The sequence below is a fragment of the Aquila chrysaetos genome, chromosome 13, assembly GCF_900496995.4.
Source record: "Aquila chrysaetos chrysaetos chromosome 13, bAquChr1.4, whole genome shotgun sequence".
Lineage (NCBI taxonomy): Eukaryota > Metazoa > Chordata > Aves > Accipitriformes > Accipitridae > Aquila > Aquila chrysaetos.
In genome coordinates this window covers 22,424,523-22,687,839 of record NC_044016.1, presented here as the reverse complement: position 1 = coordinate 22,687,839, position 263,317 = coordinate 22,424,523, and the positions used below count along the sequence as shown (strand labels likewise).

At 38.9% G+C, this 263,317-nt stretch overlaps 1 protein-coding gene and 1 long non-coding RNA gene across 9 annotated transcripts; both read left to right on the top strand.

Moving 5' to 3' along the window:
• Positions 1-1,642: 1,642 nt before the first annotated feature.
• Positions 1,643-49,959, top strand: LOC115350397. The gene is made up of 3 exons (XR_003926422.2): positions 1,643-2,108; positions 37,470-37,558; positions 45,929-49,959. It is a non-coding gene; the product is annotated as an uncharacterized LOC115350397 (long non-coding RNA).
• Positions 49,960-57,082: 7,123 nt separating this feature from the next.
• LTBP1 (latent transforming growth factor beta binding protein 1) lies at positions 57,083-261,541 on the top strand. 8 transcript variants are annotated; one of them, XM_030035530.2, is made up of 33 exons: positions 57,084-57,964; positions 58,716-58,786; positions 73,214-73,502; positions 107,632-107,807; positions 125,480-125,647; positions 149,083-149,307; positions 152,746-153,023; positions 164,826-164,928; positions 170,511-170,582; positions 185,698-185,820; positions 187,381-187,548; positions 190,651-190,884; positions 192,900-192,922; positions 193,938-194,040; positions 194,644-194,742; positions 196,801-196,926; positions 198,082-198,207; positions 198,921-199,043; positions 202,431-202,550; positions 207,629-207,751; positions 209,827-209,949; positions 215,384-215,506; positions 219,193-219,318; positions 226,575-226,700; positions 228,978-229,121; positions 236,393-236,575; positions 237,889-237,975; positions 241,021-241,149; positions 242,475-242,615; positions 244,927-245,097; positions 255,371-255,493; positions 259,079-259,228; positions 260,492-261,541. In XM_030035530.2, the coding sequence occupies exons 1-33, from the start codon at positions 57,519-57,521 to the stop codon at positions 260,659-260,661; spliced, it is 4,992 nt and encodes a 1,663-aa protein (XP_029891390.1). In that variant the 5' UTR covers positions 57,084-57,518; the 3' UTR covers positions 260,662-261,541. The 8 variants fall into 8 exon arrangements, with proteins under 8 accessions (XP_029891392.1, XP_029891393.1, XP_029891390.1 ...); XM_030035535.2 differs by having other exon boundaries at positions 57,085-57,964; positions 152,977-153,023; XM_030035534.2 differs by having other exon boundaries at positions 57,085-57,964; positions 190,816-190,884.
• Positions 261,542-263,317: the final 1,776 nt, after the last annotated feature.

The window sequence follows — 263,317 nt, the reverse complement described above, 5'->3', positions numbered from 1 at the left end:
TGGGCCCAGCCTCTCACCCTCACCAGTGAGGCACACACCCAATCAGAGGGTGCATCTGTCTGCCACTGGCCAATCAGAGGACCTCTAAGGCTGGCCTGTCAGTGGTGGGAAGCTTAGGTGAGGGCAGGCTGTCATGGCAGGGAGAGCCATGGGCACGGGGCGGGCTGTAGGCAGGGCCAGGGCCTGAGGTGGCTCACTAGGTCATCAGGCACTTTCCGATTATAATTTGGTGTTAATTGCTTACAGGGGAGTTGGAGTGGGGTCCTGAGTGTAAGAATTTAGTCTTTTTTGTTATTCTTGTAATACCATCAAAGTAGCAGGATGTTTGCTGCATCAGGATTTACAAACAGTTATTACTTCAAGCATTATTATATTGTTCAAAAATACATAACTTGTGTCACATGGGTGATAGACTAGCACTTCATTTGGGCCTTTTACAGGCATGGGGATTTCCCCCCACTGAGGCAGCAATAAAACTGCAATCTAATCTAAAATACTTTCGTCTGACTAGACCTGAATAACTTATTTTCATCTAGACTACTTTGCATTGTTTCATTTTTAAGCATCTTTGCTACAGCTCTTCTTAAAATAGGATTATTTCAGGGTTTTCCAGAAACCTATGCAAAATAGTTTCCTCACTCATCATGATTTTGGCTTTCTTCCATACGAGAGTGGTGCAATCTCCAAAAATGTGGTTATCTATATTCTGTGTATGCGCTGTCTGTGGTACGGTCATTAAAATTATACCGTTACTAAATGGCAAGAATACTCTCCCTGAAGAGAAAGTTGGAAGGTAAAAGGAAACCAAACAATTAATTGGATTTGAAGCAGCAGTAAAAGCATGTTACTTCAGTGTGTGAAGGGGGAAGCCATCTTGACGCCTTTGTATCCTTGTAAAGCTTCGTACCCTTGTAAAGCTTCTTAGAATGGAGAATGAATTATTTGCTGCCAGTATTTTAACATGAGGCTCCCACAAAAATTATCTTAGCAACAGATTTACCTGCTGGTGAAGGAGAGCTAACTCCAAAACACTTCTTCATTGAAATGGCCCAGAAAGTGAAGAGGCATTAAAGTTTGTGCAGAGTGAATTTGCTGGAGATACTCCCATTTTGCTCATATGTGTAGTGAGGGGCCCACCTGACTGAAAAAAACAGGCTGTGAGTTTTGTGACAGACTCCCACCACTACTGTCTTTTTATAATTATATTTTGATAGGATTTACTTTATTCACAAAGGAAAAGAAAAAAAATCTCTAAAATTATTATTTTGTTCCAGCACTACATTTTATTAGGAAGAAAGTGTTTAGGTGTGGAATTGTTTGGTGGCAGAAAAACCTCCCATTTTTCCTGTGATCTTATGGCACATTTTAAACCAGAATTATATCCCACTATCAACTTGAAAGCATGAGACTTGAATTCAGTTGTCTTGATTTAAAAGAAAATAATTTCCATTGAGTCTACCTGAGACACTTTTATAATTGAAGTTTGGAGGTGCAGAACATGAAGCCACATTAATTTTTGTGTAATGGCTTCTGCCTAGCATTTAATAATAATAGATGGGAAGTTAATATTTCATATAGAATATTAAAGAGGTCTGTGAGAAGGCCTTTATTTCCCTTCCATTTTTGGTTTTTTTTTCTTTTGAAAATTATTTTTCTTTGGTGGTCAAATGAAAAAGTCATTCTGCTTTTCCAATGTCTCTCCACTCCAGTATTTCACATGTTTTCTCAGCACAGATTTTTTTCCTTGCTTGAGCCTCCCTCTCTTAGATGTGTGGAAGGAATATAAACAACTTTGTCTTTCACCTAATACAGGGAAAGCCTACTATCCAGACAGTGTTGTTCCTGAAGACTGGGATGACTAGTGTTATGACAGCACAACAATTTTCCTGTCATAATAATAGTAATAGTAATAGTGGGGAGATATCTGCAGAGACTTAAAAGTACACAATTTTAAATATGTACAAACAATATACATGGTGTGGAAGATGGAGAGGCAGGAGCTGGCTCACCGTTCAGGAGACACTGGCTTTTCAGAACAGACAACGATCCCAGAAGATCTCAGCCACTTCATCCATGAGACTGAACACCTGATGTAAATCTCTTACCAGGTATGTTCTTGCTACCTCTTTCTTTGTATTAGTGGCATTTTCATCTTCCTCAGATACAAGGTGAGCCTATACTGCTTCTTTGGAGTTTATCACAGGGGCCTTTTAAAACTTTACAGACACAAAAGCCACCTCAGTTTTGTATGGTACTCGTTTTCTGTACTCATGCCAGCAGCATTTGGTTCAGAATAGCTCTAGGAGACCATTGTTGTGAAGACAGTGTTACTATAAAAGCTCTGGCTGTCAGAAAAACTTGCTAGTATGGAAAGAGGAAGGAACATTTCCTAAACAGACTGCAGACCTTCCAGATCTCCATCTTATGGGGAGTATCTGTCATCTAACATGGGAATGTTTTTCACTCAGACCACTCTCATGACAACTGCAGAATCCTCAAGGGTTTAGCAAAACTGGACAGTCCTTTCCTGAGGTAGTTGTCACACCTACAAATATCTCTATAACATCTATGTTATTTTCAAGTGCTCTATATACAGCTATATGATAATGATTACTTAGTGTAGCATGGACTCAAGCAATATTTTGCAGGAATGGCTTAGAGTTCACAGTGGAACTTCAGGTACTTCCGATCTTTTTTTCTTTTTTACTTTAGAAGTATTAGGGATTACCCATTTTGTCATCTATCTGCCATTAGAGCTAATTTGGTGTGAAATAGAAGTAAAATGGATGAGTCTAAGAGTTTCAACTTCTACCTACCCACACAGGGAAAGCAACAGTCTCGGGGTTTTGAAGATGAATATTAAGCCAGTAAAGCTTGAAGGAAGTATGATGTATGAAAAAGAATTTATTTCCATGGCCTAAGAGGGTTTGTTTATAAGCCTTTGACCTAATATGGTTCAACATATGATGTATTTTCAGCCACTGGTGGTTAGAACCCAGGGAAGATCTCCTGATTCACCCGGAGGGCTGTGTCTACACAGAGGAAGCATATACAGCTGGGTGTGGTGCTAAAAGGCTTTCTTGGGTTGGGACATTACTCATGAGCAGAAGTGAATGTTCTCAGGTCTAGTGAGGCTGCACTGACTCAGGCAGGTCATCCCGAATAAATGCCAGTAAATGTTGTGTTCCACATCACATTGTCCTCGATGTTCCTTCCAGCACACTGACTGGTACGTTCAGAAGGGCAAGCAGCTCTCATCCCATCCTGCATGCAGAGCTCTGTACCAGAAGTGCCTTGGAAAGAAAGAAAGCTTGGAATAATTTTTCAGATCTAAAAATGGTGTATGGCTTATATGCAGATACAGAGGATACATTTACAAGTTTAGCTTTTGGATATGTGCATACATTGGTTAAAACTACACCTCTAATTATTTTCAAAATAAATAAGACAGAAAAAAAACAGGTAGTAATTTTATCCTGCTTTGGAGCAGTACTGCCCAAGAAGGTATAGTCACTCTGAAATTATTTTGACTTAGCTCTTCTGTTCAGTATTTTTGTCCCAATATCAGTGACTGTATGAATGACAGTACAGATGGACATAATGTATTTCAGGGGATAAAAGGAAGCTAAAAAAACTCATGCTATTTCCAGAGTAATACAAATTAAAAGAATATACAAGTATTTAACTTTTCTTCATCTGCATTCATGCAGAGCTCTATACCAGAAGTGCGTACGAAATAGGGAAAAGGTAACAGCTGATAGTGTACAACTTGCATTCTCTGAACTTAAACTGGAATTTGATAGGAAAATCTTATTCTAAAGAAGACAAAATTGCCATCAACTGTATGGAGTTGTTTTCAGTGTGATTACTCAAACTACGCACTTTGTGTTTCAAAAATTATTTCAAGAAATTAATCTGATTATTTTTGTTTATATTGTGTGTGTGTATATGTAAGCACATATGTATATATATATGTATACATGTTTAAACATGCACATATATACATATATATAATCGTGTGTGTGTCATAGGAAGAGTTGTTTATTCTGAAGGTGTAAGAGGTACATTTACAGGAAGGTACATTTCGTGAAAGTAGTATGCGTTACAGAGGCTGGAACATATGTCAGCCTCCTGTCTGTGAATTTGTAGCATCCTTACCACAAATCTAAGTGCTGACTACAGGATTGATAGTCTTCCTTTTCAAAAATGACTAGTTATTTTCAGGGTACTGTTGAAGAAACCTTTTAAAGGCACCTGAATTTAGACATGAACATGCTAAGCACTCAGAAAACCAAACAGAGCCTTTCCATCTCTCCTACATTACTCATTCAAAGTCCTATTCAGATTTGACAAAGTTAGGCCTAAATATCAGCCTGAAAATTTGTTATTAACAGGCAATAACTAGAGACTTTGTGAATGTTCACTGTAATTCAGGTGGAAAAAAGTTTACTTTCATAATTAAATACTTTTAAACGCTGTTTGCCTTAACTCTGAACTTCCTGCTCTCTTTGTTTCAACTCTGTTTTCTAGAGAGCTTTTTATTGCTGGTCTACTGGTTAGGTTTAAAATATGTAAACAGATATATTCTAACATATGTTGGTTTCATTTTTTTATTCACGTAAGAGATTTCCATTGATGTCTGCCATTACAAAACTGTGGTTTCATCCATTTATGAAGCATTTTAAATGCACATAGTAATAGAATTGACTTTGTATTAGGGCTGAAGAATGAACAGAGTGGAATTTTAGAAATTATTTTATCACAAAATTTTGATGGTTACCTTGAATTAAGACAGACATGGATAGCGCTGACTTTAAGAAGTGCTTTAATTAGCATTTCTGAAGATGTTTTGTGTATACAAGTGCATATAAAAGATATGCCTATCCCCTGTTGAGAACTGCCAAACCAGTAACACTTCTTTTTTTTTTTTTTTTTTTTAGCTAAAGAGTTATAAGCAAATCAGGCCAGATGTAGGAAAGTCCATCCTGTACATTTTACATTATAGGTTTCAGAAATAAAACTGGCAAATGAGGTGAATTTCACAGTGTGAATGGCAATAAAATATTTACTGTTATGCAAAAGTCATTGCAATACTGCAATACAGATAGTTTTTGCACCGTTCAGAAGTACTTATAAATAGATAGGTTTCAGTCGACAAGTAGCTTATTCAGGCACGTGCTCAAATATAGTAGCTGCATTCATTAGACAAACATTTCTACTAATCCCTCAGCTACGCTAATAAAAGAGTAATCCTTTATAGGCTGAATGTAGTAGCAGAGGGTTCTTTTTTTAACTATTAACATCCTTCAAAGACCAAGGTCTAATCATTATTAGTGACTCTGGTTGGTTTTCAGAAATGAGTTGAAAATTGATAACCCTTGGCAGCATGTTAAGTTAGAATTCCTTACTGAAAATGAAAACCCCTACTCTTAGGAGCAGCTTATAATATATACTGTATCTTAAGTAGATTTGTTTCTGCTCTTTAAGCAAACAAAAACCCCAAAGAACAACAGCTGTCTTGTTGGGCTTTTTGTTTGTTTTACTATTTTTATAGTATTTGCCCTTTCACTTGCTTCTTTCACACTTTTGATTTCATTATTAAAGCAAGAAAAGTAAGTTTGTGGATTCAGGCTGGCTTCACTGAGCAAGGCAAGGATGCCGGGTAGGGACAAGACAAGTAAGAAAGTCACTGCTCTTCTGTACTGGGGTAGATAAAAGACCTATTACAAATTTAATCCATTAATAGCTGATCTAAGCCTAAATTGGTCTCTGCAAGAACAGGGTGGTTTGGGATCAAAAATCTGTGTTAATTAACTCTGCTTTCTGTATAGAACTGTTTTCCAAGTTAACCTAAGTATGAAAGTCCATTTTCTGTTTCCAGTTTATTCTGACCTGAATGTTTTCTCAGAACACACCAAGAACCTTTTAATCACCAGTGATGTCACATATCCCTTCTTCTCAATTTTTTTTTCCTATTTGTTTTAAACCTCAATAACCTGTGAGTCAACTTCAACAGTTCTTGGCCAAAAATCAGTGTAATGAACCAGGGAAACAAATACCAGCCAAGAGCCATGCAATGGAAAACTGGGATTAACAGCATGAAAATCTTCAAAACTGCAAGTTAGCCTATTAATGACATCACTGCAGAAGTGAGGCAGCTAAATTTTGCAAGTCACATTTAGAAGTTAACACCTAAAATTCAGCTCTTTTCCAGTCATCTCTAAATGAGCATCATATTCTTTCCGTATTAAATGCCATCATTCCATCCACCTCCAGGCCTCTTGTCCTGCTTAATTTTCAGTTTCTGCTTGCTGGAATGGTGCTCCCACAATTGTGGAAATGACCTTTGTGTTTCTCTCTCCAGCTTGTCTGGCACAGAGTTGGCTTGCCCATCTTTATGTGATCTCTCAGCTCTGTGCCAGGTTTGTGACCTTTGGTCCCTGGAAAAGCACCCCTGATTTTTATAGTTCTTTGTGTGCTTCTGCCCCATGGCAATTTCATTTTGTCCCTTTCCAGTAGTAATGCCCCTTCCTCCCCTCCTTGTAATTTCTCTTCCCCACTTCTTTAAGGTTTCTCTATTATTTCTTGGTAGGAAAGATGCTAGGAAGGACCTTAAGGTTGCAATTAGTGTAGAGGGTAGCTAGCAGCAACATGAAAAATGTAATTTGTAGTGAGATGAGAGTTACTCGAAGGAGTGGAAAAAGGGCGGTTTTCCCTCTGCCTTGGCTGAGCCCCTTGGGGGTGAGACAGAGGGCAAGTACCTTTACGTTTAAGGGGGATAAAGAGACGGATAAAGGATAAAGGCTTATGGTAGCCTTTGCCAGAAAACTGAGACTGTGGAGGGAGAACAGCAGCCCAGAGATGGTGATGATGGTCCCTGTGGAACTGCTGAAACAAAGAAAAAAATATTAGCGCTATTCATCAGGCAGGAAGGCACAAGTCTGTCTTTCCTTGAGCAGAGGATTGAGCAGTAAATAACCAGACCAAACTACTACATTGCCAGAGAGAGACAGCAGACCAACCAGAAGTAACACATGCAGCTGGAAAGCAAAGGTAAGTCACAGATTGGCAATAGCCCAAAAGTAAAAGAACCAAACTTTAGGCACAAACGCCAGTGTACTGTAGGGCTTTTAACAGCCCATATGGTCTGAGGGATTGTGTCTGTTTGGGAACGCTCCAGCCATACCTACAATTTTTTGATTTGTTTGATTCGTAACAGTCCATCTTGCATGGCTCAGGTTTTGCTATTGTCAACGCTATCACCTCCTATTTTTAGAGGCTTGTAACTTGACTGTAAATTCTGTGCAGTCCTAAAACCAGGCGTAGTGAACACAGCCTCGACCAGTCTGCATTTTCTGTTTGCAACTGAAAAACAGGCAAGTAGTTCCTAAGCTTGGCAAGCTACTGGAACCAGATAATTTTTGTAATCTGTAACTGCAAAACTAACTTACTGTCATGCTAAACAGAGGGAGTTTTGTAGCTGAAGTATGTCTTGCATTTGATCAGTACTCCACAAGGGCTTTTACTGCTCTAGTAATCTCTAAGACAGCTGATGGGAGAGCAAAGCAAGTTCAGAAGAAAGCTGATAGGAGAGCAAAGCAAGTTCAGAAGAATTGATGTAGAATAACTTATGCCGTTTCAAATAGAACTTCAGATTGATTCCTGTGTAAATTAATGGGGGGGGGGGGGGGGGGGAAATGGCCTATGGAAACAATTTAAGAAGTGAGGTCCATAAAATTAAATGAAACAGTGATAGTACTGAGAACGTGCAGTGTTGTGACACCGTTCAGAGATGGCACAGGCAGCGAGATACTCGCTTCTGTCTGCACATGTTGTTTTACTGCAGAAACAATTGTCAAATATGATTCAGATTGAGACGTTCCTAATCAGAACTATAGCAAACTTTTGGCAAACTATTAATCAAGAGGATGGACACTGAGGTCAGTAGGATTTTTCCAAGTTTCCTGAACATCTTGGAGAAAGATTCAATCTCCTGAGGTTAAGCCTTTGTTTATCCTGTTCCCTTAGCATCCTGTGTCTCTTATACTCTTACGAGTGCCTCACTGTCTTAGATAATACCAAGAGTTTTGTGCTTTGATTGGGTGACACCAACTACCTAACTTACCACAGATGTTGCAGATCACTCTTATGTATATGTGGGCAAGAACATGCAAATACACACACACACTTCTCTTGGTTGTACAGCCCTCTGTACCTCAAGGCAAAGGAAAGCATTCTGGGATGTTCTGCTGCACAAGGTGACATGTCTGGGACTCTGTTTCTCAGTGTTTTATCCATCCTGCATGTGAATGCTCCCACCTGTTACTGCAGTGTTTGAGCGCCTGCTGCATAACATCACTGACTGTAATCAAGTCTCTTGCAGATATCATCGGATCTTTGGATTTCTGCTCTTTCAAGCATTCAGCTTGAGGCAAAATTTCAAGAGTTTCTGGTTAAGGTTTTATTATTTCCATGAGGTTTAACTGAGTGAAAGACATGTCAGTTTTCTGAATGTCACTCTTACCATGATGCGGTGGGTGGGTTGGTTAGTTGGTTGTATTTTAAAGAGGAAAGGTTTGCAATTTTTTTTTTCTAAAAGCAGTCGAACCCTATGTTGTTTTGCTGGCAATGCCTTCAGCTGAGTGGGTCAGTTTGATGCTGCATGTGGAGGGTTGGGGAGCTGGGCCAAGAAACCTTGGAAGGAGATGACAAATAAGATTCTTAAAACCATAAACATATATATATATAATTCCTTTGTGTGTTTAGGTTTTTCCGGACATTTTCTCATACATTCATACTAGAAATTATTTTGCACATTACAAATGTTTTTTTTCATATGGGTCTATTTCCTTGTGAAAGTATTGGAAAGGCAGTGAAGGTAGCTTGCTGTGACAACAGTGAACGCAACTAGGACATGTTGTCACACACTGCCTGCATGTGTTTTGGATCACTGCAGATATGTCCACCTTCCAAGACATAAATCCAAAGGAAAACCTGATATCCTCCCTGATGCTGCTTCTTGCTGTAAGGACGTTTCTAAAACAAGGTTCTGCATCAGTGCAAACAAATGGGTTTTGTATTATGGGATGGCAAGGTAATATCTATCCAGAAAAGCAATTGCATTTGAGTTGTTTTAAGCATTCATGCTTTGATTTATTGTCACTGAAACTTAATCTAGGGTTTTTTTCCCTTTGGACTTTCTCTGCAAGAGTTCTAGTGAAAATACTGCATCAGCACTTCAGGAATGGAGCAGCAGTGTTATTCTGATCTGTCAAATCCAGAGGCCATGAACTTCCCCTGAGAAAGTCAGTGAAATAGGCTTTCTACTCACTTCAGGACTGGTAGTGTAAAGAATACTTCCTAAACTGGGGCCCCTACAGTAGCCCTCACAACTTGTTCTGCATGCGAGCCTGACTTGTTTGCATATTCTTGTTGAATGCAGCGGAGGAAAGTTACTCGTGTTTGTGCAGATTTATCAGGGTGCATCCCAGCACAGTAGTAAAAGCAGCATCCCTGAAAAAGCAGTGACTCTTCAAACTTACCTGAGCCTGATGTTATCAGACCTTAAATGTGCCTTTCTGCAAGATAAATGTGTTTAGCCTTTGTGAATATTTCAAAACTTAGTTGGAAAAATAATTGAAAATAAAAAGTAGAGATTTAAGAGGAAAATATCTAAAATAATATTATATTTAATATTAATATATTATTATATTATATTAAACATATAAACATCCTCACAGCAGTCATGGATCTATTTGACAAAAGTTTAAAAATAGCTTTGTCTTTAATGCTTGGCAAAATTGCGTATGTGTGAGTGCATGTATGTGTGCGTTTTTGTGCCTTTTAAAGGCGAATGATACTAATACGTCTTTATAATTTACTGTCCTGTTTGTACTTGATACATCAGTGATCTCAGCACTACTCTGCAAATGGTGTTTAACTGTGGCAGAATGAGGGCATGGCTATAAAATTGTTTTGTAAATCTCTCTCCTAAATATTGACTGTATTTCAACCATGGGATAGGAGGATTTAAGAAATAGTGTTTGGAAGATCTCATAGCTCAGCTCTGTGCCAGGGGTTGGAAAGAATGATGTAGCAATGCTTTGACTAGGAGTCCCAGTTAAGAGATTTTAATTACTCTTCTGATTTTTCCATTTTTAAAAACAAAATCTAGATAAGAATATGCACACACTCTTCTTGTCCCTATTTGTTTTTGTTGCCCCTAAAACAAAGTAGCAGCAAAACCTCCACGTGCTATTGTCAGTCATGCAAGCAACAAGATGACCCCTCTACCAGGCATCAGTCTTTTCCTTTGCTTTCCAGCACCTGATGCTTGGCCAGAGAATGGCATCAAGTTGTGTGTGTTGTTGACAGCAGAGGACATGCATGAGCATTCTTGCTTTCATTTGCTCCTTTCTTACTTGTGGATTTTGCCACCAAATTCTCCTTTCTAAGACCCCATAAGAGACAGATGATGACTTCCCAGGTTCCTATTGATCTTTCCTTCTCCTCCCTGGACTCAAAGAGGGGCCTTTTAGGAGGAAGTAACAACTTTATCTGCAATTATACCAATGGGATCTTTGACACCCTGCTCCCTCCAGAGCCATGAGGAGGCCCTCTGAGTAGTGTAAGTTCTGCAGCCACTAGTTCTGTTGCCTCTTCCTTGCCTTAAGTCACCATCTCACACATTAACCTTCCCTCTTGCAACTCATTTACAGCTGCCTTGTCTTCAGGATGCTCTTTGAGAGGCTCTGTATCTCCCCAGGACCCTCCTTTCTTCTGCAGTACAGCTCTTCTGGAGTCAGGCTCTCTCCAGCTCCCACTGCTCCAGCATGGTCCCTTAAGAGGAACCCACAGGGTTCACAGGCAGGGTTTGGAGAGAAAGACCTTGGTGGACTTGGCTACCAAGGGAAATGGGAGCACAGAGACTTCTGATCCTTCCTCTTGGCTTCTCTCAAATGAAAGGGAGATTGGAATTGGTTCTTCTCCTTACAGTGTTAAGTGAGGTGTCCCTGTGCCTTAAGAAAGGGATGCTCAAGTAATGTGAGAAAAAAAAAAAAAGGCAAAAATTTTCTTATTCACTCATAAAATCTTAGAAATGGAAAAATACAGCCACTGTTTAGTTATTGAGGTTCAGGCAGCAAGCTGAGATCTCAGTCATGACTGAGATTCCCAGGGGGATGGGCACTGCACACATCCCAAGCAGTCCCTGTTGCAAGGACTGTGATTTACAGTAACATCTGGTAGGATGTCAGCCTGTTCCATGCTGACATGGCAGAGCTCATGTCCATACAGCTCAATGCTTTTCTCTCCCAAACAACACTGGACCCGTTGACTGCCGATTGGGAACAGTCCCTGGCCCATCCTCATGTCCAAACTTGAACTGTGCCCATATAATGCTTGGAAGAGAGTTAGCTGGCCTAAGCCAAAACCATGCCAGAGGCCATGCTACCAATTCAGCAAGATGGGTGACTGTGGTGGGCCTGTGCTCAGACGCTATTAGTTTGACCAGTCTAGACATAGCTGAAAAATATAGTTCCTCCTCCAGGAAAACCACAGCCCAAGAATTGGCAAATAAGCAGAGGAATAAGAACAACAGTTTTTAGCACATTCATTTTATGTACAAGTTACTGTGATTTTCTGTGAACAGGTAGAGGGGATGTGAGGTAAGGCCTTGTAAAGGGCAAAGGGCTTTGCAGATGACCTTAGAGCCATTGGTTTTGTTTATAGTTACATGTATGGAAGATGTCCCAGAGGTGACCTTGGGGAGCTGACAAAGAGGAGCTTGTTGCCTTGGTAGAACAAATAAGCCATAGATGGAAGAAGTAGTAGATAACAGCAGTCTTGACAAGAAAACATAAAAGAGGACAAGTCTGAATTAAGCCAGCCTTGAAGGTCCCTAGTCTCTAAATGACTGATAAGGGAGAATAATTAAACAGGAAAGTGTAAAGAGATGGGAACCATAAAATAATCAAACTTGCTAGTGAGCAGCAACCACTAAAATTAATGACTTTCTTCTGCCCCAGAACAGGGATTTTAATCTTCTGCTTTCATTTAGTCAGCTCCTATCTCCACCTTAATGTTATTTTTATATATTACACTTTCCTGTGAATATAGCAGATGGTGAATATAGCAGATGTAACTTCTATATGAAGTCAAAGAAGCTTCTCACAGCTGTGCAGAACAAATACTAATGCCTAGAATATCTTTAGAGAAATATAACCATAAAAGGGTTTAATTTGTAGGAAGAAACAGAAATCTGAAACTCATGCATGCCCACAGTCCCCCACGTGCTATATTCCAGCTACAGATGACAGCACTGGTGGGGCAGCCAGGCCATAGCAGTCATCTTTGCAGAGAACCTGTAAATTCAACAGCAGCTGGACCCATCCTATGGCTGAATGGCAAGGGGAGGTGTAGCTGTTGTTTTCTGTAACCCTGTTTTATGGATCCCTGGTCATGGAGTGGGACCTTGTTGTGCTAGGCATGCTGCCACCATTTCAGTCAGTCTGTCCACATCCCTACACAGAAGGGAAGAGATCTGCAATATTTAACCCTCCGGAATCTTTCCCTGGCTTCCCCTTGCCATCGGCCTAAGTACTGACTGAGCTATATGAAAGGTGTTGGGAAATAAATCCCAGCCCCTACTCTCAGCTGCATCTAGCAGGGCACTTTCAACACCATTTGGAAGATTTCATTTTAACTGACGTTCAGGCATGACTTATTTTTTGTGCTCTGGGTATTTTTAAGATGAGCCCAAAGGAAATCCTAAATATCTCACTGGTGAGAGTGGAGGAGGACACATGCTGTTGCTGTTTCCAATAGCTCTGAAGGGTCTGGAAAGTCCCTGTGTGGAGTTTTCAGCTTTAAAGAGAATGTTCTAAATGGAGAAAGCCTGAGCCCGTAAGTAATCTTTGTTGCGAAAAGACTAAGAGTGCGGGAAAGAGATTTGTTTGTGGCATGGAGAACCTCTCCTGTCCAACGTCGCACGGCTGATTGCACAACAGTGAGAACTGCTGAACTTCAGTGTGTGGTGCACACATGCTTGCAGGGCTACAAGGAGTTTGCTTGTGTTGTTTGCAACCACGCATTGGGGTAAACAGCTTTATGGGGAGATAGAAAATAGCTGGCTTTCCCACTTTAAGTATGGTGGTACTTACAGCTAAACGGGAGTGGAAACAAAAACTGTAGCCTGGGGATGCTACAGCAGGTTCTTGGTTAGACCAGTGTCCCTGCATCTCAGCTGAGAAGTGGCAGCTCCAGGCTGGATGTGTGACTGAGCAGCTGCTTCTCTGCCCTAACAGTGTGTGCCACAGGTCATCTGTCCTTGATCTCTGTTTAGCTGGAACAGGGAGGCTGGGGAAGTTGCTCTTCACCTCTTCCCAGATGGTATCTCTGGTGTTTCTGTGTGGCTGGCCGTCCGTGCCACATATCAAAAGGACACACAGGCTCACAATTGCTGGATGTCTTCCGACAGCCTGCTCCCAGTGGGATTATGCTTGGAGCAATTGCATAAGAGAGGGCTACGAGACTGAATAGTTTGGACAGTATCCAAGTCTGACTAGTCTCAAGCTAGTAAGGAAAATGAATATACTCCACAAGGCACCCTCTTGGCTTGTTTCTTCCTGGGGAGCAAGGAAAAGAACTGAATTAGGGGTTTTGTGCTGCAGGGACAGGGTATTTAAATGATGTTTCTCCTCTCGGTAGGTTTGCAGAGGGTTAAGCTTCCTTGGAGAAAAAGCAGCAGAAGAATAAAGGAAGACTTTGGCTGCTGGGTAAAGAGACAACTGGTAGTGGCTACAGCCTAATTACTGTGTCTGCATATCTAATTAACTTTTTCACCCCTTTTTTCTGAAATGTTTTTGGAGTAATCACTGCTATTACTTGTAAACAATCATTTTATAAGGTGTGAAATTCCTATACTGCTGTGTTTATCATGATTCATGACCTTACGCCCCAGGGGAAGGGTGTAGTCAGCTTGGCATAAACAGTGCTGTGCCAGATGCAGGGTGGTTCATATTCAGAAATGTTATTTACAGAGATACAAAGGGCGGGGGGATGCAGGAATCAGAGGATCAAAGTCCCAGATAGCCTGGAATGTGCAGGATCAGATATCTGCATTGGAGCACTTACCCGCCTAATTTGTGTTTCCCAGGATGCCTGACTCTTACAGATCATTTCTCTTCTCAATACATATGCCTACATATAGCCATTTCCATTCTGGTAATAGCCCTTGTTTATGTCACCAACAGACCTCATCACATTTGACTGTGTTATTTTTACATAATGACTAAATCAGTGGAGGACTATGGAACATGCAGTATACAAATTTTGGAATGAGCTTAAATGTATGCATCAACATGGTTTAAAAAATAGTGGAGGGACTTAGAGTAATGATGCTTAGGTGCCACAGAGTTTAGCTGGTGAGGGTTCTGGTGTTAATTAGCCATTTAGAATCATAGAGTCACAGAATCATTTAGGTTGGAAAAGACCCTTAAGATCATCGAGTCCAACTGTTAACTTAACAAGGTCCACCACTAAACCATGTCCCTAAGCGCCATGTCTGCACGTCTTTTAAATACCTCCAGGGATGGTGACTCAACCACTGAGTTACAGACAAAGATTGATTAGGGAATGTATCAGTGAAATTCACCAAAGATACTAAAATAAGAAAAGAAAGAATGTAAAATAATTACAAAATGGCGTGATGAATGATCTGTAAACACTGAAGAGAGGTATGTATATGTCATCTAAGAATCAGTAATTGTCTGGGATTCAAGAGACCCAGGTTAAAATCCCCTATCTATACTTCTCCATTAAATGCAAAATTGCATTTAATTGGAGTGATAACAGTCAGCTCTGCCCGGGACATGGAAACTTGCTCCCTGGGCAGAGCATTATGTAAGGCAGAGAATAGTTATGGTATGCCAAGCTAGAAATAATAAGCACGTATTTCTTTCTTTAGAGGATGTTCATTGTCTTCCGAACATCAGTGTTTCTCCCAGGTCGTCTGATGCACAATTACCTCCTGCATTCTGTTGTTGCTCCAGTCACACAAAACCTGAGTGAAGAGAACTGAAAAACAGAAACAAAGAAGTTGTGGCAAGACATATAAAGCAGGTCCCATGGTAGGGGAATAAGCTGGAAATGGTTCCAATGTCACAGAAAGTGAAGGAAGGAGGTAGCAAACTGAATCAACTTTTAAGGTGCAAAGAGAAAGATTATGGGGACTTTACTTAAGAAAAGGACAGGGGAAAAAAAGGAGGTTTTAAAACAGCAAAAAGAAGTTGTTGATTTAAGTGGGGCTTAAGAAGGGGAAAGAAAATATTATTCTACAGAAGTTTTGATCTGGCTGCAGCTAAGAAGTGTTTTCCTGTCACCCTACTAACTGAAAACAATACAGACAAGGGACTAAACTAAAGAACTTGTTTTGATCCATATATGCATGACTGCAGCCCTTTACAAACTATACTTTCTTTGCAAAGACAGGATGGAAAAGTAAGAAAGGAGTAAGTGCAATCATGAGAGGTGTGAGAGAATGAATAAATCCTTCACACAATTGCTCTCCAGAGCAGTGGATGGATCTCTGTCTGTACCAATGTGCAAATTTCATATATGGGACTGTGGCCACCTTCACCCTCCCTGTTTTCTGAGGCTTTTGAGCCAGAGCCCAGTGAGGCTTATGGTTGTTGTCCACTTGGTTTGAGGTGAACTTGGGTGGTTGGGTTTTTTTTAAAGTCTGTAGCCTGCTTCCTGAAGCAGACCTGAACTATGTAAACCAGTATAAATCCACACTAACAGACCACCAGGGAAGAAAACTGCTGGGCCTTACATTTTCAGCCTGATGATACTGGGGAACCCAAAAGATTAAATTCTTTGACCCTGGCCAAAGTCTCCAGGTTGTTTTTGTGAATGCTGGTGCAATAACAATAGCAAAAGATTTCCAGGGTGTTGAGGGTATTTTGTGTGTGTATGTGTGAAATCCAGAATTTGATGGGCAGATGATTACAGTTTTATAACTTGCTTTAGTGTTTGAAGAGTGCCCACTGTCAAGAATGCTGACTAAATTTCCTTCTTCTCTAAACAGAGAACTGCAAGAAACAAAAAAGTATACACACAACCCATGATTAAAAATAAAATTACTAAAGATTTTGTATGCCTCATTTCTGAGTTGACCAGCTATGAGACATCAAAATAGATGGGGTTCTTTTAGCTGTATTTTCAAAATTTGCTCTCTGATAATAAATCTTGTTTCAGATGTTTTGGCATGCAAAACCACTGCTGAAAATTTAGGACATAATATACTGCTGAAAAGAAAATTCTGAATAGCTTGACTTTTGGCTTTTTTTTTTAATCTCCATGCTCTGCTAAAGATTTACTTGTTAAAAATCAGGCATCACTTGTTAGCACAGTATGCAAGTAGTTTAAATTGTTCATTCTTTGTTGTTCTCAGTAGACTTATGTCATGGTTTGGTTGTGCAAACATTTGCTCAACTTTCATGTTGTGTGCTTCATGGGTCGCTATTTTATTTGTCTTCCTATTTACAGATGTGAGATTGTTTTTTGGTGAGTTAGGTACACAATTTATAGTTTAATAAGGAGAAGTACTTAGTGAAAAAGGAAAAAAAAATCCAGACTTCCACGTGCCTACAGGACAGTGCTTTTCTTCAAAAATCCTGGAATAACAATTTTGTTAAACAAGTAATTTTGTGGCAGCAGAACTAATGAAGCCTGGTTTCCTATGGTTTTTTGTCTCATGGGTGATTGACTTTCACTATCTAAGAGGATGTGAGCCCCAGGCAAAGCTTTTCCCATCATTGGCGTGTTTATATAAGGGCTTTCTCCCATGAGGCTTCTTTCATATCTTGAACTCACAACTGCAAGTTTTCTCAGAGCCAGGACTCTGATAGCATCTCTACCCATCTGTCTATTTTCAGGAAAAAAAGGAAGAAGAATTCAGCTATCATCTTTCACAATTCTACCAGTGTTAGAAGCTGATTGGAAATATCATTAAGAAATTGTTGGAATGAATACACAGGTGAACACAAAATGAATGATCACACAGGCTCCAATTTTGTAGAAAATTCTACTGAAAATAACTTGGGCATTTCAGGATGCAGTACTGCACTGAATATCAGAGATATTTTGTGTGCTTGAAAACCCTGGTTCAAACTTTTTCCCATAAGAGAAGGCAGATTTGGTGGTTTATTTCCTGATTTTCAATGTTCTGTGCACAACAGCAGATGTGTAATATGTTTCCAAAATGATGCTTTTGTCCTTTTCTTTTGGTGAGTCCACACAACTACCACCATCACCTGTTGATTAACTATGCTGTTTAACCCAGACTGCATAGATTTGCACTTTGGAATGGAAGATTTCCATTTTGGCCCTACTATAAAAGCCTGCACTGGTAAATGTTAAGGCTAATTTTTTAGTTTTCACAATTGCACACTCATTCATAATTGTGTTGGTAATTATCTAGTCAAATACAAAGTATCCACTACTATTTTTATAAGAATGCTGGTCTTCAGTGCAGTCCGCTGAAACAACTTCTAGCACTTCATGTATATATTTGGATAGTAAAGGCAAAGTCATAAAGAGATAGTCCTAGTGCAGCCAGGATGTAGCAATGCCTATATTAAAGTCAGTGAAGTAAAACTCTAGCATGTATCCTTTGATGCTCTGCCTCACTGATGCAATACAAATGTACATTTTAATGGTGCTTTTATAGTACTTGAACTCTTGGCTATATTGAAATGCAATTTTTCATCCTTGATGTTTTTGGAATGTGTTGAGAGCATAATATCCATGTTTTTCATACATCCCAGAGAGACCTCCCTCTAACTTTTGCCCACTCACAGCAAACCCTACCTTGTTTGGGTGCTGGGGAACTCTTGTGAATTAGTCATCATCAGTGAGGTAAGAAGTGGAGTTTGAGTCAGCTGTCCATATTTTAATTAAATGAGAAACTCTGGCTTCTCACTAGACATATTCTTAGGTTTGGACCTTATTTTTTCTGCTTAAGAGTCTGAACTGCTGGAAATTTCCTGACTTTTTTAAAATTACCTGTATTTTTGTGAGAGGATCCCATCCAATTTTAAGAACTGCTGGGGAAATAAGCTAATAATAGTATCTAGAACTTTTCAGTCATCCACTTCCAGAGGCTTTAGAGAGGTATCATTAACTCTGTTTCACATGTGGGGAACCTGAGGCACAGAGGATTGAAGTGACTCGCCCCAGACCATCCAGCAAGTAAGAAACAGAACTAGAGTTAGGAGCTCTGACTTTTAAGTTGTCCCAAATCCATTCAGACACAAGCTGCAGCCATCATGAGAGGAGGAGACATGTCACATGCTAGCAGTGAATAGTAGAGATTTTAACCTTTAGAAATAGCAATTATTTAACCTCTGTGGTTCGCAAAACAAACTGAGCATCTAAAGAGTAGAAAGAGCTGGAGATTTGCACCTTCTGACATTCAGACAGCTTGGCACCAGTGGGCTAGCAAGGAGAAGCTTGTGTCTCTGCCTGGACTAGAGAGAAGGCATGCCTGCATGGCTGAGTCAATCTTCACGTGATTTCCTCTCTCACTCAATGGAAAAATACTTTTTTGGGTACAGAATGAGATTCTACTATTTTCTACAGTGTTCAACTGTGATGGTGGCTGGGCTCTCAAGCTCTCATGAAAGAATTACGCTTCCTTCTGTGCAGACACCTCTTATTTCTTTAGATACCATCTGATCTAATGTTTTACTAGATAAGCCATCTGATGCTTAATCATAACCTAAAGAAACTTATTTTGTTCATGTGTATCACAGTAGGAACCTGGGCAAGACAGACCAAATTTTGAACTTCTGTCCTGGATTGTGCTGTCTTACCAGAGTAGCTAGAGGTGGAGAAATACTTGTGCTACTCTTCCTACCTCCAATGCCTAGAATCACAGCTTTTCAGCAGCCAGAGGGTGAACACATCTGGTATTTTTCTTGCTTCTCTCACAGGCTTCCTCAGACAGAGAGGGAGGCAAGCAGCAGAATAATAGCTTTACATACTCTCCTGCAAAAGGGGAGAAACAGCAAGAAACTACAGTGGGGAAAGATGAGAAACTACAGATAGAGGAACTCAGTTCTGAAATATTTTGAAATTATCCTTTTTTGCTTATGGCCTTCAGAATCTTAGTGGCACCCATTACATAGCATGGTCACAGCACAGGAACTGAGATGTGAACTCCAAACAAACAGTAGAAAAGGGGGAGATGTGCTTACATCTGTTTAAAGGAGAGCAGTGTAAACATTACACTGAAATCTTCCTGTTGAATTTTCTTAACAGCAGTGAAGAGTAAGCCTGTGTGGGACGCTGCCCAAAACCAGCTTTTGCTTTAAAAAGATCCCATATTCCTAAAGCTGTGTACTGTTGTTTTGTACTGGTAAACCATCTTCTGTGTGTACTCAGTTTTTTATTTTAGTTTAGTTTAGTTTAGTTTTTTCACTAACAACCCGCACTGTGGTCCAAGGGAGATCAAGATGAGGTTTTCATTTCATTCAGAGCTCTGGAATCCAGCCCACTGGAACTTGTATCTTTTGAAGCTCTAATAATTAACATGCCTGCATTCCTTAAATGGCAGCACTCACCAGAATGTGCTTCCTGCGGAGCTGAGTAAGGGCGAGGATATTGTCTAACCAGCAGGAAGAAAAGGATGGTGACCCTTCCTGGAAGGATTTGTGCTGTCTTTGGGCTGGTCGAAGGAGAGGATTCACCTAAGCTGGGTGTGGCCAGAAGGCTCTTGGCCCCTTTGCACATACGGGAGGTATGTAGGATGTGGCTCTCTCTTTAGTCCTCTTTTTTAACTTATCTAAGAAGTAGGCTCTTTCCCACCCCAGGGCTCTGCTTACTGTAGAGATGCTCCAGTTCCCTGTTAATCCAAATTGGAAGCAGACATAAGAGAATTCTGTTGACCTAAAAACAATCTGTGATTTCTAACAACTGGTGTGAGGATACAACTTCTTTTCCCAGACCCCTTCCTTCCTCATGTGAAAGGAGGCCAAGTGAGGCCCTATCAATGACTGGAAGACTGTCTTCTCTGAATCAGCTCCCAGATAAGCCGAAATGACTTGGAAATGGCAAAGGGGAGTGAGCGTCAGTAGGTGATGTTTCACAGACAATATGGCCTGAAATAAGTACCCAAGATCCTTGTCTGAAGTGTCAAGGAATCCATTTGGCCTGTCAGTATGGAGCAGTCCTTGCTGACCTTTATTCACTTGTGATTTCTTGGGGTCTGTAGTGTAACCATGACATGCAGTTTATCTCATTTAAAGTTTTCTCAAGCTATGATCTCAGGAAGGTTATGAAGTCCACTCCCTGTCCCAAGGAAGAATCAGTTAAACCAACATCACTTGTCATAGAGATTTGTCTGATCTGTTCTTAAATACCACCCAGAATGACCTCTGCAGACAAACTAGCCAGTGTTCTATTTTCTTCTTTGTTAGAGGACTCTTTTCCCCAAATTTCTCAAACTGCAGATCAAGCATATTACTTCTCATCCTGTCCACACTGGACCTGGAAAAGAGTTTGTTCCTTTCCTTTTCTTTTTGCAGCCATACATGCTGAAGATTGTTATCAAGTCTCCTCTCAATCCCTTTCTCTAAACAACTCCAGTTTATTCAGTCTTTCCTTCTACGTCAGGTTTTCTGGACCTCAGATTAGTTTCCATTGCTCTCCTCAGGGCTATCTTCATTTGGCTCCATCCATGAAGTGCAGAGTCCAAATGGGGCAGAGTACTTTGGCTGAGCTCTTCCCCATGCTGAGAAGGGGAAAGCATCTAGCCTTTCTATATGTTTCACAGTCCTACCAGCGTTTGCTATTCCAGCACTTAGGCCAACAACTATTCCTCAGTTTAAGAGTAAAGCAGAAATCTCTAGCTTATAGCCAAAGCAAAGCAGGTACTCAAACACTACGTTTTGGTATACCCTTGGCTCCGGGTGGACTGGTGGCTGAATCCACAGAGGGCTCTTATTTAGTTCCCCTTCTTTCTTTCTTTCTTTCTTTCCTCTCTGCTCAGAAAGGGTGACAAGGTGTGGCTTGCCAAGGCAGACTGCCAGCAGCTAAAATTTCCTATACAGCTGTAGAAATAAAGAACTATTGAGCATGCCTGGTCCCCATCACACCCTTTCCCTGGCTCTGCTTTGCCCTTTCTAGCTGAAGTACCCTGCTCTGCCGTCTGCACGTGCAGGGAGGCACATAGGGTCGCAGTGTACAATCCCTGCCTCTTCTCATGCCCACTTTTCTTTTTGTTTTTTTTGAGGCAGACACAGATTCTGCAGAGTTAGACCTATGGCATGTTTTGTGCTGCATAGCTGGGGCCCACCTCCTTTGGTATGCTGGGCTTTTTTCTAGTATCTTAGAGAGATAAAAGCTTCTAGGTTGGCCGTTTTTATTTCATTCTCAGGTAATAGCAAAGGTGCCCCCTAAGTGCAGAAGGACTGGGTGGCACATCCATACTCTGACACAAAGCTTAAGTCCTGCTTTTTTGCCTTTTTTATTTAATGGAAAGTCGATGCTTTACTTCACTGATGTCCCTGGCAGAAGAAGGGAACAGGCAGTCCTGAAAACTACTTTAAAAGCACCTCATGTTATGTTGTGACCACGTCTGGAGCTGTGAATGCAGGGGCTCAGTCTTTCGAGATGCTGAGAGTGCTCAGCTGGAGGTCAACAGAAGTTAAAGTCACTAAGCATTTCCTAGGAGGCTCTTACCACCCAGTAGGACAAGAACACACTGAAATCAGTAAGTGACTGGCCTGGTTGCCTGCTTGTATTAAAACCAATTGTAAGAAACTGACCCAGAGAGTAGAAAAAAATAAGAATTTAATCTGAAAGGGGGGGAGGTTTCATTACACTTGGATGTGGGTCTGGGGAAAGTGAATACAATCAGAAGTGATTTTTTTCTGTTACTGATGGTGGGGTTTTTTTATCACCCAGCACAATCACGTATATGTTGCAGAATAAGAATAACATACATGCCAAATCTGATGGAGCAGGCGTTCCTAGCTGTGCAGAGAAAGGCAAGGTGTTTTTTTTCTTCTTCATACAGCAGGAAAAGTGTAGTTTTTTCCAACCTTGCATAACTTAAGGAACAGCTGGATATATTTACTTTCAAACTTTGCAATAAAAACTACCTTTCAGTTGAGAATAAGCCTGAAAAATGTAAAGAAAATTTTCAGACAGCAGACAGAGGAAATGTTGGGGTTCCCAACCCTGACTAATGCTACTCTTGATAGGTCGTGCTTTCTGAAAATAAGATAAAGATGCTTGAGGAGATGATTCAATACAATTAATACTCTGCATTGCAAGAGATCTATGTTACCTCATCAGGATTGTCTCCCTACAAAGGGAGAGTAAAAGAAAGGTATACTGTGTAGAGCAATGAGTTTCTTTCAGACACCACGTGAAAGGGAAGGCTAGAGGAACAGTAGCAGCACACTTTTACCCAGCATAGGCATATGCCTAGCTATTGCACCTTGAATGATTTGTCACATCCTGACTCTGTGTCCAATTAAGTCAATGGCAAAACTCCTTAAGTAAAAACTGGTTTATGGTAGGACCAGGCTCTTTATATGTTAAAAAAAAAATCTTTACATCTGAACTATTGCATGTTTAGTTACTATAGATTATCTTTAAAGTTTCTTAGCAATAAGCCCCAGTCCTGCTCAGAATCACAAAAGCTGTGGCTTGGCTATATGTGGTACTTTGCAATGGCAGAGGTAGCCACTCCTATGTCATCTTAACTAATTAAAAACACAGGGAAAGTGACTGAATGATCGATTTTATAATGCTTTGACTGTCCACACTGTAGATGCTATCAGAGGCTTTAATTCCATAGCAATTGGTTGCAAAAAATCTAGTGATTGATGATGCAAATATGCCATGATTTACTCTCACCATGGGCTTCATTTAGGTACCTAATGTCAGTCTGTGCTACTATACACAGCTTTTGAAAAGCAGCTTTTATAACTAGTCTTTGCTTTAATGAAAACCAGAATTCTTTCAGGAAGTGAACAATAAAATTGTTAGGCGTTTGTTTTTCTAGCTGAAATTCCAGTGACAAAATATTTAAGGCTTATAGTACAATTGGTTTTGATCAGAGAGATGGGATGGATGATGTCAGGGTATACAGAGTACATTATTCTTTGTACATACAAATTTGTATTATGTAAGTAAACATTTTTAAAAAAAAATATATTGGGAGATCTTTCAGTCAAAACAAGTATTTTGTCCTATGTGTTAACGGAATCTAAGAACCTGATTCTTCTGCCTTTGCATTTTAAATCTCTGTGGCTTGAACTTGATTTTCTAAGTTTCCATAGGACTGTCCAAATTGGTTAGCTATTAGAGCCATATTTTAAAGTTTATTCTCCATTTTTCTTGCAGTCTATCTGGTATTTATCAGTTCCAGGAAAAATCTTGACATAGAGGCTGGGTCATTTTTCAATTTAGTGGTTTTTTAGTGGCTTTTTTCTCCTTACAGATACAGCATAGTTCTATATTGTTTAGCTTGCAGACGAGAACTTCACTGACAAAAAAGAAGGTAGAAACACAGAATTCAACAGCAAACCAAAGCCATAACAATGTAATGAAATAACGCAAATATTATTGTGATGAAATTACTGCATGAGATTTTATGGCTTGCATGATTAGCTGTGCAACCCTTCTTAGGAGCGAGGGCTGGAGACTAGTTGTGGGACCTGCTCACAGGACGTGGCATAGAGATGATAGCTCCTGGGTTGAAGTGCCTGGCTAAGTAGGAAGACTCCAGGTCTTCCTCTTCATCAGTGGGGGAGGAGGAACAGCAGCAGTGGTTCTTGGGAGGCAGAGGCAATCTTTTGCGTGGAAGTAGTCTGCAGCCTGGATTGCACCTGTAGGCAGCCACTTGGTGCGCAGCAGGTTGGGACTACACAAACGCTTTTGTCTTAAAAAAAATTTTAAAAATCTGTCAATCACTGTATAGAAAAAAGTTTTGTGAGCAGCAAAGCTACTGAGGTCTAATACATAGCTTTCTGTCTTATAGATATGTTTACAGTGCAAATGCCAACCAAACCAGTTCCCAGAGCTGAGATACCCACAATGTTTTGCATTTGTTGATGTCTAATACTGTTGTCATTTTTCAGTAGAGCTGTAATAGACGCTTCTCCTCGGTTCAGTTTAACAACCTTGTAGAAATTGAATATATTTCACATCCCTATTCCTCTCAAAATGCGACTGAAATTGGCCATGTGCTTAGAAGTTATTAAGGGAAGACATACCATGATTACACATTTTCAATATCTTAGGAAACTAGGCCAAGAATAATAATGATATCAGTTTGTTGAATAAAATATTGAATCACATCAGGATGTTTTTGCACACGAACTCTCCACGTTTGGCAGGATCTCATTTAGAAAATGAATTATACATTGTAGGGGTTCGCTGGAAAGTCAATTGTCTGCAGATTCCTTAGTAGGACAGATCCCTATCTTCTGCTCTCCCCCATATGAAAGACAGGTGATGAAAAAAGATATGCATTAGCTTATTTAGATTGTAGGAAGTCAAAGGGGAAATGAGTTTGGATGGTTTATCTACTTTCAACATTATATAACAGAATAGGTCTAATGTGGGTCAGCCATGTCAGAGGGAGCTGATTTGTATTCACTACTCATAAAATTAACTAAATGTGGATTTGGGAGTTTAACTTTAGGATTCTGCTTCTTCAAACATTGAGTAAGTCCTTAACACAGTAAGTGATGCCTGGAGAGATGTTTAGCACATGCTCCACTTGAAGTATCTGTTGATTGCTGAAATAATTTAAAAAATTCTTTGCACTATCTTATAATGAATGCATAAAACCAGGATCATATCTGAAGTAGGCAAAAATATTTAGTAGCTTAAGCAGATCTTTTGGGGAAATCTTTGTTTTGTTTTTTGATTATTATTTTATTTTCAAAAAAAAGTCAGGAAAATAAAAAATGGAGCAAAACCTAAAAATTAGGAGCATGTTTCCAAAATTATAAAATTTTAAAAATCTGAAAACTATAGATTGGAGAATCCTTCCAAATTCTTAGTGGCACTCTGATCAGAGGTCAAAGAACTGGTAGGTTTTAAAGCCAGGAGGGGTTATTACTATTAATCTCTTTCAGCTTTCCTTATAGGACAAACCATAGAATTTCACCCTGCAGTTCTTGGTTATGCCCAGAACATTTGAGCCAAGTGTGAAAAAATTCAATATTGACACAGACTTGAAGTCATAGAGAATTTACTGCATCCTTTTATAAGCTGTTTAACTGCTTAATTTCCTCACAGTAGAAATTTGTGTGCTTTACCATTTGAACTTACCTAAATTCATCTTCTAGCCATGGGATCTTGTTATGTCGTTATGCACAGCATTAAAGCATCTGTTTTTATAATGTGAACACCAGTGCCTGCACTGAGGCAGCGATGTCTGCTCAGCAAAATGAGGTTAACACTGAAATGTGTGTCACAGCTCTGAGTGCGTGAACATTTTTCCCAAAGTTAAGGTATCTCATCAAGCATGGAAATGGGAAACCTGTGGAGTTACCAGCAACAGAGGTGAAAGATCAGGCAATTTTAGTACCAATTACTAGTTTCCCAAGTGCCTCTCCTTAGTTGTAATATCCTATGAGAGACTGTGATGCAACATAACCACCACAATGATACATAAGATAGCAGAGCTACCTCTAAGAGGGAGAAAACAGTGGTTCAGCTGTTTGTCTCGTCGTCTTTCCAGAGCTGAATGTTGCCTGACAGAGAATGAATATTGGTGTGGTCACTTCTATCACCAGAAGCACAATCTGTCATTTTTGCTGAGGTCTTGAAGGTAACTAACTTGATTCTGTCTCTTCTATGTCTGGCAATACATTTTGAAAAACATGCTTGATATTTCTTGTCTCATTTCTGGCATACAGAATCAGCATAAATATGAATGCTTAAGTGAGCAACATACTTTGATGGAAATTCTTCATCTAGAGAGAGGGAAAAGGCAGAAAACTATTCAAGAAATTGTTATAGTGACATTTTGATTTTGAAAGCTTAGGATAACTATATCAGAGGAAGTCAATGATCTTCAAATACTGCAATTCAAGGTTTTGGGCACACAGAATTTATTAATATTTTCTTTTGAAGCCTGCAATTGATTGGTCTCTAGTACTTTACCTTTTTAATTTGTACTGTTTTATTTATAAACAGGAATGTAAGGTACTTTTCAGATCAGTTCAAAAAGCAGATTCTGTCCCCTAAAAGCGTAGTTTCACAGATTTCCACCAAACACAGAGATGTTGCTAAGATTCTCTGAACATGAATGCTGACTAATAAACAGTGTTTGCTGAATACTGATGTCTTCTGTGTTCAGGTTAGTTCATTTAATGAACTGAGTCATATTATAAATAGGAGAAGTGGCAGTTTTCAAAAGACAGAATACTCAAATTATACGCGTCCTTCGCCCTCACCTCATCCTTCTATCAAGCTCCAAGTACACATATTCCTTTTCCTTTGTCTTAAATATTCTTATGAAAAGCAGTTAGTCTTTACAAAACAAGTGCTATGTTTGTTTGGATTTTTTCATAGATGTAATATTTCATTTTATTTGCTCCTTGAAAACAATTTGGGAAAATATGTTTACAGCATAATTCAGATAAAATTATTTGTAACAATAAAGATAGATGGTCGGATTTGAAGGAGAAGCATTCCTATCTGGTAACACGTGCACAATATTACTGTGAACTTGGAGCTTCAGGCTCAATGCCACAAAAGGCATAGGTGCTCAAGCTGGAAATACCAAAACACCAAGCCAGAAAGCCCTCGCTTTGCTGCCTCCCAGTCCTACAGCCATCAAGTCCCTCCCTTCTTGAGGTGCCTGGATTTCTATTGTACATCTCCAGTTGGAGCCTCAGGAGCACTTACTTTTCTGGCTATGCTGGGTGTGGTCCTGCAGCCCTCAGAAGGGACCCAGTGGAGTCAGAAAGCTGAGAACATACTTAACGCACAGACAGTTGGATTAGGCCTGCACAAACATGGATATGACTCCCTCAGAATTTAAATAGTGCTCATTAGTACCATGCACCACTTACCACAATAAGCTGAGGGTACCCACCCTCGGCAAGTGCTAGACCAAAGCACAATTAGTTAAATATATATATGCCTATATACGTATATTTATATATGCATATATCTGTTGTTCATTAAAAAGAAGCTACAAATAATTTCTGGCACAGATACCAAGACCAGAACACTTTCCTCCTAAATGAATGCCCTGACCACTGAGATAGAGGTAAGCTCTGTGCTGGACTTACTGTACATGACTTGGCTTTCCTCAACCTGAGGAAAAAACTGAGCTTGTGTCTGACCAAGGGGCCAGGTGCTTCCAGAAGGGACATGACAGGGGGCATATATCAATGCAGTACTACATGGACATCTGATGTCCTGCTGTCCCTGTTCCTCCAGGTTCATGGATAAAGGCCTCTCTGGGAGCCAGGATGGCTGGAGGATGCCATGGGACATGTGGCTCTGAAGAGGCCAGATCAAGTCATGCTGGGCTTGATAGCTCTCCTAGTATGCTGGTCCCACAGGGTAGCTCTGAATCACTGCCTGGACCTCGGCAGCAGGCTTCCAGGACATGTTAGCTGGGGTATCTTGCTGTCCAGGGTCTGAATGCGAGGAGGTTGGCAGCAGATTTTCCTGCTGCCCTCAAGCATGAAAGCTCCTAATTTCCAAAAAGGAAAGATCAAATTGTGCAGGTTCAGCATTTGAAAGTGGGGAAGAAGGGGAGCATAGTGAAAAATGGGGAAATTATAGTCGTGCTGCATGTGTGGGTCAATCTGCTTGTTTGTGTTCAACCACTTAATTAGAAAAGAGAAGGACACATTAAAATTCTTCAATGATTCCAAGACAATGTGTTCTGTTTTCAGTGGAAGTTTGGAGAAGTTCAGGTGACAAGTTAAGTTTGAATCATAGCCATATGGATTGAAGTCAGAGGATTTTGCCTCCTACAAGGTCAGTTATCAGACATAGCATAGTATCATTTTTCTAGTAGAAACGGGCCTGTTTACTTGGGGACCTTGACTTTGTGTGCCTATCTGCAGTGTCACTTACACATCTGGTGTTTGTCTCTGCAATCTCTTCTTGCTAGTTTTGGTCTAACATGTCTACTGATAGCTATGTTATCCACTGTCCTGTAGCAGGAAAACAGGTAATGTTTTTCAGTTTGCTAAATCTGTTTCCTCTTGTGCATATTACTGCTTCCTTTGTTGCTCCTTTAGTGCAGTGGCATTCATGCCAGTATAAAATAGGAAAGCATCAGAATTTCCTAGTGCAGAGACTTACACACAATGACTAAACTGGATTTGTCCAAACTTTTCCCATTTCATTCTTTCTCAGATGTTTTGTGGGGAAGTTGTTTGTGGTCTGACAAGCAAACTAATGTGTGTGTGTGTGTGTGTTTGCTTTTTAAGCGTTAGATATTTTTAAAAGTTCATTTTTATGCTCCAATGACTACACAAATTGCTACTATCCGTTAGTATTTGCCTGGAGGATTAGGAGTAACATTTAGAATAATGTACCCAGCATGTCTCTCTGATTATTACAGAACTGCCTCATGAAGTATTATTTCGTGGCAATTTTGTGATGTGCCCAAGTGGAATAAAATGTCTATTTTATTAAGAAAAGAATGTACCCCCCAAGGACAGTGCAAAGGGACCCTGATACAAATGTTTCACAATAGGACACATTCTCGTGAAGTGATTTAGTGTCTCAGCTAGGATTTAACTCCCAGGGAGAATTCCAGAATTGTCACTTACTGACACTGGTTTATTTTCAGTGGAGAATGCTGACTTCTCAGAAAAGGAGGAGGGGAGTGAAGAACCATCTCATTTGTTTTATCCCTGTGTTTGATGGGTCAGGGCAAAGTTATTTGGGGGCAATTCTGCTGCATTCCTTGTCAGATACTCATTCCTCAAGTGCTGAGCAGGGAATTTTATTGCTTTCACTTGGGGTAGTTAAAAATAATTAATTGTATTTGAGAATAGGAGATGCATTTTATATGTCTCTTGTAAATTTTGTGCTCAAAGATCTCCATCAGCTGTGCAAATGCACCAGCAATCCTCTTAACATCTGGCAAGCAGCAAATGGGGAAAAAATAAGTTTTAAAAAAATCTTTAGTGTAATATTCCAAAGCAAGTTTTTAATTAGGGTTTTTTTTCCCCGTATTTTGCATAGGCCTAAAGTGACCAGCAATTTCTTAGTCAGAAAATATGCTGCTTCCACTGACAGTTCTGATTATGGTGTAATTACAACTACTGGACTGTCTTGTTTGAAGTGAATTGTTATTGCTGCATTTTGGAAAACTGAGTTCTTAAGCTTGACAAGAGTGGTGCTTGCAGGACTGTGTGTGACTACATGTCTGCAGTCAGCACATGTGTCATGGTTTAACCCCAGCCAGCAACTAAGCACCATGCAGCCGCTCACTCACTTCCCCCCCACCCAGTGGGATGGGGGAGAAAATCGGGAAAAAGAAGTAAAACTCGTGGGCTGAGATAAGAATGGTTTAATAGAACAGAAAAGGAGAAACTAATAATGATAATTATAACACTAATGACAACAGCAATAATGAAAGGATTGGAATGTACAAATGCTGCGCAGTGCAATTGCTCACCACCTGCCAATCGACACCCAGCTAGTCCCCGAGCAGCGATCCCCCGCCCTCATCCCCCCCCAGTTTATACACTAGATGTGATGTCGCATGTTATGGAATACCCTGTTGGCCAGTTTGGGTCAGCTGCCCTGGCTGTGTCCCCTCCTAACTTCTTGTGCCCCTCCAGTTTTCTCGCTGGCTGGGCATGAGAAGCTGAAAAATCCTTGACTTTAGACTAAACATTACTTAGCAACAACTGAAAACATCAGTGTTATCAACATTCTTCTCATACTGAACTCAAAACATAGCACTGTACCAGCTACTAGGAAGACAATTAACTCTATCCCAGCTGAAACCAGGACAACATGCCTGTAGGAGACAGCTAAATGATTCCTTGAATTTTAACTAACATGGAATGTAAATTGGGTAAGTACAGGCAGAAACACTAATTTCTTGAGAGCTATGTTCATAACTGGAAACCATCTGAGTTCTAACTAAGGAAATGGAAAAAGCCACTTTCAGCATTATTTTCCCATAGGAGGATTTTTTTTTAATGATAAACCATGTGTTATGACTGCTGTTCTTGTATGTAGGTGTGCCCATGTATACACATACATAGGCACAGAAGAAACTGATCCATTTGTTCTGGTTTGAAGTCATGCCTGAGAAAAAGTCAAATTCTGATGTATAAAATAGACACACAAATGCAACAATGTGTATTTTGGTTTGGTCTGCTAGCAGTGGCTCTCAGTACTTCACTTCTTCATGAGAAATCCAACTTAGAGTTCAAGCATACTTTGAAAAATTTCAGTATTTGTAACATTTTCTGAGAAGCTGTCCATGCTTTCATGCTCAGAAAATTCAGAGATTATTTAAGTGCGCTTCCTCATGTGATAGAAAAGACTTTTCAGATGGATGATCTGTTGTATCTCTGGGGCCCTGAAGATTGCCAGTATCTATTTTACTTACATGTGTATGCCTCAGTGGTACCCAGAACTATACATTCCCTTCTTTTCAGTGAATCAGTGTTTAACTTTAAGCCCAGCATGGGTATGGCAGGGCTCAGGCTGGACACACTTCTGAGTGACACGCACACCCATAGTAATACACTGCAGTGGTGCTGCTCTTTCTAACAGGAGTTGCTGGCTATGACATGCAGGTAGATATTTGTGGCAATCCTAACTTGCCATATCAATGTGTAAAGTCTCTGACAGTTCCTCTTTACATAGCTATACTTTCTCATTATTTTAAAAGAATTTACCGACAACATGAAGATCAATTAATAGCATTTTAAATGTAATGTAATTGCCAAAAGCTACAGGCAAGATTATCTCTTGCATCTGTCCTTGAAAGGGGTCTACAGAAAGGGATGACATTGGTTTCTCCATCTGCCTTGTCTTCCCTTTTCAGCCCTACAGACAGATTCTCTTCTTCTGTCCCTCTTGTATGGCTGCACAGGGATGGCAGAACTGGTGACTGCATGGTGGAGTGCAGAGAGGCTTGGGCAGAACGGCAAAAGAAGGCAGGGGGAGGGGGGTTGGGATTGAAGGAAAGTGAGCATTATTTCCACTGCCTGCAACCCTCTGTGAGAGAGGAAATGTTTGAGAGGACCCCAGCTCCTTGAAGGTGTTTGACTTCTCTAAAGGCTCCTGAGAGAGAAAAGAAGAAATAGAGAAGACCTGCACATCCCTACCTAATGGGAGGTCTGACCTTGATCTTGGGGATGTCTCAATTTCGACTCTCCCTTGGGCAGCTTAAAGATGCTGGGAACTCCAATGCAAAGGCATTAGGCTGTATGGCTTTTGGGCTTTGGAGTAGGTAAACTCCAAACTAAGTAAACTCCAACTAAGCAAACCACCTGGGTACATGAGTCGTATCCTTCTTCCTTGAAGGTGAACACGTACCTAAATACTCTGATTAATCAGGAGCTAAATTGTCACAATATTAGTCAGTGATGCTCTTGTTTCACTAGAATGGAATGTGGTATGACCAGTTCAATGTATATTGTGATACACTGAGTAACTGATGGACTGGAATGGCTTAAGAGTCAAGTGCTTAGTAAGTGCAGAGCTTAAAGTAGCAGAATGCAACAAAAGTATTTGGGAGCTGCAGTTCTTGGATGAAAACACTCTCCAGTGTGTCTGTGTTTAGGCAATTTCTTCTTCCTCTTCTTTCACCATCCAGAACGTTCTGCTGTGGTAACTGTGAGGCATCTCTCTTCATTGTCTGCTGCCTCTGCAGAGCCTACTGAGCATCCAGATCAGGCAGGTATATCTGTGTCAGGTCACAAAATATGGGGGAGTTTATCAGGACATTCTAAAGGTCTTAGCAGATGCCAAGCAGCCATATTCGGAATTGCGAACACCTTTATTTTTATCTTACTCAGTTTGTTTTCAAGCTTGAACATGTGTGTACACTAAGATTAGAACTATTTGCATGCCAGGTTTCAAAGTTCGGTTATTTTTGAGTTAACTCCATAAAAATAAAAACTAAAAAACAAGAAAGTGGGTGACATTTGATCATGAGGAGAAGGGGAGATGATTTTATTTAAGGCAGAAATAAAAGACAATTTTTCCTTCAAATCAGTTAATAAGACAAAGAAAAGGCAAAGCTATGCATGGAGATCAAGCACAGGAAAATCTGATTTCCTGAAGAAATTCTTTCTTTACTTCCTCCCTTCTCCAAAGATAAAAATTAATCTCATTTCTGGATCCATGAGAGCTGGTCCTTATAGCCATGTATGAGAGGTCTGCTGCACAAGGAATCTGCAGCACTTCAAGGGAAGTTATGGCCAACTGCACCAATGCCCCATGCTTCTACACCAACATTCATCTATTTTTGTATTATTATTTTTCCAGTTCCCAGCTAGATTGAAGTGCATTTGAATCAAATATCCAACCAAACTTTTCTGATATGTAAGATATTTAAGGGTTAGATTCGATATGCCTTGCAATTAACATCTGCTTGCAGACATAGGTTGTATGTTTGTGCATGTAAAAACAGGGCTTTCTGCACAACTAATAGATAGGTTAATAATATTACTGATGACATAATCTAGCTTTATAAAGTCCGATGGCTAGCAATTCTCCTTAGGGCTAATCCTGCATTTATGACATTTTTATATGTGAAGGTCAGAAACAGGAAGAAACCTCTGAATTCAGAGAAGCAGTAAAGCCACTCTCTGCGGCTGCTGCTGCATTAGCCACATTGCAGTTACAGCCAAGACCCTCTATCTTTCTCTTGATAGAAAGGGCTCTCAATTTCTTTTTGTCTATTAAAAGTAGTGCTATTATTTATTTATTATAATTTAATAGCTGTTGGCTATTAAATGCAACATCTGGCTCAGGAAATCCTGAAACTGCTGATTGTTGGAAACAGGGAGGATATTGGTGGGGAAGTAGAAAGGGAATCACTCTGCATGCACCCTGTTATTACATTCTTTTCCTAAGCATCTGCCTCTGTCTGCTGCCAAAGGCAGGATATTGGGCTGGATGGATCTTTCACCTGACCCTGGATGGCAGTTCCCATGTGTTTGGGGAGTGGAGTGGGGTGTGGCTGTGAACCTCCATCTTCCAGGATCTGAGGATCCCAAACATGACTTTCCCCTCCTGCCTAAACCTTTATGGCTGTAGTGCTTCATCTATCATCTGTTTTCCCCAAATCCTGCTCACAGCAGAAGTACAGCATAGGGGGAGGGGAAGAGTTGGCCCCCTCCTCAAGGGCTGTGTATTTTTATGTCTTTATTGATTTATTTTGGCTTGGATGGAGATTCTCCCCCCCCCTCCCCCCGTCCCCCGAATAGGGAATTCAGAAAAGTGACATCATTTTTAATCCTTGACAGTTTATGGGCTTTGAAAGAGATTCTGGATAACACTGAGCAATTAAGATGTCATTTTAATAGTTCTTTCAAGTGAAATCAAGTGAGTAATTAAATAAAATTGAATGACAACCTTGTCAGGCCACCCACAAGCTCTCATATCCACTACAAATAGATTAATAAGTCAGGGTGGGGAACAAATGCTGTGTGCCTAAGTGGTCCTATTTATGTATCATTGGATGACTCTAGGAATGAGGCTTTCAGCTGGAAGACTTGTTTTCTTTGTACAGTGTTTCCAAGCAAGAACATCCAAGATTGTCAATTGCTATTCAAGCAGCAGTAACTTTACTATCTTTTTAAATTCTATATGGTGGTATTAATACCACTGTTTTGTATAGATGTCCTACTGTAAAAGTCACAGAACATAAACAGGATTTTTTACATTAAATGCAGGATTAGAATTTCTGCTGCCTTGTTATGTATATGATTATATATGGATGCTTAGTGAAAGTTGCTTTAGAGCACAAGCATGAGGTATGGTATTACACATGCTTTGCATTCATTTTACATAGATTAAAAAAAGCAAAGTGCAGGCAAAGGAAAAACAAGTGCTTTTGAGATTTACAGTATGATAACTAAGTAGGGATTGATGAAAAGTGGTATCTTTCTGTTGTATATGAGTTCATTTTCTTAGGGGAAAAAACCCTTTCTTTTCTTTAAGCTTTTCTACCCTTACATGTTAAATTTAGTGCCAGGATTTCTCACTAGTATTAACTGGAAACTGTATTTCCAAAGTGTATTCTTTGTACAGTAGCTGGGATGCCTAACCCTGTCTTAGATCTATGCAAAATGTCGATAAAATATTGATGATTGAAAAATGTTCCATTTGAAATTAAAACAGAGATATTAATATGATAACATTCAATTACACTTTTGAAAATTTGACTTGCATCTACAGTATTACTTTTCCTGACATGGAGGGAGACAGTGGTTCAATACAACCGCCAAAATAATCTCATCATATTTCACATACAGATTCACAGAAAATCTCATATTATTCCTCAAGAATTTCCTCTGTAGGATACTTTCTGGGCACAGCTGATGGGGTGGGTACCAGGCAGCACTCCCTACTCACCCCACATAAACTTGTTTTCCCTTCACCTCGTTGGTGTGTTGCAATCAGCTGGTCATCACTCAGTGCCTGTAGGTGCTACCCTAGTATAAATACATACTTGCCATTTTCTTCCTCTCCTAAAACATGATTTTCTGTTTTTACTGTGAATCTGAGACAATGCAGGCCCCCTCTGGTGGTCAAAACAACATCTGTACCTTTTTATGGGATTTCACTCTAAAACTGTTTTGCTGAGGGGCCAAAATGTCTGCTTTACGTTTTAAAGTCATACGACCATAGTTAGTTCATTTTTCTAAGAAAACCACTGGCATGAGCCAAAACTGGAGGAGAAAAATGTGTAGGAGAGGTGTTCCAGCGTGTGTCAGGTCCCAGGAATGTGGTCAGTGACACTGACGGGTGCGCACAGAGAGTAGCTGCAAAATTCATTGCACCAATTCTCCCTGCCCAGCTGGCGCGCGGGAGTAGGGATGGTGCTCAGGATGCCCGGACTGGGTCTGCTGCTGGAGACAGGACAGAGCATTAGGGAAAAATAGGAAACAAACTCTTACTGCTGAGAAAAAATACCTGCCTAATATCACAGGCTGTTCTTTCTCTAATCACTGGAAACCACAGAGATACTGGATGTGGCACATCGAGGTACAGAAAGCAAGTATAGGTTGATTTACTGCTTTCTATCGCTCCCTTTTAATTTGGTAGAGTTGGGCTCACGATAGCAAAAACATTTGGACTCACACAGAGGATTATGATATGCAACTGTTAAATTTAGAGGAAGACTATCCTAATCACTTTTCCTCTAATACGTTTGCATGTGAAAAAGTGGCATTTCCCTTTGCTTTGGTGACAATGTTTGGTGTTGTCCTCTCTGGCCAGTTATTTCAATGTCTGACTTCCTGGAGGTTGAGATGGTTTCTGAAACTGCTAGGAAAACCAAACAATGTTTGAAATCACTATGGCATCTTTAAAAGCAACTATCAGCCATGTCATCAGGAAGAAAATCCAAATGGCTGTCCAAGATCAGTCTTACAGTCACTAGCCGGGGCTTCTCCATCCCTTCTGAATCTGGCTGATTCTCACACATTGCACAAGCTTCCACTGGCATTTCTTAGCCTGTCCCCTAAGCCTTCAGCTTGACTTTCTGTCTGCTGCCTCCCAACAGCAACACAAACCATCCACTATTCAAAGGATAAGAGTCCTGTCAACACAAGAGCTGACCAAGAAAAAGAGTAATTCACCAATGTGTTTATTCGCTGAAGAGCATTTGATCAATTCTATCAATGGTGATGTCATGGTTTAACCCCAGCCAGCAACTAGGCACCACACAGCCGCTCGCTCACTCTTCCCCCCTCCCAGTGGGAGGGGGAGGAGAATCGGGAAAAAAAAGTAAAACTTGGGTGTTGAGATAAGAACAGTTTAATAGCTAAAATAAAATAAAATAATAACAATAATAAAAAAAAATAGTAATAATTGTAATGAAAAGGAATATAATGAAAAGAGAGAGAAATAAAACCCCAGAAAAGACAAGTGATGCACAATGCAATTGCTCACCAGCCTTTGACCGATGTCTAAGCAGCGATCTGGCCCTCCTGGCCAACTCCCCCCAGTTTATATACTGAGCATGAAACTCTATGGTATGGAATATTCCTTTGGCTAGTTTGGGTCAGCTGTCCTGGCTGTGCTCCCTACCAGCTTCTTGTACACCTGCTTGCTGGCAGAGCATGGGAAACTGGAAAATCCTTAACTTAGGATAAGCACTACTTAGCCACAACTAAAATATCAGTGTGTTATCAACATTATTCTCACACTAAATCCAAAACACAGCACTGTACCAGCTACTGGGAAGAAAATTAACTCTATCCCAGCCAAAACCAGGACAGGTGACAAAGGGGATTTAATAGTAACATACAATAATTCTGTTGTTGTTTTAATACCTGACTAGACACAATAATGGCTGCTGAAGCACTCATCGTTGTCATGAGGTTCTTATTAGCCTATTCTTATGGAAGCCCAGAAAGAGGGATCGTGATGTTTCATAAAAATACATTTAATGTTATTTAAGGTTTTGTAATTGAGAGTGTTGGTTTCCCAGAATCCCCTGCTTTTCTTCATGTCCTAGTAGCGTACTCTCACTGCATACTTGTAGATTGCAAAAAATGGCTCTGTGCCATAATACACTGTGAAATTTTAAAACTTGGCTAGCAGGGGTCATCCTGGCCAAGGGCTTCTGAGTGGTTTCTTTTCTGTAGTAAGTCTGAAGGCCCTGCACAATTTGCTGGTAAGTGTACACTGTTGGCAGCTACATGCCACCATCAGAAAAGACATGAGCTGCTGGAGTAGCTGGACTGCTTAGAGTTTAGGGGTTTGGGTTTTTTTATTCAGGTTTACAAATTCCTATGTCATAAATAGATATTTCCAAAGTAGAAAGTTAGAAATAGGTTTGAGGATTTTTATTTGTTCTTTTCAATATAGCAAAAAAAAAATATTTTTTTTTACAAGATTTCTTTTAGTTGTACACCTACAGCCATTCACCATGTGAATAAGTAATACTTGTGCACAGGGCTGTGTAGAGGAGAATGGCTTTAAGAGGGAAGAAGAGGAGTTTATGGCTGCCTTGAGCTTTCTTTTTCAAAATGCCAAATGCTGGATTACATTCAAAAAGAGTTTGTTCACCTTGAGATATAAGGATACTATTCATAAGCAACCTTCAGAGTCCTCTTCCTTTGCTGAATTGAACAGTTGTTATCAGAGTCTTGTTAGTCATGTATCAGTCTTTGAACATATCAGTCCTTAACCTTCTTTTTGATGAGCTAAGTAGTCTGAATTCATGGTCCTTCTCATATATGACATTTATTTTCCAGGTGGCTAACCAACAGTGCTTGAGCTACGTGAAATGCAAGCAGTTAAGGTGTAATCTCATGCCAGGACTGCAGCATGGTTATGGAAGAAGGTGAGTCACCAGCCCATCTTCTATCATGGCCTTGTCTCATTTTTCATGCAGTGAGCAGTGGGACTCCTGGGGGACCAATGTTGTCTTCTACTGATCATTCCTGGAGTTGCCCTTTCCTGGCATTTGATCAAAGACTTTGGTACAGGTCTCATAGGACAAGGAAGATTGGTCATGTCCATGTTAATCACCGTTGCGGCTTTTCTCTGAACTTTCTATAATTTATCAGCGTCCTTTTTGAACAGCAGGCAGTAAGCCTGAAGAGTATTCTAGCAGTAATTGCTCAGGACTGCATGCAGGCATATGATAGCCATCCTACTTGATATACCCTTCAGTATATGTTTCTGTATGCAAGAGTGGCATTGTCTCTTTTAGCAGTGTGTCACATTAGGAGCTTCTGTTCAGCTGACAAAGCAGCATGACTCCAGTATGTTTCCAGCAACCTAAAGCTCATGAAACAGATCCCTCTTTTTTGCTAGCTGCTGTTAATCATGAAGGGAAACAAGATTACACTGAGGTCTTTTTAACCATTTTTTTTTCCCTGGGGACCAGCTTCATTCCTGTCCCGCAGAAACAAAGACCTTGGGTATGAATTACTAAATGGCTGAAAAGACCCATTCTCTTTCTTAGTTCAGGCAATACACAACAGATGCCAGCAAAGGTATTGAAACAACTTTTGGTATGGGCATGCATTCCTTTGACTGGGTGGTTGCATGCAAGGAAGTTTATATAATTATAATAGTAAGAGCTAAAATTTGAATACTATCCTTGGTGCAAACTAGAAATTAAAGTTGAACGGGACTACCCTACTCATCCTGCTGCTGATACTGAGAGCTGCCCCAAAATGCTATTCAAAAGATCAGGAAAAAAATGCTAAGAAAAATACAGTATGCAAGCAAGTCATGGGCAGGTGTAAAGGGCATGTATATCCAAGCTGCCATGAGGTCCCCAGTTACTCTAAGATTCATGTGACAGAATCTGGCTAAGATTCTCTATCCTTCTTCCTCATTACTACTGCTGGCAGCTCCCCAGGCTCCTGACAGGGAAATCCAGCTCCAAGCTGTGTGCTGTATACCAGCAGCCTGAATATCAGAGGCTGATAAAGATGTCAGGTCACGATCAAGGGACAGAAAGAACTAAGTGAGGAATTTCACAGCCACATACAAGGGTGGTGCTGAGGAAGAGGGGATAGAGACAAACAGGATTTTTCAATAGGAAGAGCCCTATTGAAGAGCTGCAAGATCAGCTGAGGACAGAAAAGGAAATGAGCTGGTAGATCTAAACAAAAGAAGTCAGCAGCTGGGCCATAACATAAGGATGCTCTTCCATAGCAGCAACAAAATGGAGGCAAAGAAGCATGCACAGGCTTCATTTCTTCATTACAAACTCCCTCGTAGTGCAGTGTACTTGGCAGGCTCCTGGCTCATCCTGTGTGCCAGAGGATTTTCCTGGCTAAAGCAGTCTGCTGGCAGATGTTCCCCCACCTCAGACCCAGAGATACCATCTCCCAAACAGCCTGTGTGACTAATAGGAGGCTGACTATATTATCATTACGGTATCCTGAAAACTATAGATAGGGACGATGGTTACAGAAAAAGCTTTAAACGTTGCCATGCTCACAGGAACAGAGTGCTTTATTGTGTGAGGTTACTTACAGTCAGATTTTTCCTTAAACTGAGGCTAAAAGAAGAGGCTTACTTCAAAACAAATCCTACTATTAAAACTACATTTGGTAAGCATCCTCCCTAGGGTCTCCATGGGCTCATGGAGCTGCAGGCCACTGTGTACTGTGTACCCCAGCCGTGGTGAGCGCTGGCAGGTGCTCAGAGATGTTATACATGGATTTTAGGCCCAAGCTGCCTTGGTGGAGACAGCTTTTCCCAGCCAGGATGGCAGGACTGCTCTCTTCCTGTCTGTCTGTCCTGTTTTTCAGGGCACTGGAATATAACATGGTACTAAGGGGATTATGTCATGTCTTCCCCCTTCCTCCTGCATCCTTCCCACCCCTAAGGTCACTTAGTTAATATTTCTATTGTATACTTTAATTAGCACATTCCTGGCTGCAGGCTACCTTCTGCTGTTCCTGGCCTCTTTAAAACACAGCAGTTTATATAATACATATTATTTTTAAAATGTTAATTGTGCAAGGACCTTTTAGGATTTGTAATGTTTAGCTTGCTGTGACCTTTGCACAGGATCTGCCCATGACATACACACAGCAAACACTGGCTTGTGGCGGCAGGCTGCCAAAACTCCCTGGCCTCTTACCACCTTGTCCCCTGCTTACAGTTTGTTAGATTTCTGGGGAACCCTGCCACATGTGTTAATGCAGCGAAACCCTATCTGTATCTGTTCCTTAAGACCTGTCCTGTGGTGTGCCAAACTGAGACTAAAAGGTTCTCTTTGATTGGCATCTGAGGGAGTCTGCATTTATGGCACAGCAGAGCCTGAGAATAAGAACTAGCCCAACGAACTGGAGCAGAGGTTTCCATTTCACAGGAGGTCTGCTCAAGAGGGGTTCATGTACCCAGAGCGGCTCACCAGCCCCTCAAGGCAAGAAGTGCCTCTGATGACTTTCTGCTGCAATAAACTCTGGACTCCTACAGCAGCCTTAGCCACACTGGTGGGTGCAGGCATCAGCAAGCCTACTGACCAAGCTCACTCTGTTTCAGTTACCACCCATGAAAAACTAAAAAGCCAGTTACTATCCCTGACCTAAGAGAGGTACAGGTGGGATCTTATCTGTAAAGTGAGTACCTATTGAGAAGTATCAATGATAAAGCAATCATGACAATGACAACCACATAATTTCACAATGTCAACCTAAGCATGTGGTGACAGAGGCAGATCTCAGAGGAGGGTAACCTCTGGCAGGGGAAAAAAGAAAAAGCGACAGTGAGCAGCAGGGAGGGTGCCCAGGAGCTTCAGTCTCTGACCCAGTTCAGCTGCAGATACAGCAGCACACCCAGACAAAGCCTCATTAACAGCTTTATAAATTTCTGCAATATCTGGGTGTTGTCTGAAGGTTTCCCTTGAGCACACCCACACGATCTGAGCCTCAGTCAGTAGGGCTATGGAATACACAGGAAAAAGTAACAATGCTTCTTTTTAAGAAACCGATACCAGCATCTGAAATAAGTCACTGTGCCTGACTTAGCCAAACCAAATTCCTGATGTCTGGATTTTTGTCTATCTAATGACAGTAGGGTTAGATACAATATGCATGAATATACTGCACGACCACGAAAACCAAATAGTGCCACAAAGATAATTGTGGTTTAATTAATACAGTCTGCTGCTCCATGCTCCACCAAGTTTTTGATTATTTGTCCATCTTTAAATATTCAACAAAGCATTCCTGCACAGTCAGATGCCTTCAGGAAAAGAAGAAAAAATGTATCTTCCTTTCCATTTTGGAAGTTTGGCTTGTTTTCAAGCCATTTCATTCAATAAAATATATTTTTTGGTTTATTAACAATAAATTTGGTATGCCCACTTTTCAAAACTTTTTGAGATTCTAAATTTCTGTGAATTTTGTAAGTGAAGAACATGAAATATTTTACATATGGCATAAAAAACTAAAGCCATTTGAAAAACATGTTTTAGTTAAGGACATAAACATGTTTCTGAAATACTAAGTTTGACTTTGTTCAACAATTTCACTTCCATGTCTCAACTCCAGCTTTTGAAAATGTATCTCTCAACTACAAGATGGTACTTTTGCCCACTCACAGCATTTGACACTGATTTTTTTTTTTTTCATGGTTATTTGGTGTCAAAGACTAAAAATAAAAACATATTGTTCTGAGCATTGTGGACAACTTTTCCAGACAGGGAAAACAGAGGTTTTTATGACTTAGGAAAGCAGAGTTCCCAGAGGGCTGGTCTGCTTTTCTTCTACTCTTCCCTTTAGGATTTTCTGAAAACATTTCACTTACTTTTGACTCTGTGGTACATTTATAGCCTCTTATTTTTAGGGGTTTGTGCGTACCTCCTGTGTGCATGTTCCAGCCCTGCCTTCTGCCTGCTTTCCCATGCACACAAAGGTATCACAGCACACTTGTTCATGTTCACTCACTAAAACATGACCAAAGATTCAAAGTGGTGTGGGGGTGCCTGGTTTTGGTTTTCCCCTTCCCAGGTGCTAGGCAGAAATTTGCTCTCTGCTTATAATGGGTTAGGCTGAGTGTTCAGTCTCCAGGAGGGAGCAGCCCTGGCGAGGAGGGGAGCCCTTGGAGGGTCCTGCTCCAGCCTGGGGTGTTCCCTCATGCAGCAGGTGGAGGGGCAGCGAAGCTGGGCTGCAGCCCCCAGCTTTCTCACCCCACACCGTGTTTCTGTCCTAGTCTGTGCCCATGTGGACGAGTGGGCAGGAACTTCAAGGAAATGGGTATCTCTGCCCATCAGCTCCCAGGGGTATCCCCCAGCCGGCAGCCCGTACCCTCCCTTCATTTCCCAAAGCAAAAGCTAAGCAGAAGCAGCGCAGCAAGGTCTGAAGGGGCAAAACATGCCTTTGTCTGCTCCCTTGTTATCCTGAACAGCTGAGTTAGAGCAACACACAACCCACGGTTGTGAATGGCAATATTCACTTTAAAAAGAAAATCCTATTTTTGATTGGCTGTGCCAGCTGTTTGACAGCACAGCTTTCCAGCAACTCAGAATTTCTTTGTAAATAGTGAATCGTTACAAAATAGGGAATAGCATTATATGAGACTGAGATTTAAACTGGGATGGCCAAATTTACCTTCTAGTTGCACCTAAATTAATAATCTAACTTTGAAAGGAAATCAGAATCTAGCAGCTGCTGGTGACTTCCTTTAAACTGTTTTAGAAAGAGTCAGATTATGTTTTTTCTAAGTATTTGGATGCATATGCTATAAAAAAATTATAGACTATTCTTAGAATATACTTCTGTTCATTGTTGATTTTTGATTTAGCAATCTAACTGGTAAATTTACAAATGCCTTAAAACTTAAACCACATAAGAAATATTTTGTATGCAACAGAGGGCCTATTTCTTGTTCAACACATGAGCCATGATGAGATTAATTGTCAAGTAACTGTATGCTTCCCAATATTTAATCTTTTTTTAAGCTGATAAGCTTCACTGTCAGACTAAACTCTCTATTATTTGGTGTTTTCTAAAAAGTTATTTAAGTGTGTTATCCCTAATGTCTCTAAATATCTAAGCCTTAATTGCATGCTATTTAAATGTTTTGTTAAGGCTAAAGCTTAGTTATTTAACTGATAAATCTGATAGTCTGCTTAATAATTCTTAAACATCACACGTTTATTAGCGCTTTAAGTCAAGAACATTGTCTACACCTCTGTAAATTTATGTTTTACATTAACAATTGCAAGCTGTTAGGAAGTACTTTAGATATACAGTCTTTCTCTTACATCCAGACCTGGGATCTTCTAATACAGAGCCCTGTATTAACATAGCAGTTGTTATTAATCCACAGGTGATGTGCCAATAGACTTGCAGTTAACTTAACATACCTGTTATCCACTCAGGAAAAGCCCTGAACTTTGCTAAGTTCCAAAGAAAATTCTCACAACAAAAGCAGGGAGTTGATATAAAGTGGTGATGGATAAATGGAGGCTGGAAATTAAAAGAGGGTGTCAGCCATGCAAAGAAGTGGTGAGGCAAAAATTCTACAGGCTATGAAAATGAAGCTTGATATACCTCTGCACCGTGGATGATGGGGTCGTTCCTAACAATGAGGACTGCACTGTTGGCCCATCTAACCCTGGGATCTTGCCTTATGGTCCATTTTGTTCTTGTGTAATGATAGGGGCTTGGCTTCCTGTTCTGTTAAGCTTTCATTTGCCTGGGCATGGAAATCAGGAGAACTGGACTATAAATCTGTGAATGTTTCCAATACAGGGCAGGAACATGGACAGATGTCTTTATGGAAAAATGTTAAGACTGCAAAAGTCAGGTTCTCAAAATAGGGAACTCCAGGCTTAAATCTGCCTGCACACCCTTAATTCTCATCTTGCCAGGTGCAGGTGCATGCTCATTTGTATTCCAGCTCCCCAAATTCAAAGGACACTTAAGCGATGCTTATGTTTCTTGCTGGATCAAAACTTGCATGTACAAGGTGGAAAGTGTCCCCCCTTTTCTCCTTCCCTGAATGCATTTTCCCTCACCATCCTGAAAGTTTCTGCAGTGTGTCCCCTTCTCCTTGCACAGTCTTACTCTCCCCTTTGCCTTCCCTCTGATCCCATGCACCAACCTTTCCAAGGCTGTGTGTTTCCCTCCTCTTTATTTCTACTTATCATTGTAATGTGGGAGCAGGCTGTGGTTGGGTGTAGCGGATGTGCTGTGCCCTGGGGCTGCGGCGGCAGGGTGCTGCCACACTTTGGGCTGAGCCCCCGCACCCAAAACACAACCAGCTGCGCCTGTGGGACGTGTGGGAACACTACGGGGCCTTCAGCCCCGTAAATGGCCGCATGCTTGAAGTCCACTGTGGCTAATTAAACCCTTTTCCAGCACACCAGAGGAAAAAAGTAATATCCGTCAGTCTCTTGCCACCCAAACTGCAGCATGCATTAGAAAGTCCAGCGTCGGTCTCGCTTTCTTTGACTTTTCCCCTGTGTAAAACGGGTGCAGCTGTGCCAGTGTGCTGAAGTCTATAAATGAAAAGTGTTGCATAGGTGTGACTATTATTAGCTGCTTAATAGAACTAGACAGCATTAGAAATTAACCTTAGGCAGACAGTGAGCCACAGCAGTGTCAGCTTAAACCCAGGTAGCTGAAGTTTTTGCTGACAACTGCTAAAGTACAAGGAAAAAAAACAATGCTGTAGCATTCCTGTAACTGTCAAAGGCTTCTGTCTAGCCAAGTCAAATGCAGCAGAGACCATGGAGGTCCTGCAAAGCTACAAAGATCACTTCTTGGCTCACATTTTTCAATGTATCATTTTGAACAGCTGAGCTGCCTTCTCCTCTTCTTAGAGCCTTGCAGAGATTTCCTGACAGGCTAGTAGGTTCTTTCATACTACTGACAGCTCTGTGCTCAGTGCAATCACCCCACACAGGTGCTTTTCTTGAGTCGAGATGACAAGGTCCATTTTGGACACCAGGAAAGCAGAGGCATGACTTCCCATCAAGAAATAAGCTTAGAATGACCATGTCACCAAAATCTTTCTGTCTTACAACTTCTCACTGAGGACTGGCCGTATGCAGAGGTGGGTGGACTGTGATCCCTGCAGTGTTATAGAGGGAAAACCTGTGAGACTAAGCTGGGAAAACCTTTGGGGTTTTCTGAGTGAACTTCTCCAGGCTAAGGAGCTTCAGGATGTGTGTGATTATACAGCATATATTGCAACTGCACCCAGTACAGGGAATTGTCTTCTAACAGGGACAAATATGGTTTTTTTTTCTCCCCTACCTTGCACTGTTACTTTTTCATACAGCCCCCCAACCCTTTTTCCTCTGACTCTGTAACACCTCAAAAAACAAAGTGCTTGGTTGACTTGGTGGTTTATAACAATGAAACTGGTATGTGTAACTTGGATATTTTTTTAGAAAGCCTGTTTGTTTGTTTGTTTGTGTGTTAGTGTTCCACCTGCAGCTTCCGAATCAACAGGCTACCACAGCATTTCCACTGAATTTCAGAGTTTTGGCCCCCAGTGCCAGTGGGTAATTTGTTCCTAAGCTTTAATGTGAAGATTTTTTTTTTTTTACAGTATTGTAAGTAACAGCTATATTCAGAAATAATACACTGAATACTTTTCTACAGTACCTAGAGAGGTAATATCATACCCAAAAATCTGTACTGATTTTTCCTAAAGAACTTGGAAACAAAACAGTGTGGCCATTGTATTATAAACATTAGAGCAATTGTTCAGTACATGTGGTGCAACCCTAAATTTCTGTCAGAACATGGTGCCAACTCTGAGTCTCTGTAAATTACGGTACTGTGGGCATGCGCATGTTTAAACAAGTGCTTTCCTATCTCCAAGTTATATAGTCATATTTATGTATATGGTTTGGAAAAGCCAGACAACACTCTAAAGCGATAAAAGGGAACCTAATACATGTGCTCATTTTTCACACCATTGTGTCTTTAAAACAAAGCAAAACCTGTTATGGGCCTTGTATTTTTCCTCTCAGTACATTGGCATTTGTTATATATAAATATTAATGATGTTTATTCTTGTATACCATAAAACCTGTAGGTAGATAAAAGAGACTGAGTAAAACAAATACAGATAAACAAAGAATAATTCATTGCCTGCAGTTGAAAGTGTTTTGTGCTATAGTTTGTGTTACTCTAGTATACTCATAAACCTGTGACTCTAAACATCTTTAAATTACAGGTTTAGGCAGCCAAAATATTAGTATAACTCCTTTTGGATTCAACAGGCTACCTAGTGGCTTAACCTACTGCTGAAGGTCCGGAGAATATAATTCATCTTCCACAATGCCTAGACATCACCAGCTACATTTCTGGAGATATCCTGGAAAATGAAACTCTGAAAACATTCCAAGTGCTTCAGTGGGATTATTGTCTACGACAAGATCCTCTTGGACAATACACAGACTTTTGTGCACGTATTGCCGTAATACCCAATAAAAATCAAAGCCCTGGACCCTCAGGACTGCTCTGCTTGCTGTGCACAGTATTTCAGATGGGCTGGTAATATGTGGAATCAGCACTATCAGTGACAAAAAGTAACTCACAGCTTCTCACCCACATTCTCAGTTTAAGCATTCATTGTTCTTTTGAATGTGTTACTTTCTTACTTTTGAAGAAAGGTTTCCCATGTACCATACATAGCACCTAGCCCTGCAAGATGCTAATCACTTTGCTATATTTTCGTGTTTGGACAAAACAGGTTATCCTCTGAGACGCTATTTCTGTTTTTTTAAGTCACAAAAGTAAAAACACTTTGTTATTTATTGTTCTTACTGGAATTACCCTGTGGAAACAATGGTTGTATAGAATAGTTAGGACACTGTGCAAGATTAATTGATTACAGGATCAGCCAGTACGCTCAAAGAGCATTAGCTTTTCCCAAGATAAGAATCTTATTACAAATTAGAAGTGGGCTGTAACAGGCAGTGCTAGCTTTTGAACCCAGGCTCGGTGTCTGCTGCCACACTGCTGCTGATTTGAGACTAAGCCTTATGCATGGGAGTGCTGTGAAGAATGATCACATGCAAACAACACAATTTCCTAATGCAGATGCGATCAGTATAAGAAAAGAAGAGCATCCCCTGACTGAAAAACATTAGGAAGACTGGTGACTGCTTTAGAAATAATCAATATGAGAAACCTAAAAGGTAAGCGTGTTGTTTTGGTTAGAGAGCCGGACCTAGGAAAACAGCAAGAGGAATGGGAAAGTGAAGAAAACTGCAGAAGGAAGGGAGGCAAAAAGTTTAGTTTGTAACTGCAGAGGGCTTTTATTCTTGTTAGTATTAGAGGTTAGTATTCTTTTTGGCTATAAAGGATAATTTTGGTTACACTGATCTTATATCGCTGAGACAAGGAGCTGGACGGATTCTGCAGAAGAAAAGCGTGTGACTCATGGAAAGAGTAACTAGTGAAGAACTTGCTCGACTTGAACTCTTGCTTATAGGGATTTTATTTACCCCTGGGGAAGGGTGAAATTTTCCAGTTTGGCATAGAGCTAAACTACTTTACCAGTGAGAGAGAACTTGAAGCCTTCTTTGCTGAGAAGATAAGCTTTCATGATACAGGATAAAGGCTAACATGTACTGAAGATTATTGCACAGCAAGAGAGGAAAAAGATGCCTAAAGCATGTTTCTTTTAACTATGAAAACTTGTTAATGGAGTATTCAACACATATGTAGTACTTAACTAGAAGGTCATATTAACTCTTTTTCAATACACAAGACAAACCATCATACATTTCTTTACAGCAGACACAGCAAAAAATAAAGAAAAATGCTCCCTGCTTTGAGGAACTGAGAATCCCTAGTAGCTCTTTCAACAATGTGATACCCATATTCTCATTCACAAAAAGCTCCATTAGACAATTCAGTCAAAACTTTTTTTTTATTTTTATTCCTAATGTGAATAATAAGCCACCTGCCTGGTAACAACATTATGGGCACTTAAAAAAATTTGCTGTGGAAACATTTGGAAAGAGTTACATTCAGGAAAATTACTTGCTAAAGAGGTTTAGTTTAAATGCAAATTCAGCCTCAGCTCATCTGTACAAACATGTGTTGTAAAGAAAGGGAAAAAAACCCCACTTCACTAATGTGCTGATCAGTGCTCTTAATAGCAGTCTAAAACATGCATAAATTGAGCAAAACTCCCCAGTTTCTCCAGAACAGGGCAGAACTTAATCCTCAGGCACTGCCTGCCTGAAAACTTGAAGATCACAGAGAGGAAGAGAGATGAAATGAGATTTGGATGCAGATTCCAAACACACACTTTTAATACATGAGTTATGAATATGGATATTTTTTTTTTGCAAATCCTACCTCAAATTATGAGGGAATATTTAAACTGCTGTTGTGAATCTTTTGTTCAGAGTAACTTAACTATTTCTATATATTATATCTATAGATATATAATATCTACTCTTTTGTAAAAAGACATTGTTCTACCTAATTGTCTTGTTAAATCACCTAGATCCTCTCTGCAGTAAAAACAAATCTTAAGTTCTTTCAGAAGGAAAAAACCCACCTCATTTTAAAAGTAATAAAACGTAATAACAGGTAGTAGGGGTGAAAGTTCCATTTATCAGCCCTATCTTTGAGCAGAGCTAAATCATTTAGTAGAAGTCTAGTCTTCAAAAGATACATGATAATGTAGATGACAAGAAGAGTGAAGAACTCTATGATTGTGGCTTGCAAAAGCTGCTTTAAATAATGAAACACTGAAGTTGAAAATGTCAGCATTTGATGAACTGAACTGTAAAGAATCACAAGAGATTCCCGCAGACCCTGAGAATGTTATGTAGTGGATCTTAAGCAAAACTGGCACTCAAAAAACCCACTAGTGTTTTTGCCAGTCAATGCTAAGAACTTACATATGGTCTTTGTTCAGGTTCCCTCAACTGGAGAGGGATTTTAAATTCTCTCAATTTAAATAGTTGGCAGTCATAATTTCTAATTTTCCTAATTGCAATTGCTTTTTAGTGAACTCTGCTTGAAAAACTCCTGCAAGGGACCTTGCTGGAAGTCATCAAATTTACCATCCTGGATAAGAATCCTGATCCTTGTCAGCCATGGCTACAGCCCCACAGAAAACGAGGGGCAAGATAGATGAATTCAGCTTAGAAGGAGTATAGGAATTACTTATCTTAGGTCAGAGGTGGCCATCAATGTGCTTCGAATAGGAATAGACAAGAAGCTTCTGTACAGAGGTAGATCATTCTTTTTGTCTTCAGTTTACATCTTTTCACTTCAAGATTGTACATACTCTGATAGGTCAAAATTGTGATCCTTGAAAATGCTATGCTTGTTTTGAAAGAAAAGGATAGAAATCTGCATTTTTTTTCCTGAAAATTTTAATCTTTAATATGAACAAAGCTAACCAATTCATCTACGCATGGATTCTGAATCTAGAGTATTTTCTGGATTTTCTGTGTGCTGCTGGCTAAAAGTCAACACAAGTAAATTAAGAAAAAGGAAGAAGGGCTACATGAGCTGAAACTTCTTGCTACAAATGCTTGCTTTCCTGGATGACCCTAGTCTGGGCAGATAATGGCTCTACTTTTTACACCCCAACTACACGTGATTCAAACAAGAATCTAACTCACAGACAGACTATTTAGCACTGAGGCACATCTTCAGGTTATTTCCAGATAGGAATACAGACGTGTGTAGCTAAAAGACTCTGTGCATGATGTTCCTATCTGCTGCATGCAATATGATATTGCCCTGCAAATCTGTGTATTCTAATAAAGCAGCCTGCAGATGCGTAGTGAGAGTGCCTGCTTTTGTGTGCAAAAGGCTTCTGAAGAGACCATCAGCAGGCCTCTGCAGAGACACCACCTATGCCAGAGACTGGAGCCCCACTGGGAGAACTGAGTGAGTGCCTGAACGAAGGAAGGAGTGACAGGCAGCCCCTCAGGTGGGCTCCCTTTGCCGGCAATGAGGAGCTGCGGTTGTGTGACTCACCGGCTGGCTGTCACGGGAATGTCTGAGAGCTGGACGATGTTGTGGGCATGCTGTGGACAGACCACAAGTTGTGCGCTGTTTAGATTAATCTGCTACTGCTTTAGGGAAGCACAGTAAATTATGATGGCAAGCTTAAAACAATCTGACAATTATAGAGATTTATTTTAAATGCAGCTTTTAAGGGAGGATACAAATTCATAATTTTCATAATCATCCTTTGTTTAGGCTCAGTGTCCTGAGCCCAACAGACGAACACTGTAAAACTGACTCTAACCAACAGGAATGGAAAAAGGATCTGGTGATGTGACAGACTTTGAGGCAGGTTAATGCTATTGCACAAAATACCTTCCCACATATGGGCTTCAATCCAGAGACCAGCAAAATCAGTAGGAAGTCTTTCCATTGATTGCAGCTCACTGAGATTGAAACCTTTTGAGAAAAAAAGCATATCTACTTGTTTATGCCCCTGCTCCACCCCTTTGTGGAGGGTGGTGGTCCATTGCACACAATTTAGGATCACAGTCCTTCTTGCTGAAAGCTGCTAGGCAGGTCCTTTCCCCATTCTCCTTCTTGTGTCCCAGGAAGACCACTCTGGAGCAGGGCTTCTTGCTGCTGTCCCTTTGCACAGGAATGCAACAGCATCTGAACTACCGCTGTGTGTACTTAGCCTGCCTCGGAAAAAAAGGCCTTAATTAGGAATCAGACATGAGACTGGTGTGATAAGGACAAATCAAGTCACTGGCTCCCTCTGACCTTTACATGCCTGTTTTGCTCAGGATCTCGCAGGCTATTTGGGACAGCTACAGTTCATCTGCTTTGGAAGTAGTCATTCACGTGACTTTGATTTGGCTGGTTAAAAAACCACGTTTTAATTATCTGGTGTTGTCAGTTCCTACCAGGCCCTTCTTGGCTAAGCCCCTCTGCTATAAGGCCAGACTGAATTTCTGTTCTCTAAATACAGGTGAGGCTCTGTCCTGGGCTGGCGTGTCTCTCTACAGTATTCCTATGTTACAACCTGCCTGGTGGCAAGATCAGTTCAGGCTGTGCCTGGTGTCGTGTTTGAGCCCAGGTGTTTAGCCTTTTTCTGGGGTCTGCTTCATCCCTTCTGGCATGTCCTAACTCTTCCAGTCCTCAAGCTCCTTCCCACCTGCAGCCTACACCAGGAAGCCTTGTACATTATTACCCTGCAGGCTTACTTTCTTGAAACTGGTTTCTGTCCCACCCAAAATGGGCACGAGCTGTGCCTATTTCCACCTGAAGCTGCTTGTTAAGGCATGATGCCACACCTTATCACAGACCTACATGATATCTGAGGGTGGAGGGGACCCTCAGAGCTCCTCCTGCTCAGACCAGGGTCAGTATTCAAGCATCCTGATGCAAAACACAGACAGACACACTACAGACTGACATTAAACACCTCTGCAGACACCTTTTGCTATTGGAGAAAGTGATGGAAATGAAGGCCCAGCATTTTTCTGCCTACCTACTTTAAAATAAAAAAATGCTTGTAATTTTCATTTCATCACCTTCCACCACAAACCTTGAAAGAGCAGCAGACAGAGAACCTATACACATACTCCTAACCTCTAACATTGGTGTGGCTGGGAGCTGCTCCAAATGCATGATTAGAAGCAGCATTCTGCCTTTTTTTTAATCCAGAGAGCCAGGATTGCTGCTCTGTGTGCCCAGCTGGTCTTTAAACAATTGTTTACCCTGACATTCAAGCTCAGGTACTAGTTTCTAGCACAGCAGTCTAAGCAGGGCTGGGTTTCTCTCTTTGTGACATGGAGAGCAAGGTTAAAGTAGACAGTAGATACCCAAGCTGCCCAACCAGCATCATCCCAAGCTGTCAGAGGGGGAGACCAAGCACAGACAAGGGGGTGAAAACATTACCTTTTGGTTATTAAGCAGCTGCTGCAGGAGTAATCATAGCTGGTGTTCCCACGAGCCATCACTCCTCTTTCCATTGTCTCATACCACTTCTGTCTGCTTCTCTTCCACTTGTGCCAATGGGCTGGTCTGCCTGGATTATAGATAATTATGAAATCTTTAAGACATTCTTCAATGCTAATTCAAGTCAGGAGGGGCTTTATTTTACACAGACGCTTTTTCCTTCAGCTTTCGTAAGTCTGAGCAGCACACAGTGCAACAGTGAAAAATCAGGATCCACTGCTGAAGTTAATTTTTGTAGAGGTTAGTATTCTTGGCATATGACATAGCCATGCTGTGAGAGTTTTCAAATATTAGTTATAATATTTACTTTGCTTTTGTGAAGAATGTGTTAGTTTAAACATGTCTTCTTCTAAGGTAAAGTGAAATAATTAAATGTATTTTCTCATTTTTGTGGTCCTTTCCACCTAATTTCCTCTACCGTTTATTTATTTTCAGTGTACACAGGATTGTACAAAGAAACAAGCAATTGCAAGGAATAGTGTAATAAAAAAGTTCAATGGGTCTTTTAATTGTTTTGTAGACAAGATACATTTATTTCCTTGAGGGGAAGAATAATTGCAATAGCACAGTGTGGAGATTTTCATATCTTGCAAAAAATCTTGTATTTCTGAGTCAGTTATTTTATGTATGTGAGGATAACTGTGAAACTGCCAAATATTCTAGTAGAGATTTCTGCTAGTTCAGGAAAATGGAATTCAAGACTATGCAAATCCACACAACTTCTTTTACTATGACAGTTATGTCAGGAAATTGAAAAGAAGCCAACTCCTACTTGCCTTAAGCAGGTATTTTGTTGGATATGGCAGTGGTCTGTAGTGACAGACTGGCATTAGACTTTTGCCAAATGGATCCAACTTTTGGTGTGACAATGCAAAAAAAAAAAAAGTTCTTATGGCAATCTCTTTTGGTAGTAGTCTAAGCGGCAATGATGACCATTACCCCAGCTATCATTAGTCTGTCTTCTTTTCCCATCCAGACTTGTAGCTCTGGACTATCTGCATGCTAATCTGCTTCAGACACCGAGTGCCACAGAGGACCCATATTGCTCCAAGATATGAACTCATATACAGACTAAGCCCTAAGTCTCATCATAAAAGTTCCTTTGTCCCTGAAAAGCTAGTCTGCTTCAGAACCGTGTGACTCCCAGTCACAAAAGTGAGCATGATTTATCCGCTGGCACGCGTGTATAGTGCCTAATGCAACAGAGCCCTGATCACAGTGGCAATAACAATGCATTGGGAGATGATGACTTCTTTCAGAGAAGGTGCTGGGGAAGGTGCTACAAAGATTCATTCATGGTAGCAAATCCAAGGAGGGGGAGGCAGAAGGTTGTTTACCCAAGGTAATGTAGTGTGAGTCTGGAAACACCGAGATGTGCCAGGGTTGATCATTACAGATCTCCAAGTCAAAAAGGAAGGCCACCAGTAGCGAATGGGTTCAGCAAAGGTAAGCCACTTCCTTCCAACCCTCACACATCCATCCAGACCTAGTCTGATTATCTGAGTTCCCTGGGAGTGAATGTAAGTGCCTACATGAATAGAGTGAGCAGAACTTGTCTTTTTGTGAAACATTATTAATGATATTTATACTGTGGTAACACTTGGGAACGGCTGACGCCTCGGGATATTAGTTGCAAACCGTAGAGTAATTACAGTTTCTGCCTGAAGGAACAAACAACAGTCATGGTTGGAAGGTACAGTTCTGTTCAAAAAATACCATGTAGAAATTATAACAACATTGACATGGTCTTACTCTGCAAATGTACTTCATGTATGTATTCAGAGTCACATATGCTATATACTTTAGTGACATGATAAAGGTCAATTACTTCTTTTCCCTACTCTGATGACAATGAGGCTAAGCTGTTCTCTTTTGTTCAAAAGCAATACCTTCTAAATTAGAGTCATGTTACCTGTACAAAGCTGTGGCTAAAGGTATAATTTAGCCCACAAAATACAGGGATTCTTTGCAGATACTTGTATAGTATGGAAAAGGAAAACAGCAGATACAAGTCTCCATCTGATTCTGAGCTTACTGCTTTTCCTCCTTTAGCTCAGAAGTTTGGAGTAATATTATTGAAGCTAATGGAGCTATACTACTGTAAAAGTGCTCTTCTATAGCCAAAATTGGGGCTGAACACAGCATTCAACCTTGTCAAACTCTAATATATTAACTGTGAGCTCCCAACCCAGCTTTCCTTGCAGGCTAAGGCTTGCTGCCTGGTGGATCTACACAACAACAAGGGCCACTTGCTGGCCCTGTAGCCTGACACATCGGACATTGCCGATGATTCAACTTACTGCCTGGCTAACCTGGACATCGGGTCACAGGGAGATACTGTGGCACTATGCTGCATAAGGAAGGCTGAGCGATCACCCGTGCTCAGATGACTTCACCCTTCACATAATGTTCATCTTCCCTGAAGCATCCTGCGAAGGTCACTGCTTTGTCCTGTGAGCCTATGCACCAGACACATCCTCCATGAGGCACGGGGCCACAGTCCTGTCTCCTTCATTTGCTGAAAAAGAACTGTTGAGGTCTGAGTGCTGCCAACTTTGTCAGCTTGAAAACAATTGTCCTTCCTCACTCAACTCATGGGACTGGCCCCAAAGTAATGAGACTTGAACAAAAACATATACAGCAGTTTAGTTCTTGCTTTCATCTTGGTTTGAATAATGCTGTTTTTGTCTCGTTGCAGATACTCACACTCTCAAACTGGCTTCTCCCCTGTCCGTTAAGCCTTTAACCCTTGAAGCAATCCTGCCATCTCATCTGGCAGCAGTTCTGCCTCCTGCATCCATCCTGCTCCCAATCTTCCAGCCAGTTCTGCCCTTTTCAGCCTCAGCTACGCCCTTACAGCAGAGCACCCAGAGGGCTGCCCCTCTGGCAGGAGGTGTACAGACCAAGGACCTTTCTTTATGTTTCCCTATGTTCACCCTTTAGTCACAAACCACGGGGGAAAGGAACAGAAACAGCGTGAAATGCTTTCCCAACTCTTCTTTAAGAGAGTGGTGTGCCTGGTAGGTGGTGTGAGATACCAACTCCTGTTTATAACTGCAGACTCAGTCAGTGCCTATTCCACAGGAGGTGGGGAGGCAGCCAGAGCAGGTTTCTCATGAGCAGAGATACCATTAGCAAGAGGACCCTCAGGAACTTTAGTAGCCACCTGGCTTGTTTTTGAAAGGCCAGTATCTAGCTGTTTGGTGCTGGACAGATGTTCTTTTTGTCCTTTGGAATCAGGGACTTCTACGTGTGAAGAAATTTTGAGCTGAGCATTAGACTACAGTGGCGGTTCACTGAAGTTCTCTCTCTTTTAGCTGTTAAAATTTCTGCGGCCAACCCAACGTGCTACTGCAGCCAAACCAGGTCCCTAACACCCAAGACCCTCCAGACTTGGAGGAGTGGGTGGGGAAGTAAAAAAAAAAAAGTATCCAAAACCAGACAAACAGAGAAGAAAAGTGTGGATTTCCTTGTTAGAAGAAGAAAGAGAACACTGAAAGTCAGATCTGCCATGTGAATTTGTGAGGAGTGCTTGACTTCAATGAATTAATCTCAGCTAATATTTAATATTTTTTCAAGAATGTTTTTAAACCTCGATCATTTTTATGCAAGGCATCGACCTTTGTGGATATATTTCCCTTGAGGTCCCTTACCGTTTGCTGTACAGTAGCCAGTAATACACTGCATTTGCCCGCTGCTTGACATGACTTAAACCCCACATTTCTTAAAAGCAACTGGCTTCTGCTGTGGAATGATGCAGTTTTTGCCCTCTGTTCAACAAACCAGCCACACACGTAGTTGTGATCTCATTCTGGAAAACTTCTGAAGGACAGCGGCCTTGTGCAGAGCAACAATCCCGAGTACCACATGAGTTTCTCTCTGCTTACTCAGTCCTCACCCCGCCTCTCTGGTTTCAAGGTATTTTTTGTTCCCTAAACACTGTAAAAACATTTAACATACTCAGGATTGACAATAATTAGCCTTCGGAAGGCTGAACAGTTCAGTTGCTGAGGATGTCTTCCAAGTTAAAAGAACAACAGACGTATATGTTTGCTAAGAGAGGAGGCAGTGGTCTCACAATTAACTTACTAGTTATCTTCAAGCTGGGGCTCCTTTCAGGCTTTATCAAAGTTTTTTTTTCTGAACCACCACAGAGTTTCATTCTAGTTTAACCCACTGTGGACTTAGAAGCCCCCAGTGCTTGTGGCATTTTCTTTTCAAACACTGGGTTTCAATTCAGAGTGCTGGAGGCACAGGAGCAGAAGCCTTTAATGTCAATGTGGCTCCCTTCCTTACACTGTGACTATAGAAAGCTCTGAACTCTCATCTATTTAAAACATCTATTTATTTTTGAGCAGTTTTTAAATAGATGAGAACTAAGGAGGAAGGGACCGTTGTGCTCCTAACACTGGCTCTTGCCTGGAATCCTGTCAATGTAAAACCTTCCTGCTCCCTGTGCCGGCTGCGTAGCTACGCCAAAAGCATTTAAGAACAAAATCTCATCAGTCTGGAGCCAGGGTCAGTGTCCTTAAAGCTCTGGAAAAGAGCAGAGGAGAACCCAGGGAGGAGGACCTGGATTCCAAGCTATTGGATTTGCAAACTGTTTGATTCTCTGCAAAGTTTCTTGGAAGGAACTTGGACACATCAGCTTCTGAGTATTTTAAAAGATGTAACATTTGGGTTATTTTGTGAACTTCGTTTTTTTCTTTATTTACAATGCTAAAGGGTGACATCGGTTAAGACACACTGGAGAAAAATGTAGGCTGTTTTGCTTAGGTATGAATTCCAAGTGTACAATTGTGGTTTGTATTTTGTTCTTTAGGAATACATACTGCTTTACAATCATAAAGAAAAACAAGAAAGAGTATGGTCCCTCCTAATCCTGCTAGGATTTCTGCTACAAGCAATCTCAAACCTATGGCTCTCATCAGGCAGAGACTGAGGAATGTGCTTACCTTTAACGTGTATAAGTGCTTTCATGAGTTCCTACCTACAAAGTGAAGCACGTATAAAAAGCTTTGGAGGGTTTAAAGCCTTACCTCCGTCAAAATAGAATAGAAATGCTAAGCTGTTGCAAAAATACAGGTGTGCTACCGCAACCATAAGGATAGCTATGCTGGCCGTGACACAGGCAGCCCCTAAGTTAAAATATGTGTTTCTGAGGCTTGCTGAGCGGCGCGGGGTCAGCCGCAGGCTCCGATCGCCCCGCTCGCAGCCGGGACCCCGCGGCCGCCCCGCTCCCCGTCCCCATCCCCATCCCGGTCACCTAGCCCCGGCCCCGGCCCCAGCCCTACGCCCCGGCCCCCCACGCCCCGGGAGCGCCGCCTGACGTCACGGCGGCCCCAGATCGGCTGCGCGGGGCCGGCACCGGGGCACCCCCCCCCTCCCTTCCCGCACACACTCGCGGAGAAACTTAAAAAGAGGTGGTGTTCCCCCCCAAGCCCGGACTGGCTTAAGGACCGTTTCTTACACACGCACGCAGAGCCCTGGCAGCTCCGGCAACCGAAACATCTGCTCTCCATTGCGACCACCCCCCTCCAGCAAACACCCTTCCCCTGCCGCTGCTGCTCCTCCTCCTCCCTTCCCGCTCCGGCTCGCAGCTCGGCTCGCACCCGCCGCTTCCTTTCTTCCAACGATGTTTTCCTGCTCCACGGGGCGACGTGTTTGCTGAACTTTTCTAACAGTTTGGGGGGCGGGTGGGAGGAACCTGAGGTTTTTTGCCTTCCCCCCCCGAGCAGGTTGGGGGGCAGCGAGCGGAGGAAGGATCCGCACCCCGGGCGCAGGTCGCCCGCGTGCGCGCGCGCACACACACACACACACACGTACGTCCTTTGGAAGAGAGGAAACCCTTGCACCGGGGGTCCGCGAAGCTCGCCGGCTGCAAGGGCTCCCGCTGTGGAAATGGCTCAGATCAGATGGGTCTTTCTCCTCCTCGCTGCCTTTGCGTTTTTGTCACCAGCGCTCGCTGCCTCCGAAAAGGGCAGGCTGAGGAGGCTCACGTACGTCTTGCAGCCCGGCCGGGGGGGCTCCTCCGGCAGCCGGCATCAGCATCCGACCCTCCTCGGGGGGGAGCAGCAGCAGCAGCGCACGTTTAACGTACAGCTGAGCACGCGGTACAGCGGCGGCACCCTGGAGCGGACCAGGCGGATGAGCAAGCCGGGCGGCGCGGGCGTCCAGCTCCGCTTGGGCCCCAGCGGGCAGGTCCACCCCAACTCCGCCGCTCACGCCTCCTCCTTCGCCAAGCCGGCCCGCTTCGGCGCGCGACCCAAGCCGCCGCCGGGCCCCCACGGCAACAGCAGCGCCGGCCTGCCCCTCCGCCAGAAGCACCAGCTGCCGCCGCTGCCGGGGTAAGGCGCCCTCCCGCCCGCCGTGCCCCGCACGTCCCCCGCTCCCCAGCACGGCTGAGGCGGCGGCGGTGCCGCCTGCAGCCTCCCTACCACCCCGAGCATCTTTGTCGCGGCCGTTGTCGCCTCCCCTCGGGGGGGGGGATAGGGGCAGGGGGCCGGGGGAGCCCGCGCCGGGCTCATGGGGGGCACCGCGGCGTTACCTGCCCGCCGCCGGTGCCCGGCTGGCTGCAAATCCGCTGTGGGCGTGTAACGCACCCCCCCCCCCCCGTTTCTTTGCCTCCTCCCCGCGGCACCTGAGGCCGGGCGCGGGGCCAGCCCCCCCCCTCCGCCCAGGAGTCCGCGGTGAGTCTCGCGCCTCGCGTCCGGGCTGAGGCGTCGAGTGCGCGAGGAGCCCCGCAGCCGCCCCCATCTCGGTCCTCCCGCTGGGGCGGCAGGGGTGGCCCCGGCCCTGCCAGGGGCGAGCCGCGGCCCCCGTCTTTGTCGTCTGCGTCCCCGAAAGCAGTGCTCGGGGTGCCCGCCCGTCCCCGGCCCTCTCCGGGAGGCGCCAGCCCGGCTTTCCAGTCAGAGCCGGCGCCGGGCGAGGAGTTTCCTCAAACGCTCTTCGGGACGTTTAATTCTTCCCGCCTTTTCTCTCCCCGGCCCAGCGTCCGCCCCGCGGCGCGGCTGGCACTGGGGAGGGGGGCAGGCCGCCGCCGCGGCGCCGGGGGAGGGGGCCCCGCCGGACCCTCGCCCCTCTTTGCTGTTCCCGCAGGGTCAATGTCTGCGGGGGGCAGTGCTGCCACGGCTGGAGCAAGGCCACGGGCTCCCAGAGGTGCATCAAACGTGAGTAACCGTATGGGTCGGGGGCTGTGGGGACGGCGCTGCCATATGGCGAGGCGGTGAATGCTGACATCGGCTGTGGGCGAAGAGGCGCCGGCTGAGCTACAGATCCCACCTGTGCCGCGCTGATGTGGTTAACCAGCGCGCTTGCTTGAGCCCTTCTCCCACAGCGTTGCGGTGGGCGGCAGTTGTAACACTTCACTTTTCATCCCTAAATCCCTGCTTGCTAACCTTCAGCTTTGCTAAAGGATAAACATCGTGTGCCTCTTGTGTTTATTCTCGGCACAGATAGTGGCATTTTTGGAGAGAGCTTTGCAGAGGTTATTTTTTGTGAGGAATAAAACCTTGTTAATGCTTGGGTGTTGGGATTTTTTTTTGAACAGCGGCGCTTAATAGGGTAAAGAACCTGCCAGAGGAGCACAGGTTTTGAGCAAGGAATTGCTGTCTACCCTCACTGTCCCTTCACCTGCAGCCCATGTGATGATCCCGTACTTAGGGCATGGAATTTCTGAAATGTTGAACAAGGCAAAAGAAGTGGGTTTGGAGAAGCTCCTGTAGAGGGATGTACCTTTACTGGGATATCTAGAAACACAAAACATGCGCATAAAATAACTGAGTCAATGCTATTATACTCGGGTTGTCCTTTCTAATGTGAAAGAGAAGGAATCTCTGCTAATTTAGGCAGGATTCAGGATGACTGCAAATGGCTAAACTGGAGTCACGTTGCCATGAGGTCATGGAAGGCTGGAATGACATACCTCTTCAGGAAACCCCTTTAGGTATCAGCAAGATTGGGCAGATCTTGGAACACTGTAGTTCAGTAGGACAGACTTCTGTCCCTGAGAGAGTTGGAGTAAACAGTGCTTTCAAGATGGAAACTCTGTTTGTTTTTTTTTTTTTTTATGGTGGCTTTTGTCCCTGTGTGGGATTTTTCACAATAGGGAGCAATCACATTTGTAATCCTCAGTAGGGTCAAGTACCTTTAACCCACACGGAGCTGTTGCTAAGAAGCAAAGACTTTATTACAGTAGGCTGTTAAACACAAAACTTCACAATTTCCCTGACCAACTTAGACGTGCATTTAAGATAGTCTTCTAAATAAACATTTGCAGCTTAAAATACATGCTGCTGTGTTAGGCTAGTGACCTTTTTTGCTTAACACACGTTACAAGTACTAGAATGATTTCCTTCAGCTTACAGTGTTTGAGATGTTATTTTAAGGCTAATTGCAGAGCTTGATAAACACCTACTTTAGCTGAAGGACTAATCAAAGTGGAAAAAACCTCTTAATAATTTCAGGAGATTAAGTAAAAAACTGTGTTTCAACTGCAATGCTATTGTCAACCAATTTTATTTTCACTATTTTGAACAAAACCGAAACAAATTTCCTTTTTGTGGCTCTTTCTGCCTTCTAGTAACTTTTATTTCCTCATAATTTCAATCCATCCTTTTAAACTTTTGTTTGTAAATTAAGTAGTTTTCATTGCTTTCTGTCTTTCAAGTTTCATCTTTTTGACTTCTACCATTACCATTCAACTGTTCTTTCTTTTTTGTCTTCTCTTTTTTTTTTTTATTCCTTTCTATTTTTAGAGTCTTCAACAAGGACTAAGTCAGGCAATTAGATTTTTATGGGATAGCTGTGTAGAATCTCATTTAAATCCATGAATTACTTGATTCATTCATATAGTTATGGAGGAATGGAATAGCAGAGAAAAGAGTTAGAAGAGAGGTGAAGGGGATTTTTCTTTTTTACCTTTCTCATTTTGTGTCTCTGATATGGGGCTGTCCTTTGTGTTAAGTATTTTTGCTGCCTACTCTGATACCTCCTAGCAGTGGTATGATACACTTGGATTGGATCTTCTCAGTTTTACCCCTCTCTTGGCAAGCCAAGGGAAGCACTAAGTGTGCTGAAGTTGTCTGTTTTGTAACTTAGGCAAACCATGAGATAGCATTGACTTGATTTAGCTGTGGAAGATTAGTCTCACAGTCATAAAAGCCAATACCTCCTTTTCTTGAACCTCCCAATGTTCTTTTCAGAAGAACAGAAACCTTTTAACTGAACAAAAGTTAACCCCTTTGTTTCCTGTAAAAATAAGTGATTTTTAAATTCAGATAGCAGACTCTCAGTTGTTTTCGAGTGGATTATTGCACTTGTGGATTAATTGTGCCACAGATGCAGGCACACCTGAGCTGACTTCATGCAGATCTGTCCGGGTTTATTAGCTCAGGCTCAGTATCACTTTAATAAGCTATTTGGCCTGTAGGGCCAGTTTATATTCTTTTGTGTGGTGCAAAGCCTGAGCTAATAAACCCCAGATCCATACTGGCTCTTTCCAGAGCTAACTTCCATTTGTCTGCATCGTGCTTCCAGAACCAGAGTGCTGAGAGCCAGCTCTGATCAGCGAGGCTTATTAGCTCAGGTGTAATCCCAGGCTAGAACAAGCACCATGTGTTTCTGCTCTGCTGCACCTGTGTGAATAAGCCTGCCTGTAACCCACAGAAAGAGGATTTGAAGGGAAGAGGTATGGTCTTGCAGCTCAGGCTATGTTAATCTTCCCCCTCCCTTTGTCTTGGATGATAGTGTTTGCTAGCCCTAGCTTTCCCTTCCATGGGGCTATGGCTGAGGCTGCTGTTCCCTTGGGTGACTTCTATCCCCGGCTGAGCGCAGTGGCAGCTGTATCGCATTTCCCTTGGTAGCAGCAACAGGGGGTGTTTGAAATGTTTCTGTGCAGGTCAGAGGGCAGCATCTGTATGGAGGAGGCAAGTGGACTTTTCACATCCTTTTTCTAAATTTTAGTTTGAAGCTGAAATGCCTGTTGTGTTTACAGTATTCATGTTCTCTTGGAAGCCTTACTGTGTGTCCTCAGAAAGTGAGCTTCTGTTTTCCTGTTAATTATCTGTATGAGAATGCCTACCATATCTGATTTTAGGCATATAGGTTTTCCCCTTCTGTGCCTAATACTTAAGTTTTTACATTGTGAAGTTTCGTCTTAAGAACTTATTTTTCAAATGTGGTGTGACTTTGCTTACGAAGAACTGCATCATTCTAATCAAAAAGATGAAATCATAAAGCTCAGCTTTAAAAGTCTTCAGGATTGCTTTACACTGGGAGAATGAAGTCTTAACAATCGAAACCAAACTTTTTGAAGTGTTCAGAACATCCACCTTTGGGTAAAAACAAAGGTGGGAAAAATTCAACCACAGCAATAAACACCTTGGAAAGTTATAAGCATGTGAAAGGGTTTATGACAAAGGTTTGTCTTCTAGTCATAGTTATCATAGGTTATAATCTGTGTAAGCACAATAATAAGATACCACCAAGGCTGGAGACATGGTGTTTTGTTAGTACTTGTTACATTACCAGAGCATTGTACAAACATTAATTAGCTCTATAATATGGCTGTAAGGCAAATAGATCCTGGAGTGTGGGGTTTTTGTTATTTATTTCATTTATGGAAATTGAACCATAGGTTAAATGTGGCCTTGGACAAGTTGTAACAACTGACTGGAAAGCCTAAGCTGGAAATTAGGAGTTCCTGCATCTCAACTACATGTTTATCCTATTGGAACCTGTTGTGTCCTACTTTGTTACTTGCTACTAAATTTCTATTAGTTAATAATACTTCCTACAAAATATGCTCTTCTGTTTGTTCTGGTTTTGTTTTCTTTTTCTTAATGATTACAAGGAGCTGTTTTTCATGTTGGGAAGTCAAGAAAGAAATTGCCTATTGTATGCAGGATCTGATATCTTAAAAAAAAAAAAATAAAAGAATTACCTTACTGTAAATAGTAGAACCCTTCTAAAATGTATAATAATAAGTTTTGTCTGGAGTATTGATATCGGTTGTTTGTGTGTATTCTTAATGTAAACTGGATGGTTTAAAAAACCAGCATTGCCTGGAGGAATTCAGAGTTCCACTAACGTAACGATGAGAATTAACTAATGCTAGTGGGAAAAAGAGAGTTGGCTGTTAATGAAATACTGAAGCGTGAGCTCCTTATTACAGAGGTGTAAGAAAGGCTCATAGGGCAAACAGGTGAGGAAGTGGATTTTGCAGGATTATGTTAAGAGTAAATTTCATATAGGGAGAGGAATTTCTGTGTAGCTGTAGAACCCACATACACTATCGCTGTCAATTAAGAGAAAAAGGATCTTGTGTCTTTGTTAGCTGAAGGTGGTGTATGTATTCCATGTATGGGCACAAGGTGAAGGGATTTTGGTGTTGGAACTGGACTGGATCCTTTTGACTTTTGTCATGAAGTTCTTTCCTGTCTGTCAGGTGCTCAGGCACCTTGGAAAGGTCATAAAAAAATAAGACAGTCTGTTGTCTTTTTTTGTACAAAAAGATTATCTTGCTAATTCTCTTCTCTTTTGAAAGACTTCCTGACTCATCATTAAATAAATGTGCTATAGATAAACAAGGTTTAATTTATTTTTCAGAATAAGAAGATATACAACAGTAGAGTCTTCCTGCTGGAGAAGACGACGACTAGAAAGTTGTGCTAATACTTGCCCAGAGGAAGGGTCCCCTTTGTTCAGTTCCCAAATCTGCATGGCCTCTGCTTGTGTACTGCTATTCAGTTTGAGCCATCTGATCCCTAAACCTCCAGAGCTATACTTCTTGCTATTGCTGAGTTAGCATGCTACAGCTTTGCATCTCCTTCAGGACAAGGGCACTTCACAATGTGACCAGTAGTTCTAGACCCCCAGTTGTCCAAGACCTGGATGGAGCATGCCCTAGGTTGCTTCTAGCTTATGCTCCTGAATTTTCATGGGGAAGGTGAGGGAAAGGTTGCATGCTTAGGTCTTGTTCTGATACATGGTTAGGATCCAGACCTGGAAACTTGGAAGCATACATGGATCCCCCAGTTTAGATATAAAACTCTGTACCACTAAATATTTTAATATTGGTTGCTCAGAATCTACTCTTCTTCTGTCTTCAGCTCTTAGAAATGGTGGTATCCAGGAGAGCTGTACTTCTCATCATTGGAACTGAGTGCTAAAAATGTTTGCAGCTGTGCTTCTGGAGGTTTTCTGATCATAAATGGTTCCTGAGGCTTGTGCTTAATCAGTTTCATGGCTTTCAGTTTTACCAAGTTGTTTATTTTAATTGCGTGTACAAAGCCTAACTATAACATATTCTCCCCAAATGTTGTTTCTTCTCATTCTAAGACCATCATTTCAGTAAAAGCAGTATCAATCTCCTTCAAATTATGTCTAAATCAAAATTAATTGTTGCAATTTTAGAGACATAACCACTTTGACCTCACATAACTGACCTATACATTAGTCTTTTTTTAATCTATTCTTTGATGTTGTTTTTAAATACTTCAAAATTGAAAAACTGAAAGCCATTACTTGAGTAGCTTGGTTTTGCCTCTGCTGTGCTTGCTACTGTAATATGTGAGTAAAACTTTTGAATTTCATACACAAGGAATAGGTTGGCTTTTGTAGTGGGGAAGCTCTTGTTAGCCCTCAGTGGTAGTTCTACTCTGCTTTATTTTTTGCTTACTGTCCTTGGGAAGGGGGGAGAACAAGAGGATCCAGATTCCTGTAATCTTTGGCTTTGTCCACATTAGCAAGCAGCGTGGACTAATGGGAGTAGGTCTATAGACTAAAGCCTTTGGTTTTGATGACCCGAGTCCCATGGTATGCGTGTTTCAGCGCTTAGTGTTTTATTTTGGACTAGGTGTAGTCTGGTGTCATGGAATGAATATCAATATGAGGCTGAAATACATTAGGTGCATTCTTGGAGAGTTCATGTTTGGGTTTTTTTTGTTTTTTGTTTTTTGTTTTTTTTTTTTTATTTTTCTCTGCATCTAAAAGAAATACAGTGCATATGGCCTCACAACACAAACAAAAGCTTGGTGAGTGCGACTGATAAGATACACATCAAGAGGGAATCCTGACCCGAGCGAAAGCAGCAACGCAGACTTTGAGCATGGTGTCCGTCTCCTGGCCATTGATGGCAGGCAGCCAGCCTCCCTCCCAGGAGAGGAGGCAGTAAGAGCTGTGAGAAGGCAGGGAGCTGTTACCTGCTTCCTGCTGTACAGACATGACCATGCCATGTGCTGTTGCCACATTTCGGTGAGGGAACATAAGTCCACAATGAGTATGAGGTGAAACGTACCCAGCCTTTTCTTTGTGAGCCATTTGGAACTTTACTGGAAACAAGTAAGGTTATAATGATACATAGTCTCTATTTCATATAAATACTATGTGTGTATAGATTTGAAACAAAATCAAACAAAAAAGAACCTTAAAAGAAAATTTTCAGGATGTTGTGCTCCTGCACTGAAGCAGATGACAGATCAATAGCGAACTCACTCAGCTCATTGCAGCAGTGTTAACAAAAGAAGCAGGATGTAGTAAAGTTGTGGCAAATCTACAGTGGATGAAAAGTCCTGGGCACCTCCTCTGTTAATATAGTATCAGAAGGAACCCAGAAAACTGTGGGGTTTTCTTTTTTTCCCTTTCAGATTTGTTGACTGTTTTCAACATGTAACTTGGAAGTGTAGAGCTTGGAAGTAGAAAGCTGTGTAGGTGCTGGGGGGAGCTGTGGTTGAGTTGAGCGATTGTGCAGTGTTCTGGTTCTGCATGTGTGCAGGAACAAAATGACATATTGACAGTGAAGTGATGCTTAACAATATTAGTCTTACACCTCTCTTCTGTATGGCTGCTCTTCCTGAGGATGCAGAAGAGGAGAGATGGAAGTGGGGGGTGCTCCCCTCTCCTTCCTCTCCAGCAAAGTACGAGAGAGCAGGGCAAAGAAGCTGCATGTATAGGATCAGTGAGCCTCTCGGCCTTTGGGAAAGCAAGGCTGTAGTGAGGGTTGGGGTTCTGCACTCTGTGGGGCCTTGACAAGTTGGGTGCAGCACTTCTAACGATACCCTTCTTTGCAGCCTCCAACATGAAGGGCTGCTTGTGCCAACTGATCCTGCCTTAAAGCAAGCTTGGATCACCTGGGAGCTACGACGTTAGTAGAGGGTGGATGGAGAGGGGCACGTACTTCCCTCAGCTGGCTCCTTGTTCAAATACTGCAGTACTGAGTGTTAGAAGATTATGGGTGGTTCAGGTTGTCAAGAGAGTCTGTGTTCTGTAACTAACATGGACTGATAGTGGGTTGGGTTTGAGGTTTTTGCTTTAGTTTTTTTTGTTCTGCCTTTAAAAGCCCCAGTACTTGACTTGCGTAGCCTAATTTATTCCTAGAAAACAGATCCTCTCCATTGACTACAGAAAGAGAGCAAAGCTTTAGCATCTCTCTGCATTTCTGGCTGCATGCAGAAGGGGAACAAGGATTTTACATGTTAGCAAGGCAAGATGTTCATTTAAATACACAGCTAAAAATAGTTCTGCTCAGCCATGTTCTTTTTGTGAAATGCAGATAGTAATCCCTGTATAAACCTAGGGTTTTGGAGAGCTGCTTCCTGACAAAGGGGGGATTATTTTGTGTCCTATGGCAAGATTTGTTTTCTCATAATTCAACTTAGTTTTTTATTATCTCTAGATGGCGGTTTAGGCCTGCATTTTTAGAGAAGCTCAGCTAAATGGTGAACTCTCAATATGAGTTGTTGAATTTAAGAAAAACTTTATTGTTCTTAGCATTTTAATTACTTTATTATGATTAATAGTCTTTTCTCTGGTATTTCTTTTCTGTAACACTTCAGTTGTCTGAATCCTGCATCCAGTTAAAAATTTTCAGTTGTCTCTTTATTGAGTTTCTCTTAATTTGTTCAGTTTTCTGTGTATTTCTTACAAAGTATTTTGTAACAAAATGAATAAGCACTGTAATGAGAAAGGTTAAGGGAATTGAAAGGATTGCAGACTGGAGTGTTAACTACTCCAGCAAGCAAGAACAGCATGTGTCATGTGAATCTGCTGGTTTCCTTGGCTTAGTCTGTTCTGTGGTGAATGATCTTTTTTTGATACTAAAATGATAGAAGGATCTATAGCATGTGAAATGTTTGTACTGTCAGAAAATGTATAATTATGGTCTCATATTACAAAATACTTCAAAATGTCTCCCAGACTGTACAGTCTAACTTAAGTATTTATACTATATAAACGCCAGTAAACACAACATGAATGAAAATGCCAAGTATCAAACAGCATGTTATATTCTTATGACTGATTAAATAATGTGTCCTTTTGCTGAAGTTAGGCTTTTGAAGTATTTGAGTATAGCTGCTATTAAATTCTGATAAATCTTAGCATTTAGAGATAATACTATGAAGATACATAGGAAATAATCTTAAAGTGTGTTATGTTGTGATTAGGTTAGGAGAGGAACTCTGATTTTTGTTTGTTTTAAAAGAAATATGTATGCCAAAAGCACTGGTTTTTTTGTTTCCCTCCTTTCTTGGAGGTAATGTTTATGTAGCCATCCACGCCAGTGTAGGAATGCATCGCATTTTTTGAAGTGGACCAGTGAAGAATTCCAACAGTGACACATGCTTTTGTTTGAAGTATGTTTAGGGAAAGAATTCCCTAAGACCATATAGTTATGATAAAGACAAAGTTCCTGTGTAGGAAGACACAGGTGGTTGTAATACTTCCTCCATTAATAGTGTAGAGGTCATACGGGTTTTCTGGAGTTAATGCCATTTCTTCTGATTATTTAAGTAACTTCAAGGTTGGTGGGTTTTTTGGGTTTTTTTTGTTTTGTTTTTTGTGTGTGGTGGGTTTTTTTTTTTTTTTTTTTTTTATAGAATGGTCTTACAATATGGTTGTCTCACCCTGGGTCACAACTTCCTCTGTCCCCTATCCTCAGTGAAAGTGTAGAATTGTTGGATATATTTCTGGCAAAATTCAACTTTTGAAAACTGTTTGGAGAGACATACTCAGATGGAGAACTAGATCCCCAGAAAAGCATTAGGTGGTGAGCACCAAGTGTTCCTTCAGTTAGCTTTTGGGTTTCTAGTCTCCAGTGTCGCATTCTCAGTCCTGGCAATGACTTAAAAGACTTAAAATGGTATCCAAAATAAAAGTGTAGAAGTGGTGAGCTAATCAGTAGGGCAATTCAGAGAACAGGAAACTATTATAAACATCGCTTTGCAGCAAAGGATTATTATCAACTTTGCTTTACAGCAAAACAGGATGTCGGCACCATATTCAGGTGTTTCTGAGGGAAACTGGAATATGCATCTTTCCTTTCAGAACCCACAGCTTGTTGCTCTCCAGAGAAAGCACTTCACTGCTTTTCTTTTGGAATCAATGGGGCGTCATCACTCTATCTTTCAACACAGCAGGAGTTAAAGGTGCCTTTGTATCACAACTTTTTGTTTAGGATGCACACTCAACCAAGATGAGCTTTGGTTTGGTTTCCTTGTGTGCTCGAGGAATAGAACTCTTGACTTGATGAAATAAGAAAGACAGTATTTACTATGCCTTTAACTGTATTCCTATGTTGCATGTAAAGGAACTTGAAATTTCTGCTCTAAGCACAGATATATTCATGTCATAGTGTTGGTTTTTCCCCTGTCTGTAAACTTTATGCATGCATCATTCCTCAGCCATTTTATGCTGGAATCTGAAATAGCCCCACACTTATAATCTTTCCAATTACTATATTTACTATTATTTTCCCACCAGCATGTATTTTGCCTGACAAGATTTATGCACTCCTATGAAAGAAGTTGATATATACTGTGCCAATGTGCACAGTGATGAAATATGTTGAAAGTCAGTGCATTCTGCTTAAACTGATGCTTGACTGTGCAGTTAATAGGAGGGGAAAAAAAGGTACATTAAATTTTATGTGGAAACAGAAAGGAAAAATCTAGTGGATGGGCTTACTAGAAATAACACGAAAATTGCAACACTGTTTGTTGTAGTGTAACCGTATCAAAGTATTAGAAATTCAGGAATGACAATGAAAAATTTTTGTGGATATTTAAGTACTAACCAACAGCAGTTTCTTGATAAAGGAGATGCTTAAAGGTGGAGCTGACACTAAAAGGTTAGAAACTTGGGTGTAGGAAACTTTTGGGACATTTAAATTTGTTTCTTTGTGAGTTTCTCACTGAAAAGTATGTTTTTGTGAATTTCAGTTCTCTACGATATGGAGACACAAGGAAATAAGCTTGTAAATGAGATGTTACTGTTTGAAGAAGGTAATTGTGAATCGAGGTAAAAATCAAAGTGATTAGCATAGGAATCAGATCTTAATTACCTTAATTCAAGAATTATCAGGAATTTAATATATAAGTTTCTTCATAACAAGTGGAGTTAGTTGTACCTGTATTTTGATTCTTTCGAAAGGTTCAAAAAAGAAATTTTTATCTAAACTTCTTCAATGTATGATAATATTTTATACTTACTGATTTAATATAAATTATGTTTAATTTAGTATGTATTAAAACAGAAATACATTCTGTATATGTAGAAGTTTTAAAATATTTACATATTTTAAAGCTGTTATAAACATTTTATTTTAGGTCTTGCTCCTGCAAATATTTATATACCCTTAAACCAAAATAACATGAACACATGGACTGAAAAGTGCATCTGTATACATCAGTTGCAAACCAACATACAGATGTGTTGGAAGGGTGGTTTAAGCCTAATGGTAATGTTGTTATTTTATACTTGCTTTTCTGAAAGAAAGTCATAAATACAACCATACCAGGCCTGATATGCGTTCCTTTAACCCAGTACTCTGTCTGCGATGGTGGCGCGCAGTAGTTGATTAGGGAAAGATGCAGAAAAAGCATGAATGTGTTGGGATACAGCCACAGAAAATGCTTTCAGCTTTTTTTGACTTGAGGACTTCCAAAGCAAATGTGGCACTGTGGCTTTATTTTTAGTAGATACAGATTGCATGGTCTTAAAACAGAAAAACCAACCCAAAAGAACCCCATGTTCCTTTATCACACTTCTGGAAAGTGGGGGGAGGTTGGCTATGTTGTCTATGCCTGGCCTTCCAATGTGGCCAACTTCCTTGGCACAGGAAGTTTTGGATGCTGGAACTAACAGGTTCAAAAAGCAGATGAGTGAACTCCTGACAGAAAAATCTATTGAGGGTTATTAAACACAAAACCAGCACTCTTGCTTAGGAAGTTGCTGAGCCTAAAATTCTTGAAGGCTGTAGTGGTACAAACTTTTATGTCTTCTCACCCTGTCCTTAAGCATCCACCTTAGTAATGGAGAGAGGAGACTGGACTAAGTGGATCTTTGATCTGACCCACTAAGCCTAGTCTTGTTACTTGCGTCTTTGCCAAGCTCCATTTTGAATTTGCAGTTACGACCTCTGTGAATTGAATAGGACCAAGTCTTTATTGCCTTTAGCAGGAGTATATTGGCCCATTTTTCAGTGTTAAACTTAAGCTTCCAAAAACTGGATCGTGGAAGTATTAGCTTTATGGAAAATAATGGTGTTTTCAGTTAGATGTGCCATTATTGTTGTCTTCAAACGAAATAATTAGGTCATACATTTGGCATGATGCAGCTGTCTTGAATATTTTTAAAACTAAACTGCCGTATTATGTCAGTTAAAACATTCATTTTAATTCTTTCCAAAAAATGTGATCTTTTACCCTATTTTGTGATCTTCTATTACACAACATTAATGAAGAACTTCAATCAAAGCGTGCATTGCTGTGAAGATCTAATGGATCAGGTTTTTAACCTGTTGTCACTGCTCACATGATTTGAGACTAACTGGGTCTTTTGTAACAGTTTCTGGATTTGCCGATGCTTGTTTTGTTATAAGGCCAGCTAGAGTAATGCAGTTTGTCCTGCAGAGCTTTGTATGCTTTATGTATATGTAAAGCTGAGAAACTTTCAGGTTTTACATTGCTGTCAGTGAAGTGAGAATCTTCAAGTCTGGGTAAAAAAAGGTCATTTGAAAAAGGGTTCTATTTTCAGCTGCATAGTTCCAAACTCATTGCAACCTTATTAGGTTCACTTTGATAAGTGGAAACTTAAGTTTTCTTAGGCTTCTGAAGCACAGCTTTGGTTCTTAACAACAGGAAAAGAAGAGTTGCAGTTTTCTCAGGGTTGTCTTTTGTGTGTGTATAAATTGTTATTTCACTTCTGAGAGTTAGGAGGTACACAATGATCAGTGTCCTAGCAGAGTGGTTGCTTTGTTATATTGACTTTTGGGGTGGTCTTGTTAGCTTACTTCGATTTTTGTTTTTTAAATAACTTGTTGAGAAGCCTGAAGGTTAATATAGATGCATGTCCATAAATCTCCAGAAATATATGTTCAGTATGAATGTGTTTTAATGTAAAAATGGGACTCTTGAAAATCCTGATTCCACCCCACCACCCCCCCTCCACCACCCCTGAAATTTTTATGTGGTACTTTCATAAAGCACTCCCAGCTGTGCCTAAACTGTTTCACTGTGATCTTTGCACATTTTCTACACATGACCTGGATGATGGGTTACTGTTCTGGTCTCTCAGTCTCTCCAAAGCCAATGAAACTTAATTAGAATTTAAGGCTCCTGAATCTATTTTCCAAAGATATAATTAATTTGTCATGTACATATAAGCAAATTTTTACTGTTCGTAGCAAAATCTAGGTCTTGAAAGAGTTGGCCTGTATATTACAACATATGCTTGTTGTAAATCCCTTCTCAAGTTTACAGTGAAAATGGTCTTCAGTCTTCCAGCAAAGACAAAATATAGTCTCAAAAATAAACAGAAATATAAGTAAGCAAATGATTACTTTTTTGTTGCCAGGGAGATGCATAATATGCAATTAAGCTAGCTCAGCTAAGTAGTATTGAAAATGAGGTATGTTACTGAGCAACATATGGAAGGGGGAAGTATATGTGAGAAGAACCCCATGCAAAGATCAAGTTAAAGTTGTAGGGCAATTCTGGTGTAGTATCATGTATACCACCTGTACATAACTGTATCAGATGGTATTATCAGTTGACAGATTAGTCCTCCTAATTAACACAGTCCCATCCTAATAAGTTATTTCATATGCATGCTTGTGTTTTTACTTTATTTTTGTATATAAATGTATGTATTAAAACTCGATTGAAGTGCCAAGTACTCCAATTTATTTGGAACAGGGCTGTGGGCTGACTTTTTTTTTAAAACAAAGTAATTGTGCAACTGGATATACCTGAATATGGTGCGGAATCACACGCTATGGTTTAAGATACGATCTTACCTATTTTAGTAAAACCTGTAGACTTTATGATCTGGCATATCATTTTGTCTATGTTAAAAGATATTTAACAATATTAAAAATATGCTTAGTTTGAAGGAGTAAAGTAGGTCAGCAGTGATTCTTCTTATAAATTCTTCATTGTAAGCGTTCTCTAATGGGACTAATGAATAAATTATTTTGATAGCTATTTTAATTAGAATTGTATTTTACTGTTAAATTGTATCCTCTGGATAAGAGAATTAATTTGTTTTGCCATTTTTGTGTTATTTTAACATTCTCTAAATACAATAGCATTGTAAGTTTAAGCACCCAAAATAAAGCCTCAAATTAGGCATACCTTTGCAGTGTTATGTATACATATGATTAGCAACAGCTTTTGCTTTTTTTTTCGTTTTTTGGTGGGATTTGCTGCTTCTCAAAGTTTCTTGCTTATTCAGAATGGAGTTGATCCTGTGTTAACTAGGTCTACAAGCTGGGTGTTGAGTCTAGGCTGATTATTCAGACTCCTTCTATAGTCAGTGGATAGAGCAACACAAACAGTGTAATTAATCCTGTCTGAAGACAGGTATCAAAGTGAATTGTCTTTTGAGGAATCTGATCCCTTTTCACAAAGAATGTATAGAAGCTAGTTTAGGATAATCACAAGCACTTGTCTGCTTCTTCAAAGAATGCAACCCCTAGGTGTAGCTGTGTCTTTGTAGCAGCAGTTTATGTGTCTCCTTTGATATGTTACTATGGTGGTGTTATCACAGGGGATTTCATTTGGGCTTTAGAGGGGGAAGGGTTGAATCACTTAATGCTTCTCTGCATCGTTTTGGTCATCTATAACGTGACTGTAAGGATTCCTTCTAGGCACCTGTGGAGGATCTGTGATTTTAAATAATAATAGAATGAATCCAAGCCTGGATCAGTAGTAAAATTCTATAATCTGCATAATATTGTTTCATTGGATGCAGTTTGGTTGTTAAAGTATGGGGAGGGAGGATGCAGGGAAGGAAGGAGAGAATAAAAGGCCGCTAACAGGAAGATTTGAAATAACACTGTATTTCTTGATTTAACTTGTGCATTTCCTGTTTTTTAGCTCACAGCATTTTATTTTTTGAAGTTGTTCAAATGTTGTGCATGTGTTATGTAGGAAAGCAGTAAAAGCTATACCAACTTATATACTATCTTTTGTGGAGCTTAGCAATGTTGCTCTCTCCTACTCCAATTAACATTAGCAATTAACACCTTTTTTATTGTGGGGTTTGCATTTTCCTTCATGCTTTGTTTCACAGGTACTTTTTAAAATGTCTTTTCTTAGCTAACTGTGCACCACCGTGCCAAAATGGAGGGATGTGCCTGCGACCTCAGCTTTGTGTGTGTAAACCAGGAACAAAAGGTAATTCCTGTGAGGATACAGTCATGCAAGATGCATCTTCCACTGGAGGCCGGAGCCCTGTTGTTCCCCCGTGGCCCATACCCCAGCAGGCTGCCCAGCAGACCTTCTCTCAGAAGGTGCAGGTCCCACCGAAAGTTGGCCCTATGACTCAGATGGCATTCACCATCAAGCAGAAGCCTCCTGTTGGGTTACCTCAGCAAATGCAACCACAGTAAGTGTTTTCTTTGCTTTCGAAGAAGTCCAGTATGTTAGATTTATAAAACATTGTTCCTTGCAAGTGTTTTCAAATAATCATACTCGGAAACTTTCGCAGATATTTTTTTTTTTAAGAGCTTTTTATTTTAACTGTCAGACTTCAGTGGATTTTTAAACTTCTATTGCTTATGAGCCAGACCTCCTCATCTGAACTGAATATCCTGTAATATCAGTCAACTGTATTTTCCTTAGATTGACAATGCTGTACTAATTTCAGAGGAGTTATTATTAATTTACACTAGTGACTTTTTGAGTTTAGCCTCAAACAGATTCTGGCATGGAATTTCAACACCTTACATAACTGAGGAGAGTAAGATTTGCTGCTTGTGTTGTGTTCTGGTTTCTTTCTTCCATTTGCATTATATATTCTTTTTTAAAATAAATGTGTATGGCTCTGCAACAAGTGATACTTCTGCTTCCTTGCATTTGAGGTTCAGGATTGTATCTGCCTGTCATAGGTAGCAAGGAAATTCCCCTCTTTTTGGAGAATTTCTTCTCTGCCTCTTCAGTAGCTGGTGATTTAGCCAGACTTTGATATTACATTCATTAGTTTAAATACTTCAAGTGAGTCTGAAATTTCTATAACTATAATGTTGTTTTTATTGATGTGTCTGACCTTAACTTGTTTCAGGGCTGCATTTGATACAGGGGAAGGGAGGTGCACAGGAGGGTAGCAATCAAGTTGAATGTGGACAGTTTTAGCTGTCTGCAGCAACTACTGTCCTTCCAGTTTCAGGTGAAGTCAATGACAAAAAGTCTTTCTGTCCTGTAACAGGTGTTGCTTTTGGATAGCTGTAATCAGGGTGCAGCCCATCTTCTAGCCTCCAGAGCAAGATAAGCAGGACTGGGAAATAAACTGTGTTTTCCTGTGCCCAAAACTATAAAAACAAACCTGGAAGGGTGGTGTGTGATTATAGGAGGCTGCACCAGAGTAGTTATACGCTCCTGGCAACAAAGTACATCCTGCCACCCCTCTCCAAAGCTGCATCTGAGAATAGAGATCACTGGGCACTGCCAAAGATGTTTGATGTTGTCTGGTAGCCTCTTTATGAGCTTCTTTCTTCCTAAACCGTTCCAATTCCTTTTACTGTTTTACTGTTGTCCTAGTTCATCTAACAGTGGAGCCACAAGTAAAACTGGGTTCATGCATGTCTTGTGTAATAGGAAGAGGAACTTAACTGCGTTCCCTTGGAGTTCCAAACCCTAAGCCTGTATGTTCTTTGGGAAAGGTAGAAGGTGGGGCACGGTGGGCTTTAGGAACATATACATCCACAGTATTCAAGGACAGAGAAATTTCTACCCAATTTTAATACTTTGTAGTATTCTGAGCCCAGTTTCATTCCTAACAGTGAAGCAAGAGTTATTGAAGTGACTAATATGAAGAGGAAATTACCAGTAAAATCAGCAGGCCTTTTTCTGCTCCTTCCCATCCAGACCAGCAGGACTGCTAATCCTTAGCACCTGGCTTGTCTGCTTAGCCCCACAAAGTGTGGTACAGCAAATCGGTACAAAGAGGCCAGACAAATCCTGGCTTATCAGTACTGATTCCTGTAGAGTGTACTGTGTGTCTTTTTCTTCCTCCCTCCGCACACAAGCATTCTCAAGGAGTTGTTCTTCCTGTTGTGATAAAGGCCAGTTGTCCAAATCGGGTAGTAAAATATACTTCAAAAAAAGAAAAGAAAAAAAAAAAAGAAAGAAGAGAATGCAGTTTGTTCTTGCCTGAAAAAAAAATCCGTCGTCTTCCAAGCATTCTGAAACTGTGCATAGGAGTCTTGTGGCTGCCTCTAGAGAAGACTTATTTTCCATTATTCCTGGAAAAGCAGAGTCGAGACAAAGGCTTCCTCTTGTATGAAAAGAGAAGATGATAAACTGATATTATTCTATGCTACTATGTTAGTTGCCAGGCTGTGATGCTCAAAGTGTTTCTAGAGGGTACCTACAGCATGTCGTGCTTCACCAAAATCTCTGTTCCTGCTTGCATGAGACAATGTCGCAGACGTAGAGGAAGCAACTTCAGATTAACAAAACCCGTCATCTGTTATCTGCTGTCCAAAGTGCCTCTGCACACTTCCATAAGCAGTGTTAATCCAGGCAGGCTTTGTTGTTCATGTGACCCTTTTCAACTTAAGGATTTTCTCCTAGATGTAAAGGGACCTTTTCAGGCAGATAGGACTATTAGTCTTTGAGATCACGTGAAGATAAATCTATTTCAGCCACCTTAATAATAGAGTGGGAAAATGGAAAAACTGAGTCTTTGGAGTCATGAGAAAGCCAGCCTACAACCTTGGCAGGAGCCAGACATAGGAGTGGGAGATGGAGAGGAAATGGGCTGTTTTACAAACCAAAGCAGTCGTATAAAGTGCAGCAGAAGAAAGTGGATGTTTAGATACAACTGTTGAAATGAATGCTAGCAGTAGTTCTCGTGTAGACTATTAGGACAATTTACAGATCCTTCTGAGGTCAGGTCTCTACCATTGGCGAAGAGCAAATGGGCTAGTTCTTGCTTCAGTTCCTCTTTGACTGTCTTGTGATCTCGTATGTTGTGTGAGGCTGCCCAGATATTTTTGGAATGGCCTTTTTCTGTTCCCACTCCTAGAAACACAGGGAAGGCTACGGCAGGAGCGGAATCATCCGTTGTCAGTGTGGTTGGTATGCTGATCCTACTGCTGCTATGCAGAGCTGTCAAGGACTGGTGAGAGTCAGGGCAGAACCCAACCTGAAACACCAAAATAAGCTCCTAGAGAGGCTTGTCTCTGCCGTGCTTCTGTTTTGACATCCTCTGTCAATTTTTTCTGTTTTGTATATGAATGCAACTTTTCCAACTTCAGTCATCAAGATGTGTTCTCACATGTTTTCTTAGGATCATGGTGGCAATGATATTTAGGGAAGCAGGGAATTAATTTATTTATTCCCAGAGATCTTTTTTTGAAGAATATGGTGCTGAACAGAAGGAAACCTGGAGAGAGGTTAATTTCCTGGAATATCCTGGATTTAGAACACAGGCACTTAGCACTAGCAAAGTCTGTCATAGCCCTGGGCTGAAGATGGATACCATCAGGTACAAGGTCTCATCTTGGAAGAGTGTTAGCAGAAGATGTTTTCATTTACAGCCATCAACAAGTGGTGTCTCAGTAACAAAAATCTGCTTCTTATTGGAACCTATTGGGAATTCTGATCTCAATAACAGACGTGCTTTGTGGTCCTGAATTCCTGTGATAGCTCTCCAGTAACTCCAGGTGTCCCTTTCACATCTCATTCTCTCACTTGTTGGCAACAGTATAGCTCCAACAGCTTGATTTTCTGCATTTACCAGCTGTGGGAGTAGAAAATACACACTTTTTTTAAAAGGGAACGTTCTAGTACAGTTTTGGAAATGGTCACCAGAAGGAGTATAGCATCAACCAGCTGGAGCTCAATAATACACTGAAGTGACACAGCATTGCTCCTTCAGCCTCTTTTGGAGGCAGTTGTTGATGAAGCTTGAAAATTTGCTTTTTCATTGGGCAAAGCAAAGCCCATCAAAGGAGAGGTGGATGCACAGACTTTAGGTGACAGATTTTGACTTACTGGTGTGTCTGATGCACCTAGAAATGTTTCCGAAGAGATCCCCTCCAAAACTGTATTCCTGGATCACTGGGTCTAGTCCCACGCTATTACAGACAGGCATATCACCTGCTAATTTTAATGAACTTATCAACCTGTGTCTTAAAACTGTTTTTTCCTTCTGTTCAAGGATGTAGTATTTTTTCTAATATTTCCCCAATTTTTACTAATTAATGTGAGATTAGTGTGAATTTATATTGAAAAAAAAAATGACTGGAGAAGAATTGGGCATGCTGTTGTGATCCTACTGAAATCAGCAGTGTAGGACAGTAGTAACTGAAAATGGAATATATTCTTTACATAATCTACAACTGTAAGTCATATATTTACATATATATGTAAAATAATCTGTAGAGATTATTGACTTCGTGTTGTACAAACTCTTAGCTGAGGTTTACTGCAAAATATAAGAGACTGCTCTTTTAGCTATTTCCTGTCTTGCATACTAGTTCTTTTTTGTATCTTTGACTGTATGTAATTTATTTTTTAGAACATGTGGTTCTAAGACTGGTTTATGTGATGACTGATCAGGTGACGGTCTAAAAAAAGACTAGAGAAATGTTTTTTGAAGCTTAATAGCTAGTGTGAGAGTAAATATTTCTGGAGGACATCCATTTTCATCACCGTTATGATAGATTTTGGTACTAAAGATGTACAGAGCAAGTGAAACTTCAATACTTTTTAGTTCGAAGAGCCCTGCACTTGAACTTAACTGTAAGGTCTGTTTAAAAATACTTTATGGAAGCTCTTGAAGAATATTGAACTTCTGTCCAAAAAAGACCTTTCCTTTTTGAAAAAAAACACAAAACCAACAAAACCCCAAAAAACCCAAAACATTTTGAAGCAAAGCAAGGACTTTGGGGTAATGTTGGTATTAGAAGCATAGGAAAACTTTGGTTGGAAGTAGAGGCAATCTGGTCCAACCCACTGCTCAAAGTGGGATCACCTGTAAGAGGTTGCTCGGGGTTTTGTGCAGATGAGCCTTGAACATTTTCAAGGCTGCAAGGTTGGAGATTTCACAATATCTCTGGGCTCCTGTTGCAGTGTTTGACCACCCTCAGGAAAAAAATTCTCCTTGTGTAGTTGAAATTTCCATTGTTGCACATTGATTGTTACCCTTTGTCTTTTCGCTGTATGTCTCTAAGAAGTCTGGCTCAGTCTTCTGGCTCAGTCTTCTCTATGTATTCTCATGAGGCAGTTGTAGATTGCAATATAATCCTCTTGAGCTGCCTTTTCTTAGAGCTGAACAAACTCATCTACCTCAATCTCTCCCCATATGCTACATGCTCCAGTCCCTGATAGTCTTGCTGGCCCTCTGCTAGACTTACGCCACTGTGTCACTACCTTTCTTGATTTGGGGAGCCCATAACTAGACACGGGACTCGGCATGCAGTCTCACAAGTGCCAGATAGAGGCAATAATCATTCCCTTGACCTGCTTGGCTATGCTGTTGCTAATGCAGCCCAATATACGATTGGCATTCTTCATGTGGGAGCGCGCTGCTGACTCATGTTCAGCTTGTCCGCCAGGACCCCCAGATCACTTTTTGCAGGGCTGCTTTCCAGCCATTTCAGCACCAAACCTGCACTGTTGCACAGAGTTGCTGTATCTCAGATACAGGGCTTTGTGTTTGCATTTTAACATTGTGAGCCCATTTATCCAGCCTGTCAAAATCCCTCAGGCCTCTAGTATAACAACCACTCCTCCAAATCAGAATTGTCTGTATAATTGCTGCGACTGCATTTTTACCTTTTCTCTGGGTCATTAATAAAATTGTTGAACAGTATTGCTCCCAGTATCGATCTCTGAGGAAAACATATAGTTACCCACTTAACTTCCTGTAAGTTGGATTTGTATCACTGAATACCACCTATTCAGCCAGGCAGTTTTTGAACCCACTTTATAATCCAGTTCTCCATATTTTACCAATTTTTACATAAGGAGACAACTGTGTCAGACACCTTGCTAAAGTCCAGGTTAAAAAGATTTAACATGTTCCTTTCATGCACTGAGCTAGTCATCTCATCACAGAAGTCAAACAAAACCCAAGCAAACAAAACAAAAAAACTTTAATCCAAGTTAAAACTACAAAGTCTGTGATGACTTCTTAACTTCTGAAAGTTGTAGTTCAGTTGTTTTCATTCTCTCTTGGTGATACTCTTTCCCTTCAAAGCCAGGAACTTGTATGATACACTGCCTTCTTTCTTCAGGAGGAGAGACCATCTCTTCTCCTGGGCTACAACAGGGGAGCTGGAGCTGGAAGCAACTGAATAATTGTGATATCTTAGAAAATTAATATTTTTTATTCTAGGCAAAATATTCTATATTAATATTCTTAAATCTGATGTTTCCTGTTCTTGGTGCAACTTGGGGTTTAATCTGTGTTCTTAGGCACATGTGTGTATGTGTGCTCATGGCTGATACACCTAAGTGTGTACCTGAGTATATTGAGTGTATAGAGGGGTCTGAACAAATCCTTGAGTGAGCCATGACTCTGCTGTTAAGATACCACCATAGGCCATTACCTTGGGCTTCAGAGCTGTTGTCTGTTAAGTCATGGGCTATTGGGTTCTGCCCTCCTAGAGCCCAGTGCCATGGCTGTTTGATTCATTCTAAGAAAAGAATGTCTAAATCCTGTGAGCTTGTATGAGCACCATGTGCTTTGCAACATTGGGGTGTTACTGCTTCTCAGGCTTCAAAATTTAACTCCAGTGGTCAGAGGTGAGGTTTTTCCAGCACTTCTTGAGCCCACTGGTTTGTGTCAGAGAGGTGGAAATCTGGCAGCCTGTCTGTAGCGTTAAGATGACGACTGTATCCCTTCAGTATAGGCTTCTAACATGTAATGAACTCATGGTGTACTTGTTACAGGTTCGCTAATGCAAGGTTGCTCCAGGGAGAATCAGGAAAGTTAATTTCCTGTTGTGAACTATTTGGGGGGGATTCTGAGGTGCCTTTGCACAATGCTTTTAACAAGAGACCTGCTGTAAGGAACCGTAGCATACCCTATTATCCCTCAGGTTATTGATTTCTTCTTAATTGACTTGAAAAACACTTATGCGGGTCAGTTATCCATATTGTCCTGTAAGGCACATTCCTTTTGAGAATGTCAGTGTAGCCTCCACTCCCACAATCCCAGCAAGTTGAACGCACTCTACAAGGTAAACTCATCTTTTTAATTAACTTGTCATCAAGTTATTTTCTTTGAGTAGTACTGGAATATGTTCATGTTAATGTATGTTAATAACAGCAAAATAGAGACATAACGATTTAGGCATAATCTATGTGTGTAGAAATCATTGCCTTTGCTTTTGAGGCACTGCTTTTCAGGAAAGTAAATTACTTCTAAAACTATAATGGTGTCTTCAGCTTAGTTGAAAAGAGGACTGTAAGCCACTGTTCCAAACCATAGTGTTCGTAAAATGGTTTTTTTCTAGCTTAAAAAACCTGTGTACCTGGCTATTCAGTGTTTGCATGGGGATGTGTAGCGAGGCCTTTAATGAGGAGTTTTCAGTGTTATTTCTTACTGTGTTAAGAACTGGTATGTTCTCTTCCAATGTGGCTTTTCCAGTTTTTTTTAAATTGTACTACTATTGAAACTTTTACCATTTATCATCAAGGAATTATTTCAGGAGATGTTGGGATACAATCGGAAGAACTTGTCGTCTTTGCCATGGGTTGCTGGGGACTGAAGGAGCACAGCTTTTCACGGATAGTATGACAGTGTGTTTTCACTTTTAGGGAGGAGCATTTGTGTTGCTAATTTGGTTTGACATAACATTGTTGTCATGTGGCAAAAGGTCTTTCTAGGCATTCAGAACATTTACTTTTTTAAAAGGTTGCTCTATTAGCAAATGTTTGTGATACCAAAGCAACTATGCAACAATTTTATACTTGACTGAGACTTGTTACCGAAACAGGTAAAAGTAACCCACTCAGTTTAAAGTTTGTTCCTGTGCAACAGTGGTTTTTATAGGATGTGGCTGAAATAAAAACAACATTGCGAGTAGCCATTTCCCTTGGAGCATGTATGGTCAATCAGCTAATGGGAATCACTTTCATGTCATTTTCATTCCCCCCACTCTTTAGAGCTATGGGAATAGACCTCAGTAGGTTGATTTGGAAAACTAATTTCTATTGTCAAAATACATGTTTACCTTTAACTTCCAAAGGAAGAAAAGCAAAGTGAGAATAGGGTTTATTACTAATTTCAGGTATAGAAATATGATTTAACAGTATTCTGTCTTTAGAAAAATCTGGGTGGTTTTGTTTAGTGTTGTAATGATCAAATGATCACTGAACCGGTGATGTTTTCCTCCATTTTAGGTATATTGAATTTGGAGAAAAGGCTTACTACATTTGCAGATGTGTCTGCCTTTGGTCCTTGTATCAGTAATCTTCTTTAATATTTGATCTTTGGCTCTTTAAAATAAAATTAGCTGCAACTATTAGCATGTCTTGGTTATTAGTATAACTTTTGGTGTTGTCTTAACACTTCCAGTCTATATTGAGAATTCATTCTTAATAACCTTATTAAATAGATAACAAAGACACAAAGAACCCTTCCTTAGGGGATTTACTCAATCTTAGCATTTTGTTAGTGTAGCAGATAACTCGATGGTTCAAGAATCTTAATTCAGAGAGTAATGTGGGCTGGCCTTAGACAAAGGCAGACCTATTTTCAGGATTGGGCTTGTGTGGTTAATTACAAATGCTTCATTGATTTCTCATCTATGAATAGCCTGTTCTGCTCATGATTTAGGAACCCCAAGAGACATACTTCTTCTCTAGTAAACTTATTTCCTTCTTCAGTGCTAGAGTCTGAATACTTCACTGAGAAGCAGACTTTTTCCTACTGGGAAACAGTTTCCACTTTACCTAAGCTCCATAAAGGTTATATATGATATGTATCCTTGTACTTTGATAAATTCCTCCCAGGAATCCAAAACTGTTGTTTTACACAATGTGTAATCAGTTGCTAATCTAACCACAAAGAAGGAGGTTTATTACTCATGTCGTCTTACATTGAAGTTTGGGTGTTACTGTTCGTCAGTATCTGGTGAGAGAGATAATTTTTTTTTAATGACTGGATTTAAGATATGAGTGTAAATGGTGAAGAACACTAGGCAGTTGGAGAAAGTGGGATCTTCTGATGTTAATGTTCAAATATTGATTGAGACATTGTAACCAGCCAGTAGTCTATTAGAAGGACTCTGCAGTAAATCCTTGTTGATTTCCCTCTATAGCAAATTTTCCCTGAATTATCTCATAGGGCCTTAGAGGTAGGTGTTGGAGGACCAGAAGGTGGACTGTTGGCTAACTTGAAGTGTCTAGCATAGGTAGTGTTGTATGTGAAGATAAGTCTGCTAGTGTGCTCAGAAGTTATGTAGGCAATTGAATCATGACTACTTTGAGTTAAGCAACTTCCTACAGTAAGCAAAGGACCTACTGTTATTCAGAAAGGACTCTTTATATGTGATATATTAGGAAAATAAATACCTCCAGACTAATAGCTCACTGAAGCTTTGTAATTATTAAAGATAATTTCTCTGTGCTTGAAAACAAAAGGAAGGATCGTTTTGGCTGTGGAGACATGGAATTTCCAGGGTAAAGGAAGTATTTGCAATAAACCAGCCTTCATTACAGCTGTGTTTTGTTACTAATGCAGTTTATAGCTTTAAAAATATCTCCTCCAGACATGTGTACAGGAAAAAAAAAATCTTTTCTGATAGGCTTTATCAGTTATAATAATTTTTTGATTTAAAGTACTGTCTATACAGAAAACTTATGCAGCTGAGGACAGACTTTATTAAAGCCCACAGCACCACTGGAGGATATTAAAAGGAATTCTTTGTCAGTTTGGATGCTACGATAAATGATGTTTCAGGTTTGTCAGAGATTTTTATAAGCAGTTTAAAATTGGTTTAAAAGAAAAGACTGCTTTTGGATATTCTGTGCGTTGGCTTTGTGTTTTCTGTTTTATTAAAAAGTCAACTGAAGATGCAATTCTATATGTTCTGTGTCAGAATTTCAAAGGCAAGATAGTCTGTTAAAAGGAGATAGACAAAAGGAGTACATACTATTATGCCATTGGGCAGTAGGTGGCAAGCTTTGCTTTTCCTTCTACTTAAGGTTTATTTTCATATTGCAGAATGCCAGAATTTTGAAAAGGGTGGTTTGAATTCACTGGAATATGTCATTTATTGGCAGCACATTTCTTTGAGCCATCTACTTTGTTCATTGTGTATAACTGTCTTTCTGTTGAATGCTGAAGTGAAGCCCCTCTTCTTCAAAGGACAGAAGGACACAAATGAATACACGTGAGCTCAGTTGTATTCTCTGATGGCTTCAGTAGCAGATTACTAATACACAAAACCATATGAGTTGCAGTCACAGTCAATCCCAAATTATTTGGGATCCTCCTGTTCAACTTCTATTGTGGAGCACAGTACAGCGGGGGGGAAGAGGCCACAACACCCTCTTTTAACACATTTTCCCAAAATGGGACTTGGACGTCTAGCTCTGTAACTAATAACTGAAAAGGAAAAACAGAATGTTTATGTTGCCTTTCTCCTGACGTGTTGTGTCCCAACCTGTGTCCCAGTCTGTCTGTTCCTGCCCTGCCCCCACATCCCCCCCATGAATAGCTAGTCTGGTGTAGTTCTCCTCACAAACCCAGCCTGCTCTGCTGATGTGTAGAGTCAGGCATGGGGACGGTAAAGCAGCAGCACACTGCCTAGCTAAAACTACGGGCATGTTAAGAGGGCAATGCTTGAGTGCTTGTCCTTAGGTACTTTCTGTTGTGGGTGACTGTTAATACCCCTTCTCTGCTCAGACTTCTTGCCTAGACCCAATCACCTGACATCCAATGAATTAGCAGACAGCTCTATATCTGTACCAAGGATACAGGGGGCACAGCATCTCTTCTCCTGTGCAGTTCCTCTCAGCTGTTGTCCAGCTTAGACATCCTCAGCTGTTCTCCAGAACATATTTTTACCTGTTAACCGAGTTAATTCTTCATTGAGTTTCCTCATAGTGAGTGAGTTAGAGTTCTTCTTCCTTTGCTATTAAAGTTTTTTAAAAATTTGTTCTGGATTAAAAAAATTACATCCCCCTCATTCTCTCTCACTCTGTACTGCACGCACTTTATAATAATTGTTCTGAGGAAGATCAATGTCTTGGATCTTCTTGATCCCAACTTAAACATATTAATATAGATAGTTGTTTAATTATGTCATCCTAGAAATTCTAAAACAGTAATTAACATTTTTTTTTCTCACTATTGCAGGGCATTCTGCACAGGGGTCTCCTTGTATAAATAGAGGCTGCATAGGAGTTTGCATTTTTACTGCTGAGGCTTTGTGTCCTCACCATTCCTAATGAAGGTCAGAAGCATTTTTGGGACCAGTGATGTGGTTCTGAGCTGTCAGTTGAGGGCATGGTTAACTTAATTGCTGCAGCAGCACTAGGCATACATAAAGGATCTGTGGCATCAACTGTTGTTAAGAGCAGTGTTTTAAGATTCTGATACTGCAGCTCTTCTCACTTCTGTAGTCTTTGGCAGTGCTATCGATGTATGTGTGCTAGAACAAAAACTGGTTCAAAGGTAGTTACTCATCTCTTTGTGCTGCCAGGCACCGAGTCAGCCCTCAAGAACACCTCCATTCATCATTCTAGGGGAATGTAGTCATCGGGCTGCAGGAGCTGAAGTCACTGTTTAGTTGAAATGGCTGGTCTCCCTCAGGACTGGGATCACTTGTGTTGGCGGAGAATGTGGAGATGATTTTTTGATGACAATTATATCGGTCTTAGTCCTGGCGACCTTTTGAATAGTGCTGGTGCACGCTTCAGTGCTAGTCCATAAGCTAACAGATAATTTGTAGCTACCTCTGTTGAATTGAGTGTTCTTGCTGTTAATTGGGTTATAACAGACCTGGGTCTAAAGACCATGGCCTTACTTAAGTGTGGCATGAAAGGTAGAATAATGTGAATTTATTACAAAATAGGCTAGTCATTTGATAGATCCTTTTAGTTCATAGTGGTATGAGATTTGGGCAGATTGTTATGGCAAACTGCCTTGATGGAAGCCTTTGATGTTTTGGTGGACAAAGTCCAGTCTGTTGTTACAACTTGTTTCTAAGACCTTTTGGATGTGAACATTTGTGATTTTTACCACACCTGTTTTTGTTGAAATCTTTGGGGCTGCAAGCATCCAGTTTACTTATGTTGAGAGTTCAGCAGAGACTCCTTTCAATGGACTGGAGCTAGATAGCATCTGGCCATGTCAAGTACTGTGCACATGCAGTGAATTCTCAGCAGTATATTGACTTACATCCCCCAGAAAAGCAGAGATATCTTGGAAAGAATTTTGAAAATATAAAGTATCACCATTGTACCACCATGCAAGACATTAATGAGATTCAGCTGCTGTGTCGTACACTTTGGATTATTGACGTTCCTGAGATGATGCAGCCTACCTTTGCATGAACAACTCGTTTTATCCACACTTGAGCTATCATCTAGTGAAGTGAAGGTCTTGCAAACAGGTGCCACAGGATGTTGAGTGTTTTCATTAGTATCTTTGACAGAAAAAGGCTTCTCAGAAATAGAATCTCTTTTTGATAGAGACTAAAATTATAGGGAGCCAACTGGTATCTCAAGCCAACCAGAGCTTATTCCAGACAGGAGGAGGAAGCTAATCTGTGTGGTGGCAACAGCCAGTTGTCTTATGGTTTTATGTGGCTATGTAACACCGCTTGCCTGAGTAAAGCATTTGGTGCAAGAAAAGGGTAGGCAGTGTTGGAGTAGGATCAGGGAAATTGTTGCCTGGCTATACAGTTGTACAACTTTCTCTACTAATCGCATCTTTAGTGTGATGGAAGGATCAACCAAATGTGTGTAGGAGAGTCTGCCACCCCATCCCCTGTCATTCAGCCATGACTTAGCTATGTTAGGAAGCCAACACAGACAACCTTCATTACACTGAAAGATAAAACATCTTGGCCAAGATCCCGGTCAGTCTCCAAGAGCTCACAGTGTTGGATTGACCTCTCCAGGCACTGTGCATGGATTGTAACAAACTTACCAAAAACATGTTCCACACCAATGGTAAGGCAAGTTAAACCCCATCTAATTTTTTTTTTTTTTTTACGAAAGTTACTATATTCTTCTCCATTGGGTTCTGTCATGCCCAGAGTACTACATAGTAGGCAGGTAAAATCTTGCTTAAGTTTTAGAAGTTTTGGATGAGAATTATCTGGTCTAATGAACTCTTGGTGTTGACTGTCTCTTCTGTCACTTTCTCTGTCCTTCAATTTGAAAAGGATCCTGAGAATCCCTCACTGAGAAAGGCATAGGAACCTTTCTAAGCTCCTTCATGATGAACACAGATGGGAAGAATTAATTGAGATTTTCTTCTTTGGCCTTTTCTTCTCTGTGTGTTTCTTTAATACATTGCTTAATTGGGTCTAAAGACTTCTGGAGAGTTTTTCAGTTCATTAACTTTTTTCAACTAGCTTCCATTTTATGTTCATTCTCCTGTTTTGAAACTATGAACCGCTGTAGCAGATCTTTGACTTTTGTTCCCCCTTCAAGGATGTTAACTCTAAGCAAGTTTTGCTCACTCTTGCAGCATCTCTTCAGTGGTAACATTTGAATTGGATCCTGTACACAGGTTAGGCCAACACAAGATTTTATTCTTTTCTTCTGCGTTCCTGATGAGCTGATACATGAAGATGATGTTAATCACATCTAAAAATTTTGTTTTGCTGTTGTTTGGGGGAATTGAAATTTCACATTACTGTTGTTTCCTGTCTTTGTAGCTTCAGTGATATGGTAGCTGTCACCATCTTAGGCAGCTAGTAATATAGTCCTAATGCTGTGTTTCCTCTACTTTGCATTTAAATTACAGTTCACAGAGATGTTCTGTTAGTGCTTGATATGGTTAATTTGCTGATCTAATTTGAGAGGCTACTCTTTGAGAAGTAGCATCACTCCTCCACCAGGTGGTCTGTTTCATATCCAGGATATTTCATGGACTTTTTCCCAATCCTCCCATTAGTTTTCCTCTTCCCAAGGTAGGAAAGATTCCTTCCTAATAAATCTGTAGAAAGCTGGTCATTCTTCTCCATTCTATTTCTTGAACTTGTAATGTTTCATGTAGAAGCACAGGTACTTATGATTTGGTTGCCTCCTCTGTTAAAAAGCATACAGTTTAAAAAGCATAGTTCTGTTTCTCACTGTTACCTGTTTAAGCGTTACCAACTTTTGCTTTGTTCTAGACTTGAGTGCGCTGATTTCACTAAAAGTGACTGCATCATTCAGAGCTGTATACTTTCTTTCCCAGTCTCCAATTTAAAAATTCTCCTATGATATTTATAAGTGCCATCAACCTAGTTCCATTAAGCTTTAAATCGAGTTGTGTCTTCCATAGAGCTTTTTCTGTTCCAGTTTCTGACCAGTTTGAAGTCCCCTGCGTTTATACCATTTCCTGAGCTATGCACTGAAACTGTTGACCTCTCTGGCACCTTGTTAGTGCAAACTTAGCAAAAGGTGTCAAGTTCTAGAGCATGAGGCAAATGCGCTATCATTTGGCACTTTCACAGTATCACAGAGTGGTTTGGGTTGGAAGGGACCTTTAAAGACCATCTAGTCCAACCCCCCTGCCATGGCCAGGGACACCTTCCACTAGACCAGGTTGCTCAAAGCCCCATCCAACCTGGCCTTGAACTCCTCCAGGGGTGGGACATCCACAACTTCTTTGGGCAACCTGTCCCAGTGCCTCACCACCCTCATCATAAAAATTTCTTCCTACATCCCTTTTTCGCTTTAAAACTATTGCCTCTTGTTCTTTCAATAGCTAAGGTCATGATAACACAGAAAAAGTAAATGCATCTATATAATATAAATGATTCAAAATTATTTTTATAACACAAAGAACCTTAAGAATTAGTCTAATTAAAGTTGTGGTACAGGAAACAGTCAACCAAGATCTAAACTTACAGGCTGTAGGTAGCACTCCTGTCTTTACATCAGCTTCAAAGTTAGAAAATTTACAATCTTAATACATTTACAATTTTTTTTAAAAAGTCTTACTGTGATTCCATATCCCCCCAGGAATGCTGCTCAGCTACTTTCTGAACCACACTCCCACATCACCTTCAAGCAAAGTTAATACTTTGGTAATCATCTTCAGTGATCACCTCTGGATGGCCACATCTGACTCTAGAATCCCTTTAGCTTTACTTCTTAAAGTACTTTTAGAATGTGCCTATTTTGGGAAGCATGAAGTTAGACTTACTTACCTTTGTATGGGTTTTACACTGTGAGAGCTCTTTCCTTAGACCTTATTACATTTTATAGCCTCTATATGCTTCTGGAAAACATAGCAATCAGAGGTAAACCCTGTGCAATTGCTGAATACTCTTATCTTAATTACTACTTTGATATGGATTCTGTTCTGGTTTCTGCATGGTGGACAAAGATGGTTGTAGAATTGATACCACTGTCAAATTAGTAATTATGGTGAAGCAGAAATATATTTATGTATTTATTTACTGGAGCAAAAGCTCTGGTGTCTCTCTTGCTTCCTGCACTAGAACCTTGAAGCTCTAAAGTGGAGCACAACCACTGGTCACCACAGTCTCAGCTGTGCCTCCTTACTGCTTTGAGCAGCTTTTGTTGTTGTTATATAATGCCTGTTTGGAAATTCCAGCTGTTGCACACATGCAGATCCTTAACAAGAAGCCAACTCCCCCTTGATCCCCCCCTTTCACTATTCCAGCAGCTTTTCACTGCAGAGTATGTTTTGCATCCTGAAGTATTTTCCTTCTGTTGCACCCTGGAGGGCTGTATCTATAATTTTTTTTTTTCTTTGATGGGCTATTTAGAAATCCAGTGAATTCCTAAAATGGATTGTCTTTTGATGTGCTTCTGGAAGTGAGATTAGAAAGAGATGTCGTCAACAGCTGTACACTCGGAACACTTCTAGTGGGAATGCAGGTGATGAAGACTGAAGAGAATGAGGTTGTAAAAGGAAAAAGAGGTGTATAAATTCAGTAATTTCTTTTTTTTTTTTTTCATTTTTCCCTTCCTTTCCCCCCATTCATTGCCAAATTCTGCTATTATTGAAAGAGTAGAGGGGAACTGCTAATTCTGTGTGCAGTGTTCTTGGTAAGGAGGTAATTCAGGGGGTGATTCCAGAGTATTCAGTCTGTCAGTCCTTTCTATAATAGCTAGTCTGTTTGGAGGGATGGCATTTCACCCCTTTTTCAGGTTCCCATTGGAGAAGGGAGACACACATTCTTCATAGTTTCCTAATTCTATATCTGGGATGTCATTTTTGGGGGTGGAGCTGGTTTTACTTCTGGCTGCTTTGGCTGATCAAGGTCTTAAAGGAAGAGGACACAGGCACTTTTTTCATAGTCTTCCTGCCATTTTGCCTTTAGCACTTAACACATCTTTGGAGAACTGTTTTGTGTGGACATTGCTGTTTCTTCTTGAGTGCTATGCTATTAGTGCTCTTAACTCCACCTGCATGTGGAGTCCTTCAACCACGTGCATGGAAGGTACTGGGCTCACTGTTACGAATGTAGTTTTTCCTGAAATGTTTGCATGCTTTATGGCAAAGCTCCTTTTGGAGATGTCATAGAGGTTAATCTTCAGCCTACTGGATTCTCTGGTGGAATTTGAAGTGAAAGAGCATAACTGTGTAAACACTATATATCTTCTGTAACGAGTGCTTTAACTTTATCCAAGGGTAAGATCTAGCAAGGCCTGGTAAGTACGGACAGAGACCTAGAGTGCCTTTAACTTACACACCATCTATCTAGGTTGCTCTGTACAGGTTAGCAGGATGTTGTCATGTTATCATGTGTTGTCATGTAACATGAACTGCAGCTGCTTTTTCTACATGATGCATAGTTTATGCATACCAGGATGAGATGTTATAGCTCCTGTCTGCTTAGTTGATATTTACTTGTATTGCATTGTCCTTGTTGAAAATGAAACAAATTAGTTATAAAAATGACCTGGGGGAGGTCTGGTGACAAATTTTCACTTTGGGAAGTCTGTTCCTCTCTTGGAACTCCACTTCTTTCATTCCTACTTCTTGCTGTGTGTATTTGGCCTGTATGATTCTTGCACTATAATTTCTGCCTTGCTGTGTATTTTTGAAGTGTTTCACATGGCAAGATTGGAATCCTGGTTGAGGTATCTAAGGCTTACACTGTATTATTAGCAATAATATTATGAAAAAGGTAAATGTATTATCTGCTGTTTGTTTGCATTTTAACGCTACCTATTTGTCTTATTAAAAAGTTTAAAACAGCAGCCACTGTTAATTATTGTACTTTTTTGTAAATGCTTTGAAGTAGCTTTTTCTGCGAACAGCCTTTTTAAAGTTATTCATAGTAAACAAGGTTGTTCTAAGAAACGATAGAGCTTACAATTGTTTAAAAAGTAGCTATGGAAACTAGCAGATGATTCTCAATTTAAAATGAGCATTCTTTGCTTTCATTGGCTGTGCTCCCTTCTTGAAAATGTCATGCTTCATGGGTACTCTACAACATTTTCAATTAACTTAATTTTCTTTAAATGGGCAAAATATTCACCGTCATTAAGATATGTTAGAGTTTTAAAACATAAAGCTTCTGTTTGCTTGGCTTTCTGTGGTTTTTGTTGTTGTTGTTGTTTTTTGGGGGTTTTTTTTGGTTTTTTTTTTTTTTTTTTTTTTTTTTTTAAGTTATGTGATCATAAATAGAATATTTTTTTTCTCTTCCAAGTTGGAAACGTTAAAATCCACTCCTTTTCAAGTCTGGGAAAAGAAAGTTTCCTTCTTGAAACAAGACCAAGTGTGCCAAGTTTCGGCTTTAGTCTTTTAAGCCAAAAGATCCTTCTCAGTGTATGTTACAAAACATGTCCTGAATGCTACAGGAGTTGTGTACCTGGGCTTAGAGGTGCAGGGTTTAGTAGGCATAACTTTCAGCTTGTTAGATTGTGCTGTAGACAATGCATCCCTAACACGAAAGGTTACACATTACCATTTTACTTAGATTATGGCATTTAAAAAAATACTTGAATAGTCTGGTTTTTACTCTTTAAAGGGAAAGGGAGGGGGGGAGATTCCTCCAACCTAAAAGAATGAAACCAAAGAGGCAATAAAAGCTGGTGATTGCCACACATTTCTTTCTATTCAGTCAGTGGTGACTGTACTGTTGTAGTAGAAAATTCTTGTTAAATGTTTCTCTTCCTACAAGCACAGTTCAAAGTCAAAGTTCCTTTTTGATGCTGAGAGGGGTAGATTATAAGCTCTGTGCATAATAGTTGTCAAGTTGCTTGACATATTGAACTTGGTGTGGCTTTACTAAGTTTGTGTCTCTTGATAGTATTCACAAAGTTCTAAAATACCAGTGACTTGTATCGGAAGTAGTAGCTATTCTGATTCAACATTCTCCTGGTACAGTGTATAATGCAGTTACAGTAATTGAAAATAGTTTGAAAACTTTCCTAACTGTAAAGAAAACAGTATGCATGTGTTCTTAAAATCTTTAGCTTCTTAACATGATAGTGCTTGCTAGAAGAGACTTATTTTTAGAGACTTTTAGCATGCTTGGCACAAGCTTTCAGAACTACTTTTTCAGCTGTACCCTTAAATATATTTTATGAGGAGCCATAGCTGGATTTGACTGTTGTAATGTAACTCAGGTAAATAATTAGGTTTAGATTCAGTTAAACTATAAATTACAGTTTTTGTCTTCTGAAAATATGTAATTTTAATTGTCAAACTTGTTACAGAGAATTGAAGTAGTAGTATGTGCCTCTATTATAAAATTCAAGTGTCAGCCCTTGGCTTTTTCTGTTTTTTCCTGCTTCTCTTCCTCCCACCCCTTCTGTGTTATTGGGTGGAAAAACCAAACCAAAACAAGAAAATCCTGTTCTGTATAGTTTAAATCAATTGTAATTGTTGTGCACTATATTTATTGTAATTTTTTTCTAAATTGATTTAGAATTTAGTAAAATGAAATGATTGCAGTTTGCATGCAGTTCTTTGTGTGTCAGTTTCATACAAAAAGTTTTGGCATTCATAGGAGCTATAGTTAACTCAAGTGATCAATAGGCAGGAAGAATAGTTATGGCTGGAAGTGCAAGTGCAGCCCAAATTTTACCCTATAGTATGATGTTTTAAAATATTGTTCTTTTTTATCATTATGCGTTATTTCACAATTAATAATAAACTATTTGGAACTGTGAAACTGCAGAGACTCATACAGTACAGAACAGCGCTGAGAACTACAGCAGCTCATGCAGTAAGCTACAGAACAGAGAATGCGAAAAAATTTAAAGGTACTTTTAAAGCAAAAATATTCTTAACATCCAACTGATTAATTTTAATAGGAAATTGCTGTGTGTTCTGTACTTCTGAAATCGGGTATTTTTTCAGGTGCTTGTGGGTTTTTGTCTTTAGTTCTGTCAAGGAAGATACTTGGGATATTTCTTGGCTAAGTGCATTTGTGCTGCATCAAGAGTTAAGCTGAACTGGAAAAACTATGCTTTTTAAGAAGTATGCACAGGAGATATTATTTTGGTGTAACTAGATTGTTTTAAGTGTGAAAACAAGCCTCTCTGCTATAGCAGTTTCTATCTCCATGTATGTAGAAGCCTGTTTATGAGAAAAAGCTCCTTATGAGCTAAGAAGCAGCAGGTTGTAAGGATTATAAAAGGCCTGCCAGTCAGTTCTGCTCGTGGCCATCCTAGGCCCAGTAACATAGGCATAGTGTGGCTCCTGGGGTGGGGGCTTTTTTCTTTTCTTTTTTCTTTTCTTCTTTCCTTCCCCCCCCCCCCAGTTTGTTCAGTTGTGAAGTTAATATTGGCAACAGAGGCTCATCATCTGCCTACTATTAGCATCAGTACAGTCATCCATCATTATCCTCAGCAGGGGTACTTGGGCAAACCATCTCTGTGGGCAGGCTTATTGCTGATTGTTACAGAAAAGAAGTGCTATACCAATCCAACTTTATGTATCTCACCTGGAAGGCAGGCTGCAGATTTAGAAAGCACCTATGGATGATTCAGCCATTTGCCACAAAAGAACAGGAACTGATCTCAAGATGGCAGGCTGCCTGGCCAGTAAGTACCAAGGAGAGATTGCAGGACTTCTGTATCTTCTAGACAGCTGAAAGGACAGAACCAGGGCCTTCATCACTCAAACCTGTTGTCTGTGGGTGTGCACAGTGGAGCTTACAGTGTTTGCTCATTGCTCATGTTGTATGTGATCAGGTGTACCTATAAACCTGGATCTGACAAGAAAGGACAAAGGCATTTGAACAAGCTAAGCCCAAAGTCACGTTTAAAGAACTGGAGAAGAGCAGTGACTGCTCCATCTTTCACTCTTTGTTCAAAAGTAGTGTGCTAAGCCGAGGGGTTCTGAACAGCTATGCCTTTTCATCATTAAATGGTGTGTAAGGGTAGGTACCTACAGTATTTGTTGCTGCAATTTCTAAAAATAGCACTGAGCTGTGAGTCCTGCCAAAGGACTCAAAAAGTGTCGAGAAATACCAGGCAATTACAGGAATGTTTTAAGTGCTGGAAACAGGAAGAATATGCTCAGCATCATGATTCAAGGTAGTGAAGTGACCTGGAAATGTGTAATGTTGTCAGTTTCACAGCAGTATGCACAGCTTTCTGAAATCCTTGTTACTTTACTAAGGTAGAGGTGGATTTGCTTCATGTAGAACCCAGGACTGCAGTTTCTACAGGCTGTTTGGATGTGGGGCTAAACACAAGCCTCAAAAAGGTCTGTTTGGCAGGAATGCCAGTTTCCAAAACTCCAGTGGAACAAGTTCTGTTGGGCTGCTGAGGATGTGTAATTCACAAACCAGCTGGCATCACAGAATAGGATGTTTTCAAAATACAGGCTTTTATCAGTGGTCCTGAGATGGTACTGAGTTATTTTGCTTATATCCCTACCATGACAAATTATCTCAGTAAATTTTGTTTGCAAGGTGTATATGTTTTAGTATGTGCATAAGGTTGGTTGATCTGTTTTGTGGTTCAAGATGTATTAGCCTATGCACATATTGTGAACAATCAGTTTTGTGTTGGTTTTGGCAGTAAGTTTTCACTGTCAGTCATCTGATTTGAAAATACAAATTTTTTCATTTGGTTTATAATTAAGTTACCTGTTTCAGTAACAGAATAATTTTGTCTTTTTTTTTTTTTTCTCTTTACAGCCCAAAATACAGCTACTTTACAGATGGCTATTCAGTTCTGTGTATAATTTTTTAAAAAATTGTTTTAATTTCAAAAAATTCTGTAATAGAACTCATCCCTGTAGAGGGAAATGCTGTACTTAGATTTTTGTTTTTCATTAAGTTAACAAACCTAGATATATCAGATGCTAGTTAAAATGATACCATAAACTGATGAGTTCGTAGATTTGAACTGCACATCTGAATTGTTTCATTGTGGAAGGTGCATAAATGTTCGCTTCCACCCCACCCTGGAAATAAAGAGCATAAATGGTATGCCATGAAAACCTTTTTTTAAGAAAAAATTTCAAAAAAATTAGGTATTTTAGGAGGTTTTTAAATTTATTTTTATGTTTCTAGGTTACTGTGGTGCTTTAGCAACTTTAACAAACTCAAATTAGATGTATTGATGGTATTTTTTAATTAGATATGTTTATTTTTTAATTGATTGTGCATGCAGTTCACTAACTACACGGTATGTTATTTCCAGAAGCACAGTCTGCTTTTTCTGGTTTGCTGAGCAGTCACTGGGTGTTTTAAGATAATTTAAATTAGTTTAATATATTTAAGAGTTCAAGCATGTACTTCTTTGAACTCATTAATGAGGAAGGAAAAAGAACTCTAGCAGACATTTCAATAATGAAGCATGCAAATCAAAAGAATGTGAGAAGAAGCTTCTAAATTGAGCCCTAAGGATGTAATTTAAAACGCTTTACAACCTGTCCTTTTTGTAGTTTAGACTTGTTGGAATGATAGTATTCAGCTTACATTTAAAAGAAATCCCTTATGCAACAGGGGGGAAAAATATTAAGTACTGTGAAATGTGGTTTACTGTTATGCCTATGTATAACACAAACTTCAGCGGCTTAGAGTATATGCGTAATACATTGTACCAAAACCAAGGACTAGGACATTATCAGAAAGAAGGTGTGTACAGCAACTGCATTTTCTCAAAATTCACTCTGAAAAATACTTCTTATAACAAAGCTTGTAGTTACAGGGAAAGCAAAATTTTACATGTAGTGAAAGAAGCAAAGTGAATTTTTGAGGAGAAATTGGAGACATCCTTAAAAACCAGAGGAATGCCTCTCAGACTTCAAATTTACCAACTGCAAATAGGAAAACAAGCTATTCCTAGACCTCTGGAATGCAGTCTGGGCTTTTGGTCACAGTATTTTTATTTTTTTTTAAAGTAGGCAAAGTGGTTTGGAATAGGTGATCCAAGTTCTTCCAGACATTGTTGGTTCAGCCGTATGTCAGAAATTCTTCATAGCTGCTTTCTTGCAAGCTGAATCGCAGTGTAGTTGGACTTATTTTTATAATAAGGAATTAGATAGCTTTAACATCATCCCTGTGTTGATGATGGGCTGAAGTCAGGGATACAGTGTTCTTTAAGTTTATTTGCATTTCACTGCCTTCCAGGGTGACAAACGTGGGTTTCAGGAACTAGAGTTAGGAACCAAGAGGAATCTCTTCTTTGGCATTTGAAAGCAGGGTAAAGGCTGCTGAATATAGCATCTACAGGTTTTAAGTCCAAAGGTGCAAAGCTGTGTTTGACAAGCAACAAAGTCCTGGGATGAAATCATGGCCAGCAATGAAATAAATGAGTTCTGCTGTTGACTTCAGTGGAATCAAGATTTTATGCTAGTGTCTGGGAAAACAGATTGCATTAAAACCAGTTTAACTCTTTTTGTATTCTTTTGAATGTGTATTGAGCACTGTACAATCTTAAGACCTTTCACTCTTAAATACTTTGCAGCATCTTATTAGATTGTGATGTAGATCATTGTTTTACAGATACAGAAGTGGAGAGGAGAAAAAACGTGTGCCTGTTATAACCTTTTAATGCTAACTTCTCTGTCTCTGGAGTAAACTGTATTGCTCAGCATAGCAAGACCAGTAGTAAAATTGAGATTACAAACAGTTTAGCTTTCATCATTGACTGCAGTACACTAGATAAACTTACCTTCTACCTAATTATTTTAGAACTAACAACAGTGCATTTTTATATTATTAATTACAATTACAGCATTTGTTGGGCTCATTAGCAGTGGAATGGTGAGTCACTATTCAGTTGAAATCTAAGTTCACCTGTCTCTGCTAAAGTGAGCTTTTTACATCAGGGATCTTGTACCAACACAAACAGAATTAGAGCTACCTTCTATTTATCTTTTTAAGACATTATACCATGTAGGCACAAACACACAATTTCCCTGGATGTTATTTGTCTGAAAATCCATTATGATGAAAACATAGTTATACTGCATCATATGTATGCAGTATTAATGAACAAAAAGTTATATGGCTGTATTTAAATAAACAACTAAAATTCACTAGTAACTTTTGGAAATTGCTGTCCTCTGATCCTGCATGAAATTCCTACCTTAATTACTTAGAAAATGTGTTTTGTGTGATATTATGTTCAAACTATTTGTGGATGTATGTCATGAGGCGTTGGAAGCTCCTGACCCCCAAAGTTAGACTCCTGGTAAGTGTAACTGTTTGCTGTTGTCTCCCCTTTCCCTGGTTCTGCCCGCAAATGGAAACTTTCCATTTTTGTGATGACTTAAAACAAAGGATAATCTTTATTACTCAATTCTGTGGTATGAAAAAATAGATCATATGAGTTATTTATCTAGTTCAGCTAAGAAGGTAGTTGTACATTTGAAAGTTCAGATGTTAAAAGTGTTCTTGGCCTAATACAAATATTATTTCTACCTCCAAAACTTTTCACCACTTACCTTTTCACCATCAGGGGTACAGCACAACATGCACTTCTCTTTTTGCCTTGCATCACTTCCAGATGTGGCAGGGAGCATGCTGCTGTCGTGTCACTTGAATTTAGGTGGCTGCTGCTGCGGAGAACTTGGATAAACTTTTTGGTTTTGCTTTTTTTCCTGACTCTCCATCTTTAGGATTGCTAAATTCTGTGGTGTAATTTAGTAAGAGCAGTCCCAGGGGTGTTTCAGGGAGTGTATCCTCTAGTCAGTACAGTCTGTCATAGCTTCTTGCTGCTGATTTAGTATATAAAAAGAAGCTTCTGCTGAGAAATACATGTTCTGAAGGTGGAGTCTGGATTTAATCTTGAAATTTTCTAGGCTTGCCTGTCATAAAATACTTAGCATTTTATGCTTCTTGTCAAGTAAATTTAGAAAGTCTTCAGTAAATGTGGTTAAGATGGTTATTGTGCAATAGCCATCTACCCATTCAAACACATGAAGACATAGTTTATTGAGCATATGGCACTTTTTGTGTATAATACTTGGGCAAAGTCAGTATCATACTACATCTGCTAGTAGTTGCTTACGTATGAAATCAGTGTGTATTAGAGGGATAAAGTGCTCTGACTTGCACACTTGTTAGCACTTCCTTATGAAGAGAAAATTAAGGTTTGTTTACATTGTTTATTATGTAGGGAAGTGATATCCTTAAGTACAGGAATTTCTGAGGGTTTTTTCTATGATCTCATAATTGAATTTGAGGTGTGCTTATCATCCATTTACATTGGGATCCTTGGAAGTAATTATGATCCATTGTATCTTGTGATAGTTCTTTCCATAAGCTGATTATGCAGTATGTAGAAAAAGTATTTCCTTTTTAGTCTAGAATTTATTGCATTTCATTTTGAATTAAGGGTTATTTTGTATCTTTCTGTCATACATTCCCTAAAGAATTATCTCTGGAACTGAACAGAGTCTGGATTTTCCTTGCCTGGGCACTTCATGGACATTCTTCTAGCTTTGTGGGTATCAGTGCCCTTAAAAGCCTTCCTTGTTTCTTTCCCTCAGCTCTTTTACACTCAGTAATGCTTTGAGTTTTATCTTTTAATCCAATTTTGTACACTGGAAACTTTCACCAGGCTGATGCTAGAGTGTCTTGGTTGGTTGGCTGCAGTCAGCATAGACTTCAGCAACGTGTGTGATGAGTTCTGGTTGCTACTGATGCATGCTGTCATGTTCACCAGTGCTTGACTTCATCTACAGTCCAGGTACTCCAAGTCCTTCTCTCTTCCTGATTAGCCACTATTAATTGTCTTGGGATTTTTGTGCCTTTTCCTAATTGTATGTAAGTCTAATTTATAAACAGATTATAAACCTATGATGTATTCCCTATTTCTCACCCCTTCTGAGAAGCTCTGCTTATACCAGCAAGGTCATACTTTTAAAACATTTCCTAGACGTAGCAACCTATAGTGACAAAACACTTTTGCTAATCCATCTGCATCTATACAAGAACTTGATGGTGTGTTTACTTGCTCATTGCATTTATTTTTTTCATAATCATGACTTAATCTGGCAGATTCTCAAGGGTAGACCAAGGTTTTAGGTTCCTTACCCGCATATTTACTTTCATTTAGTTACTACATTCCTAAATGACAGAGTTCTGCTTAATTTAGACATGGCTGTAAGTGTATTCTCAGAATGAATTTATCTTGTGTAAATATCTGCTTGCTAGTCTGGAAGACCAAATTAGATTTGAGGGTTTTCTGAATTACTGTAACAAAATTTCATATACTTTTAAGTTATTTAACTGAAGTGAGGTATTACCAAACCATGAATGTGTTGGTAGACTTCAAAAGGACATACTATAATTAATATATGTCCAAGAAAAAAAAGGTACATCTGTTCCATATCTTTGCCCATTTTAAGCTGGCAACACTGTTTTATAATTTAGGGGGTTTTAGTAGCCTCTTGTAAGATAAGTCTTCAAAGTCTTTTTCAAATTTCAAATAAATTATATCAACCAACTTGGCTCTTTGTCTGCTGTTTTGTTTAACATGCTCAAGAATTTGAGTAGATTAGTGCTGCATGGTTTTGCTTTGCAGCAGCTGTGCTCATTTGCCTTTATCATATAACATCCATCGTGGGAGTTTTTTTCTATTTTTAGTTGTCATTTCAGCATACTTTTCTAATACCAAAGTCTGTCTTATGGGTGGACAGATTAGAGATTATCACTAGTTAATGTGTCTTTATCAGACTAATTTTTTTATTACGCAGTGTCAGTTTAATATTCAGTAACATGCCACTAGCCCTATAAAAACAAAAGTGATTTTTCTGTCAGAAATGTAATGTGCAACAGGGAAAGGATATTGTATGTTAATTTACTAAAGATTATGTTTTGGATTTGCTCAGTGCTCTGGTTAAGTAAGTTTGTCATTAACTAGTGAATTTCATCTTGACTTACTGTTGCAACATAGTGAATGCCTGAGGGTCAAATCTTTAATGCAAATATGTGACATTGGCAGCTTCTCTTTTAAAAGCTGAATTATTAATGAGTTTGATACCCTCCCTTATTTCCAAAAGACACTGACAAAGTATCTTACATGAATGTAGTATCAAACATAGTGTCCTGGAAAAAAAACCAAACCAAAATCAACAAAAGCAGTTCAACAAGAACAAGTCAGCAACACACCTAGGTTTTTTGTTTGGTTGTTTTTTTGTTTTGTTTTTTTTTTTTTTTTTGTTTGTTTTTCTTTTTTGGTCTCCTCGAACTTTGCTGGTAAGAGGTGCCTAACAAGTTGGTGTATGTATGGCTGAGAACCTGTATAAAATAATCCGGATGTTGAATTAATTCATCTGGATTCGTGAAGAGCTTCGCTGGTTAAGTGTGAGTGAAGGTATGCCTAAGATAATGAGTAATTTGTAGCTTCTAGTTGTTAATTTGGTGCATGGTGAAAAGGGAAGTTTGTGAGTTGCTGTTACTTACTGTGAGACTACAGCCTTATGTCTGTTTTTTGTTCATTTTTGTCTCATAATGGATTTTCCTAGCCTTTATGCATACTGTTTTCCTAAGTGTTGGTTTACTTTGAGGATAGTTAAGACTTAATACTCTAAGAAGTTTTGGGGTTTTTTTTTCGGTTTTTTTTTTTGTTTTGTTTTGTTTTGTTTTTTAGATTTGCATCAGTTGTATCTTGGCACTCTAGGAGTGTCATGGAACAAACTTTCTGTGCTCATTCTAATGAAAAGATCTAGTAGGCAAGCTTTCTTTTTTCTCATTGATAGAATTACCATTTAAATAGTTTAAGTCCTTTTCAGAAGGATTATTCTTCAAATTTAATCTTTAAATGCCCTGTTATATAAGAAATGCTTGTCTGTTGTTGCCTAACTTGCAAGAGCTGTAGCTTCTATCACATTGTGTGACTAAGCATCTGTATTTTTTGCTCTGTATCTGAATATTTAACCAACAGATACATTTCTTTTGCCTTAAGACCTTTTTCTGCTTTTTGACATCTAGGAAATGAATCATGGCTTGTGATTCTGGAAAAGTCAATGTACCTCTTCTCTTTAGAAACCTGGAAGAATGTTCATAATCTACACATTTCAGTGTATTGTGTTGTATGTGGAAGATGGAATGAATCAATGGAGTCATAGTTGTGCTTAGTTTGAAAACACCGTTGTTTCACAGAGCTTTAGTTCAGCTATTACGCCAGCTTATGCTGACAAAAGGATTCTAACCAATGAGCAATTCAGTTGGGTATGCAAACAAAGGGCTAGCTTTATTAGCAAACACTTAAGAGTAGATAATCCCTGAGAGTGTCTTCAACAAGGGTTTTAGCACAGAAATTATATTTAAGTCAGGCAAAACAGGTAGTTGTGGATAAAAGTTAATGCTTTACATTTCTGTGGGAAACTTTATAAACAATTTTGATTCCCTGTTTACCCTTTATTATCTTGGTGTAGATTAAATATCTTTATTAAGATTTGTAGTATTACTTCCTTTACAAATCAAATCAACTTGATTATGATCAAATAAGATCTTGTCTATGGTGTAAGTAACATCTTAACTTTTTAAGGAGGTAAAAAAGGTAAAAATTAATAACTTGACAGTATTGTTTGAAAACAAATTAGTCATAACCAAACCGTGATCTTTGCAAATTTTTGCCTGGGGGAAAATGTATCACAAAGATATAAAGTCAAAGCAGGTTTATAATGAAAATACTAATGCAACCCTAGTTATTCTAGGGCAGGAAGGTCTCAGTGCTTGTTTTGCAGTGTTTGCACTATATTTCAGGGACTGGATTTTAAATTATGCATTAAAAATACATTTTTGTACATAAAATCAATTTTGTGCACAATTTTCCCAATGGTGAAAAGAAAGAAAAGCTTGAACGCTTCCTCCCTTTCATCTCTTGTGACTGGTAGGACATTGTGAAACAGGCCATGCTTGATTAATGTTGGGTATGATAATGTAAAGGGCTTTGAAGAAATCCCATCTGTTCATCATCAGCTGGGAAGTTAAACTTTTTCATGTATCTTAAAAATCAGAGAAGCAATGTAAGGAGAAAACAGCTGGCAAAGGTCAGGCTGAACTAGCAACTGAATTGTAATAATTTACAGGGTAAGGGGGATTTTATTCTATTTTCATGCCTTTTGAACTGTCCTGCATATTTTCTTTATTATCTCATAGTTTTAGAAAATGCTGTTTTTTCCTCCTTTTGACTGTTTGTTGTCAATTTGAGAGGAGGTAGCAAAGAAGGAATTAATTTGTAGGTTTGTATAAAACAATTGTGTTAGAAATTTAGATATTTAAATTTTAAGTATTGCTAGCTAGGTGTTAAGCATGGGAGCATCAGACTTACAGTAAATAAAATGAAGAAAGCAGCCTGAGTCAGGCTTGTCTTGTTTAGTCTAGACAGTACTTTTCATGCCAAACATTGCTGGTCTCATTTCTGCTTGCCAGTGTTACTCTGATACATCGCATTCCTGGTTTGCTTTCATCAAGCAAGAGAGCTTTCTTTTACATTATAGTTAGCTGCAAATGTTTGCTCTCCCTCTGTAGTGCTGTTCTAACCTTATTAGTATTTATCATATTGTTTGTTTGTTGAAAATGCAATTAGACATTTGTTTGCCTAGTATACACTTAAGCAATGGAAAGTTTTTGTCAAGTTTATTAAGTTAATGACAGTTTCGACCATCTAATTACAAGCCACTAGATAAATTAGTGACATAAGCCTGTGTAATGCAAAAATATTGTGTAGTCTTGGCTGTTTCATGCAAAATTTAAAGATTGGAACTAATGATTGCATCTTTTTAACTGGTGTTACAGGGAGCTTTAGTAGTACCTGAATATTTTGTATTGCAACAGTGCCCAGGGGTTCCACTGAGTTGTGTGGTGTTCAAATGTGCAGTAAGCAACATGCTAAAGTTGGGAAGCAATCAAGTACTTTCAGTTGTGGTGATGGTTGTTATTAATAGATTAAAAACTATTTATCTCTTAATATTAAGTATAGTGGCCATGAGCTGAAGAATATGCCTTTCATTTCTTTATTTTAAATTATAAAAACCTGGTTTAGAGTGTCTGTGACCTACTTCGAGTATCCTCTTGTGGGCTGTGGTAGCAAGACAGCACTAGCTATTCCTAGTGACCTTGAACCTTGGGTAGTGTGAAAAAATCAGTCTATCCTGCTACTTAGTTATTAATTTGGATATTCCAACACCAGGAATAGATGAAAACGCACCATTCAGTGCGTACTCTAGTGTACTCTGAACAGAGATAAAACAGCCTGTCACCACCCAGACTGGACAGACCAGGGAGTCACGTTTAATTTGAAATTCCCTCGGGCTAAATTAAGGTGAAACAACACCAAATGATCAGTTAAAGATTTTATTCATGACAGAAGCAAACTGAACTGGGGAGGCGTGGTAGTAGGTGGCAGGGTTTCTCACAACAGGAATTGGCATAAGACTACTTCTGTAAACCGTGTAACCAGAGTAACCATATACATCAATTCAGGGAATAAGGAGATCCCTCCCGTTGAGTCACGAGGTTCAGAGCAGACCCCCTTGCTTTCCAGACTCCCCCTCAGAGAAGGGCCCGGAGCAGCTGGATCCACTCTTAGTCCCAGACTTGGTCAACGGTTTTATGTCTTAAAGGGATGAGGTGTAGGGATTGTGGAAAAGGAACGAGAGAAGAAGGCAGAGAGAGAAGAAGGAAGAGAGGAAGATTTCACCAGTCCTGGGTCCAGCGTTGGTTCAGTCAGCTGAGGGGTCTAGTCCCGGTGGGCTTGCGCACCCAGGGCTTCAGTTTGTGTCCTTTTATCATCCTTGCCCCTCCTTCGGGCGGGCACCCGAACTTGTCAGGTTAACGAGCAGTTTGTGAGTCTTTGGGCTTTGGGGGTCGTTTGTGGAGTAACTAACTTCTCCTTCCCTGCAGGCACTGCCATTGTTTGATCTTTGTATCAGAACAGCTTATCAGAACAGGGAGCTGTGCCCCCTCCAGTGCGCCCTCCCCCTCCTGTTGCTGATGTCTGAGCTGATGGGCTTTTCACCTTGGTTCCTTGCTGTGCAGTGTTTGTCTTTAAGCAGAACTTGCCCCACCACAATGTTTGAGACATTAACTCTTTCAGTCTCTCACACAGCCTGAGCCATTTGCCTTGGGACAGCTAAACGAATCTGATGTGACTGTGGATACAGCAGCTGGGCCCCCATGCAAAGACAGGACTAGCATGAAGGGGCTCAGGCAGAGCTCCAGAACTTGGCAGAGGCCACCCAGCAGGAAAGGGAAGAAGCAGTAGTACTCCTGGGCTGGTAAGAGGGTTGTTTGGCAAGTTGGCACCAACAATCATAGCAACAACCACTGCTTTTTAAAGGATTGGGAATACATTGTAGAAGAGCTGTTAAGATGATTTCCAAAGGCTCAGTAGGGACTGGGGTGATGCTTGTTACCAAACTAGGCCTGAAATGTTTCCTTGTGACATCTTACATTTGTATTAATTGTTTTCAGTGCTGATGTATTACTTGCCTTCTCTCTGAGGCTCAGGCTTTCTTTTGTCTCCTGAGGTCAATTAGAAAGGATAGTTCTGAAGATTTCTTTCACAGGGATCAATATAAGGAAAAAATAAAAAAAATACCCCTCCTGTGTTGCTGAGTCCACTGGAAATCTTATCTTCTTACTTAGAAGTCCTGCAGCACTGAAGGACCCCCTATCTGCTGGTCTAGAAAGAAAAAATGGGTCCTTCACTAGCATCTATACCTAAGCTGTTGATAGAGCCATGTGACTGATCTCGCATAGCTCCCATGATGTGTTTAGAGCAGTATCCTTGATTCTAGTGGAAGATGCAGCATCTCAGTTAGCTATACAATATCCTTTTGATTATGAACTAACATCTTTAGCAACTAGGTCATGTTGAGAAGAATTTGAATATCAAAAGAATAGTCAGAACAGAAGGACGTCATAAATGCTTTGATGTTTGACTGTATCAGCTCCTACTGGAACTGCACTTCTCATGAGCAAGACCCATCGAGCTGGTTGGATGGCTGGCAAAAACGTGCTGCCAGTTAGCTCACATCCACGCTAGTAGTGGATGTCCAATACTGGGCAACTTTTAAACATTTGGAGTACTTTTGTGCGTACCTATACTCAAGATCTTTGGTAGTTACACACCAAGATCATAAAAACTGAGGGTAAATGTGCAAGAAAAAGGGTCTAGACAACTCTTAACTTTGGTTTCATGCAACTATTGTAAGCATACACCTTGATACAAGACTAGGTGATTTACTTTGTACTGAAACCAAGATGAACAACTCACACATCAGGTGAACGTGTTTCCTTCTAAAGAACTGGAGTTTCTAGAGTAAAGATTACAGCTTTCCTGTGTACTGCTGAGTAAACCACTCCCTTGCAAAACAAAGCTTACTCTTATACTGCCTTAACAATAATTAATTAACATTAATACTTAATGCAAGCTAAATTAAGGAAGAAAATTACAATACTTGAGAAGGAAGGAAGAGGCAGCTTTTATAAATTCTGCTGGTAAAACTTTCAGCCTCCAACATATGACATTCCTGTCTCTGTGTTGTGTTGTTGGATTTTTTAATGATTTTTTAAAATTCTATTTTAATTTCAAGTGTTATGATGGACTGTATTGTAGGCTGACAGCATTGGGCTACAGTGTGGCTGCATATGTGACAATGTAAAAGGTAATGCTTTACAACATGTTGTAGCCTTAACAGAAAACAGGCACTAAATGGCAGCATCTGTGTCCAGTCAAAGAACACCATTAAACTTAAATATATGTAACTTCTAATAGGTTGCTGCAGTATCAACTTCTGTAGTATTTTGACCTCTGTTGTTGTGGCCCAATTATGCATTACATGGGAAGAATTCAGTATAGACCCTCTTATGTCCAGGTACAGAAATGGATGTCCTTAAACATAGGCATCAAAGATGATCTGCAGAAAGAACAGGTTGTGCAGGAAGGATTGCAGTGACTCTTCAAAGAAATGAAATTCATGTGTAAGCAGTACTGAAGGCAGTGACTTCAGCTTTATCACAGGCTGAGGTCTTCCTGGTGATACTTCTTACCAGACTGTGTTGAATTCTGAGCCTGACCTCCAACATCCCTGAAGCCTCTCTTTGATCTGCTGGTAGGAAACCTAAACACAACACAAAGTACAGAATTCTCTCTTAATCTGGGCAAAGGACTTTTACTGAATATAATGAGATTGTGTAAGCACTGTATTAGAAAAATTTGACTTGGAGATAGTCTGAGGAGTTACGTTTCCGTTGTATGTAAGAGTCATAGAATGTCTCTGTTAATGAATGCACTTTTTCTCAAACTGATCCAAGTTAACAAGAGCATCTGTGTAGGACAAAACCCCATTGTCTGTTCTAACCACAAATCCATTGGCTACAGCAGTTACTAAGCATCCTCAAATAACATGACTAAGGAATCAGGCATTGCTTTGGAGATAGGGGCTGGCTGAGGCTCCACATGTTGGAAAACAATACAATAATCATCTGACTTCTCACTCAGCTGAAACTCTTCAGTCTCACCACTGTGGGGAAGTGCTGCTCAGCTGTCCTCTGGTGATATAGGGCCCAGGCCTTATGCTCAGAGGACAGTTATTTACCCTGCAGAACTGTGGCTCTTTTATGGGATTTGTAACAACCATCCCTCACTTTCCCATTTTTCCACTTTTGCAGACCGAACTTATTACAGAACTTTAGTTGAGAAGGAAGTGATGGAGGCTTACAGCATCCCACTCTTTATGCCTTCATTTGAGCAATGGACAATGTGGTCCTAGTAGCCACTGTTATTAGGTTAGTAATAGATATTACTCTGTGAGGAACGTGTATCTCTACAGTGTGATCTACACTAGCTACAACTTCTTGAAGACTTGCTAGTAGTAGGTTTGTTACCTGGTGTGCTATTACTTGCTAGGCAGTGAAACTCCACCCAGTGCAGCCCAGGGCCCCAAAGCAGCTCGCAGTTTCATTCACTGCATGTGGCTAAGAGCTGCGCGATTTACTCCCTTGCTTGTTTATTGCTGAGTAGCACTGTGGAAGAGTGAAGGCCAGTTTGTTAGTAAAGAAATGGTTCCTACTGCTGATGGTGACTAAATAACCATGGTTTTTTAGAGGGGAACAAGGAAATTTGTTTAAAGTTGGCAAGGTTTTATGCAGTGAGAAGCTGAGGTCTTGGGGAGGAATATAACAATACAAGTAAGGAACTGGGATTAGCAGTGAGAGAATCAGTGAGCTTGAAGGAATCATCCTGTTTAACAGGAAGGGGAAATAGTTTTGCTGTTAAAGGAAGCCATGTGGTTATGGGACATTTGTCAGAGATGTTCAATAATGCAGGTAAAGAGAAAGTTGGTGGAGAAAGTAATGTGGAGCTGGGAAACAGAGACAGATCTTCTGTTGAGATGGGAGACAAGCTGAAAAAGGGGAAGAGGAGCAATGTTCTGCTCTATGGCTAGAGGGGTATGGTGGCAAAGGGAACAGGGTTTCTGGGAACAGAGGGGGAAAGTCAGCTGGGCTTAGGTTCTACTTAACTTACCTGGTGTGAAAAGACAGTTGTAAGAAATGCAGAGAGGTTTGAATGCGCCGCTGTTTCTCTGACCAACCTGGAAAGCTCTGTGTGCTAACAAAGTTGAGCTCCAACTCATGATTTTGAGGAGGGCTTTTTCCCATTCCTCCCTATTTTCTGAGCTGTCCATGATACTTTTCTTGCTATGTCGAAAAGGAAGTGATATAATCCCTCTAGTCTTTATTTGTTATGTGTTTGTTGAGTGACAAGACAATGAGAAAATTCCAATTTGAAAATTCCAATGAGAAAATTTCCAATGCATGGAAAATCAGGTGTTTAACTGGAAGCTAGTAAGTTTCCCAAACTGTATTTTGAGAACTTGGGGTACAGATGAATTTGTCTTTAATTTTTTACCAGTAGTTTCTAAGTCTAATTTATTAATTCTTATATCATTCTGTCTCTTCTGGTTTTTTTTTCCCCTTAAACAGGATGATACCTCTTTCATCTCAGACACTGATGATGAATCTTCATCACAGCCAAACACAGGAATATGTGATCAAACCCAAATATTATCCAGTAAAAAAAGTGATTTCAGGAGAACAGTCCACCGAGGGCTCATTACCACTGAGACTGGGCCAGGATCAACTTGCATCACCTTTTCAATGTGAGTACAACTTCAAAAAGCATACTCCCTTCTCCTGCTGCCCCCCCTCCCCTTTTTTTTTTTTAAGATCTTGAAAAATTCTTTTGTTCATCTGAATTGCAGTAACACTTCAAGACAGAAAAATGTTAAAGTAATTAAACATGAGATAATTCTTAGATTAGCAAATGCTCCAACATTCTGCATCCTGTTGAGAGGCAAAAGAGATTTCCTGGATGAAGAAAAAATTGAACCTGATTCACTGCTGGAATCTAATAATGCTATTTCTAGATGATAGTTTTTACTTCAGATAAAAGGTGCTTTGTGAATACTTGCTGGAGTAGGCATAACCATGAGTGTAGTCAGCATAAGATGACAGTTCCCTTTACTTCAGTGTGATGGATATCCTTCTTGGAAAGCTACAGTCCAGAATTGTGGTCTCACTGGTGATGATTTTTCTCTATATTTAATTTATTACGTGTTTATGAACTTCTGCACAGTATGGAGGCTGCATGAGAGTTTCTGCTTCATATTTATAAAAAAAGGATTGTGTAGGTGCCCAGCTTGTGGCCTTGGCTCATGCCCCATTGTGTGGGGAGCCTGAGAACAAGTTTTGGCTTAAAAGATGAAGAGCTTGATGAATTATGGGTTAGGTATTACAGAGCGTCTGCTGGCTTGATTTGGAGAAAAGTTCCTGCAGTTAAATAATGGACCGATTAACATGGAGAACTAAGGTACTTGCACTCTCCTGTCAGACTTCCTCTGCTGTAGCACAGAGAAGTATGTTCTGCTGAGGATTTAGGGAAGAGGCTTTCCTTCTAAATCTGTAAGTATGGTTTCTTTGTGTGAGTATCTGCGTTTCTGCACTGCACATCTTTATCGTCTGTCCACTTATACTTAAACGCACCCCTTGCTTCCTTTTCCTCAAGTGTAAGTTCATCGATGGTTAATTAGAATCTTGGCCCTAATGGGAAGAACAGTGGGCAGCTGGAGGTCTTTCGATTAACATTTTCAGAGTGGTGAAGTATGCTGCTTGCAAAGCACTACATCCTTTTCTTAGAAGCTTCAAGAAGATATTTAATCACATTGTCAACATCAACTAGGAGTCCCTTTTGCAAATAAGATACCATTGCTTTTCTTCTAGTCATCTGTAATTTTCTTCCAAACAAGATATTAGTGGCCACTAGGATTGGATTGTATCCCTCTCTTCTGACTCTTGCTAGCCTAAGAGTATACAAATCACAGGTTATATAGTTCTCCCAGTACTTGGAGTGACTATTGCTGGTTGAATTCTGGCCAAAATATCTTCACTTTTTGCACCCTTCTTTCAGGCTGTTTACATCAGTCTACCTTAGATACATGCAGTGTTGCTTGCAGGTACCACGCTGCCACCAAACGAATGGGTTGTGTGAGTTGTTTTTTTTTTTTTTTTTCTTCTTCTATCGTAGCATAAGGAGGTGACTCCATGCAGCTCGAAGACAAAGGAGCCAGAGCTTCTAGCTCTTTCCAGCTTATTGGAGCTCCTCTGTTAATTACAGTACTCTGAGGGACATGACTTGGAGAAGGAAAGCCAGGAGCTGAAGATGTAGAGTATCTGTTATAAAATCCGAAGAAGCCCCTCAGTGAGCAGTGCGTTAGTAAAACATTCTACCTCTATCGGAAAGATTATGATTCCTAAAACACCCAAAGGACAGATAGTTAGAACAGTTCTTGTGGCCTGATAAGATGAGCTGTGACTTAAGTGTTGCCTCAGAGGTAAAATGCAGGATTAACTCTGTGGTTATTTGTATGTTGTTGAAATTTCTGATATTGGGCTTTTGAGCAGCCTGGAAAAGGTCACTTTACATGTTTTACCTCCACTTCCACATTTGTGAGGTGGGAGTCAGTGATTTTAACTTCTAACGAAGCAGTTTAGGTATCTGCTAGTACAGAGTGCAGTTTAAGCTGTGTGTTATTAGAATTTAAGACTGTGTATCCCTAGCCTGAACAGGAAACCTAGAACACGGCCAGCCATATCTATTTTAGGGTGGCTTCTGGTTTCTAGAGGTGCTGGAATGGACTCCAAGGATAGAGACTACTTGTTTCCATAAAATTTCATGTTAAACTTCAACTGTCACTATTTTAATGTTAGGGATGTTTGAATTAATTACAGTGAGGTAAGATTATGATGTGAAGTTTCATGTCAGGTGTTCTGTGATAACCATCAATATGCAGTTCCTAGCCCTGTCTTGAACTGAGGGATGAGCTGCTGTGAATTACATCACACTCATGGCAGGGTTTCCATTCATTGTCTAGTTAATATGAGGAAATTTATGAGAGTGGCTGATGATCTCATGGTATTTTGTCACTGATGTTAAATGTATAATCTTATTTCATGGCAGAGCCTCTTATTTCAAATAAGAGGAATCAGCAATGCCAATGTGGACATATTTGAAAAGGAAGAGGGGAAAAAGGTAATAATTTTATTAAAAAGCAAAAGCCAGAAAGTTAGTAATGAAAACTTCAAGACTTTTTTTTTCCTTATCATTAAATAATTTTTTTCAGACAAGAGAAGAAATAGTAGCCAGATAATACTTGGTGGCATTGCCCAAGAGTTCATAGTTATCAATTAATATGGGGTGCAAAGCAAGTAATTCTGGTTTTTTTTCTGAGCATTTCTATGCATTTTATTTTAAAGTATTAATACTGTGACAGAGATTTGCATCCGTGAAAGATGTACTCTGTAGAATAAATTTATTTTTCCAGCAGTAGCTGCAGTTGGTGTTGATTTTTTTGGACTTCTACAGATTATTTCAATCCTGTGACATGAAATGGATAAACTTGAAACTGGAACAATTGTCAGTTCAGAGATACCTTTAGAGGCAGGTCTGTCCTGGCAGAGGCAAATGAGATGTGGTCTAATGGTGCTTTGGGAAGAAAACTGTCAACCCTGAGCAGGTGCTTCTGGGCATCTTCTGATTCATAGACAGTCAGTCATGTTTGAATGTCCCATTATAGTGTTGCCAGATCAGATTTTGGAGATACTAGGGAAAAAATGTTTAAGATTAGTCACATTAAAAATTTTTCAATTAAAATTCATTTAAAGTTCCTCCTGGAACGTTTACTCTGGTGTATTTATGAGCAGCATCACTTCTCTGATAGCTTTCAGAACATGCAGTATAGTAGTCTTATTAAAGACATCAAAATAGTCTATTCTTTTTTGCCTTTTAAACTGAATTTTACTGTGAAATTATATATCACATGAAAATCCAGTAAGCCATTGGGGTTACAGTAATAGCATGTAAAGTCACCCTGGGATGTGAAATGCAGCTACCTGCCATTAGCCATTTCTACTATCAAGTATTTTAATCTTTTGTGCTGTGGGATATAAGCCTTCTCCTAAGACTTAGCTAGTGTACTTAGTTATAAAACTGGCATAAAATTTTTAAGTTCTTTAGTGCTAAATTTGTAATTCTCGTTCATTGTGCCTAATGGGGGGAGGCTGTTACAATTGTTCATTATGATTTTTAAAAAGTCTTGTTTTTTAAAAACAAAACAAAACAAAAACTCACCCTGGAAACAATGTTAAAGAACTTAATTTAAACATTTTCTGAGTTCACTGACTCATTCAAATTTTCAGAATGGTTACAGTTTCCTTTGTAATTAATTTTGTCTCCTTATGTCTAGTATTGTAATACAGTTTTATTTATATGGTCATATATTGCTTTTTTCAAAGGGCTCATACGACATTTAATACAGAAAGAGAGAAAAATCAGGACGCATAAATATGGCATTGTATAATTTTGAAGTGCTTCAGAGCTGAAATGCTATTCTGTTCGCATGCTGCTAAATAGTCTGTTGTTGAAGTTATTACACTATAAAGTATCTATCTATCTGATTCTATTTAATCAGTACGCTGGTATATTTAAGCTACTGCAAATTAATCTTCAGATGTCTTTGTGCAGAATTAGCCAAAACTTAAGGATAAGGCTTTGGAAATTCAGAGCCTTCTCAAGCAAATGAAAATAGCTCATATTGGTTAGGCTGACAGCTGCAGAGAAAGTATAAATATGGTTTAGCACCAGTAGGAAAACTGAATATATAGTAATGAAAATAAGCTTGCAGCGGAATTGATACAATCAGCAAAAAAAAACTGAAAAGGATGAGATCATGTGGATCTCAACATTTGTAATGTAAACATCAAAAATACTTCAATATGTAGGTAAGGCCAGCAAATAGCCCATCTTATATAAGCTCACCATGAGCTCCTGAGTAATTCTCAAGGGGTGCATTGCTTTCTTCAAAGCACATACCAGCACACTTGACCTATAATCTGCCTGAATATTTGAAACCTCAGGGTTAAAAATCCTCTAAGAGTCTAACAGTAGTAATGGCATCAGCACAGAAATTTCAATTGTAAAATCCTATTTGCAACCTAGTAGTCTATAAAACAGTAAGGAAGATGATACTTTCAGTAATTCAGGTATGTCTACCTCAGACATTTTCCACTACTCTTTTAATGGCAGTCAGTGTGAGCTGTGCATGGATCCTCTAAACATCAGTGCCGAGCTCCCTGGCTTTATAAATGTAATGCTGAAGAAAACTAGTTAAAGGAATTCTGTGCTGTTTCTATTGGTCTAAAATGTACATGATAATAAGCAAATTCTAAACTGAACATGTGCTTTCTGGAATTCCTTTCAACACAGTTATTGTGAGAACTGCTTATTACAGCAGTAAGAGGCTAGGAAATTTGCAGTTTCACCCTATCCACTTCTGGTGTTAAGTGCTTCTTCAGAAAAAGCATTTAAATATATGCCTCATTTTCCAGCCTGAGACTGTTGAGGGCTATTTTTTAATGGCATTGTGCATTTTGCCTATCGAGCTGAAAAAAGTGAAATTTTCTGCTTCTGAAATCAGTTATCTGTTGTTGCCAGCATGTGTAGGACACTTTTGCACACCCCTCACTGGGCTACAATTCCCCATGTGTGCAGTGATGATGCCACCACTTCCCTGTCTTACAGGCATGTTGTGAAAATATATTAAGTAGCCCCTGAGGTGACCAGAAATTGCACTAAAAGCAAAACAAAAACTCAAGAGTAGGTATAGAGTACCTTACCCATGGCTGGAATGGCACTGTGTGCGCTAAATAAAGCATGTGTTTATATAACAAGTTATCCCAAAGTTAAGTATAAGTTTAAGAAGAAAAATGAGCCTAATCTCTTTATTCAGGAAGACAATACGACATGTATGTGAATTTTGGAATTGAAGTTGCGTGTTAAGTTTATACAATTAAATCATATAGAAGACTTTCTTCCTTTCTTTCAGGTAGATAGGGTCTTTTTGGTCTTCACCAAAATTCTTTATAAAATGCATTACGGAGGCTTGTCTCTATTTTAGGTAGAATATGAAAACATGTCTAGAATTTAAGGAGTACAGGTTACATAATGGTTAGTGAATACAGGCTTGCAGCACCCTACTATGGCTTAGTTGTGTGTGTTGTGGCTTGAAGTTGGACAAGTATGCATGTACGGGTATTAGACTTTTAGAATCTGCACATGGTTCTGTGGGCAGCAGTTAAATCCTTGTGTAAAGATGAAGCTGAAACAATCATATGAAAGTTATGTAACCGTTCTAACTGTCGATACAATATATTGCCTCATATTTTACAACATAATTTTACATACGTTTATATACTTGAAATAAGATTCATGTGCAAGAAAATGTCCCACCACTTAGAATTGTGATGTGCAGAATACTATTACAATTTTGGCATAACAATAGCTTTCCTGCGATTGGAAGCATAATACACTGATAACTTAGAGAAGCTCTTTTTTAAGCTCATACATAATTTACACATGCTGGTTTCACTGATGACTTCATAGGTTGATTTAAGCAAAAACAGGTGTTGCTTTGAAATTCCATTTTAAACTATTCTTGTGAAATTGCACCATTCTGACTTCACTATTTGACACTTACATCATAATAATAGTATTTCCCATCAGTAAGTATGGGTAAACAGCTGTAAAATACATAAATGTTTTAGTTTAAAAAATGCATACAGAGATATGACATGTGTTCCATGTAAATGCATCTGTATGATTTGATATTCTACTACAATTTAGTATCTGTTGACCTTAGGGGAAAAGCTTCCTCAGGTCTTCAGTGGGTCAGATATTCTTTCCACCCTTCTTGGTATTTGTTTGTGGAATTGCTCTGCATAAACAGCAAAATAATTCTCTTGCTGGCTTGCCTTAACTAGAGCATTGCACTGTGTTCCTTATAACTTCTGCCTGTGTATGTATGTATGGATATTAGAGTTGAACAGTGGCAACTTTTCTAAACAGAAGTTTTGGGAAATTCGGAGGTAAGGGAGGGATGTTAAGGCTATACTCTGATTAAACATGGTATAGTCAGCAGAGTGAGGTAGGTGAAAAGAGGATGAACAGTTAGAAGACTAACAAGCAGAAATAACTGAAAAATCACAACACAATCTATTTGGAGGGAATGTAGAGTTAAATTCACTGCGGTCACTCATGGGAACTGACATTCATGTCTTGCTCTTGAGGTTGTACATAATCAAATGCAAATAAGGGAATGTGGTAAGTGTATAAATGTCAGGGAGTTTTTTGTTTTTTCTCAAATGCAGAACATTTGCATGTGTGTTCAAAGCCTTTGCTCCCCTTCAAAAGGCAGGGGGGCTGTTTCAGGGACATTCTAAAACATTTAAGAAAAAATTTCAGTGCAGTCAGCATCAGGGTCAAACAACACTGTGGCTTTTTTGACAACAAAACCTGAACAATTTTAGTAAAGCATCCTTTTCCTCTCTCCCATTTAAGAGCATTACCCATACTGCTATTGAAAAGCATGACAATTCATAACAGCCATTTAAAGTTTGCGTTGAATTCCAGTGGGACTTGGAAACAAGAGGCTGAACTCCAAATATAAAATAAGTGGCTTAACTAGATTCACGCTAATGAAGTTAACTCTATCAAATCAAGCAGCACATGTACTTTGCTTTAAAAAGTAGAGTGACAAATTCTGAAAAAAATAACTTTAACAAATGAACATAGTTTATTTAGCAATTATAAAAGACTATGGAGTTCTTTGAAATCCTTAGAGACAGAAGAACTCTGTATAAATACAAACTGCTTTTCTCAATATACTATAGCTGCAGGCATTTTAACAATAGTCTTTCTAAGCTGTCTTTGTGATTGTTTGTGTATCCATAAAGGGCTCACAATTGAGGAGGCCAGTAAATCAGCACCCCCAAAAAAGTACTGTACTTTTCTCTTTGGACTCCGAAAAGATTTTATGGCCCTGAGCTCACCAATAATTGAATGTCTGCGTGACAGGCAGAGGCTGCTGGTGCTTTTATAGGAACTAATTTAAATGTTATGTTCACCCAAAAATGAATGATCATCTCTCTACACTTTAAAATATGGAGGCCAAGACTGATAAACAGCAGTGTGGGGAAGAATGTTGGAAAAACAGATTGGTGATCTGGCAAATGGAATTAAAATCAGTTCAAAACGTGTTATAGCCAGGGGAAAACACAGACTGAGACAAATGCATCTCAACTGCTGTGATGAAAGAGAATTGGCTCCAAAACCAAAGATTTCTCAAGAAGAAAAAGAGAAGAGGCTTTCCAGAAAATTCTGTAGGGGAAAACCTCTATGACGTGTTTGAAAAATAGTAATTTAGCTGGATATAGAGACCAATTGAACCCATGCAATTAAACACTAAAAGTCCCTTAGCCAGGCTAACTCCAGAGTTGCTGTGATACAAGTCTTGGATACCAAGAATTGGTTCGGATTGTTGCAAGTAGCTAAGTCTGGTTTTACTCACAGAGATATGAAAGTGCTCTTCTCTGTCAGTGCTGTAGCCCATGCCAGAAGGAATGAACAAGTGTTGATGAAAAAAGTACTGCAAGAAGAAGGTCCTTTCATGCGCAGTGAAACTGAGATTTCAGAATCAGTGACATCCTTATTTCTGTTGTCATTTTTTCCCCCTTCAGAAAATTAAGAGGAAAAAAAGATCTTGGCTTCATGCAGTGCTGAAAGAGAAGATTTTTAATGGTGACTCAGCATGAGGAGAAGGCTATGTTAATTTATAACTTAATTCCACGATGTTCTGTCCTTTGTCACTGTTTACAGTTTGTTGACTTCCTTAGTGCTTTTCAGTTGCTTCCTTTAAGGAAATGGAATGTTAAGTGGATATACTTAATAAGGCAATATTAATTTAATCTTTATTCCCTATTCTTCCTGGAAATGGTAAACACTTTTAGAGTGTTGCACCTTAGACTTGGTTTCTCATTTAAGGGAGTCATGTATGCTGAGAGGGGGAAACTGTGCCTATCTCAAGAATTTATTTTCTAAAGAAGTAACAGTCTTCCAACTTAAGTCTTGTAATACTTTCATAGGGCAGGGTAAAGTCTGTTGTCTTGATTGTGAAAGGAGCCTAGATAATTATCTTGGACAAAATGCATAATTTCAGATGGGCAAGATCAGGAGGGAATGACTCTCATTCCCAGTGTATAAAGGCCTAATTCAGACCTTCTTGAAAGAGTCCTGTTGATAAAGTGGACAGTAGTGGTTGTATTTAGCTGGTAATAGTAAAATGTCGATGATGCTAATAATGTGTGTTCATCTGTGCCCACCTGAGCTTCTGTATGGCTGTAAGTTTGTGTGTAAAGATGCTGACTTCACTATCAGAACATGCAATTCCTGCAGTTGTACCTGCAGTAGCTTCCATCAGTGGAAAATTGCTTGTGGTGGGTTGTGAAGTCGTTGCTGCTTTGTAAGCATTGTGAGATAAGATGAGATCTGTGTAGAATGGCTTTCTGTCCTAGATGTATGTTCACGTCTAAATGTGGCTTTTCGGCTTTTGTTCCTGTATCCCTCAAGTGAAAGCCTTTTGGGTCCAGATACGCTTTAGGTACCTAAGAATCTGGATAACTTGAATGGGAGTTAAAAAAGGCTTGTGGACCTGAATCCTGTTCTGGTTTGCTTACAGCTGGAGCTGTCTCCAGCCTCAAACCTGAAGCACGCATGTGAAATTTCAAGCATGAGACTCTTGAGCTTGAAGTTCTGTTTCAGGAGAATTGCTTCACTCTGAAGAAGACAAACCATCTGGGTGCTAATATTTTGCTTACCTGGACCTGCAGCTGAAGCACTTGTCTGCGTGCCTTTCCTTAGAAGTGTGGTCAGCTAAGCCTTGTTAAACTCTCCTGCAGGATTAAGCTCCCTAAGGAGTGCTACACTATAGTCATGGTGGGGTTTGGAACATAGCTGTAGTGAAGCGTCACCCAGTTCCTCAAAGAAATGTGTCTGAACCCTAAAAGGTTTTGAACTAAGCAGTCTTATGTCCTCAGCATTTCCTGTTTAATGGGTTGGGCACATTCTTGTTCAGTGTGTTGGTTAGACACCTTGCTCCATGCAATTGTCTTCTCTCATCCCTTATACAAGAGACCTAGGACTGATTAGTGGTATAACTCAAGGCTAAAATTTAAGCTTTTTAGCATTGTATCCTTTTGTGGATCTAGTATCCATGTAATACCTTTAAAACAAATAAACAAAAAACAGATTAAAAGAATTATCCCCCAATAAATTTAATTGAATAGAATTGAGGCTATTCCGTCAGACATCTCAAACCACATTGTAGTCTCTGTTAATTTATTTGGGTTGGTACCTTTTTCTGGAACATCTGAAACTATGTAAAGGAAAATGATAGTTCTATTTCTCATTACCAACTATTGATTAGAGGGTTTTTTTTAATTGCTTTAAACATGGAAAATGGCTGTAGTTCAAGATAGGATGTTTGTTGTCTGAGGATTGCATGTAGAGAACCTTTGGGCTGGTAAAAAAGACAAGGAAGACAAAAGGTGATTCATAAAACCTGCTGACAGAGATCCCAGCTTCAAATCTATGTGTGATTTGTATGTTATGCACTTGCACAGGACAAAAATGATTGTAATTACTGTGAATTCCTCTGACTTGCTCTAAAAAGGCTGTGTCAGAGAATTTATCAGCAAAGGGCTCCTGGGCGGCATGTAAATGCAATTATGAATGTCTTTCAAAACGATCTCAGCACTTGTGCCTGCATGTGCTCCTTTGATAGTTTAAGTGACAGCCATCCATATAAAATAAAACACAACAAGCCTCTGTTGTAGACAGCAGAGAGTTTGTCAGAATCTACCAAAATTAATGAAGAAAAGCTACTTGAACAGAGCAAGTTTTGCTGTAGTAAATTACTCAAATAATATGCTGTTTACCTTCATCTCTATCTTAAACTGAGATAAAGAGAACTGGAAAGTGGGTTACTTGCCTCTCCTAGAATAGACCAAAAATTTTGCTATTTTATGGGGTTTTTGGGGTGTGGTGGGGTTGGTGATGAGGAAAACAGCAGAAGTCCCTCTTCTCTCTGCTGTGACAGGGAACAAGGAAGAGATTGTATCCATGTGATAATCAGGAAGGAAAAAGGCTTTTCCAGATAACTGAAAAGAAGGTATCTTTTTCCTTACCTTGGAAGCATCAAGTCTCCTGAATTATTTCTTTGCCTGTCTTTCAAGGACGCTGAAGAAGCAAGCAGGGCTTAAAAAGAGGGTAAAGAAACAAGAGTGTGATAGAAGCAAGAAGTCTGAGAGCTCATTTCTGACTGGAGAGAGAAGACTGTGGTAGGGGCAACTAAACAGGACAGAAGGAGGGAATGACGTGAAGATGTAGTGACATGGCTAATCAGAAATAGGTATATAGAGAAGTGTGTATAATAGTAATGGTGGCAATAACAATGGCAACAAAAAGAAGCTGTGGAGATTGCTGTTCGGGTACTGTCATAATAGGTAGCTGGATCATATTTTACTCTTTGAAGCCTCATTGGTTTGCATAAAGGCAATAGAACTGAGTACTTGAAAAGTGACAAAATATCAAAGGTTAAGCTGTATTAACTAATGAAATACCTGTAAGATCATACAAAAGCAACAAAAATAAGGAGTTACGGAAAAAAAAACGAACAAACAAAAAGTAGAAGTAATGCTGGAATTAATTACATGTCAATACTGTGTAGCTGTAGTTGTCTAGAAATGGTAAATAAAGTACAGCTTGACATACTGCCTTCTTGTTCAAAATGTTTGACTGGGTGGATATGTACACATACACCTCACCTCATGCAGAGCTGTGGGGAGTACTTTTAAGCATCAGAGAAGGCATTGAATCTTGAATGAAATAAAGCTGGGTCATCTTATTTTTAATTTCATTGCCATGTCTAATTTCTCCCAGTGCTTGTGAAAAGAGAACTGGGTGTGAGGTGTGCAAGTGTACTGTAACAAAGTTTCTGGAAAGAGCAAAGATGCGCTGCCCTACCTGAAGATAGGCATTGTATATTGAAGCCAAAAATGAAATTACCCAGCAGCTGTGCCTTGCCTTTTTGAATCCATGTGGTTTTCAGACTTGTTTGTGCTTGTGACTGTTACAGAAAGAATGAGGTTCATATTCTGTCTGGTTTTCAGATGGGCAAGGTTTGAATGCAGAAGGTTTTACTCCCATGCTTAGAGCAGAGTAAGGTCTGAGCTCAGTCCTGCTAAGGTTGTGTAAGGAATGTTGCACATTCATTTCACTGGGGTGACATCCATATCAACAGAAAGGGATTTGGGAGAACTGTGCCCCTTTGGCCTAGCCTGCAAGCTGGTTCTGAGTATGAAGTATCAGTAGTGCACTGTTGGGGGAGAAAAATAAGTTATACCAACAGAAGCATTTAATGTAAGCTGTATTAAGAAATTCTGCTGCTCCCCCCAACGCTGATCAGGCCTCAGCTGCAGTATTGTCTACTTTTGGACAGCATATTTGAAGAAAGATAGGACCAAGTGAGTGGTATCAAAAGCAAAACAAGAAAGAATGGAAGTCTGCAATGTATGGCCTGTTAGACTGAAAAAGTTGAGATGGTTTTGGTCTGGAGAAAATTAGACTGAGGGACACTTATCGTAGCAGTCTTCAAGTACGTTAGAAATTGATCTACAGAGGAATAAGGTTTTGTCAGTTTGCTGTAGATAAGGCAGGGCAATAATACACTTGGATTGCAACAGGGGAAATGTGGGTTAGGTATTAGGAATACCTTTATAGTAAGAAAGGCTGAAGCACTGTAATACCCTCCTTAGGGAGGCTGTGGAATCTGCATATAATAGAAGGGTTTTGAGAATAGGCTGGACAAACGTTTTGTGTAATGCTGCTGTTTCATCCTGTGTTGGGGAAAAAGGAGAGAGAGCAGATCAGGTGATTTCTCAGAATCTCTTTCAGTCCTTTCTATGCCTAGCAAGGGCTGTATTCCTCTCAATGTGTAATCTGAAATTTAGGGAACATCTGTCTCTGGTCTGTATGTGAATCTAGTGTGTCTTTAATCTCTCTTTCTTATTTTTTATTTTTCTTTTTTCTTTTTTATTTTTTTTCTTAGCTTTTAACATTAGTAAATCTTCCAGATGCTGATACACCTAAGATGTATGATAGCCAAGTTTCAACTTGTTCTGATCTTTGGGAACTAGGTTTTGTGGGGGTTTTTGTTTGTTTTAAATTGATGACTAAGTGGTGATAAGACAGAATTTCCTAATGCATTGTCAAAAGTGTAAAAAGGTCATTCAACAATAGTTTTAAAAGCTTAACTATTTTACTTATGTGGTTGATTTTTGTACAATGTCAGCTTTCCTTTTGGCTGAACAAGCGTATCTAGTAGTAAGGACTAAAGCAGGTGGACTGGTGAAATAACTGGGAGACACCTGTTTTAGGAAATAAGTAATTTCCTTCTGCTTCTTTCCTTTTTTTCTGTCAGCATTTAATTAAGAAAAAAGAGAGTTGGTCATCTGAGAATTTAGAATGTTGAATCTATTTGCTGTTTAAAAGCTTATCAGCTTTGATTTGAGAAGATAGATTTTCATTCCAAAATTTTCCTCATGCATCATGGTTATCATTTGAAAACATGAAATTGCCTGAGATAATCTATTGTCTTTGGGAAGAAAATGTAATTTTAAGATAGAATCGTCAGGTTTGATAAGATTCTGTGTAGATCCACATATGAAAGCATACTGGGTTCAGTGCAGAAGTAGGATGTCATGAAAACAGAGTAGTGTATATCATTCTTGGAGGTACTAATGGAAAGCCTACAGTTTGCCTAGTTCTTTTTCCTGAGAAGATTTGCCTCAGGATATTTGTCATAAGTGAAGGTATTTAAAAACAAAGAAAGAAACAAAGAAACCCACAAACCCCTCTAAAAGTAGAGTCAGAAGTTTTGTGCAAGGATTATGGGAGAGGTATGTGTAAGCTCTACCAGCCGAGTCCACAGCATAAGCCACTGCTTGTGATTTTTATTGTGAATCCTTTTGATTAGATCACTGTGAAGCACAAAAACATCATACACACAATAACATAATTTTTTCAACACATTAAGATATTTTCTTCTCTTCTGCCCACTTGACCTATGAAACAGTACAGTGTAGTCATCTTTTTAACTGAATACCAGTTCTGCTTTCACTAGTGTTGCTAGCCCATTGTCTTCCTGCAAAACAGGGACATGCCACAAATCTTCCAAGATCCTCTACAGCTGTTGAATACTGTCTAGTTAAAACTTTGCAGAATGCTGGAGCTGTGAGGGCAGCCATAAAACCAAGAAAAAAAATGTGTTTATAGAAATTCTTCTAGAAAGAAATGAAGGCTGAGTAGCATTACAAAGAGACCCAGGAGGTTGCAGAGGAATCTTTCCCTTTATACAACTCTGCCCAGGCATGGCTCTGTGAGTTGTTGTGACCACCTGGACCTAAAACCTGCCACCTGCCTTGTCTTAACTCATTCACCTTTTCTGCTAATGCAGAAAAAAAAAATAAAAATCAGTTTATCATGATGGACAGTGGGGGCAGAAGGGTTTCTATGAAGAAATCCTTTTGCTTATATTTTCCATTTCTCCTGCAGTTGTTGCTAAATCATAAATTTATCACAGCAGGAGCTTGCTGTGTTCATAATATTATATCATAGTGACTTACAGAAATGGAAAGAAAATTATATGCATGCGGTGCCAATTTTCAACTCAAATCCCATCACTTTACCCAGGCATCTTTCTTTTTTGAATCTGGCTCAAGAGGGTTTCACAGATTTTGGAAATTATGGGTACATTCTTCCACTGATCTCCTTTGACAAATGTATCTAAGAGTTCTTAGGTGTAAGTGAGCCTGGACTATGAGGCAGGATGATGGCACAGTTGGCTGAGCCTTGTTGTTGTGAATTTGCTGCCTAGCTCAGAGATGAAACTTTAGCCAGTATTAGTAATCCTGATTGTCCTATCCTTATTAAAACAACAATCTGGGTTTACCTCTATTCTGCCATTTTTTTCAGTAGCTTTGCTATTTATTTGGTGTTTGTGTCTTCTGCTTTTTTGTTGCCTTTCATTAAGATCATTTATTTATCTGGTCTCACATTTGTATTTCTTCAGTCTGGTGTTATACTTAAGAGCAGAGTGAGGTGTTTCATTTCCACATATTTAAAATAAGTTTTGAAGAGTTTTTGATACATCTCCCTCCCTCCCTCTCTCCCTCCCTCTCTCTGATTCCAGTTATGTTGCAGTGCTGTAGCACCACCATTGTTTTCCAGAAATGAATTTTAGATAATCTAAGTTGCAGATCTTGTCATGTCTGTGTCACAGTGGCATCATCAGTAAAGCTTCTGGAGTTTAAAAAGGAAAATAATCTGTATGCTACCTTAAAAATGCACTGTGCTTCTTTAATATGAACTAGCCCAAACCCAAGAGAGGTCAAGACTATAGCAGTAATGGGCTTTTTCTAGCTTGAAATTGTGGCTATTAACATTAATACTGCCAAACCAGCTAAGAGATATTGAAGGGATATAGTTTCTCATTTAGAATTAAATCATGCCCTCTTTGGAGAAGAGGAAGAAAAAAACCTAGAGAAGAGAAGAAAGGGAGAGGGTTTGAAGATGTCCAGGAGTTCAACCTTGCAGAGTTTCTGCCCAAAGCTTCCTTTCAGGAGAAGGGTTTATGGTCTGTTTTCAATTTAAATCTGCATGTATTATGCTTACTGTAAAGGTCCCTAAACTTTAGGATGTGTGAGGATAGTACTGTCTACTTAGGTACAACTACAGAGGATGAAGATAATGTCTCTGCCTTGAATCACCTCCTAATACACTTGTCAATTTTCAGCCCAGAGGGCATCATTAGCTTTGTATCCTTTCTAAATGCCTCCAGAAGAATTGAGGAATTTAAAAGCTGTGGCCTGCTAGGGAAGGAGAAGAAAATAATGGTTTCACTATAGTTTTCATAAATCTGAGAAAGATGGAGAAGATCTTCCCATGTCAAAAGAATATGAAGCTGTCTTATTTCTGGCTCTTTGCAACTAGTAAACAGGAATATGTGAGAATTGATTTTGTTTTATAGCAAAAGCATTGCTGAATAATGATTTGAATATCTGTAGAGGCTAGGGCTTACATCATGTTGTTTTTCAGACTTCTTACTTCCCTAAAAAGCTGCATTAAATATTCTTTCATAGATACTCTTTACCTCTGTAGATACTAGCCTGTGTTTTTGAAGGTACTATTCAACTGCTGTTCATATGTTGTTACTCCCAAACTTATATGCTAACATTTTCTCACCCAAAAGGGGTGAGAGGCATATTCACAGTTTCCATTCAGTCTCATACTAAGGTGTCTCTTCTACCAAAAAAATTATGCTACAGAATTTTTCAGGTAAAATCTGAACTATGTAATAAGAATTATTTAAAAAATATGATTTTTTGTTATAAACATTGTGCCCAAATTGTGCTACAGTTCAGCACTCAACAACATAATACAGTATACTATATAATGGAGATTTAAATCATGGTTTAGTTCCATCTATACTGGCAAAGCCAATTTTTTTTTTTTTTTTTTTTTTTTTTTTTAGCTAAGCTGGAAAACTTGTGTGGGTCCCCCAATACAGGGCTGGCTTTTGTGACTCAACTAACCATGTTTTTTTAATTAGATCACATCCTAAAGGAAAAATGTTACTAAAACATCTGAAAATATAAAATGGATTGGCCTTTTCTAGGAAAAGATATATATAAAACTATGCAAATAAAATACAAGGATGGCAGCATTGCTTGTGAAGCTGTTCTTAACAAAAGGAAAGCTTAGAAGTTCTAGCTCAGCAGTTCACAAGCCACTTGAGTTTGTTCATTGGGAAAGGCGTATTAATAATTTTTGTAAGAAATGCTTGGCATCCAAGAATCCAGGCTGTCTTCTAAATTGACTAAAATCACAATACTAGCCTTTAATTGAAATATTTTATTCCTGTGTCTGTCTGGGCTGTGCTTTTTCTAACTATTGTTTAGGGAGAATAAGGTGGGAGCATCTGTACTACAGCTGCTGTTCAAATAGAGCAATGCCTTTACTGTAGACAAAACAGTTGGCACAATTGTTTTAAATTATTTGTTTATGAAGAGCCAGAAATAAGAAGGCTTTATATTCTTTTGAAGTGGGAAGATTTTCTTCATTTTCTTGAGATTTTCAAAAAAATGTTTGTCCAGAGGGTATTTCATAAACTAGGTTAGACAACTATCCAGCAACATTTTTATTTCTATGACATGAGGGGTTTTTTTCTCTTTCTGTGTGTTGTTTCTTGGGATTGTTAGGTTTGATATGGAAGTATTTATTAATAGTTTCCACAAAGATGCTGTGATATATTTACAAGAACTTGCTGAATTTATTAGTAAGTGTGCAGAGGACAAATTGTTTTCTCTTTAGATAATTGCAAATGGATTCTGTTCTTTTTCCCTAATTTTCTTAATGAGTAGTTTTAATCTCTTTTTTGTCTTCAGCTGTTAGATGTGGGATCAAATACATCTGTTTTTAAATCAAATTCTGTAATAAAAAGTTCTTTAAATTAGCTTAATTTAAACGTAGTGTTTGCTTAGTCTTCGTTACATTTGTTTTTTAAATGACTGTAAGGAAGTATATAAAAAAAGAGAATCTAGCCATTTTTAAATCTTTGAGCTTAGAACCAGTATTTTCAAGCATTGATACTTACCCTTTTCCCTGAGCTATTTATTACTTAAACAAAGGCTGACAGCAAAGCTCAGTCTATAATATGTAAATCCTTGTGGAAAAATAGTGCCAAAAATCTGTGAAAAAATGGGTCCAGGCAGCTGCGTCACAAGGTTTGACCACTTTGGGCTGGGGTGCCAGGAGATTTGAGACAGATGTTTTCAGACATGCCGCATGCCTAAAACATTTCCAGGGGTCGAGCTACAAATAGTGACTTAATAAGTGCAGAAACAGGAAAAGTATGCAGGAGGACACAAGAGTTTATTCACCCCTAGGTGCGCAGCCAGCCTCTTTACATTACATCTGCCTGTCAGGGTTGGCTATTTAAGCTGTCATGCCCTTGGTATTGCTCTTTGTCTGCCTGTGAATAAAGTGCAGCATTGTGATTACTAATCCTACTCCAGTGACTTGACTTTAAATGTGGTTTTGGAGCGGATCCCGGAGTTCTGTTTGCTAAGCTTCCTACTCCTGTTTCAGAGACACCACTGGAGATCTATGAGAGAGAGCACTGCAGACTGCCCTCCTCCTGTAGACCTGTCGCCTTTTTCTCCCCCTCCGCCTTTTTTTTTTTTTCCCCAAAAACTTTTTGAAGGAAATCAATGGATACCAAAGTCATCTGTTTATTTTTCTTTTTTTCTTTGCCTCCACTGACAGTGGGAAATCATACTGGTCGCATCAAGGTGGTCTTTACACCCAGCATCTGCAAAGTGACTTGTACCAAAGGCAACTGTCAGAACAACTGTGAGAAGGGAAATACCACCACCCTTATTAGCGAAAACGGCCATGCTGCTGACACTCTGACAGCCACTAACTTCCGAGTAGGTAAGTACCCTGAAACTGTATTTGTCCTTAGCTGTCCTCTCTTGACTAACAGAGGGAGGAGATGTTTTGTTATTAATACCAGTTGTGCATCTGTTACTCTTTGTTTGGAGGACTGTACTGGGTAGGAACCATTGTATGTTAGACAAGCTTTCTGGTGTCCTTCAGAAATGTTCCCGAAAGTTCCTTTTGTGTCGTAGAAAAAAACTCCCATATTTTTCATCTGAATTTCAGCTGCAGGGCTACAACATGCTAAGCTGAAGCTTTTAGTAAAATTCATCCCTCAGAGTTTGTGTTCATAAATAGAGAAAAAGTCAAGTTCCACAAAAAGTTCCATTTCCTCTTTTTGCTTTTTGAATAGGTATGAAATACTCATAAAATCTAGCTAACACAGTGAATCTGTCTACAAAAATTTTTTCAGGAGTTCCTTAAAACTACAATCCTTTTTAAAAATACATCAGCTTAAAACTTTTTCTTACTTCTAAAAGTAAATCAGATTTCCTATTTGTCATTTTTAGAAACTGAAATAATGTTAAGTCCAATTGAAGTTATTGAAGCCAGTCACTTCTCTGTTAATGTTTATTCTTTCTGCTTGCTCAGTAAGAGTATCAGCAGTATGCCAGTCTAAACCCTACAACTACTTGACTGCGTTGAAACAAATCCTGAAAGCTATCTAGGATAATGATTAGCATATTTTAACTGTACACTGTATGATCATGGTAGGAATTTGTGTGCAAGTATTAGTCTTGTAAGCTAAGAGAAACACAGATATAAGGATACATACCTAAAAACTTTTAAATTTGTGGTTTCACATTATGATATCCTTAACTGCTCTTGGAAAGTATTTTGATGTTATCCTGAAAATATCGTAGTATTGTTTTCTGAAAAAACTTTTAAAATTAATTATTTTGCCAAATTGTACTCAAAGAATGCCAGATATGAACATTGTAATTTTAGTCTCTGTCTAGTATAAACATAATGTCAGGCAGTGCTGAGGCTGGCCAATACTGCCCTTTTTAAAGTGCACTATATTTCAGGCTCCGAGGGAGGAGAAAGCTATTTCAAGTTATTATTCTTTTCATCCGGACAGACAATACAAAGAGCATGTCCCTCCTACTAGACTATCAGACTGTGGGTGAAAGCTCTTGAAATTAATAACACATTCCTTGATAATATGCATGATTGTAAAAATATATGTTTTGAACTAATGATAATAAAAACAGTGTTTTAAAAGATCAATACAGCATATTTTGGGTTTATTTATGGTTGTTCTGAGGCATTAAAAAAGAAAAGGCTTTTGTAAAGGTTTGGTAAATCAAATATTTTAAACTTGTGTTTACTGTCAATACAGATTTTTACCAATGTTTTGGCAAGAACCACAGTTAAGTAAGATCTTTGTTTAATTTTCTGACTACTGTGACAGGATAGGGTTATTCTCCCCTCTTTTCATTTCACCTCATTTTTTTAATTTCATTATGAAATGCTGTGAATGGGCAGTCATGTAATTTGTCTGCAATGTAAATCTGTGCTGTAACATGACCTTCTCTCAAATACTTGAAAACTTGGAGAGTGGAAATTGACCTGTGAAGACGTGTTCCACACCTTCCTTCCTGGCCTCAGGCCATGCAGCTTGTGATGCACGGTGTACAATAGGCTGCTAGAAATATTCAACAAAAGCAGCCTGTAATAGTATTTGATGGAAAGATAAGGGAGTGTTATGTTTAAAAATGTATAAAAACACGTTGCTACACATGTATAGGGATTTTTAACCTGCCTGTAGCTTTCTGTCTTCCCTATTACCTTTAAAAGACCAAAAGCATATCATCATTTTTACAGAAGAGGAATAAGAAAGAGGTCTGAACTGTGACTTCAAGGCTCTCCAGTTAAAAATAAAATTGCTGAGTGAACTTAACTTCTTAATAGCCAGAGAGGAGAGATCCTACACCTGTAGATTGAGTTCTTTCACTGATTGCAGTTTTTTGGGAGCTTTTGAATCAGGGTTTAAAATATATACTACTGAAATAATTTTTATATCTGTTCTCTAACTAGTGCCTTTCATTAGCTTAGGCTTGTCCTAATAGAGATGTCTCCTGATACATAAAGCTGAAGTAATTTGGGTCTTCTGAGATAATTTATTTTTGTTATATTTTTAACATCTGTATTATGTTTTACTTGTGCTTTTTGCTTTTAAATCTCTGTTCTAAACTTATTGATTTACTCTTTATCCAAAATGCATGGAAATTCTTATTCTGATCATTTGACATTTTAGAAGTGCAACCATGAAACAGAATGTTGTGTCAGAAAATACATACTTAAAGCAATGAACAGCACTTTTTCAGTATGTTTTTTTTTTAAAGTATTTTTTCTTCCTAAACCCAGGAAAGATAAATTCATATGTCCTAGTTTGAAAACTAACTCTTATTAATAATAATAGGTACCTACTATGAGTGGGAAATTTAGGAAACTGCTTTAGGTTGTTAGATCTAAATGCATTTCTGTAGCAGGAGCAGCATTCTAGTACACAAGATTGAATTTAGATTCTCCGATGACAGATTGCAGTTAGCCATCTCTTTGCTTTGTTCTTAATAATCCATTATTTCTAATAATGAACCAGAGTAAAATTTTGTGTTTGTTTTAAAGTTTGTGCTGAACTCTGTAAACATTTTTTATTTTCAGAGAGTAAGTAGCAGTGCCTGTACTAAAGCTTCTCAAGTTTTTCCATGGGTTATTTCAGATTCTTAAATTTTGCTGTTTGTCATTTCAGCTGAAACTTGGTACCAGTGAGTCCAGGCAAGGAACAAATCCTGTTTCCTGAAAATTTTATAAGATATGGATAAGCCATTAAAAACAAAAACCCACAACAAGAAACAGATTGGGGGAAATGTTGCTTTTCAGGTAGCTGAGATTTTGGCTGCTCTCAGGAAGAGCTCTAGTATTTCAGTTGAAGGTGATGAAAGCTTGGTATTTGAAAGGAAGGATCTCCTTGATTGCCAGTCTGCTTCAGTGAAACCTGGGGTTTTTTTGCAGTTTCATTTTGTGAATGGGATATGTTGTACACTTAAACTAACCAGCCTCCAATATTTCATTGGCTTGGAGAATGAAAGCATTTAATCTGAGTGGAAACTTCTGCTGAATAGATGATTCTCATTATTCTATTGGATTGATGCATGTGCAGTTTGTATGGTATTTCAGTCCTGATATATCTGCAGAGGCTTGTAAAACAGGGTCGATACATGTGCATAGGAAAGGATGTGTATAGAATAACATATGAGGTTTCTCTCTCATTCACTGTTGAAGTTACTCAGTGATGTGTCCTGTTTCTCCTCAAAATTATTCCACATTCCGAAATACCTATTTTTGAAATTAATTTTCTCTCTGTAAGAATGGGAGGACAGCGACTAATTTGTAACTGTAAAATGAAGCAGTAAGGAATTAGGAAATGCCCAAATTAATGTTCTTCATGCTCTTTAATTTTTTCCCTGTTGTGCATATGTATTTAATTATAGATTTACATTCTATTTTTTTGCACAGGATCCCTCATTCATTGCACAGGAATTGCAGAACTTAATAAAGGAAGCAGTCATTTAATACTTAGGTTTATATTCACTGTTCACTTGCAGCTCTGTGTCTCATTTAAAGCAGTTCTTTCAAACTGTTATGAATGAGAATTTAAAGAGTTGCATACTATTCAGTAGAAGTGCATATCTTTCTGTAGGAATTTTGTGTCTGAGCACTTGGCAGTATCTGTGTCTAACAGGGAAATAGAATCACAGAATGGTTTGGGTTGGAAGGGACCTTAAAGATCATCTAGTTCCAAACCCCCTGCCATGGGCAGGGACACCTTCCACCAGACCAGATTGCTCAAAGCCCTGTCCAACCTGGCTTTCCAGGGATGGGGCATCCACAACCTCTCTGGGCAACCTGTTCCAGTGTCTCACCACCCTCACAGTGAAGAACTTCTTCCTTACATCTAATCTAAATCTACCCCGTTTCAGTGTAAAGCCATTACCCCTTGTCCTATCACTACACACCCTTGTAAAAAGTACCTCTCTGGCTTTCTTGTAGGCCCCCTTTAGGTACTGGAAGGCTGTTATAAGGTCTCCCCAGAGCCTTCTCTTCTCCAGGCTGAACAACCTCAGCGCTCTCTCATAGGAGAGGAGTTCCAGCCCCCTGATCATCTTCATGGCCCTCCTCTGGACTCACTCCAACAGGTCCATGTCCTTCTTATGTTGGGGGCCCCAGAGCTGAATGCAGTACTGCAGGTAGGGTCTCACCAGAGCAGAGTAGAGGGGGCAGAATCACCTCCTTTGACCTGCTGGCCACACACACTTCTTTTGATGCAGCCCAGGATACGGTTGGCTTTCTGGGCTGCGAGTGCACATTGCTGGCTTGTATTCAGTTTTTCATCCACTAATACCCACAAGTCCTTCTCCTTAAGGCTGCTCTCAATCCATTCTCTGCCCTGCCTGTACTTGTGACCCATGTGCAACACCTTGCACTTGGCCTTGTTGAACTTCATGAGGTTTGCACGGGCCCACCTCTCAAGCCTGTCAAGGTCCCTCTGCACGGCATCCCTTCCTTCCACCGTGTCAACCGCACCACGCAGCTTGGTGTCGTCAGCAAACTTGCTGAGGGTGCACTCAATCCCACTGCCCATGTTGCTGACAAAGATGTTAAACAGCGCCAGTCCCAATACCGATACCCCATTCTGTGGATGGAGACCAAGGTGAGTTTAAGAATTTTTTCCCAAGCCAATGGGAGATGGTTGTAGCAGAGGTGGTGATAGAATTGTTGCTCTGCTACTCCCCTTTATGTCACTCTTTAACGCTCATCAGTATCTCTTCGTTTAACATTCTCTTGCCTTTTTCTTCTGATCCCTTGTCATACAGCCCGCACAGTTGCCCTTCCTCCTGGCTTTGCTGTGTTCAACCATAGTTTACTTAGGTTGTTACTGTGGATGAGGGAATGTTTTGTTGTGTGCTTTCCCTTGGAAGAAGGGCAGATTTTTAGGAACCCTTTATTTCTTGTTTCATTGAATTTGAGTGAAAGTTAAAGTTTCTCCTACAGCTTTGCTAGTTTTTCTAGGGAAATGTTGTGAGGTTGAGAATGATGTCAGATGTGTGTGTTGTGGCCTGCAGTCTGTGTGAGCCAATCTTCCTTGTAGGACTAGAAAAGAATAAGATATTTATCCATCCTCCTTTCTTCTCTTCTCATCTATAAAAGGTACATTTGTCCCTGGTCCTATATCAACATGTTAATAAGGATCTGCCAGACATCATTTGGTGACAGGGTGTCATGGTGTCCGAAGTGAAAATGTATCTGATCCTTTGTATATTGAAGGACCAGATATGTTTATTTAATCATAAATTTTAAAACTTTCAGCCTGGATCACAGTGATCTGCATATCTTGTAGCCTATTGCAATAATGCTCAGATTTATATTGCCTATTGAATTTTGGCACTTTCCTTATCGGAATTTTCTATCAAAAATTTTTCCTGTTTTACTGTGTTGACTCTGTACAAATGTTTTTGGATAATTGAGGTTTTCCAGAAGTTTCCAATTATGTATAGACAGAAACTTCCAAGAAGCATCATAAACATTTTGCTCTAATTTTATTTGGTCTTCTGTTGAAAGTAATGAAAGAAAATTTTACCAATATATTTTAAAACAATAGGTTATTCAAAGGAAATGTAGTAAGAAGACTCACTATGTAATTATTATTCTAAGAGAATTTCCTATCTAGGAAAGAATCTAGAGAGCATAATTATTTAGAACTGTGAAAATATAAAGCAGTTATTTTACAAAAAGTTGATAGAATTTCTGAATTTTATTCAGACATATGATCATGAATTTCTATCGATGCCGTAGAAGTTAACATTTCTTTTTATTCAAGCACTTCTGCTCTTATCAAAGAATTGTGTTGGTTAAAAATGGCAATGAACTGTAAGCAAGCCAGCACATTTTTATCTGTAGTTTGTGTATGACAGGAAATCCAAGAGCAATGAATGGCATTTTCTTGCTGCCATTTGCTATGTAATAAAGTCGTCGTTTCTTTGCTCCATATGATACATACTGCACATATCCTACTACATTTAAGAGTTACTGTAAGACTATGATATTTGAGGAAGACTTTTCAATATTGGTATGAAAAGGCATTTATTGTAAATAGTATTGGAGGGTAAATTTGATGGCATATAAAGGCGTATAAAAGACCAACAGCTTGTAGAAGTATTTGTGTAGATTTATGAGAATTTGCAGACTCTTTTGGCAGCTTGAGGTGTACACTGTTCAGTTTTCTACCATTATATTTTATTCTTTGTTTTGTTGTACTGGATTTAGTAAGAGTTACTAGAATGGCAACATGTTAGAAGAGATGCTTTCTTCTCTATTATGAAGTGGTGGTTACTACCTGGTGAATGGTGTCAGCCTCAATAGGTGACCCATCATGTCTGATCTATGTAACTGGTGCCCCAGCAAAATACTGTTCCTATGGCTTCAGCTGAGACTTAGCATAGAATCACAGAATCCTTTAGGTTGGAAAAGACCTTCAAGATCATTGAGTCCAACCATCAACCATGCCCACTAAACCATGTTCTGGAGTGCCTTGTCTACGTGCTTTTTGAATACCTCCAGGGATGGTGAATCAACCACTTCCCTGGGCAGCCTATTCCAATGTCTGACAACCCTCTCAGTAAAGAAATTTTTCCTAATATCCAACCTAAACCTCCCTTGCCGCAACTTGAGGCCATTTCCTCTCGTCCTATCTCCAGCCACCTGACAGAAGAGACCAGCACCCACCTTACTACTCACTTTCAGGTAGTTGTAGAGAGCAAGCGACAAGGTCTCCCCTCAGCCTCCCTTTCTCCAGGCTAAACACTACCAGTTCCCTCAGCTGCTCCTCATAAGACTTGTGCTCCAGCCCCCTCACCAACTTGGTTGCCTTTCTCTGGACACATTCCAGCACCTCAATGTCTTTCCTGTAGTGAGGGGCCCAAACTGAACACAGTACTCGAGGTGCGGCCTCACCAGTGCCAAGTACGGGGGAACAGTTGCCTCCCTGCTCCTGCTGGCCACACTATTTCTGATGCAGGCCAGGATGCCGTTGGCCTTCCTGGGCACACTGCTGGCTCATATTCAGCCGGCTGTCAACCAGCACCCCCAGGTCTTTCTCTGCTGGGCAGCTTTGCAGCCACTCTTCCCCAAGCCTGTAGCGCTGCATGGGGTTGTTGTGACTGAAGCACAGGACCTGGCACCTGGCCTTGTTGAACTCATACAATTGGTCTTGGCCCATCGATCCAGCTTGGCCAGATCTCTCTGTAGAGCCTTCCTACCCTCAAGCAGATCAACCCTGCCTCCCAACTTGGTGTCATCTGCAAACTTGCTGAGGGTGCACTCAATAGCAGATGTACATGTAGCTTCTCAAATGGAAGATTTAAAATAATTGATAACAAATGTCATACAGAGATTTTAAAATTCCTTTTGGTAACATAACTGAGAATTTTTTTATTTTTTTTTAAGATGCTTTGGTTTTCAACTTGATTATGTACATCCTAATTGATGAGGAGATTGTTTCTGGAATAACTGCTTAGCTTAAGAACAGCATATGTTAATTCATAGTAGTGTATTCTGTGTGGGTAAGAGTGAAGTGTTACTTTGAAATATCCCTGGGTTTTGCACTTGAACTTGCCATAGTATCATCCTTTTCTGAAGTAGTTGTGATGTAAGAGCCTTGCTATTCCCCCAGTATTATCAGTTTAGTCCTTTTACTGTCTCTGTGGTGGCTACCTTATAGCCTTATTTGGTAAAAGTTTTGTTTCTACTGTTCCTGCAGTAATTATAATTTCTGCCTTGTCAGGCTTTATTGTTTTATGCTCTTTTTGCTGCCAAATGAAATATTTTTTCTTTTTACAGACACTGACAGACACTTGAAAATTTCAGAATTCTCAGACAACTTGGTTAAAAGATTAACTTTTTAAACTTTCTACAACAGTAGTCAAGGAAGTTGGTCAGTCTATCAGAGTGTGTGTCCTTCCCTCGGGGTGGGGAGGGGGAAGAAAAGGATCAGGACATTAGAGTTTATTCATTGCTTTAGCTGGTAATTTGAAATATAATCTGTATAAATGATGACCATACTTGAAATATTTATTCATGCAGCAGCATTGTAACAGCTGTAGAAAAATGAAGGCCAAGTATTTTTCCTCAGACATTGGACTGAGTGGCTAAAATAGAAAAAAAGACAAATAGCAGTGGAACTATTTTATGAATTGTTTACATCCTCTGCCTTATAGAAGATAATAGGGAAAAGGTATTTCCCAGCCTGAAGAGCCAATGCAAATCAGTTTGGGAGGAACCACTTATGAGCATCAATTTAACACATATTCCTTTTTTCCAGTCTCCCTTTGTTCTATAAAGTAAATTTGAGCAGACAGGAGAACGAATTAATTTACTTACAATCCAGGTAGTGTAGTGTAGGCTTTCCTAATCTGAACCACTAGTGAACTAAAATTCTACCCTGTAATGTAAATGTACTACTCTGTAGTCTGAGCAGCGGTCAGGGTTTTAATGCATTTTCAATTATTGGCCACCTATACTCGAATTAAAAAGAAAAATTATATCTTAAGGATTTTGTTGTTGTTGTTGATATCCACATCTGTTCAGAGAATGCTTTCTTTTCCCCATGTATTTATCAGTACTTGTCATCAACAAATAGTTCTGGTTTCTACCATACAGCTTATAGCATCCCTGAGCTCTTTCTTCATAATCTTAAAATAATTACTCAAATTTGACATCTTTCCCTCTGATTCTAATGGAGGCCAGATGCTAATTTAAAGAAAATACATTCTTCACCAGATTATTTTAATGAGGTTGAACTTAGACAAGCCTGTTAGCAACTCATTTCCACTCCCTTGCTCACCTTAAGGACTTCAGACCGTGACTGCGAAGCAAAAGTCCATCTGCTCTCAAAGCACTCACCAAATTGTATATTATAGAGAACACAGTTTTTGGATGTGCAGTCATAGGAAAAACCACAAATGGAAATGGTACAAAATCCACACCTGCAGCCATTCAAAAACACATGGAGTATGTTTCCCTCAAAGTTAAAGCAAAACAGAACACAAAGTTAAAATGCATAATGCTTCATTTTACTGTATATGGTTTTAATTTATAGGGATTAGTTTACGTACATCTGACTTAGAGTACTGTGAAAAGAGAACGAAGAGTGCATTTATTTGAATGATTACATTGTTGCTTATTCAAATAAACACACTACTTTGTACGGCTATAATTTTGTTATTGCTAAACCAAATCTCTTTGCACATACCTCACTGAAGATCAAGTATATGCCAACTTTGGCTTAAAAAAGAAGTAAATTGCCTTTGAATTATGCAAGCACAGAAGAGTCTGACAAATTTCTTTACTGGTTAAAATATGGCATTTATCATGGATAGATTTTTTAGTAGACGGGTTTGTATTTAACATGTCCTTTTGAACATAATCAGAAGGAAGCAAGCAGCTATCACTGCTCTACTGATTGCAATCTTTCCCCATTCAGCCTCTCTACTGTCTATTCTGTTTTTGTTTATTCTGCTCCAGATAATTCCCCTGTCTCTGCACAGTGTAGCCTGTATAACTTTCACCTATCCGTTCCACCTATAATTAGTTCTTAGATTTGAGTATCACTGTGAGAGGCCTGTTTTGTAGTGTAGAGGCACAGAGACTTCTGGATCTTTCGTTTGGAACATGAACTATATATTCATTACGCACACATTTAAGTTCTTTGAGTTTTCTATCTATCCATAAAAAATCTGAACTGTTAAAAGGGAACTGTGAACTTTCCCCAATATTTATTTATTTATTTAAAATTATATACATGTACTACTGTATATATCATATATATGTATATTATAAAAGATATACAAAATAGAAATTAAAAATGGATAGATAAAGATGAAGTAAACTCTATATTGAAATTTTTTTTTATTTATTAATGGTACAAAACATATTTCTTTCCAACATCCCAGTAGATTGTCTTGCACACTGCCTGGGGTGAGCACACCCTGCTTTGTAGACTGCTGGTATAGGGAACCAAAGGAGACCAGCTTCATAACATAAGCTGTAATATTATCTTTCTGCAGTTAGTATGGATCTATCGTGTCTACCTTACTTATTGTTTGATTATATTAAATTCAGCCTGTTATATTAGATGCTATATATGTAGGTGCTAGAACACCTTTTTTTAATCTAATCAGAAGTTCATAGGTCGAAGAATGCCTGTTGTGACAATGGGGGCAAAGGGATTTTTTTTTTTTTGTACTTGCACACATTTTAGTGCACAGGGTCAGGTACAACACTGCAGTGTGAAGGTTGTCAATGTGGTTGTATACAGCTCAGGGTGCACGATTTAATTGCTTGGAACTGGACGTGACCAGTCAAAGCACTGACTGTACTTTAGATTTATGCAGCTTGTGCAACAATTTATACAACTATTATGTGTTGTTAAAAGAACCACAATGGGAAGTGTTGAGGTTGTGTGTTTTTTAATGGATTTCCAACTGTACATTCTCTGCAGAGTAACCTTTATCCTCCCTATTCATTAGCACTGACTCTGCTCCTTTCTTCCTTCAGAACTCCAGGATTTGAGTCTCTTACTTTTCACTGTTCTCCTATGACCTAATTTATTACTCAAACTCTGAATAATATCCTTCCCAATATTCTTGTATTGCGTCACCTCCTCAAGGTCAACTCCTAGAAAACATTCCAATTTCTTGTGATGTAGACAGTGCCAGAAAAATCTTAGATAGCTTATGTTTTTCATGCTTTTTAACTAGTCCAGGAAGGTCTGGATTACGAGCTATTATTTGTATGTTAATGGGTATCCACTTGAAAGAATCTATTCCTACTTTATTCTCCTTGTAAACTTTTTACACAAAATAAGCACTGTGGTAATGTTACAGTAATCAGAGAGTGGTCTCCTGATGTTTGGAAACGGTGGAAATTTTTGTGATGACTACAGTTTTTGTGGCTTTTTCTATTCTAATTCATAATTTTGTTATTGGAGGATATCTTGTGGTATGGGATGCAGTGGATCAGTGTTCACAGATCCTTTGGATCTACAGTTGGGGGTTCATCCCACTTACCAAATCTTACTGAGGTGCCTGAGTTGGGAGCCTAGTAGTCAGCAGTGAGAGACACCTTTATGGCAGGTTGGCCTATGGATGGCCTGAATGGCCTGCTGGGGTGAGCCTCTCTTCACAGACTGGGTGGGAAACCTCAGGTAACAACACTCCTAACTTAGATGGCTTAAGAAAGCACAAAAGGTTAAGTGGGATGAATCTCAGCCTAAATATCTATTACTCAGCTGCCAGAAATGATAAGGATGCTGATGTCCCTGGGCAGTGTCAGCTTTGCTGCTTCTGTGGTTTTTGGAGCCTTTGCATAACAGAGGCGTGACCAACCGCTTAAATGTTTCTCAGGACATTTTGCCATTTTGTCTGATGGTAACCAAGTAGTATGTCTAAGAGCAGCTCTTTGCTCTGCCTTACACTACTGGGTGTTATTACTTTTTTACTCCATGCAAGAGGCCAGTATGTTTTTTGGAAACAGCCTTATAGGAGAATGGTGTCAGAGCAGAGGATCAGTTCAGTGTAACAGTGCATGAGCAGTAACAGCTTAGTGTCATTATGGTCAAGTTACTCATTAGTCCTGTAGTCTGTAAAGGTGGGTAATGCTGCTCAGCTGACACCAGAAGGGAAGAGTATAGCCTGGAAGGATCCTGTAGCAATAAAGATGCTTGTTGTTTGTTTTTATCTGTCCTTGTGTGGAATTCTTGTTCTGTCTGTTGAAAACAGATACAATACAACATTAACTAATACATGTTAGTATTACATATGTTCAGGCACACCTATGCTATGTGGAGGACTAAGAGTCTTAAAAGCACTGGGAACATAGGAAGGGTGAGTTTTCATCAGACACTGGGCACCTTGATTTCAGTGTACCCACTTTGACAATGGCAATTAATAAGCTATTCAGGACTGCTTAAAATGATACCTGTAAAGTCTTTATACTGCAACATAGTCTTTTGCAATCTGTTTACATTTTTTATTCTGCAGGAAGTTGTTTTAAGAATGATGGTTCTAAAAAAGTGTTGCTAACTTGCTACACTTTCAAACCCAGCCTTCCCTAGAGATTTTATTTCAGTTGCATATGTTTTGCACAAAGAATAAAATTGATTATCAACACACTGTAGAAATCTGAAGAAATGCTTGGAGTAGCTTTTCTGTATGAGTTAGCATCATTATCAAAGGTCTGACATAGGCCATTTGTAATGCATTCACTTCTGATAAACAGCAACTAGTGGGTTTTTTTCCTTAGTATACTGATTCTAGGCCTGACTGTTGTGATATAGTCAATATATCAGGATCAGCTGGTAATAAAATCAATAGATTCACCAAATATGATCAGGGTAGGAGTGAGTCATCCCTTAACACTCTGTCTATCCCCTTGCCTCTAAAAAGTGTCTGAATCATCTCAGATATTGAGAATATTAGAAGCAGATTTAGCAAAGAGTGATGGTGAGCATCATGCCTGTTAGTGAGCCAGAATCCTCCTGTCAATCATTTCTTAACTACCATAATTTTTGCTATACCCTTTTTATGTTGAGTAACCACAGCTTTAGGCCATTTTCTGTGACTGAGCATGCCTTTTATTTTTCTGATAGCATTTGAATATTCTAATATTGTTTTTCAGCCATCCCATTCTTTCCACACTGTAACACTTTAATAGTTTTTTTTGGCAGCTGTTGGTCAGATGGTGCTCATTTTGGTCACTTACACACAGGCCTACAGTTGCATTTGACATGTCTGAGGATATCTGGCTTATCACATGAGCTTGGAAGGATGTCCTATGAGACTTCCATGCCCTTTGGACCCACATTGAGGGATGCATGAAACATCTGGGAGCATATCAGTTGTCTCTTGATTGATTTGGTGTATGCATCTGCAAGTCACCAACATCCAACTTTTCGTTCTGAGGTATTTTAAAGTACAGAGTTTAAACTGGGGAGAACATACAAGTGGTACAGTGAAATTATCTTGTGCATGTTCATTCTGGATTTCTTGCTGGTCATGATATTTACTCAACAAATGGGTATTTCTCTAAAATATATTGCAGCCTTGTCCTTTATGATCTGAACCTGCTCGCCAGTTTTCAATATCAGGATCTCCCATAGTTGGCAATGCAGCCACCATTAAGGAATGGCTGATACCCACTATTGATATGCTTTTATAACGAAAAACTGAGACATAGTGGGACAAGCATGTACACTGAGACAGCTTAAATGTCAGCATTTACATATATGAGGTGCCTGTTGAAACTTACGTTACAGGCAATGGAGATTTAGAAATCTGTTCAACTCTAATACAGATTCAGAGAACTAAGGCAATACCTACTTGACTCTGTTTTTCCTGGTATGGGATCTCACAGCTTTCCATCCCCAGTAAAGACAGCATCCCTCCCCCTTTTTCATAAGTAGACAGTTCTTTTCTAGTGTATACCTAATTTGTTACACTTGTTGCACCTTATTTACAGTGAGTTGACACTACCATTAAGTGATGGTAATCACTGGACAGCCTTTCAAGAGCTCACATAAAGCTCAATTACTCAGGGAGATAACGATCATCCCAGAAGCTGAGCCTGTACTTAGCGGCTGAGTTAGAGAATTAATTTTAAATGGAAAGTTTTCTGTTGGGAGATCTGAAAATGTATAATACATGAAGACGTAGGTAATCTAATTTTGTGATGCTTTCTTCTACTTGCCTTCCTTGGTAATTGCCATGTAGCTGCATTAAGTAGCATCACAGACATTCCTCCAGTTAGGCTTTAAGGGACTACATGATTTGTTAAAGCTTGGTGCTGATAGTGGTAGATGAAGGAGTTTGAGAAGAACTAGTGAAGTACAGTTTCATTTAAAGAGTTACATCTTCCAAAATTGTGAGAACAACAGTGGAAAACATTAGGAGAATAGCTAGACTGCATTGTAGCAGTGGGCTTCTTTTTTTTAGTCTTTCCTTTCTGTTTATTTTGAATGTATTATTCTAGATCTATAATAGAATTTAAAAAAAACCCAACTGCTGTAGTTCCTGGATTTGGAACTACACTGTCAACATGTATGGTGCAAAGAAAATGTGTGTTTGTCTATTAAAAGGTGTAGAAAGTTTATTTTGTAAAATGATATGACTGCAGCCTGAAAATGGTCACGGCTACAACAGACACATAGTATATCTGTAAGGCTTTTCTTCACAAATGTAAACATGCAGCAACTTCAGAATAACTGAACTGATAAATTGTCAAATAGCCATAGGCATGATGATAGCTATTGAGCTTCCTTAGTGCAATGTCTGGGTTTTTTTGTTTGGTGGTTTTTTTGGTTTTTTTTTTTTCAAATGTGCAGCATGGCATTTCATGGAGTAGGGAGAGTGACAGAAAGAGAAGGCTGTTTGGGAATTTCTTTTTTTTTTTTTTCTGTTGAGAGGAAGAATCCTTCTAGAGCAAGAGCAGTTCCCCAGGATTCTTGGCAGCATATTTTAAAGTGTAAAATCATGCCTGTCCAGATGCTCTAGTGACTACTACTTGCTCTTCCATTCAGTGATTCTCAACTCTACTGAGTTCAGTCATGAGACTAGATTCAAGTAAAGAACAGTGCTTTGAATCCAATCCTCAAAGCTACCTGCATTTTTCCCTAAATCTTCATATATGATTTTTCTTCAGTACAGATTCTTTGACAAGTGAAAATTGAAAGTAGAATTGATTAGGAGAAAAAAATATTGAAAAGTGTGAGAAGATTGGAATTACTTTTGGAAGTGTTCAGTCATGATTCAGCAAAGAAGAAGGAAGACACCAATTTGATTTCATAATTATGAGTGGGGCATGGGGGGATCACTGATGACAAGTGGAAGGGGGGAAAATAGTGCTAAGTATAAATTAAAAGTTATTAAATATAGAAAGTTGGTAAGGATAGCTAAATAATTCACAGAAAAATATTCCAGGGTAGACATTAAATATTACATGAGAAGAAGCCCAATAGTGATATAGGAGATAACGTATGACAGACACATTTATAAAATTATTACTGCTGATAGAATCAAAGCAGAACGCTTCAATAACTATTTGCTTTGTGTGTGGAAACAATTTGTCCAACATACATGCATTATACAGAAATGCCTGATTACTTTCTGGAATGTTAGTAACTAGGAATACTTGTTAGACATGGTTTCAAAGTAGATGTAGGTGCCATCTAGTACACGAGAGCTGTTAAATTCAAGATAGTGATCTTAATGAAGGGGCCAAAAGGATGAACCTTCATGCTTTGTAAGAAGGCTACAATGTTCTTTCCTATTCTTGAAAAACATAGGTCCATGTTGGATCAACAAAAACTAGATTTCAAAAATATTTATCAATTTCACAGTCCAAGAGATACCTCTAAGTAGCCTTCTGGTTACGTTAATGAGCCTTTTAAGTAGAGGGAATGAGAATCGCATCCTCAGCAACATTTAGTCTATCTCAGAAAGGGCCCAGGCATACCACTTTTACAGCATGTCCTTGGAAATTGGCAAACAAATGCTGTGTTACACCATCGGCAGGAGATGGAGGCTAAAACTCTTTTCCCCTTAATTGTTCTGCCTGGAACACACTGAGACAGGGGTATTTCATCTGTTCTGTCATAATATGATACAATGCGGGATGCATTTGTAGGACAGTATCTTCTCCCTAAAGCAATCCATTTTTAAAAGCTGCGTGTTCTTATAATGTTTAGAAGTTTAGGATACTCTTTGCAGAAAAAAAATCATTCAAAGACACGTGTAACCTTGTTAGTAGTTTCTGGATAAAGAAGTTTTATATAAAAGGAAGGCACTTACATCTGTATGTACACAGATCTCCTTACTCTGGGCTTTTTAGAGGTAACCTGCTGCTTTAGTTGTCTTGACAGAGTTGAATGTGGTTGCATTTGGGTTAGAGTGGAGTAAAGACTGTTGTCGTTATGTGAATGTGATTCATCCTCTTGCTCAAGAATTCCCTATTAGTTGAGTTCATCCTTGGACTCTGATGTTTGCTTACATCTTTAATGTTAACAGTCTTGAACTGTCGTGTGCACTCAACTGCAAACCAACAAAATGACCCCCGCAGTGCAGCTTAGCATTAATATTGTTTTGTTTAAGGGGGAGATGTTAATAAGTGATTATATTTAATTCCTGAGAGATGTCATCATTCTGAATTTATCCCTAGTGTTGTGGGGGTTTCTTTTAAATAATTTTAACAGTACAAATGTAAGAAAATAATTTTACCTACAGAAAATAACATTTATATGCAGAAAAGATAATTTGTATTTTGGAACTGTTAAACTTTTCAGGACTGTTCTTTGTATTTTGTGGCTAACTCTTGATTTTCTTTGAGACATGACAAACACCCCCCCCCCCCCCCCCCCCAAATGTGCACGATCCAGACAGGAATAACACCACAAAGTTTGTTTATTTTGGCAATAATTTGGTTTCCTTGTCTGGATAAACAGCAGTACTTAGGATCCCATTCCCAAGTGGGAGTGCATTACTTTGTTAAAGATCCCTTGGTAATAAGTTTAAAAATATAAGACAAATTCTAATGAAGTCAGTGAGCATGTTAATTCACAATAGCTGAGAACCCAGTTCAGTAGTTGCATATTTTTTCTTATCATACCATTAGGTTTGAGGTAGGTTCCTGTTTGAAATTTTTCCCTGCAGTGTTGCAGATCTTATTTCTTTCCAGAGGAAACATCTGAAGTGCCTTCAGTATCATGTTCAGCCTTTTAGGATGATTTCTATTAACGTATTGCACCATTCAGAGTAAAAATGTTTTTTATAAGATCCTTGTTATAATATTTACACATCTACTGATAAGCAGTGTGAAGGTGACACTGTAAGGGACCACATTCGATATAGTTCCTCTGTATCACTTCCTGATCAGATCTCTGGCATAATAGAACATGCCACCTTGAATGGCGTAAAGTAGGTTTTTTCCACTTCTGAACATTTTTAGCTGTTTTATTTCTTTCTCACTGAACAAATGTGAATGTTAATGCACCCACTGAAGTCACTACTGCGTTTTTTCACAAGATTGACAGTTGGGAGTTCATATACAAAGGAACGTGCATAATGGCTTTGTATATATTATGTTGATGATTGCTATAACTACAGAAGCACAGAATGAGGAGAAACAAAACCCTGGGAGTATATAAACAAACTAGATTTTGGTGTTCTTATTCACAAATGGTATTCAACAAGTCTGATAAAAACAGCCTCCAATAATAAAGAAATGTACTTTGAAGTAAAGATGTTCTTTGAAGTATGCCCCTTACCTGTACTGTTCTATTGTCTGTCATTCCTACTAATTTACAATTATTGTAAAAATATTACATGTTTAAATTCATGCCATTTTGGGGGAATCTATATTTGTGTAAGCTAATTTAAAACTACTTAAACTAGTAATAAACCAAATGAAACTATTTACTAGAGAGATTTCTGTATGACAGCTCTTTCATTGTATTTTTTACTTTGTATCTTTTTGGTGTACCCAACTGAGAAAGTGTGCAGTCTTGTTCTACCCACCTTTCCTGTACTGATTTTCCAGCAACACTCTTACTTTTACAAACATCTTTCAAAATATAATTGCATGTTAATTATGCATATTACATGGTAATAATCTACCTGAGTTCTTTTCTTATACTTAAGCCATTGTTTATGCACAAGATTGTATTCAGCAAAGGAAACCAGAGGAGAGCCTCAGAATGTTTTTGCCTTCTTCCTGAATAATAGGGATTTCATTAAAAGTGCTGTGATGGGGAGGCTCATCTCCCATGCAGTACTGCCATTTGTCACATACCCTGACTGCTCTCACCAGTAGCAGAGAGTAGCCATTTCTACAGGATTGCTTATGTCTGGAACCAAATCTGGTGTTGTCCTCACTGTTTGGGTCAGTGAATAGCAGTGGTATGTAACAAGGAATTTGTGGTTGGTAACTAGGCTATTCACATGAGTAGAGCATCACTTTCCTGTTTTCAGTGGTGAGCAGAAAAGAGCATTTTTCATCTGCTGCTGGAGCTCTCAGCATCAGATTTACTTTTAAAAATTGTGTTTGGTTGTTGTAATAGAATGTTTCTCTTAAAAGTTGTTAAAATACAAACTTTAGGGTAAATTCAGAGGTGAATGTAGAGGTGTTATACTATTAAATCAAGTTCACTTAAAACTTCTTTCCTTTTCTCCCCTCTGCTTCCCAAAGCACAACTTTGTAATATCAAGATTAAGATAATCTTACTTAAAAAAAAAAAAAAAAAAAAAATTGTTTACTTAACTTGCCTCTTCTTTACATAACACCTCTGAATTACAACCAGAAATCTGAAGAGAAAACTGTTTCGGATGAAGTAGTTAGAAAATTGAGGGACAACAAGAAAAGGCATGTGGCCAAAAAAAAAAAAAAAAAAACCAAACAAAACGGTAGGGGAATAGGGAAGAGTCTATACTAGAGGATAGCATCCTTACTGTAGCTTATGCCACTGTGTCTTTTGTGAGTTACTGTTAGAGTTTCAGCAATTAGAAAGTGGAAATAAGTTTGGAGCAATTATGCAGATCTGTATATAGCACCTCTGTGTTTCAACTTTTACCTAAAACATATGTTGTTTAGAGGCACTACGTTACAAGAATGTTGCATATGGCGGTGCTTCCCCTCAGTGAATGCCATATCTTCTTTCCTGTTAAAAATTGTGTTTGGTAGAACTGCTTGCTAGTCCCTGTGCTTTCTGTGTGCTTAGTAACAGCATGGATGAAAGATGCCCAAACAGCTGTGGGGCACGTAGTAATGCTGGATAACTGTGTAGTACTCAGAGACAAGAATTAATCTCCTGATTTGTGATGCATCCAGTGGAAATACTGTAATCTAATGAGCAGTTTAACATTTTCCTTGGAGAGCCTGTTGATGTAATTGCAATAGTGCTTACACTTGAATAGTTGATAGCACGTAAGTAGAAAACGCAAAGATTGGTGAGGGGAAGTGAGACGTAAACTAACATGATCCATGAGGTGTAAAAGGAAAGGAATTTGGAGAGTCAGATGAGGAACACTTCAAAACCCATCTTCATTTTCTTCAACACTTGTTACAGGAAGGGAATTTCCATCCATCCTAAGGGCTTGTTTAGGTAAGCGTGGGCTATTTTTTGAGGATTAGGATTTAGGTGCTTGGAATTTGTTTTGTTACACGTTATTTTGATTAAATGAAAACATTTGGACTTGATTAAATTAGTTTATCTGGAGCTGTTCAAGGTTGTTCAAGTATCTTGAAAACAAATTGCATGATGTAATTGCACGGACAAACTGTATAATAGTGGTTTCCTAGCTGCTTTGTTGATGATTTCATGCCCTGTTCTTGTGTTTCCAACCCATAGCTGTGGCAGCTTTATTTGGATTCATGTTGCAAATGTTCTCCTTTTTCTATGCATTCAGTCTTTCAGAGACTCCCTGTGGGGGCACCTTGATACACCTTCTCTACTGGGCTTATTTTGAACAGTGATACCCCCCAAGCTGTGCTAGGCTGGGGGGAATTAAGGCCTTTGGATGCCAGAGAAATCAAAGCTTGTTATTGCCAATTAATTGCCCGAGGATGAGAAGAATACTTAAAATGTTTGTAATTCCTTAAACCTGTCTCTACATTTCAAAAGGATAGATGTTCATATATAGCTATATTAAGAAATTGTTAAATTTGTTCAATCATACATTGGCTGATCCTTAAAAGACAGTTGAGACACTTGGCTTACAGCAGATCTGAGTGAAGAATTTGTTGCCTTTCTTAGGTCCATTGATACTTCCTTTGTTTTGTTTGTAAGATACCCACATGTGAACTGAAATTTCTTGTCATCTTATGCAGACTTATCTCTACATTTTTATCAGGCTCTGAGCAGCTAGAGGGTTTCACACCATAATGGATATTTTTGGTTCCTTTTTTTTTTTTTTTTTTTTTTTTTCTCCTTTTCAGAGGAAATGGCAACAGCCCAGTGAGAATCAGGCTCCAGTGCGCCCTTTGTCTGAATGCCAGTTGTGAACATAAGTGCAAACCCAGCATCTTCTAATGGTCTCTCCCAGCACATGGGTCTGGTTTTTGTCGGGAATGTCCCCTATGCCTCTGGCAGTGTTGAGCCATTCTGTTTAAATTTTTTAACCTCAATGACAAAACAAAACAAAGAAAAAAACTTTCATCAGAAGTTGAGCTGTTCAAACACGCTGGCTTTATATCCTGTTCCTATCTTAAGTGGTCCTTTCCCCAGGGCTCTTTGGTCTTTGTTAACCTGAGATTCCCAGAGCCTTGTCAAGGAAAAGTAGTGTTTCCTTCCTCTGCCTTTTTGGAGGCTTACGCCACTTCAGCTCACTTTTCTCAAATGTGTGTAATTCCAGTTCTGGTGAACTTGTGTGTCTGTGATTTCCAGCACCAGTTTCATAATCAAATATAGCCATTTCTCCTGGCCATAAATTACCTGAGGAAACATTGCAATTAGTCTGTGTGTGTGCTTATTATACTTATTTACAATTTTAAGATATTTTATTTCAACCATTTATTTGCCATTTGAGATTATCAAGTTTTCAGTTTAGCCTGGCAATCACATCCTATTTGTTTTTACATGCCTGAGTAAAACTTACAATTGTATATTTAAGAATTTTTAAATTTTTTATTACAGAATTTTATATTCTCAAAATAGATTTAATGTATTCTAATTGAAAGCTCATTCCTCATACATTAGGCCAGACCTTCAAGACATACAAATCAGTACATCTGTACATAAATCAGTTGACATCACATGATGACATTATCATGTCATTATCATGATATTATCACATGATAATATGAGCAGCTTGGAATTTTTATTTTCTGTTATATGTAAATACCGAGACATTAAACATTCTTCATTATTTACCTCATACTGGACTTTTCAGTGGCATTTGTTTGCACGTATTTGCACAAATTATTTGTGTGAATATCCACAGCAGTTATGAAAAGGGACATGAATGAATTCTTTTTTATTGGTATCTTCCTTTCCAGTAATTTTAGTACAAACTTTTGTTTGCTTGCAAGCAAAGCTTTTCACGTGCCCATTCATTACCCAGTGGGCTCCAGGCTTTCCTCTCCTGCAGAAGAGCACCCTGTAATGCAGAGATACCTGTGCGATATGGCCTTCCAGACACTGGCTGCTTTATAGGAATAGAAGCTCAGAAGAAATTAAATTTTTTTGGTGGAAATACTGGGTATATTTATATTGTTTAAAAGCTGGTTTTTGCACATTACCTTGTTGCCTTGGGCAGGAAGAAAATCTATGGGATAGGCTTCTTGCACTCAAGGAATTAGTGAGATGATTTCTGTTTGCCTTTTTTTTCACTGTACTTCTTTCAAACACCAAATTGCTGTTGTCCTAATGCTACTTTACACTATTTCATTGTGCGATGTTACTTTTGTGGGAAAACCACCTTAGCTTTCAACCCTGCTCAGGCAGATCTTTACAAGTACCTAAAATGCTTTGTATGTTGTCACCATTACAGTAAACCTGCTTGTTTGTGGTACCTCAGGGAGAAATGGTACCAGAGTGAGAGAGAGAGAGCTGTCATGCTTTAATTACTCTGGGCTCAAAAATCCTTCATCTTACCCTGAAGTAACAGCTGTTCTGTAAGGACATCTTTTATACGCTTGGATAAAGTCCCAACAGCACTGGAACCCAAAAAAGTGAGGCCTGCGCTGGCATGAATAGCCTTCTGAAGTCAACTAGGCCTTTTAGCACAGTGCTACAGCTTGAAGTACTTTCAGTCAGTTTATATGAAATGAAAATATGAGATAAGATGAGAAAAATATTAAATATACATTTGCAGAACAGAGTGGAAAAACAATTCTGGCTGTTTACTTTTGTGTTTGTACCTATCTGGCCATCAGACATCGCTTTTCCAGACCTTGTCAATACACTACGGGGGGGCTCTGCGGCAAGCTGGGCTGATTGTGCCGTTTCTTGAGCGCTTTTCCTGGGCCAAGTGAATTACGCAGCTGGGTTGGAACTCCTTGGGCTGCTGAATGTCCTGCTTTGTCTTCTTACAACACACAGGTTCCTTTTCCAATACCGACTATTTACAGTATTAATAATAGTAATAGGCTGCAGTTGTCCAGAGATTACACCACTTGGAATAATAAGCACTAGGTTCCTAATTACCTTGCATTATCTACAGTTTCTCATTTTCATTGTAATTCAATACAGACCAAGCAATAGCAATCCAGCAAGATACCATAATTACTGTAAAGTCTAGATTTTTATTTATTTATTTTTACAGTCAGAATCTTATCTTCAAGCTGACAAATGGCTACTGTATGCTGTTTCTCCAAGAATCTTTGATTTCTGAAAAAATGACCTTAGTTTCTGTTGAACAAAAGCTTACAGGATTCCTCCTGTTGTTTTTGCATCATTTAGCTCTTGAAAATGTTGACAGCTCAGCTAGATTATGGTTGATTATAAGGTCTCACATCATATTTTTAGAAAGTGCTGAACCATGCCTATTACTGTTTGTATTTCTGAGTTAAGAAATAGTTTTCATTCAATGTTGACGTTTTTCATGTTTCATCTGATAATTTATATTGCCGTAAATGTGCAAGTACTAGCTGGCACAGAAGTAATTACCCTTGTCTTTATAGTGGAGTTAAAATATTGTAATACTTTGGAATTTGTCTCTGAAATCATTTGAGTAGAGTCTTTCAATATTTTTATGATCTTCATGGGTGGGTATACAAATTAGCTTCTTTTATAAGAGAGATAAATGTTAAGCAAAATACAGATACTCAGTAAGACATGGTTTTCTGGAGAACAACCAAGGCTCACAGTGAAAAGGGAAAATTTATCCCCAGTCCTGTCTAGTCTCTGGTGAGTTTTTCCCCAGTCTTCCAGGGAAGTGTAGGTGGTCCAGGATTTTCAGAAATGGAAGGCTGGCTAAATAAGAATACCTGTGCTGAGGTATGAATAAGAGGTGCAGCCAGGCACCATATTAATTTAGCGTCTTGCTTAATAGCATAATGAAATAAAATAGCTGGGATTTTTAAGGGAAGCATGTGCTTGCCGTGTTTGTCATGGAAAGAAGATGCAAACCAGGCAGAGGTCAAAAGGAGGGTTTGTCATGGAAGGAAGGTGCGAACCAGGCAGAGGTCACAAGGAGGGGAAAGGAAGTGGTTCTACCACAAGGCAATTAAAAGTGCATATCAGATAGATAGTCATTCCTCGGATACCAGAAGAATGAAGGGCCCCAGCTCTATACCTTTCCTCCTCAACTTCTGTGATATGTGGTCAGATAATATGAAAGTTAAAGTCATTAACAAAATTTTTCTTTCTGTTTTCGTTTCAGTTATTTGCCACCTTCCATGCATGAATGGAGGCCAGTGTAGTTCTAGAGATAAATGCCAGTGCCCTCCTAATTACACCGGTAAACTTTGTCAGATCCCTGTGCAGACTGCCAATACTCCAAAACTATACCATCACCCACAACAGGTGAACAAGGCTGTAGGATCACAAATAATCCACTCTACTCATACTTTACCACTGACGATGTCTGGACAACAAGGTGTAAAAGGTAACTTTTTTTTCTTGATAGATATTTTTTCCTTTGGAGTTGATTTTATTAACTAATTTTGGGTATCCAACCAGTAATGATAGTGATCTGTCTACATAGTTTTAATCTTGACACCACAACTTAAATTGTGAGCTCACCAGAGTGACTGGAAAGTATTTTGCTCAGTGACTGAAATAATAAGAAATAACAGTGCTATTCAAAAGCTTATAAGTAAATTTACTTTGCTTTATGGTGGAATTTAATGCAGATCACAGAGTCCAATGATAATGCAGGGGGCTTATTCCAGGAGTGTAAACCTGTTTGAAAAGAGAATGATTGGGGCTGAACAGAGTCCAGAAATTGCAGTATACCTAGATAGAAAGTTGCAGGTGATTCCATGGTTACTAGTGGAGGGAAGAGACAATGCTTTTCAACATAACAAAACTTAAATCTAATGTAAAACTATAAGTACAATCCATGTTTATCTTTGTTATATCATTTGGTAAAGTCCTAGAAGTTAATTTTGTGGTGAACTTTTTAATGTAGATAGTTAAATAGAACATTCAGTTAAATAGAACATTCTTTCCAGGTCATATAACAATATCATAGAAAAAAATGGTAAGGATTTCCTACTGCCAATGCTGTGAAGGCCGAGGATCAGAAACAAGAAAAGCTGTGATGTTAATCAAATTTTGCCCAGTCAAAGAAGGTTCAGTCAGCTTCAGGTTTCTGTTTCCCCTAATGCTTTTTTGTGAGGTGGCAAGTTCTGATGACCTTGAAGAGAAGTGTTGAATGATTCCTATGTGCCCTATGACATTTTATCTTGGTGAGATCCTGTCCATATGGAGAGACCCCTGTAATTCAGTTTCATAACATGTCAATTTTGTTTGTTTGAATTGCCACATTGATTTTTCTTGTCGAGGGTAATTGTACAATTACCTCTCCAAGACTGCTGCTTCTGAATAAAAACAAAATATATGGGGGAAAGATGTGAGGAGGCTCAGTTGTTGGCAACTAGTTCCTGAATAATTTTGCTAAAAGAGGCCTAGCGATTTATATGTTTGGATAAATATAATCTAATGTAGTAATTCTGTTTTCAGAAAGGGACATAGCTGTGAAGGAAGTGTTGACAGTATCTTCCTGGAAACACAATATTTTATAAATTCTTTTAAGTATCTGCTCCATCTTTTCAATGGATTTCTTCTCTAGGGACTGCTACACAGTCCACTGGGAAACTGTTTCCACTGACATGTTGGAGTATTAGTCCTTAAAGCTCCCCAGAGCTTTTCTGACTCAAAAAAAAAAAAAAAAAAAAAGGCAGGGGGGGAGGCAGGGGGAAGGAGTGAGAGAATAAGATAATATAATTACCTAAACATTTAGCAGAGCAGCAATTTATTTCTGGGACTATTTATTTCTAGATCAAATTATTTTAGACAACATGTTGGACCATTAAAAAAATTTTTTTTAAGACAGTTTTTTTTCAGATTTAGAGTTGCTATCTTAAAACACACAATAGGTTTCTCATTGCTAAAGAGTCTGACCTCTTGAAATTTTTTTTCCTGACCCTCAAGTAATCATCAGAACCATCAGCAGTCGTAATGCCTTTTCTTTTCTTTCCATGCCAAAATGCGGATGTTGGATTGTGGAGAGAGGAATGTTTCATTTCTTTCAAGGAAAGAATAAAACAATTCATCCTGAAATGGCTGACAGAAATAAAAATTAATCAGCACATCTAGGCAATGATCCAAGACCTGGAGAGGATTGTGGTAATAATAGTACGTGGGAGGAACCAGCCTAAATTTGATGTTTTCAGCATCTGAACATCTCTAGGTGGATTGCTATGTTAAAGCAGAGCATTATTCAGTGATTTCTTTTGAGGGCTAATATATTTTTTAGATTTATCAGCTGGAGAAGCTAGTTGAAGGGATCCCTCTTCATACATAAAAATTCATGATAGTAAGTCCGGGGTGAGTTTTGTGCTTTTCACAGCCAGACTATGCTGTCTTGTCTTGCCCTGCAAAACCAGTCTAAGAGCCTAAGAAGGGCCTTGCTCCTTCTCCTTTTAACACTGAATCTTTTCCTTGTGGGTTTACCTATAGCAGAACTCATGTAGTATAAATTTTGCCTGAAGGTTGTTTTCTGCTACAGGCAAGATCTGAAGAGCCATTAAGGCCCTGCAGCTGTATTTTGCTGACTTTCTACTACCTTGTTCCTGATGTTTCTGTCTGCAATATGTTGAAAGTTTTCATAAATGAAACAATGCAGGGCAGAGTAAAAATAAATTTGTTTCTTTTAAGGAATTCATATATGAGACCAATTAATACTGCAAATGTGCCTAGAGAAATGAAAATAATGTGAAAAACCAAAAGCAATTTCTACAAAATAATAGAATTTTAAAACAGCTAAAATAAATGAAATATGCTTCCTGGGAAGTGGATCTGTGAGGTTGAAATTTGTAAATAAGAACTGAAAATGCCTAATCAAGTTCCAAAGAACAGTCTGGTCTCCTGGAGGCAAGGAGACAATTCAGAAGACTCAACAATCCAGGATGCATTATAGAGAAAGTATGTCAAATGGTATTTGTTGGTTCTTGGTGTTTGGAAGGAGTGTTGCATCTAATGGATTGGTTGGCCTCGAGTAGTCTATGCAGTACTTGCTGACAAGAGAGACCCAGTCAGACCCAGTAAATAACTTTGCTATGCAGCTTACAAACTATAAAACTTTTCACACACCTCTCCTCCCTGCCCACCTGTACCCCCCACCCCCAGTAATTTGAGTTACGTGTTTAAAGGGCATTTTGTGTTTCTGTGCACATTACGTTGACTGGAGGGTCTCAGTCTATATACCCAGACTTAAAACTACAACTGTATTTAGAAATGCAAGTATCTGAAAAACATTTCCTCCCTCTTTATCTGCCAAATCCTGAATTCAAAGTTCAGTGAAGGGAGTGGTGATTTTAGATGGTTGAGATGCTGGCAACTCTTGCAGGGGCAAACTTGGGACTTGGCAGGTATATAAAGGTGAAGGGATGAAATCTGAAGCTTTTTCTGTGTTCCAGAGAAAGATGATCGATCTGAAAAAGAAAATAAAGCTTACTATATATCCAAATATAATCCATTAGAGTTTGAATTCTGGAACCTTGGGATTCTTATTACACAGTATGACCACAAATATTAATGTCACACCAGCCAATTTGGACATCCATGTTTATGTAGCAGTCTTTACAGTCCTATAATGTCATTCCTTCCGGTGTGAAGAGTTTTCATTTTCTTGCTTTGTTAATGAGACTCTATGCATTCTTTCAGCCTTCCCTCTAACCCCCAAATCTGGGCTTCATTTTTATTTCAGTCACTTTAAGGCACTCTGTAAAAATTCTAATGTACAAAAAAGAAATCTTAGTGGTGCCTTTTTTGACATATTACCAATTTTTCTTATGTGTTTTTCCTTCAATTATTTTAGTGAAGTTCCCTCCTAACATAGTGAATATCCATGTGAAACATCCCCCTGAAGCCTCAGTTCAGATCCATCAAGTTTCAAGAATTGACAGCACATCAACAGGACAAAAAGCGAAAGTACCTCAGCCAGTACATCCACAGGTCTCTTACCAAGGTCTTCCGTATCAGAAGACCCAGAAAGGACATACTACTTACACAAATCAACAACCCATTCCTCATATGTTTCCTGTTTCAGTTAAAACTCAGCTTGGGCGCTGCTTCCAGGAGACTATTGGGACACAGGTAAGAAATGTTTGCTAAGGCTTTTGAGACAGGTAGCTTTAAAACAATATTACAAAACAATGAAAAAAAAATTTCACCAGTCGCCTGGAAAGGACACATTTGACATTCTTTTCTGAAAGAAAATTACTTGAAGAAAGTAAAATTTTTACAAAATAACATTTTTCTGAACCTCCTTCTCCTTCAAGCTAATGTCTTTATTTTCTGTGGACTTGGATCCCTGACATTCTGATCTCAGTTGTTCTAGCCATAACTTCTCCATTTATAAGCTATTTCTCCAAATAAAAAAACATGACTTAAATCCTAGTTCTCTCTCTCCTGATTGAACAGCTAAGGTTACACCATCTTCAACAGCTTGTACTGTCTTTGAGTTTAGTGAGTCTTTTTGCATGTATATCTCAACAGCCAGTGTTTTTCAAGGAGTTGCAGTTTTCACTGAAATTCCTATTCAACAACTTCATATGTTTTACTAATGTTTTGAATTTGTTGAAATGTGACTATTGAATAGGGTAGAAAAATCATGAAAGCCAACTGAGTGTTTGCTAGAGCATTAAAACCTTAGATCAGTTTAAAATGATATGTTCACATCAGTTTTTACGTGAGTATTCAAAATTGCATATCTTCTTTCAGGTCTTGACAGCACTTTAATAAGCAGCGCAGTGTTAACATTTTTGCATATTTATATATATATGTAAATATATAGAGGCACCAAAAAAAGCATGTGTGAAGAGATTGTAAAAACATTAGTAAGACCCTGTTATTTATTGCTTATCACCTTGCTGAAATTTAACTTTTCAGATCAATATTTTTTAAGCAGAAGGCATGCCTCAGGCTGAAATTTTGTGGGAGGTTTCAGAAAAATCACTCACTTATTTTGAGGGCTGATGTTAGAGAATGAAAGGTCACTGGTTTTGGTCTTTCCAGTAACATGCACTGAAAGTTAGCCAATTTTCAAACATCTAAAAATATATCTATTTCTAATATATTCCACAAACATTTGTTAGATGTTGGCAGCAAAATTCTCCAAAGAGTTCACCTGCACAGAGCATAGTCTGCCTTCCCCTCAAAGGGACAGCATCCATCATCCCTGAAATGCAGGACTGGAGCAAAATGTCCTTTACAAGTGTTTAGCTGTCAGTGAATGCTGTGATGCCAAGCATTAAAACTGAGAGCAAGGAAATTTTCTCAGAGCTCCCAGGCAGCACCCCCCCCCCCCAACCTGCCCCCCCAAAAAAGGAAGAGACCTCACTCACAGAGGGGCAAGGAGCTTTGGAGAGCATCAGTGATGGGGAACAGACAGGAGCAGAAGCAGGATGCAGTCAGAAGCAGGGTGAGGGTAATGTCAGTGACAGATCCCAAGGTAGTGATAGTAGTTACCTTCTGGAACCTAAAACTGAAATCACAGTTCCTTAGTCTCAATCACCCTCTGCCAGCAAAAAAAACCTGACTTTTTTCCTGCAAAATATTTTTCTCTCTTCCTTTCAGTGACTGGCTTCTGCAGAGTATTGTAGCATTCCTAGTGGTGACCTAATTAACTCTAGTTTCAGAAGTTGCTGTGGAAGTAGAGATCCCAAAACCTCTTCATCCTAGGCCATCACATGAGGGTGTTTAAAAATAATTAATTCTGGAAATGCAATGGAAGAAGTAAATTTAAATGTCATCATGCCCCAAAAACATTTCTAGAAGACCAGAGTTAAGTTTGCATATGGAACGTTAAAGGCTGGTACTCACTAACTGTTGAATGCTTGATTTGGGATCCACAGAGTTAATTTATACTGATGAGCTCTTCGTGCCTGTCTGTTTCAGGAATAGTAAAACCTTGAGTTTGTTCTTTGAGAAGTGTTGAAGGACATGTTCAAATGAAAGTTCATGGATTTTACATGACAAAATGAAGCAGGGCCTGTGCCAAACAGCCATTTTTCTGTATTTCCTAAGAATGAGAGATCTAACAAACATGGTGTTATAATATACAAACATAAAATTCTGGAAATAATTATGATAAATAATGGTTTCTTCTTATTTATTTGTATTTCTATTTGCACTCATATAGGGGAAGACAAAATTCCCTCCTCAGTCTTAGACTTGGCACTGGGTGCTGCATCTTTTATCTCTTACCTCTTATGCTTGATCAATTTGCTGTCTGTTCTTTCTGCCACATGCATGAGTGAGGTATTTTGAATGACATAGCCAAAACTTTCAGTGTCCTGTGCATGCCCCTCACATTACAATGGTTTTAAAACTAAAGCTTACTCATCACTCACTGGAAGACAGTAATGTGTTTCTTTTAAAGGGGGAGAAAAGGGAAAATATGCTTGTGTTGCCCTCATGCCTGACTTGGAATCCTACTAAATACTTAGTCTCCAATTTTTATAATGGTTTTTTTTCAGTATTCCCCTGGAAAAATGGTCTTTGTAGTACTCTCAAGAAAGGGTAGGCCCTCCTAGTTTAGAATAATGCATGTTCTCATTTTTTACAAATTCCATTGATCCTTTCAGTGTCAGTCTTGGAGAAGAGCATAGTAAGGATTTCAGAGGCCTTTTGGTATTTAGTATAATGGTTCAGTTAAGAATTGGAGTTGTAGCGTAGCATTTTGTAGAGCATTCATTTAAGACCTTGCCATAAATATAGAGTTAAATGACTCATTCACCTTTCAAATTTGAACCCAAAATGTTAATATTTTTCCTCCAGTCAGGCAATGCATATTATTTATTTGTATGTTAAATAGACCTTGAACTGGGAAAGACACTCTTTTTTTTTTTTTTTTTTAACTCCTGAATAGATCTATTCTGAAAGAATTTGGTTTTCTGTTTCTTTGATATTTGCTTTGCTAAATACGAGGGTTCTCTATTTGTTCAGATGAGATGCTAAACTGAGCTTTCCCTATTAGTAGCAATGTGTTACAAGTCCTTTCTGGAGTTGATGCTGGATAGTTTTGATATCCATACTTTTTTCAACAATCATCAGTGTTTGTACATTTTTTTGCAGGGTGGGTTGTATATTTGGCTTCAGAAATGTTTTATTAAATATCCTAGGATCAGAGGTGACTTTACTGTCTATAGAGCAGATTGATGGAATGATATGTGTGTGGCCTCTTCTAGGCAAATCAACCAAGTTAAAGCCTTTGCTGAACTTTCTTTTGGTCCAGGCTAAAAGCACAGGATAAAAACTATCGGAATCTCTACTGTGTTTTTTTGTGAATGTAACCTCTACCATTCTGTGTTTCTCTCCATCTCTTGTTCTCTCCTTCTTCCTTGAATTTCAGCTGGTCTTCAGTTACAGGTCTTCTGATTTTAATGCTTTGTTTTTGTTAGAGCCTTCTGTGGAATATTTTTCATCTCCCAACACATGCTTCCTCACCCCACCTTAGTTAAATTCCTTTAATGTATCTCATTCAAAAACAGTAGTCCTGCAAAAACAGTAGGATAGTTGCTATATTCAAATCCCTAGACATCCAGGGCCTATTTTCTGCAGTGTATTTCCATGAGAGCACATACTGTTAAAGTTACCAGCTGGAGCCACCCTGAACTCCAGCTTGGAGGACATTATGATACAGAGAGCTGAAGAATCTGGTCATATTCTCAGGCCTCCTATCACTCCTAATTAACAACATAGAAATTCTTCTAGACTTCCTATTCCCTTAGTTGTCTGTAGTACTGTGACTATAAACAAAGGCAGCAACCATGAGAAAAGGGTAGTAAAAGATGTGTGAAAAGATGTCAGTCTACAGGCTTAGAAGGACAGGAGGAGAGAGAGAAGGGCTAGAGGAATGACATTTCCTAGTTTAATTAAGATAGATAAAGATGGATGTATGTTTTCATAAATACATGTACACATGTATGTATGTGTTGCTTAATTGTGACTGTTTCCTGAAGTGCCCTCAGCATTTGGAAATAAAGTAGAAAGAGCAACTATAAAAGTAATACTGATATTTCAATTTTTAAAAAGTAATATAGGAAGCAAATAGTGTTCTGGATGGTTCTCTCTTCAACTTGTCAATTCACTTTTCCTGGCTGCCTCTCTTCTCTAAGTGGAACAGTTAGCAATTATTTCTCCTTAGGGAGATGTTAACAATGATTGCTCCAGGATAGCTTACAATGTTACTTGATAGCTTACTATGATATGTTGCATACAAAAGTTGTGGTTCATCAAATGCTCTCCTAGTATCAAAAAAATTTTTGCAGGGTATATCATAAACTAACAATTAAGATGGAGGCCAGAAACTTATTGTTGTGATAAAAATATAGGAAACAAACCTTTACCTAAACTTGCACCTTATTTTGTAGAAAATAATGTCGAGAAAACAGAGACTCGAAGTTGGGAAACAGATACAATGGAAGCAGTAGGACAAAAATCCCACTTAAGATGGAAAACAGTAAATTTCTGGAGAGCAGTGTATGTTACAGTGCTTTCAAAAGCTGGAGACGGGACAGGGTGTCCTGCATGGTTCTTTATAGCCATGTAGTCCTGTGTTTCTGAAATCCAAGGAGTCAGTCATCTCGGACCACCGATTCTCCAAGTCCTATTTAAAAATCAAACAAATAAGGAAGATTATGTTTCTCTTCTTTAATTCCTCCTCTTCAGCTGCTTTTCATTTTAATTCTAATAAAAATGCCTTTATTATGGCACAGAATATCTTGTTATTTCCCAAAATACTTCTACAGTGTCAGTGGTGCACCTAGTAAAGATTATGTTGGTAATCTCGAGTCCTGTTAATTTTGTGTATGATTACTTTGCATTTAAATCGAGAAAAGAATGCAGATGTCTACTATCTGTCAAATTCATATAAAGATAAATTAAGCACCGCTTTTTTTTCCCTCCCTTAAGATCACTTTGAAGTGTCTACTGAGTATATTCATGTGTTTTCCTATGGTTACTGCATTTCAGTATTTTGGCTAAAAAAGTCTTCTCAGAATTGATTGGTCTCTTTTTTGCTTAACTGTAAAGGAGGAGGCATTTTTTGCAAAGCAGCAAGAAATTGGAGAAGCTGGTATTTCCAAATTTCTCTAAAGCAGGCTCTTTCTGACTAGATTCACAAGTAATACTCTTCTCTTCAGCAGATATTTTTGAGTATCAGTTTTACTGAAGGAGACTTCTGGTGATCTTGGCATCTATAATCTAAAAACAGAATAAAAAAGAGTTGTTAGTCTAAAGAGAGACAGATATTGAAGTTGCTTACCTGGCTGAAGGCAACACATGCCAAAAAGTCCAGAAGAGAAGCTGGCTAAGAAGTCATGTCTGCCCATGCTTGTTCATTCCTCCTTACTGTCCCACAGTTGTGCTGGTGTAATTGCTGAGAGGAACTGGACTGCTCTCTAAAATGATCACTGAAAGAATTTCAAAAATGCTGTCTTCTGACCCCCCATTTTTGTTGGGGTGTTTTGAATTTGGGTCAGTTCCAGGTTGTGGTGTTCAGGGGATATGTTCCACTCCTTATTTGTCAGTTTTTTGCTGAATGATGCTTTGTGCTTCCCTTGCAAAGTACTTTGAAAGGTGTTGAAGAAAAGGTCTGTACTTGTTACAGCTCTGTTGAGAAGGATGCCTGAACTAGAGTTGTTCTGGTACTGTGAAGTGAAATTTGGTGTATTATGATAATACTTTGGAAAACCATACTAAAGAATAACAAAATATACCAACTATAGTAGACAATAGAAGCATATTTTGATAGTTTTGGGTTTTAATAAATTAAGCTAAATAACATTAATGGTGAATACTAGTAAAGACTATTGAAAATTTTAAGGGCTCTCCATTTTTCAGTGCAATCAAAACATGCATTCAAATGTGTTTCAAATGCTGCTTAGTTCTGATAAATAACAAGTATGTCTGATAAACAGATGTTAGGTTATCAGCATCTTTAGTGGGATAAATTTCTATGGAAACAGTTTATTTAATACTGTGTTTCAGTAATGTCTTTTATAGGAAATGTTTTGGTTTGAGCAACACCCTTCTCTGCTGTCAGACTTGGTAGAATACAAAATGAGCCAAGTGATAGGTGGCAGCTGGAAAAGGTCAGAAGTTGTTAACATCGTACCATGATAAAGATTCTGACTGCAACTCATTAAGCAATTACTTAACTTGATTCAGACAAGGGCATACACTGATCAGGTACTTAATGTTGAGAATATACATAAAGATTTTAGGAACTAGGCTTAGATCACTGATGAGTTTTTCATGATGGGAAATAGTAAACAAAGGCATCAAAGTTTTTGAGTAAGAAATCAGAGCAGCAAAATATGTTGATAGCTCTTAATGCATAACCTAACGTGTTGATACTACTGTATGGAATATGATTGTAGTGCATGTAGTCTGGAGGCAATGACGGTAGTAATGTGCCACTTGAAGTTATTCATTGAACTGTATAAATATCCCTGTTGAACTTCAGATTTAACAGAACATTTCCTATGGAGGTAAATTTTGGGTATTTTCAATTTTTGACAGCTGTATGAAATGTACTTCCCTATTTGTATTCTTTAGGCAGGAAAAATGATACAAGTAAAATTCTGTGCTTCATACTGGTACTTTTTCTCTTAGAGCACTTTTAAAACTTTTTTTTTTCTTTAGAATAGTCTTAAAAATACCATCTCATAAAATAAAATAACTGTCTGGAATTCCTTGAAGCTCATGGTTTGGCTTCTGAAGTTTTTAAACAAACAGACTGTCAGAAATCAGTGTGGATTCATTTCCAGGATTAATGTTTCATTCGCAATAGATTCTTTGCAAGATCAATACCCTGAAATATCAGAAGATTAAAGATGTATCGGATACCAAAAACACCAAACATTGTTTTAATTACTCAAATAGACAAAAGCTGGATAATTTTTCTTGCCTGTGAAGAATGTTCTGCTTAAGCCAAAACAAATTCTTTACCAGTTCTTTTAGAAAGTCTGGAAGTATTTAAGTTTCTCTCCTCTGCTTATGAGACAATGCCTGTTAGTGAGCCAGTGCTACATGGGATAATACTCTTCATTTGTAACAACCTGTCATTCAGCTGGTCAGTAAGCTAATTAAGTGTGTTTGTTAATTGTTTCAGTAATATGGTTTATTAAGTTTGAGGTTTCTTACTGTTTGTCATGCCTATAGGAAAAAAAAAAGAAGCAACAATCCAAGATCTGTGCCTGTTGAATAGTTTACAGAAAGTTAAACAGTGTATCCATTCACTTCTGCTATTGTGCTATGTGAAATGCAGTCTTTTGAGCTGAATCCCAGAGTCATTAGCTATTAACTCAGGCAAAGCACCTATCAATTTCAATCATATTTAATCATGTGACACTCCTTTATTTATGCCTGTATTGTGGTTTTAACTAACAGCTCAGGACAGGGATTTGTAGATGGGTCACGCAGGAGTGGGAGTCCCAGGAAACGTGGTCCCTGGGCTGGAATCCTCTGCAGTTGCCCTGAGACTAATTGCCAGACTGGGCTCTCTACTGCACTTTACAGGGAGCTGAATAAATTCCTTCTACTGCCCTAGCAGAGAGATTTCAAGGATATAATGCTTTCTTTTCCCTGGCATTGGAAAACACATGAAATCCTGGTGGCAGTGCACAACTCAAGTACTGTTAGCGCTCCAAGACTGTGGAGATGGGGCAGAGGCTGGAGTCTGGACAGAGGAACAAAGAGGTGATGTGGCTTGGGGTAGCCTTTGTGCACCAGCACAGGGTCAGCCAGAATTTCAGTCTACCAGTGGGAATATTCAGTACTTCCTTCAGTTATATAAAATATTGGCATAGAAGCCCAGGCACGCATGGGGAAAAATATGTGGATTCGAAACAATACTTTCAGTGTCTGTGAGTGCTTTACCCAGGAAGAACTTTGTTTTATAGCAGTACCATGTGTGCCTCATACTGCTGCTACTGCTGAGCCTCTTTCAGCACAGTTGAGCTCTTTATACCAATCCTTCATGACTTCTTTGCCTTCTGAACCAGTAAGAATTATCTCCAAATCGTAAGCTTGTGACAGAGGTATCATTCATGAAAATCTGTTCTCTTTTCCAGAAGCCCTCAGGAATACAGGCTAGATTAGTTTAAAATGTGTGTGGATGATGGATAGAAAAGTGTAAACCTAAGCTTAGGGAATGGCATCATCTTCATGCACAGTGCAAGCTGTATGCTTGTGTTTAGCTTCCCTGCTTATTTTAGGCTCATAGTTATGTGTTGGAGTTGCGTTGAATGGTGAGACAAACTAAAAATAGTTATGGATTCCCCCAAGTGACTTTTCCAGTCACTTGTGACTCAGAGACTGGAACAGACTGTCTGAAGAACTAATGAGTTCTTCTCAGTAGTAGGAAGTGGGTAAGACTTTTGAAGTGGATAGAAATTACCTAAAAGTTTTTGAGACCTGTAGAAACAGAGCTTCGGTTCATTGATGCTTAGGGTTTGTGAAAGGGAGGAGCATCTTAAGAAACTGTAGCTGGCTAGGAAACAGTTTGTGCAGTGCCATGAGTGTTGAAACTATCTGAAGCACTATTAGATGATCAGAGAAATCAAGGTTTATTAGCCATAGAAGAACTCTGTTTCTGCTTGGCTTAGGACTTTGCAGAGCAGTCATATTTTCTGATACATAGCTCCAAAATTACACAGATCTTACACCACTAGAAGCCCCATGTGGCAGTTGCTTTTCCTCACTGGCCAGTTTCTACAATGATCTGGACATTAACCAAATTATCATTGATTCTTCAAGCTTTAATTCACCATAGAGGCAGTGGGAGCAGCAGCTTTAATCATTGCCAGTTTTTACTGACAGGACTACAAACCACAGTTGCCAGATGACTCAGACTTGGCATCCGTATTTTTGCTCATGGCTTTTATATGGAAATTTGAAAAAGTTATGACCACAGAGATCATGATTTTCAGTAGAGTGCAAATGCTGTAGCACCACACCTAAACTAAAAGTGGGCTTTAGTCCATCTTCCTCCTCCTTTTTTTTTTTTTTTTCTTCTTTTTTGTTTTATATGCTTTTAATTTACTACTGTTAAATGACACCTATTCTGGGGGAAAAAAAAAAAAAGAGCCAGTTCATGATGGCATGTTGGCTCTCACATTAGTGGAGTCTTGCCTTGACACACACGAGCTGCTGGGATGTGTCCTTGAGACTTGTGACCTTGCAGAGGAACACTGGGTGTTAGGTAATGTGGCCTCGCTGCCCAAATGCTCCATTTCTGAGATCATAAGGGGAGGTGCAGCACCAGCCTTGATTCCTCTCAATTCTTTTTGGAGAGAGGAGAGTAGTAAAACTGAGGCACAAGGCAGGGAGAAGAGTCGAGTGCACATTGGTTTAACTGACTCTCCACAACAGCCACAGTAAGCAACTTTAGTAAGTGGCTTCTCTGTCTTTGAAGAAGCAGTCCCAGCTCTAGGAAAGGAATTGAGCAGCTGTAATTATAAAGTAAAACTGAATAGCTGTGATTATAAAGTAAAATGGTCCTTCCCAGAGCATGTTCACCTGGGATGCGGGTTGAGAAACCAGCGTTGTGTGAAGACGTAACATGAATTCTCTAAGGTTTTAGGGCAACCACTTGGAGGAGACATATGTACTCTCTAGTTGAAAGATTTTTGAGCTTCTGGGAACTCCAGCAAGATCTGTATATCATCTAGCTAGAGGCAGTTGAAAGAGCTGATTCCAGTTTTGAAAACAGCTGAGCTGCTGCAGCAGAGGGAGTTGTGCAGAATTCCCTCTTTGTGCATCTTTATGGCCTTTGTGAAGTGCCAGGCCAAGAGTTGCTTCTGGAAACAGAACTCAGTGGACTCTGGACTGACCAATCAGGAATGGTCAATCTCGTACTAATCCTGCCAGTGCCCCAGCCAGGGGAGTGCAAGACAGACTGAAAGACACTTGTTCACATAGTGTAAGCCTGGGCCTGCATCTGAAAGGTGGGACTTGCTTAGATAATTTACTGTTTTAACACAGCCAAATACCATACAGGCAAGGACTGTTTCTCACCCCTTGGAACATGGGAAGATTTGTCACAAGACCCCCTGCAGACAGTAGTGTGAAAATAGACTCCTAAAGTTGCACAATAACTGAGCAGTCTTTTTTAAACTGTTTGGCCACTCTTCTTTATGCTGTTCATGTGTCACCCTAAAATGAGGCTCAAAGCCCAAGTGGTGCTACCCCATATAGGGGTGATGTGCAGAGGCGCACTGCAACGTTGCTAAGTTGCCCTGGTGCTAAAAGCTCCATTTCACGAGGGAGGCTGGCTTTCGCTGGGGCAGAGGATGCTCCCGGCTGCTCACACATCCCTTGACAGACGTCTAAGCTTCGCATGCAGCAAGTGCTGAGCTGCCGCAGGTTGCAGATTACAGTTTGATGTTTAAACGGTGAACTGGTGCTGCTTTTAGTTTGTTGCTGAGATATTTCAGGAGGCACCTGGGAAGTATCTGTGAAAAAGGGGCAGAGAAGATGGCTGGGATGATGCCTTGCCAGCCCTCCCCGTGCAAAGAGGTGACCCTCTGATGAGTCAGAGCCCTGACATTGTGGGGTAGCCTGCTATCCTGTTAGTAGTCACACTGTGAAGCTACACAGAGTAACTCTGTACTTCAGAAACATCATTGACTCATGTGTGTCAGTATGATTAAGAGCACACTGGAAAAACTTTGGAAAGATGGGAGGAAGCTGTCAGTGCCTGTGCATTCAGCATGCATCCCCACTGCGGAGTGACTGGGTTACCAGCCAAAGTGACAGCAACCACAAGGCCACAGCCTGGGCCACAGGATGAGCCAGCTATCTTGAGCTGAAAGCTAAGCGGCAGTGAGCATTTGGGTCAGAGGTTTATATGCTGTCAGGAGGGAAAGTTAGATTAGGGAAGGTCTATTCACTCCGTATTGAGGATTCACACTTTGGCACATTTGGATTGTTTGCTGCAGTGCCTATTTATATCAGCATTTGCTTTGAAAGTGTTACTAAGTGCAGCTGTTGTGCACTTCTCTTGTGCTTTATGCACTTCCATTTTATACTTAACTGACAGGTTTAGATGTATGTTTTTAATGTCTGCATCTCAGAAATACATTTAAGCTTTCTTTACCATGCAAAATGGAAGAAAATTGCAAAAGTCAAGAACATAACTAGTACCTTGTAAGCTTCTGAAAATTAGTATTCTTATTAATAAAAAGCATGGTAAGTATATTCTTGATCGGGGGGGGGGGGGGGGAATATTGACCTCAGAAATTATTGCAAGATAATTTTAATATTTCAATGGGGAAAGAGACACTTGTTTGGAATAACACAGACATCACTAACTTTGGCCTCAATCATCTTATCTGTGTTACCATCTTCAGTATCTGGGCACCAGAATTTGTCATAACTTAGCAATTTTCAGTAAGTGGTCATAAACATTAAACATACATTGGCAGGAAATTGAGGCTTTTTAATAGGAAATAACTATAGAAATCACAGTCATACTTTTTGTCTTTCTTTAACAGAGTAATTAGAAAGGTATTTGAGATAATTTATACAGCTTTTGAAAAAGTAGACGAGCATGTTTTTATGACAAAGAACGTAGGGAATAGGTGCTGATGGCCAGTTACTACCTTGGAAATATACTCACTCATTCCTATGACATACTGTTCTCTTCTGTTTCTTTCTGCTACTTTTCAGGTTGACACAGGGAAAGATAATAATGTCACCTAATTTACTCATGCCTGTGTAGAGAGCCATTGCAATGCATAGACACTATTTAAGTTCAGCTAAGAGCTCCAGTGAATCTTCAGTGTCTCAGCAAGAAGTTGACCCAAGATGACTGAAAAAGAACTATGTACTAGAAGTGAGCATCATATAGTATCACTAACTAGAGTATTCTTTACCTGACTATTCCAGTGTGGTAAAGCACTTCCTGGCCTTTCCAAGCAAGAAGACTGCTGTGGAACCGTGGGTACTTCCTGGGGTTTTAACAAATGCCAGAAATGTCCCAAGAAGCCGTGTAAGTGCTATTTTGTTGTTATTCTCTGGATCACTTTATGGCTTTTTTTCCTGTCAAGTAGTATTTTTCCTTTTTTGAGGAGAAAAAAAAAAAAAAGAAAAAAGGAACATAATAGAAAGAATATGTTATGGTTTGATTAGGGACAGGTTGCAGAAACTGGAATTCTGCATGCCAGCAGAGTTACAATATGCAGGCACTCAGTGCAGCCAGCAAAGTTAATGTTGTTGGGTTTTTTCCCCTTCCTCCTCCTTTAAGTCAGTGATGCATTGTTGTGTTTTCTCAATGCAGGAAGGATAATGACATTGAATCATCTTGCCTCTTCCAGCTGGATTTGTTTTTTTAAAAGTTTGCACTGAATTGTTAAATTATAGAGGCGCCAGTTACTGCTTGGAGAGAATGCAGTGACCTCTTGGGACTGCAGATGAACTTTCAAATTCGGAGCCAAAGTTTTCTAGGCTCTAAATTGTCAGTTACATTTTTTTGCTATGTTTTTGAAATATCTTCCTCCACAATTAGGCAATGCCAAAGACTTTCTTCACCATTTTGTTATGATTTGACATTATATTATAATGGAAAGAAATTTCAAATTATTTGCATGATAGGCGAAACTAGTCTTTTAAACTTTTTGTGAATTACATTCTTGTTGCACAGGAATAGTAATATTTCTCTGTCATGTCATATTTTCATCACTAAATGAAAGATGAGAAAAGATCATGTGATCTCTGTTTTGTAGATGGAATGGATCTGCATTTAGTGGGCCAAAAACAGTGCAGGGGGTTGCAGTCATTCTTATCTAGGTCTTCTAGGCCTCTGTTACTTGTACCAATAGCAACACTGGAAACGTGTTCAGTATTTGATATTTTTGGAGGCATATTTATGTCTGCAAGTCTTAATGTGGATGTAAATACAATTCCAGCAAAAAACCTGCTGTTACTCCTACTTCTCTGACTCCTCCTTCCACAGGAGAGTCTGATATAAATTTATGCTGACTCAGTCTGATCTGCTAGTTTATGAAGCATTTAAATTTTGTGTTTTGGAGTATGTTTATCTCCTGATGTGCTTTCGAAAGAGAGCCTCCTTGGAGTCTTTGAGGGCGATAGTTAATAAAAGACTTTGGTATCCTTTAGCACATAAATACAGTTTCTAACAGAGATGTGCATTCTGTATTGGTGTATGAATTGTGAAATGTGGACTGATTTTATAGCTTTCTCCAAAGAAATAACAACTTAACTACAACTGAAAGTCTTGTTCATCAGAAGCATGTGGGCATCTGGAATGTTGCTTAGTGGATGTAGGTGTGACATGAGAAAAATCACAAAAGGCTGAAACGTGCTTCAAACAAAACCTGGTTGGAACTGCTAATACAAATTTTTGGTGCCTGGTTCGAAGGGAAGCCTGTTTGCTACTTCTTCATAGTTCAGGTAAAACACTGGTTGTCTCAGCCTGGAACCCACAAAGGACAACATTGGGACACTGGGGCAAACCATGTCTAAAATCCTGGTCCCCAGATGTTTCCTAGCTGGGCACAGAGAAATGCCTGAACTCGCCCTAAAACCTCTCCTGAAGGGAAGTCTGCCACCCTTTTTTCAAAGCACTGAGTAAGAATAATTTCTTTTAAATGCTAATGAGATGAGCATTGTCCTTTTATAATAAAGTTTAATGGCTGTACACTTGCTCAAGATGGGACAATTCACAGTTCCTTTATCTGCCAGAAGAATTTCTAATCTACATTTTATACCTATGAGGAGATACCCTAACCCGTAAAATGTAGAAACAATTCTTGGAACAGTCCTGGGAGCCCGGTCTCTTTCCCAGTGTCCTTAATTACTTATGGTATGAGTCATGCTCACTCCTGCTTTCTGGCTCAATCTGGAATTGTGTTTTTGAATGTAACTGTATGATTTCAAGAGGAGACAGAGAATGTTGCCACTTGGAATAATCCTGTCCTTGCAATTAAAGCACTCCTGGAAAGTAAGGGTTTGTGTCTCCTAGACATAATGGGATACATTTCTCATCTTTCTCGGGAGCTCTCACTGTATACTAGTGTTTTAAGAAGGGAGGAGGAGATGAGGGCACTGTCCGTTTTCTCCAGGTTAAAATACAGTGTCATCTACCACTACATTATATCAAGAGTATGATTTGGTAGGTGTATGCTTCAAGAACATTCACTGAATCTGTCAGGAAGCTTTGGTAGAGGTATATGTATTTTCTTAGTCTAGATTTGATTTAGGAATGAGTTAAGCATGATGCTGTTCAATCATGCCATGACTTATGGCAATTCTGCATGAGTACAAATGGTGAATTTTCAGATTTCTAAGAACTTAAGGTGATAAATTTAGAGTGTTGCAGGAATTTGTGATCTTACAGCATCTTAGAGTTTTATAGAAGATCGGTTTGAACTTAGGCACACAACTTGAACTTTCAAATCTGTTTTGGATCTAGGCCTAAGTGTCCTTTGGGCATAGGTGTCAAAATAAGCCTCATGTCAGTATTAAAGTGTCATGCTTTTGTAGAGCAAAAAATTTCCAAAGATAAATGTAAATTTATAATAAGATTTAAGGAAAGTGTGGAGTGGCTGCTTAAGGATTTATATTTCATCAAGTTTTTGTTTTGTTGGGTTTTTTTTAGAATAACGAGAATATTTCAGTGGTAAAAAGAGTATGCATGTATATGTTTTTATATATATTTTTTTTATATATATATATATGATATTGGATGGAAAAACTTGAGTCAAATTATTAGTAAGTTATCAGTTCAGTGGTGTCCATGTAGTGTCTCAGCAGGCAAAGCTAGTCCCACATTAGTCACATGTAATTTTGACCTGTTCTGATACTTCACTAAATTGGTATTACCATTTTTATCGTAGACTTCTTGGAAGCAACCAGACTTCCTTTTGCTTTTATGGTTTTATGCTTCATAAACTTTGTTTAAGATTGACCTGGTTTTGTAACAATATGTAATCAGGTCGCACTTAACGTGATCTTCTGCAAAACCCGCTTCAGCAAAATATTTAAGCATATACTTCAGTCTCATTAGCAAGCGCTTTTCTTCTCTCTTCAGCCAACTACTTAAGGATGTACATAAGTTTGTGTGTGTCTTGTTCCCATGGACTTAAATAGGGCTTTGTCACTTCATAAAGATGTACTTATGTATTTTGGGTAATAGCCAGTGCTCAGTCAGGGCTTCTGTCTGGTTGCAAAGTCAAGTGCTTTGGCCTGAGACAGCATCCATGTCCCATGTAAGTTTACAGGTTATTCAGTATTACTGAAAATGAAAAGAAATTTTGGAGCAGATCTCCATTTTTGAGGGCTTCTACAGAAGATGACTTTTAAGACAAAGTGCATTTCTGTGTTATGTGGGGAATGTTATGATTGTTCAGGCTTCTTGCTAACAGTTAATAATTACAAACAGGTTGTCTAAGTGAGTAAAGGGTAAGTAATGTAGGACTCCATCCAGCTCCCACATGGATCACTAGCCATCACTGAACAAGCTCTTTACTGAGACCTGCTTATGTTGCTGCTCTTTGTAGAAGGAAGAAAACAGCTGCTAGTAAGCCACTGTTTCCTGTTCAATGTGGGAGTAGGAGGATGAGGAGGGAGGGAGAGGTTAAAATCTCTGACCTCATTCCACCACTGCACGTTCTAGAGCAGCTGAGTCACTCTGGAAGGGAAAATGTGTTGCAGCACTGCAAAAGGCCTGGCATAGCTTATGGGCTGGTCTCCATCTACAACTGGAAGAGCTCTGCTCTTTCTCTTGTTTTCCTGCACCAGGTTGTACTGCAGGGTACCACTCCTGCCCACAAAAAGAGAGATTCTCTTGGTTTTAGTGTGAATTGAATCAGGTCTGTAATGGCAAACAGACAAGTTAGGACATAATCAGTGCAATTATGAATCTGACTGTGCCAACATGAATGTTAGGAGTTTCGCTGACATTTTTGGGGAACAGGAATAGGCTAATCCATTGTGCTTTTGAAAATCTCACCTTAAATTTCAACTGTTTTTAATACTAACATTGTGAAAAGATTGGAGCTGCCTTGAAAATAAATGTGTAGCTGCCACTTCATGCTGAGAGACAAAATTTTCAAATTTTAGTTTGTGTTAAAATGGTTGTAGTCAATGCAAAGATGGAAAAGTATGTATTCAAAACTGTAAGAACATTGTTGCTGTATCTTGACCCATACTATTTTTGTATTTAACCATTTTATCACTTTAAGCAATCTCTAAGGAAAATCTTAGTGTTCTAATTAAGCAATTATTTTAAATAGTTCACACCAACTTGAAATAAAACTATCTCACTCCAAAAACTGCTACTTGAGATCATCACTTACATTTTTCCAAAGATAGGAAAAGCTTTAGAACTAATGAAAATAATTTCCCCCCCACCCTTATAGTCAACCAGTTACCAGTTTTAAAATAAGCTGCAGGTATAAGTGTGCAATTCAGGCATTATATGTGAAGTGAAGCCAGTTGAAAATATTATCTCACTCAGTTGTTCTGTCTTACTTGACAGTTTATATACAGTAAAGATGGAAAGTAATGTGTTTGATAATCTTTTTTCTTTTTTTTTGCCCTGCTGAACATTTAGAACACTTTTAAAGGAAAACAAAAGATCTGACCAAATGTAAGGTATCTCTGTTGTAGCATTCAAATTATGAAAAACTCTCTTGACTCTTATTAAAGGCACTTGTTTGATCATAGTGCCAAAAGTTTAGTCCTATATGTTTAATAAATTACTGGGCTTTGCCAAGAGGTTAGCTCTTATTGCATAACCATACAAAGAAATTACTGCTCTCATTTATGATGTTATAACAGTTTAAGAATCAATAAACAGTTTGCTGTAGTCTCAAAGGCAACCTTAAGTGGAGGAAAGAAACAATAAATAGAAATAAAAGCTAGTTAACTGAGCACTTCCTATTTTGGCAAAATTGAATTCAGTCTTTGTTTTGCAGTGGTGTTGTCCTTGACAGTTTAAACTGATCAACCAATAAGTGACACAGTCTTTCAAAATTCACCAACTTTGTTAGGTAAATCACAAATGTGCCTTTTTCTTGTTTCTGCCTTGTTTTAAAAGTTTATTTGCATCCATTTCTTCTGTATTTCAAATATTTTTTTTTAATTCAGTATGGCAGGAGAAATGGTACCCAAGAATTTTGCTTAACATTGAAGATACTTCTGCTTTCTAAAGCTGCTTTCAGTTTTAAAACCACTGAGTTTCCATCATGAATCTTCAACTTTATCTTTTCCCAACATGATATTTGTAGCTGGTTTGGGAAAGTAATTATTTGAATATTTGAGAACTACTAGGATGAAAGATAATGTCCAGATTTCAAAGACTTCTTTTTTGGAAAACATACAAATTTGACTGCATAGCTGAAGACTTGAGTGGTATACCTGTGGAAAGAGATGGAATTAAGGTTACGTGTACAACCTTTAATTTTAATTTCTTGACCTTTTATGCTTAACCATACATCATAAAAACTTACAATGATTTTTTTTTAATGGTTACATAATAATTTGGCTGTCAGGCTCTCTAAATAAGCATATAAATTAGCAGTATTTAACTGACATCATTTTTTTCTTCAGCTTACGATGGATACAGTCCTATGATGGAATGCCCACAAGGCTACAAGAGGATCAATGCTACATTTTGTCAAGGTACGGTAGTGCCCACAATTGATGGTATTTATTTTGAGTACCAGTTTTCTGTGATAGATTCTTTGATATTTATGACGTTGATGAATGAATCCAGTCCACTGCATTGTATTTGGGAAAAAATGTTGAGGCTACTTTGAACTCTTTCGAAATATTGGCAACTCCTTAGAGTGTTATTTTGCTCTGGGGCAAAAAAAACTTCTAAAACATTTATGTGTACTCTCGTTTTCTTTGATGACGTATAAAGATGACTTCATAAGGATTGATTTACTTTGTTTTTCAGTAGAAATACAGTGTTCTGTCTGTTCTTTTGCTAAACAGTGAACCTGCAGACTTACTTGGTTAAGTCAGATTAAACTAGCAACAGTGAATAATTTCTATAATCATGAAAGTATAGAGTAATCAGAGAACAATTCTTCTGGACTTAAGAGGTTAAACACAACACTACTGAGAGCGGCCAGATAATGTCACTGGCAAGTGGAAATGAAAAATGATGCATACCTGGCTGCCATGTAAAGCAGTGACCCACATACTTCAAGAATGTGCTTAGTGCAGGTGAGGATGTATGGAGTTAAACACGGCATAGATTGTGTTACTCCAAGATTATGCCCTCTATCTCTTGGCTATAAGCATAGAAATTATCAAAACCTACAGGGCTGTGGGATCTGCATGATCATGCAGCTGCATAGAAAGGCTTGGGGCTTTTAGATTCTGCTGTCCTATGGTGTCTTTATCTGATGAAGCTGAACAGATGAACATAGACATACGCTCGTTCTTTATGTGGATCTTGGAGTATTGAACAGAGGTGCCAGATGAGGATGTAGGAAAGAGCTTAATTGCTTGTCTGACTTGCTTGGCACAGCTCAAGTAAACAAGAAAAAGGAGCTCTGAGAAGATGTGAGCAATCATGCAGTGGTGCTTTGGAGAGAGATGTGGGAAGGAAGGGAAAAATGAGTTCAAGTGAGTCTGACACTGACCTGTGGTTAAGTTTGTTAGTCATTGTTGACACTGCAAGGGTGAAAGAGGTCCCAACAAATAGTAGCGGTGGTGGAGAGAAGGAGAAAATGAAAGAGTAATTGGTGTTAAAGAATATTTAGGCACCTTGGAGATAAAGTTAATTTTATTTAACTGAAAACTTTCAGTTAGCACATCGATGAAGGAACATGGCTGGCTGCTGCACATAAAGAAATTATTTTACCAACCAAAAAAAATACAGTTTGTAGAGCACTAAACACAAACACCTGCTGCTTCCACTGCTGAGGGAGGTGTCAGCTGCTATCAGAAAGTACAGCCACTTTAGCCTGTATGCTGCTCAATTCTCTACCTAGTGGTTTACCAGTTTGCAGGGTAGGGGCATTTGGAGGATTGTGAGAGAAAATTGGGTTGGGTCAAAATAGTAAAAAACTAAATGGAGGAGAGCTGCAAATTGCATCTCAAAAGCTTGTTCCCTGATCTGAAGTGAAAGACTGTAGAGTCTTCTTAATAAATAAAAGGGATGGGGAGATGTTGATGGCAACTTACTGATGAGGACTGCAAAGTGAAAAGGTGAAGGAGGTGAGTGTAAGGCGTAGATGGGCCTCCTTTTCACGTTTCAAATTAAACACGCAGGTGGTGTGTGTATTTCAGCAAGATGTTTCCAGTCATTTTGAGATTGTCTCATTCTGCATATTAGTTATGAGGTTTTTCAGAGTCTGCAAAAGAGCGGATTTCTAACTTAGAGCACAGAAAGTGTCTGGAAGATGCCATGATGCATTAGAACCATCGTGCATCCCTCTGAATGTGGTCCAGGAGAGACAGGAGCTTTTGATACCTCCAGTAGTCGTGGGCAAACCCTGGTGTATACACAATGGTTTCCTAGACAGCAGCAACCCAGCAGGCATTTAAAGGTGATTAGGGCATTCACTTTGTTTCAAGGGGTTGTACCTAGGTGTTGGCAAACCTTATTTCATGGAAACTAAGGTCCTTAATCAGGGGCTACAGACAGTTAAAAAATGGTCTAGTGCTTGTAAATGTTGCTAGAAGTAGGCCAGGAAATTGTTTTGCTGAACAGTGACAGGTTGATAGAGAGGGAGAACATATGACTCTGGGTAGGAGCATAAGAGGGAGCTAAGTCCTGCCATGGTAGTGTGCAGAAATAGATCCGTACCTGGTAGGCTAGTCATTGTTTGTTGTACTGGGTTTTGATAGTTTTTCCTCTGACAAATTTTTGTACTACATAACTAATACTGCAAGAAATATGAGCCTTTAAATAGTTTGTTTTATTACTGCTATCATTATCCCAGAAGAGAGCAAGCTGTAGACTCTAAATATAACTTGGAGTTGGTGCATGGAAACTTACAACCTAGAGTTTAATCAGACAATGTGAGTCGGATTATCCCACCAGGAAGTAGGCTGTTGATCCATTGAGGATGGGGACAACTCTTAACTTTCTGGAGAGGACAGAGGTGGCAACTCCTGCAGGTTCCCCTTACTGTCTTATCGAGGCTTGGGTGGCTTCTCTGTAATTTGCTCACCAACATGCTCCAAAAAGGAGGTACAAATAAGGAAGGATACCCATGAAACAAAGCCGGGATGAAATTTAGTCCTATTGCAGTATGTAACAAGATTACCATTTTCCTTCAGAGGGTCAGGATTTTGACCTCTGTTTGAACAGTCATCAGGAAAGCTAGCTTCATATGTGAAAGCTGCTGGCAGGGTGCATTTCAGTCCTGAAATGGTCATTAGCATGTGCTTCTCAATGGGTCAGACAAAAGTGTCCTGTTTTGTGTTTATCTGAAGCAGATGTGCTTTTCTAGAAGAGAAGAGGAGAGGGCTAATGAAGAAACAGCTGGCCACATCACAAACACAGAGCAAAGCAACAGCAATATCTGTGAAAACTGTTTAAGCTGCTGGCAGAGGAGTTTTCATATTCATGTAACAACACTTACAATTAAATTGGAAAGGAGTGGCACAGCATGTCCGTATGCAAGTATACATTTTAATTAGATTATTCTTTGCTGAAAGGGTGTGCATGCTGTGTCCATGCTCAGAAAGGGCCAGCGTTGCCAGACCAAATAGTAATGGGGATATATTTCTGAATCCCTGCCTGCTGCTAAAACAGATTGCTGTTTTCACCTAGATATCATCCAACTTTCACTGCCTTTGAAAACTCAGGCCTAAAAGCCTAATTAACTTTTTGTTTTACATTGTTTTTTCAGTCAAAAGCCTCCTTAGTTTACAAAGCTTTTGTAGTATTAGTGTGATTAATAACCAGATCCTGATTCTTTTTTCAAGTGAGTGAACTAATGTAATGAACCATTCTTCTCTCTAATGTGTATGTAGGACAACAAAGAACCATCTGTGGGTATGCTAATTCAAACAGTTTAGTGTAATTGCTATCAAGAAAGCTTTTTTCCCCCTCAGTAATTATCTTTTCAATGGGGTGATTTATTACATGTACACACATGGATGCCCTAAGGCTGTCATTAAAGCCAAAATACAGCTTATCAGGGTTGCAACTTTTTTGTCAGAATCCACATGCAATGCTAATTTCTGGTTCCCTGTTTAGAGTTATACTTACTGTTTCTTCCTTCTGCTAATGGTTTTCTTGGAAAACTGAAGTAGAATGAAAAAAACAGCTGGTGAAAAGGTTGGATTCATTTTTCAGGAAACTAACATATTGCCAATAAAACACTTCAAAAATCTTATCTTGAAGAACTGGAAAAATACCTGAACACTTGTTGTTTTTCAATGAAGTAAAAAGTTGTGCATGGAAGTTCTTGAAAAGTCCCCATATGCTTAAAATCAAATGTATATGAGTTTGCAGAAACTAGTACTTGTATGTTGATGGATCAAATTCTGTAATCATGTGCTCTGGGGACTTCAAGCCTTTTTCCCTTGGCTTCATCATGATTTAAAATAAATTTTGAAGGTATATTCTGCCCTCCTACATTTGTCCCTAAAATACAGTAACAAATTTGTTTTCTCTGCATGTTGTATATATAATTATTTTTATGTAATAAAAGAGCTTTGCTTCATAAGAAATGCTATTTAATGTTACTTAGCTACTAAGTTAACAACCTTCTTTCAAAGAAGTTCTTTTATGATGATCATACTGAGAAATAAATATATCTCCAGAAACTGGGCTGGGTTGCTGTTTGGACATTGATTATGTGTTTGAAAAGTGTGGCTCTGCAAACTTGTGTTCCAGTAAATTCCACGCAGAAGCACAAAATGAATTGGATTGATTTATCCTGCTGCTACTCTGTTAGCTCACAGAAATCAGTGGGTCATTTCTTAGAATAAGCAACTGTTTTTTTCTATAATTTAAAAATATATATATATTGCAATAGTTTCATTAGCAACCAAACCTTGTTGTTCTCACTAATCAGGTTATTGTTGAAACAGTCAACTCTAATGGAGGCAGTAAAATCTGGATGTTATATTTTTCTTAGAACTGAGGATATTAATAGGGGTTAACAATACAGCTATAGCAGAAACAGTTGGAACAGTATTTTCAGTGATGTTAGTAGGTACAGTTGTAATTGATTTTCATAAAGAAAATAAAAAATGATACCTGCATATTGAGCCAGTTTGGAGATCGTTCAGTTAGATGGCACTCCCAGTGAAGCCTAGCATATACCTACTAGAATGAGTCAAATTTTCACAAATGAGGTAAATTATATATTCCAGTCTTAATTTGAAACATGAGAAATTGTGCATATTAAAGCACTTTCTGCATGAAAACATTTGCCAAGGCAGATATTACTAAATAACATTTAATGACTGACCACTAGGTCATTTCTAATTAAGAAGTTGCCCAGTACTTTGAGAAATTCTAATTAGAATATAATTGATCTAGAAGGCTTGCTTTGCTTAAATGCAGCAAAGTGTCTTAAGTGTGTGTGGTTCTTATTGAAATGCAAGTTGCTCGCTTTGCATCAAAAGGAGATAAATATTTTCCATTCAGTTTTTTTACTTAGTCATTTAAACAAAGTTAGTCAGTTTTTGAAAAGCATAGAAATCTGATTTCAGAGTTAAGTGCAGAAGTCCTCCTTCAGAAATTTACATTTCCATGGTGCTTAGGCCTGGAACCAGCTGTGGGCTGCTGATGTTGAGATTGCTTCTGTCCTCCAGCACCAGGCATTTGGGACAGAGGAGATGAGAAGGGCTGCAGTCCTTTCTAGTCACAAGTTTACTGTGAATCTTTCAGTGCAGCTACTGGGGCTGTGGTGGTCTGACTAGGCTTTCTGCTCCTACAAGTTGCCTTTCGTGGTCCAATTTTCGTAAGAACCTTCTGGATATCATGACTGTCCTAGCTGGCAGCTGTTGCATATTTTGTTTGTATGCCTTGTCATCTGTGTCATGTGTTGTCTAAAAATTGTGAAATTATAAGTTGTTTTCTTCTTTTTATGCATGTAATATGACTTTGGAAATCTGAATTTATTGTCTTTTGAGACAGATTTATTCATGTAATCAAAAATCGCCTACCAAATGTAAAATAGAAAATGCATTGTATAGAAATGAGATCCATTGTTTCAAAAGCGGGATTATTATTTTAATTAGTACTAAATCACTTCTTAGTGTTCGTCAGTCTTGTTTATGATTATTTTAATTGTCTTTTAGTTACTTCAACATAATATAGTAAAAAAACCAAGCCCTGATCCAATTTTGATAGTTGACACTATCATTTCAAAGTTATCAGTGCTCCTGAAAAGAAATTTGACTGCATTCTTTCCATGAATGGTAGCAACGATTTTTTTCAAAAAACAAATTAAAGACTATTTTTGTTTACATTTGCTTTGTTCAAAATTCTTGTAGTGACCCCTGACTTTTTTGAACTCACAGACTGTTTTTCTTGAGCAAAAATATTTTCTTTTAAAATTAATAGATAGATTTAAATAACATACTGTCAGCAGATTGCAGCTTTGACCAGAACACATTAATAAACACATATGTTCAGTTCTAGAATTTTGTTTTTAAGTTAAATGTTTAAATGTGGTTAAATACTCCAAGCTGTGATGATTCTGATGAGCATAAATTCAGTGCATTAAGCATGGAGATGAAAGAATGAATTTCATTTTATAGGAATGTTTCAAATTCCAGTATGTCTGTGACCAAATATGGGCCTCACTCGCTATCTGAAAAGGGTAGAGAGTGGACTTGCTGCATGTGTCCAAATGAGCTACAAGGCTGAAGGCAGAGAAGACAGCTTTACACCACCTTAGTGTTTCCTGCAATTCTGCATTAGGCCAGCTGGGCCTGGGTGGTCTGAAGAGCTGTTATAATGGTTAACACAGCCAAAACACAGTGAACTTCTCTTCCTAAATACTCTTCCAGCTGGAGGCTGCCAAAGGGAAACACTACAGAGCTGATATTCCAACCATTGGCTTTTGTAGGCTGATCTATAGCAGAACAGCTCTCTGCTGATCAGCTAGTCATTCTGCAACACTTTGCTTGGCTGTAGTGGGTATCAAAGCTCTTCAGGTTGTGTTGACCTGTGAATGTGTAGAAGACCAGTAGGCTGTGAAGCATTTTCATATTTGCTTGCTGAGGAATCTAGTAAAGTATTTCAGTAAATGGGCAAATTAAAGGAGGTTACAGTAGCATTATGATGCAGTAAATCACTCAGCATGTCTCACAGTAACCAAGCAAAGCATATTCTTTCATCAGTAAGTGACAGGTACAGTTCTTGTTATAAGTAGGCACAGAAATTTTACTAGGATTGGATGTTTACACTTGGCATGGTTTGTTATCCTTGGAGAAAGGATACTCAGGCTACGTTATGGCATTATTAATCCTGAAATAAAGCTGAAATTATTCACTTCCTGAATGTGATTGAATTAGGCATGATATTGCTCAAGGAAAGGTAGGAGAACATTGCATGTAGGTTTCCAGCAGAAAATCAAAGTAGTGTTGAACAGCAGCTAATGCAGCCCCAAAGACTGTTTTAATCTATTTTTAAAAGCTATAGTAGAATTGGAGAATGAAAGCAAAACATTGGAAGGTAATATCTTCTGCAGCATGTCCTCCCCTCCAGCACAGAGTTCTTCCATGCATCCTCATACAGTGGAGAGAGAAAAAGATTCTGCTACATTGTATCCTTCTGTACACAAATACCTCTACATTAGCCAGAGGGAAACCTTTCATTAGGTGTATAAATGCTTTGTCACTTAAATTTAAGTACCTTAGAACAGAATTTGATCCCATATCTAACTTTTTGCCTTTTAAAGTTTTGATTCATGTATTTCTTTTTAAGTCATCACAATTCCCCAGTGTGCAGTGCATGTAAGAGAGCTGAACAAGTAAATCAATACTTAAGTAAAAAATCATAATATAGATTGAGATGTTGAAAAGCCACTGGGGTTGTGGATCTTTAAGCAAGGAGAACTGTTTAGAGAAAAGTAACAAATAAGGGTTAAGTTGTTTTTCAGAAGTTTTCTGGTTTTTTATTTCTTCTGGACTATTCAGTCCTTCCCTAAATCACAGTTATTAGAAGAAAATAGGTTGGTGTATTAACTGTTGACTGCACTTAGACTTAATGAAATTTAATTTAGTATTGTGACATTCAGCCCATGCAACTGCAGGTGTGTGTGTGTGGTCATGAGTCAAAACTGAGGTCAGTTCTTCATCTGATTCTTTTAACTATTTGTGGAACAAGATTCTGGTAAAGTGCTTTCAAAACACAGTTGTGTTTTGGGGTATTTCTAATGTAAAACCTTGAAGACTGCCTTACCCTGGACAAAAATCCAAGTAAAATTTCTTCATGAACGTTCTCAGAAAACAAGGAGAAAAAGCCATGCTAAAGTAATTTTTTCATTTTGATATCTGAGCTATCCATTCATTTCCACCTTCTATCTACTAATTAATGTATGTAAAGTTCTTTGAAGATAAAGTTGGTTTTGGACTTAGTGAAACTATATTATAATTATCATGGTTTATAACAAGTTTAATGTTAGCATGTGCTTTCTTGTTTAAATGAATACCATCTTAATGTTGTTCTCATCTTTCTCCTTCGCTTCTGTTTGGTTTTGGAGGGTTGGGTTGGTTTTTTTTGTCATGAAGATTACTTTGTTCGTAGTCACACTCTTCACATGAGCAGACAAGCATTCAGCTAGGAAATGGTTGTTTTAGCTTGTTTTTTCCCCAGGAAATTCAGTGGCAGTGAGTCATTAACACATTGCATTTTCTGAGAGCAGGTTGACCTGACACCCAGTAGACCTATAAAAATCTGTGGGAAGGTATCAAACACTAACTGTTGTTGTTTTTAAGAGAGCCTGTTTTAAGTCCTCCTTAGTGGGAAAGATTGTGGGATAGATTAGCAGCAGTTTGGTTACAGTGTCTGAGTTGTTCGAAGCTGGGAGCGCTGTGGTGGCTCTGGAGGGGTGTGGTAGCTGACCTCACCATATGTCAAGCTGTGTGCTTAGAAGAGGGTATAGGAGGAGCTGAGACACAGCAGTCTCATCTGTATAGTACTGAAGCACCACTATCAAGACCCTGGTTATGGCAAAGCTTCTGTGCATTTGGATGAACTTGTCAGAGCTGAGTCACCAACAGGGCCTCTGGGATGGCATGTGGTTTCCACTGCCATCTCAACAAATCCAAAGTAAGAGTAAAGCTTTCATTTCTTGTCAAACTTTCATGGAGACAGAATACCAAATCTAGGAGCACAGTGTGTCAAGGACCAGTTGCATATATTTGACATCTATAATACTAAAGAGTAACAGCAAAGGGTCAGGCTGTGAGCCAGTGCAGAATGATGATGCTTCTTTCATACCAGTGGGGTTACACCAGTTTATTACCATTGAGAAGGGTCAAGTCATTCACATTTATAAAGCACCATCTATTACAAAATCAAGGCTTTATTTACCAGTTCTTTATAAATCATAAATAACAGCACCTACTATGAGAGTTTGCTGTGGAGCCATGCAAGTGCTGTGTGGAAAAGCTCCTTGCTTAACTTTTTTTTTTTCTGTATTGCTAACACAGGGGCTTTTTACCAGTGGAACTTCATTACTCTGTTTTCCTTGAAAATTGAATTTAGTATTTAGTTGGTCTTTAGAAAGCTTTATTTACATATTTATGGTTTTATAGGACTGCTATATAGTCCCTTAAAATATTTCCTCTGTGTAGATGAAGAGTTTTAATCAAATCACTCTACAAGCATATCATCAGTTCATACTTCTGCACAACAAAAGATTATTCAGATTGCTTCAAAGTAGCTTTTTCTCTAGTTTTTACAATGGAGCAAATTATTATTGCTATACTAATTTAAAACTGAAATATTTTTTGTGTTCATATACAAGAAATAGAGGGCTAAAAAGAAAAAAAGAGTCTGTAAATCTTGAATCAGATTTCTTTTCCAACTGCCTGAACAAGTTGATTCCAGTGCAATTTGCACAGCTGGGCAGGCTGGCAGGTGGTAGGAAACATTTTGAGTAGGTGGCCTTTTACCACAGTCTGAAATAAAGTGAAGTAGGTAGTAAATCTGGAAGGATTGGTTGTTGGTTTTTTTTTACCTAAAGTTGTTAAATAAACACTGTTCTTACATGTATGTATGTATATTTCTTTTGAAAATTTGAAGGTGTTTTTTTTTATCAACTTGTGGCTTGTTTCTGTTGAATCCCTAGATAGGCTTGTGTAATTCAGCATAGAGCATCAGCTCAGTAATTCTGTGAGCTCATTGAGAAGACATGACTTGGAAAAGAGGCATTAAAAATACACTATAATTAAGTTATGCTGAAGCATCAGAACATGCACAGTAAAGTTAACTTTAAAAACTGACAAATTCAGCAAGAGGAATATACATGTGGTGGGTTGACCCTGGCTGGATGCCAGGTGCCTACCAAAGCTGCTTTATCACTCCCTTCCTCAGCTGGACAGGGGAGAGAAAATATAATGAAAGGCTTGTGGGCCGAGACAAGGACAGGTAGAGATCACTCACCAATTACCATCATGGGCAAAACAGACTCAACTTTGGGAAAATTAATTTAATTTATTACCACTTCAATCAAGTAAGATAATAAGAAATAAAACCAAATCTTAACACTCCCCCCTACCTTTCATCCCAGGCTCAACTTCACTCCTGATTTTCTCAACCTCCTCCTCCTGGTAGCACAGGGGGACGGGGAATGGGGGTTGGGGTTAGTTCATCACACATTGTCTCTGCCGCTCCTTCCTCCTTGGGGAGGACTCCTCACTCTTCCCCTACTCCAGCGTGGGGTACCTCCCACGGGAGACAGTCCTCCATGAACTTCTCCAACGTGAGTCTTTCCCACGGGCTACGGTTCTTCACAAACTGCTCCAATGTGGGTCCCTTCCACGGGGTACGGTCCTTCAGGCACAGGCTCCTTCAGCGCGAGTCCACTGCAGGGTCACAAGTCCTGCCAGAAAACCTGCTCCAGTGTGGGCTCCTCTCTCCATGGGTCCGCAGGTCCTGCCAGGAGCCTGCTCCAGCGCGGGCTTCCCACGGGGTCACAGCCTCCTTCGGGCACCCACCTGCTCCAGTGTGGGGTCCTCCACGGGCTGCAGGTGGATACCTGCTCCACCGTGGACCTCCCTGGGCTGCAGGGGGACAGCCTGCCTCACCATGGTCTTCCCCACAGGCTGCAGGGGAATCTCTGCTCCGGCACCTGGAGCACCTCCTCCCCCTCCTTCTTCACTGACCTTGGGGTCTGCAGAGTTGTTTTTCTCACATGTTCTCCCTCCTTTCTCTGGCCGCAGTTTCTGTGTCGCAGCAACTTTTTTTCCCCTCTTAAATGTGTTATCCCAGAGGCGCTACCACCATCGCTGATGGGCTTGGCCTTGGCCAGGGGCAGGTCCCTCTTGGAGCCGGCTGGCATTGGCTCTGTCGGACACAGGGGAAGCTTCTAGCAGCTTCTCACAGAAGCCACCCCTGTTGCCCCTGCTACCAAAACTTTTCCATGCGGACCCAATACAATCCATATCAGGAACTCTAGAAGGACCATTCGTTGGTATTTACATACATATAAGCCAGTACTTAAATGTAGCAGTGACCACATTAAATAGCAATAACAGAGTACAGGTGAATGGGGTGTTGTATTTTTAAATACGAGACATACAAGAACAGTTCATCTGGAAAGAGATTTAATACAGAGGTAGTAAATGACAGCATCTGTGAATGTTTCCTGCAGAATAGTTGAACCATTTGGAAAGAAAGATGACTGGGTATTGATAAATTATAGGAAGATCCCATCTACCTGCAAATTAGCTACTTCAGTAAATAATGCCATGAACCTTCACTATTAGTAGGCAAAACTCTAAAACAGGATTTTCCCAGTATCGCCGATATCCGACACATTCCTATGCTAGTTTTTCTCAGCAGTGACATGACAAATTCAATTGACTTTAAATTTCACAATTACAGTTTATCTGTATAAAGACTTAAATATAAGCTGTTAAAAAATTTTTCCTTATAAAATCCAACTAGCAGTTTTGCTACTAAGTGTTCAAGGTCACTCAGCTAGTTGAAGTCTGTAACCTGTGACTAGAATTTAAGTGCAAAGCCAGATTTTTGTACCCCCTTCTGCAGAACAGAAATTTTTTTTTTTATTTCACTGTCAATATGTATATATATATATGCATTTCCATTCAGTAGCTGTTATTCAAAGTTAAAAAACTGCTTGAGAATTATAACAATAGACACCATTTGTATTTTCTACAACATACAGATAGAGTTGTACAAACTTAAAAGATATGGTTCAATTGAGTAGTACAGATAATACTAGTGTTGTGAATAAAATTATTAAATTCAAGTTAGAAAGCAGGTTTCATAAATGTTTTTTTCTCTTCTGATCTAACTCTGCAGGATTTTACTTTTTGTTTTTTACATGCCTATATACTTTCAGTATTCGCATAATAAAATTTTTCCATATATAGATTTTTAACCTTCCTTAAAATGAAGCTTGATGCAAACAATGAGTAAAATCATCATCTACTAGATGAAAAATGCATCATTAATCATTTTAAACATTGAAAGTATGAATGGTCTTATGTTAAGCTATATAATTACTTACCTTGCTTAAATACACGTAGAATGGTAGACTTATTCTCCTAGATAGGAAGGAAAAGTGCCAAATTTTTCATAAAGGTGACATATAAGCAAATAGCAATGTATTTTAATGGTTAACAAACACGACTTGGTCTTTCCTTGAAAATAAGAACTATAAAATCAAAGTCAAATTAATATTTAAAATAAGTTGTCTTTTTCACTGATTTAAAATTTAAATGCTGTCTTCACTAGACAAAGCATTTCTGCTAATTCTACGTGGATATATTCTGGATATATTCCAGAAAAAGCGACAAGAGAAAGTGGTATGTTATGTATGTCCTCTGGGAGATATTTTCCATTTTTTTTCCCAGTAGTATAGGTTAATTTTCCTATAAATAAAAATGTATACTTTGAACTTGTAAAGGGAGAAAGTTCTTTAAAGATGTCCGGTTATTACAATGTAGACAGTGAGCAATTATTTTCACTGTATGTGCTAATGTCAACATCAATGAGTAACTAATATTAAACGATAAAAAACAAAAGTTAGATTAGAATAAAAGAGCACAGTCTTTGTTAAAAATATGTATCTTAATTTTTAATTTTTTATATTATCTTTCTTCCATCTCTTAATTTCTCCTTTGCTTTTCCTCTTCCTCCAAAATCTATATGTGGTTTCTGCACATGTGTGTCTGTAATTTGTGTATTTGTGTAATTGTGTTGAGGATTTTTGTTTTTAAATGAATCTGGATATCGAGATTTTTCCTGTATTTGGAGTAAAGCATACTGTCTCGTCCTCTAACTTGTTTCCAATGACAGAGTCAGTGCTTCATCAAAGCAAGTAGAATTGTTCCATGGTTTAGTATTTGAGGACTGATCTGACAACCCAAATTGCCAACAGGTAGAAAATTCAATAGTGGGTTCTTGAGTGTTTCAGTATTTGCTTTCTATTAGCTTCTAGGTATTTCATAGTCTTCTCTTCCATTATGTTCCTTGTCGTGCCTGATGTTTGAAAGTGGAGGGTTAGCAGTATGTCCTTTCCTACCGACAACTTTGCAACGACATCAATATGTTTCTATTTAGGGATGTTTCAGTAATGTCTTTAGTTTGCTAGCTGTTAAGATTCAAGTTCATTCCTCACAATAGTCACAAAAGATAATGGTATTGAAACAACGATGATCTTCCTTTTGGGATCAGTCGGCACTCTGTAGATGCCTTCAATCATATTTTGAGATTTCAGGGCAAAAGAAAGAATGTAGTCAGACTAAGCAACTGAAGAAACTGTCTAAAAAAATTTCACCGAGTGCATCAGAACAAGTCTAGCTTACTAAATATTCTGTGTTAGTGCAATCCTTAAATAAGATATTCCTGCACTTATATGGGACATCTTCCTGCTCAAAGATTGGATGGGTCAAAAGGTAGACTGCTGTAGGAGAACATCTCAGCAGGTTTTTGTGCTGTTTTCTTATGCCATTCTCCTTTTTAAATAGTCCACTCCCTCTGAGGTCAGAAAGTCATGTAGTCTGAGAATTTCACTTGAAAATTCCTTTGAGGCAGAGCTGATCCTTTGTAATTCATGTGGTTTCCATCACATTTTATCCAAAGTTCTAGGACAGAAATTATCACCCTTTGCCACATGTGGCTAAGTCCATAGAGGTGAAGTTGATCCAGCTGGTGTCGAGGTACTAGATTAGGGGTAGCATTGGAAGAGCTGAGGGATAAGCTTAACACTGAATATTTGGAAAAAATCACAGCTGATCTGGCAACTGCTAGAGCCTGCTGTACTGTGAGCTTAAGTCGTGTGCTCCTGTGTACTGGGACAGGTAGCCAAACTTGTGGAGAAAAATTAAGAAGAAGGTAGGAAAATAAAACATTCTTTCTGTAGGTTTCCAAAAGCAAACTCCAGCACATCTGTTATATTTCACGTATTCAATTTCTTACCCTCATTGGTTGTGTTGAATCAGGAGCAACATACAATGAGATCAAATAAAATGGTGAAAGTTTTATAAAAACTAAGAGGAAAGGTAATAAATATTATATATTTTAGATAAAATTATCACTAATACCTGATTTTCAAGGAGCTAGCTGGAATATCTGACTTCCACTTGAAGCTTGTTTACCCAGCAAGGTAGGCATTTTTCCCTAGCTTAGGGAAAGGGAGGGAAAATCTTATGTAGGAATAATGTGCATGAACACTTTAAAGTAGGTCTATATCAATGTGCTGTCTCTATTCTTTTGAAAGAGGAGACATGACAAGTTATGATGGAGACAATTATAGGTTAGGGTGGGGTATTTAATTATTTCTTTTTATTATTTTAAGGTTTTGATTATCAGTGCAAGCTACATTGTTACTGCTTCCTGAAATAAAATCCTAGTTTGGCTGACTTAGTTACAGATGGTATCCAGATTGTTGGACAGGTCCTATTCTAAGAGTAAGTGAATTATAATACAACCCCAAGTGTGATAAAGGTCTGAGGCCCAATGCTTGGGGCATGGAAGAATAATTCAGTGACGCCCTGAAAGGGACACTGATGCAGGTAGCCTAGTGACAGCAAACTTTATCAAAGCAGTTGTTAATTATTACAAAGTTGTGTTCCCATGGATACAATCCTTTTCGCCCCACATCACATGTGTTCTGTGCTTCCTGAAGCATATTCTTGCTATTAAGATGGGGTAAGGTCTTTAGGCTAGAGATGGTATTTTTGCATTGTGCTTCTTCCAGCACAATGAAGCTTCAGGCATTACTGAATACAAATAGTAATAAAAACTGTATTAAGTGTGTCAAGCAGTGTTCCATCCAATATAAAATATACCATGTCACTGAAAACTTGTCTCCGTGAATATTCTTGTGAGTAGTGTTTGACCATGCAAGCAATCATCTACGGAGGAAAAGAGAGGTTGATAAGCCAGTCAAAGTGTATTTGTTTTTTAATTCAGAGTACTCAAGAATGATGTATAAATGTAATTTTTTTTCTGTTACGTTCTCAGCAGTGTTTTAAAAGCTTATAAATCAAATGTTGTCAATATGGGGAAAAGTGTTGATTGGAGTGTTAACTCGTAACAGTTCTCCTGCACATATTTAAAAAAGATAACTTCTGAAGAAGAATCTGATTATTTTCAATTTTCTCACAGATATCAATGAGTGTCAGTTACAGGGGGTATGCCCTAATGGTGAGTGCTTGAATACCATGGGCAGCTACAGATGTACCTGCAAAATGGGATTTGTGCCAGATCCTACCCTCTCAAGATGCATACGTAAGTAATAGTGCCAATCAGAGTACCAAAACAGATACTTAGGTGTACTTCAGATGAGGATTTATTTGACTGGCCCCAACTCTTCTAAGCTGTCTCCATCTTTTTTGCTGTCCCTGCCTCCTTTTCTCAGCTTATTCACTTTATTTAGTCATTCTCAGTGCTCATGCCTCTTTTTTGTCTCTGTCCTGGGAGCCTTAGTCTCTACCAGTGGCTGTCTGGGATCCTTGCCATCTTTTCCTGGTTTTCTTGTCACAAAACCTTCAAGGCCACATCCAGCCTTCTCATACACTCAGTCTTTCTCACCAGCCTGGAGTTCTCCTTCCCACTATTTTTTTTTCCCCTCTCTGCTAGATCCCCAGCCAAAATCATCTTTGTGTCCTGCCTTCCCCTCTTCCATCTCTGCAACTTTGACCTAGGTAGTTTCCATTACTAAACATTCAGCCCAGGATGATGTTTGGCACATTTTCCTTCAGATTAAAAAGGATTAAAAATTAAGAGGTAATTAGGAGAAAGAAAAAGTTGTGAACAGCATGAATGCAAATATTTTTCTCTGTTAATCAGCTTTTACTTGGTTTGAGATCAACTGCCTCTGCAAGAAGAAAAGAACGCATAGAGAGCAACTAAATTTCTCACTTTAAGTTTTTTGGGAAGAATATTTACAAGTGAAAAATACCCCATTTCCTAAGCTCCTTATCTGAGCTATCTTTAGAGTTACAAAATAAAGTATAGTCTAGAGTCGTGGGTGAATTCTTTCATTTTTTCAGCATAAGTATCTTGTGCTCCTAGGTAATGACACTCAATTACTGAGGAAGTTTTTCAGCATTTTGAAGAATTTCTTACCACTTTTCAGCTTAACACCAGAAAAAAGGAGTTGGTTTTCATTTTTGCTTTTACATGTCGTGTTGAAAATCAGGTAGTCTTTGTATTTTTTAAGTGAACATACTACCCAGAACTGTTAACTGTATGTTAATATGGATGCATAAATTAGAAAGGTGGATGGATCTTAGCTTCCTTTTACCTCACACTACTCATAGCTTATGGCCTTTGGCTCTTCCAAATTAAAACTAAGTATAACAAAATGTAAATACATAATTGTCTCTTTTATAAAAAAAAGTTTCATGTATGATACTTAATCCTTTTGCAGTCTTGTTTATATAGCCTACTTATAGCTGAATGTTCCAGTGGCTATGTAGCTTGACACAATTGTATATTGCCAGTGATTGACCTTAGTCTTCAGCAGCTGGACTTGTGTACAAGTGAGAGAGGCGATTCTGACTCTTTATCGTGGAAACATGGCAACTGCTGGTTTGGAAATGATTTTTTTTTTTTCCTTTAAAATAGTTTTTATCCTTGGTCTAAGTTGAGTTGGAATTCAGGAGTGTTTGATGTGAAATAAGAATTTTCTTTTATGTTGTGATTATGGCTTGAGATAGGTGTTTGAAATAAAATTTCTGCAGATAGTAATGCTAATCTATTTAACTGGTGTTGGAAATGTATTGGTGGTTCTCTGTTTTGCTTTTCATGTGAACAGTACCATTCTCTCCTCCACTTTCCTTGCAGCTGATAATCCTATAGTTGCTGAAGAGAAAGGACCCTGCTACCGGTTTGTTAGTGCAGGAAAGCAATGCATGCATCCTCTTTCTGTTCAACTCAGCAAGCAGCTTTGCTGTTGCAGTGTTGGCAAAGCGTGGGGCCCGCACTGTGAGAAGTGTCCGCTTCCAGGAACAGGTAAGAACTGCCCATTAAAAATACAAGCTCTTGCCCCCACCCTATGTTTGTTATGCATGCTTTAAAAAAAAAAAATCCAAGAATTTATTTTAAACAAGAAGTGTCCATCAGTAAATTATGATAGTTCTCTACACGATAGTAGAATAATCACATATGTAGTAGTTTTTTCATAGGGATTAAAACAAAGGAATTATGTTGTGATAGAATTCCAGATTAACAATATTTGCATCTCGGAATACTTCCTTGAACTTTGATTCTCCATCACATGAAGATAAATTTATTGTACGTTATATTTTGACTATAGATACAGGCAAATTAACCCAAAATCTAATTAATACTCTTCAGTTGTTAAAGGCACCAGTGAAAGGATGGCAGGTTTTGAGAATTAGGTTACAGAACAACATGTGTTGTAGTTTACATTACAGTTAGTGGGATATGTATGGGAGTATCTGTGCTTTATAACCTTCCTTTACCATCCATTTTGAGGAATGTGCTAACTATGGTGTTGCCTTCTTAACAATAAACTGGTAGATAAACATTTCATGCCACCTTTCACTTAATTCCTTACTTGATACATAAAGCTCACTTGTATTATCAGTGTTCACCTGGAGTCCTGCTGGTTTTTAAATATATAAGGACTTGGTTGGTCACTACCCTCATTTAGGCTGCTCATAGATTAAGAGACCACATATTATAGATACTGATCGCTGCTTTCAAGTACCTTTTATTCCCCAATTTTGCTTAAAACTTAAATGACCAATGTTGGAGTCTTCAGTCAAAATCAACTGAATATTATTTTTTGATGTCCAGCCTGGTCAGTATTTTAGCACAGGTGTTTGTAATGGTAATCTACTGTTCTTACTGAAGTTGCTGCTGCAGATATCACTATTATGATACAGGTCATGTATTTCTCTGGAGTATTTTATAAAGATTCAGATTTTCAAAACTAGCTAGCTGCTTTGGGAAATCCACAGCTAGCATCAGAGACGTGATGAAAGCAGCAGATTCCTTTTTTAAGTTGGGCTTACAGAAATGGAAGTGATCAACATTTTTGAGCATTTCAATCGATTTTTAAAGCCATTGCTTCCTGTATGACCACTGGGTTGCTACATCACTGATTAGGGTTTTAAAAGTCCAGTTCACTTTGAGATAAATAATATTTCTATGGCTTTTTAATGGATAAAAAAGATATTCTCATCAGATGACTTGCAATTTAAATGCAGATGCTTTACATCTATGAGAATATTGCATGAGGCTTTATACCAAATTGTGTGTATTCTGGAGCAGAGAATATATCTTTTTGTTGACTGCTGTCTAGTCGTAAAAAAGACATAGTTGAATATTATGTGAAATTTGTTATTTTAGCGATTTTTCTTAATGAAAAGACTTCAGAGAGAAAATCTGTGAGTAGAAAATTCTGATGAACTGTGTGGAAAACACTTTTCCCGTTTCATGACAACTTTCATGATTTAAAAACATGTTCCTTTCTGTAACAGGTTAAATTCATAATCTTTCAGAGTTTTCTATGAAAAAATGTGTGAAAGTGGGATACTCCAGAATGGGGTAATGTATTTACTGCAGCATCCCATGTTAATTTAAAAGTCATTGAATTAAAAAGTCATGATCTCACTCTCTTACAGCTTTTAAAATATTTGTACAAAGTAGACCAGCTCCAAAAGAGAGACTGAGAGAGGCCAGCTTTCTATACCCAAGTGTTGAGAGCACTTATCAGAGCTGTGGTAGAATAAGGCTCACATTTCTATTCTGCATTTGAGAGAATATGGCCTGAAACAAGATGCATCCTAAGTATGCATCTGAAGGGACAGATGTCAAATTTTCTCCAACTTCCTCCTTTGACCAAAATTCACCCTCAGTTGGGTGTTTTTGTGGCAAGTTTTGATATTAGCATTTCCCAACAAAAAGTATTTCATGATTCTGAAACCACTCAATTGGTTTGACCCTTCATCTTTTCTATTACTAAGACACCATCAGAACACGGTATGTAATTAATGCATACTGCAATTTAATGTACAATTTAATGAATTCATCTGTGGATTACCTATAGCTAGTATTTTGTGGTTTTATTTTAGATGCTAATTCATTTTAAAACCCTGATGTGTTCAAAGCAGAATTTGTGAACTTAGCAATGACCCACTCCGCACATCTCTTAAGAAGCTGTAAGAAATCACATCGGGCACATGGGAGACTAAATCTTTGATGTTTCATGCCAACGTAGGCTTTACCTAGAGCAATGAGGACAGTGAAGCACTGCCCTTCAAGACAAGCTCTCCCTGTCCCTGACAGGAGCATGGCTATTATCTTTGATGGGGAGGAAGGCTGACCCGTATTTCTTTTTCATTCTAGTCTTCCACTAGGACTGCAAAACCTGATGCTCATGTAGAGCAGCTGCAGAGACCAGAGCACGTGCTGCTACCTGACTTTCATTACCTTTTTCTGTAGCAGCTTTATAAATGAGATTATTTCCCCTCTCTTCCAGTGGTGATTTGGCTTTTTATGACTCCGATCTTGTTTTTATCCAGACCACTGAGGTCAGTGGAAAGACTTATTCAATTCAGTGGAATTTGGATCAGGGCTGGTATGAGACCTCTGGTGTATTCAAATGGGATCCTGTGAATGAATGTTGTTACGATTGATATTCTTCTGGTCCTCTAGTACAGGGGTGGTGAGATTTTTTCCTTTGGTTTCTGCAAAAAGAGAGTGATAGAAATAGTGATGCTCATTCCTTATGCAATGTAAATGATGATGACAATTTGCATACTTAAATTCATACTCAGAAAGGATATACTGCTTGAAGAGGATTAATTAAAAAAATTATCTTGATATAATGATAGATTCAAATTAACGGAAGAAAGATGGTAAACTGGAGTTGAAACCTCCTGGGAATAACAGCAGAACATGCTTTTGGGAGAATGCTCAGTCATACTAGCATGCAATGCATAACTGGTCTTTAAGTAGTTTTTTGTAAAAATGTATATACAGTATGAGATTAAATTTATTAGTGGTAGTCATTATATTTTCCACTATGTCAACATATTGCACTTTTAGGCATCTAAAAGGAATATTTTCCCATCCCAAATCTAGCTGCTTTTAAGGAAATCTGCCCTGGTGGAATGGGTTATACGGTTTCTGGCCCTCACAGAAACAAGCTATATCATCACCCTGCAGTTAGAGTACAGCCACCTGTCATTGGCAAGACCCCGATTACTCAACCTGTTGCTAAAGGTACTTCTCCTCCACCTCTCCCAGCAAAGGAAGAGCCAGTGGAGGCACTGACCTTCTCACAGAAAAGTGAGACTGAGATGGCTGTGCAAGAAGGTGAGAGTGGGAAAACTTAGTCTTTCTGTATTTCTGTGCATGTGTCTTCCATGGTATGTTTCTTTGCAGAGTAGCTGCATACAGTGCAGGACAAAGAGGTGTCACTTCCCACAGCAGAGCATTCCATGTCGTGGAGTGTATTGTGTTACATGATTTACTTCTGAAATTTTATGTAAACCTCCTACCAAATGCTGAGAACACCAAAGAGAGAGAGACTGCTTCAATCTCATTAATTTTTATGATAAGAAATAGTAAATATTTGTTGTAAGACTTTTATAAAAATATTTATAATCTCTAACATATAACAAAGGACTCAACTCAGGCTTTGATTTACTAGTATTTGGGGTCGCAGAAGCTAAGGGGTTTTCATCATCTTCCTTCTATACACTCCTGTAGATTAGCACCATGTGGTGCACCCTTCATGTGGTCTGCTCTCACCCCTGCAGCTGTACACTCCCTTGGTGTGACCATGTTGGATCAGCCTCTGTCTGCTGGGCTGTTTAATGATTAGTTGACTCCTCTAAGATATTTTTCTTAGGCTTTGTTTTCTGCAATCTCCTCTAAGAACTTGTAGCAGCCAAAATTGTCCTGAGTCTAAAACAAATGCAGAAGCAAAGAAATGCAGAAAGCAGCACTATTATAAATACATCGCCAGCAAACTTGGCATGAACTAACTGTAGACAAGAAGAGATACATTGCTGAAGAACCCTCTTATGATATTGAATGCTTAATAGGTTATTTCCAAGTAGCAGTTATGTATCTGTGTGTCAGGCTATTATTAGAAAGAGTTTCAGTCAGCTGACTTTGCAAAATTCTGTGTGACATGGGTTACTTTCCAGTTAAAATCACTGTTCTAGTTTTGCTTTCAAAAAGAAAATGGAGCTAAACTGAATCTGGAGAGAAAAATAAGCCATTCAAATACACTTACACACTGTGCTGGATTATATAATCTCACATAAACCTCTGGGCTTTTCTGTGTTACAAAGTGGAAAAAAGTAGTGTATCATTTGCTAAAATATTACTTCAGTAATTAGAAAGATTGCCACATTCTAGTAAATCTTAAAACAGAGAAAATCTGGAGAAAAGAGGAATTTATTTTTTTTAAATAAAAAAAAAAATTTAAAAAATGCTTACTCTAAGTCAGTAATGACACATACGTGTGTTTGAATTTTATATTCCATTTTTTTATATGTTTGCCTTTTGAATTTTTGAGATTTTATTAGAAGTTCTCACAGTTTGGATAATCAACCTCCATGCTAATACTGAAGAAACTAGAGCAATAGGAGTTTTGGGTTGTTTTTTTGTTTGTTTTTTGTTTGTTTTTTTTTTTAATCTATCCTGTGGAAAATGTTAGTTGTGAAAAAAAAAATATTCTTACAGTTTTTTACAGTAGCATATAGATTTTCATCAGTGAAAGACAAATTCAAAAAAGGCAAACTGCAATGGCAAATAAAAACTTATGTGAAATTTCTACCTCTCCTTCCCAGAAAAAAGTCACTTTTGTGGAGGGAAAAAAAAACCCAAAGCACTTTTACTTGCTTAAAGAAAAGGCAAATTTCAGAACTTGATTTTTTTTTTTTTTTACAGTAAATTCTTGCAAATTTGTTAATGGTTATTATATATCATTATGATATTAATTTACCTTTAAAGTAATTACAGACATTGATATTCCTTAGAAGGACTTAAAAACGTTTAATCAGTGAGTTAATGACCTGTGTTTCTTGGATTGTTTCTAAGGAAATAATTAATTGAGAAACCTATAAGGCTGCTGAATACTGAGTAAATAGTTCTAAGCATTGGTCAGTGTGTAGAATCTTATTCTGGTTTCAGGTTAGTTTTTACGCTTGCTTCAGGAACATTACTTCAAGTTTGCACCATTTTGGAATGAGGTTAGAGACTTAAATTTTTCTGCGATGGCAACAACCACTTTCAGATGTGCTAGTAGTTTTAAATAGAATGTGTAAGAAAATGTTATGTGAAGACTGATTAATTTTCTTTTTTCTTTCTGGTTTTAGTGGCAACTGCAGCCCCTGATCAGGTAAAACATGATGTGATCTATCTAGAATTAGAATGCAGACCATGTGTATGAGAGGTGATACAGTAACTCTGAAAAGGATTTAGGATTTATGAGGATCAAACAACTCACTGTGGACTTACACTGCAAACCCTGAGGCAAAAAGAGCTCATGTTATTATTATATATAACAACAGGCACGTAGTGAGGTACAGGAAACAGATTACTGTAACCTCTCTATAGAGCATTGGTGGAGGGTCTAGTACTATATTGTTCCATCCCATTCTGGAGCCTGTATTTTAAAGAGGATACTGAAAAATGCAGACAGCATGAAGGAGAGCAACATAAACTATCAGCTAGAGAAAATGAATTGGAGACAAACGCTATGAAGCTTTGAGAAGCAGTTGTGACACCTGCTTAAGAGACTGGTATTAATGCCTAAGTTAGTTTCCTAGGTTTTTTTAGAGTTGCTGCGGTTTCAGTGGAGAAGAGCAGGTGCGTATCTATGTTAAATCCCCCGTTCTGGAGGTTCCAGGTTCTCTATGCTGAAGATAATGGGATTCATTAGGAATAACTGCAGCTGTACTTCATTTCATTTTCCTAAAGACTTACAAACATCTAACACTTTAATGAAAATAAGATGATCAGTGCAATAGCTAAGAGAGAAACTTTCACAGTGGTCAAAGACTTGAGATATATGTGATTGTATACTTTCGTGTGATGCTGAACTGCAATTAAATACTATTCATAAGAGATTAAAGACCAGAGGATGGGAGAACTATGGAGGGACAAAGCCAAAGATACAATTAGAAGCTCCATGAAATGGCTGCTTCAAATAAAATCAATGTTAAATTGTATGCCATTATGTAAACATAGTATTCCATGTTCTTTCAGGCTTAAATTGGTGGTAATTAATGATCTGCTATCAAAAGACACTTATGAGAATGTTAGCAGTTTCTCAAGACAGGAGTTTATGGGTTGTTATGATAGCTGAATTAAAAGAATGTTTTCAGAATGTAAATTTTCAATCATTCTTTTAGGAATTAGCATCCCTTGATCAAGAAAAGCAGCCTTATCTAGAGCCTGGGCAGCCTCAGCTTTCTCCTGGAATTTCAACAATTAACCTGCATCCACAGTTTCCAGGTAACTTGTTTTGACTTGTCTTTTAGTATGAGAGTGCTTACAGTTCTTCAAAGAATGGGAAGCTAGCAATTGTAACAGAGGTTCATGAAAAATTGATTGCAGCTTCACAAGCAATTTTGCCATGAGCAGAATATGGAAAAAAAAAATAATAGTGGAAGCTGAAGTGGGAGGAATGGAGAGGTTGGCATTGGCTCAGGGACTTGTTAGGAGGCAAAGATATACTTTAGGAAAAAGTGATATCCTGGATTACATACATGAGAATTTTAATGTTGGCAGAGTTGAGGCCTTGTACCGCTTTCAAGAGGAGGCTTTACTTTGGTGCCTCCTTGTAGATTTATGCATTACTTTCACTGCAAAAGTTTTACTATTGTGCTTACTGTCTTTAGCACCTCAGGTTTTTTCACAAGACGTAGAATGATGGAAAACCCAATTATATTATTTTTTCTACTCCAGAACTAAGCAAGCAGAATAAACTAATGAAAAGCTCCATAGTGTCTGGCTCATTCAGTATCATGTGTGAATTCTTTAGGGGTTGGGGTTTTTTTTGAATGCTTTAAGGAGTTTTTTTTTGGATGTGACTGATTTCCATTCCATGTCACACAGTAGTGATTGAGAAAACATCTCCTCCTCTGCCCGTTGAAGTTGCTCCTGAAATCTCTACTTCGAGTGCAAGTCAAGTAATTGCACCTACTCAAGTTACAGGTATTGTACTTCCTTTTTAGAACTAAAAATAAATTCTGAAATGACTGTGAGCTCCTGACACTATAACTTGTTCTGTTCTATGTCTGAATTATAATAGTGAAGAGAATGTAGCTGTAGAACAGAAAGAAATATTCTGGGGAGAGATAGCAAGTACAGAACAGCACAGCAATGAGGGTACTGTCAACAGAGCCAGAACTGGGCCCTCCCAGAATGTACCTGCCATTTTTGTGCTCACAAATAAATGATAGAAAGAAAAATTAATAATTCCACCTCAGATTACACAATCTGCAACTGAAGTCCAGAACTGAAGACTTCTTGGATACAAGTCAGGTCTTTAGACAGTCTCCACATGTTCATGAAGTATACGTGATCATGTTCTTTGAGGAACGTAGACTTAGTGGGATGTAGATCAGCATGTTCTACAAAAAGCAGATGAGGATTTACTGTAAGATATGTTTTAAAATGTTCTTTTGATGTTTGTGCTTCCTTTTTTGATGTATTAAAATAGCCTTTTCTACATCCATGTGTCAAGAAGTGAAAATAACAGAAATGCAAGTAATGCTCCTGTCATAGCTGAAACTTGTCTAAGTGATAGCTGTGTCCAAAAGGCATGAAAATTTCACTTGCTGTAAATTTGAAAACAAAAAGGTGAATGTACTATGTGTGTATACATGAGAGCATTACAATGGCTAGTCTCTTGGAATTAACACAGGCTTTGAAGCAATTGCAATATCCAGGTAAATACTTTAAGATGCAGTATTATATATGGTAGAGATATCTAGGCCCACCAAGAGGTTTCGTAATTTGCATTCACAGGGAGAAATTGCACTCGCTTTAATAAAAGTTTAACTCTTTGAAGATGGCTTTCCTTCATGCGGGAACGGATTTTTGAGTTGCATGCGATATGCACAGGGTCTAAATCACCCAGTTGTTTGAAGTACGATTCTGTCTGCAGTTAAATTCTTCTGAATCTACTGTAAGGCTAGAGAAAGTACTGTGTCCTGTAAGCATTCAGCTGCTTCCTTCAATTACCTATAATTACAGTTTTCTAACCCATATGAAAGTTCTACTAATGGTGATTGTCAAACCAGAATTTGGAAGTCAGCTCTGCTGTGACTGTGCCCTTTCTGCCAGCCAGCTCCCTGCTTCCTTACAGAGAGAGAAAGTTACCCTGCTGGGAACTCACATCAGTTAGAAAAAACATGGTAGTTTTCCATGTTCTACTGTTTTTTCTTTCCTCAGGAAAAGGAGTAGAACTAAAAATTGCTGTGTGCTATAAACAAATATATGAATCTGTTGTTCAGATAGAGTTCCAAGTGTTGTTCAGATATTTAAGAGGTAGTAAAGTCTAAGTGAACTAAGATTTGTAGGACAAAATCCTAAACCGGATTTAAAAAACTGAATGTAGTTAGAGATGAGAAGTTTTTGAGTGCCTTAATTCTGTACTTTAAGATTTAGTTAAATTTAAATGTAATCTATTTCTAAATAGTCAGGATAAATGATTCTTCTTTACAGATAACTTCTTTTTCAGGAATTATGATTTCGTGCTGCTGTATAACCTGAGTTTATATTGCAACTAAACACAGTCATTAGTATTTTTTGCAGTAACACATATACTTTGAGAATTTCTAAAACTACTGTAAGGGTTTAGCATCCAATGCTGCCCATATCTGAATCTCCTTATCCTACAAAATACATCCAAGCCATTAACAGATGAGTATTCTGTAAAAACAATCAGAAACCCATTACAGTTTTTTTCTTAGCCTTCAATGCAAAGGTTAAATTTTATAAATTTTTCCTTTATATTATCTTCATTTTACTTTATTTTTTATGTACCCATTTATAGATCTCAGATAAGACATAAGAATATGTCACTAGGAAAAGCCTAGATGGTTTCTAGATTATTCCAGTTAAGGTATCCATTACAGAAACTCAGGACTTACAAACTTTATTTACAGTTGTTTTCAGGCCTAATCTTTCTACTTGGATTACAAAATACTGTGCACTTACTGAACTATGTGGGGGAATTTAACACTAAACTTTTTTTTGTTTGCTTAGAAATCAACGAATGTACAGTTAATCCTGATATCTGTGGAGCAGGACACTGTGTTAATTTGCCTGTGGGATACACTTGCATCTGCTACGAGGGGTACAAACTTAATGATCAGCAGACAAAGTGCTCTGGTATGAATGGACACTTTCAAAAATCTGAAATAACCATGCTATGAAATGCTTGAAATGTAGAGTCTGGTCAGGGGAAATAGGCTACAGAGCAGTCAGGAGTTACTTCCTCTACTGAATGCTTCCAAACTACACAGAAACTAGTTTTTGTATGTCAAAATTTCCCAGCTAGTCTCTGGTACAGCTTTTCAGCCACTCAGAACTGAATATGAATTTAATTAAATTGGATGAAAGCCTTTCCCGTTGTGAGATGAGAGCAAAAAGTGATTAGACAGACCATCTCTTCTCAGCTTCATATCAGGTATCTAAAATCATCAGACTGCTAGGAAGAAATACTCTTCTGTTTGGAGAAAGAATGGCTGAATTAGTGCCTGTTTCTCAGAATGATTTACCCAGCTACTAGCTCTGCAGCTAGACTAGATCCAGTTATTTTGTTAGGTCTTTCCTTTCAACCTTCTGCTGAAAAGAGAAAGTATATCATAAACATCCCAGAGGCACATTAGGAGATCCACAAAGTGAGGTCTTCATTCTCTTCTAAGCTACTAAGTTCTGGAACAGAGGGCTCTGATGAACATGAGGCAGAGCCCAGACTGGCTCTATGTGAGCCATTTCAGATTTGGAAGCAGCTAGATTGGTATCTTTCCTTCATTCAGAGTATGCTGGTTCCTCTGTAACTTGGATCAGAAAGAGTTTACTGTATCATGTTGCCAGATTGTACACTATCAACTTCTCATGCTACCAAATGTTCAGTAACTTCACACTGATACGTATACTATCAGGTGCAACTATAATATTAGAAAATAATTTACACACATACACAACCAAATGGCAACTTAAAATCCTTCTATTTCATCCAAATTGTGTTAATGTTCCATGCTTGCAGCTTGTGCTCAGTGTAGTGATTTGAATAGTAATCATGTCACATTCTTCAGGCCAATGCAATATTCTTATGGTCTAAGCCAATAAGAGCATTTTTTTCCAACCAAAACTATTTAATGCATCTTTTTTGCAGCTCTGAGGGAGAGGAAAACATATACTTTTTCAAATAGTTAAAATAATTACAAGATCAGTCTTTTCAAAAGCATGGCATAGAATGCACAAAAAGAATCACAACTAAATATGTTATTCTATAGTCTTATGTTTTTATTTCTTTTATAGATATTAATGAGTGTAATCAGGCACCCCATCTCTGTTCCCTTGGACGCTGTGAAAATACAGAAGGAAGTTTCCTATGTATTTGCCAAGCTGGATTCATGGCCAGTGAAGATGGAACTGACTGCGTTGGTAATTACTGGTCTCCTTTATAGAAAATAAAAATATAAAAATGAATCAAGAAGCTTATCTAAAACACCCTAAAGTCCCCTTTTCAGCTTTTTTCCTCAATGTCATTAGTACTAGACTGATGTCTGGAAGGGTTTTTAATTGTCTCTCACCAGGTATTGTGGTGAGGAAAACATTTGAGAAGCTCCTACTACTTTTCAAAATGGTTATTTGTTGAAAAACAAGAATTTATCCAGCATCATGCTTGTTTAGGAAAATTACCATTTAGTAAAAACACCTTCTGTGGTAGAAAATACAAATATTCAGAACTCTTTAAATCACTCACAGCTGTAACAAACCATATTTTTAAATATAGCTGCAACCAGCCATGAACTTTGCAGAGCAATACAAACAGCCTGAATTGGCTGTGATCTTCCTCAGGTTAGTGCTGCCTTGGGCACAATATGCATGCAGGGACATGCATTGTGTTTGCAACCACAGGGCTGCTCACTGGCCTTCTTCCTACAGCCTGGTTGTTTCTAGATCTCATTCTCTGCAATTACAAGCAGCGAGGTAAAGATGGAACTATTCAGTAAGAACAGCTGTAGGGCTGTGGCTTGCAAACAGCTTCAAAAATCCAAACTTACTTATGTTTAATTAAACCAGAGTTTAGAGGAGATGCAAGCATTTAGTAATTACATGGTAAGCAAAGTTTCTCTTCTCTTTTTCATCTGCAGATTTTGATGAATGTTCAAGACCTCATACTTGCGGGGAAGGCTTTTGCATAAATACTGTTGGCTCATACAGATGTGAATATTGTGATAGTGGATACCAAATGAACAGGAGAGGTGAATGTGAAGGTAGGTTTGGACTCTTCACCAGTAGTAATACAGTAACAGTTGCCAAGCCAAACAACTGCAATAGGACGAGCCATTTGTTTGCATTGACTGCTGTTTCTGATCTCAACAGAAAACTTTACATCTGTTTCTTTATTTTTGAAGAAATCTGGCCTTTAGATGGAAATATTAAAAAAACACAGTTTTTTTCATGTTTAACTTAATATTTTTCTACCTGGTATATCTCTCTTAATTCCTTCCAATCCTCATTTGCTATTTGATTTCAAATGGAATGTCTTGGCACAGTGGTTTTATATCTATTTGTGTTCAGAGTTCCCTTTCCCCATCCCACTCTGTGCTTATTTCCATGGGTAATTTCTCTAGCTTAATCTTACTGCTGGATTTCTCTCACAGCTACTTTTTTCATTTAATTTGCCTTCAGATCATTTAACTTCCTCCTGTACACCAGCTGAAAATGGCAGAATGTTCAAAAGGAGATTGCTTGTTTTATCTACAGTATGTCCTGGATGATGAAGTGAAGTTACCATTTATTCATATCACAAAAACAATGCCAAATGTTACTGCCGTCTGGCATGATTAACGTTGCCTGCTGTTCAAGGGAGGCTTAGCACTATGGCTTGAGCTGCAAAGGGAGAATTCTCAGAGGGTGCAATCTTAAACAAGAAACCTTTTTGAGTACTCTCCAATCTTGTCAGTTATTTGATGTCTGGAACCACAATTCAATTCCTATTATTTAGATTTAAGACACTGCAAAGGAGTTCCTCCGCTATGGACGGAGCCATCTCGGGACAGCTATTTTAACAGCTCTTGCCATGGAATCTCTTAACTTCATTGTTAGTCCTTCCCTGCATACTTTACCAAGTTTCTGTTTCAAAAAAACCAACAACAACCAACCTATCATTTTTCCTGTACTATAACAGATAGCAAATGGTAAATTTTTTTACAGTGACTTTTTTTAATTTGGAAATATATATCTAGTGGGTGCTTCATGGTGCAGGAGATCCTAGGACATCTGACCTTCAAAACTTCACATTATTTTTCACTGAGATATTTTTGCCTTTTTGCTGTTCTTTTTTGATTTTCAACCTGAATTGTGAACTAAAAACCACAGGCAGCCATTTAATTTTAAACATAGTTTTGTTCATGATTTAGTCTGAGTTACTTAGGACAGAATAAAATTGCTAACATGTTAGGTTGCCTAGCAAATAAACAACTTAAAGCTGCTGTGGATATATTTGCTGCTCTGAACATTGCTAAAAGGTTCCTCTTTCTATTTAGACAAATTTTTTTATTATTTAAAAAAACGTTTCACACACTCCACTCTTACAACTACTTTTTTCAAATCTTATCTGTCAGTAGGGAATCTGTGATTAAAATGGGCTAGATATCAGAATATCACAGTGCATCAAATTTCTTATTAGCTTGCATTTTAAGTAGTGTGGTGGTAGTCCTCTATCATTTAACTTAACAATATGTAATTTCTGAAACCAAATTCTCTGTTGAAAGTTATTTAAGGTTGCTTAAGGGAAAAACCCTCCTACACTAAATCCATCAAACCAAGGAAATTACATATTTGGGGAATCATTTCACCATGTCATTACACCTACACGTTATAGTCACCGTACTGACAGATTACAGATTCCACAAATAACTCCTTTCCACCTCCTCCACATTTCAAAAACAAAGGCAAGAAACCTCCAAGCTGCATACAATACACACAGTTTGCTTACAGTTCCTCACCCCATCTTCATTCTGCCTTCAAGCTATACTCATGCAAGCTCTGTCATGGGCCTAGCCTGGGAAACATAGAGAGTGCATATATGTTGTTGTTGTTGTAGAGTCTATTGTTTATGTAGAACAGTGTTACAGGCATAGCTGCATGTGATTAAGTATTCCTATAAAATCTTATTGGGATTTCTTTAAGCTTTGCAGCATTTAGACTTTATTTTGACTGAAAATTTCTGTACCAAATACATCATTGATGTTGTGTGTTTTGAGGACAGATACAGTCCAGGCAGTTCTGAGAACAGGTTTCAGCAGAAGTGGATTTTTTTTGTTTAAATAAATAAAAAAAAATCGCACAGAAGTTTCAGTGAGAAACATTTGCAGGTCTACATTGTAGCAGCTGAGGAGGCCTGTTGCTGTTTTTATAAGAAAGTATTCTGAGCTGGACAATTACGATTCTATGAAAAATTGTGATTTGCCCTGGGATGTTCAGTTCTCTGAAGGTTGGAGCATTGTCCAGTTAAATTACAAGTGTTGAAGGCTACATTCCTTCTGTAATCTTGTTGCCAAAACTAGGAGTAAATTGCCTCCCTACTCTCTGTGCTGGAGTAGCAGTCCTTAATTGCAGAAGATACAACCGCTAGGCTTGGGGCAGGGAAGGGACAGGAGCTTAAGCAGCTGGATTTAGAGGTGACTTTGATGATTTCATTAGTTCTGTGCACTGCATGAAGCAAGTATTTGGTAGGAAAGATTATAATTATTGTATAATTAAAGACCATATTATAAAATGATACTCAAGTATAGGAGCAGACTGGAATGAGGCTGCCCACAGAGTTTTAATTCCCGCATCTTCTGATCATTGGTCACTTGACAGCAACTTGTCTTTGAATGTCATTTTTGTATGCAGTCTCTTTCAGATTGCATATATTGTGTGTATTGTGGGTTTCTTTGGCACAGGATAAGAAGTTCTTGGTAGACGCTCAGAACCTGGACATGAGATCCATGAGTTTTTCAGAACCTATCTCTTGTTTTGTCATGGGTAAACTAGGACCTCTCCTGATGCAACAAGTCCGTCTATCACCCTAAACATTGCCAGCCTCAGTGATGTGTGTGTTGCTTGTGCATTCTTTCAGATATGATTAACTCCCTACTCCCTATAAACACCTTTGATTATCATTCACACAATTAAATTTATAGTCCGCTTAATACTTACGTGCTGCATAACTCTAGGACACTGGAGAATACTAAATTCCTCTTTGTTTTGACAGGCCAAAGTTACAGTTTTATTGTTGTCTTACTATGGAAAGAGCCTCATGACATTTTTCAATATGGTAAAGGGGTGACGTAAGCAAAGTTATTCTTGCCTATCTAAGCCAGAAATCTGATCTGCTGTATGTTATGGAGGGCCTACCAAAGATTCTCAGTATAACAGAAAATTCAGATTCAGTTGCATGTACTCTGGTCTAATTTATTTCTCAGAGATGTGCCTTCACTGGTACGAATCTGTGAGAATTTGCACCTTCCTGGGTCTCTTAACAGATAAAGTATGCAACTCTTTAAATGTATCAGTATAACACAAGCACAGTCAGAATAACCAGATTAGTTTATTGTTCAGTGTTCTGGTATGGCTTTGACCACTATTTCCTTTTATCTTCTCTTTTGAAGACATTGATGAATGCCTGACTCCAACTACTTGTCCAGATGCACAGTGCATTAATGCTCCTGGCTCTTACCAGTGCATTCCTTGCAGAGTGGGATTCAGAGGCTGGAATGGACACTGCCATGGTATGTTCAGTACTCTTTGTATCTCCGGTTATAGTTCTTGTTCCGAGATGCTGTATTTCCTGTTCCATCAACCTGATGACAGCACTGTTCCCTGGGTCCCCATTTCATTCAATAACAATTGAAAATACAAGATTTTTGAAATGACTTTATGTTCTCAGACACAGTATATGTGAGGAAATTGTGTTTTACTGTAGATAAATGAACATTGAATCTAGACTGCAATCAATACAATTATAATTACAAAACAAAATTCTTGAGATAGAAAATATGGAACTGAAAGGGATGTATTATCAGTGAAATGCTAGTAGACCATCATTTGGAGGTATTAACAAATGGAAAAAACATGAGAGCGCTAATACATCAGTGTGACTGCCAGGCTTTTCAATAGGATATGGGAGTTTGCTCACAAAGCATATTAATAAAATTTCTTAATTATCTGTACTTCCAGCAAACATTAGCACATCTTAAAGCAGCTTGTCACACTTTAGGTTAGGTTTTTAGGACAGATTTTTCACATTATAGTTTTGCTGATTTGTTTTTATATGTTAGATTTATTGGTTTTTTTCCAAATCAGTTTCGGCTATTTGAGATATAGATAAGAAAGAACAAATTAATCCATTGTGCAAAAAGAAATAATCTTTTGCAGGTTTGAGTGCCACTTCCTGGGACACTACCAGAAACTTAAATTTTACCTCAGTTGTGAAGGATCTGCTGTCTGTTATGAATCCTCCTGTCCTTTCTGTGTGTAACACATGCCCTATAATTTGTGATGGTTGGAGTAACCATGTTACCTAAATGGGTGTGTAATAACTTACATAGGGGGTGCATGCATTATTGTTGTCAGTCAGATTGGCGGTGTATTTCCATATTTCCTAAACGCTCCCAACTGCTGTGATTTGGTTCAGTTCATATGAAGCAGTCTAGGAGCATTGTTTTGGTTGAAATAGCTCTGGAAGATGGGCATCTACTGTCCTCCAGCCACAAATGGGCTTTTGATCTGTAGAGCAAGAGTAGAGTGAAGTTGCAGTGAAGCACTTGAAAAATGTATAGTGTGGCTGTCAGAGCCTCACCACCAGTTTTGCTGTACAGACTACACCTTTTTCAACCACTCTATTTTCTAAAGGTGGCATACTGTAGCAATTTTTTTCTGTCTGAACATATCTGCCTGTTACAATTTATCAGCATGTCATAGCTGCATTATTTGGTCTTGTCATTTGACTTATTGTGGAAGAACGTATTTCTCTGGTAATTTCATGGATTTTAATGGAGTTACAGCCAGCTATGAAATGTTTACAACAAACTGATGTGGTTCACTTAGCACACTTTACTCCACGTTCATCTTTGGTTTGCTCCTTCCCACCTGCCTGGATTCCTGCTGCCCTTGCAAAGAATGTGGTACATGCACTCTGTTAGAAAGGTTACCTCTTACATAATTCCTTTTTTGGAAAATGTAAGGTTAACTTAATTTTGCATTCTTTCCCGATACCAAGCTTGATTTCTATACCTGTTTATGAAAATAGCCTGGTTGAAAATGCCATGGCATAACTTTCCCTTGTTTAATTCTTGCTAACCAGGTTAGTAGGAGCAGAATGAGAGAAAAGCAGTCACTGCTCTGCTCAGATTTACAAACAGAACTAAGTCGTGTAAAGGATAAGTCTTGGTTCCAAGTTGCTGATACTTTTTTTCCTTGTATTACTGCATGTAGTTTCCCTTTTTCCTTTGTTTTATGAAATGTTCTAAGCCTAGACATCTCACTCACATCATTAGTGATGTGATCAGTCTTCATTTTCTATTTATCCTAGACTTACATCATGTTGGAAATGAGCCATACACATTTTAGAAAATGTAATGCAGACAGTTTGTCTCAAATCTGTAGCTTTGCAATATGGTACAATTTAAATACACTGGAAAGGAAAATATTTCCCAAGTTATCTGTGAAGGGTATTTAAGTCCACTATTCCATAAATTTGTTTCTGCTGTTAGTTTAGGTCAGTTGCAGCTCTGCTGGTTTTTCCCAATGCTGTTTTCAGTTTTGGTTTGTTTTTTTTTTTTTTTTACCTCACCTCATTCCTCTGCCTGCACTTTATGCCCTAGAAAGTCTACTGTAACAATTCTACAGTTCTTTGATGCTATTGATATTGTAGTCTTCCAGGATTTAAAGCCAGGAACGTAGTCACTTGTGTTTAATAAAGGCAAGTCAATCAGCTTACTTCAAACTTAATGTAGAATACATTTAATTGCAGTTTAGGTGGGAATATCCAATGTGAGATGCATATTGGAAGAAATTAAAATTGGCATCTGCACACCCTGCCCCCTCATTGTCGTGAAATTGCTACTGTCCCAGGTCCCTCAATGCGTTTGTCCCGTACAGGGACTATTTGAAACAATTTTTTTTAAAGTTTACTCACGATCCCTGGTTTATTTATTTTTCATCTTTCTCTCTCCACATTTGCCCATTCAAATAAAGTGATATATCATGATGTAGAATGACAATAAATTAGTATGTGAATCTAGAGCACACTTCTGTGTGTTGATGAATAAATGAAAAAAATTAAGTTGACAAAACTTTCTAGACTGCTTCATCCTCATGGTTATCTCTGTGGTGGATTTTGCAGCTCTGTGGTTAATTAACAATATTCAGCTTGTACCGCATTAGGAACCCCATCAGAAGATTTCAGAACTAATACAGAGGTCAGCAGAGCTGATCCATATGTCTCTAGCGCTACTGTAGGGAGCTTCAATAGAATCAGTTACAGCTCTGGACATCATCTCAGATTTAGGTTCTGTTCCTGTCTTTTCTGCTGGCTTTATGGGAAAGTCTGTTGATCTTTGAGTCCCATCCAAAAATCAGAAATAATATTGCAGGCTTCATTTTCAAGTAGCTTGGACATAAGTAGATGAAAATGAATCTATAAGAAGCAGGTTTGTTACTCAGTTGGAAATTTGTGTGCCTGACTGCTGAATTAGGTTCTTTGTGTTTTAACAAATTATCATATACATTGAGAGCAAAGGTTTTGTTTTGTTGAGCGAGCACATTTTGCAACAGTAGGGATCTGAGAAATTAGTCTGGCAGAAGGGTGTAAAGAGTATCGCCTGCTGAACTGCCATAGCAGAGCACCTGTGGGTCTGTGCTGTCATCTCTTGGGAGGATGCCACTTCATGTTCTTGGCCAGGCTGCAACAGGGCATCTTATTTACAGAGTTAGAGGCTCAAGTGAGGAAACAAGCATTGTAGGTCATCTGAAATATGGACAATAATGGTGATTTTGTTTGTGTCTGGGGATAGATGGGCTTTGTCAGAGTCAGATTGTACAGGAGCCTGTAAAGAGCCATGAATGATAAATATATGAGGAAAATAGTTACTGCAGATATTCAGAATAGCTAATAAAAGATATGATGATGATTTAAAGACCTCTAATCTTTTTCCAGCTCTCCCTATGCTACAGCTGTCTAAATAGCTCAAGTGCCTCAAATAATCAGTAGTTTTACTCTTTTATGTTGACAGATTTCATCTGCTTTGTGGTGGCAACAGACAGGATAATTGGAAGTAACATGATTTCTGGCACATAAAAGCAAATAAGGTGTAATTCTTTTTCTGCATCAGTGAAGCTAAAAAATGCAGCTTTTTCCATACAAACAGGGACACCTGCTTGCTGTTAACTACATCCCCAAAATAAATAAATAAAATTTGAAAATTAACCTTTTTTTTTTTAAGTGAAAACCACTCCTAAGAAAAAGACAATATTGATTCTTTTAGAATACTGAATTAATTCTGGCTGGGTTTATAACAAAAGATGTTATTTCTTTATATGTTTGCTTTTTTCTTTGTTGATTTATACAAATTGCATTCAGAAGGAATTATTGAAAATTATTCTTAAATAGTAATGTAGCAGTTTTCATGTTGGCTAAAGAGAGTGGCCCATCTAGTTAATACCCTTCTTTCAGAGAATGATGAAAGTAGGTGTCTGTGGGATAGCTTATAGAAAAAAAGTTTCTTTCAAGTCATCCTGTAAATAAAGGATGGTTTGTGACCAGGAAGAGAGATTTTGCTTCTAAAACTTTTGTTATAAAGGCATAATCCAGTGGAGTTCCTTGTTGCCTATATAGAGTAGTCTTTACAAAGGGACCTGCGTGAAGTGCAGAAATCCCCTTGAAATTCCTCAGGTGTCAGCTAAGTCCTTTTGAACCTGCCTCCTTTAAGTCAACTTGAAAAATGTCATCTAACAAGGTCTCACATGTACATGTGTTTTGTAAAGTCTTTAGTTATGCACTGGAGAACTCTAAATCCTGTACATTAATCGACCTAGCTTTAAAAAACAAGAAAAACTCAATAGCAGAAAATGTGGTTGAGGTCTGTTCTAGCTTCCAAGAGGACCTGCCTGTTCCTTTGTACTTGTAGGTAAGCTCCAGGTAAACAAGCAGAGGCAGCCAGTTGGGGGATTCTGACCAGAGCACATGTTTTAAAAATGGTTTCAGAGAGAACAGCTTCTAACACAGCCTTGCCAGCATGAGCTGTGTCTGCTTTTGTAGACTGTTCATTGCAATAGCAGGAAGGTTAGTGATAATGGTTACAAGGTATTGGCAGGTGCTAGTGCTTTTATCACAGGTACATATCTTAAGAGTAAATCCGTGTAATGCAAGAATGAATGTGCCATCACTTGCTGACCTCTTCTCTATACTAAAGCTGCACTGGTTTAAGCTACTATGGGAAAATCATGAGCAAAATAATCTTACTCAGGTAAGGATAATGTGGACACAGTTAGTTCATAGTGGAACCCCTATTTAAAAAAAGAAAAGAAAAGGAAGAAAAAGGTTTGTTAGCCTAGAGTCCTTGCAGTACTGGGATAAAAGCATTGGTTTAGTCATGTGGGCTCTGAGTATATTTGAGTGTTTGACCACAAGGCAGCTCAAGTCCAAATCTTTTTAAGTTAGAATTGCTGCAGAATTGTCAAGGTAAACATATACAGGAAAACTGATTATAACCATGCTTATGGAGGAATTTGAATAAATTCCCAAGCTCAACTGAAAGACGGTTGTATCCAAGTTAATTGTACACTTATGCTTTCCTTGTTTTCACAGATATAGATGAGTGTCAGTATGGCAATCTCTGTACAAATGGACGCTGTGAAAATATGGAGGGGTCTTTCAGATGTATTTGTGGCCAAGGTTTCAAACTCTCTGTAACAGAGGATCACTGTGAAGGTAGGAAAGAATATGATTAAAATTCATAAGGTTTCATTTACCTTTTAGATAATATTTTTCATCTAATAGTATTCCTTTTAATTGAGAAACAACAAATGTACAACACTGAAGCTAGATGCCCAAAAATGTAAGAACATGTATTTCCATTTTATGGCTTCCATAGTCACACTGTAAAGTTTGACATTTGTTACAAAGCAAATCAAGAATGTGTAGTAATATTTATATTGCTAAATTGGAATTTCCATAAAATCCTTGGCATTTCTGTCATTTTGGAGGTTTGGGGACAGTGGCTTTCACTGCCTTAATTGCTTTTCTTTCTATCTTTCTTTTCTTTCATGTGGGTGAGTGGAATCAAAAAACTCAGGCTGCACACTCTTGGAACCCAGGAGTGTCAGTTAACACTGAGCTGATGCCTGCATTGGTGTCACTGCATTTCAAGTAGTACATTTAGTAGAAAGAGAGTTTGGTGTTGTACTTCTAAGAACAGTACCTGTACCTTCAAAGTGTCAGGTTCTACATTTCTTCCACATCTAAAACTCCCATCAGGACTGCTCCAGTGGAACAAACTTACGTCTGAAGTCAGAGTGGAGTAGTCCGAGAGAAGACCTAGAGTGTGTACAGGAGGTATGAACATGCCTCTCCTTAGGGAGAGCGGACTTCTTGAAATCTCTCCCCAGAGGTGAAAATCTGGGAGAATGTCTCCAAGCTGTGGAAGCACACAAAAACCTGAACATTTCTTGTCATATGTTGTTTTTTCTTCTTTTCCCTTCTCCCCACCCTCCCCTAAGTGTCTGTGTATAGCACCAAACACTTCCAGACTTCTGAGTGCTAAAAATAATACAATAAAACTAAATGATCGTTCATGTAAATTTGTCAGGAAGTTTGAAACAAAACATCAGTGTAAGTTAAGTGTCTTGAGTGAGTTAAATGTGCTGTCCAGGACACATAGCAGACTGGTCTTGGGGAAAGTATGTAGGCAAAGTTTGACTGCTTCCTCTAAGCCTTTCATGGAAAAGAGCCCTTGCCAAGCTGAGCTGGCATGTGCAGACTGTTCTTCTTAAAGTGCGCCCTTCTAAAGTAAGGACCTGTACACGTGCCCAGATGCTTCATGCAGCCCCACAGATTTTGGTGATCCTTAAATTCAAAACTTCTGTGGTTGCAGGGGACCATTAGTCAAGAGGTCAGACTATGTAGCCATAACACAGACCTGAAAAACCTCATTGAGTAATTTTCTCCTGTTTGAATTGGAGTGTATTTTCAGAAAGACATTTAGCCGTGCCTAAATCCTAGAAGTGACTAAAAACCTACCATATCAATTTAATTACTGTTCCTTAACAAGTATTTTATAAATAAGGGAGGCAAAACAGGCTTCCTAGCTCAAACAAGACATGTGCTGTGTTCTGAATGCAAAGTGCCACTCCCCTCCAATATTTTGAGTTTTTCATAGGAAAATTTAAGTTTGATGTTCAAGTCCATCTGTTAACCCAGGCTGACCCCAGTTCATAAGAACTGAAATGCCAAGGGATTAGCAGTGGTTGTGGAAGCAAAGAGACATTTCCCCATACTTAGGGGATTAATACTATTACAAGGCAAGTATTTAAAGGAGCCTTAAGATACAACTTATTAGAGGAACAGCCTGTCGGTGTGCATCTGAAAACCACACCCTGTTAAAAGGTGGTGATCCTGCTGGAAAGTATTTTGTGGGTTTTGCTGACTCACTGGAGTGGCTGGCTTGTTACCTTTGCCAGACATAAAAGCAATAAAAGCAGCTCTCAAGCAGCATGCGTGTGTATTTGTGTGTCTGTGTGTACCCGTTTGTGCATTGAGGGATATATTGACACTACAGGAGAGAATGCTGAATGCAGTCATCTCAAGGGAAACATCCAATCTGGAATTTCATGGTTTTTTATGCATTATATTTACTGTCTGCATTTGTTAATAAATAAGACCAAGAGAAGCAGTACTGTATACTGACACTCTGCTTTGCTGTTTTGTTCAGAATTGGTTATGGCACCATTTGATTAATAATTGGTAATTTCAGACGTGTTAGGTTTGCACTGTCTCTTCTGCTACAGATATAGACGAATGCCAGCACCGATCAATCTGTATGAATGGACGCTGCAGGAACACAGAAGGATCTTTCAGATGTATTTGTAGCCAAGGCTACACGTTATCATCTACTGGAGATCAGTGTGAAGGTAAGCTTGTGGACTTAGGCTACTGATTCTTCTTTTCAGTAAGATCTTGAGTATTTCAGCTATAGGCATGAACTCTTTTGAGAATGGGTAAGAAAGATATGTTGCTTCTCTTTCTTCCTCTATACTTTACTGTCAGTCATTCAACAGTCCCCACCTACACAGCCACATATTTAATGGATTCTTAGAAATAGTTCCTGTCATCTTTCCACATACAAGAAATCAGCACATGTGTTTCCAACAGTAAGATTGGAAGGGCAGTTAACATTATTACCAAAAACAATTAAGCCTTTCCAAACCTTGTTGCTCAAATTCTGACACAGAGATTCTGTATTACAAAAGCTTCTGCCAGCATACACTATTCACATGGGGGCCCTCTAAGTTTAAGTTAAAACTTCTTCTCCAGCTGGTTTTGGGAACATGTAGCCAGCCACCACAGTCCCACATGTGCACTCTCAGGGGAAAATATGTAGTATAAGATGAGCTCCAGGGGGATCTGCTGGAGCTCACAGCTTTCGCTGTCTCAGAACTCAGTCTACATACTGAGCTTGTAAAAACAAAAATGAGAGGTGAAAGATGTACAGTAAATGTAGGGAGAAATGCTGTGTTATAGAAAACAGAAACGTTCTATTATCTCTCAGGTAGAACAATTTAGTTGTCTAGTAATTGGCAAACAGATTTTTTTTCTAATGAATTATTTCAAAGCTACTCCCTCTTCTCCGTTGTTGGCTATACCACCTGATATGGTATGTCTGCTGCACTACTCATGGTCACCTTAAGCATGTGAGATTACTTACTAGCGAGCTCCAGAAAAGGTTGTATCTCAGTTGCTTCCTTATCTCACCCTAGGGGGAAAATACTCTCAGTTAAGGTCTCACCGTACATGTAGCATTAGCACATAAAAGGTTTCCAGTCTCTGGTGTGCTTTCTGTAGCTGCTGATACCATGGAAGACAGAGCTTCTTACTGCTGTTCTACCTAATAGTGTCCTGCTGCTAGGTAATCCTCCACACAGCACTCTAGGAGGCAGTTCTCACTTTCTCCCCCACAGCAATAGGTCAGGAGTCTTCTTCTTCAAGTGATCCAGGCAGAAGAGCAATTCCCCCTGAGGCAACCAAATGTTGTCTTCTCAAGACAAACCTGTAATATCAGACCAGACTTTATCACCAATGATGATACTGCATTGTCCACATTTAATGAGTGACAGCATCTCTTGAAGTTCTCACCAACAAGGAATAAGGATATCTTATAAAATCTCCTCAGCACACTGATACTCTTTGGTACTGACCTGTTTGGAGAATCTGGTCATAGAAGAACTTAACACAATCTTCTCAGAGTTCCTGGTGAATACCAGCATCACTTGCATCAGCTTCAAGAAATGTGGGCTGATGATGCAAGGCACTAGAAACTTGTGTCAAAGTATTTTGCTCTCACCTGGCTTTCAGATCTTCATGAGTTGCAACAGATGCAGAGATACTGTGTCAAGAATCAAAGAAAAATGTGGTGGAAGGAATCACTGGTCCATCCTGCCTCCCAAAGGCAGAATAGACCACATGGTGTCATTCCTGACAGGTACTCCTCTAACCTGCTCTGAGTAGGCTTCAGCAGATGAGATTTCCAAACATCTCTTCAAGCAGCCTGTGCCAGTGCTTTGCTGTCCTTGTGTTAGACTTTCCAGCCCATCTTCATGAAAATGGCTTTCCTCCTGACTGTTAGTTAGAACAGATGTGTGCATGGACTACAAGGCAGAGCTTTCATAAAGAGAAAATCACCTTGAGAAGACATCCAACATTTCTCCATATGATTGCCTCTGATTTTCAGATTAGCCTATTTACCTGAATGTTTTCTAACACTTCACAGAGAAAGCAGAAAAGAGGCAACAAAAACTGTGGGTATAGCCCAGCACAGTTGTGTGAAAAGAACAGTGGTTCAAATTCTGTTCAGTTTCTCAAACTCAGGGATGGACATTTGTCACGTCAGAGGATACCCAAAAATGTATCAGGCTGTAAAGCCAATGTGTTTGGCAAATCACTTGCAAGAAATGTGTTTATTTAATAAGGATTTCTTCTACTTTGGAAGTTTTTTTAAAAATGTAGCAGCTCAAGAAGCAGTTTGCTGGTTTGATCATTATACACTTGTGCAAACTTCTAGGGAGATTGCAGAATTTGGCAGAATTATGCTGTGCTCATTTTCAGCTGTGCTTTTTGCAACTCTCTGGCTGAAGTTTTTGTCTGGAAGTCTTTGCACAGTATTTCACTTGTTTATTTCACTTGTTTAAGAATAAAGGTAATTTGCAAATAATTGTTCTATATGTTGGTGTATACACGCTCTGTATGCATCCTTGCACTAAACTCTTCAGAAAATGAGAAAGCTGGACTGAGGCCTTCATACCTTCAGTTCTGAGAGCAATAATCCATATGTCCATTCCTATTGCAAATGCCTGTATAATCTGTTATCCAAGGCCGAAGAACTTTTTGCTTCTGCAGTACCTGTAGATACTTGCTATTATCTGCTTGGAAATTAGAAGCCTGGAAGTACATGACCATCCACAGGTGGGCCATGCGTACAACCTTCCACCTGAAGATAGAAAAAGAGGTTACTTACTAGTAGTCAGAGGTCTTCAAGATGCATGACTGCATGCACGTTTATTTTCTTTCTGCCTTACTCTCTCATTCAGCATCTTGTTCTTGAGATGAAGTGACATTGAGACTTTTGCTCTGTGTTGCTCTGAATATGAGGGAACACAAAGTGTGAGCACACCTGTGGCCTTGTCTCAACTGACAGGAAGTATGAATATGCATCAGCTGGACTTACATATAGACTATACATCTCAAAGAACTCGAGTTACTGGAAAAGAGTCTGTCTGAAGCATAGGAGGCTTCAGTGTTCTCCCAGGAGTCTTCAGAGATCTTGCTAGCCAAAATGCTCAAGACATGCACGTGTAAAGGATGGTAAAAGCACTGAACATCTCAAGCATGAGTTACTGTCTCTGATTTTTCCTGAGATTCTTGTGCAGCCACCATAGGACCTGTGAAGAGTTGCATCAGAGAAAAGGAGGTTTGCCTCCTATATGGAAAATAATGCATTTTGACTGAATTTGGCAGAAGATGCCTTCTTGTTGTGAGACTTGGCATTAACTCAGCGCAAGGGAGTCGTTAATTTTTTCTCATGCTCCTAGTCAAAATTAATTGCTGTTTTAAATAAACCACAATTTATTTCTCAGTTGAAAATTATTATAAAACATGTGGTTATCAAAAGGTCAGAACTTTGTCAGCATTAAGTGCAGCTTTATCTGCAATAACATTCATTTATGTAAGAAAGCTATCCCTATTTCTTATTTTTATCAAATAGATTAAATCCCAAGGATAGTTGAACTCTGATATAGTGTGGGCTTTCCAGAGATAAGTGTAGAAAATGAGGTCATGTCCTCTTTTTTAATTACAACTGTTATTCGTTCCTGCAACGCAGGAAAAAGTTACAATTCTAATCAGCTAAAATCCATGCTTAAGAAATCAGAATAATCAAAGGCAGTGGAAAAAGTTTTTGATAACTGTTTGTCAAAGGAAACTATCTGCATTATCAGATCAATAGACTCAGTGAATTATGAGGTAGGGCACTGTGGAGGCAGGGGAAAGTTGATTATGAGATGATGCTTTTATTTGACTCTCTCATTTTCTGTTTGCTTTTAAAACTTAGAGGCACAGTTATCAAACACCTTGTGATCTTTAGCTGTAGTGAAACAAAACTGTAGAATGTCACTGGTATGTAGGCACTTGCTGAGTTAATCCTGCACCCACAGTAGCTGTGCTCTGTTTCCTCCATTCAGCTGCCTTTAAGCCCTTTGAAAGACAACGGAAGAAAATACTGTAGTTGGAGACAATGCCAGTGTCCTATTCTTGAAAAATGGGATTACTTTGTGTATAGTTTGTATCCTGAAACTTGCACTCCTACGTGTGAGTCAGCATGTTTATCCTATAGTTGTTAAGACACTAGGGCAGATTCTGCAGGCCTGAGGCTTGAGACTGGGAATGTGGTGTATGAGCAGCTGTGAGCTAGACCCTGCATGCCCTGACTCTACTGCTGGATCTATGGCTTGGGTGCAGCACTGTGCAAAAGCAGCTTCATGACCAAGCTGCTAAGCCTGCAAAATGGCTGTATTGCATTGCATGAACTGCATGAAAAAGTAACCATTAGCACAGCAGGACACACAGTGTAGTACCCGTCCTACAAGCCTCCTGTCCACATGGTTGTTTTGTGAGTAGTCTCCACAGGCACATCTTGTCTGGTGTGACACAGCAGCTATGCTTGGGCTTGCCCGTACCCTGGGGGACAACTGAGTCAGGTCACTTCCGACTCGGGGATCTCTGCGTAGTGGTCTAAACATGTCCAAAAATGCATATTGCAAACTACAACTTTGTATTAGTAGGCAATGTTTGTGCCTGTCTTCTAAATGTACAGCTGCTTGGATTTCTTTTTAGCTACATATCCTGATTTTGGCTGGGATAGAGTTAATTTTCTTTCTAGTAGCTGGTATAGTGCTGTGTTTTGGATTTAGTATGAGAAGAATGTTGATAACACACTGATGTTTTCAGATGTTGCTAAGTAATGTTTATACTAAATCAAGGATTTTTCAGCTTCTCATGCCCAGCCAGCAAGAAGGCTGGAGGGGCACAAGAAGCTGTGAGGGGATACAGCCAGGGCAGCTGACCCAAACTGGCCAAAGGGATATTCCATACCATGGGACATCATGCCCAGTATATAAATTGGGGGGAGTTTGCGGGGCGGGGGGGGGGGGGGGGGGGGGGTGTGGATCACTGCTCAGGAACTAACTGGGCATCAGTTGGCAAGTGGTGAGCAACTGCATTGTGCATCACTTGTGTATATTCCAATTCTTTTACTACTACTACTATTATTATTATTATTATCATCATCATCATCTTTCTTTCTGTCCTATTAAACTGTCTTTATCTCAACCCACGAGTTTTACTTTTTTTCCCAATTCTCTCCCTCATCCCACTGGGTAAGGGAAAAGTGAGCGAGTGGCTGTGTGGTGCTTAGTTGCTGGCTCGGGGTTAACCACGACACTGCATTACTGTAACACCACAGTCACCATTATAGTAGGGTAGAGAGTGGTATAGAGATCTGTTATGATAGCTTTCATGAGAGATGCAGATAGCACATGTTAGACGTGTTTGCTAGGAATAAATGACGTACAAACTCAAATTTTAAAGCTCTCTAGAAATATAAGAAGTTTGATGATATCATGAAAGGGAAATTAAAAGGACATCCTAAAGTGTAGTAAACTTGATTTCCACACACGCACACAGTTGTTAAAGGGCATTGTAGCTTCAAGTTGCTACGTTAGTATAAAAGTATCACTATTAAAAGTTTCATCAGTTTTTACATCATCTAATAATTCAGTTACATTTTTATTTCAGATGTTGATGAATGCCTTCAAGACAGTGATATTTGCCTTGGAGGAAACTGCATGAATACTGATGGGTCTTACAAATGCACCTGTCCAGATGGTTTCCAGCAGATAGCAAATAGGGGATGTCAAGGTATGAAATAGCTATAAAAAATACCTGTATCATTATTATAAATGTGCAAGTTTGTAAGCATAACTCGTGATAGTCACAGATCTTGCTAAGGAAGAGAAACTCATTTATTATTTGTAGTACTTTTTTACTCTTCTCATTTTACATTTCTCTCTGTAAATATATGCTGAGAAATTATTTCAAGAGGCTGAAATCTCAGCCTTCATAACTTGAAAGAGAATCTATATTAGAACTAACAGAGATACAGTGCTGCATTTTTGCAGATCCTGGAAACGCTTATTTTGACAGAACCTTCTATGTTTGTGAATCAGTGATGTAACAGGAAGAGCAGTATAGTTAGCGTCAAGTCACGTTAGATAAACCTCTCTCACCTCTAAAACACTTGCAGTGCTTTGTGGAGAATGGGTGGGGAGGAAGAGAATGTGTTGTCTGAGGCTGAGTCAGCATTGCCAAACCCAGAAAAATACTTCCCAGGTTTTAGTTCTGAACGATCGATCCCAACTCCATGTTGGCACAACACCCAGGCATGCCTCATGAATCCCATTTGCCATCTGTTTTTTTGAGACAAGAACCATGGTATTAGAGCTGAGAAGTGATCACGTGTTTGTGCTCTAAATGACTGGAGGACCAGGAGACTGGGCTTTGCTTTGGCTGCTCTCTTATGCACGTTTTAGACTTGAGCTGAGAGACTGTATTCCAGCTGATCTATGTTGAAGATCTTGTGCAACCAACAGTAAATGCCCTGTAAAAGTTCTGAGTATTCTATGTGACTGCTTTCTGATTCAGAAAATGTTGCATTCAATGTACAGAAGTGCTGTATTAGACCTTGCTTTAACAGATAAAAGAGAATTGATCACAAGCTATAAATCAATGCCAGTTTTGATACCACTCTATTCTCTTCACTCCACTATGTAAAGTGTATAGGCTTCATGTTTTAAATGGATAAATATAACAAAACTGAAAGCAGTTAGGAGCCAACTAAGGGACAGACAGTATTTTTAACAGAAAAATGTGAATGAAAATTGGAAATCATTTCAGGTAAGAGCGCCACACTTGAGAAAGAAGACCAGCAACACTGAAAAATAACAACTTGCTCTGAGGGGAGTGAAACTGCTTGAGAAATAGCCAGATCAATACCAAAACAAATGGAAGAAAGTAGGAGTTGATAACAATGAATACTGACAAGTTAGAATAGCAAAGAACTAGACACAGCAAAAGAACATAAATGGAGATCTTTGGCTAGCAGAATTAAGTATGGTTAGACTTTTTTTACTGTGTTGACTACTTGTTGTTAAGCTGTTACAGGATGCAATAGCAGAATCTTTATTTGTCAAAGATGGAAATTGTCAGTATATTTTCTTGCCCTGTATTTGGTACTGGACAAAACTAGTCATACTTGTATCGTAAATGATGACTTCTTTAAATTTGAACAGTACCTTCAAAATATTTTAAGCAGCAGCTAAACTGAGACATTTTTAAATGACTGAAAGTTAGTTCTGTCAGAGTTCTGTAATAGCAAGAAAAAACATAAAATTTTTGAGAGAATTTACCTGGAGAGATTAGGGGCATGGTAAAAGATCCAGATAATAGGCCACTAGTGCAGAGTGATCTTGATCATATGGTACACTGGGTATGAGCAAACAATATGTGTTTCAATATATCCAGTTCTATACTGAAGAAATATGTTTCAATATATCCAGTTCTATACTGAAGAAGGAATCTCAGTCGTGCTTGTAGGACAGTGGACTTCCTTCTGGGACACAGTCACTGAGAAGGATGTAGGGGTCAGAGACAGTCAGCTGAATATGAGCTTCCAGTGCAACCCTGTGGCCAGTAGGACTAATGCACTCCCCAGAAGATTGAAAAATCAGAACGTCCAGCAGGAGTAAGCAAAGTTTGTTTACCTCTATTTTGCACTGATACAGCTGTTCTTGGCACATTGTTGTACACTGACATTCTGGTGCCCACAATGCAAAATGGATGCTCATCAGCTGAGGAGAGTCAGAGATGAACCCAAAAATGCTGATGGCCTGGGGGAGTAAGGATTGAATGGCTTTAAACTGTTTATTTTGTTGAAGAAAAAAAGAGAGGTGACTTGATCATAGGCTTATTATGTTCAAAGGAAACCATAATAGAAAGTAGAGAGCTGTTGAATTAAACTGGCAAATTTATCACAGAATGCAGTGTCTGCAAGTTGAATCTGGACTAGACTAGAAATTAGGAACATTCGTTTTGGTAAGGAGCAAAGTTGAAAAAGAGTCCAAAACATTGGAAAGTATGCAGTTTGCTTTCTCAGATGAATTATACTCTATTTCCCTAACATTGTTAATTTTGTTTTCCAATCTTTTAATACATCATTCTACCTTGCGTAATCAGCTGGTTTGGTTTCCAGTATTTTTTTGGCAGTTTTAAGAAACTGATAGCTTAGTCTTGAGAATGGTGTGGGTCCTGAGAAGGTACCGTATTGTCCTTGTCATTGCTGATCTCCCACCTTACCTGCCTTTCAGAGAGCTTCAGGAAGTAATGTCATTGGTCTGCATTGACTATGAATTCAGAGAAAACTTTATACATGTAGGCGTTGCATGAAGCCCAGTGCACCGACTTTTCCCTGTGCACCTCATACAGATACTACCCTTCCCCAAGCTGCCTCTGTTCTTTCCACATATGTGCCATGACTTCAGGATACTGGCCTGGAAGGTTTACACACAGGACAGAATCAGTCTGTATCTAAAGAAAATTCTATAATGGATGTCATGGGTCTTGAAATGATGGTATTGAAATCATCATTTTCTAGTCTATCAAAATTACTGTCTACTTTGATGCATTTTGTATGGCTGTAACAATGGCCAGAATCTAAGCAACAAAAGACACAGTTAAGAATAAGAAATTCTAGTATCTGTGATGATGGATGAATGAGGCATATGTAAGTTTTGTTTGTAAATTTGTGTTTCATCTCAGCATGGTACTGAAAACTTCTTAATAGGTTTTTGTAAAGCAAAATACAAAAGTGCAATTACAATGTGAATGGTAATTCCTGTGGAAGTGGTACCTCCTTAATGAACGAATGCAGTCCTTCAGTTCTGATGACAGGTTTTGTTAAGATGAGACATCAGTCAGAAAGAAATGTTTGTTTTTCAGATTCACAAGTCTGAAAGGCAGTGTGAAAAATGCTTTCTAAGTTTTAAAAAAAAAAAGCAATGATGACAGATTTTTACATAGCAACCTTTTGGGACCATTCCCCATCAGCAAAAAAGAGCATTTGGCTTTAAATTATATAAAATCAGCCTACTGGGAGAGATGCAGCTCCAGACCTGCTGGTGACACATGGAGCCAGATGCACAAGTTCACCAGCATGCAGCAATCAAAAGCAGTGAGATGGAGCCATCTGAGAATTCCCCTAACACAGAAGAAATTTTGGCTAGTATGGAGCTTATACTGATATCTCACCAATCACTCTCATCTGGTCATCCTCATCGCAGAGAGTGATATAGTAAGAGTATGATGCAGCAGAACATACTGATGCCTATGCATAGTTTAAGAATGATCCCAGAAGATTTGGTTACTCTGGAAAATAAGCCCCGTTTACATAGCTATTTACATAGCTGGTGGAAATAAAAGCTGCTTTTAAGACCTTTTTAACATTAAGGGCATGAGGGTTTGCAAAGCTATTAATGTCTCTGTGTTTTCAGATATCAATGAATGTGAGAGATCTGACCTCTGCTCACCTCATGGGGAGTGCCTCAACACGGATGGTTCTTACCAGTGCATATGTGAGCAGGGCTTTTCTGTGTCTGCAGATGGCCGAACATGTGAAGGTGAGGCAAGTTACAATAATGCATTCCCATTGATTTGCTGTTATTAGTTGGGTGAGAAAAGTAGTCAGTTTGGGTCTAATACCCCCAAAACCACTATTAACTCTGCAATCTGCCACCTAAGGGCCCTTTGTTCTTTTTGTCATAAATGCATGGAGTGCTATGTTGCTGTTTGAATCATAAGAAGTACAACAGGAAATGTACAAAATAGGCAATGTAATGGAGTTAATGTTTGTTACAACCTGTGTTTTACTTTTCTTAATATTTAATAATTTGCTATCTTAACATTGGAGTATATTTTTTTGAGCAAAAGAAATTAGTTAAAAAGAAGGAATATTAACCTGACTATGGCAAATGATGGCAAAGGAGGGAATGATATTCTTATGTTAAGATACATGAAACCAGTGGACAACTATAATAATATGAAAACTTATTCACAGATGGGAAATTATTTCTATCTTATAGCAAGGGTGGAATGAATAAATATATATAAAATGCATGTAAAGTGAGTTTGGAACTCAGGCTTCTGATAAGCTTCAGTGGGTAAGACCTTTCTGCCATAAATATTTAGGGTTATTTAATTTAAAGCTTCTTAGGTGCATTAGCAGCAAGCCTGAGCTGCCTGAATGTTCTCATTGCTGTGTGTGAGACAACAGAACCTTGCTTGTCAAGATTTTCTTTTTAAAAAGATGCAGATGAAGCATCCATACAACAGAAGTAACTCTAGTGAGAAACTGTAGTAAAATGCTACCTATGATAGAACCTCAGGCATTTTGAAATCTCAGAAACAGAGTAAATGGCAGTAATTAGATCTTTACAGTGCTAAAGCCAGCTTAGTCTTTGTAAATGTATGCAGGTATGCTTATACAGGTATTTTTCATACAAGGTTGTAAAAGCTGCTCCAGTAATAACCCTGGTGAGAAACATCCACCAGGAGCCTAGAATTTAGGTGTAACTAGGATTTTTATTTGGTTATAGCATGAGAATATATCCTGTTGCTAATGGAATGCACACACTTGCTAGTGATGCTGCTCTCCTGCACTGAATTTAAAATAGGAGACTTGTGCTCAATGATACCAAAAAGATATGTGGCTTTGTGTAGTCAGTCAGTGATGCCGACATAAAACAAAAATTTCCCTAACTGGGTGAAGAATGGCTGTTCTTGTGGATGAGAGGACTGTTCAAGACAAGAAGCCTTGTGGGAAAAGTTCAGAAGGGGAAAAAATTATATGGTAGTAGTTTGGCAGGATGCATACAGAGGAAAGCACTGAGCAGGTGATAGCTTGGTGTTAAAACCTATGGGTAGTGGATCTCAAGCATCCAAGAAGTAAGCAAGCTGTTCTCTATCCCAAATTATAGGCCAGTAAATCTGCATGTGATTGGTTTTCATGGGCCAGCTCTTCTCATAGTTCACTTAGGGATAGTGAAAAGTTTCTTCCTTCAGTGGAGGAGGTGTATTGAAACTTCTGTCTAACTGTTGCATTTACTCCCCCTACTTTTACCAGAGGAAAAACAGCATTATAGCATTATTATATGAGCTGGCATATAACCTGCCATATAGTTAGTAATATAACATCTAATGAAATTAAATACACTGCTGGCAAGAATACTGTTATCTTGATGTAAGGGAATACGTGCTGTGTATTTAGATATAGCATGACATCAAACAGTGTTTTAATTATTATTGATAACTAAAAAACATCCTGCAGTATTTTTGGTGCTTTTTCTTCTCTAAACATTTACTTTATTTTGTAATCGTGGCATAAGTTGAAAGAAACATTCTCTTACTGCCAAGACAAAGGCCTGGTCAAGTAGGCTAGGGAGAGTGAATCTGAGTAACTCCAGTGATTGATGGGCAAGGCAGTATTTTGTGATTTCAAGGAATGGGGATAATTCCAAAGCATGTTCATGGACTCTTTTGGCAGCATGTATACATTTCACCCAGTATTTAGGAAGGATATAGTTAAATATCTTCAATTTCTCTAAAAGAAAAGTAGTAGCAGGTGTTTTGCCTCACTGTTGAGCATAGCTGAAAAAAAAAAAAAAAAAGTGGTCAGGGAAGAATGCAGCCTGCTCTTAGTAGAAACCAAACACTTTGTTCCAAACCAAAGTTAGAAGAACACTTATTAACCTTGTGAAATCAAACTCTGAAATTTAAAAAGGCAGAACTGAATAGAAACACAACTTAAAAAAAAAAGTCTGTGGCATCTAATTTTAGGGGATGTACCAGAAACAGTGAGCCCCTCTGTCTGGATCTCTGACAGTTAATAAAGTAACACAGTTCCCAGGGAAGGGTTACCATCGCATATGATGAAGTACTACAAAGTTAATCTCCATTAGAACAAAAAAGCCAAACTTCTACTAAATAGAAAAAGATGAAATCACAAGATCTTATTTCCAGGATTGTGAGTAGTTTTGGAACTTTTTAATGAAGAATAAAACAACAAGTACAAAACCAGTTGAATGTGCTTCACAAGTAATTGGTGGTGTGTATGGAATACAGATCAGACTTTATATTCAGCATATGGAAAAGTATTTTAATAACTTGGCAAAGCAAGGGTACTTCTAGTCTTCTGAAGCCACAGCACTCCTCTTCTGCCACTATTAGTTTCTCCATTCTGTCATTTTAATAAAAACAATTCTAGAGTTGAAAAAACTCATTTGAAGGGAGCACTGATGGCATTGGTTTTAAATATTTGTAGTGGTGTCAGCTTCATGTGAAAAGGCAAGACAAACCAAAAGGATCAGAAACAAACGGAACGTCTCACATTCCAGGTACTGCAAAAGGATGTGGCTTCCAGCCGCAGGAGCTACTGTTCTTTACACTACGTGCCTCTGTGAATTTACTTCTAGTTAAGTGAGTAACTGTTTATACCATCAGAGGAAGAACCTGAGGAAATTTTGCTGGATTCAGACGCCTCTCTGTACCTGGAGTAGATTTTCCATGTCTCCAGACTGGTTTTGTATGAGTTTGACTCGTTTTTTTGAAAAGTCAGAAACAAAAACAACAACATAAAACATTTAAGAACCCCACGTGGTTCAGTCCTCGTATGGAGTTTTTATGGCCATTGGCCAAAGTAAATTGAACAGCTGTAGAGACTGTGTCTTCCTCCAAGGTGTAGACAAACTTTTGTTGTAGTGGTGACATTCCACTGCCGCCTGGCCCCAGACTCAGCAATTTGGCTGCACCACACTCGCTGAACAGGAGGCTCTTGGAGTGCTCCCTAGATCCCTGTCGAGCTCTCTGGGGTTCCTGTAAAAGCAGTGTTCTACCCAGTTGGCTGCTAGTCAACTGTGTTGGCAAAAACCCAAATTAGAGGTTTTCTGATGCTTAAGTCTACCCCAAGCACCTCTTCTGTCTCCATGTCCAATCCTGTATGTCTCTCAGTGGCTCCTTCACTTTTCTCTCTCTCTGCTCCAAGCCCTGACCTTCACTGCTTGCCTCAATAGGCACTCCAAAAAAACTTACACATCCCACCAACCAGAGCTCTGCTTCTTCCTTTCCCTTCACTTACTGTCTTATATCCTGTTCTCCTTTCCTTGTCCACTGAATAGGTCACCCATCTGAGCCTTGCACGGAGCATCCACAGATCATTCTGTGATCAAAGAATAACTTACAAATCTGTACACAAAGATGCTACATTGTCCATTGTTTAAGATGACTGCATACCTAAGAAGTCTGAAGATCAGGGAAACAAAGAGCAGAGCTGTGAACAGTGCATAACTGTTACCTCTGCCACCAAAGACATTTTAAGAGAGTAGATGTTTGCTGTAACTGCACTTCACAACCATAATCCAGCCATCTACAGGGAAGACAAGGAAGCTTTAGGAAAAGGGTATGGCAAATCTAGGACTCCTTTTGGGGCAGAGTATTATCTGTTACGTGGAGTGAATTTTATGCAGTAGACAACTTGACAGCTTCACCAAATCTCTGGTTAAATACTGAAGTAAGACAGCTCAGGCTTCTGCCAAACAGATTCAAGTATGCATCTCCAGAGTGTGCCTCTGTGAGCTACCTTCTTGTTTCACAATGAGTAATCACAGACTTCACCAGCCTTCTCAAATTTGCTGATAGAGATGTTTTAGGGCATCAGCTACTTCTTATCTGGAGGCTGGCTAGAGAAGTAAGAACAAAAAGGGAGAAACAAGAATCTCTTTCTTACCCACATCATCGCAATGGTGGAATGACCATCCAGCATTATTGCCTCTAAATAGCCAAAGTCTTTATTCAAATATTTATTTTTCTAATTTTCTCATGACAGTGATTTTTATGTATGGGTGTTATGGGCAGCCCTGGAAGTCTCAGAATCAGACCTCTGTTCCCCTAAGCACTGTACAGAACTGTCCTAGGAAACAGTTCCTCTTCCAGAGACTTTGCCATGTAAGTAGATTTCAGTGAGATTTAAATATCATGCCTGAGGTTAAGTATGCCTTCATCTTGTTCAGGTTGGCAGAAAACAGGAACACACTGTTGAGCGGTATAGGAATGCGCTTGAGTGCACACATGTTTTGCCTTTCTTTAGATCGTGGTGATGCTAGATCAAAAGAGTTTTGATTAAAGCAGGCAGCACTGAGTCATGGATTCTAAAACAGGTTGTAATTACAGAGAACTGCTTTAGTCATTGCATAGGCATAGGACATATTAGTTTCATATTTTTAGTTTCTCCCCTTGCTTTGTCTCCATATAGCAAGAGAATTGCTGATTACAAGCCTCAAGGTTTACAGGGTGATTAAAGAAACAAATGCCCTTTCCGGCTGTAAAACAGGAGTCCTTTGAGTGAGTTGTCTAGACAAGGAAAAATATTTGGTGCTTGGACCTTCTCTGCAATTTCCCATACACTGAAAGATCCAGTCATGTTCAGACTGCATACTTTTTAAAAACAAAACTGTCTTCTGTGGCTATATTATATACTAACTCAGGACACTTGCTACAATCACAAGTTTTGTTTCTGCAGCTTTTTAGTCAATGACCTTAGTTTACCTTTGGAGAACCAGCTGCATGATCCATTCCCCTATCTGTTTCCTTTAATGTTTAGCTATTAAGTAAGAGAAATACTGTAATTTAGGTAATTTTAAAATCCCCAGTTGTAGTTTCTTCTGTCTAGGCTTTTAACAGAGTAACTGTCCTGTGGCTCAGGAACTTTTTTATTAAACTATAGTTGGCCACTGAAAATACGAACACTGCATTATTGTCTGTTGTCTTAAATTCCTGGGTGTCAATCCATCATTGTTCACTCATTTTGAATTCCTTTTCTTAACTTTTCTTAACGTGGTTTTCTGAATCAGAGATAGAGTATTCAGATTTTTTGTCCACATATGTGAAACTCTGATGATCACATGAGACTAAATGTTAAAATAAGGTATGTTATCCAGGTATAGTGCACAGCAGCAAGAGGGAGGGACCAGACCCCTCTCTTTTTTTGGCGGGGGGTTACAATTGTGGTCATTGGGACCACAATTTACTCCATTGGTACAGAAATTGCCAGCAACAGTTTTTTAACCTATTTAAGAGGTTGTGGATAGTCTCTTCTGGCCTTAAAAATCTATATGTGATTCTAAACCTGTTCAAACCCCAACCACAGCACATGGGAAAAGGTGTTATTCAGGACCCCCAAAAAGCCTCTCCCTGAGGCAGACAGAAGCATGTGTGGATGAATTTGAGCACTTAGGGGAGCAAGAGGGCAGCACAACAGGTAACCTGTGTGGGTGGTAATGACATGCTGCTCAAATTTGGATAGCTTGGGGAGCTGTGACCATGAGGTTCAAAGACCAAAAATTCCTTTTCAGCTGAGCGTAAGAAAATCTAAAAGTAATAATGTCCTTGCTTGCTGAGCACTGTCAAGAGAAGAATGAAGTGCACCTTTGCTGACTTTTCTAGGCCTTTGTTTGACACAGCTGTGAAGAGCTGTAGGAGTAGACAGGACTACGTTTGAGCCCTACTCTCTCCTTTCAGAAAAACACCAAGCAGCAGTGCTACTCACCTGTTCAAAGAAGCCCTCTGTGGCAACATAGGATTCAGTCCCACCAGCTCTTTAGTTCAGTGAGTGCCTAAGGCCTTCACTGGAGGTAGAATGATGGTAGGCTCCAACACATGAAGGTCTACTCTAATGCGCAGAATTAATGATAGTAGCTAGTACCCAGATAAATCAAAAGTGAATCACTTTATTCACCATTTAAAATGTAATTACCCCTGAGGCACAGTGCAGAAGGTAATTCCAAGCAGACAGCAACCTTACTTAACAGTCATAATGGTTTCTAGGAAAGAAATACAGCAATAATTTCTCTGCTTCAAACTGCAGAGGAATTTAGAAGGCAGAAGGTACTAATCCTAGTATCGTAGCAAGTTCTCAGTTTCAGTTAACGTTCTTCCTCCTGAAATACACACCGTGACATCTTTAATGACCACAGGTGGTCAGGGCTTTGGGTTTAGGTCTTTCTTTAAGTGAAGATAAAAATAATACATTCCTAGCCCTTGTAATACACTTACAAAAATAAACTATGTTCTGCCACAAGCAGCTCTGCTTCATTATAGTTGGATGAGCAGCTGAGTCAAAGAACAGACTTGCTCATGCAAGTGACTCTTACTTGTAAGGCCAGTAAACCACAAACAGGAACTACAAATGACAGGGCCAGTACAGAAAGCATGCAGGCATTGTAATTACTTTGCCTACTTGAGTAAGATTATTCGTATGTGTAAACTTACAGGATTAAAGCCAGAAGGCTCACTTCATAGATATTTACCACTTACACATGCACCATGAAATTATCTTCTGTGCTGAGAGCCAGAATGAGATCTGTGCAGCACTTCTGCACAATGGATGCAACCATACCCCTGAACTCTTCTTGTAGGCACAGTGGGTTCAGTTTCACACATGTTGTTGACTGTATAGCGCTAAACTGGCAGAATCTGTAAGTCAGTCAGAGAGATAGTCATATTTAAACTATGTCTTACTCTGTAGTATGTAGTATCATGCCATGATTGGCAGGTTTGGTGAAACAGATAGGAAACAGTTGACCAAAACCGTTGTCTTACATAAGGTATTTCCTGCAAAGTTAACACTGAAACAATTTCTTAAATCATACATGTGCTTACATGAAATGTTTGTGTCTTGTCCTTTGTATTTTCCTTCCCAATGTACAGAGGGACATCGCTGCATCCGTTTGCAAAAATGGCCCATCTGTTGTTTTTCTGCACTCTTCGTGAATGTCTGCCTTTGACTGTTGCAAGGCCTGTCTGATGTTAAAATTCTTCCTTGCAGATGTTGATGAATGTGCGAATGGCACAATATGTGGCAGTCATGGATTCTGTGAAAATATGGATGGCTCCTACCGCTGCCTTTGTTACCAAGGGTATCAGGACGCGCAGGATGGGCAAGGGTGTACGGGTGAGTTCTTAGGTGCAAGTAGTCATTCCTGCAAGGTGATAGTGAGCAAAAAGTGGCATATAAGCAAAACATGTTTTCACAAAAACATTTTTGTTTTCTGTCATTTTTTGTTAAAGTTGGACCACTTACTAGTAAAATAAGGTTGAGCTCTGCTTTACTCACTGAACTTTGTGCCAGATGGGAACTTAACTGTGTATCCGTTTAATGAGAACCTGTTATTAGGATTGAATGGAAACCAACAGCAAATAAGCTAAGCCACTCATTTTATCTCTTTAAGAAAAACCAAGAAAACCCACTATTTCTGCACGTCAGGACCATTCACAAATATAAATCATAATAGATTGAATTTCATACTTTAGCCTATTTAAATGCAACATCTGTTTAGTCTCTTAGCTGAATAACCAGAACTCTGTACTACCCCCTACAGGAAATAACATCTGGCATGTGGTACAGCCAGTCTGAATTAGACGGCACACCTCCCTAGGCACATCATATTTGAACAGATTTTAACATTGGCTTTGAGCTCCAGGAAAGACACTTATCACCATGAAAAGATGTGAGATTTTGTAGATGTGTAAATACTGCACGTTTCTCTTGTGAGTAATAGCTTTCCAGATCTGTTGTTAATAGTGATGGTGGGACCTGAGAACCATCTGAGGCAGCACAAGTTTCTAATATAAAATTAATACCAGATCAAGGAAAGGTATTCATTAAGCAATATCTTCAAACCAGACTCAGGATGAAACACATTTCCTAGGAACAGAGACCTAAATGGAATACCAAGCAGAGGAGGAGTTAGAAGCTTTACAGAAGTGTTTGTATGTGTTTTCTAATATATTAAACAGTTTTATTACAAAATTCTTCATGCCATTTGGCACTTATGTTGCAACATACCAATGTATATTTTTGCATACACAGTGACTTTTCATGGATTAAAACAAAAGAAGCAAAGAAAGAACAAAAAAAAAAAAGGAAAGCAAAAGCTGGTGTGAAATTAAATTTAATTTTGAGTTGCCAGTGAAGTGATTCTGCACCATAAAATAATGTCTTAGGTTTTTTTCTTGTATACACTATATAAAATACTCTTAGAAATTTTGATGCCAGTTATCTACCAAAACAATTTTAGGAAAAGTAAGTCTCTTTAGTTCCTGGCCAGGCAACGTTCCCCAAAGATGACTTATTCCTTATGACAGGAATCCAGCAAAAAGATAAAGAAAAATCTAAGTACATTTTAAAATTGCTGAGCAAACCATAAGTTAAAATGCATATTTATATAAAAATACACAAAAATCAACATTTGGTCATATGACTAGATTTTCATTCTTGCTGGGTAAGAGGTAAAAAGGCTGAAACATTGCCTCACAAGTTATACTTTAGACCATGCTTAATTACAGAAATTTCTGAATTGTGATACACAAATTACAATTTTCAGATTCTGTCATTAGTAGACAAAGTAAATTTTCAAACGTAAAGTTTAGCAACTGAAAAGAGAGTAAAGTTAAGTGACACCGACAGTATTTGGTAACCCTTGTTTAAGCAGCAGACAACTCTCCCATCCGTCAAAAAAGCATTTCAGGGTAGACTAGTTAGCAGGTTTATGGAATCCAAGTTAAAAATACGTGGGGTTTTTGGGGGTGAGTAAATTTTCAGTGTTCAGTAGGGGCTCCCTGGGTGACCTGGGTGTAACCCTTGTGGGTTCCAGAGCAGCCTGTGAGGCCATGCACACAAGAGGCACATGGTGGCAGTGGGGCTGGGGAATTCACTTTTCAGTAGATGTTCATGAGGAAAATGGGACTTGGAGGAGAAAAAGGAATTCTCTTTTCATAGTGCAGTCTGAGTCACATGGAAACCTACTCATTTTGCTCCTTGAGTTCAGTGGAAGTTTGATAATGAAGAAAGTTAAGAAAACAACTGAAATGAGTCTGAATCTTAAATCCCAAGAAAAGGGTACAAAGAAAAGCAAGTATTTAAAAATGCAAAAGAACACACCCCCCCCCCCCCCCCAAAAAAAAAAAAAAAAAGGCCAGTTTTCTGGTCTACAAGCAGCACCTAATCAGCACCAATAGTCTATAAACTGTACTGTGGCTTTCAGGGGCCTTTATTTCAAAGGACTGACTACTTGTTTATGAATCTACTTAGGTATTAGTGAGTTTTTAATCCTTCCCCAGAGATGGCATCTGTAATCTGGCAGACAATATTGGCACAGATACAGCAGATAAAAGAACAAACCATCAGTAATGGGTCTGAATTGATTTATGTTTTGGATTTTTTCCCCAGATGTGAATGAATGTGAAATGCTGAGTGGAGTATGTGGTGAAGCCCTCTGTGAGAATGTTGATGGTACTTTCCTGTGCCTCTGCTCTGATGAGAACCAGGAGTATGATCCGATGACCGGACAGTGTCGCTTCCGTACCTCACCAGGTAAAATGCTAGTGGATTTGTGCATGCTTGGCATGATTTCCACTGCATATGTAACCAATGGAAAAGTAAAGTTGGTTTAAATGCTGGTGTTGCTTTAACTACAGCAGAAAAATTTAAAACTTTGTCTTCTTGAAAGTGTGTGCATGAAAAGAGGCATTTCTAGGATGTAATATGTTATCAGTGAATCATTAGCAGAAATACCTAAATTTCATACATCATCAGACTTGGCAGTAATAATGAACAGTTACAGCAGTTAAGAGTAAACAATCTCTTGTTTACTGTACTGTAACAATGAAATGTGATATGGAATCAAGTCTATGGCCTGAGTGATTTTATTTTTTGTTCAAATTTTTACAAACATCCACTAGTACACTTGGACAATGTTTAAGGGAGCATATGATTAAAAACAAACCTAGTACTAACATAAGTCCTTAGAAAAGGTAGTTGGGAAAGCAAAAAACCAAAACACTGAATTGTTGTCAAGTCTCTTAGAGTGCCTTTTTGAGTGCCCTTGCCTGTTTTACTCCATCTTTTGTCCTGTTTTTCCTAGTAGTCCACTGTACTGGATTTGTGAGCTTTTGTTATCAGGTGTTTTGGGTGTTGCAAATACTACTGGAAATATGCTCATTAAAAATGAGTTTATAACTCTTAAAGTTGTCTCCACGTTTCTACACTGATCCAGTTTGGAGAAAGGAACAAGCCCACAATAAGGAACAACAGAGTACAAGAAATGAAGGGATTTAGTTGCACAGCTTTTTTCCCCTTCCAGAATGCAAATCTTGGTATTTTTCTTATTTTGTTCTTCCACTGCAGGCTGATCTAGCTTCGGGAAAGCTTTAGAATAACTGGCTCTAGTGCCAGGATGCAGAGTCTACAGCTTACAAGGCTGTGGCTATTTTCTCCTATCACTCATGGTCTTTCAGACTTGTAAACAAGGTTGAAATATCTGTGATCTAATTGCAACAACTTTTTAGATCACTGAATGTAGCACTCAGCAGCACTCAAGAAGTTGCCTGTGAAGTATCATTAACAGCTGATTGACAAACTGAAACCGTTGCAAAATCTTGTGAGAAAAATTCAGGCTTATGGGAGCTTGTTTTCTGACGGAGGAATGAAAAAAAGTAAGATGGCTGAGGCAGCAGAGCAATGCTCAGTGGTACTGCCTCCATTCCTGTTTGCAAAGAAAAATACTGCAGTGCCTTTCCACCATAAAGCAGATTAGCTTAAATACCCGCTGATGATAACTGAAGTAGCAGCATTTAAAATTCTTCCATGAATCTATGGAAGAGTGTTTAAATTATATTACCAAGATTTGCAGGAGATGCGAATGCCATCTTCGTTTTGGTGCTGTGAGGAGGTAGTACTTGGGAGAATTCAGCTACTTGTCAAACAAAACCAAAGCTAAAGAAATTAGCAGAGGACCTGAGACCATGTAAAAAGAAGCCCAGGGAGCATTCAAGGACATACCCAAACGTTACTGTGGGGAGGGAGGAGGTGAAAAACCCAGTGTGACTGATTGTACTGTCAACAGATGAGTACTCTACTGTCAGTACTAACTCCATTTTGTTGTCACTGGTGAACATAGCTTTACTGTGATCAGTTTGGAAAGAAGCCATTCTTCCTTCCCCTCCAGCCTTCATCAGGCCCTAACAAAACATGCGTGCTTCACCTTTGTCTCTTCTCTGATAAGGTCATCAAGGAGGAAGATCTCACATAGGAGACCAGAAGACATGCAAATTAGGACCCAGTGAGATGTACTTTACATCATATGCTCTTGAACTAGAATAAGGAAAAGTGGCAGTACTAGGAACAGAGATCTTACTATTTATTCTCTTACTTTTCTTCCAAAGTAAAAGGAGGAAAGTACTGTTGTTAGTTCTTCTTAAAAAGGAATCTTGCTTTCCTGTACATCCTGCAGTCTTGCTGGGTTTTTTTTCCTCTTATCAGTTGGCTTCTGTTTCTCAGGACCTCAAAGGCTGACCAGTCAAGTGGTGACACTGCCCCATGTACCTCTGGATTTGACATTTCAGGAGCTGACAATACACGCTTCATTCTTCTACATCTGCTTACTTTGCTTGTTCCGATTTTCTTCTGGGAACCAATGGGTGGCCCTTGTGTAGCTGTCAACTGAACTGAAGAGGGAACAGAACCAGTCTTTTCCTCCCCATTTGTAAGTGGCATAAGCCCCATGTGCTCACTGTAGGATGAGCAAATAACAGCTATGTTGGTTTGCCCAACAATGAGTACTTCAGCATCCCCCAAGACCAGCTGCAGTATGATCATATAGGAATAGCATGCTATCTGCCTGCAAAGAACAATGGAATAGCCACACACCCTCTGGCTTTGACAAGCCACATACTTAAGTCAGGCATGCTGTTTTGAGAGCTCCTACGGTACATTTGGACATCATCTGTCAGCATTAGCTTGCATCATGCCTATGTTCAGAAAGGAAGAATTTAATCTGCATTATTCTGTTGCAGATCTCTATCGTTCAATGTGGTATACTCAGCTTTTGCTTATTTCTCATTTTGTATTTTTGTGCATAAAGAAATGTTCGTCCACCTCATATCAAGTGCAAATAGGTGAAGATTGTTCAAATGTTACTTTAATTTGGGAACTTTTTTGCATGTGGTTAAAGGCTGTTAGCTTTGTGGAATGCTATGTGTTCACACTTTTCTTTACTTGAAATTAGGGCTCTCGAGGCTTCCTTCTATTTAGATTTCACTTGGTGGAAATTCATCTGTTGTTGGCTGTGTCCTGAAACAATCCTCTCAGTGGATGTATCAGGAATTCTAGCCCATATTGTCACATTCCAGTAACAAACCCCCAAAAATTAATTGTGCAAGGTTTGATTGTCTTATTTGCCTCCTCTTTCCCCTGCCATTCACAAAATGTAACAAATGTTTCAGAAGGAAGAAAAGATAAAGGAGGAAAGAACTCTCTTTTGTATTAGATGAAACTTTGCTGTTACACATCTTTGTACCTAAGAGATAAAAAATGCCTGGTTTCGGTTCAAGTCTTCTCATTTATTCTTTTAACAAGATATATAAAGCCATTTATGATTAATTTCTAGCAAGTACCAAGCTGAATGTGGTTTGCGTAATAATCCGTATTAGCATGGTTTTAATTGTTTCTACATAAGAAAAAATGCATGTTCTAATATGTATCTAAATTACTAATATATACTAATATAATATTAATATATCTCATTGCATTGAATCCAGAAGCTATAAAGGGTAGTATATATTTGAGGATTATAATAGGTATGATTTAAAATGAGAATTGCAAACAAAAGTGTGTGTGTAAACATAAGCATATCAGCAGGAATCTGGCTTACATATACAAAGGTCAGTAAGATCACTAGTTTGGGTTACAGCTCAGCCAAGGAAAAGAATTCCAGTGAGAGAACTCCACTAAGGTACCAGGGCCCATGTAGGTACCTACAGCTAATTTAGATGTTGCTTTCTTCTGGTTACATGAAATGTGACCAGTTATTTATGGCAATATATTTAACAGTATTTACTAGGATTTATAAGTAAAAATCACAATTTTGGTGTTCAAACATGAGTCCCTCCTAGACTGATTTGTATTAAAACAAAATCAATCCCCCCTGCCTCTAACCAACCACCAGCACAAAAAATTTGAGGCTGTCAAGTAACAGTTTATAAATCTGATCCAAAAGCTTCCTCAAGGCTAGAAATTTGGTGCCCGAGTACAAATTCTAAATTTCCTAAACCTTAAGGGCTTTCTAAATGTTAAGACTTTAAAGGAAACTCTTCATATTTGTGGGTTGGGTTTTTTTATGGCACTATGTGCATGGTTTTCTAAGGTAAATAATGATCTGAATTTCAGTCACCTATGAACATAGTCTTAGATATCATTTTTAAATGTGCATCACTTGCACTAATCCCTGAATTATACATATGCACGTATATGCGTATACACTGCACACACACGTTAGGTGTTGTAGCTTGCCACATGTGGAGCCAGCTGAGAAATCTAAACAAGTACACCCTGACGATAGGCACACACCAGTCTATTTTTACTGTCTTTTGGAAAATCAGGTTCTGAAAGTGTGTGTTACTTAAGCTGTTTGCTCAGTCATCAGAGTCTTTGCTGAGGTTTTAGAAGTCATGAACTTATAATGATGATTTTTCACTTTAGCAACCACCTTACTGATTCTACTTGTGAATAAGAGGTGTTGGTACATAGCTGCAGTATTTAAGATCCCATCAGTTCTATATGTTTTGGTTTTTTCGGATCACAGTTGTTAACAGGCCGCTATTTAGGCAAATATTTAACTGTATGCTGAAGTCTAAGCATATGCTAATATCCTGATTATCCGCTGAATCCTATATTACTAATGCACATTTTTGCATCAAACACATTCTGAAGCATATTGTTGGATCAAGGTTATCCTAAGGTATATAAATCTATTTCTAATAAATACTTCAGTTCAATCTAGCAGCAACTATACAGAATCTCTGTTACAGGCTGTTAATAGAAGAGTCATCAACAACCTGATAAAATTATGTTCCTTTACCAGCGTGCCTTAATACACAGATATTTTACATTTTCTAATAACAAAAAACCTGAAACAACAATTATATGAAAAAATAAGTATCCATTCCCTATCATATTTTGTCAACATACCTAATGAAACCACTTTCAAAAACAACCTGTTTACTAAATGGTTAATAATGTATGAGAGAGAAATTATAAGCTTGTAGACTCAGACTGGTCTTGGTTAAAAAAAAAAATAATGAAAGATTTGTGTCTCATTTGCTCCCCAAACATTCATGACGCCTGCTTGACTAACCCTCAGTCACAGCTGTGTAAACAACAGACTTTTAAGCTGCTGAACAGATAATGGGAGGGAAACCAACACATCCATCATATGTAAAATGGGAATAAACAATGACATGATGAGACTGTCTCCCCTTCTTCGTGGGGCAGCTTCTGGTGTTCTTTCTCTGGTAAACAGCATGAAAACTGCTATGCTTTTTCTCCTGTTGAAGATTTGGCTTTGATTCAGTTAGATGGCAAATGGCCAAGGAAAATGTATAATTTGGTGGGTAAAGTACTGCTCTCTCACCTTGGAACAACAGATTTAGTTCAGTTGCGTTTCTATGACATGATAGTCTTAACGCAGTTCCTATTGGATAGCAGCTGATACCAAAAAACCACCGCACTTTATGAAATTCAGCACATTATGGAAAATTGTAATTATCTGATGAGGGGACACCACAGGCTAACCTAACAAAGATGAAATAAGCACTCAGCTGGGTGTTTCCTTTAATGTACAACTTAGTTATATTGGCGAAATAGCAAAGGAAAGTTTGCCTTTTAGGTGGCAACATTGTACTAAATTTGAATAGAGGTGTCTGCCAGCCTCTCAACCTCCCAAAACAGAAACAGTCGCTTTTCTGAGGAAAATAGAAATAAATCCAATTGTCTGTTTTGAATTAGAAGCCAAAAGAACTATTTCACACGTTCATGCTATTGAAGTGCAATAATTGGCAATCTATACTGGCATTTTTAAACCCGCTTTTCTCAAAACAGATCTAGTATTTGCATGCCCAGTAAAGTTGCCTTGCCCCACCTGCTTGGGGGAATGTGGGTGGGCTGGGATAACAGGCTTGAGGTAACAAGTGCTGGAGTTCATTTCATTCCTTCAGCATTTGTTGGACAATCACTATCTTCAAGCTCCCACCTCACAGCCATTATTTTTTAAGTGGATGGGGTTAGAAGAAAATCCATCCTATAACTGGCATAAAGAGGCTGAGCCTGACCTCCAAGAGACAAACAGAGGTGGACAGATGAGGTGGTCAAGTGAACTTGTCTCTCCCAGGTATACCAATACTTGTAAGTGGGCCAGCCTTAAGCTCTTTTTGAAAAGCACTGCAAGGCAAACAAAGGTAGTTTATATGCCACAACTCTTTGGGTCTTACTAATCTTCTAGCATTTTGAAATGCACTGTCACTCAGGTATAAAATGAGGTTTTGATTCCCGCCCGGATACATGCGTTACTTGAGAAATGTTTCATGCTTGCTTGGCACATTATACGAGAGCCTGAGTAGAAATGAATGAAAACTCAAACAATGGAAAATCAGCCAACTTGCAATAATTTTTAGTAGGTTTTTGTGAATTAAACATTTGTTAAGTGCTAAGCATAAAGAATTTCCCAAGATAAAAAGGAAATGAACAAGTCACCTTGAGATTTATCTATCTTAAGTTCCTGAACAAAGTTTTGGGTTTGATTAATAATGTTAGCATTTGTAATTTTAGAATTTGGTTACTTTATGGATGGCCTATGAAAAGCTTTTCATATTGATCGTGTGAATAAAAATTTTATGTGATAGTTCCCACTTCTGAGCTCCTGATGAGAATTTTTGTGGAAGTGCAAGGTTAGATAGACAGAGTTCTGCAAACATAGAAGCTTTAACTAGGTATTTCTTTTCAAATTTGCTTCTTGGTGTAGTTTAGGAGTGCCTTGCTTTAGAAAGGTCTTTCACTATTAATAGGGGGTTTTATTGGATCTATGGGAGAGACTATTTTGCCTCCAGTCCTTACAAATATTGTGAGAGGACCCACTCAACTGCTAAAGGCAGAAAATCTGACTTCTTGGTTGGATGCCTATTTTAAAGTAAAGCCTATTTTAAAGTAAAGCACAGAGTCAGTTAACTTGACATCTGCATTGTATTCCTCTGCTTAATGTGGAGTCAGTCAGTTACTTTTGCAAAAATCATAAAGGGCCTTGTATTCAAGTGTGGAAGATGCTTCTTTTCCAGTGAAATTAAAAGGGGCTGGAAATGTTCATTCTTTTGAAAATCGGGCCTTTTCAGTTTGTGCCTTAGCTCCTTTATCTGTAAAATGAGGTTGTAATGTTCACTCACCTCTGTGAAGAGCTTCCAGATTCATACACGAAAAGCACTATGTCAGTAGTTGGGCATGGTAGTTAGATAGCAGAGCATGAGAGCAGGTAGTTCATGCATTGCTTAAAAACAAAAGAAGTGCAAATGTGAAGAATCGCTTTGTGGCCAAGCTGTAGAACAGATCTGAAAAAGTCAAAGGAAGGTTATCAACTTCCATCATTCTTCCTAAGAACAAAAAAGTTAAACCAAGATTTGTATGTAACCATTTTCTTCCCTGCTTGACAATGCTGCTCTTCACTGTGGTGAAACTGAGGTATTGTGGCTTTTCTGATTCTCCTGTAAAACTGATTCTTTTCACATGTCATCTTATGTGGTTTGTTTTCTTTTCACCTTTAGAATTACCAATAGAGGCTGATCAATATGAAGATGGAAAGAAGGAGTGCTACTACAATCTGAATGATGCTAATTTCTGTGACAATGTGCTTACATCCAATGTAACCAAACAAGAATGCTGCTGTACCTTGGGTGCTGGCTGGGGTGATAACTGTGAAATCTTCCCATGCCCTGTCTTTGGAACTGGTAAGAGGAGGCCTTCTGTCCCTTTGCAAACTTTTGAAGCATTGTGTTTATGTTAACAGTAGCATGCTTTGCCTTCAGAGAAGGCTTGCCCATTAAATCCCATATTCTGTAGTATTTAGTCATGACTTAATCATGGGAGACTTCCATGGAGGAAAAATTAATAGGAATAATTCATACTTGGTGTAAATCCATTGGCTTCACTGCAGTTACCCTAAGGATAAAAACAGCCTGTTACTGAACAGCATTATCTCCAACTGATTTTAAACAAAGATGGATTCTCAAAGAAGCTTTTTCCAGATGCTATGGTAACACATTAGATTTTTCCCACAAGCTGGAAAACAAAGATAAGCATTACAGCGTTTTTGAGTCTGCAGCTATTCTTTGTAATATTTCTACAGCACTACGAATTACTGATATATATTATGACATTAGTATTACATTTTGCTACTTACGGAACAATTCAGTTAATCATGTTGTCCGCAGACCATTGTTTAACCTCTAAATATCAAATTAGAAAAACATAGCCATATGATATTTGTCACAAATATTGAAAACAGTACTTGAAACATAAACAGTGATGGCTGAAATTCAGAATCCAGCTGGAAAAAATCACGTAAGGGAGAACATGTGTAAACTTTTCGAGATTAAATACTAAAGATTACTTTTCACACAAATGTATCATCATCTTTAATTCCTGTGTTAACTATACTTTAGAATCAGTGAAACTGAAATGAAATGTGCTACAAAAAGAGCCTCTCTGCTTGGATGGGTTTATTTGATTCTGTATAGTCTCCAAGACACTTCGAATAATTTCCCTCTGTAATCCACACCATGTTCTCCTGTTGTAGTGTTTTTCCTGTATAAGGTCTGAAGAATGTGGACAGGGGGTTGTATCTCACTTGGGGTATGACTAGATTGCAGCTTGCAGTATAGCTCGGAGAGGCCCATGCTAGCTTTAATTAAGATAATTTGGCTACTGGTATTGTTATAACTGCACTGCACCATGAAACCCAGTAAGGACTACATTCTCCTGCCAAGGAGCAAGAGAAATTAGTTTGCATGGAGCCCTGTGATGCTGTGGGTACCCTAGCTAGGTTTTCCAAAGCTAGGTCTGCAAACTGAGAGCAGGGGAAAGTCAGGCTGTAGCGTTAGCATCCCCCATTCAGCTAAAGGTGTGCATGATTGCCTGATAGATGTGAATAAGGCAAAACGTCACCTCAGATTTCTCAAAATACCCTGAAACAAATATGTAACATACGTATGTGAGTAACTTTTTCTTAACGGCAAAATTTTTTGTTTTCTCTCTCCCCTAGCTGAATTTACTGATTTGTGTCCTGAAGGAAAAGGTTTCATTCCCTCTGGAGAATCACCTTATGGGCTTCTTGCTCAGAATTACAAAGGTCAGTACTGACTTGTATTAAGTTTAATTATTTCAGAAGTTCTGGTAGTTGATTGACTAGAAATGTGAGCCAGCAATGTAAACATACTAATTCAAATTTTATTAGGTGACAAAACCAGCTTGTGATATGAAACATTACTGAAAATCATATTTTGACAGATTAAGAATGTCAATTATACAGTCTCTGTAATATTCTGTTTTAATTTATACTAAGTGCTATATACTATGACAGTAGGTGCTGAGACCACAAACCTCAAATACTCATTTACATATGAAATACAAAGGCACCTTAGATTTGTAAATAAATGTATGGGGTGTTGGGAGAGAGAAGAAAAGTTCTGTTAAACATTAGACCCTACAAGTGAGAATGAATATAAAAACTGAAGAGAATTCAGCAATGATATTTTCATTACAGAACTTCATGCAATAATTATTGAACAAAAGACTGTACAGAACTATGAGTGATAGAAGGAGTTGGTGGGTGTGGGCAGGAGGGAGTTGGCATCACTAAAGGAAGAGTGACATCAGCAAAATTCCTTTTCAAGTTTAAGAAGTAGCCATCAATATTAATAATTTGTGAGATTCATTTTCCTTGGCATAAACAGACTGTATTTGTGTTAGCTAAAATGAAGTCAACATATTATCTTTGGGTTACATTGCAGCTACAGGATCTTTAGAAAAGCACGCATTTTATATATTTGTTCCTATTGGAATTGCTGTTTTACAAATCAAGAACTAAAGGTAGAAAGTACTGTGTGTTTGTATCACATAAACATGCAGTAAAATTTACTTTTTTTAAAGACCTTAATAGAGGCATAGTATCACATGGTTGAGAGATAAGCATTTGTCAGAGTTGCTTCTAGCTAAATCACTAATCTGTCAGACCTGATTCTGAGAGATGACAAAAACTGGTGGGACTTGAAAGAGTTTGGGTTTTTTTCCTAATGATTGTTATGTGTACCTTTCTCGAACTATCCTTCCTCACTGAGTAGGATACTACTAGGTCAGTTTTCCTGTCGAGTTAGTGAGTAGACCATGGTTGAGTTCAGTTCTCTGTTCTACTAATATTTTTTTGTGTTACCCTCAGCAGGTGTTTCTTTGCACATGTAAAGTGCATGGGACATGGAAAAGATACTAAAGGTTATAAGGCACTAATACCCAGATTCGTTCAAACTAATGTGGGTGTAAGACCTCCACTCTCTGGAGGTGTTGCTTTGTCCACCAACTTGGAGTAAAGAACAAAGTGCCACGGGATGAATCCAGATCTCAGACTGATGGTAGCAGGGACCAGTGTTGGACAGACTGACAACTTACATCAAGACAAGTCAGTACTGTCACAGAGCTCATCTTAAAGGACCTAATATGTCCTGAGAGTATTTTTGTTCAGGGATTGTTTAAATGTGTTGTTTATCTTTGCAATGTAGATTTGGGACATGCAGTGTGTACAGTATGTCCAAATGTGTCTCAGAGAAAATCTGCATTGTTTCTGTTGTGCTACCTCCGGGTTGATAATATCTCTAGCTGCCATAAATATTGAAGTGTGGAAATAGTTAATCTGGAAATATCTTCCACAAATCTTTGCCATAATAGGACTTTTTCTGTTTTCAGTAAGTGTATTTTGTAATAACCTTAGGAATGGCACAAAGGACAAACAATAAATAAGTACTTTTAGTAACTGTTACATTAACTCATATGTTCCTGTTGCTTTTGTCCACAAGCTTCTGCTTGTAGGAGCAACTCCTATTTTCTCAATTGGAATTATCTGTCAGAAGTGAATATACTCAGCTAGCCTTCCTTGACTCTCCTCCCAGGCTTTCCCATTTTTCCCCAGATGCAAATCCACATTCCATAGGAAAAAGAGAGAGGTGTACATGACATTTCTTACTAATCTTTGCATTGTTCTTGCTGCTAAACAGTCAAACAAAATATTTAATGTTTGAAGCCACTTAGTGGCTGGAAGAGTGGCTGTAAAAATAGCTTTATAGCACTTCCAGTTCTTCTGGATAAAGTAAGCTTTAAAACTGCTGTACAGCTGGAAGTGACAGCTTTTGGCTAAAATCTGTGTTGCCCCAGAGTAAATGGGGGGAGTAAATCTATAGAAGACAGTGGATTAAGACAATTGGTATTGAGAGAATCACCTACTTTACATTGTACTTTTTGTTGCCAATTTTAATACCAGCCTAGCTTTAACAGACTATTCTAGGTAGGTGTAGCAAATGAAAAGTAGGTTGGAAAAAAGAAGTGAAGGGAATTCCAACAGTAACAAATACATAAATACAAGACTGGGAAAAAATATGTACAACTGTGAAAACCTATATATGAGCTAGCATATACTTTCCATGAAACCTCCCTGAAAACATTTAGCCTCATTTGAAAGTGTGGTAGATTCTCTTTGTCAGCTGTCACTAGGTCTATAGTAGTTGCAGCCTTATATTTAGCAACAGACACAATTGTTCCTGTGTAGTAGGAAGTCTCCACAGAAACTGTGTATATAGCTTTGAAAAAAAGTCACAAGCAGTGTGGATATGAAGATTCCCTACCATGCACAGCAGAGTCACCAAACTGTACGGAGAGAGCAAAGCAATCACAAAGTCCACCCATAAGCATAACTGCTTAGTTAGTTTTGTAATTAGATGGTGTGATTAAATTAGATCCATGGTGGGAATCCCTTGGATAAAGTAAATTATACTGGAAAATACAGGCCATATTCTTCATCTGTTGTTCTTTGAGCTGAGAGCAATGTGATACCAAAGGAAAGAAAGGGGAGCTGCAGGTTCTTCCAGTCTCTGTGTGCCACAGGACTTATTCTGACAAGGGAAAGGGAAAGTCATGGTCCACCAGTATTCCCCTTCCCATTCTGGCTACGAGCACACTGTAGCCTCTTCCACACCAGGTTTTTTCTTCTGTGGATATCTGTCCTCCTGGGGCCCTCTGTTTAAAGTGAAGTTTGCTTGAACAGAGAAGTGTATAGGCTTTATTCCATCTTCCTCCCCTGCGTGGCCTCATAATAATTATGGTAACACAACCTTTAATGTTTTCTCCCCAGATGCTGATGAATGCCAACTCTTTGGACAAGAAATCTGTAAAAATGGCTTCTGTTTGAATACACAGCCAGGTTATGAGTGCTACTGCAAACAAGGCACATACTATGACCCTGTTAAGCTCCAGTGCTTTGGTAAGTTTATTTAAAGTGGTCTTGTCATTATAATGGTATGCAGATGGGCAAAACAAGCAGACTCATATGGCAGGATTCCCATCAGAACTGCGGTATTCCCAGCAAGGGGAGGAACACTGGGCCTCTGAACTCCTGTAGCAGCTTTTTAAGAGGCATTGGGTCAGTTCCCTTCCCTTCTGCTTGGCTGGGCAGCAATTCTGGCTGACATGGCGATGGCATGTAGAGCAGGGTTTGCTTTATTTGCTTCCTTTTTCAGCAAATTGCTCCCAGGATTTTGCATCTCCAAAACAGCCCCTTGTGCTCCTTTGAGTGCATAGTCTAGAGCTGGTACCAGTCTTTATGCAGGCAGCACAAAGTGATCGGAGGTGGCTCCCTCCCTAGATGCACACTGCTGCTTCACTCTGCCAAGGTACAATTTAGCCTTCTGTTCTTTGTACCTGGGGTAAGCAGTGAAAGCCTGTATGTTGAAGCTCACCTTTCATTTGGTAAGTGTGTTGGTTTTACTATAATAAATCAAATTAACGCAGTTTTTTTTTTTTTTTCAAGGACAGATATTTTCCACAAGGAGTTAATATGCAATGTCACATTACAGTTCAGGTCATTGATAAGCCAATGTTAGTCTGCACAACCTTGTACTCCTTTGGTTCTGGTATTCAGCTGAAAATTACTCATAACCATGACCCTGGCTTTTGCTTTGTAAGCAGAAAACCATGTATAATGTGCAGAATAGCATAATGAAAGGAAGTAATTTCTGCAGCCGCAATAAGAGAGCCTTTCACCTTGGGATTCTATGATTGTTCTTTACAAAGGGTGGGGGTTTTGCTGATTTAATGTAATTTATTTGAAGTAAAATGGCCTGCTCTTCCCTTTGAGCTAAATTTCTGCTTTTCCTCTCCAAGACAAAGTAAGGAATAGAACTACTGTGGCTAGATAAAGCGATCCCTTCTCCTGTCCAGCTCATGAAAAATCTCAGAGTATGCCCACCTCTAATGCCTGCTGGTACTGTCCTAAAGAGATAGGAACATGGGAAGCACCTGCAGCTGTGCTGGGTGCAGGGTATGCCTGGCACTCCAACACCCCACCAGCAAGCCTCCTCATCCAGATGCTCCCTAGTACTTGAGGATTAGCAGTCAGCATCCTGCTGATCTGTCTGTCCTTCTGCATGGGCACAGGCAGGATTTTGCTGCCAGCAGTTGGTATTTGTGGTAATTAACAGAAGGCATGCAGGGAAATCTGCTCCTAATATAGGAAAATATAAACATGGATTAACACAATTCAACTACTTTGTGCTGGCTCTTCCTGATACATTTCCTTCCATTTTAAAGACACGGATGAATGTCAGGACCCAAACAGCTGTATTGATGGCCAGTGCATTAACACAGAAGGATCGTACAACTGTTTCTGTACACACCCAATGGTTCTGGACGCAACAGAAAAGCGATGCATCAGACCAGCAGATTCAAGTGGTATGATCCATTATACATATTACTGAAGTGAGTACACCTCTATGAGGTGGCGCTGACATGGCTACAGAGCCCAGTAAACTTAGACTGGATCATGGTTGGATGACCCTGCTCTTTTGGAGGATTTGGGAAGGCAGTGCTTCGACCATCATCTGTTGATCCAGAAGGCATCATGATGTAGGGTTCCACATTGCCAGTGCAGACAGGAGACTGCTGGAAGTATTAATGAGATTAGGTTTGGGCTGGGGAGTCTTCAGCCCCCCAGTTCACCAGCTCTGCATCTGCCTTGTCCAGCCTTGTAGGTAATGAGGCACAGCCTGCTTGCTGTCTCACTAAGGCTGGGATTTGGCTGTGGGCTAACGCTGGAGATTCAGTTTGGAGTGAGTGACTGCTTCTAACAAAGCAAGGAATGAAAACAGGAATAACAGGATATAGGAGGAAATAGCTGAAATTGTATCTGTGCTTTCAGTTGATTAATATTGAGGGTACATCAATCTCACATTTTCAAGCTGTGGGATGCAGCATCACTGTTAAAGTAAGGGCTTTGCACGTTCTTTTAATTTCAGTAGACTGATTTCAGAAAAAGTGTTAGATATTATGAGATTCTTAGAAATGTCTCAGAAATCGAGAGCATTATGCAGTCTGCACAGCTTTGTCTATGCCACACATATCTTTGGAAGAAATGTTACAATGGGATTGATTAATATTGACACTGTATAGCCATAAATCCAGACCTCTAGTCCCTGCAACTTGTAATGCATTTTCCTAAGATGCTTCTGTGAAAGCAAATGGGAATACAGACTGAACGCCTGCTGTGGTCAGTCCAAATCATAAGACTGATACTTTTGAGGAGTAATGTGGTCATCCTCTTGCCTGAAACTGTGAAAGGACCACAGCATTTCTATTGTTCAATCTTCAGTTAAACAAACCAAGAGCAGGATTGTCCTTTGGGTTCATCTAGGATGTGAAGAGAATGCAAGGGCCCAAAGGGTCTTCCATCATGCGACATTGAGGCTGACACAGCAATGACCTTCTCACCCAGCACAAAGCGCTCAAGCTTTGTATCACTACTAGCAGTGTCCTCCCTAACACAAAGGAGGAGGGGGCAGGCTGGTTCCTTTGCTGCCAGTAGAATTGGGAATTGGTTGCCGAGACCCACTGCTGCTCTTCACTGTGTGTTCTGGCAAGTTCTTAGTAGTATAGGTATCTAAAAGCCGATCACCTTTGCACTTTCAGAACTCATTATTTTACTCTTGAGCTAGGTTTCAATTCTATACTCACACATGCACCAGTGCATCATGTAGAAACGCAGTAAATAGATATGCACAGACAAAACAGGACCTTGGTTTGTGACAACACTTATTTTTCACTCTATGTTGGAACAAAATCAAAACCTTGCAGATGTCTTTACAAAACAATTGTGCTGAGGTTTTTACATTCCAAGTGGAAGATTAAGTTTACAGTTCCTCTCCCTCTGATCAGCAGTGATCAGAGATTGCTAGGACTAGGAATTGTTCCTATTGAGATCTTTGTCAGAACTGAAATATTCCAGCTTTGACAAAACTGCATGTTTTGTCAATGTTCATAAGAATGTGACAGTTAGTTCACAGCAGTATTCTGTCTCTAACAATAGCTGTAAGTGGATGATTAGGGACCAGAAGAGCAGATAAACAATACTTCTCCTTACACTCCCCAGCACTCTCCCAGCCTCCAGCTATTTTCAGCTCAGGGGATTTCCTGAGCCTGATGTAGTTTGGCTGTTTAGTTAATGGGACTCTCTTCCAAGTATTTGTCCAGTCTCCTGTTGAGCCCATGTAAAATTTTTGTTCAGCTCTGCCCTAGCTGTAAAAGTTCTTTCAGATGCCATTGACGGCAATATAAGAAAAGCAAAATAACAACTTTTAAAGATTCATTCTGTGGATGGAGTTCCCCAAATATTCACCTCTGTCCTAACACTGTTTTTTGTCAAGCTCTGTTAACTTCCATGAGAGCAGAGCTGAGTCAGCGTTAAGTGTTCAGCAATGACTACTGATCCAGGAAGATTTATTTCTTGGGTGCCCAGCCCAATGTGCTTTTAAATTGGCCTAATAGTGTCAAATCAGAACCTTTTAAGATTTTTGCAAAGCTGAACACTGAAGAGATGAGCCACCTCAGGCACTTTAAAATGGTCATGACTTCTAAGCTTAAATTTGTATTCAGCAAAGTCTGTAAAGCTAGGTTATTTTTCTAATCTAAGTTTAGAAAATTCTGCATTATGCTAGTATCTTTTTTAAGTAACAGTGCTGTGATGACCTAATACTGTCTTCTCCATCAGAACAAACTGAAGAAACTGAGGTCTACCAGGATCTTTGCTGGCAGCATCTAAGTGATGATTTTGTTTGTAGTCGACCTCTGGTTGGAAAACAGACTACATATACTGAGTGCTGTTGCCTATACGGTGAAGCCTGGGGCATGCAGTGCGCACTGTGTCCTATGAAAGAGTCAGGTAAGGAAATGTACCTGTCGATTCTTGGAATGAAATCTGAAATACTTAATCAGTTTAATCCCTTGCATTTATACTTGGGCTAATAACATAAGAAAGAACAAAAAAACCTAACCCTTCCAGAACTAATGGAAATTTTTCTCATTAACTAAGGGGAAATCATTACAGTCTAGTTTTTGAAAATATAGCTGCTTTTATTTTTTGGCACTTACAAGACCCGTTTCCTTCAGGTGGAACTATCAGTGATTAGCAATTTAGAACCTTGGTGGAAACAGGAGGGCATTTTAAGGGTAGTAGAATTCCTTAACATGACTGAGAAATTAAAAATCATCTCTGAAAATAGAGATGCAGTTCATGTGCACACACACATGATACTCAACAGATTACATAATTGTTTTGGATCTTTGTTGCTGGTATTATACATTCAGATGCATTTTTCAGTGTGATATTCTGCCAGGCTGGGTGCAATTAGATGCGTTTGCTTGATAAGGATTTGGTAAGTTGTGGTTTAGAATCACTAAAGCTACCAAAGAATGAGTTGTTATTATATGGCTATATGCTCAGATATTATGGACTGTACAGATGAGCAATTTAAGATAACTAAGGGAATTAGAGTACCAATAAGGACTGAAGAATTTCCAGGGAATATCACAATGTTAAAGAAAGCTGACTGACAGTAGTATTTTTAAAATCTTGTTCCAAAATATTTCAGGTAGAAGCTTCTTCTTGTGGTGACTACAAAAGCTAAATGGATATAGAGAGAAATGTTGTCATTGACACACAGACTTATTTCTGGGGACTGGGGACTGGAGAAGAGACCAGTGGAAGCAGCATAGGTATATGTTATGCTGTGCCTGAGATATGTCAGCCCTGGTATACACAGTCTGGTACCATACTAACTTCTTCCCCCATATAAACTATTCTAAGGCCTATTTTGGATGTAGCTTTCTTACTACAAATGTGTCCTTCATTAATATGGTTTTCCACGTAGGAATACCATGCTACATTAGTAAAGCATTTTATTCTGATCATACCTGGATTTTTCCTCGGGCCTGTGTTACTCTAACCATAAAGTTGTGGCTAAAGCAGTACATGTTTTACTTGTAGCAAGAACCCTGGAGTTAAAACTACATAGAGAAGCTCAGTGAAGCATTAATGTGGTTGTTTGTGTCTGCTTGGGTTTTATGTTTTTATAATTTACTTGCAAGGTCCCTGAACCTGTTCTTATATATCTTTACTTGTTTGAGTTTGCTTTGGAAGTGCAGCAACTGAAAAAAGCGCTTGATTTTGATGATGTTGGCTGGAGTCACAGCTGGCTGATGCTTACTCCAGAGGGAGACTGAAGAAGAAAAACAGGGCATGACAGCAACTTGATTTATAAGATATGGAAATGCCTGAAATGTCTTTGTCAGAAAAAATCTTAGAGGAGGACATTCCCAGGTATTGAATTACCACACCTGCTAGAATAACAACTGCAATGGAATGAAATGTAATAGTAAAAAAAAATACAGGGCAATAGCTAATAGCAAGAATTGTTGCTATGACCTGGAGCTCCTCAGGAAAGATAGAGCAGAATAAAGGAGTTTTTCTTGGTACAAAGTTCATCACATGGTGACAGTGACCCATCTGTGTCATGCAAGCATGCAATCCTGAGAGAAGGAAGGAAAGCTGTTGCTGGTAGAGAGAGTTCAGGTAGGTATGAGACTTGCTTCTGGAGATTTCTAGCTAGTTACATTTAAAGCAGGATAAATCTGAAAAGGAACAGAGAAGGACTACCAAGATAGTCAGAACCTGTCTTACAAGGGAAGATGAAAAAAGCCAAACCTAGATCCAGAACAATGGCTGCAAATGGTAAGACTCATTGCTACAGCACAATCATGGAGGATTCCCACAAGCTTTTAGACAACAGTGCTGATGTGAAGAAAAAATTGGAACAAGTTCAGTTTGAACATATTTAGGCTTGAAATTAGATGGATTTTGATTATTAGGACCACAGGATTCTGGAGCAGCGATCCTGTGACAACAGTGGGGTGCAGATCCCAAACAGCTCTATGAAGAAACTTGAGAAATTCATTAAAAAAAATGACATGAAGGTTCCTGATGGATAACATGCTAAACGTCACTTGGATGACCCTCAGTCAAAGCTGAAGAGCATTATGCTGGATCATAAAAATCTTTCTCCCTCCAGACATAATTTTTCTGTGAAGTTTAATATGCATTGGAAAGTATCTACTTTAACTGAAACTATGAGGCATACTTTGATCCCAAATACTTCAGATCATCCTTATAGATTGGAACATAGATAGTTAAAAAAAATAAAAACATATTGAATCTTTATTATGTCAGACAAGCATGCAAGCTTACAGTCCTTAGTGGAGGTGGTATATGCTCATGTGTCCTCGCACACGTGCACACACCCACACAGAAACCTGGAAGCCTTTCTCTGTTTTCAGGAACATTTACCAAGAAAAATTTAAAGCTGACTGAACTGAATAAATGATTCATTTGACATGTCTTCAGTCTGTAGCACTTAAAGTGATATCATTGGCTCGAGAGAGTGCTTTCACACCTCTGGGCCAGGAGGTCACAGGTTCAAGTCCTGGCTGGGGAACCTGGAATTTCTCCATTTTTAAATACTTGTGTATTGTGTTGGCCAGTTTTACTACTGAAGGTGTTTGCTTATTTCCCAAGTTAGGGGCATTCTGAAGATTTGTAACAGATGTTAAAGAAGACCTGGGGATGTGAAAAGCGTTATCACCGGAAGACTTTCACCATGAAATGGGTTGGATCATAGAATGAATCATTCACTGAGCTGTGGTTTCCTTTTACCTTGTTTATACTCCCCTTGTATTTGAGGATCTAGATGCTGCACTTAGAAAGAAGGAAATACAGGCCTACCACTGTAAGTGATACATTTGCAAGTCCCTTCTAAAACAAATTCATGCTTTAATAAAAATAACCTCTAACTTTTGTGTCCCAGCTTGTCTTGAAAGCACTTCCATTTTTCATAACAAGATTTAAATGTCCTGTTTAAGTAGCATCCAGCATAAAACCAGCAGGAAGATAGAGAATTTCTATAAGAATTGATCCATAGAAATGAAAAAGAAATCCAGCCTTTCATCAGCATGAAAACAGAATTGACATAGCTGCTAAGATTTCTAAAAACTACTAATGGGTGCTTGATCAAACAAACCCCATTGAAAATGACACTAAACATTCAGAGCCTGAGACAAAAATAAGTAACACCTGCTGAAGTATTGCAACTAAACAGCAACATCTTAACAACAGTAAGACTGATAAGTATTTTGATGACATCAAGGAATAAACTCAAAATACTAGTTCAAAGTCCTCATCAAAATAGTGCAAACCTGAACTGTAGTGATGTGATTGAGTACATCTTACTTGTACAAACAATTCTGTGGGGCAGGCCTTCTTGTCATTAAACAAAGGAAGCAAAGACAGATTGTTTTCAATTACATCGGTTCTAACATTATGATCTTACGATATCATCATATTACAGATAAAGGCTTTCACAGATTGCATCCAATACCAAAATGTTAACTACTGAAATGTATTCTGTCTGGGCTCATTGTGGGGTTAGGCTGTACTTTCCCAAAGAACTTTTAGTAATTATCCTTAAGAAACCTTTGTGTTATTTGAGGTTTGTCATTTGCAATCTGTAATAATTCACCAATTGAGGAAAATTAGAAAATTTGATACTTCTGGTTTAGATAACAAAAGCAAAACATCCTTTCTTCATTGCACCCAACCCCAAAAAACTCTGTTGGATGCCCTGCCTTCAGAAGTTCTGCTTCCTTGGTCAATTTACTGTTACTGCCCTAAGACCCAACTGTCTCCATCCAGAGTCCATGCTCTAGTAACTGTCAGCAGGACAGGCACCAATGGGTTTAGCAGATGGGTCAAAGCATCCATGCCAGAAAATGGAGCAACTGGCCAAGACTGAAAAAAACTGAAATCTAAAATAAGGCCATATACACCTCATGTTAACCTGAACATGTAGCATCTGAATTACAAACCTGCTGTGCCTCCAGAAGCTCCTGTGAGACTCTTACGGGACTGCAGTACATTTTAGACAAGGTGTCTTGTTACAGGGTACAGGAAATTTGAAGGGAGGAGATAGAAGTAACAGCTAGAAAATGTTGAGTAAGGTGGTGTGCAGGGGTCAGTGTTTATTTTAGGGAGACTGCCTATTTTTGTATTTGTAACATGATCTTCTTGGAGTCTGTTACTGCAGTGCAGTACCACCTTTGCTTCAGTAACACCTTAGGATGCTGGGAAGGTGGAAGTATGTGCCCCTGAACTAAAGATATGCTGGTCTGTTAAGGCGGGTGCTTTCTCCTTCTGTAGCTGGCTGCCTGGAGAAGTTTTAATATAGAAAAAGGGCATAAGGTAGGACTGGGACTCTGCAGTTTTAACAGATGTCTTAATAACTATTTATTGACGGGGGGGGGGGTATATCACTACATCTATAACTAAGAACTTGTTGGTGATCTGACTACTAGGGTAATGCCATGAACACATTCTTAGGCAACTGTAAAGGACACCAGCACTCAGTTTATTGGCCTGCTTATGTGTGTAACCGTATACATACCTTTTCCTCTTTTACTGTAAATTTTAAGTTCTAGTAGTTTGTGGGTTTTTATGGAACCACTCTATGGTTAGAAGATCTGCAGAAAGGACAATGGTAGAACTCCAGTCAGTAGATGTTACAGATGCTCTGTGGGACTACAAGTCACATAAAGAACTGCTGAAGACTTATGTTGTACTTGAAGTTTCTCTTTATCTCCACCTCAGCATTTGCAAAGCCCAGACTAGGAAAACACTGAGGGTAGTGGGTAACGTGAATCATCTGGGGTCTTGTATAATGTGGGATTTTTCTTGGCCAATTTCACGTTTTTTTAATACAGAAACCCACATCTGTGCTGGTCCTATCAGTTTCCTGTTCTGTGAGGAAAGAGAAATAGGCACCCTGAGCATTAGATTCCTCTGCCCCGTTCTAGACATCTACTTTAGGATGAGATGGTGTCCTAGAAGTGATTATGTCTTTCCATGGACTAAAAAGGCACACTGGATGACTAATTCAGGGGCAGCCCCTTGGAGATGCCTACATGTGGTTGTTGAATTCTACCCCTTCTGGCAAAACAGATTCTTTGGATTGCATTTTTGTTGTAAGGAACTCTGTGTATCCTTTGTAAACATTATGAGTTAGTTCTGGGCTAAGCTTCCATATTATGAGAACATGGTGTTCCCTTCAAGTTCTGGCTAATGTCACTCATGAAGATCTGGAAGTACAGGGAAAACCTATGTGTGTAAATGATGAGTTTCCATCTGTCCTCTTTTGAGATGGTAAAGATCAGTAGGGAGGCACTGGATTAATTTATGAAGACCATTGTTCATCTTTCCATTTAGGATGGCATTGTGCCTCCTTCCTTTCTGGTAAGGACTCTGGACAAATGGATTATCTTTTGGGCTGAAAATATTAGAGTGATGCGCCTTGAATATTCAAAGTCTTATGCTCAGTTGTGCAGATTTTTGGCTGCTTTCATTTCTGTTGATGAAGATTTTCAGTGCTTTTTCTGAAGTTTAGAAGAGACAGGCAGAATAGCCTTGGAAGGGTTTTCCTCATGGAACCTCACATTCGAAGTGTACATGGAGGTCAGCAAGGAGTCAGAAAGCCATTTGTGAAGTTGTGGCAGAAACAACCTGACTCTTACTACAACTGAGCTTCTCCTCAGTGACTTAATTTAGAGTATCCCCATGTGAGGATATGAATATCCTTCTTAACTTCCAGAATGTTCATGGAAGATGTCAATGAAATTATCTAAATTGTCAAATAGCACAATCTAAATGCAGAGCAGAAATATCTTCAGCTTTGGTTCACAGATGATGCAATCTCCTGAAAGTGCATAAACTTAACCAACTCAGACTGATGTCTAGAACCTCTGGTTGGGAAGGGACATATATTACATGTAATAAATGCTTTCTTGGCTTTGTCCTTCTCTCAAGTGATTTCTTCCATGGTGAAACTGTTGCATTCTTAAATAATTTGAAGGAACTGCCTTGGTGTTGATAGCTTTGGCTCCTTTTTTGTGTGTGAGATGGTGACAATTCTGAGGAGCTGGAACAGAAATAAAGCTTGTTTTATGGGCAGGAGCTAGGATTGGCTGTGGTGCAGTTGTTTCATGGTTATGTCAGGAAAAGCGCTTTTATATAATGTTTTGCTTTAAATACATGAAATATGGAATAATTTTTCTGACTAGAGAATTTGGGATTTTTAGGCCTCTAGATACAAATAAGGCCCACACAGGCTTGCGCAGGTACAGCAACTGTATATGCAAATTAGATGCACATTTGCACAGCTGCACTTGTGCTAACAAGCATCTAAAAGCCAGTCAGTCCATCCAATTTATGTTGCGTTGTCTCTGTCAGCCTAGCTTTCATCACCAATTACAGCTAACATCTGTGCCAGTACGCATGTGCATCTAGCTGTAATCCCCTAACGCACTTGTTCTATATACACACATCTGACTTAAAAAATGTCCTTTACATTTTTGGAAGCATACATCAGCTTCCTTTTACAGTTACCCTAAGTTATACAACAAGCAGTCTCAATGCTTCATTTGCAAGTTATGAGAAAAACTTAGAAACACATGGAGCAACGTAGACTATATTAAAAACACAAATCTTTTTTTCCTCTTGAACTGCAGTTGTATTGTCGCTGATCACAGCCAGGAGGTAAGCAAGCAGAGAAAATAAATCCATATAGAAAAAGGTTTTATCATTGATGGTGAATTACATAAAATTATTATTATCTTTATTTTTTACTTTACATGAAAGGTTATTTTGAAAGTGAGCTTTAATTTCTGTGACAACTAAAATGTTTTGTCATTCAGGGGTAGTTACACATTTTCCCTTGCTCTCTGCCCCCTTACCACCTTCTCAATCTAAGTTTCCTACTGTCATCTCCCTAGGGCAATATCATGCTGTTCTCTCATTTGTAACTTGCTGCAACCTTCTGTGCGCCAGTCATGCTTTTACCCACAAATCTTACAGCACTCTGTTCATTCAATTCCCTTCCCCGGAAAACTGTGACCAGCATACAGCACAGTGACCCGAAATATACTGTTTTTAATTTGAACTGTAGGAACATAGCATAGCAAGGGGGAAAGTTTAAAAAAACACAAATTGCACATACATATCTGTCCTGCTGTAACTTGTTCTATCCTCCAGAGCGGGACTCCGATGGGTTCATTTTTCTCAGGCATCCAGGTCTCTAGTTTACCTTATTTCAAAACGCCAGTTCTCATGATCTTTCCAGAATGTGGCCCCCCAAATACCTTTCAGTCTTTGTAGTATCCTCTCTGCCCACCCTTTTCTTCCCTGGAAAAAAAAGACAAGCTCAGCAAGGTGGCATAGAAAACTTGCCATTGTTATTGGTCCTGAATTTCTACTGTTGGTTTCTTAGGTGGGTTGCTGTTGCTCTCCTTGGGTTTATCTCCTGAGCACCTAGCAACTGAATCAACACATTACAAAAGACAAGAGATAAAGTCTACACTACTCGGACAACGAAATAGAACATACAGTATTAAAAGAGTATTATAGGTAATTCCAAATTGTCACAGTGTGTATCAAAACAATGAGAGAGAGAGATAGATATATATATAAGGAGGAAAGGTGTATACATTCTAAAGTGACTTAGGACTATTTAAATGCTCTGTCAGCTTTTGTATTGAAGTGCTATATACAAATAATGTATAAATTATTAAAATATTAGAGTGTATTAACAAATGGTTAAGCATAACAGACTTCAAGAGGTTAAGAGATTATTACCTTTGTATGTATAGTCTTGTAGAAGACCTTGATGTAGTTACAACTCCTTGTAACAAATACCAAGTTTACAGTATGCCCTAAAATAGCTCTTCATCATTTTGTAGCAACTAATTTACTTATAATGAGACCTAAAAATGCAGACATTCAGAACTTGACTGGCGAAGGACCAGTGTGGCAGGAAACAAGTTTCTATTGTCAACATTTCTTTATTCTTCTTTAGATAATAAACAACTTCGTGTTGGCAAACGTGCAATGTCAAATAGTCTTGCACAATATTCAAACTACCCAACTTTCATGTAAATGAGAGCTTCAGCCCTATGGATTTTCACATGTTCCAACTGCTTCCTTCAGAAGAAAAACATTGTTTCTACCACCAGTATCACTAAGTGCAAAATTGGCACTGAGTAATCTGAGAAGGCAATGTCCAGGTTCTGTCTAATCCTTTCCATCAGATCACATTCATGTGGAAGGAGTAGTGATCCCTCAGACATGCTTGCCTTGTCCTGTTGCTGTTCACTGTTTTTGTGTGGTGGTTTCTTCCACACAGGCCAGATGAATTAGTATTTTGCAGTAGACCATAGATTTCCTTTGCCAAGAAATTTGTGTGCATCTGTGAGAAAGTGCTTTTACACTGCTGCACAGCTTTTCTCTGTGTACATATCAAAGCCTTTGGGCATAATGAGTAGCTCAACACAAAACAATGAAGGAGTCAGTCTGAGGTGATAACCTGGCTGTCCCCGTATGTGGATGTTATCTGGGGTTAGATGGGCGGAAGGAAGAACAGGATGTTTCTGGTCCTATGATAGCTCTTAAAACTATGCTCATTATCATAGTATCTCACTGGGAAGCTGTGCATTAAGGGATGTAAGTAACATTTGCTATATGCTGTTTATTTTCTCGTGCTGGCTTGGTTTCATGTGCCATGGGATGTCTCTCTTGGGCAGTGTACTTTTAATCTGGGAGAGGAGAGGGTTGTTTGAATATAATTACTGTATATAAATATATTCTGGAGGATGCACATCAGAGGAAATCACCTTGCACTTGAAGCAGAAGGTGGTGAGATTTACAATGACTTGTAAGTTCTCTGGGGAGTTCATTCTGCAGACTTGAACTGGCACCCATGACAGTTCTGGATGTGCACAGACAAGCTTTGCCTGTACTGCACAGTCTGAGCTCTCAAAGAGCCAAGTTGTTGACCACAGAATTCAAACAGACTTTTGAACACTTTTCTGTTTTCAGTACAAAATAAAACCATTCCAGGTGGAGGAGACACTACCTGTGAAAAAAAAAAATACAATGCTGGGCAGCAAGTGGGGCTGTGCTCTGCACTGTCTAGAGGCGGTCTGGATTTATCCAACTATTTGCTGTCTGGGACCGTTCTACACAGCATGAGGTTTCTGGCTCTGTAACCATCTGCAATTCTTGGATTTTGTATTTTCTTAAGGCTTTTTTTCCTCTCTCTCTTTTGGTGGTTTTCTTTCCCGTCCTTACTCTGCCTGATTCTCAGAACACCAGGCAATCTTCACAGAAACAGATGCTAAATAGTCTGTAGCAACAGTAAAGGAGCACCTGGATTGCTGTATTTTAACAACATTTCTATTTTCAAATAAATTGTCTTGTATATATTTTAGCAAATGGTAATGGAAACAGAGGTGACACAATAAGTCAAATAAAAAAATCAAACTCTGCATCAGCATTTTAGACATGGACTCTGACACCCAAAATGAAGAGTTGCTTTGGTCTGCTTCAACTTGTGTAGTTGGAGCCTGTTGGAGAGAGGCCGAAAATCAGAGTATAACTTTTTCTCCTGTGCATTTCCCCTTGTCCTTTGAGGTTCACAGCCAAAGAGGCTTTGCACAGCACTCATACTTAAGCCTGTGGTTTGAAGATGCAGTTTGCAGATGAGTGTGGGCTATTTTAGAAGGATTTTTCATTCTGTGATTTCTGCAGGTTGGCTGACAGTGCCAGGAACATGGCCCCACTCGTTCCAGTTTGCTTCCTTTGGGGTGGCTTCTGCTATCAGCCGTGATGGTCTGGGATAGTCTTTGTTCCACCAGAATGAGGGGTGTAACCATAGATAGCCCTGGAGAGGGGTGCATTGGCAGTGGGTTACACAGCATCCCTCTGCTCTTGCTTCCCATGCAGGCCAGAAGAACCTGACCCATAACTTTTTGTACAGTTATTGACTCAAATCTATCCCTGGTGTTATCCCTATTATGACTTAATAGTCTGTATTTGGCTCATTAACATTTTAATGACATTCTTCTTGAAGAGAGAATGCTTTGTAGAAATTGCAGATTTATTGTGTTTCTAGGAAGATGTTTATTTCCAGCTAATATGAACCACAGCTCACTGGGACTAACGTACTGCAGCCTGTGTTACAAGTGTGATTAGGTTTATATTCTATTTTCTTTCCCCCCCTCAGAGGATTATGCCCAGCTGTGCAACATTCCTGTTCCAGGATCTCGACGGCCATATGGACAAGATGCTTTGGTTGACTTTGATGAGCACTACACTCCAGAAACTAATCCATATTTTGTTGAAGACCGTAAGCAAGTTTCTCTGTTATGTAAAATACTTGAAATGAGGGTTGTAACTTGGATTATTTCCCTGTAGCTGGCTTCATTCTTCTGTTTGCTTCTGAGTAATGTGGCGTATTTGTGTTTTAGTTATTCCTATGACACTAGCTTTCAGTCAGGTGTTCTGGTTCAAGAGCCAGTGTTGTATAAGAGTCCAGTTGGGCTCAGAGTACAATATTAATTTTTAATATAGTGAAACAGTTTGTGCCAAGTGTACTAAATTTGTATTTACCAACAGATTTACAGCTAAAGGTCAAAAGGATTGCCAGTTTTCCTTCTTACAAATTAATTTTCCTTTGGAGCATGGGACAGATTTCCTTGGAGTGCATTGAGTTTAAAAGAAAAAAAAAATCCCTTCACGCCAGCTTTCCATGATTTTCCAGCAGAATTTATATGGGGGAAATGGAGAGCATGCAAGTCGTTCTCGCTCAACAGAGAAAATGTACAGCACAATATGATCAGAGTATGCGTGCATATAGCCTTCGGGCTAGATGGAACAGCCTGCCAAGCAGGGTGCGAGGGATTGCATATAGCATCTCAGTTTTACTTCAGGACTATCAGGGTTCTTTATGGGTCTGGCCCAGCTCACTGTTAAGACTTGTGGGAGACAAATGCTTACACATCTCAGTATCTTCCTCAAAATCAGCCACCCTGTACAGGTCTAGCATATTTCATCAGTTTTAGAGAACAGAAGTGGATGTATCAGAAGGAACTGGTAACTTTCTGTGCTTTTTACACATGGCCTACGAGTTGCCACTACCTTCCTTCCCAAAGTGCTTCTCCTGTACAAGGAGTTGTCTTTAAAGTAACAGTAATAGGTCAAAACAGGGCAGGAGGATTACAGCACACTATTAGAAGGGTGGTATGCATTTCTTGCGCATATTGCACTTTATGCATTTATACAGAACTACATAAATCGGATTAATGAGTTCATTACTATTTAGCATTTAAATTACTTTCTAGCTCTACACAAAATTGTGAAATGTCGTGTTTCCTTATATCCAGGTGATTTTAATTAAACAGTACTTGATGTCTAATTGAAATGTCACACAGATGCTAACTACCAAACACAATGAAAAGCCCAGAAAAATGACTGGGTAACCAATGTGATTGATAAAATACTGAGTGGGAAAGAAGCACTTCGCAAGTTATAAGCAGTGGTGAATAAATACGATAAAATAGTGGACAGTTTTGAATCTACAGCTGAGTCCGGTCTTAGGGACAGAGGCTTAAGAGCTCATGTCTCTTGCTGTCATCCTGTCACTGGATCAAATACAATGGCAAGCAAATGCATAAGAAATCCAAAGCACACAGCTGTATGACTGTCCTGATGAGAGGCATATTCCCTAACAGATACAGTTGCCACATGTTTAGGGCATCAAAGACTTCAAGGTCACAATCCTGCTGCAGTCTGTATGAGGAATACAACAATACCTCCCATCCCATAGCAGGGCCATGTACTTCAATGTAGTATTTGTCACCTGTGTGCAATCAACTTCTACAGAACTAAATACGCCTATTAGAATTACAGCCCAGGTCTCATCCAGCTGTTTTGAAGAAGAATATTTTGTGAAGTAGAACTTGCTGTGAGTGATAAATATTTTGGCTTCAGCTAGTTAAAATTACAACATACTGTATTTATCAGAGAGAGAGGGGGAGAAAAAATATGTATATATGCGTGTACATATGTCTATGTACACGCATATATATGTACATATATACTGTATATGAAATAAATGATGCCTTTATTTAAAAAATATCTATGTGTTTGGGGGGGCACCTTTCCCCTTTCTGGCACTGTTTGTTTCCTAAATTAGCAAAGATGTTAATTTTAAAGGACCCTCATGAGCCTTCTGCAAGCTTTATTAGAGGACTTGAGAACATAAGGAAACTTGGTTAAGTTTCTTACTACATTGTTACCATATATCATGACAGTTTGCTCAATATCCTCAGTACAACTGCACTGAGATGTGATTTACTAGGTTTGTAGACTATATAAGACTATAATGTTTCCCAGTTAATGTACACTTGTATACATCCTATGTATTATATATCTTCTTGAGATGTGGCATATGTCAGCAAGTACTTATGTCGCATTATGTGTTCAGTGTCTCCAGAATTTATCCAGTGTATGACTGACCAGCATGATCCTTACTAAGAATTCCACCATGCTAGAGAAAATCCAGGAGAGAAACAATATACGTAGTCAAAAAGAGGGGCAGTGGAAATGACAGTACAGAAGTTAAATGGAGGATGATACAGAAAGGAGAGAGTAGGAAAGGCAAAGCAGGTTAAGAGGAAAGAGGGCCTCAAGAACCAAGACAGGATGGAGTAAATATAAAAAGGCTTGAGAACAAGCACAAGGAAAGGGAGAAATTCATATTCCTAGGTAGCTTTGCAAATCTACATATCACAACTGTTGCAACAATATAAATCAGTAAACAGGTTTTAGATAAACCAATGGTTTGTTTGTGGAGTTGCTATATTAATTATATGTTACGGGGCAGATGGGGAGATGTATCCTACTCTATTCCACTCCAGCTCCAATTTCCCCTCCATTTCTATGCTATATATTCATTATGCTGGTAAACCTACAACTCTCAAATGTTCTCAACTTTTTCCTCAGAAGTGCTTTTGATGTGATGGGCTGCCATCTGCAGTCCTGTTACATCACTGCTCCGTGAATAGAAAGCTAGTGAAAAAACTTGTGCAGGACTAACAGGAGCAATTCAGTCCTAGAGAGAATCTCTGAACATGTAAAAATGTCAAATAATTTTTTTAAGTATAAATCCTTCCTTATACATAAAAGCATAACTGTCAAAAAGGCCCTAAGTCAGGGAGCACAAAAGGCACTGTACAAACCACTGAATACAAAGACAACTCTTTAGCTTTGACTACTCACCATCTAGAATTATGACATGGAGCAACTGGTAGATTATAGGTATTTGTACTGGCACCAGTCGCTGAAGTACCAGCCAAAGGGCTGTTAACCAAAACCACAACAGGAAAGCAGTCTCTGATTTCTTCTTACTTTCCTTAAGGCAGTTGAAATTCTTTTTTTTTTTTATATGTTTTCTTCTAGATAAATTAGAATGCATCTCTTCCTCCCTACACACACCTTATTTTTCTAGAATACTGTTTTAAGAAACTTTTACCCCAAACTGCACTACCATTTCTTACCTTTGTTTCCATAAAGGCTGGTACATGCAATTCAAATAAAAGGTGCTATTTGGAAAACACTGATTTATCCTTTAAAAAATATACTGTCAAATTATGCAGTTTCCTTTACAAAAAAAATCACAGATTTTTAACACAAATTAAAAACTTAAGAGTTCACAAGGTTATTTAGTTTTCATCTTGAACCATATCACAGCCCTTTTCTAGTGCATTTAAAACTCCAGATGGTGCAGATCTGCTAAAGCTGACCTATTTTCTGCAAAGTCAAGTCACATTCCAGTACACTTCTGAGAGAATTTCAGACTCTTACTATATATTTGAGTATACTGATTCAACAGCTCTGTAACTTTCTTGTTTGCAATTCTTTCTCCACCCAGGTTTTCTGAACAGCTTTGAGGAGTTACAAGCAGAGGAATGTGGTATTCTGAATGGATGTGAAAATGGCCGATGTGTAAGAGTCCAGGAAGGCTACACCTGTGACTGCTTTGATGGTTATCACCTGGACATGGCCAAAATGACTTGTGTTGGTAAGGATAGCATATTACTTCATCTTCTTCTGTTAGTCTGTCAGTTTACTCAGTTACTTGACCTAAGGAGGGGCTGGAACAAAGGGGTTAGAGATGATCACCTGAATTGTATTAAAGATGCCAGCTTTGTTTTATTTTACTGTAAAGGCCAGTAAATATTGTTACAGAAATAACTATGTCGGTGTTCCTCACTTCATCTTGGTCATTACAACTGTGTTCAGTTAAGAGCCTAGAAATGAGCAGACACACATTTGTGTAATGAAGCTTAAACTTCTATCAGTAAATTAACACTAATATGCAGAACAGATGTTTTTCAAAGGCTTTAGTGAACTAAGAGGATGGAACTGGATCCAGACTAGAAGAGTAATTTTAGGATCAGATTTTTAGAGCAGTTGAATTACCTAAATATGCAGATAACCAGTTGGTGGGGTTTGGCCCCTGATTTTCACTGATTTGAACAGTCAACAAACTCAACTATTCCTCTCACTCAAGCAAGTAAATCTGCACAACTACTAACCAGGACATATAACGACTATGTCTTCAGTTAAAACAACAAAACATGGGAACGGCAAGTGTCAGTGAGAAGATGAAGCAAAACAACACTCCTCAGTGTAGAAGCCTTGTAGAGACTGTGCATGTGTATTTCAGTTTAAGGTCTGTACTAACCTTGCTTAGCATTACACTTTGTAACCCGCAGCTGAGGTCTCCCAGCTGTATCATGATAAGCTGCCTGTGTGCCTTGTAATCTTTAGGACTTCAGGACAAGCTGGCCTCCTTAGCGAGAAAAGATAGAGCTCCTGTGTATTTCAGGCCAATGCTGCACAATATTGAGGGCAGGTAGTTTGCTGTTCGCAACTATTTAGTTGACAACACCAACAGCTCCTAAAGTATTTGGGTTTTTACAATACAGATATTATAGTGAGAACTTGGAGCTTCTTTCTTACAAGCCACTTTTCAGTCATCAGATAAAAACCTGTAAGTCATTATTATACTTTTGTTTTGCAGCTTAGGCTGAACTTGGTCTTGGTAATCTAACAGTTTAAGGCCGTTTAATACACTATTGATTTCCTGTGATAACTTCAGCCATTTCAGAACTCATCTCTTACAGCTTTTGACCCAGCCTGATTCCACCCGATTTGAACTGAAAATAAAGTTCTCAGTGTATTCATACAGCATGTTCTACTCCTGACAATGCTGGAAATAAATTAGTTTTACCTACACACCAGACTTAAGTACATGTCTTTTGATGTCCCCTTTTTGCAGATGTGAATGAATGCAATGAGCTGAACAACAGGATGTCTCTCTGCAAGAATGCCAAATGCATTAACACAGAAGGTTCGTACAAGTGCTTGTGTCTCCCAGGGTACGTACCTTCAGACAAGCCAAACTACTGCACACCACTGAACTCAGAACTAGACAGTGAACTGGAGTAGAGGAGAATCTCCGTATCCTAAGCCCGTATACTCTGCACTGTATAAAGAAAAAGAAGAAAAGTATTTAACTTGAGAAGAGAAGGTACCAGAGTGGCAAACGTAAGGGGAGAAAAGCATTAAAATGTGTCAAAGGTGAGACATGATGGGCTGATTGTCTATCAGCTTCACTGAAGTGACAGACCAAATGGACACATTACTCTGTATGAAAGAAACAATCAAGTATATAGTGAGTTCATAAGAAAAAAAAAAATCTTTGAAAATAATCAAAAACAGTGCTGTTATTTTAAACAGAAGAGCTTTGGTTTTTTGGTTTGTTTTTGTTTTTTGTTTTTGTTTTTTTTTTTACTATTGCTTGATTAATTTGGCATTTAAATAGTGATGGAAATATTTTATATTACTATGTCATTTTTTGATTGTTCAGTTCCTTGCCTACTGTTTCTTTTCAGACCTTTTTTCTGATCAGTACAAATTCTATGATACAGATATTCTTAGGCCATTTTATAAGAACTGTTACACAGGGTAATGCTCCTCCTTCTCTGGAACATTGGTCAGTGACTTTTTTTTAATTTGCTAGTTGTCTGCCCTGTGGAGCAGGCACCATTTGTTTTCAAATGTTTATATACCTTGGCGAAAAGTCCTTATATTCATTTTGTATTCTGTATGGTTGTTACGGCACTTAAAGTCTTTAGAACCTTTCTTGCCAAGTTCAAAGCTGCTAGTGGACAACATTGGATTCCTTTTGTACATTAAAACAAAAGATTTTTAGCTCATGTCTGTATTGTAATGTGTAAATTGAAGACAAGAGAGATCTTGTATGATTACCCTAACATATTAAAGCTGTATATTAAAACTCAATAAAATCACCTTTTTTTTAGAAAAAAGCTATTTACTAATTGTAGGCATTTTTGTTCTTTTTTTGGTGTTTCTGTTACAAGAATCAATGCCACAGGTTTACAGTACTAGAGTTAATTTACATTACAATAGTTACAGGGAGTTGTCTAGCTCGTTTTTCCTTCCCATGCTGTTTTAATAAGACCAGAATCTGAATTAGTTAATGCCTGATGTTAGGCTTCCAGAGGGAAGATTTCAAACACAGACCTACGAGACTGTTTGACTTGGAAGGTGATTCCCATGGAATTTTTCTTCTTTCCTGGTTTAGGCATGTTTCCCACTAAATCTGCAAATAAGGCTCTTCAGTATGATGGCCTGGTTTTCAGAAAATACTGAAGAGAAGGGGGAGAATTTCCTTTTCTTGATGAACTGTACCTTCCCATCAGCTCTATTTTTCAGTGGAAGGAGAGAAAGAGATTAGGAGAATGACATATGTTTCACTTTGACCTTCTCCAGAGTGAAAAAGGTTGCTTTGGAAATCCCAAAACAGGTCCTTTTGATATTTTCCAAATGAAAGATTTTTGCTGTGTCTTTTAGACTAGCCTACATTAAAAGGAAAAGGTTAATGTAAAACTTCAAAAAGTGAGCCAAATTGGGTCCAATTGTCCAAAAATTAGATTTTTATTTCTCGTTTCACCAAAAAAAGAAATACTTGTTTTGGTTCTGAATCAAATTTCTTTTCCAATATTTAGGTCAGCCACTGAACCAAAAATATCGTAAGTTGTATTCCCTTCAGTACTGTGCACTCAGTAGATCTCATTAAAGCCCATGTGGCTATTAACGTGCAGAAGCATCTGTCCTTCCCAGGGCTGCTCCTCTATATGCTGGAATTTGACACTAGCACTAGGGAAGATATTGTACTTTTAAGATCTGAGTATATGTTAAAATGCAAGAAAAATTTCTGAATAAAACTGTGGAGGGAGGGATCTTTAAGGAAGAGACTCTTTGTAAAATGCCCAACTCCCTTGACTTTTCTAGAATTAAGGAGAGCAGTGGAGGGCCAGTCACTCTTCTCAGTCAAAAGAGGTAGACCACAAACAGTAGAGCTCATCTATAATTACAAAAAAAAATAATTAATTCTTGCTTACCTGCTGTGGTTAAGGAAGAAGGAAGGAAGGTCTGGTCTTAACTAGGGAATTCTGTAACTAAATAGCTCTTAGTTGTCCTGCTTAAGGTTAATCCTACAATCTTAATAAAAACCAAAGTCACAGTTACAACCTTTCACTGGATTCAAGATGAGCTCTGGTATGCTTTCAGCTATCATGAAAATTCATAGACAAGACGGTGTTCCCCCTACTCCCACCTCCAGACGGCCTCCTCCTGCTTCAGAAATTGTCTGTGTTCACCTCTGAAAGACAGTCTACGCCCCGAAGCTGCCATTGCAATCAGCATCACAGCCTCATATTTTCAACATCCCAGTACTCCTTCAATTCTTCCCTAGCTAGGGAGTTAAAATGGCAATACGAGTCTCTGCTTTTCCTGGGACTACACCAGTATGACAGCTGAGGAAATAACACTCAAACTTCAGTACCCTTAGAAGTCTTCGCCTGGGGGCAAACACTGTACTGAACATGTAATTCTGAGCCGCAAGATTGGCTCCTTGCTGATTTATTACATCTTTTTAAAACAACAAGTTTAGAATAGCCTGGGACTTTGCCATTCTCAGACAATATACACTCCAACCCCCTTACTTTGTGTTATTTCAGACAAAAAAACCAACCCAAACCCAAGCTGTTCCATGAGCAACAGAACTAAAATGAAGCCA

Bases quoted from the DNA above. Each gene is read 5' to 3' on its own strand.
- LTBP1 (XM_030035530.2), top strand. From the start codon at position 57,519: ATGGCTCAGATCAGATGGGTCTTTCTCCTCCTCGCTGCCTTTGCGTTT. The intron at 207,752-209,826 runs GTAGGAAAGAAT...CTTCTGCTACAG, and splicing joins AACAGAGGATCACTGTGAAG to ATATAGACGAATGCCAGCAC. The intron at 226,701-228,977 runs GTGAGTTCTTAG...TTTTTTCCCCAG, and splicing joins GGATGGGCAAGGGTGTACGG to ATGTGAATGAATGTGAAATG.